This window comes from Cricetulus griseus, assembly GCF_003668045.3.
Source record: "Cricetulus griseus strain 17A/GY chromosome 1 unlocalized genomic scaffold, alternate assembly CriGri-PICRH-1.0 chr1_1, whole genome shotgun sequence".
NCBI classification, from domain to species: Eukaryota; Metazoa; Chordata; class Mammalia; order Rodentia; family Cricetidae; genus Cricetulus; species Cricetulus griseus.
In genome coordinates this window covers 220534273-220797765 of record NW_023276807.1, presented here as the reverse complement: position 1 = coordinate 220797765, position 263493 = coordinate 220534273, and the positions used below count along the sequence as shown (strand labels likewise).

General features: G+C 44.8%; 3 protein-coding genes and 1 non-coding gene across 4 annotated transcripts; 2 read left to right on the top strand and 2 right to left on the bottom strand.

The window, feature by feature from the left end:
* Positions 1 to 39935: 39935 nt before the first annotated feature.
* Scara5 (scavenger receptor class A member 5) lies at positions 39936 to 129419 on the bottom strand. Its single transcript, XM_035453107.1, has 9 exons — positions 129308 to 129419; positions 111879 to 112007; positions 72905 to 73579; positions 67127 to 67207; positions 65268 to 65366; positions 63368 to 63415; positions 56650 to 56658; positions 45329 to 45523; positions 39936 to 40072 (listed from the first exon to the last, which is right to left on the bottom strand). Exons 1-9 carry the CDS (start codon positions 129417 to 129419, stop codon positions 39936 to 39938), a joined length of 1485 nt encoding a protein of 494 aa, XP_035308998.1.
* A 17975-nt stretch (positions 129420 to 147394) lies between these two features.
* On the bottom strand, positions 147395 to 195073 carry Nuggc (nuclear GTPase, germinal center associated). Its single transcript, XM_035453106.1, is given in 19 exon segments — positions 147395 to 147540; positions 150574 to 150664; positions 153781 to 153917; positions 154436 to 154544; positions 155774 to 155912; positions 157101 to 157258; positions 160474 to 160638; positions 164136 to 164269; positions 165044 to 165149; positions 173633 to 173722; positions 174438 to 174456; positions 175720 to 175895; positions 177795 to 178004; positions 180728 to 180958; positions 182095 to 182317; positions 182852 to 182960; positions 183509 to 183613; positions 193417 to 193549; positions 194975 to 195073. Coding segments are annotated over 19 exon segments (2580 nt in total).
* A 2333-nt stretch (positions 195074 to 197406) lies between these two features.
* Positions 197407 to 260300, top strand: Elp3 (elongator acetyltransferase complex subunit 3). The gene is made up of 15 exons (XM_027390311.2): positions 197407 to 197563; positions 200928 to 201027; positions 205423 to 205561; positions 207622 to 207692; positions 208373 to 208436; positions 209918 to 209986; positions 212393 to 212547; positions 222962 to 223123; positions 225034 to 225160; positions 227290 to 227483; positions 235898 to 235988; positions 238021 to 238086; positions 239538 to 239765; positions 240364 to 240445; positions 259179 to 260300. Exons 1-15 carry the CDS (start codon positions 197518 to 197520, stop codon positions 259253 to 259255), a joined length of 1671 nt encoding a protein of 556 aa, XP_027246112.1. The 5' UTR covers positions 197407 to 197517; the 3' UTR covers positions 259256 to 260300.
* Positions 231291 to 231396, top strand: LOC113832724. The gene has a single exon (XR_003480173.1). It is a non-coding gene; the product is annotated as a U6 spliceosomal RNA (small nuclear RNA).
* Positions 260301 to 263493: the final 3193 nt, after the last annotated feature.

Genomic DNA, 263493 nt, shown 5'->3' with positions numbered 1-263493 from the left:
CTTCAGTCCTAATCCAGATAGATGAGACAGCATCTTTACCAAGATGATATCACACAGTGACATGGCTCCTGTATGTGTTCACGTGCTTATACACATTATTACACAGTCTTGTCTAGTGACATCAGTGTCATTGGAACTACTATTCACTTTACCTCTAAGACCTGATTTCTAAGCATATTTTCACTTAACATAGTTTTTAAAGATAGATTCTTATTATATATCCCTGCCTGATCTGGATCTCGATATGTAGACCAGGCTGGCCTCAGACTCACAGAGATCCTCCTGGTCTCTGCCTCCCAGGAACTGGGATTAAAAGTATTCATGGCCATTAACCAATGTAAATTTTTGAAGATTTATATATTTTTAAGTATTTAGGTGTTTTGCCTGTGTGTATGTCTGTGCACCATGAACATGCAGTGCCCATGGAGGCCAGAGAAGATGAAGTCTGATCCCCTGGCACTGGAGTTATTGACAATTGTGAGCTGCCATGTGGGTGCTGGCAATTAAACTCCAGTCCTCCAGAAGAGCAGCCAGTGCTCTTAGCTGCTGAACCATCTCTCCAGCGCCTTGATTTCTTTTTAAGCAAGGGAAAGTTTTCAAGGTTTAGAACTATCTGTCATCATTCAAGCAAGATAACCTTATTGTCTATTCTTCACCCTGTAGAACATTAAGCAACTGTTGGAAATCAGTGCTGGGAAGAGGGCATGGTCATGGAGACTCGTGAGTTCTGTCACACACAGCCTTGCGCCCCAACAATTTCAGCTATTCAGATCAAATGGAAATCGGTCACAGACTCCTGCCCTGTGTCCAACCCTTCAAAGCCAAATCCATCTGCATCTGTAACATTCCTTAGCCTATTTCATTGGCCTCAGGAGAAAACGCCCATCCTCCTGCCTAAGGCACCCATCAATTCAATTCATAAACTCTGAGCCCCCTCCTTCTCTCCCACATCACTGCCTGTAACATGAAAAATAAAAACCCAGAGATGGATATTGGGGTTCAAGTTTACGGTCAGATAAGCAAATCAGCCAGCCACTAGCTCTTACCTCAGACTGAAAAGGGTGATCCTGGCTCCACGAATCCTCAGAGACAATACCTCTTCCTGTGACAGGAAACTAAATGTCCACATGAGGCCCTTACATATAGCTCAGTGTGGCCTTAAACTAACAGAGATCTGTCTACCTGTCTCCTGAGTCCTGGGATTAAAGGTGTGTATCACCACTGCCTGGCTCTATGGCTTGTGGCTAGCTTTGCTTTCTGTAGCCTCAGGCAAGCTTTAATAAATCATAAATAATGTATCACCACAACTGCCAAATCACCTGTCTCTCCCGAGTCTTCACCTTCACCTCTGTTAGGATAATGTGCATGGGGAAACTTGGCGGATTCCATGGCAGGTGAGGGTGGCTGAGGTGACAGGCAGACAGAGCTTAAGTGAGAAGTTTTATTAGAAAGGGAAAGGGGGGAGGGGAGGGACAGGAAAGAGAAAAGAGGTAAAGAGACACAGAAATAGAAAGAGGACAGAAGAGAAGAGGGAGACAGGATAAGTCCTATCTGCCCCAGGGGAACAGCAGGAAAGAGAGAGTGAAAGAGAGCATAAGTGGGTGGGGGGTCTTTCTTTTAAAGGGGTCCTTTGCACCGGTGTGCAGACTATGCAATCATGGAACCCTGAGCTGACCAGGGTACTGCCTGAGTGCATTCTGCCAGGCCAGCATAATGTCTGCATCATTACAACCGCCTCTAAAGGTCTTTAAGGGAAAATGATAACAATAATAGCAAGCACTTATTTAGTACTCTGATGTGTCGGACATGGATTCATTTGCTTTGCATGTATTAGTATATTTAATACTCACACGTCTATCAATGGATTGCTGTGATCAAACCTCGTTTTTCCTTTTGTAATACATAATACATGTGTAATTTTAACTCTAGACTCCTCATATGAAGAAAACATGCATTATTCGACTTGCTGAGTCTGGTTTATGGCTTTAACATATGATTTTCAGGTTAGTCTGCTTTTCTACAAATATCATGATAAACTTCATTTTTTTCAATTAAAGAAACTGGGGAAGAAAAGAGTTAAATAATATGCCTAAGTGTGGGAGCCCACAAGTGACTCAGTTTCCATCTATAGTCTATTCTGACTTATAAGACAGAGTTCAAGCTTGCTTGTTTCAGTCTCCTTGAGAGCCGTGAGAAAGTTCTGAGTAAGCCCATGGAAAAGAGCATATTATCTAACTAACAAACTTCTGATGCCAGCCAAAAGGCATATAGAGATAGAGAATGAAGCTGCTTGCTGCTAGCAGGACTCACGTGATAGTGAACCTGGCTTCCCCTCGATTTAAGGACAGTGCAGGGAGCTGGTTAATTGACTATGCTGCTCTTTGTTCTGCTTTGTTTCTAGTCGGTATATAAGCAGGGTCTAAAATAAACTCCGGGCTGTCTGGTGTGTTGAAAGGCATGGACTGGGCAGTCCTCCCAAATCTATCCTGTGTTTCTGTCTCTGTGCCTTTATTTGCCATTTCTCAATCCTAAGGGCCCTATTCAGGTAACCCAGCTGACTCGTTAGAGCAGTCTCTGACACCTAAGTTCAGAACTAATAATTTGTGTGTACATGATTCAAACATATGTTGAACTTAGTATTCCTTTTAGACAAATGTAGTCAAAATCTCTTCCATCACACACACACACACACACACACAAACACATACCTTACCTCCATTCCCAGGGTCTTCCAATTTTACATCACTCTCTTTCAAGGTTGGAAGCACAGTACCTTCTTTCTTTTTTTTTTTTTAAGATTTTACTATTTTTATTGATAAGACACTGAAGGAATATATTTGAAGTTAAAAACAAGAGGATATATATGTATATATATATATGTTCATATATATATACATATATATAATCTCATTTACTATCAGAGCATTAAAGTATATATTTAATTTTACATAAACATCATATTACATTAACAACAGAATCATACTACACTAAATTATTAATTAAAATCTGGAATAGTTTACATTTTGGATGTTTCTTTAAAATAGGATCATGACATCATGTCAGAAAGTTAGTGCTTAAGTCATTTCTAGTGGGAAACTTTTCTTTTTTTTTCTATTTTTTTATCTTTTATATATTTGAATCACAAACAAGATTGAATTACATGACGATTCCAGTTCCCTTCTCCCTCCCTTCCTCCTCTATCACCCCCCCAACTAAAATCCTACCTGTCATATGTCCTTTCTTCTAATCTACACCTGACTCAAAATTTCTCCTTCCTCATGACCTCTGCATCCTTCCTTTTGTTCCCTTCTCACTCTCGTAGCTCCCTCCCCCCTCTTCCCATGCTCTCAATTTGCTCAGGGGATGGTGACCCTTTCCCCTTCTCCAGGGGACAAAGTTTGTCTCTTTTAGGGTCCTCCTTGTTTACTAGTTTCTCTGGCAGTGTGGATTGTAGGATGGTAATCCCTTATTCTATGTCTAAAATCCACCTATGAGTGAGTACATATCATGTTTGTCTTTTTGTGATTGGGTTACCTCGCTCAGAATGGTTTCTTCGAGTTCCATCCATTTTCCTGAAAATTTCAAGATTCCATTGTTTTTTTCTGCTGAGCAGTACTCCATTGTGTAAATGTACTACATTTTCTCTATCCATTCTTCGCTTGAGGGGCATCTAGGCTGCTTCCAGTTTCTGGCTATTACAAATAGTGCTGCTACGAACATCGTTGAACAGATGTCTTTGTTGTATGAATGTGCTTCTTTTGGGTATATGCCTAGGAGTGGAATTGCTGGGTCTTGTGGTAGACTCATTCCCATTTTCCTGAGGAGTCGCCATACTAATTTCCAAAGTGGCTGACAGCACCTTCTTTCAATGCCCCCCATTTATTTAATTATTATTTATTTATTAAGATAGTTCTTGCTATGTAGTCCTGGCTGGCCTGGAACTCATAATGTAGACTAGGCTAGCCTTAGATTCACAGAGATCCACCTTTTTTTTTTGCCTCCTGAGTGTTATAATTAAAAGCATGTGCCACCATGTCAGGCTATTTTTTATTTGTGTGTGTGTGTGTGTGTGTGTGTGTGTGTGTGTGTGTGTGTGTGTGTGTGTTCAGGTGCCTTCCAAGGCCAGAAGACAGTGTCAGATTCCCCGGAGCTAGAGTTACAGACAGCTGTGAGCTGCCTAGTCTGTGTGCTAGGTCCCAGGTCCTCTGCAAGAGCAGCAAGCACTCTTCTTTTTTCTTTTTTAAAATAATTTTTAATTTTTATTTTGAGGACTGACTGGTGTTTTGCCTTTATGTATGACTGTGTGAGAGTGTGGCATCTCCTGGAACTGGACTTACAGACAGTTGTGAGCTGTCATGTCAGTGCTTATGTGGAATTGAACCTGGGTCCTCTGTAATGTTCTAGACCACTGAGCCATCTCCCCATCCCTGCAAAAGAACTCTTAATTTAACTCTCCAGCTCTATTTTATTTTTATATTTATTTTTGGTGTGGAAATACAGTATTATACACCTCACCATTGTTAAATATCTATAAGGTTTTATGATTTAAGTCTTAAGTTTTTACAAGCCCTCTATGTTCTATTATTAGTAGATAAATCCTGTCTAAAGCCAGACTCCAAAAAGCTCCTTAATTAACCACTGCTTGTGAAAAGAAGCTCCAAGGAGATGAAATTATTGACACTGGTATAAGTTGAGGTTAAAGTATTCATGAAAATAAAGGCCCTTGCCTAACATTTACAACTATCCTGCTCCATTCCCAGGCTAGGACCTATTAAAACACCTCCAGAGATGTCCCACAGAAACATGTGATCCTCACAAGCTTAATGCTATTGTCTGTGAGATGCATCCATTAGCCTAAAGCCTTGCCTACTAGTCAGTTGTCTTAGAAAGCAACTCCAATCTGGATTGGTTGTTTCTTTCCACATTTAAAGCCATAATTCCACTGTGTAACAAAAGAACTAACTGAAATTTAACCACAGCAGATTGGCTTCAAAGTAACATAAGCATCACCACTGTTTGCTTGTCTGCTTGCTTGTTTTTGGAGACAGCGCTTCAGAGAGCCCAGGTTTGTCTTGCTTGCACTTGCTATGTAGCCAAAGACGATCTTGAACGTCTGCTCTTCTTGCCTCTGCCTCTTCCTCCAGAGTGCTGAGATCACTGGTGGGTTCCACCACGCCCAGTTTGTGCCATGCTGGGACTTGAACTCAGGACTTCATATTTACAACCCTCTCTGTCCTGGAGCTAGCTTTGCAGCCCAGGCTGGCCTCAAATTTACAGTATCCGTTATAGGTCCTTCTCCTAGGTGTGTGCTCAAGAATGAATGAGAGAAAAGACGGACAGACTCTGTTACATGGAGAATATATCTGTCCTTTATTGACATGCTAGCCGGTCTGAGGAAAGTCATTGAGTACTAACTTTTCCCTCTTCTTCTTCACCGTTGTTGCATTCTAATTCTCTTTGAGGTGGAGTCCTTGCTGCTGATTGGCTAGAAGAATGGTGAGAATGTTTAGGAAGGAAGAAAAAATAATATTTAATCTTATTACTTACATATTTCCAATTAGTCAGTTCAATGTGGTCTTGAACATGCCACAAGTTCTTAGGTCATAAGGTGAAGGCACCAGAGAGCCTCCTACTTATGCTCCTGTGTACTGACCTTTGTCTTTATTCATCCACATATATGTATGTGTACATACATACGTATATAAATATACACATATACATACACACATACATCATACACACATACGTGCATGCATACATATCCTGAACTGGGCTTCCCTTTTGTGCTGGATAGCTTTATATCAACTTGACTCAAACTAAAGTCATTTGAGAGGAGAGAAACTCAATTGAGAAAATGCCTTTATAAGATCCAGCTGTAAACTGGGCGGTGGTGGAGCACGCCTTTAATCCCATCACTCAGGAGGCAAAGGCAGGCAGATTTCTGTGTGTTCAAGATCAGCCTGGTCTACAAGAGCTAGTTCCAGGACAGTATCCAAAGCCACAGAGAAACCATGTCTCAAAAAACCAAAAAAAAAAAAAATCCTGTAAGATAGTTTCTTAATTAGTAATTAATGGAGGAGGGCCCAGCCCACCGAAGGTGGTACCATCCCTGGGCTGTCATCCTAGGTTCTATAAGAAAGCAAGCTGAGAAAGTCATGACAGCAAGCCAGTAAGCAGCACTCCTCCATGGTCTCTGCATCTGCTCCTGCCTCCAGGATCCCACGTGAGCTCCTGTCCATCACTGCTTTTTTTTATTTTTTTTTTTTATTTTGATTTTTTGAGACAGGGTTTCTGTGTGTCTTTGGATGTCCTGGAACTCACTCTGTAGACCAGTCTGCTTTGAACTCACAGAGATCCACCTGCCTCTGCCTTCCCAGTGCAGAGGTGTGTGCTACCACACCCAGCTCCATCACTGATTTTAATGATGAAGGTTAAATGGTGAATGAAATAAACCTTTTCCTCCACGAGTTGCTTTTGGTCATGGTGTTTTATCACAGCAACAGAAACCCTAACTAAGACACTTTTCCTCCCTCGTCTAATGTCTTCCTAGAGTGTGCCTCAATGAGACTCCGGGCTCTGGTTATGTAAGAGTTTGCAGCAGTGCCTAGAAGGCTCGTGGATTTTCTTACATCTTCAGCATAGATACTCACTTTCTTCGCAGCCAGGAATGCCCTTTCTGTCTAGATCAGCATCACTGTACCAGTATTCAGTCCAGGCACTACCCACTTCCAGGTGCCCTCTTTTCCTTCACTAGGCCACAGTCACCGCTGTTCCTCCTCTAAACTCCTAGAGTACCTTCCAGTTCTCCTAGTCCAGAACACTCCAACATAACCGAATTGTCTTTACTTCTGTCTACCTCCTACAGTATCAGTTCTAGATCTTTCTCCTAGGTGTGTGCTCAGGAATGAACAAGAGAAAAGACAGACAGACTCTGTTACATGGAGAATATATCTGTCCTTCAGTGGCATGCCAGCCAGTCTGAGGAAAGTCATTGAGGTGAAGTTTTAATGTCTTAGCAATAGTCCCTGAACCCACATTTGTTACAGAATTCCTGTCTGGTTCTGCAGCCACCTCAGAGTCCCCAAATAAACACACAAGACTTTTAATACTGTTGTCCATTGGCTTGGGCTTCTTATTGGCTAGCTCTGTCTTAATTATTAACCTATTTCTGTTAATCTAAGTATTTCCTCGTGGCCTTATCTTACCGGAAAAAGAGTCCGGACCTGTTACTTCTCTCACGTCCTACATGGTGACTGACTCTGCCTATGTTTCCCAGAATACTCCTCATCTCCTAGACCTGCCTATTGTGCTGCCCTATTGGCCACAGTGTTTTATTCATCAACCAATAAGATAAACATATACAGAAGACCATTCCTCATCACACATTTGCCATCTGCTGTAGCTGTGTTGTGTGCCCACATTCACCCCCATACCATAGAAAAAAATTCACATTTTAATTCCCTAGAACCTACTGTGATGACATTGGAGATGATGCCTCCCTTTGGAAGCTAATTAAACTTGAATGAAGTCATGAGGGTAGAGTCTAGTTTGACATGACCCATGCTCTTGGAAGAAGAAATACCAGCCAAGTCTCTGATACCATTTGGACACCCAGTTCAACGCAATGATGATATTAATCAAAGTTAGCAGAGATCCCAAGGCTAAGGGTACAGTTCCCTAACACTACCCTTCATGTCAGCTGACAATTGCAAGTCCTGGGTCCCTAGGCTACCCATAACTTGTGTCCACCTTGGCTACAAATCTGTGACCCACTCCATGGGTTCAGTCATTTTCTAGATCTATTCATAGAACTAAGGGAAGATTACAAAGGACATTTTAGCCATATGAAAAACTTCTGAGAATGTCCAGAAAGATTCCTAAAGTGGAAACTTCTGTCCCTGTAGAGGTAGGGTACGCCACTCTCTTGACACATGGATACATTCAACAATCTGGAAGACTCTTGAACCCCATATTTTAGGGATGTCTATAAAAGCTCCATTATATAGAAATGATCAATTATTAATTCAATCTTTGTTCCTTTCTGTCTTCAGAAAGGAAGTTCCATGCTTCTGATCATGACTTGGTCTTTCTGGTGACTAACTTCCACGAAGAATCTGTGAGAACAACTGATGTGCCCCTCACCCAGGAAGCTCCAAGGCATTAAGAGTATTGGGCCAGCAAACAGGGACCTGGAAGAGACTGCACAGCTACAACCCTAGAAAGAAAAGCAGACAAGACCTAGGAAGGCCTCTGTAGCCACCCGCTTGGAAGGTGCAGTCCCTGCTCTACCTATAGGTGTCCATGCAACTTTCTTATTTCTCTCACCTTCCAGGAAGAAGTGAAATTTGCTGGTTCTGGGAACATAGGGTTTGAAAAACAAGAGGTACTTTGAAAAATGTGCTATGATCTCAGATGCCTATAATTGATGAGTTCCTGATTCTACTGTGGTCCAGCAGACTAGGAAGATGAGAAAAGGAATTCAAACCCTCCCTGAGGGAAGACGCCCACTACAGTGTCTAAAAAAGCAGCATGTTCCATCTCTTATGATTGTGTAAGACTCCAGGCTGGCCCCAGCAGCTGGCCACAGTATCTGTGTCCTGACGTCATTTCTGCTCCACACTGTTCTTCACTCTGACTCAGCCAGGAAACAAAAAAGTATCAGTTCTCAACTTCCAAGGGTAAATGAATACAAGGAATAACAGGAAATGAATTTCTGTGGTTTGCATTTTTAACTACTCAGTGCCCACTTGGAATGTGTAGAGTGGTAAGGGGCTTACAAGGAGTAGACATCTTTTGCCTACTGTCCTCTCTTTGATTGTCCTGGCACAGAGGCAATATAGCCACTAAACATACTTGTGCTGGATCATCATCTTGATCATCAACTTGATAGTATCTGGAATCAACTAGGGGACCTTCCTCTGGGCAGGCCTGTGAGTCCATTAAGGAAGGATTAAGTGAGGGGAAAAGCTCTTTTCCAGAGTAAAGCAACACCCTCCAGCAGTGACCCAGATAAAGTGACTCAGGACTCAGAGGACCTGGGAGATCTGACCTCAAAGCCTCCTCCCTGGGAACTAGTTCTGTCTAGCTGTGACACCTATGAACCACAAAAATGGCCAGTGTGGCAAGGTATCCCTAAGGATGCAATGGTGGTACTCACATCTTGGTAGCAACCAACAGCTGTCTAATTGCACTCATGACCTGTTCAACAGCAGGAAAACATGCCTAGTACTGGAAACCTAGTTAATTTCCTCTGGGCCAGTTGAGGTCATGGAACTTAGAGAAAAACCTAATACCACCACTTTACTAAACCAATGTATTAAATCAATGTATTTCATGCCTTTAATCCCAGCACTCAGGAGGCAGAGGCAGGCGGATCTCTGTGAGTTCGAGGCCAGCCTGGTCTACAAGAGCTAGTTCCAGGACAGCCTCCAAAGTCACAGAGAAACCCTGTCTCGAATAACCAAAATAAATAAGTAAATAAATAAATAAATAAGTAAATTTCCTAAACTGTATTCCAAAACTTAACCTTATACCCACAGATAAGTATAGCTCTCATGCCTCATCAAAGAAACATCTTCCCATCAGTTGTGGCCTCTAATAACCCTGACCAGCATAATACTATTTAAAGAGAAATAAACCAGATCTTCTCAAGACAGAAAATCACTGGTCCTTTTCTTAGGAAGATGGTAAAAACCAAGGATCTGTTCAAAGCAGAGCCATAAAAACAGCCAGAGCTTGCAGCTGTTTTGACTCCTTGCTTAGGACGTCACCTTCTCAGCTCAATATCCTTCTGCTGCTTTGGGATAAGGATTCTTCAAGCACCATGAAGGACTAAGCTATGGCTTGAATGTACTCAGCATACTTCATGCTGAGACTCCAACCCTGACGTGAGGTATTAAAAGAGCATGTGGTGGTTTGAATGAGAATGGCTCCCACAGACTCATATATTTGAATGTTTGTTTCCCAGTTGGTGGAACTGTTTGAGAAAGATGAGGAGGCGTGGCCTTGTTGAGGAGGTGTTGCCCTCACTATTTCCAGTGTCTCTTCCTGCCTCTAACTTGTGGATCAAGATGGAAGCTCTCAGCTGTTCCTGCTGCTGGACCATTGCTCCACCATCATGGTTTCTAACCTCTGGAACTGGAAGCCCCAGATAAAATGCTGTCTTTTATAAGGTGCCTTGGTCATGGTGTCTTTCCACAGCAATAGGAGAGTAACTAGCAGAGTTGAAATTTCATCAGGCTGTGGTGTTCTGAGTGGAGCCTTTGGGAGGTGATTAGGGTTAGACAAGGAGATGGGTGTTCTGTTGTGACGTATCCACCAGAGAAGACCACTCAAAAATGAGTCAAGCCAATAGGAAGTCTTTATTAGCTAGCTGGCAACTACATTGGGTATTTGGGAACCCAGTGCAGCCCTGAGCCATTCCCAGGATGAGCTTTTAAGCTCACTTAGCAAAAACAATTAGTGAGAAGCAGAACTGCAGAAGCCAAAAAAACAAGGTTAGTACATTTAGGGAACTTCCTAGAACTATGAATTTGATGGATTAATTCTTGGTTCTTTTTGACAGATGTTGCTACCTACATGCTGGGTTCCAAGGCCTGAATGAGATTTCCATCATGGTATCAATTGTGCTAAGGTATCGGGGCCTACTAAGGTCTGGGGGCCTGTTACAGTTTCATTACTAAAGTAGTAGAGGGAAAGAGACCAGGACACACACGAACTCTCCATCTTTCTGTATGATGCCCCAGGATTCTGTCTGCAAGGAGATTGTGTTAGCTAGTTTTCTCATTACTCTGGCCAAATGCTTGACAGAAAGCAGCTTGAGGGAAAAAGGTTATATTTTGGCCTGCTTTAAGAATGATGAAGTCCATCATGGGAAGGGTTTGTTGTGCCCGAATTCTGAAACCCCCAAATCACCAAGAGACCCATTTCGATGCAAAACCAAGGAGTCTTTTATTGTTGTTGCTTAATGAGCTAACCTCATTAGCTTGGGCTCTTCATCTGATCATTTCGTCCGATGCTTGCAGAAGGGCCCCGAGAAACCAGGAGGTGGGGAATATGTTGGATAGAGCAAGGGGAGTGTCTAGGGGTATGTACTTCCGGAATTGGGCGACCTGTCCTGTGTTGATTGGTCAATTGGTTGTTATGGCCTATAAGCCCTCCCAGGGCAGTTGCCATTCTCTGCATGCCACTGTTGTGCACTTGTACCATGAGGCACACCCAGAGCCCCACCAGCTAACTTCTGATTGATTCCTTGCCATGAGGAGGGTATCTGACCTCCTAGTGACTAGGACAGAAGGGGCAAGGTCAAGCAAGCACATATTAGCTTGTCATGGCTGCTAAAGCAGGGGGTTGGTCCCTTCAGGTTGATGGCAAGAGTATGAGGCAGTGGTCAGCAATGGGAAGCAGAGAGCAGACAGGAAGGAGGGCCAGGGTATAAAGGCTCAAGTCTTGCCCCTAGTGAGCACTTCCTCCCTCCAGGCTCTACCTCATAAATGTTCCACAACCTTTCCAAATAGCACCACTAGCTGGGGACCCCGTGTTCAAACACTTGAGCATATGGGGGCATTTCACATTCAAATCACTACAATGGCCATTACCAGACATAGCCCCTGGTCCTTGAACAGTACCACACAGAAATAAACTTCTCTCCTGTATAACTTACTCAGTAAATGGGCTAGGATGGACTAGGGGTGTATGAGAAGGAAGAGCTCCCCTAAGTCTACTAATATACCTATTAATAGTCTCAGAATAAACTCAGTAAGACTGAGTCAGAGAATAGTCCTAATTGCACATTTAGCTAATTAAGAGGCTGCTAAAGTGAATAGGAGTTTTTACTAATTTGGATTGCAAATCCCAAATTAGGTACATTTAGTTGATGTTCCTCCTATGTGTGCACAGGAAGGGGTGCAACCTTTTAAAAAAATATCTTTGTGTGTATGTGTGTGTCTGTAGGCATGTGCACATGAGTACAGGTGCCTGAAGAGGCCTGAGGTATCGGATCCTTCTGGAGCTGGAGTGCAGGCAGTTGTGACCTCTTAACCACCGTGCAGTCTCTGCAGCCCAGGAAGGAATACATTTTAAGAGCTGCTCATAAACTGGCCAGTAGGGGCGCTCATGGGTAGGCTGACTTCGATCATATAGGCGGAGAGCTCAGTCTCCAAGGAGAGGAAAACAAGAGGCTCTGGTGGGAACTGGCTGCTGTTAGTAAGATCTGGTGTCATGCATAGAACACAGTCAATATAGGGCCTCCTGAGTTACAAGATGAGCTCTGTGGATGCCTATTTCTCCATCAATGCCATTACTCAGGAGAATGCATCTCTTAGTGAGATCTGATCTGAAATTTCTTGGGTGAAATATGCAACTCCAGGATTCAGGTCAAGTGTTGCATGCTCTGTTTGTTAAGCCCAGATATAAAAGTTAATCCTCGAAGGATATGTGGTAGTTTGAATAAAATAGCCCCGATAGGCCCATAGGGGCTGGAACTACTAAGAGGTGTGGCCTTGTTGGAGTAGGTGTGGCTTTTCTGGAGGAGGTGGGTTACTGGGGATGGGTTTTGAGGTCTCAGAAGCTCAAGCCAGGCTTAGTGGCTCACAGTCTCATCCTGCTGCCTTTGGATCTAGATACAGAACTCTCATCTGCCTCTCCAGCATCATGTGTGATGCCTGCATGCCACCATGCTTCCCGCTATGACAATGGACCACACCTCTGAACCATAAGCTAGCCCCAATTAATTTTCTTCCTTTATAAAAGTTTCTGTGACCATGGTATCTCATCACAGGAATAAAAATACGGAGACAGGATGTGATCTCAAGATTGCTTCAAATTCAGCTTCTTTGATTTAGCAAGCCACTATCGTCAGAAAGCAAACATATGAGAAGCTCTGGCTCATGCCTATGTTTCTGAAAAGGGAAACCCTGTAGCAGGCTGATATGTAGGACTACAGTTGCAGATCTTGGATTATAAGACAAACTGATGGTGTTATAATGATGCAAGATGGATCAGTGGATAAAAGAACTTGCCACCAAAGCCCAAGGACCAGTGTTTGGTCCCTGGAACCCATGCAAAAGTCTGAATGCAGTAGTGCATGACTCTACTCTCTGAGCATCTACGGGTGAGATGGAAGGCAAAAATAAGAGACTCCCCTACAAGATTATTTTTCCCCGAGAAGGGTTTCTCTGGGGCTTTGGAGGCTATCCTGGAACTAGCTCTTATAGACCAGGCTGGTCTCAAACTCATAGAGATCCACTTACCTCTGCCTCCCAAGTGCTGGAACTAAAGTGCCACCACTGCCCGGCTGACTCCCCTACAAGATTTTAGCTAGCCTACAAAATACATTGCAGCAACAAACAGGAGAGACCCTGCCTCAAAAACAAGGTGGAGAGGCTGTAGAAGGCTCAGAGGTTAAGAACATAGGCTAACTCTTCCAGAGGATCCAAATTTGATTCCCAGCACCCACCAAAAAAAAAAAAATCTTAGAAAAAGACAAGGTGGAAGGCAAGGACCAATACCTGAGACTGTCCTCCAATCCCCTCCACACGTTCACACCCTTACACACAAACATGTGTACATACATCATACACAGAAAGATTTTTGTAGCAAGCACAGTTTCCATACACTTCCTATCCCCTACACACACATTTCCAGACATTACCAGTATCCTTCACCAGAAAGATACAGTTGTCACAACCTATACTGCCACAACAGAGTCCACTCTTGACCTCACGCAGGCCATGGGTCTGCACAAACGTATAATGACTTTGTCATGACATTCTCACAGAGAATTTCCACTGTCCTAAGTTTTCTTTGTTATAACCTTTCACCCCTTTCTCATCCTGAATTCTTGTGCACTATTAATGGTGTTACTGTCTCTATACCTTTGTGTTCTTCAAAATGCCATATATCGAACACCATACAGCCTTTTCAGATGGCTTTGTTCGCTGAGTGATATGCATCTAAGGTTCCTAGATGTCTCTTTAAGGCTTGGTAGCACATGCAATTTCAGTACTGAACAAAAGCCATTGTGTGATGTTTGTGTGTTCATCCCACACCCAAGGGCATTTTGGCTGCCTCTATGTTCTGGTATTGTGAATATGGCTGCTATAAATAACCATGTGAGCCGTTATAAATAGCCATGTGCAGATTTCTGTGCAGATGTTAGTTTTCAACTCCTTTGAATAAATATCAGGATCTGAAAGTCACTGTCACCCCAAGGGCACTTAATTTTCACATGTGTCATCTTCTAGGAGTTTCATCATTTCCCATTTTATAATGGAGTCTGTGATCTATGTCTAGTTAATTTTCGTAAAGGATGTGAGTCTGGGGTGGCTATGTTAGTTTTTTCTCTCAGAATGTGGCTCTCTACTTGCTCCAACACACACTGTGGGAAAGGCCATCCTGTCCCCACTGTACTGCTTGTGTTCCTTTGATGTGGTTGTCTTTTCTGACCCATTGATGTACTTGTCTATTTTGCCTTGAAAAGGAATACAGTGGAGCACGAAGACCCAGCCATCTACCTCTGGACGCCAGGCACATGCTTGCAGATGGGCGCTTCAGCACACACATTTTCATCTAATCCCTTAGTGTTAGCTACATCTTTTCACTCCCACTCCCCCATATCTGGATCCAAAGCTTCAAGGAAATCTGTTGGCCTTTTTTTTTTTTTTTTTTTTTTTTTTTTTTTTTTTTTTTTTTGAGATAAGATTTGCTGTGTTGTGTGGTCCTGACTGTCCTGGAACTCACTCTGTAGACCAGGCTGGCCTTGAACTCACAAAGATCTGCCTGTCTCTGCCTCCTGAGGGTTGGAATTAAAGGCATGCAACCACCACTGCCTGAATCTGTTGGCCTTTTAACTCCAGGCTTAGCTTTCTCTCTTCTCATGTCTCCCAGGTCAAATGATAATCACACATCATTTCCATTTTCAGAAATGTTGTATTTCTTCCCAACCCCCACTGGCTCATTCTTATAACTATATGCCTATGAATGATTTGCATTATTCCTATTTCACTAGGGCTTGGGGAGTCAGTGAAAGAGGATGCATATGTCCAGTCTACCACTTATAGCTTTGAGTTATTATCTTGAATATTTCTTAATTTTCTTGTATATGTGTGTGTATCTGTATGTGTGTATGTGCGTGCATATCTGTGTGTGTATGGTGTATGTGTGTGCATATGCATATTCTCATATGTGTATATGTACATGTTTGGGGAGATTACATGTGTGTATGTGTGCATGCATGCATGTGTGTGTTTGTGGGCAAAATTTTATTAGGAGTCATCCTCAATGGTTCTTCATTTATGGAGGCAGAGTGTTTGACTGAACCCAGAGATCACCAATTCTGGCTAGTCTAGCCTTCCAGTTTTCCCCTGGAAGCTCCTGTCTCTGTCTTCTGTGTGCTGAGATCACTAGCAACTGCCATGTCCACCCAGGGGCCTGAACTCTAGTGCCCATGGCAAGCACTTTACCTACCGAGCCATCTCTCCGGGCCTCATCTTGATAACCTTAATCCATGTGTATGCTTTATTACTCCTCAGCAAATATTAATGGGATAGAATTGAGTTCTCTTCAGCCTTCTTGAGATGAGATGAGGTTCCTTTCACCCCACTGTCTTTGCCTTGTGCATTCCTTGGTAATCTCATTACTCAGTTTTCTAAGACCCCAAGCCTGTGTTCCCCTGAGCACCTCTAGATTCAACACATGTGCAGTTGATCTGGACTTTCTGATTCTGTCAGAGTTAGACTCTTGCTGCAGTTTGATATGATTTAACTGTGTTCATCAAAGGTTTATGTGCTAGGAGTATTGTGCATCCCTACCCCCAGCTTTACAGGGCTAAGATGATGGTATCTCATCACAGAAAGTATAGTGAATTGGGTGAGATGTTCTCCACATTCTCAGACATCTGAATACTTGGTCTCCAGCTGTTTGGGTAGGTTTAGGGAGTGTGGCTTTCCTGGAGGAAGTATATCACTGTGGGGGGGTGGGCTTTGAGTTTTCAAAAGCCATGTGCTGTTTACAGTGTGCTAGCGCTTGTCTGTGGCTTGAAGTGTGAGCTCTCAGCTGTTCCAGCTGCCATGCTCAGGTGCTCTGTAATGCTTCCACACCTTAATGGTGATGGACTCTTATCCCTCTGTACCAGAAGCCCCAAAGCCTTCCTTCTATACCCTGGATACAGGATTTCAGTAATAGAAAAGTAACTGATACATATATCCACAGAAAGATTCATGCATGCCTCCTGGAACTGGATTAGCTCCCACACGAATGGATTGTCATAAGGGGACTTTGCACCTCTTCAGAGTGCCTCTCTGTATGTGTCATTTGCCACTCTTGTCTGAGCTGCCACCACTGGGATGTGATTTTCACGACAGAGCTATGCAGAAGTCATACCATGCTCTTGAACCTCCTGAACTGCCAGCCTAATAAACCAGACCCTCCAGATTCCCATTCATTGTAACAACAAAAGAATATGGATCAACAAAAGTCTTTTTGTTGCAGCTTTGTTGTTACTGACCTTGATGTGGATTGACTGGTTACCAAAACCATACCAATGGTCCTGATTCCTAGGTGCTGTGTGTTAATTTTGGCCAGCCGTAAACACAAAGCCCTCAGATCTGTCAGATTCCTGTGATATCCTTCCCAAACAGGAAGAGAATTTCATGAAAGAGCCCTTCTACCCCATGAAGCATGGAGTAGCATAACCTGGATTCCCACATGACCTAATCCCACAAGAATCTAATCTTGCTTCCTTGTTCTAAGTGTTGGATCTTTCTAGAGTTATGATCTATTTCTAAGCATGTCATAGCCTACAGGAAGTTTTAAAGAAAAGACTTGACACTATTTGTTTCAATTTTGTTTTGCCCTACTGATCCTCCTACTCCAAATAATTTTTGGGAAAAGTGGATGACTTGATTTCCTTTGCAAAGAGGAAAGACGAAGAGAAGACCAAAAAAAACCTCTTAGAATTCTTTGTTAGGAGCAACATGGAATTAGAGATGGAAAACAAGGCACCCGTGGCAGGCTGTTTACCTCCAGTGAGCACCACATGGGGGATGCCTTGACCACAGAAGTGCTCACACCAGAAAGAGTACCCACTCTCTTTGACTCTCTTTTTCAAATACAATGTATTTTCCACAGAACTCGATTCTGCTCTTAGCTCAAACTGCCTGTGGCCACTCAGTTACTGGAAACCTGCTGTGCCAGTTCTCTCCTAAGTGGCTTTGGCAAGGCCTCTGCTAGCATTTAATCACCATAAGAAGCCTCTGGAGACTTCATTAGATGTACAAAGAATTACAGAGATGTTAGGCTGAGTTGGATGAAGTCCAATGCAGCTGCAGTGTTCTTCAAGTGTAGAACTTCTCAGGGAGATGTTAAGTTAGCCGAAAAGCATCCTGGGATTTAGTCTCAAGTCATATTACTAAAGATCACGAGTATCCCATAATTCACAGCATTCTTGGAAACTGTTACGTAAATCCTGCTTTCCCATTCAATATATTATGATTTCAGACATGCTTAATCTGCATGCATGGCTAAAAGTCAATGTATATACTCTTATCTCTCTTACTGGAGAAATTCCTCTAACTTCACAAAGTTTCTTTGGCAGCTATTTATTAAATATGATAATGTAAACACACTAGGGTGTCTATCTAGTTAAAGGAGTACTTATTGAATATTTTTGTTAAGTGAATATTCATTTAGTGTTTTGATATTTTATGCATTACAAGAATTAAGTCTTGGCTTCTTCTGAAATGTTTAATTTGGCTCACTTAACCAGGCTTATTTCACCTTCTAAAATGTAGATCATGATTTGAATCTGGTGTCCCCTGGAGGCTCATGTTTTGATTGCTGAATTCCTAGCCTTGTGGTGGTACTGTTTGGAAGTCCGTGGGTCATAGATGAGGTACAGTCTGGCTGACAGAAGGAGGCCACTATGGGTTTGCCTTTGAAGTTATACTTGCTTTTGATTTTGGCCTATTTTCTCTGCCTCTTCATATACAGTTATGTTAACAAGCTGCTGTCAAATGCTCTCACTGCCATGGAGCAAATCCCTGTTTTTCCTTTCCCTTTACAAGGGACTGTGACTCTCTGAAAACATGAGCCCAAACAAATCTTTCTTTTCTTGAGTTGTTTCTGTCTGGCATTTTGTCACAGTGAAGGGAGAAGAAACGAATGCAGAAAATAGTACTGTCTTACTTAGGATTTCTATTGCTGTGAGGAGACACATGATCAGGCAACTCTTATAAAGGAAAACATTTCATTGACATAGTGGCTTATAGTTTCAGGGGTTTAGTCCATTATCATCATGGTGGGATATGGCAGCAGGCAGGCAGACATGATGCTGGAGAAGTAGCTGAGACTCCTACATCTTGTAGGCAACAGGAAGTGGTCTGTCTCACTGGGCATGACTTGAGCATATATATGAGACCTCAAAGCCGGCCTCCACAGTGACTCACTTTCTCCAGCAAGGTCACACCTCCTAGTAGTGCCTCTCCCTTTGGGGGTTATTTTCTTTCAAACAACCACAGTGATGCTGGCAGATCTCTGTGAGTTTGAGGCCATCCTGGTTTACATGGTGAGTTGCAGGCCTGTCAAGGAAAACTCTATTTCAAAAAAAGAAGAGTGGAGGCTGGCTATTGATCAAGTTGGCAGCATTACTTAGCATTATTCATGTGGTACTGCTTTGCAGGTGAACAGAATGAAAGATTCATCAGGTCGTGGAGGCTTGCACCAAGATTTAAGAAGCAAAGCCTGTTGAGTTTCAATTGTTTGCATTAAGCTCTTAAATAGGCTACATATGAGTTTTCATTTTAGGGTGAATCTGAATTATAAAGGAGAGCACAGGCTGTTGGAGACATCAGAAATACAGGGCATCTGCTGAGGAAAGCTGCAGGCAACGAGTGGAGTTGGCTCAAGAAGGGGGCCAAGTATGCTTTGAGTTGCAGGGCTGCTCCAGACTGTTGGAGTCCAGATGATGCCACCACATGCCCAGATCCTAGGCTGCAGCTACAGAATCTAACGCTTTCCATGCTGGGTTTAAGTCTTGCCTTGGTCCAAAGTTTCCTTACTATTCTCCTTAACTTTGCTTTTGGAGTCCGGATGTTTACTCTGGGCCATTTCATGCTGGAATTATGTAGCTTCCCTTTTTAATTTACAGGGCTCACAGCTCAAAGATTGCTTTGAGACTCAGTGAACTCTTGGAACTTTGGACTTTTGAACAGTGTTAGGACTGTTAAGACTACAGGGATTAAAAAGTTATTATATTTTAATTGTATGTATGTTATTATATTCTGTGTGTGTGTGTGTGTGTGTGTGTGTGTGTCTGTACAGGGGTGCACAAAGCAGCCAGAAGAGGGTATCAGATTCCCTGGACCTAAAGTCACATGAAGTTGTGATATGCCTGACATAGGTGCTGGGAACTGAACTCCCATCCTCTGGACGAGTAGTAGGTGCTCTAAACTACTGAGCCATCATCTCTCCAGCCTCACAGTGGAGATTTTTGAAGTTGGATTTAATGCATTTTGCATATAGGATGGACATGGATCTTTTGGGGCCAGGAGTCAAGCATTTTATGTATTTGTTTCCTATCTCAGGAGGCTGTAGAGCCTTTACATGGCAGTGTCACTGCAGGCATGCCTTTGAAGGCTATACCTTCTTCAGGCTCCAGCCTTCTTTCTCTGCCTACTGGTCAGTGGCTATGTGAACAAGTTACTACCATACTGTCCGCCACCAAGGACAGAGATGCTTTGCCTTTCCATGATGGGCTATGACCCTTTGAACCCATTAGCCAATATAAACATTTCTTTTCAAGTTGTTTCTAACATGCATTTTATCATAGCAAAAGCAGATAATGCAGCAAAAGCAATACATTAGCCTGTAACTAATGTCCACCCCCGAAAGGTGGCAGTGTTTTCAGTATTGACTGTTCTGCCTTCTAAAATCCTGTGTTAAAATATTTCATCTTCAAAATAAGACAATCAGTATTTTTTTTCTTTTTGAGACAAGATCTCATATAGCAGCCTAAACTCACTGTGTAGCAGATAATCTTGAACTTCTGGTCCTCTTGCATCCACCTGTGAGTTACAGCGCTGGGATTACAAGTGTGTGTTACCAGGCTCAGTTTGTACAGTGCTGGAGACGGCACCCAGGCTTCTGTGTGCACTGGACGAGCCACATCCACAGCCCCGTTGATAGCATCAACTGTCCTTTTTTAACTTAACCTACTTACCAACCTATTCCAGTGCTTGCTTATATCAATTTTCTTCAATTCTGGGAGTCTGTGGTCCTCTGTCAACACTTTTTGATGCCACAAAACAAAGGGCCACACTCTTATTACCTTAAAACCACATTGCAGTTTCCACTTACCAAGTGACAGGTGAGAAGTGCCACAGACTCCAACCAAGCAAACACACTGGTGAAGTTCATGCGTCAAATTCAGAACATACATTCTGGAAATTATCCTAAGGGCATACAGCAAATAAAGAAGAATTTATTCAAGAAAAAACAATAAAACTTGTTTAGAACAGTGGGAATCGGTAGCATTGAACCCTGATCCCCCTCCTCCTCTAAAGTTCACTATGCCAGGAACTCCATCATCAATAGTGAGAACAGGCTGCCATAAGTCTCCATTCTACCTTCTCAGCTACACCCCGAAGTCCAGGTGAGTACAATGAAAAAGCCAAATGCTCTCCCTTTTACCCAACATCCACCTAGTATTTCCATACTAGGAAAATCACACCGAATACAAAGGTCCCAATCCTCTGTGTCCTAGCTAGTTTGTAGGGAGGAGTTTCATGATGGGAGGCAAGCTAAGGAGGCCAGAGGCTAACACTTCTACCTGGTCATTTGCTTAGAGCAAGGCGCTACTCACAAGAGAAGCAGGCCACTTCCACGTCTGCAGCCCCAGGCTTGTGGCTTAGAGATTTCATTAAGGGGAGAGACAGAAAGCACCTAGCTTTCCCTCAGAGGACTCAACTTAATTCAAAACAGACTGTGAGGAGGTTAAAGTCCCAGCAGCAACTAGAGGTCTGGGTTGTAAGTTTTTAACATGACAGTGTTAGCTTCTTTGGTTTGTTTACCAGAGAGAATCAAGGAAGGAGCTAAGAAGAGAGTTCTCATTGTCAGGATAAATCACTGGCATCAAAAATTACCCTTGCACACGGCCCCACCTTGTTGGATCAGACTGTGACCAGGGTTTTACCCCAGAGCATTTGTAGAGAACTGTAGAGTGATAGAATTAGTGGAGCCTAGCAGATGGGTGTGGTTGAGGAAAGAGACTGCCCAAGAAAACCCTGAAAAAATAGCTCTCCTCCCAGGACGACTACAAGCAAGTCCAAGGCCGTGTACCTGAGAAAAACCAGAAGCTTCATATCTCAAGGAGACATGGGCCCATCAAAATCCCGGCATGGATGGGGGAGGGGCTCCTCCCCACCAGAGTAGCTTGTGGTATTGCTGGTTGCTAATGGAGGGAAAGTCAGTGTTCCTCTGGTGTGTGGCTTCTGGTGGGTTGTCCCTGCTCAGAGCACTGACTGGATTCAGTAGGTTAAAGAAAAGACAGCACAAGGCTGGGAGACTGCTGTGTCCTTCCAAGCTCATGGTGAAACTTCTTCTCTAATAAGTAAAGAGATGAATAAGCCGTGTGGGCTCCACCTTCATGAGTGGAGTTACTTCTTCATAAAAAGAGCATGAAGCCAGCTGGGCGGTGGTGGCACACACCTTTAATCCCAGCACTTGGGAGGCAGAGGCAGGCAGATCTCTGTGAGTTCGAGATCACCCTGGTCTACAAGAGCTAGTTTCAGGACAGCCTCCAAAGCCACAGAGAAACCCGGTCTCAAAAAAACCAAAAAACAAAACACACACACACACACACACACACGTACAAAACAACAAAAAAAGCATGAAGCCATGGTTCTGTAATCTCAATGCCTGAGAAGCTAAGGCAGCAGATTACCATGAGTTTTAGGTAAGTCTGGACTCTGAAGAGATGGAAACTTACCTCAAAAAAAAAAAAAAAATCACATTAAGCAACAGTAGTGATAACAGCAGTAGTAGCACAGATCAAAAAGTCTAAGAGGGTGAGCTCAGCCTTTGTCTCTCTTCTCCTGAGTGAGTCTACAGTGTGCATCACCTTTACCTTCCCAGGTCTCATCTCCTTCGAGGATACAGTAGCATCCCCTCCAGAGGGCACAGTAACAAAATGCCATGTGTTGTTGGAGCTCCCCGAGAAGCTGGCTCTGGAAGTACGGTAGCCCCTGCCCATCTCAGGCTCAAGAGTGTTTTTCAAGTGTCCTTCAAGAACGCATATCTGGAGAAGGACCGGCACCCTGAACTCTGTGACAGGGAGGGAAGAGAAGAGCAAAGCATCCCAAGAGTAAAAGCATCGTGTTCTTAAAAGCAGTGAGAGGGTGATCCACAGATCACAGTTGTCTGTCATGATGTGAACATGCCTAAGTGAGAAACGGAAGCTGCATTCCAGCCATGATGGGAATTCCAGCCAACTACCTCAGCTGCCCCAGTGGGTTTCTGCAGGATGCAATGATCTGATGATGGCTTCACTGATTCTATTTCTTCTTTTACTTGGAAGCTTCATCCAAGGAGACACTCTGCCTGGGACTCTCGTATCAGGAACTCCAGCTGGCTGCCTTCGCGGGACCTTCTTGGTTGATTTCCAATGGATGTTTTGAGTATCCGATTTGATGACCTCTCTCTCTCTCTCTCTCTCTCTCTCTCTCTCTCTCTCTCTCTCTCTCTCTCGCTCACTTGCTTGCTCTATTATTTTATTTTAGCTTGAAGTATACTTAATATGCTTACTCATTCAAACTGCAAGGTATGCTGTTGTCCATTCACTGACCATAGAGAACAAGTGTCCATGGAGCTGGACTTTGCAGTGTTTCAGAAGCTCATGGCAGGGAGTGAAGGCTGCAAAAGATGCCAGTGGTTTCCTGCTGGGGGCAGGGGTGGTGGGTTGGAAGGAAAACAGATGTGAATGAAGGCTCCATGAGCATGCCATTCACAGGGGAAGGTGGACAACAGAATTAAAAGGTGGCTGTGTCACCAGTGATCTGACCAGGGCCCTTTTGTCCTTGGATAGATATGATTATAACAATGAATAGCTTTTTTGTAACCTGGGCCCTGGAGTGTCAAATGGAAATGAAAAACGAAAACACTCATAGTCTTGAGAACTATAGACTCACATCTAAGTTCTCAAATTGGAGACATTGTGATCTAGGCTTTGGTTGCCATAGGGTGCCTGGCACTTAGCAATGGCAGCAGCAGTGGATGGCAGTGAGTGCCAGCCAGCTATGGCTCCTAACCTTGTGTGTCAGGACCCTTGGCCTCCAAGGCTTAACAGCTCCCTAGTGTTCTTCCAGAATCCAGGGCTCATGATCTGTTTGGATGTTGAAGCTCTACTTCTGCAGTCTTGGGTCACCTTTCTCATTCTGTACCCCACAGCCCTCGTTATCTTTGTTATCTTCACCACCTACGCATTTTGCTTTCTCTACTCCCCACGGTGTCTACCCCTAGCCACTGTCTTCTACCTCAGCTGCTGCCATCACCATTTCTGTGGCAACTGTTACAGTAAACAATGGAATCTACCTCTGGGTGGAGACTGCCATTGTCTCCTCCAAGTTCAGTTGGTCAGTCACCTGGCCAAGGGACCACACGTCAAGAGGGTGGATCTACCTTAAACCATGCTGAAGAGAAAAAAAATGAATAATTATCCCTATAATGAGATAATGAGCACCCCTCCCTGCTCTCTGCCCCCCCAACCCAGAATTCCTGCCCTCTGTGCAGTCGTTCCAGGGCTGCCATGGGGTTCTGTTGGGTCTGCCTCAGAAACAGTAACTTCTCCTCTTTCTGTCTTCTTGTATATATTTTTCTTTTGGATGTTAGCCAGAGCCTAAACAGCTTTCCCTAACACTCCAGGCTTCGATCTTTCTCTAGTGCCCCCCTCCTTACCATGTGGCTGCTTGTCCATCAAGTGGCTGACCTCCATGCCGGCTTAATGCAAACAGGCAAACAGCTAGGGTGTTTCCTCCTCTTCCCTGTCCTCCTCCAGGCAGCTGTTTTATGGACCAGACAAGGGCAACTTTCAACCAGTCAGTGTGGTAAGGAGTCTATTCAGAATATTGCTAGCTCAACTATGGGAAGAACTAGTGGGGGTTGGGGGTAAGAAAGGAGACGGTGCACTGCGGGAAAATAAATGGTTTATATGGCCTTATGACAGCTAGCTAAAAGCATTGTGTTATTTGGGGCCTGGAGGGTGGTCCAGTGACTCACAAGCCCAAGTTCAATTCCCAGACTTACTGTAGTAGGAAAGAACAGACTCCACATAGTTGTGCTCTAATCTCCATGTGTGTACTGTGGCAGGCATGTGGCTGCAAGGATTCTTTTAAACTCTGGTTAAATTACTCCCAATCTTTTTTCTGAGTCTGTTCTTCAATTCCTTTATTTATTTGTTTGTTTATTTATTGTTTTTCAAGACAGGGTTTCTCTGTGTAACAACTCTGACTGTCTTGGACCTCACTCTGTAGACCAGGCTGGCCTTGAACTCACAGAGATCCGCCTGCCTCTGCCTTCCGAGTGCTGGAACTAAAGGCATGAGCCACCACTGCCTGGCTTCAATTCCTTTATTAACAAGATTAAGAATCTTCTGGGCGGTGGGAAAAAAGAATCTCATAAAGGGACAATGATTTCTATGGTAATACATGGCAACTCCACCAGACTCCCCCAAGTTATCAGCAAAGCTGCCACTGAGGCAGGGCTGCTGTCACTTCTGTGGCTTGACTATTGACTGCCTCCTCCTCATGATACAGGGTTAGCCCGTCCTAATTATTGCAAAATGACAAGTGGGTAAAGAAATGATCTCTATACTGTTGTCACACCACAGGGCAGCCCAAGGGACTGATCTAGGCTGGCTCTAAAAACAATGACTTAAGCAGCCCAGTTCCACATACAGGAAGGAGTATGGCGTTAGTGTGGTGTCCAAATGTGGTGATGGGAACACCAACTGTAACACAGCTTCCAAGCAAGCTCTTCCATCTGTCAATCACAAGGTTTTAGCTGAATCACAAGGAGAATGGTCTTCCTACCCTAGGCCCTGCAAGGTCCAGAGCAGCCACTAGCAGACTTGTAAATCTTGCTAGTGCAGGCTGTGACTGGCACAAGGCAGTCTGAAGAGGTCATTTTCAACAGTCCTGGTGACAATATCCCTTGCAGCTGGAGGCCAATTCTCTCTGAACAGTTAGTTCCCTGCTCAAGGCTTCCAAGCATAAATGACATTCAGACTTTTGACAGTTTCATTCAAAGAAAAACTTCAAAGATGCTTCTAGAAAAATGCCAAAAATACAATAAACACCACTTAATTCTGCTTGGTGAAGCTTAATCCCAGCCGCAGTCCCTAGCGAGAGTTCTCTGGTTCGCCAACACAGTAGTCTCTGATGAGCTTTGGTTTATCTCAGTGGTCCTGAACAAGAAGATGGACTGGAATCTGCTGGTCAGGCACTGGGAATAAGGAAACGACTGGGCAGATCATTTCATTTGGGATTTGCTTTGAAGAGGAAACAGGGCCGTGACTGGAAGTATAATCAAGAAAACCATGTTCTTAAGCCATGGCCAAAAGTGAGGGTTCCAGTCACTCATTCAATTCAGCATTTACAGGGTCTTGACATGTGCCAAAACCTGTGCTATTTGTTGCAGAGACAAAGCTGAGTGACTGAGGTACCAGGTGACAGGCAGCTGCCTGTATCCACAGTTCTCTCAGGAACACTGGACAAGACAAATGGCCTTGAGTGTGGCATGCAGGACAAAAAGAGGTCTTGCTTATTGTAACAGAGTCTTCTTTGGCAGAGCAGGGTGTTTGGGTTTTGCTGTTGCTGGGTTTTTGTTTTGTTGTTGTTGTTCATGTTTGTGGATTTTTTTTCTTCGTGTGTGTGTGTGTGTGTGTGTGTGTGTGTGTGTGTGTGTGTGTGTAAGTCAGTTCTCTCTGTCTACCATGTGGGTTGTGGGAATTAAATGTAGGTCACCAGGCTTGTGGGGCAAGTGCTTTTAGCTGCTGAGACATCTTGCCAGCAGGTGAAGAGGTTTTGAGGTAATAAAATGCTGGACCCAGAAGAGAACAGAGACACAATCTAACTCTAGTTCTTTATCTTACAAACACAGAAATGTTAGTCCCTCCCAGGCTAAGAAGCTTGCCCAAGGACACATCTGGCTAGTGGCGGACTCTGGGAGGAACCTCTTATCTTCTGCTTCCCCACTGCAGAGAATTTTCCACTGCCCTGTGCCAGACACACACACACACACACACACACACACACACACACACACACACACACCCCACTTCTGCACTTTAACTCCTATACCTTAACCACTTCTTTAAATGGTAATGTTAGTGAATTCCACGAGTCAGTGCTTATTTTCCATATTCTGCCAATTAATTGTGGTTTGGGGATAATCCATCCCCAAGTCCCTTGGTTATAAAGTATGGCACCAGTTAATTTTTTTTCAAGGTAATTCATTCCAAACCTTGGATCAATTACACCTTTTATAGCTGAGGGTTAGCTCGGTCTTCAAGTTAAAAATCAATAGTGCTATTTGTTTTCCTCATGGCATGATTACTGGGAGGAACTGTTTCTTGTTTAAAGTCAGAATCTGACTCTGTAGCCCCAGCTGGTCTGGAGCTGGCCTCGAACTCACAATGATCTGACTGGCTTTGTCACTTGAATGCCGGGATTAAAGGTCTGCGCCATCATACCTGGTTCTGGGTATAACTGTACCACTGTGGGTGCAGGCTCTCCACAGGATGTGGTGACATAGATATCCTGGGGGAAGCAAAAGGGTCAGGCTTGAAGGAGTTCCGTCATCATTTGGTGTGTGATAGGCAGGAGCAGTCTGGGGTCTGATTTCCTCTCTTATAGCATCCAGAGGCCTTAGAAAGAAGGACTCACTGTTATTTGGAAGCCCGTGCCGTCCACCTCTTCCCAGCACTCTTCACTGGGCCATCACCATCTGGAAAGTATGAAGTTTGTTTGGAAGCCAGAAGCACCTTCCATTGCATCTAAAGTGGGTTACTTCCATAGCCAACAGCACATCCAAAACAAGAAAACAATTGGCTATTGTATAAACAGGCATTTTCATAGCCAAGACTTCTGGCTATCAAATTAATCTCTGGTGGCCTCTGTCTCACAAACAACTCCCTCAAAGAGGCAAAAAAGTGGTGTACACTTAAAGGAAGAGGTGGCCATACAGGCCAAGGTGTGTTTAGACAACATGGCACTGAAATGTTTTTTTGGGGTGTGTCAAGACAGTCAACGTTGGACATGGGGGAGGGAACGGCAAAACAATAGCTGACACTGGATGTCCGAGGGTCCCCAAAGGAAGCAGTGATGTGATCTTTTGTATACCTATTGGTGGCAGAACAGCTCTTTTGTGTGATTGTCTATAAATATAGCCTGGACATTGGAGGAGAGTGCCTTCACTTTTTGTGTTTGTCAGCCTGTTTAAGTGTGTGTGCTTACCTTGTGGCCTGTGTGCCTTTCTACTTGTATGCCTGTATGTGTACCCAGGTATCTGCCGGTGTCTGCCTGCCTAGTGGCTGGTGTGCCACTAAAAGCAGTTTTTCTTACCTGCCAATGACTCCTTGAATTCTCTTTATTTTCTGTCTATCCATAACCCTCTCTGTTCCTGGGTCAGAAACTGAACCACACAGGCACACTTTAAATACCAGAGTCAGCAAGACACCCCAAGACCAAGTTCCCATCACAAGGAGATTTGCCTCAGAGGGACAGAGGGCAGGGAATAAATGAAATAGATAGAAGATAGAGGAGGAGGAGGAAAGGAACAAGGGAGGGGGAAAGGGATATTTGTCCTGGAGGGACCAAGGACTGCCTCTGGATAGAAAAGGAGACAGATGTGACCCATAGGCAAATAGCAGTTTATAAAGGTACCAGGGGTGGGTGGGGTGGGGCTGGAGAGATGGCTCAGTGGTTAAGATCACTGGCTGCTCTTCCAGAGGACCCAGGTTCAATTCCTAGCACCCATATGGCAGCTCACAACTGTCTGTAACTCCAGTTCCGGGGGAACTGAAACCCATGGCAAAACACCAATGCACATTTTAAAAAAATGAAAATGTACAAGGGGAAAGCCCATGTTAGAATGAGTTGGTTAATTTTAATTGGGCATGTTAAGTAGGGTACCAAAAGGGGGATTTTAACTGCTGGACTTCAACACTTCCATAGCTGGACCTTGGTAGTCAGCTTCAGGAGGAGGAAATAACCAAATAAGGAAATAGACCTTGGTGGCTAGCTTTAGGAATGTAATCTAACAGTTTTTAGCAAGGCAGAGGGAATAGGGGAGAAAGACAAGGCCTGTCAGATCTGGCTGGCTACAGTCTCTTCACACTCTTGTCTAGCAGTGCAGCTCTGGGCCAACTATTAAGCAAGTGAGCCAGGAAGTAGAGGAAAGAAAAAACCCACTTTCCTTCTATCCATCTGTCCTGTTGTTTAGGTCTCCTATAACAAAAGACAGATTTACAAGAGGAAGACAAATAGAAGGGTACTAACATGTATGTCTCATATATTTGTGGGAAGAAGTGCAGAAGTTAATGGACTGTCAAAGACGTAGCTTAGAACTCAGGCTTAACTGGATGTCAACAGACAACAGTGTGCCTCTAGGTGCTGTGGAAGTTGGAAATGCAAACACCTGTGAAACTAATTACCATACAGACTTCTTCAAGGAATAGAATGCCCTAGTGTGTTGTCCAGGTCGATAGGGGTCTTAAGCCATCTCGGATGATCAATTTAGTATCTACTGGTAGAGAGGGAAGGAGGGATGACTTTACAAAGTTCTACCCTACTCTAGGGGAAAGGTAAAAATATGTCTCATGTGTGTTTCCCCTTAATTGCTTTCCCCTTAAAATAGTCTATATGCCAAAGTCAGTCATTTGGGGGATGTATATCCTGCTGTTCTTTGAAAGCCTTTCAGGGAACCCACAGTTCTAGATTACAGAAGACTCGGGACATAAGGCTTAGGATATGAAACCCTGAATGTTCTTATTGGGGACCTGCTTCCTCCCTGTTTGTGGCCTCCTCACCTGTAAAATTAGAGCTGATTAAGATGAGCTCTAATGTCCTTTCCACCTCTGACAGCCCATGCCCTGAAAGCTTTGTTGAGTCTTGCTGCTCCTCAAATGGCTGTGTGCAAGAAGCTGCAGCAATATCTAGGAGCTTCTCAGAAATGCAGAATGCTGAGCCCTGCCCCAGTTCTACTGATGGAACTGTAAATCGATCCTCTTAAGACCTGGCTTTAAAACTGAGGCTGTCAGTCTGGGGTCCATGACCTGAACAAGGGGTTGCTCATGGACCCCAGACTGATAGCTGGGAAATCAGCATAGGACTGTTCCAGACCCCCTGTGCAAAGATGTCAGTTTGGAGGTCTGGGCAATCTACGGGGCCTCTGGTAGAGGATCAGTATTTATCCCTAGTATACCAATGGACTTTGGGAGCCCTTTCCACATGGCGGGATACTCTCTCAGGCTAGACACACAGGGGAGGATCTAGGCCCTGCTCCAAATGATATGACAGGGGAGCAGAAAGGGGTTTGGATGGAGGGTGGGGGGCCAGGGGAGGAGGGGAGAGAGAGGGAACGGGGACTGACATGTAAAAGAAGGGTGTTTCTAATAAAAATAAATAAATAAAACTGAGGCTGGCCCTAGACTCTGTGTAGTTGTTTCTCTGACGGTTCCATTCTGTTTCTCTCGTTCACCAGTAGATGTCACCAGAGAGCTGAGAGCGGACTGGTGGAGGTAAACTTCTTGAAGCACAGTTAGATTTGCTCCCTGCCTTCCAGAGAATTCTCTTTTGCTCTCTGGCTCAATTCCCTGTGGAACTATAGAGAAATGTGTCCCATCATGGATTTTGAAGCTACCCACACTGCAGACACATAAGTGCCTGCCAATTTAGGAAAGAGCTGAAACCAAGGGCATCTGAGGAGACTACACACATGAAACAATTTTTTTTTTAAACAAAAATTCTGGTGTGTTTTCTTTGTTTTTGTATTTTAAGACAGGATCTCACTGAGTCAGGGCTGGCTGAAGATAAAGCTGAACCTTGAACTTCTGATCCTTCTGACTCCTCCTCCAAGGGGCTGGTATTACAGGTGTGTACCACCACACTCATTTGCTTCCATGCAGTGCTACGCTTGCTGGCAAGCACTCTAGAAACTGAGCTACAGCCTCAGCCCATCCATCCATCCATCCATCCATCCATCCATCCATCCATCCAAACTCCCTTCCACACATTTGTTTATCTATTTATTTATTTGCAAGATTAGATAAAAAACTATGTTGGATGTTTCCACTCTAATAAGGTCACCTAATGAAATACAACCTATTCCTTTCCTAGAATATCCATGAAGATATCTATGTCATTCTTTGGTTTTTATTTTAAAAGAAGTTTTACTTGTTTTATTTTATGTGCATGGGAATCTGGACTGCATTTATGTGCATTGTGTGTGTGCCTGGTACTCAAGACCGGAAGAGGGCCCCAGATTCCCTGGACTTGGAGTTACAGATGACTATGAGTTACCATGTGGGTGCAGGGAACGGAACCCGAGTCCTCTACAGGAGCAGCCAGTGCTCTTAACTGCTGAACCATCCCTACAGCCTCTCTATTATACTTTATTGTACACCAGTTCCCCACAGTGTTCCATGACAATGACCACCTCCCCGATAAGCCAGAATCTTCCGTGTTATCCAAACTATCATTTGTATAACACTTCAGAGTTTGCAAACCATTTTCAAATGAACTTTTTTTAACCCTCATAACTAAAGGTTCATAGGATACATCCATTTATAACTACGTCCCTGAAGCCATTGTTCATCCACAAATTTGTGGAAGCAAGATCAGCAGCTAGGTCTTTCAATCCTATATTCTTGTCAAATAAAATTTTATAGGAGACATCGATTTGGCCTAAGCCCAACAGCCAAACCAATATGGAATTTAATCACAGTAGCTGGCCTTTATTTAGTTCATTGCAGGAGGCTCTGTAACCAATTATCTAATTAAGCTGTAACCAATTAAATTGTCTCTTGAAGTTCCATTTTCTATAAATGTCAGATTACGTTGTTGGTTGGAGTTTTCAGAATCTGCCACAGTTTTGGAAGGAGTTTGATTCCTGAACCATTTTTGGCTTTTGCTTTTTCTTTTGCTTACTTTTGTTTGGTTTTCATTGCTCAAACTAATTTTGCTAAATGTAATTGGTCACAGGAATTTTCCTTTCAACATTCCATAATCTTTTTATTGTACCAACAACCTCTACTAATTATAATAAAATTTCTGCTCTATAATTATGCCAAAGTTAGTCACCCACTATTGAGAAGTTTCATGTGGGGACTTAACATCTTTATTTTTATCTTAAAAATCATCATCATCATCATCATCATCATCATTATTATTAGTGTGTGTGTGTGTGTGTGTGTGTGTGTGTGTGTGTGTGTGTGTGTAGACATGTTCATGCCACAGTGTGCATTTGGAAATCAGAAGACAACTTGAAAGAATCAGTTCTCTCCTTCCACCATAAGATCTGTATGGTTGAACTCGTCAGGTTTGGGAGGCAAGCACTTTTACTGGCTGAGCTATACCGCCAGCCCTCCATCTTTGTCTGCTACTATTTTCCTCAGCAGTGCTGGTCTTCAGCAGTAACAAAGAAGGTAGGTACTACCATTTCCAAAAATGATCCCATTGTATCTATGATTGGGAACTGCTTTCAGGTTTTGAAGGTGCTGTTCCAACAACAACAACAACAAAATGGTGACATTTACTTGGAAAGCAAACCACATCCCTAGTTCCCACATTCCACCATACTCTTCTTTTCTTTCCGAGGCAATGAGAATCCTCTTTGTCCCCTCCATCTCCCGCCTTTTCTCAGATATTAAATCTGAGTCTCAGACAACGTGAGCCGCTGTAACAAATCGCCACAAACTAGTAGCTTTTAAAGAATGGGAATTTATATCTCACAGTTCTGGAGGCTAGGAAGCACAGAGAGACAAAAGTGTGGGCCTCTTAAAGGGGTCATTAAATCAGGTACCCATCCCTGACCTAGCCACCACCAAGGACTCCAATTTCTATCATCACCTTGGGTGTTAGGATTTTAATGTATGAATTCAGAAGGCTCATAGACGTTTAGACTATTGCTCCAGCATTTATCAGGCCTGAAGATACAGTTCTGCCCTGTTCCTGCCCTCATGGAATTGACTGTCTATTGCAGTTGTACACTGAGCAAACAGGAGTGGTAATATGGAGGGAAAGGATGGGGTTACATGACAGCTAATAGTAAAGGGACCCCAGCATGAGAATCAGATTGGTCCCTGAGCTTCAGAGGGTGTGAAATGTATGTCTCATTTACCGCAGAGCCCTCAGTAATCCTTTCTTTGTTTTTCTAAACATCCACTTAAGAGTCTATCTGAAATGAGGAGACTTTGAAGTTTGGCGTTTACATCTAGATATGCAATGAAGGTGTCTTTTTCATTCTAGCAATTTCCCATTGATTGCTCTGTTTTGTAAATTGGCCTCTGTTCGGGGCATGGGGTAGATGGGTGTTCTATATGCACACACAGTGGGCAGCTTCAGGACATCGGGAGATGTCAATCACTCCCTTTTCCCTCTGAGACAGTGCTTGGTTGGCAGCCACTGTATTCTATCCCCACCCCCCCATCTCTTCCCCCTACAGTGCTGGGGTTGCAAGCATACAAGGCCACACCCAGATGTTGACATGGGTGCTGGAGATTTGAACTCACATCTTTGTGCTTTTGCAGCATGTGTTTTTACCTACTGAACCATCTGCAGAGATCCTTATTTGGGAGTTCTATGAATGTGAGCCCCTCACCTGCTCATGCTAAAGTCTGTTTCCTTTCTGGCCTAGTAGCTTTCCTCTCCTTGCCATGCATGCTGGGGTCTCTGGGCATGTAGGAAAATCAGCAAGATGTCCCGATGCTTCTCCAATGCTTTTCTTTGTTTATTGCCATGTTCACACTTGAAATGTTTGCATTCACATCTGTTTATTCCATGTTGTTGACAGAGTTCTTAACGGGAAGTCCCCATCTCTCCTTAGCCCATTAAAAGTGTTGATTGTACGTAAATACTGAATTTTCTGTGTTTACTGAGATAGTTGTATATTTTTCTTCTTGACTTTGTTAATGTGAAGAACTACAATTATGGATTTTTATTACATCAAACCAAGTTTGCATTTCTAGGAAACTGAAATATAATTCCTGATGTATAATTCTTGAAGCTTGGTGGGTTCTGCCTGCTAAAATGTTGTTTGTGGCTTCTGTATTTGTGTTGGTGGGTGAGACTGGCCCGGAATCTTTCTGCTTTCCTATGTTTTTGTCTCATTTCATCATGAAAGTGATTCAAGTTTCACAAAATGTTTTCCCCACTGCCATGCTCTGTGAAGCTGCCTGGACATGCTATGTTCTTCGAGGGCTAGAGTTCACCCTGTCAGTCATTGAGTGCTGCTTCCTGTAAGGGAAGTGTCTCACAATAGGTTCTGTTCTCTTGAAACTTACTGCACTATTCAGGTCTTTCTCTTCATTCTGTTTCCACATATGTCTTGTTTTGTTTTTTGAGACAGGTTTCTCTGTGTTGCTTTGTAGACCAGGCTGGCCTCAAACTCACAGAGATCCACCTGCTTCTCCCTCCGAGTGCTGGGACTAAAGGCATGCACCACCATCGCCCGGCTTCCATATATGTCTTAAACTGTAATCTCACCTAATTTCCCAAAATTGCATTGGCATAAACTTGCTTATGATAGTCTTTTGCACGTTTTCCTATGTTGCTACATCTCTTCTTTGCCCTCACTCACATTCCAAATACTTTTATTTGCTTTAAAAAATATTCCTTTGGGATATGACAGACTCTGAAGATCCCTCATGGAATGCCCCACCCTCCCTGGGGAGAAGAAAGGGTATGGGATAGGGAGTTAGTGGGGGACAGGGGAGGCAGGAAGGGAGAGGGATCTGTGATTGCCATGTAAAACAATCTCATTTCTAATTTAAATAAAAATGGGAAAAGTTATGAAACAAACAAACAAAAAACCAACAAAACAAAAATATTCCTTTGGATTAGCCATTACTAGTTTGTTGTATGAAGGGCTGAACTCAGGTCTTGCATGTGCTACAGATGCACTTTGTCACTGAGGTACATTCTGGTCCTTTGAGATATTTATTTGAAAAAGCTTTGCTAACTTACTCAGGTTAACCTTGAACTCACTGTGTAACCCAGGCAGGCCTTGAGCTTTGATCCTTCTGCCTTGGCCTCCTGACTAGCTGAGATTACAGATGTGTGTCACCACACCCGACTTATTTGTCATTTTAAAGCTCCATGACCAAAAGCAACTTAGGAAGGAAAGAGTTTATTTGGCTCACACTACCACATTACAGCCCATTATTGAAGGAGTTGAGGTAGGAACCTGGAGGTAGGCACTGAACCAGAAGCCATGGAAGAATGCTTTAAACTGTATTTTTATACAATGAGCTGTTGTGTTTTGCAAATAAACACCTTTGCATCACCATGTGTTTGCTGTCAGTGGATAGTATTCTCCCTGGGTGTTAAGGGTTCTTACTGAAAGGTAGTGACAAGAACAGTTTCTTCGATAACAGGGACCAAATTTGTACACATGTCCTCTTTTCTCTCTTGTTTTTTGCCAAGAATGTCAGGCAAATGTCCTATTAATGCCTGTTAATCATGGTAAATTGGCCTCATACGTGATAGATACTCAATCGGCACATAAGTCATAAACCAAGGGTGCAAGAACTGAGTTGATGCCAACTCCCTATAGACAGGGCCTGAGTTTCTGCAAGGAGAGAGTGTTCTAATAGTGCCCATGAACATGACTCTGCCTTGGTTCACTGCAGAAGTATGAGGTCTGTCCTCAGGACCACAACCATGTCTCCAGAAATGGAGCCCTGGTGGATGACAGGGAACAGGTACTGCCTCCGTTCACAGAGAACACAGCTTGGAGAATAAGAAATTGTCCCTGGTGAGGACTATACAGGCCAGGCGAGGAAGCGAGCTGGGGAAGGGACCATTGAAATGTTACCAGCTCTTTGGGGCCACAACACAAGCAGCTGCTGTATAGCCTACTTGGACATCTGTCTGGTTTAAACCTGTTTGTATTTGTACCGAAAAGGTTTACTTGGCTTAATTCTTCAACTGCTAAAGGAGAACTCATGGAGAGCCTTGGGAATGACCTTCGAAGGGAGTCTAGAGGGGAGGGGCCGGGAGGAAGGGGCCATGAGAGAAGGCTACAGGAAGCTTCTGCCTGTTCAGTCACTCTTCCTACCAGATCTTTCCAGAGCTCATCTTGCCAAATGGTGCTGTGTTTGAACAAAGATGTTTCCTTATGATTCTCCTGGACCAGTAAATAGCCACAGCGAAGACTTCTACTCCTGGCCTTGGGGAATACTTACCAGAATTACCCACCTTCTGACATAATTGGAAAATTGCAAATTGCACAACTTTCTTGAAACCTATCATTTAAGACATTGAACAACATGTAACACGAAGACTGTGATCCCTGAGATGAGGGGAGCAAGTGGGCAGCTCGACCTTGGCCTAGATTCTTTCTCTGCAGCATCAGGAGAAAGCTGAGTCTCACAGCTGTGTGGAGGTGAGGAATGGTGACTGGAGCTCAGAGGCCCAGGTTTGCAGAATTACTCAGTACTTGAGAGAAGGGAACAGCACAGAGAAGGTTCCAGGAAGGTGCATGGGCATTCCTGTGAGGCCCATTCCATTCCAACATTCATCAGCACAAGTGTGAAGCTCATGAGGCTGGTACAACTTCTAAAGAAAGACCTATGATAAGAGCCCACGCTACTGGCTCCACTTGTGCTTGTTCAAGGTCTCCCCAGGAGATTAAGTGTTCTTCAAGAAAGTTCCTTTACCTATTTTGCTTGGTGGAGAGTTGCTGACAGGCAAAACCCACTCTAAGCTCCACAAAGCCATAAGTGAAGGAGGAGAGGAATGCAAAGCTTGGGTGTGGCACATTCTACAGAAGGTTTCAGGTAGAGAGCTAGGTTACAAAGAGAACCAAATTGATTCACACTCTGGACCTGTTATGGAATCTTAGCGTGACTTCTATTATTTTGTCGTCAAAGTCACTGAAGAAACTTGGGGGTAAGGGCTCCAAAAACTTAATCAAAAAATATATGCACATTTGTCTACTGGAAGTGGCTATGTTTGACTTCTGGGCAGTAGAAAGAACAACAAAAGGTGGTGGGTGCTGCCGTCCTCCAGGGCCCTGTTCACACAGCCAGAAGCACTATGACATGGATGAAGGGGCAGGCTACCATCCAGGCCTTTGTAAAGAGGAGGAAAGGGTAGTCCCTTGATGAGTTTCCAGAAACATCTGTTGTGTTTTAGCGCACTGCAGTGGCCCACAACAAACTCAGGGTGTGAGGGCTTCCCTGAGCTGCCACCATGAGCATCTGTGCAGAACTGTGGAATATCACTTAACTAGGCAAAGATGTGTTGCATTTGTTTATGATGCATAGTATTACTTTAACTGTGTAAAGGTGTGTTACATTTGTTTAATTATGTAAAGATGTGTTGCTGTTTCACCATGCCTGTCTAAGGCACATGATTCATACAATAAAAAGTTGAACAGCTAAAATCTAGGCAGGAGAGGAATAAATAGGAGGAGAAATCTAGGTGAGAGAGAGAAAGAGAAAGAGGGGGAGAGGAATAAGAATAAAAGGAAGAAGAAGAGGAAGGAGAAGGAAGAGGAGGGGAAGAGAATGAGGGAGAAAGAGAGGAAGACACCCAGGCAAGCAGCCACCAGCCAGTAGACACAGAGTAGGACATACAGAAAGAAAGGTAAAATGTAGATGAAGAGAAACAGGTTAAGTTAAAGAAAAAAAGCTAACCAGAAACGAGCACAAGTTTAGGTCAAGCATGCATAACTAATAAGTCTCCTTGTCATGATTTGGAAGCTGGTTGGTGACCTCAGAGACAAAGCCTGCTACAGAATTGTGGTGCTCAGACCTTTCTTCACAGGTTGCTGTGGTTCTGTGTCAAGAACACTCCTGCCTATCTTTAGATGATAGGGCTTAGGAACCGCACACTCAGTACCTAACTGGACTGTCTTAGCGCCCATGGTATCCAAGGGAAATACGTTCCTAGGTGGAATTCTAGAGTTGGGAAGAAAAACACAAGCACCCTTTTGTAGTGGTTTGAATGAAACTGGTCTCCATAGGCTCATAGGGAGTGGCAATACTTGAAAAGATTATGATATGTCACTTTGTTGGAGTAGGTGTGGGCTTGTTGGAGGAATTATGTCACTGAGGGGTTTTAGAAGCCCAAGCCAGATCCAGTGTCCCTCTCTTCCTGCTGCCTACCAATCCAGATATAGAAATCTCAGCTCCTCCTCCAGCACCATGTCTTCCTGAATGCTGCCATGCTTCCTATCATGAGATAATGGACTAAACCTCCGAACTGTAAGCCAGCCCCAATTAAATGTTTTCCTTTATAAGAGTTGCTGTGGTCATGGTGTTTCTTTGCAGCATTACAACAATGACTATGACACCTTTCCTTTGTCAGCTACAAAAATGAACACTTCGATTTGGCTGAGACCAAATGAAATTCAAACCACTCTGTCATGAATGGGCCCTGAGGGTTGTCCTGCTGCTTGGAACCTGTTTCCTTTGGTGACCATCAAATGGAGCTAAAACACCATAGTTCTGCTGAGATTTGAATGTGTCCCCCACACATGCATGTGTTAGAACCTTGACTCCTCAATGTGGCAGTTTGGGGAGGTGTCTGGGTATCAGGTATGGAGTCCTCATGGATGGGCAAGTGCCTTTCTCCCCCAAAGCCCCCTTTTCACAGGTTAGTTTAGTGATGGTGGTTCAGGTTTGTTCCAAAGCAAGCCTATCCCCATGCTTGGTCTCTGTGGGACAGACACACATGTCCTCTTCCTTCTGCCTGCTGTGAGTTGAAGCAGCGTGAGAGAGAGAGAGAGATTCATTCCATAATTTCTGTGACTCTAGAAAACCCTGACTAATACAACCACTTGTTAGTGACATCTTTTTCAAATGTTTGCTTTATTGAAATTCTTTCTTACAAAAGGTCTGAAGTATTTTAGGCCTAGTTTCCATTAGTCCCTGAAATACAGTCCACGGTCATTTCCATGTCCTCCTAGGTAGGTCTGTAAACTAGTCGACTTTTATTTTTATGGTTAAAATACTTTCAACATGGTTTTTTTTTTTATAGATATAAAACAAAACTGTGCTTCCCCCGTGTGAAGACTAAGTGAGGAAGTTACCTGAGTCTTCATCATTGGGGTAACAGGGTTCATTCCCATAATTATCAAAGTGATGTTTACACATTCTTAAAATATCTTTTTTTTTAAAAAAATAACAACCTTGAGCATATCTTTTAAAACATAACCGCTGTGATGTGCTGAGCTATGTAATAAAGGGTGCTGTGCTTATACAGGTATAGTACATTGGCTCTGGAAGAAGATGCATGAGTACATGCATGTTATGTAAACATAACAGTTGGTCAGATCATGAGAACAGTAGTGAGTAATGCATATTGCAAGCAAGAATGATCAAGATCACATACTGGCATAGTAGCCAGCCAGGATCTTTGGGGGAAATTATACCTGGAGGTACCTAGGTCTTCCTCACCCCAAGCAAGATAATGCTCACCTCATAGGATATGTGATTGTGTCTGTGACTCTACTATAGCCAGACGGGTCTGCTGCCCTTGATTGCTATACCATAGCTCTCGAAGTTCTAGAACACATGTACCATCTAGTTCAACCTTCTCCTGTTAACAACAGAACATGTTCTCCCTGCAACCAGAAGTTGGGTGTGTCTCACAGATTTGAAGGGGCCCAAGGCAACTCATTTCCCAGGGAAGGTGATAGGGAATTCATACTTCTACCCTTGGGAAACTTACCAGGTCTGTTTTCCTCTGACCACATGATTATATTTAAAGAGGTCTGGACGGTACAATGTCACCAACTGCCCTGAGACACAGCCTTTAATGACTGATGGCCTCAGGTTAATGTGGATAGCTCCCATGTCACCCTCCAAGCCAGCCTTTCTGTGTGGATGTTTGACTTAGAAACCCATCCTGTCTGATCTTATATGAACTTGCTGTATACAAGGTTCATGGAGGAACCTGGTCTCAGTCTTGGTCATTCTTGGTCTTCTAACTTGGAAGTCAGATGAATGGGCCAGGTGAGCACTACTTGGAGGCAGGGTCCTGCCCTGATTGACATGCCTGGTATTAACACAGCAAAATGGTTAAGTGGTTTCAGCACCCTAGATACATTGAAGCACAGCACGGTAGTTATTCTCCTCTCTTCCCAGATCCAGCAGGGTTTCCGGCATTTTCTTATGTCTCCTATAGCTGGCTTCTCCTCTGCCCCTTCCTCAAGCATAGTGTGAAGAAGCAGAGGAAAAGAAGGGAAACAGAGTGCTTAAGGGTTTCTACTTGCTAGTGAGGTGGATGGTGAAACTCTGGAATTTAGGACTTAGCTGCAAAGCGAACGACCCATAACACCTCCTTCGCTGCTCTTGCCTATGACATCATATCAGCATCCAGCTGTAACCCAGAGAGCGCCTGTAACATAGATCCCTAGGCCTTGTGGAATCTTCAGATAGCTGAGCATACTGGTGGTTCAGTTGACCAGGGTCCACACGAAGAAACCCTGGTGGAAAGGAAAGACAGAACACAGGTCCCACTGAGCACTTTGGAGTAGTTGTCTGGAAGGAGAGTGACAACAAGTCACCTGGGAACCAGAGTAGGGCCAATTGGCAGCAGAGTTGGGGGTGGTGTTGGACTGTGCACGAGCCATGGTTAGGTAGCTCCAAGCAATCCTCTAACCCCAGAGACAAGGGAATGTGGTAACGGCTGTGACCTGGCCTTGGGCTGTGCCTACTTTCAGAATGCAGTGCAAGTCACTCCAGCGTCCTCAGCATGCCCACAGTTTGTCACTCCCCATTTGGCAAATTGGCAGTGGAAGATGGAGAGCTCAGTTCCCTTGCAGTTCACATCATCCATCCAAATCCGCCCCGTGCCTGTGAAGAGAGGCACACACACTTCTTAGCAGTGATCCGGGAATCAGGAAAAAGGAGAAAAGGGAAGATGCCTGTAAATGACGTGATCATGGCCTGGCTGTCCCTGCAGCTACTTCTCAAATCTGGGGGAGGCCGTTTTCCCCTCTCTGCTCTCCTGAGAATGCTTCTTTATTATGGGCTTAGCTTCCTATAGGTAGAATAACAATAAGAGATGATATTGGCGTTTGTATCTTCTATGAATCAGGCCTTTTACAGATGTGAGCCTCCATAGTCCTCACCATTACACTCTGGGGTAGATAGTAAGAAACACATTCTGTAAGTGGAAAAACTTAGGCTCAGAGAGCAACTGATACCAGATTATACAGCTTATAACTGGTAGAGTCTAATTTTCAACCAAAATCTTGCTACCTACCCACCTATTCCAAGGCTCACACTTAATGACTGACTTGTCCTGACACTGAGCTGCACTATCTTGATGCAAGGCCTAATCAGAAGGGAAATGTCAGGCAACTCCTGGATTATCCAGTGGCCCAGAACCGAGTTTGTTAGTATCATGGTCCCATTCTGTGAGCCCAAGAGCATCGTTCCAGAAAGATAAAGAATCCCCAAATTTAACAATGTAGTTAGACATCCTCAACCTATTAAGTCATTAGGTTAGTCCCTCAAATACAGAGTCCCTAATGACCTGCAGCTAACCTTGTTCAGCCAGTTGTACTGGGTCTGTGTGCTGGTCTGAAGGTGGCCACACATGAAGAGCCTGGTCCTTTAACTGGCCACAAAAGAGCATCAGATCACCAAATTGTGTGAACTTGGCACTGGTATCATTCTATGAATATCAGGGGTTAGGGCAGATGGGATAACCTTCCAGAGCGAATAGAGGACTTGCCTAGAAGTCTGTGGAGGAGAAGGAAGTAGAATGTGCCAATTACCCTGCACTCCTACTGATAAGCAGGGGCCTGGGTGTGTGTGTGTGCTGGTGGGCTCTTTATGTTGATGGTTATGCCTGGCTCTGGCTGCTGGTGGCCTTCTAGAAGGATGACTAACTTCATGTCCCCCATGAAAGCAGTAGCTTTGCTATTCAAAGTGAGGCCCTGGACTGTCAGTGCTTGTATCACTAGAACTTGTAAGATATGCAAAACCACAGGTCCCACCCTGCCCTGCTAAGCCAGAACCTGCATTTTCACAGAGGCTCAACTCTGTTACTTCATAATCCCTGGTGACAGAAGCAAAAGCAAGGCTGTGCCATGCAGCAAGCCTCAACACAGGGCTCAGCACCATGGCATAGTGGGAGGAGTGTCGCAGCCCTGGTAAGCCCTGGGCAAACCTGGACTGCTGGTCACCCCAGCACCCTTATTTGTTAGGTCTATGATGTGTAGTAGGGTTTGAAGCTGAAGTGCCTCCCTCCTTCCCAGGGTCATATTTTAAGCATCTGTTTCCTTTTCCTCTGTTTGGAAAAGCTGTAAAACCTTTAAGAGGTAGGGCCTGCTTAGCAAAAGGAAGTAGATCACTGAAGTTCAGGTTTGAAAATTAGGTACACCCCCTGGCTCCAGCCTGATTTCTCTGTTTCTCAGTCCGCTGGCATGGAAGAGGGGCCATCTCTCACCACCACTAGCAGCAGCCATCACCATGACTTCTGTACCTGGATGGGCTGCAACCCTCTGAAACCATGTGCTAAAACAAATCTTTCCTTCCTTGAGTTGGTTATGTATGGTATTTTAGTCACAATAATAATAATAAAAAAAACTATGAATACAACAAAGGAGCATAAAGCACAAGATTAAGGGTCCTAACCCAGGTTCCAGTGTCTCTGGCTGTGTCACCCCACATTAGTCAACAAAATGTTTCTGTATTGGGAAGGGCTTTGGTATCCATGAAAGCTGATAGGAAAGGTAGCTCAGGGATTAGATCCATAACTGACCTCCACACTGTATCCTTCCCCACAGCCAGATGATCCTCTCTTTTTAGTGGAATCATTGAGACTGTGAAAACCTTCAGCTCTGTCACTTATTCTAGATCGGTCCGTAATATCTCTTTACAAAGAAGCTCAAGGGACCACCTAAGCCACAGTGCTATTGACTAAACCAACTATGTGGATTAAGCTTCTTAGACATGTTCCATGGAGATTTTCGGTGTTTTTTTTTTTTTTTTTTTTTTTTTAATTACAGGGTTGCCATGCAGTGAGTCAAGAACAGAACAAGGAGTAGAGGCCTCCTTTTGCTGTCTGCTTGGACCCTGTCCTCACCAGAGCCTCTCTCTGGCTCTTACACAATTAAGCCCTTTGAGGCACAGCAATAACTCACAGATTAAATGTCTCCTGGAAAACACATCACTTCACAAATTACCCAGGAAAAGGCAGCAGGCCTAAGAGCTCTGTGGGATTAACCACACCCAAAGCAAATAAAGGGGACTAACAAATAAAGAACAGGCCCATGGCTGCCCATCCCAAATGCACTTGCAGGATGTGGACACTGGAAACACAACTTGGGCCTCTGCCAGGACTGGCTAGTGTCCAGTCTCAGAAGGCCAATACACTTGGAGCAGGGTCATCTCATGAGTAACCCCCAAACTGCAGCTTTAACAAGCATGTGGGGCACTGCTAAGGAAGCAGCAAACATCTATGCCCCTCACCCCATGTCACGGAAGCCAGTGCTCTGAAGATTCCAGGTACTCATTGTCACCTGGCCTTAGAATTGTCCTCAGGCTACACAAGGAAAGGTCCCAGGACTAGCCTGGGAACTTGTTAGGGCTTTATCTAGCCCCGAGTAATCCAGGGATATATGTAGGTCTGAGGAGCCCTTCTTGGGCTAGGGACAACTCCACTCTGGTTGTTTCTCTTGAGGTTCACAATAAAGCTCCCCAGGGTGGAAGGGCTCAGCACAATGCCTACTGGTGAACAGATGAGAAAACAAAGCAACAGGTGCTCTTTTACATTGGGGTGGGATTGAGACTACGGCCCCGGGTTGTCTCACAGAGCACTAGGTTAAAAGTGGCCATTTACTCGTTGTCTCACAGAGCACTAGGTTAAAAGTGGCCATTTACTCATCAAACAGATAGTCCAAGGGTCTGCTCTCCACTCAACACTCTTCTGTGTTTTTAGAATACACCAGTGAGCAACACAGGTGACAGAGACATGCAGAGTGTGCCACAGGAGCTAAAGTGTGTTCATCACGAGCTGAGATATCAGAGGGCTTGGAAAGTTCCTTCCAGGAGACAGAACTGAGCTGACTTTTAGAGCTGATGGGGAAAGATAACACACAGAGATGGAGTGTCAGGAAACAGCAGCAGGCGGGCTCTGGGAAGCACTGTAAGCACCTGTGATAGAAGCACCCTGTGACAAGTGGGGAGTGGTAGGAGGTGGCTTAAGAAGGGCTTTGGTCAGGGCTTGATATTAGTGGTGCATACTTGAAATCCTTTCACCCGGGGGAGCTGAAGCAGAAGGATTGCTTGTTAGACAGTATCCTGAGATGGATAGTGAGCCCAAGGTCAGCCTGAGCTATATAGTGAGACTCTGTCTCAAAGAACAGTGTGTGTGGGGGACTGTTAAAAAGAAGGGCTTAGTTGCTGAACCAATGGAAGCTAATTTGATCCCAAGAGCAATGAAGGCCCATTAAAGATTCAGGAATATGTTAACACAAACACTCATCTTAGGCAGATTGCTGGCAGTTAGAAAAGGCAGGGCCCAGGAACCAACCTGTAGGTTGTGGTGAAACAGTCCAAACAACAGCAGCTCAGAAAAGCTCAGAGCCACTATCAGGCCCCTTGGACCGACAGCCATCTTCACTCAATAGAATAGTAGACTGAGATGGGCAATGGTGCCTGCACCTTGACGCACACAGCCTCATCTAACATCCGCAGCCTGTCCTTAGAAGAGAAATTTGGGCACTCAGAGGGGTTAGGAAATGTGCTCAAGGATGTCAGTGCATTCAAGCCCAGGAGTCTGACTCCAGAGTTTCTATCCTAACCACTCCTCTGCTCTGATGAAAATACTGTCTAAGGTGGGGCAGTGAGGAGGAAGCAGAGGAGGCAGATTCAAAAGACCCTGGACGGGTGGACACTGGTAGAATCTGTAAGACTCAGGGATGGGACTGAAAAGGGATCGGTAATAGGGCGGAAGTTCCCAGGGTCTGGTTTATATGGAGTCTAACAGATAATGGTACTGTGTGTTACAGTGCCTGATACAGGTAAAGGATTTGATGGGAAGAAAGTGTGGCCCATTTGACAGGTGTATGAAGTGTCTGAGTGGAGCTGTCTAGGAAATAACTGGACACCGAGGGGTCTGAGGCACAGGGGCACATTCCAGGACTGAGAGAACGACCCGGGTCATGACTGAAGCCCCAGGTATAGGAATGTGCTCTATGGACAGCCTGCAGAAGGGGTGAAAAAGGAGGAGGAGGAGGAGGAGGAGGAGGAGGAGGAGGAGGAGGAGGAGGAGGAGGAGGAGGAGGAGGAGGAGGAAAAAGTAGAGAGGCCAGGATGTAGGAGTGTTGAACTGGTGGTCGCTCATCAGGTGGTACCAAGAGCCAATATGTGACTGGACTCTGCAGATGACCTCCAGAGCAAGAACTTCAGCAGCTTATCACAAAATGAGAAGCTAGGCAGCTGTGAGGCGTGGAGACCTTCAGGGACAATCCATTTAGCAGATGACAAGCCACCCACCCTCTCTCCTCATGCTACACTGTAAGTCCTTGTAACTATTTTAGCTCAGAGGAATGGAAAGCTTAAGCATCAGGCAAGATGGTGAGAGGAACAATCCCTAGTTCCACTCACAGGCCACCAGACACCCCAGTAGCCGAGTGTGATATGATCAGCTCAAATCCTAGTCCCCTGCACACTGGAATGCAGGTGTTCACGACAGTTGAATGGCAGCATCTTAAATCCCAGGGGCTAGCCTGGAAAGCATCCCAGAATCTGTAAGCCTCTTTCCAGACAATCACACTGAGACACAGAATAGAGAAAGGCCAGACCCAAGTGCACACAGCTGAGGAACAGGGTGCACAGAACTAAATGGGCAAGAGATCTATCTGATCTGTACACTGGGAATTATTGTTTTAGGTTCAAGTCTACCCAAGTTTCTGCATGTTTAAGGAAGGAAGTGTTTATAAGTATGAGGTATGTACTGAGAACAGGAGTGAGGGAGAGGTGCCCTCAGGGAACAGTTGGCTAGATTACATGAAGGTTATATAGGCTTTGAGGGAAAAGGCTTGGCCTAGAATCTATGGCTTTCTTCCTTACTGTACCGTACCTTACTATCCTTACCTTGCCCAAAGCGAGCTGTCCGGTACACCTCCTCAACACCATGGAAGCCCAGCATGCGGCACACGACGGTCCCATCCTTCCTGTCCCAGCCGTCATCACACACTGTGCCCCAGCGACGATCATGGTACACCTCCACTCGGCCCTCATGTGGCCCAGAGCCATTCACCAGGCGAATCATTGTGAAATCCACACCATCTGCCAAGAGAGTCACCTTTATTACCTGTCTCTGGATACCCCAGGACACCACCCAGGCCTTGTCACTGACCCTCCTTCCATACAGGGAAGAAAGAGCTAAGGCTAAAACCATGAGGTATAAGGTCACAGTGCATCATTCCTGCTTTTTTTGTTTGTTTGATTTGTTTTGCCTTGTTTTGAGACAGGGTCTTGTGTAGCCCAGCTGACCCTCCAAATGCCTGGATTATGGTGAAGGGACCAGCTCCCCATTTCAGCGGCCATAACAGCCTACCACGTGCTTGCCTGACCTTGTCTTTGGTCACTAGGAGGTCAGATGCCTGCCCCTTTTGGCAGCCATGACAGTAACACATGCTTGCCCTGACCTTGCTTTGGTCACTAGGAGGTCAGATGCCTGCCTCATGGCAAGGAACCAATCAGAAGTTAGCTGGTGGTGCTGTGCTTTAAGGCTCTGGGTGTACTTTACGGACAAGTGCACAGCAATGACTCGCAGAGCATAGCAACCACCCTGGGAGGGCCTATTGGCCATAACAACCAGTTGACCAATTAACACAGGGCAAACCCTCCAAGCCTGGAGGCACACCAATCCTGAGCCTGTGTGTACTCCCCTTACGCTGCCCTATAAGATCTCTATGCAGTGGCTTCGCAGCGTCTTTCCTAGCCATCCGCGATGGTGGATGGATGAAAGGCCCAAGCTAACATGGGGTTATCTCGTTAAACAACTACAATAAAGCCTCATGCTGTTTGCATCAAGTTTCTGCCTCTGCATGGTGATTGGGGTGGCCAAGGTCCTGGACCGAGATCCTGGAGGCCTGAGCCTCCGGGGGTCTTTCAATGGCTGTATGCCACCATGCCCAGCTTTAGTCTCAGTCTTCGTCAGCTTCCTTCTTGCCAATTGATTTCTAAAAAAGAGTTTAAGTTCATAGCAAAATTGACTAGAAAATTCTCTTCACATATTATGTGAGTTTCATTTCACTGGGCCAGGCAATTTCCATTCATTTTGTGGACCAGGCAACTAGACACCCCTGACAGTTACTGAAACCTCAGCTCCTGCTAGCACTCAAAGGAAACTGGGGGATGGGGAGTGGGGTGGTGGGGAGTGGGGAGTGGGGAGTGGGGGATGGGGCTACAATGGGAGAACACCAAAGAGGAAACTGCAGAGGGGAGGTGGAACCCAGAAGCTGTGTGTGACCAGGGAAACTCCCTGGGGACAGTAAGAGGGAACCAGTGATCCCCAAAACAGGCGAGGCTCCTGCCTGAGGCTTGACTTCAGATTGGCTCTAGGTTTCCCAGACCTGCCTTGCCTCTGCCAACAGCAGGTCACTTGAGAGTGTGTGTCATGCTGTGCAGTGAGGCTGAGAACAGAAGCCCATGTGAGGTCAGAGGAGACCGGAGGAGGCTATGGGTTCCAGAGCAAGCCAGGCAGCACTGAGGGTCAGGTGGGTGAGAGCAGGAGAAAGAACTGAAATGTGACAAGGAGGGTGTGGCTGATGGTCAGGGAGTCCCTGGCTTAGCTTCTGTGCTTTGCCCAGCCTGGCATCATTCTGTTCTCTTACACACACAGCCAAATGGATGGTCAAGCATCTGTTAGAGTACGGTGGATACACCCATGAGTAAAGGGTGTGTCTTCATGAAGTTGAACACTGGAGGGGGTGGGGGAGACTGACAAAAGCTTAGGAAGCAAGTAGGAAAGCCAGGTGTCATGGCACACATCTGTAATCCCAGCACTTGGGAGGCTGAAGTAGGAGTATCATTACCTCCTAGTCCATCCTGGGCTGCACGGTAAGACCCTGTCTCAATATATGTATTTCCAAGTAGGTGTATAGATAGGGATAGAAGACAGGAGTAGAGGGTGTGGAAGGCATCATTTTAGAAGTTTAGACAAGGAAGTGGGTGCAATGAGGTGAGGTGCCACCCTGAAGAATGAACAAGAGAGACACACACATTGACGTTTTCCTGGTTAAGGTACAGACTGCCCCAATTTGGGGACTCCATTCCAGAGGCAATTCCCTCAACCAGTCCTTGGCCTCCTGGGCCCTGCAAAGGAACATGGAGTCTACAGTATAGGAGCACTTTTCCCAGGCCTGGGGGTGAGGCTACTTGCATCAGCTTATCTGGGGAGTCACCAAGCCTTCCACAGAGAATCTGTCTCTAGCCCAAGTAGCGTGTCATATCTCACTTAGAAATTTAGGTTTTCTGTGAGAAGAAGATTTCAACCCAGCTTCTTCCCAGCAGTTTCTGCCCTAGGTAGAGTTTTCCTATGAATCAATCACCCATCATCCAGAAACACTTAACCAGATCCAGTGCCTAAGAGGCAGCCTCAGCCAGTGTCATGGTTTGTATGTGGGATGTTCTTGCAGGCTACTCTGGTAGCCTGGTAGTACTCTTTGGTACTCTGGAAAGTTTTGAACTCTTAGGAGGTGGAGCCTCTGGGGGAAGTGGGAAACAAGCCTGGAGCAATGTCCTGTTTGCTCTCTGCTTGCTGATGCCAATGTGGTCAGCTTGCTTCACTCTCCTGACAACATGCATTCCCCACCATGGCTTCCCTGCCATGCCCTTCCATAGCTGGAAAACTCCAGTTGCTTAAGCAATTGTTCCTCATCTGAAACATGGCGGGATAGTTATTTCAACTTGACAGCTTGTCCCCAACCTGCAGCTCACAGCTCTTGGGTAGAGCATTCCCTTTGTAGCCTCCACCATCCCAAACTTAGCTGAGATGCTCACAGGCTGGATCTCGGTTCTTTTCCCTTCTGCTCTGGGGTTGGGGATTGTGGACCCCACAGTGCCTGGGGGTGGAGGTCTTCCCTCTTATATTGAGAAGGCTGCAGTCACCCCAAGGCTTAGCGTCACTGGTTGGAAGAAACTGCCAGGACAAGCAACTGGACCCTTGCAGCCACATAGCCACCTCACTCTTGCAGTTCAACAGGCTGATTGTTTGACTTACAAGCTTTCTGGGGTGGCAGTGATTCTGACCTCTATTTATGGCTTTGCTACCCCAGCTCCTAGAAACTGCCTCCTGTTCCTAGACCTGCTGAATTGCCTTGACGATTATCCAGGCTACTCCTGGTGCCAAGCCTATAGTCCTCACTCATGCTCCTAAAGAAAGACCCAGATCTGCGCCCTGAGTAAAAAACGGAAAGGGACACACTTGGGGTCAGGCCACGGAGAAACGAGTGGGTCTGCACTACAAAGTTCTGCATTTGTCAAGGCTGTGGCTGGCAGCATCTTGGGGCAGCTTAGCCATGGGGTTCAGATGTCCTGTCACGTAGCACATGGAGCTATTTTAGTTAATGGTGATGCAATCGTTGGGCTTTTCCAATCATCACAAATGACAGACATGCATGGAATTTGCCAGCTGGCCAAGACTTTGAGATGGCATAAAGCCTTCATGTGACATACGAAGGAACAGAGGCCTGGAGAGGTGATGTGACTTATCTAAGCCATCCCTGTGAGGAGGAGAGCTGAGGTCTGCACTGAGTATTTTACCCAGGGCCAGTGCTGTGCTCTTTTCTCTCTCAGAGTCATTCATTCTTCCCGAGATCTGAGCAGGGCCTGCTAATCTGCCTTACAACGATGACAGAACAGAAACAACAGGAAGTTACTTTAATTACCCTGGGGCTATCACGTGTTGCTAGAAATTCAGAGAAACACACCAACTTCTCCTGACCCTTATGGGTGAAACGTGATGACTGCAGCACCCTTTCAGGGCACAGGTTTGCTGAGTGATGTTAGAAGTGAATGTGTTGCTAGGTTACACAGGGAAAGGACACACCAGCCTCAGCATTGGAGGAAAGCCTGTGTCGGTCCCTGTCTTGTGCATTATCTGTTCATTTCTTATAATTGGTCAGTACATGCATTTCCAATAGCTTGTTTAGTTCTCTATCCAGATGCACCTCTGGAACTCCCAAGCACATTCCTAGGACAAGATGGATGCCAAAGGACTGTGGAAGCAAAAGCATTGACTTCCACCTCACTTAGGTGAACCAATAGAAAGGAGGACCACAGGGTGTCAGCAATGGCAGGGGACTCAGGAACTCCTAGGTCACCTCCACACCCATGCAGAGATGAGGAAACTGAGATTGAGGGGGCGGCTGTTTGTGGGAGGCCAGGCCTCCCTCTTCCCTGGAGCACCTCTTTGCTTCACTCCCAGCACTGGGTCATCCCACCAAGGGAAGCTGGTGACAGTTAACTCTGGAGGCCCAAGGCGGGACCTCAGACCAGACTCCACTTGAGGTTTCTCTAGGAAGCTCTCATTCTCAGGCTACTTGTGCTTACACTAATTTCCCTTGCAATGACAGTCCTGTATGCTCAGTGTTGGTCTAGGCTAGCTTTGAGCACTAAATCATTTTGATGGGCAGGGTTGCATGGGTGGATGCATGTCTTCATGAGTGAGCAGGACCAGAAAGTCCATCTGTGTACTTCAGGACTCCTGTCCCTATCTTGTACCCATCTTAACTCTCAGGGCCCAGCCAGCTAGAGACAGGGACACAGGTGTATGATCCCATCATTTTTTTGGACACAGTGTTATGAGGCCATCCTAGACCAGCCCTGCTAAGCATGTCCATTGTGTGTCTGAGGCAGCAGCCCAGGTAGGGAGGAGAGGAGCATGTCTGGGAAGGAGCTGGATGGGTAGGGTCCATCAAGGCATGCAGCTAATGCTCTTTGGATCTGATACATGAGACCATCTGCCTCACTCCTTCACCGCCACTGTCATGATGAGAGGATCAGTGGCAAAAGGTCTCTTCTTGGTGAAACCCAAGCCAGGCCCCTTTGAGCCTTCCTCCTAACTAGAGACTTCAACCTTGGCCTACAAGGACGTCAAGGAGAAATAGATATCATTTCCAACAACTCTAAGTCAATGCCTCAGAATCACCACAACCCAACTTAAAGGTGTTGTCAGATCCAACAGTAAGTTCTTGAAGCAGTCTTCAGATCTCCCAGGCAAGCACTAATGGCAAGACTGTAGTTGCTGAGGAAGCAAGAGATCCGGGTATCACTAGTAAGTCAAGACCTTGTGGAGACACACAGATGAATAGAAATGGGTTAATAATTAAGAGAGAGCTAGCTAATAAGAAGCCTGAGCCGTTGGCCAAACAGTTTATAATTAATATAAGCCCCTGTGTGTTTATTTGGGACTGAATAGCTGTGGGACTGGGCAGGACAGAAACTTCCATCGACATGTGGTGCCCAATGGACAGAAACTTCATCTACACAAGACCTCTGCCTCCAGAATCTTTCCTTTGAACAAGAGCAGCCTATTTTGATTACCATCAGTTACCAAGCCCATATGGACTGTCCTGGCACTAGCCCACTTCCTTCTTTTTGTAACTCCACTTTCCTGGCCCCAACAAGCCCTTCACCTCCTTCTTGGCCCCTCTTTATCCTTTAACACATGTCACCTCTGTTCAAATCAAATCACTTTGTGCAGAATTCTTTTCCCAACGGCAATAGTTACTGATGTTTGAATCTGTTCAGTACCCTGTCACGAGTGCCAATTTGACTTTGCCAATTAATGTGGTAAGGCTGTGACATTTGATAAATTGATTAAGGAGTGTGCTGTGCCCACAGCCCGTGACACTTCCTTATATGTGGGAAAGGCCCAGAAGGACTGTTTTAGCTCAGAACATCTGTCCAAGCCACTGTAATGAAAATTCCAGAATCACTCAGAATCTCTCAAGATCATGAGCTGGGAACTGTGGAGAGGGGGAATTGGAGGCGGGAGCAAAAAGGCTGAGAGTCAGGAATTGGTGTCCCTAGGCCATGTCTGAGATGAGGCATTAGACAAGCTGACCCCTTACTTATGGCAGTGGGCCCAGAGCCGCCTTGGGTCCCAATAACCCCTTCATTCCAGGCTGTGCAAGGCTTGCCAATATGATGGGCCTTTCTCCAGGCCCCATTACCCCATTACCCATGACTCAAATGACTTCCAGAAACAAATGAAGAGAACAGAACACAGGGCAATGCCACACCCATCTAAGGGCTGACTGCCAACCTGCCTCTGAGGGCCCCCATTGTGAGTAGAGGTTAGCATAATACCTAGCAGTTTCCTCCTGTGGCCCTGATGAGTAGAAGTGGGTTGCCTCTGCCCTCGGAGACTGGGTTAGAGTGTTGGTGCCACTGACCAGTGCCATCTCTGGACACATAGGTAGAATAGTGGCAGTGAGAGCAACGGTGAGTGTCAAGGACTCAGAACATCCAACATTGTGAATTACAGCAGACCATCTAGCAGCACTCAACATGTCTCTGGTATCTCCATGCACTGCTGAGGAAGGCTTGCATAGCAGCCCCCCCGCCCCCAGAGACGGCATGCAGAAAACCTATCTGTTCTCTCCAGTTGGATTGGTCTCCTCTGCATTTCCTCTACTCTCCCCAGTTTCTGGCTCCTTTGCCTGCTACAGGGGAGGGAGTAGGGGTGCAGAAGCCTGGCTCCTGCTGTCAGCAACTCTCTGCACACTAATGCAAACTGGATGTGATTTGTTAAGCAAGGCAGTTCCGGAATGATCTGGGAATTCCACACCATGGCCCAGGCCATTCTTGGGCACCTAACACTGTCCTTATAAATCTAATGTGGGGATTCTTCTCTCAAAGCAAACATTGCTTTACTCTCAGTATCTTGTAACCACACATATAGAAGAAGCAGGATCCTGGGGAAGGAGTCTGGACCCCGGTCATGATTCCCTGAGCACCAGGTGGGAAGTGGCCTTGGACTTGGACCTCTCCCGTCACTCCAGACTCAGACTTCTGATCTTTCCAAGGGTCTGAAAGCTGCTCATCCTGCCTATGGGTATGGGAGGGAAGGCACAGTATCTCCTGGGAATTCACCCCAGGACTTTCAAACTGGCATCTGGTTTCATTTCTAGAGCATTGGCATCTCTGGCTGTCCCTGGCATTTCTTCATCTACAGGCTCCTTTACCTCATTAGCATTCCCTGTTTGGGGTTTTGTGGCTTTTATTGGGGGGCAAACTGTGAAATATCTTTCTACTCTCAGTTGCTTCATCCCTCTGCCCCAGGCAGATCTGGAAGGATCATATAAGTAGCCCTGTTGCTGCCAGCTTTCAGAACTGGTTTCCAGGCTGAAGTAGCCTTGGAACTCTAGTATGTCTTGGTCAAGAGTGGCTCTGAGCTGTTCCCAGACCCAACCACATCAAAAGCTCTGTCCTGGGCTTATCACAGGGGGAGGTTCAAGTGAAGCAGGAAGAGTGCAGAGAATGGAAGTCTGTTCATTGACTACCCTGAATGCCGGGAGCTATGCAAAGTGCTCCATACATGTGCCCTGCTGTCATCCACAAGAGCTCCATGAGTTAGTTGTCATAGCTTCTCTCATGCAACAGAAGAAATGGGCCCAGAAGTGTCAATTGATTTGCCTGGGGTCATACATCTGTTACAGGGGTGCTCAGAGCCATAGCGTCTCTTTTGACAGAGTGAGTCTCAGGCTGAACACTGTTAGACAGCAGCCCTCTCCAAATGTAAGGTGTTTTTCTCTCTGTTTAAGGGTCCTACAGGGTCTTCATCACTTACTGTCCCGGGATACCCCATCTTCATCTCAGACTTAAAGCCCTGTCTGACTGCACACAGGAATCAGCCTGGGAGTCTGGGAAGCCTCCAACACAAGGACCATTTTGAACAGTCTTGTATTTGGAGTACTTTGAAGGCAGTCTTCATGCACAGCCACAGCAGTATCAAGGCAAGCCAGATGTAGCATCAGGTGAGCTATAGGCTCACCACCTGTCCAGCCTGTAACACACAAAGAGGCCACCTCTGGGAAGGCCTCCCTGATGGGTGCTCCTCATCTTCAGGAATTATTACACTGCAATAGCCTCTTCTGGATCCCTGTGCACCCCACCCTCCACTATGCTATGAGAAGATGATGGCCATTTAACATCCTGCTGTGTCCCCGTTTACACACAGGTACCCTGCTGTGGCAAGAAAGTAGATATGGAGAATGTCATCAAGATTAACATATGGGGCTAGAGAGATGGTTCAGTGCTTAAGAGCCCTGGCTTCTGATGCCCTTTCAGAGGACCAGAACTTGATTTCCAGCACTTATGTTGGACAGTGCACAACTGGCTAACTCCAGCTCCAGGGGATCTGACACCTTTTTTTCTGGCTTCTGTGGGCACTGTACACACATGCATATACGTGCACACCCATACACACATGTAAAAGTAAATAATAAACCATATCTTTAAAAAATATTAATGTAAGGAAAAAACAATTGGCAGGGCTAGAAAACAAAACAGAATGCCAAGTCCCATCTGAGAAGACAGTGCCATCTAAATGACCTATAAAGTGTCATAGATGGGCGATGAGGGGACTCGGCTTTTGAGTCTGGGACCTGTCCCAGCTCTCTAACCCATCCCCACTCTCAGGAGTGCCTCTCTCTCCCTTTATAACTAGTCCATCACTATTCATGGTCTATATCTTTGTTCTGGTTCACAAGAATTTGGAAATCTTAGCTTTAACAACGGAGCTGCACTTAGTGGCAGAGTAGACGAGCGAATGGGTGAGCGGGACTCAGACCACTTTTTAAGGGCCCTAGGAACAGGGTAGAGAACTAAGTAATTCAGAACCTTCTGAGGCTATGCCTTGGAAGGTCCCAGAGGCTGGGGAATTCTGCTTCTAAAGCAAGGGAGCCAGCCCAAGCTATGGTCAGAATAGTCCGGTCCCTTGATGTTTGTTTTTCCTGCCTTGCAGTCCCCTCTGCCAAAGCCAAACAAGAAGGAAGAAAGGAGGTTGTGGAGAATAGAAATAAACACACGGGGTTGGGAAAAAGGGCTCTGCAGTTTCTGCAGCTGCGGAGTGGGGGTGGGGGTGGGGGGCCCAGGGATAATTTGGACCATCTGCCCATTAAGAACGTTGAACTTTCATTCTCTTATAAAGGAAGAACTCCTCATGCCCTGAGCTGGCCTGGAGTCCCCACCCCCTAGGCTGGGGTGACACTTCTCAACAGGAAATGTGATCCATATGGGAGCATGGGAGCCATCCCTGAAACGAAGGAAGGCATTTCTGGGGAGGCTCTCCTGGAGGGCATTGCCCATGGGTGTGGGTGTAGAAAACACTATTTATTGGGGGAAGGGTTTCTGCTCTGACCCTAATGGGGGACTTGGTGCCTCTTCAGGGTGTTTTATTAGATGTTCTCAATGGACCATTGCCACCACCCTCCTCCAAGGAGACTGAAAAAGGAAAAGACTTTCTTTAGGTTACCTGAAGAAGTGACCCCCTCCTGGGTTTTTCCTGTGCTGGGTTTCCCTTATGCTGGGTCTCTGGATGGAGGTCACACCAGTATACTAAGGACTTTATTAGGGTAGAAGATGTAGCAGATATGTCCCCTGAGGTGCCCTGACTGCATCATTGCCATATATCTGTCTATCTGCCTGTCCATCTGTTCATCTACCCATCATCTATCTAATCTATGTATGTATGTATGTATGTATGTATGTATGTATCTATCTATCTATCTATCTATCTATCTATCTATCTATCTATCTATCATCTATCTGTGTGTGCTCTGTCTGTAGAGGCCAGAGGATGAAGTCAAGTGTCTTCCTCTACTTTTCTCCATCTTATTTTTTTGAGTCAGGATCTCTCCCTAAGACTGGACTTCATCATTAACAGGACTAGATGGCTAGGGATCCTCTTGTTACTTGTCCAGCACTAGGATTACACATGTGTACCACCATATTGGGGCTTTTTATGTGGGTTCTGAACTCAGGTCCTCATGCTCATGTGGCAAATACTTTACCAGCAAAGCCACTTCCCTACTCCCCAGTATTGGCTCTTTTTTCCCCCAGCTTGGTCACATGGTCTTTGGAAACTAAGTGCATGGCTCTGATGCTGCTAGTCCTGTCTGCCTGGTTCCTGGTACTTGTCAATAAAGATGTGTCTAGGGGCTGGTGACAAGGTTCATAGGTTAAGGTGCTACCAAGCTTGACAACCTGAGTTAGATCTCTGGGGCCTACATGGTAGGAGAGATCAGACTCCTGACCTCCACATATACACAAAATAAATAAATTAATCTTATTTTTAAAAGATATACCTTAGGGCTGGAGAGGTGGCTCAGTGGTCAGGAGTACACTCTGCTCTTACAGAGGACATGAGTTTGGTTCCCAGCAGCCACATAAGGTGGCTCACACCATCTATATAATTTCAGCTCCAGTAACTGGTGTCTCCATCAACAGACACCTATACTTGTGCACATACCAACAGCACACATATGTATAGTTGAAAATAGTAAAACTAAACCTTTAAAAATGCATCTATCAAATAATAAATGGAGAGGTCACCTTGCCATCTTGGAGCTAGGAGCTTACACCATGGCAGTGGGAGAGGATCGAAGCCCAGAGCTTCTCACAACTACATTTGTGGGTGTCTACCAGGCAGCTGTGTGGATAGCTGAGGCTCTCCTCTCTCCTTTTGTTTTCTGGCCTTTCAAATGGCATTAAGACAAGAGAGCCAATGAACCTCTTTTTATCTTCCAGGCTAGAAAGGGAGTCGGAGAGCCGGGAGACAGTGAAGAGTACTGATTGCTTGTGTCAGTGGGCCTTGAGCTTCCTTACTCAAGCCCTCCAGGGGGAGATGCTGACATTTGAAAGATCTCTCTGGCAAAGGATTTATGGATCTATTGTTTAACAGTGTGTGTGTGGGGGCACCCCACCCCACATACATCCCCTCACCCCACATACATCCCCTCAGGCCCAGTGGCCACTCCTGAGGATGTGTTTTTTTCTCCTTCCACACACTGGTTCCTACATTGGTTTGGGTCCTTCCAAGTCCAGGGCTCAGCAACCACAAGTCTATATTGTAAATCCTCACCTGGATACTCAGCTTTGTACTAAGGCTGCCACCCTGGGTGAGGACATGCCCCCTCAGTAGTGTCTGCCTCTGTTTGAGGGATGACACACTGGGAACTTAGAGACAAGGGTGGTCCATTTTTGTGTTGTGAAACTCAGCATGAGGCAGAGGGAGGATCATGGTGGGGACTGTGGTGTAGTGGCAAGTGGCAAGTGACCCTCCCAGGCTGAGTCAGCAAGGAAGCAAATGCGCAGCCTTACCACCACAGCACCCACAAGACCTCCCTGGAGGTCTTTTCCCATTTCTTTCTTTTTCCATCTAAATCTCATTGACATACTGACATCTCCTTGAAGAAAAGAAACTGGTTGCCACCCACGGGGGAGGCAAGGCCATCTGAAGATGACCCCAAGTACCCTCCAAGGTGTCTTCCACATCATGGAAGTCAGGACATCAATCAGTGGCAACCCTCAGTCTTTCCAGCTTCATCTGCAGGGTTCTCATCTTAACTCTACCACCCAGTACCACAAGGAGAGAGAGCTCAGGGTTCCAGGGGCTGCGAATCACTCTTGAGTTTGTTTGAAATGCTTTCTAAACAAACAGTCCACTCTCTCCGAGTTTCCATGTATATCTCAACTTTGCTTCAACTTAAACTTTATTTGTACAAAACCCACGTCAATGACCCAAACTTCAGATCTTTAGTGGTCTCAAGGCCTTTAAATATTTTTAGTTTATTTTTTTTAATGTGTATGTCTGTGTGTGTGTGTGTGTGTGTGTGTGTGTGTGTGTGTGTGTAGGCCAGAAGAGAGTGTTGGGTCTGCTGGAGCTGGAGTTAGAAGCATTGTGAGCCACCCCATGTGGGTGCTGGGAGTAAAATCTTGGGGACTCTGGAAGAGCAGCAAGCTTTCTTAACTGCTGAGCCACCTCTCCAGCACTGTCAAGGCAGTGTTTACTCACCTTCTGCCTGAGCTTTGGATCACTAAGGGTTTTCTTGCAGGGTAAATCCCAGAGAGTGGATTTATCCTCTGAATCCTAAGGGAGCTGCCTCCAGGCCCTGGGCAGAAAGATTGACAGGCACAGAGCCATCGGGAATGAGCTAGCAGTATGCTGGGCCCAGAACAGTAAACTGGTTGGCTTGACTAGCAGGCATGAATACCCCACAAGAAAAGCTGTTCAAGCAGTCAGCTCTCCCAAATCCTGAATATGCCCCTGGCTGCTAACTCTTGCTTAGAACAAATGCCAAACATTCATTTGTTTATTGTTTCCTAACTCGCTGCCCTTCTCAGGCACTGGTCCTTGACTCCTGTATTCACTTAGATGTGTTTAGAATACAGACATTAGCAGTCTGTTAATGACCCCAGCACTGCTGTGTTCACTTCTTTTAGCATTGGCATCCGCATTTGTTCCTTGCTTGGGCACAGGACCCCATTCCTGCCTCTCTTCAGCTGACCAGGGATGGCAAGAATGTCCTTTATAAGGGAAGAAACAGGAGGAGGTGCCCGCTCTGTGAGACATTTTAGTGATTGACCAAGGAGGTCATGGGAAGCCCAGGGACCCTGTGAGACTGAGCACTGAACCTATGGAGTCCATACTAACTCCAAGCAGATAAAGTAGGACATCTAGCTGGTGCCAGGAGACTTGTGGTATGGGGAAAAGCCAGCCTGAGGTCATAGCATGTGAACAAGCTCAGAAGGAACTAGAATTTTCTCTGAGCTGCCCCATGGTTCATACTGTTTGTTTAGAGTTTTGTCAGTTGGCATCTTGTCTTTGTTTAGAGTGATGTTTCTGAAAAAGACCTGATTAAAGACAGGGCACCCCAAACCCAAGCAGGAGCTGGAGCAGAGGAGCAACCTGGATGTACAAAAGGGATAGTTCCTAGAGGAGGAAGGGCCCACCTGGCGTGCCTTGGGTCTTGGGAAGGAGGGAGGCCATCAGGGATGACATAGCCTCTGGTTGGTGCTTCCCCCAGTCACCCCCCAGTGCTCATTTCTACTTACACCCTGTGGTGCCTTTCCAAAGGCAGAGGGAGGGTCAAGGCTAACCTCCTGACCACTGAAAAGCTTTGGGGCAGGGGTGGGGTGGGGATTCTCACTTGTCCCTTGAGACTGGATTTTGTTTCTAATACCTTAGACTCTCATTCAGTCCATCTACAGGAGTACCAGTTCCATGTACAGCTCCCTGCGTCTGAATGTCGTCATTCTCCGCAAGTACCTACTGGACCTCAATTTTCCCATTAGCGTTTGGGTCAGAAATCCTCTTTGAGCTTGTCCCCACTTCTACCATAGCTCTTCTGAAGGTCACCTGTACTGTTACAAAGTCTCTCTCCTCCTACTAGATGGAAGTTCCTGATGTGAATACTCACATCAGGAACGGGCACTCTTCACTCATGTGTATTCTCTTCACTCCTGTGTACTCTCTCCACTCATGTGTGTTCTCTCCACTCATGTGTGTTCTCTTCACTCATGTGTGTTCTCTTCACTGGTGTGTACTCTCTTCACCCGTATGTATTCCCTTCACTCATGCTTTCCTTCCATCTACATACCTACCTTCTCATTTTGACAGAAATAAGGGAGGTCAGTTCCCACTCTCTGAGGATCCCCTCGTTTTCTCTGGCCTCTACTCTTTTTCAAAGTCATTTCTGTCACAGTCCCTGTGTCCCGATCCCTGTCTGTCCATGGAGCCAGCTCCTCTCTATCTCGTCTTGGTCTCCACATGCCTCATTCACCATGTCCGTGTTATTTTTCTCTGGCATCTTTCAGTTTGCTTCAAGCCAGTTTTCCTGGGTGAAATGTGGTATTCCCCACACATTTTCAGTTACTAGATGTGATTTTCAGTGTGTGTGTGTGTGTGTGTGTGTGTGTGTGATCCTTTTCCATTTCCTCACTGCTTTTGTCAAAATATTACCAGCCACCAGAAGGACCAGGAGAAAAAGTGAATTGGTGATTAACCATCCTGAATGAATGAGTGAGTAAACACCACAGATAAATGCAAATGCCTCTGCATCTAGGGTGTCAGTCCACCTCTACTGTCAAGAAACATGTCAAGGGCCTGAGGCAGAAGGGATTGATTAGCAGATCCAAAGCCTGTCCTGAACATGTCTGAATCCTGCTCAGAGTCATAGAGGCAGCTAAGGACAGTCTTAGCTTGGCAAAATGCAGACCAAACAGAGCAGATTCCTTAAAAGTAACTGAGAATTGCTGAGGAAGGAATTAGCACCTTCCACCTGAATTACACAGGATAGACATCATGGCCCAAGAAGACCTGGACTGAGTCAGAGATGGCAGCAGAAGGCTTGGTGTGTGGACCCAAGACCAGACAGGCCTTATTCATGTGCTGGACTCACTTCCCCTGACAGTGACAACCAGGCAGGTTCCTCTCAACCTCCAGTCCCCTCATCTTTCTACCATGGGTGTAACTGTGTCTCTTGTAGGCCAAACTAAGAAATGGATGCTTCTAGAATCTCTCTCCCACCTACCAGGAAGAGTGAAGGTTAGCGTGTTATAAAAGTGGCCCATTTTTTTTTTTAGAACCATCGTTTCCCCTTAAATCACATGGTTTCCGAGACATTCAAGTTACACAAGGATTTTAGGTTATACACATGGTTAACAAAGCACTATTAATTTGCTCACACAGGAAGCAACAGTCCCATCTCTTCAGGCCTGAGATAAGTTTAGCTTTTGGTGTGACATTATTCTAAACAAATTCTCCAAGACCAATGGGAGGATGGGAATCTATACACTTCAAGGAGTCCCTTCCCCTTCTTTATTTTAAATAGAGGTAGCAACATCTCAGCAGTCACTGGAAAACTGTCTGGAATCTCCCTCCTTTGATCACTCATTCATTCTGTATGTGGGGTGTGTGCATGTACTCACATATGCATAGGGGCCAAAGGCTCTGTTGGTCTCCTCCTTTTCCCCTTGCAACACTGCTGTTCTCTCTCTCTCTCTCTCTCTCTCTCTCTCTCTCTCTCTCTCTCTGTGTGTGTGTGTGTGTGTGTGTGTGTGTGTGTGTGTGTGTGTGTGTGTCTGGGCCTGGGTCTGGGTCCCCTGGGATCCAGAACCCCCTTTGCTTAACCAACAAAACACATAAAATATTAAGCATTTCCCCAGTTTTCTGAACTTCCAATGATAACTATTGACTAGTACTTTCTTGGGATTCACTCACATTTGGCTGCACAGTTTTTTTTCCCATGTGAAGCCAAACTGAGAAAAAAAATTTAAGCAATCTGAGCTTATACACTGCTTAAAATTCATGCCCTGGGATTTAAAGAAAACCTTACCTATACACATATATATTTATCTTGCAAACAGACTATATACCAAGGTAAAATAAATGTTTGTCTTCCTTGAGATGTGCGTATGGATCTTGTTTTTTCCCTGGCCAAATCTCCAAAAGCCAAGTATTTAATGGGATGATTGATGTCTAGGGCCTGAGGGGAAAATAAAATTCTTTACTTCTCATCAAGAAAAGCACCCAGAGATCTGGATTCCAGCCCCAGTGCAGCCATCATCTAAGCGGGTAACCTTGCCGTCCCTCCCTTTCTCTGTTCTTGGTCTCTGTTGGATGGCCTGTCTGGGTGGAGCTGGGAATGGGACAGGAAGTGACCTGAAACCTAGCCAAACCCCCAAATCCCAAATCCCAGGACTCCAGATTTAATATGGGTAAACACCGGTAAGATTTTTGTTCTAAAAAAAAACATCTTAACACTGACTGCAAACATGGTCCCTAGGAGGTTTCCTCTAATATCATGCATTGCCCACTGGCCAGTGAGAGATGTCCGTCTTGATGTTGTCATGAATACTGTTACTATAGTAACAGTCCCTATTGGAACCTTGGGTATTTGCAATACAGATGAACCCTAGGTATTTGGTAAAGGTTTCAAGCCTGTGGCAGAGGCACCAGTTACCAGAACTCAGCCTGATGATCTGGACTTGCACCACCAACTCAGGATTTTGAGGTCTCTGGTACTAAGAACTCACACTTTCTACCCCATACATCCCACAGTGGGACTGCCCAGGCCCAGGGAATGACTAAGAAAGCCACAGTAGTAGGCACTGTGTCAGTCAGAATTTCCACATTCTTCTGAAAGATGAGCTGTGGGCCTCTCCTCCGAGGTTGGGTCTCAGGGATATAACTAATACCTCAGGGACAAGAGGGCTGTGGAAACACAGTTGAAGTCTACACATGGCTTGGCTTGGCCTGAAGCAACCTAGGAAGCTGAGGCTGTGGGAAGGAACCATACTTCATCACAGATTCAGATTTCAGTTCAGAACTGAGGCAAAGGTCCCACCAGCCTGGGCCTTCTGTCAGCATCTAGCCCTATGTGGGAGAAGAAACTCACTAGGAACCTTGGGGAGCCCAGCCCTAACTCCAAGACTCCGCTGTCCCAAGGTTGTGGCCTGAAAGCCAGGACCCCAGTGTTCTGTTCTGGGCCTCTGACAGTGGGGAAGGTAAATGATGGTCTTCCAGTTTCATGGTTCTAGAATTCCTGTCTGTGCCCTTCCTCACACTCTGGTATAGCTTCTATTCTGCCAAGCCCCCTCACCTTTCAGTTCCATGACACAAGGAGACTGTTTTTGGAGTCTTTGAAGAGTTTTGTACAAGCTGTGGCTTGGGCTTTCTGAATGAGCCCTGGGCTCCACTCTGGGTGTAGTCTCCTCAAGACAGGAAATACATGCCCTGGGAAATACATCCAGAGCTGATGTCAGCCCCTGGCTGGGCAGTCCATAGGCTGTAAGGTCAAGTGGATGGGCACTCTTCCCTAGCCTCTAGCTAGGGAAGTTCATACCATCCAGCTTTATCGTCCACCACCTCAGCCTCAGAGCCCAAGTTCTGTCAGGGAAGATAGTGACCGTACTCACTCTACTGGATGACCTCCTGTGTGGGTTCTCAAGACAGCCAATAGAACAGTTGGCAGACAGCTCCTGGAGAGACCCCTCTGGTATGTGGGCAGCATTTCTGATCTCACTCTCAAAGGTCATATTTCCACACAGTTCCTCCCTTCCTGCCCAACTCCACACAAGTTGTTTGTTTCTTAGAGCTAAATGCCATAGTCCAGTCCTTCTCAGCTACCTCGGCGGTATTCTGTCATAAACACTAGATACTAAGTGCAGGAAGAGGCAGTACCCTAAAGACAGCATTTACCACCCTGTCATTTGGGGGAGGTCCTCAATATTGTTCCAGATTGTACTTCCCCAGCACCTGTACCCAGGCCACATCCCTGAAAGCAATGCCCAGAGCACAGGTGCCTACAGACACACTAATACACCCATGCCCTCCTGAGCATAGACTCAGAGCAGAAGGTGCCATATGCTGGGTGTTCCATTCTTGTTTGGAACTTGGCTAGAAGGATCTACGCATTCTTCCCTGACAATCTCCCTTGAGTCTACATGTACCACTTGGGGGGGGGGTAATACATCTCATAGATGTGGTCCAGCTAGATCATCCAGCTTGCAACAGTTACAGAAAGGGTTTCAGCAGAGGTACCCATTCCCACATAAAATGGTGTGGTAACCAGGGAACCAGGTCTTTAGACTCATGGCCCCAGAAGTAGCAAAGACGACAGAAGGGGCTCCACTTAGCCTCTGTAGCCTTCCCTGAGCATTGCATAAGCTGTTTCTGCAAAGTCTGAAGCTGAGTTTTATCAAACATCTCCAGGGATTTTAGGAAGCGTGTCTGAGTTGGTGTATGACATGGAATATTAATGGCCAATACCTCATGAGCCCTGAATCAGGCATTCAGACTCTGTCATACATGGACCAACCCATGGCCCTAAGAGCTCAGGACTCTTAATCTCTCCACTTTATAGATGAAGGTTGTATATGGACAGCTAGTGATACTGCTGGGAGGAAACCTCTAGATCCATCCATACGACCCCAGGCCAACACCCATAGGGTTTGTTAGTGCCTATTGCTGGACCAGTGGGGCTAAAAAGAAAAGAAAAGAAAGAAGCTCTCTGATGTTAAAATCCCGGAGCATGGCTCCAGCACTTGACTCCTGACTTCATAGGGGTCTACTATATCCCTACAGCACTCAGTAACCCAGCAGAACTCCCTTACCATGTATCTCTCCTCTCTCTCCTTTCTCTCCTTTTGGGCCTCGCTCACCTGCAACAGAAGGAAAACAGGCATTAGGAATAGAAACAAACCCTGATTGTTACTAAGATGTTATCTTTGGATTTGCTAACCCACAGCTAGGGAAACCCTCAGGCAGGAACCAGCAGCCACCAGAGGGCACTGTGGGGAAGAAAATTATGACATCTGTTCAGGTCACATGGGAAAGAGTGAGAAAGTCTACTTCCCCCTCTAGTCAAAGTACAAGAGCGCCCCATCTGCCACATAACACCAAGGGATGCCTAGAATGGGGCAGGTGAACCATGAAGCAAAGTTAGTCAAAGTTGGAGAAATTCACACCTAAATTCATTCCCGCAATCGCAACGTGGAAGGGGACTGACCTCCAGCTGTCTATAGAGACCGGTTATACCAGGCTGTTTTTTCTGGTAGGGGAGACTGTAAAACATGAGGCAGAGTTTCCAAGGACTTGTGGAATTTCCTTTCTTCCAGGGTTGGGGTAAAAGATCAGAGCTTTTTCTATTTCCTTTTCACCCAGTAAAGAAGGGGAGCGTCCTGGCTCTGCTCAGTGGGCAATAGAAAGGCAAGGGCGGTTCTATTTTAAGGGTTTCCAGACATACATCTGCAAGCCAAAGCTCAATGTATCTGCATACTGTGGGGTGAAGAAAGCAAACTGCCAGGGGAGAGTATTTACTGTGGTCCTAAGCTTGAAAAACAAAACAAAACCAACCACGTGGTTGAACACATTTAGGGAAACATCCAGCAGTGTGTGCTCCAAAGAGTTCACAGTGGTTACTCTGAGGAGTAAGAGCCAAAGGGGCCAAAGAAGAAAGGACTTCCTAGTTACTGGACTCTTTGAATGTGTCTGTACTATCTAGTTGTTTTTCAATAAGCAGGGACTCTCTTTAAAAACTACATGTTTTCAAATTAGGATCACAAAAGAAAAACCTCAGTTCATTTTATCACCAGAGAATAGAACATGATTTTCCAGTGATCCAAGTTCTGGAGACCTTCCGGACACAAGGTGGAAATGATGAGCAGTACTTTTTCTAGGTTATTGTGGTAATGAGAGAAGCATGGCAGCCCGTGCATGGAACATCAGGTATTTTTGTCTGCTGATATACACACAAACATATATATGATATATAATGTACACACACACACACACACACACACACACACATATATATATATATATATATATATATATCAGGTTTGATGATATCTCATATATATCATCTCATATATATCATGATATATATGAGACATGGTCTCTCTATGTAGCTCTGGTTGGCCTGGAACTCGCTCTGTAGATCAGACTGGCCTTGAACTCACAGAGATCCACCGGCCACTGCTTCCCCAGTGCTGGGATTAAAGGTGTGTATTAACACAGCTGGCCAATTTGACAATTCTGAATGGAGAGGGAGCCATAGGAGACTGACTCTGAAGTAGGTTCCCCTAAAAATGAACAAGGGGACTAGCCACAGAAAGAAGAAATAGTGCTGGTAAAGTAAACCTGAGAAATGAAATAAAGTTATAAGCACTAGGGGGCCCATGAAGAATCTTGCAGAAAGAGAGGAGGCTGGTGTGACTATCGAGGAGGGGCGATATGGGCTTGCAGCCTAGTTTTGTTCTGAGAGACCCCTCATTAGACTCCCTGGCTTATATCTCTGGGCTGTAATTTTTATACATACATGTGCGCGCACACACACGCACGCACACACACACACACACACACACACACACACACACACACACACACACACACACAGCTCTGCTGGATGGCAGAAGTGGAGTGTGATCACTGGCCCACCCACTTCAGAGCTCCTAGGCTGCTGAAGGACTGAAGGTATGTGAGGCTCCAGGGTGCAGCAAGCTTCAGTATTACCTTTGAATCCGCGCATGCCCATGGGGCCTGTGGCCCCTAGCTTCCCATCATCACCCTTGGGACCAGGCAGTCCTGGGGTCCCTCTCTCTCCGGGCAGACCTGGGGTGAGAAGAGACAAGGGTGGAGCTGCAGACTCAGAACGGAAAGGTCCATTAGATGCCATTGTCTGGTTTAATGATGATGTGAACTCAGTCCTCCATAGGCGCTGCTTCCTCTTGCCTGGCATCCTGCAGGTCATCTCAGAGCTTCCTCATATGCATCTTTATTACCCTTTCCTGGCCTTCATCCTTGAAAGGCCCAGTAGTGCTGTGAGTGGGTAGTGATAGTGCCAGTCCCATTCAGATACCTGCTAGACTTCTAAATTCCGCAGACATCTTTTGGATTACTTTCTGTGTGCCAGGTATAAAGAATTTCATTTAATCCCCATGACATGCATGGAGGTATTATTTCACTCACACTACAAATAAGGAAACTGAGGCTCATGGATGGTAAGCCACTTGGGCACACAGCAAAGGGCTTTGGAGGCAGAATCTGAGTCTTGTTCCTTCTTATAGAAAGTTTGTGATTGGTCAGCATCATGTGGTACTTTAGGCTAAGGGGCTTGCTTGCTGGTCCTTAGGGAGAGGATGCTATAGGGATGGCATTAATAAGTGAGAGAAGGTGAGGTAATGCCTCAACCTATTTAAAGAAAAACGAAACAAAACACTCCCTTTCTTTCCACAAGTAAGGGCCAAAACTAGAGGACATCCACAGAACCAATCAATGGGTGCACAGTCTGCCATCCCATTAGGCCCTGTACTCCAGGTTCTTGGCCATCAGACCCGATGGCCACAGCCTGCACTGAATGCACCATGGTGAGCCAGAATCAACAAACACTTTTATGAAGCAAGAGCCCTAGGCTCCCAAGAGTCCTGACCCAAGTCTAGTCATCGCTGCAGAACATGGCTCTCTTAATCAACTGCCTAATTGTTCTTTCCTGCTTGGAGAGCAAGCTGGTTTTTCTTGGGCTTTTTTTCCACAGCACAAGAAACCTATCTCCCAGTTATTACCCTGGGGCTAATATCAAATGACTGGGAGAGGACAGTGGCCTCCCAAGGGTGTGAGGACATCAAGAAATTGATGGAATGTCTTTCTTTCCCTTCTTGACATGATGCATCTGTTCCCAGAGTCTGAGTCCTGTGGCAACTGAGCTCTGAGCCTAATGCAAGATGTGCATCCAGCAGGAAAAGTGGCTCCACTGTCCTTAGAGCCTCAGGGCATCCTCAGCCATGGAGCTGAGGACAGAATGGAGGTCAGGCTGGAGAGCTCCCCTTCCATGCCCTGTCTTCTCTCCCCTGTCTGCAAAGTACTTAGAGATATGGCAGGAATAATTCCTAAAATAAATACAATACCCTTCCCCAAGAGGCTTCTTCTCCTTGCATCATTTTGAAGCCTCTTCACTCAGAGGAATGCTGCCTGCCACACAGGCTCAGGAATGGGCAGACTCCCATGTTTGACAGAGGCCCTGATAGGAAACTTCTAAGACTATGAGTCGAAGAAGAACATAGTCTTTCTAGAAGGTCTAAATCCCCCTCCTCCTGCCACCAGCCATCGGGAATTGGACATCAGCAAGTGGGATGGGGCAGGCTCCTAAAATCACACAACAGCTGATTCCTATGTGGGCAGTGGATTAAGGGACCTGGGAACTCTTGTGTGTTCTTCCCTTAAGATCCTGCTACTTCATAGGGAAAAGCATTTGGCCCATTCTACGGTTGATTGACATTCTCTTAGTCACCTGGTGGAGGAACAATGGAAGTCTATTATCCCTAGGAAGAGAGGGTCAGGGACACCCCCAGGTTCCTCCCAGGATACCCCATTACCTCGAAGTCCAGGAAATCCAGGAGTACCCGGCTTTCCCTCCTTTCCTTCATTGCCCTGGTCACCTTTGGGTCCTGGTGGCCCTGAAAGATGACAACAACAATATTAGAGGGTTAGAAAGCCAGGACATCAGTGGAGAAAGCAAACAACTCCCTTTATGATGAGAGGAAGAGTCAAAATTCTTCTTTGGAAGCACATAGATACCAGTTACTCAGCTTTGGGGGGCACCAGGGGAGGTCCCAAGAAATCTCAAGAAGAAACAGGTGCTAGCTAAGTAAAGAAGTGTGGAGGGTATTCAGGACTATTCCTGCCCCTCTCAAATCCATATGTTGAAGTTCTTACCCCCTCCAGGTTATGGTTTGGAAAGGTGGGGCTTTAGGAGGGGGCTGGGTTTATGTGAGGTCATGAGGATGGGGCCCTCCTCAATGAGATTAGTGGCTTTATAAAATGAGGAGGGTCAGTTATGGTAGAGGACACCTGTAGCCCTAGCACTTTCTCAGGAGGCAGAGGTAGGGGGATGGAGAGCTTAGGGTCATCCTGGGCTACATCATAAACGTCCCATCTCCTGCCTGACACCTTTGAGCTTGGCACTAGCACTCATGTATGCCTTTTCTCTACCATCATTCCTGTCTCCTCCCACCCCCCCCCTGCCAGACCAGAATACAATACCCCAGGAAAGGAAGCCCTCAACTGAACCCAACTATGCCAGTACACTGAACTCAGTCTTCCAGCTTCCAGAATTGGAAGGAAAGAAATGCCCGTGGTCTAAGCCCCCCAGCCTCCCTTTAAGTGGTCAGGGCTGACCAAGACATAGTGAGACCAAGGGAGAGCTTTGTGCAGAAGAAGCAATCCCTACAGGAGCAGGGGCTCAGTGGGCTGGGAAAGTGGGGTATTGGAAGCCTAGGTGCTGAGCTTGACCCTGACAGGGGAGTGCTAGAAGCCTTGGAAGGGGCCTGGTGGGAGAGCCACAACAGGTCTGCATACAAGGAAGGGAGGGAGATGGCTGGGCTGTGTGTGACAGAGGGATGGAACAGGAGGAAGGTGAGAGGCAGGAAGGCAGAGGCTGTGGTCCATTCAGGTGGAAGGTAGAACGTGGAAGAGACCTGGGTTAGGAACGTGATCATCACAGACATGGGGGGATGGCCGTGCTGTTTAGAAAGTAGGACAGCTTTTGGCTTCCCCTGGGGTAGCAGGGGAGGAGGCCAGGCTAAGCTCAAGTTTCCAGCTGGGCACCTGGGTGGAGGATAAGTTTCTAATTGCTTGTGAGTAGGGCTTCCTTCCAGGAGAGGCTGCAGTGTGGCAGAGATTCAAGTATACGTGACTGAATTCAGTCTCCATGCCTTTACCATGTGTTGAAGTTACTTGTCTGAGACCACACAGGCAGTCAGCTGGTGAAGGAGCCACGATCTCAGTCCAGGTCTGCCTGGCACTTATCCTTTCTGCCACACCCATGGGGCCAGACATCTCACCCGCCCCACCTTTCTGCCACTCATTCTGGCACCTGCTGTTCCCAAGCTGGTGAACTCAGAAGTCCTCCTTGTCAACTTTGTATCTACAAGCTGGGGATGCTTCTTATCACTTTGCTGGTGACCTTTCTTGGCCCCATGGTTCTTGCTGGTATGGGCACAAGCTGGAGAAGCAGACCTGCAGTATTTTGATGCAGCCCTCAGACAGCCTTGGCCTGTCTTCTTTCTTTCCTCCTTCCCAAAGGCATCCTGAATACCTGACCCTGCTGTGGGAACCCAGGCTGCAAGCACCCACCTCTTGATCTACTGGCTGACTGGTACTCCCAGCTCATCTGTCTCCAGAACATCCTCACCTTTTTTAGGACATTGGGTTTCTACAGATGTGATTAGTTAAGGTCATACTGGAGCGGGGTGGACCCTATTCTTGTGACCGGAGTCCTGTAAATTGTCAGAGGCACAGGACAATGGAAGCAGAGGTGGGAATGAGGCATCTGCAGACCAAGATTGCCCTGGTCACCAGAAGTTCAGAAGACACAGGAAGGACCCTCCCTCTGAGTGTCAGAGTGATGGGATCCTATGGATGCCTCGGTTAAGGGTTTGCAATCTCTAGACAATCAACTGTTATTTTTAGCCCCAGTCTGTGGTGTTCTCCCAGGAAACCAAAACATGTAGGCTCACAGCAGACCAGTGTCTTGCACAATCAATACTTGACAAATGAATGAGTATATGAGATCACGGGGTGTTGATACATACAAAACAACCTAGCTGCCAAGATCGAGATGTACTGATACATTCCAAAAGTTGGCACTGTCCTCAGACCTTAACCAAAGTTGACAGCTATTTAACAACTCAATGGCACAAGAGCAAGGAAAAAGTAGTCAACATTTTTTTAATTCATGAGTTACATAAAACATTTATGGAAAGCTGGAGTTTTTAGGCATCATCTTAGTTTTAATCCCAATTTTCAGATAACAGGATCAAGATGTGAAATCTGTTTTATCAAGAATTATACAGCCAATGAAAGGCAGAATTAAGATGCAAATGAGCTCCATCACCCCCAACCCGTACACCATTCCCATCCCAAATCCAGAAGTCTCCCCTCCAGGTCAAACCCAGCAGCAAAGGAAACCTAGCCCAGATCTCTGTTGCTAAATCCCGTCCATCCCATACATTTTGCCCCATTTCACTCTTCTTCTCTCCTGCTAGAGCCCCTGGGCTCCAAGTCCTGAGACCTTTACAACTGTGTCAACCCACAGCTGGCATTCTGAGGTGACCTCAGGGTAGCATATGTGGTTACAGCCTCAGTTGTGGCCAGCCTTGCCAATGTGCCTTTTTACTTCTCAGATGTTTATAGTCACATGTCTTGATTTATGAAGTAGATCACAGAATGGAGGAGGTTAAGACAAGGTCTGCCTACCATCTGAGCCCACATGGACCCTACCACTGATTACTCTGCCTCAGTTTCCCAAAGCTACAGGGCCCTGGGCATTTACTCTTTCTACAACGTAAGAGCACAGGGTGTCTGCTTCCTTATTCAAAATATCCTGACCTAAGAAAAGGACAGGGCAGAGACTGCCAGCTCCATTCCACAGCCAGCAGAACAGCACCTCCAAGAAGTTCAGTGGAAGCCCTGCTGGAGAGACCCTCAAGGACGAAGGAATGGGGACAGGATGAATCTATTTCCCCACCTTCTCAGAGGCAGGTGAGGAGACAAAGGGATCTGTATACATACCCCAATCCTCGTAGGGCAGTTACACTTTTTTTTTTTTAAGTGGCTCTGTTCACAGCAATGGTCGGTCCACTATTAACTGGAAGCCAGAGTCCCCCACTCCTTAACTCCCCACACTGAGGAGGACTCCCTCTTCTACCCACTAGATGGCGTTTTCTGTCGAAAATAAAGCAGGTCCAGATAAGCTGCTTTGAAAACTTGTTTTCATTAATCAAGAGGTGTGCTTTCTACATCTGGCTTGGCATTTGATTTGGATAAGTCATTTCCCCTCTCGGGGCCTTGTGGTTCTCCACTATGATACAGGAGGATTAGACCAGATGATTTTAGAGGCCTATTCCCATTCCAAAGAATTTTAGAAGGCTTGCATTTCAGCCATCTGCATATGGCTGGGTGGCCTGGCTCAAGGCTTGCTGCACCAATAATATCTTCTGGCATGTCTCCTCTCTCTGATTTTCCTTCCTCCCCCAGGGATAACTCTCTCTGATAACCTAAGTTCTCTATGCCTTTAAATCCCACAGACAGATTTTGTAAGATGCTGAAAAATCCAGAGTAGAAAAAAACCAAAAACCAAAAACCAACCAACCAAACAAAAACCCCCAGTGCTCTGTTGAATGTCCATGAAAGATGAACTAAAGTCAAAAACCCATAGAACACTGCACAGCAAAGTGAGAGAATGAAAACAATTTGGGGCAAGCTCAATGACAATGTAAATTCTCTCATCTTTGAAAAATACATGCCCTTGAGTATTTGTGGATTCTGAGCTAGAAGAGAGCAAAGGGGAGGGTGCTGTATATGTGCCTGTCTGCATGTGTGCATACATACGATGTAGGTGTCTGTATGTGCATATCTGTGTACCCATGACTTATGCATTCACATACATTTCTCTGTTCCTATGTGTACATATACATGTGAGTTGTATGCAAGCGTTTGTGCATGTGAACATGTATATGCTCCTGAGTTATGCATGGAGGTGTCTATATATGTGCTTGTGCATGTATATGTACATGCACGTGAGTTATGTATGCGGTTGTCTGTGTATGTATGTATAAACACATGAGAATTATGTATTTGTGTTTGCAAATGTATCTGTGCATGTGAGTTATACATTCAAGTGTATTTATGTGCTTATAAATGCATAGGCATGTTTGCACATGTGTGTGTATGAATGTGTACATGTGTGTTTAGAGAGGAATAAATTAGAGAGGAATTAGAATTATGACAAGAAGGCCACTCCAATAGCAGTATAGAAGAACATTCTAGATATGCACCGTTGAAGGTCCCCAGGTGATTATAGCCTCCTGTGCTCACTGGGGAAGATCAGAGATGGGACTGCAGCATGATGAGGAAAGGATACAGGGCTGAAAATGAAATGGAGAGATGCAGGTGGTTCTATCTACCTCTGTATGGGAGTGGAAGGCAGACAGGACCAAAAGGAATGCTCCAGAGAGCATACCAGGGGTCACAGGAGCATGGGCTCACCAAGGCCAGAATCCACACCTGGCTCTACTCCCGCCTCACCCTGCAACCAAGGCAGGCTGTTTAAGCTTCCTGGGCCTCAGTGCCCATGCCAACACACAAGGTGACAGTGACGTATCTCCAGAGAGGGTGCTGCTCTTGAGGGATGCTGTGTGGCATGCCCTCAGTACACCCACATGCAGCAGGTGGACTTCAAAGGACAATGTCAGTAATGCTAGCGTCCAGACCAATCAGGATTTCATGAATTGCACAGCTGTGAGAAGAGGGAGGCTGGTTTGTCAGAAAAGAGCAGAATTATGTCTCTAGGCTAACAGCTGTTGGGTGTGCTGGCTAGTTTTATGTCAGTTTGACACAAGCTAGAATCATAGAAGATAAGGAAAAAACTGAGAAAAATGTCTCCCCAAGATCAGACTGTAGGCAAGCCTGTAGGGCTCGTGGGTGGTGCAGTCCCAGTGATGCTGGTTTGGGATTCTATAGGAAAGTAGGCTGAGCAAGCCGCAGAGAGCAAGCTAATCAGCAGTACTCCTCCACGGTCTCTGCACCAACTACTACCTCCAGGTTCCTGCTCTGTTTAAGTTTCTGCTCTGACTTCCTTCAGTAATGGACTATGATGTGGAAATGTGGACCAAATAAACTTCCCCAATTTGCTTTTGGCCATCGTGTTTCACCACAGCTGTAGTTACCCATTTATTAATAACTTCATTCATTCATATACAGGGTCTTCTTAAATAGACCAGTCTGGCCTCCATCTGTTGATCTTCCCACCTCTCTCTCCTGAGTGCACACAACCAATTGTGTTTAGAAAATGAATCAAATGTACTCTACCTGGGCAAACATATTTTTCTAACCACCTAGTAGGCCAGGTTCAAGTGAGCAATTCTGCAGTCCTTGGAGCTCCACTGGTTTGGGCAGAACATTCTAGAGTCATACAGTGTAAGACTTAAAGGTGAAGGTATGAGTTTAAACTGTCACTCTGGGATGGGTCCTTGGCATGAGCTTTGTAAGGGGTGGGGGTGGGGGAGCCCTGAGCAAGAAGGGCACCTGCTGCATGTGGGTGTACTGAGGGCACTATAGGAGGCACTATAGACTGGGTTAGGTCACTCAAGTACCTTTGGCAAGGGTGATGTTCCTCAAGGCAATGGTGTGTTCCCAATCCTTGAGACGCAGGTCCTCGGTCACCACGTTGAGCATGGCCAGCTCCTGCTTAAGCTGCATCTCCATGTCCATGTGCACCAGCCTCATGCGGCGTGTGTCAGCGCTGGTATTGCTCACCAGAACCTGCAGGTCCTGCAGCCGTGTGCTGTGCAGGGCCACATCATAGGACAGGCTTTGGTTGAGGCCACGCAGTGCGCCACCCACGTCAGCCAGCTCCTCACTCAGGACGCCCACCCTGCGCGCCAGCCCGTCCAGCAGGCCCTTGTGCCGCTGCAGCAGCAACTGGCTGCGGTTGCTCTCTACCTGCAGCTGATAGAGTTCCAGCTGTGCGGAGTCACTCTGCTGTCCAGTGCGGTCACGCAGCAAGGCCACTGCCTGCTCAGTCTGTGCCGCCTGTGCATGCAGCCCCCACAGTGTACCCTCCAACCGCTGCACTAAGCCTGCCAGGGCCAACAGCGAGTCTGTCTGGTTCTGCAGCGCATCCTGAACCTTCCACACTTGTTCTGTCAGGTCCGCCTGCAGCGGAGCCTGCAGCAGCCGCAGCTGCATGTCCCGGAAGCTCTCATTCAGCTGGTTCACATTCCGAGTCAGCACCTTTAAGTCCTCTGGGGAGCTTCGAGGCCTGGACACTGTGGAGGAGGTGAGAAGTGAGAAGGGTTGGGCAGGGAGGTCCAGATAACAACAGGCAGACCTATGGCATACAGTAGGTGCTCAAGAAAAGGTAAATGAAAGGGAGGCATGACTGATACTGAGAACCTTAGTAGATCCCTGCCACTGTGCTAAGGGTGGTCCCCAAACCTGTCACTATAATCACTTGCAGATATTACTGACACTGGGCAGGAACTTTAAAAGAGTCATGGTAATTCTGAGTTGGAGCCTGGTTTGTAGGCTGCTGCACAAATATACACACCATCTGTCAGTTGTTCCAAAGGAAATGGCTGGTTTGTTTCCATTGTATAGATGATGGATATGGACAGTTTTGAGGAATTCAACTTAAGATATTGGTTATTCTCTCTGAAGCTCAAGGAACATCCCGGAAGAGGGGACGGAAAGAATGTAAGTGTAGGAGGAAGTGCTTGTGTACAAGGATGTCTTCCAAGTATGGCAGGGCCTTTGTACTTATGGATTTACAGAACCCACACAAGATGGGGCTGCCAATATTCTGTCCTACGGGAGAGAGGGGTTCCTCCTTGAAGAGTTATTGGCAGTTAATGGTTGCTAGAGAGAAGGGAGATGTTTTCTTCAGTGATGTGGCGTCTGGCTAGCTGCCCATGATCCTCTAAATACTGCTCAGCCATGTTCCTGTAAATAACTCTAATTAAACTTGGCCACACACACACACACACACACACACACACACACACACACACACACAAAGAGTGTATGTGTGTTATGATCCTTTCCACCTCAGGAAGTAGGTACCAGCAATCACCTAAAATTCATCTATGGGAATTTAATAACCTAATTCCCAGTGATAATATTAAGAGATGAGGCTTTTCGGAGGTGACTAGGTAATGTGGGCAGAACATGGTATCACAAATACGATTATGACTTGCTTGAAATTCAAGGAAACTGTTCACCCTATCCCCATAGCAGAACATGTAAGAGTTGCCATGAGTCATTGAGTCATGTGGGGACTTGGTCCTAGACTTCCAGCCTCCAGAACTATGAGCAAAAAAAATTCTGTTGTTCACAAATTATACAGTTTAAGGTGTTTCATTATAGTGGCCCAAATAGACTAAGCCAGTCCCATTATACCTCCTTTTATGGCTAGGCCTGTTAATGTGGCTCAGGATAGCAAGCAAATCCTATCCCAGTGGGGAAGCCCAGAACTGGGTTTCCCTCTATGTCTTCTCTGGAGCTGCCTAAAACAATCCCACTAGGAAACAGGCAGGGCCAGAGACAGTGACAGTGCTGGTTTTATGGCTTCCTCTGTTCAGGGTCCTGTCTTGTTTGGCTGCAGCACCTCTGGGCAGTGGGGCAGTGGTGGTGGTTCAGATCTGTTCCTTCTCCTTCTCAGCCCCCTTCCACCCTTCTAGCTTTCCTATGATTTTCCCCAGCAAAACCAGTCACCCTGTCCCTCCCAACATTTCCATGTGGATAACGGTCCTTTCCCTGGTTATGAAATATCCTAAGAGGAGAAATCGTCATCACTAGATTCTAGCATCGTGGTGTCTCCTGGGAGTGCCTGCAAACTGGATGCTGAGGTATCTAGGGACCACTGCTCTGCTTTGTAGAGTGTGAAAAGGAAACCAATGGCTGTGGTGGGACTGGGACAAGAATGAGCTAATTCTGCTTTGGAAATCTTGAAAATCAGAGGGCCAGGGCCTTAGGACAAAGCTTGGTCAAACAAGAAAACAGGCACACAACTCTGTGAGGACTCTGCATTGGAAGTGATAGGAGACAGGTGGGTTTGCGGGGCAATGCTTATGGTCTGTATCATAGAGACACACCTGAACTCCATGCTGTAAAACGAAGCAGCCTAGCTCAACCTCCACATACTATTGGGAGTTTGTTTGTTCGGAGACACCTGCCTACCTCAACCCAGACATCCTTGGAGGAATATAAAGTCGAAACTAGCAGAATTAACTCGACTAGCATTTCTAGAAGTTCTTGAGCCCACACAGCCACAGAATGAGGGAAGAGCACATGGAACACGAAGAGGAGCATAGAAAAGTGACTGACACTTGAGCAGAGGGGCAAGCAAAGAGGCTGACACCCAAGCTCCAGGAGGATTGACTGGCTCTTCTCTGTTTTCTCCCTATGAAATCTGCTGGTTGGAAAAGAGATGAAATAAAGAGACATAGGGTATCAAGCCACTGTCTGTTCAGATTGCCAGCACTGTGAATAAAGAGCAATGATTCCTTTCTCTGATTCAGAGGTCATAAGTATCATGAACAGAGTTCTGGCTGTTGGTGGGGGGCGGAATGGGTGGCGAGGGTTCTTGCTTGCCATGATAACCTGCTGCTGTGCTCCTTCCGTGATGTCCCTGGAATCACACACATTTGTGGTGACCCTTTTGGAGAACTCAAGTCACTTTAGATAAGGTTCTGAGATGTGGAGCTGAGTGACACCTAGAGGCCTGCTTCAACTTTCCCCCATTGCTTTGACCACAAAAGCGAGTCTGCGAGCGCTCACTCTGCCTCTCCATCATCAGTTAGTTCTGACTGTTGGAATATTTTGCATTCTGTTCTTATTTGAGTTGCCACACTGAAGTTTCTATCCATGGGCCTTTCCCTTTAGTAGAATATGGAACCCGTACATTTCCCAACAAGGTGGTTGTTCAGAATTTCATAGAAATGCATCATCCTTTGAATACATAGAATCTTTTCTACTTAAAATCTACACTTCCCTCATTCTCAGGGTTAGCCTCCAGACATTCTGGCTGCCTTCTGTATTTGCTCCAGTTTGTCACTCATACCTTGACAAGAAATGATTGACAAACTAGGTTGAACAAAAGTATGGACAGGTAGAGCCTGGCAGAAGGATTATCCCCTTCATTTCAGTCATGAGAATTCTGGTGAAGTGGCCCAAGCCAGGTATTGTCAGCCCCCTCTGGGCTCTGCAGAGCTCAGCCACTGAATGGATCCCCACACTCTCTGGTGAACTAGACGCTTCCCCCATTCTACTGATGAAGAGACTGAGGCCAGGAGGCAGAATGACCATTAGTGACATGCCTCCCGACTCTTTTTCCCATGGTCCACACCACTGCCACCCTCTGAAAGGTGAACTACACAGTTGTCAATATATAAGCAGCTTGCAGGGGAATGAACCCATGAGCAGCCACAGCCAGGAGTCCCACAGGACTGTGAGCTGAAGGGATCCACAGCAGGACAATGTGTCTGCATGTCCCACCACATGGGGTGAGGCACTGAGATAGGGCGGGTGGAACACAGAGATCCCAACATTTTCTCATGACTCTCTGTTCAGGACACCCCGGAGCTCTGGCAAACCTCAGTTTACCATAGGTAGAAAGGCCACCATGAGGTCTGAGGATTCTGCTTCTGACATTGTGACTGGGAGAAAGAGTGCTAATCCCTTAGCTGAAGTCACAGGAATGGTTTAAGGCTACATTTACCCAAAGTCCAGGTAGTGAGCCAAGCAACTCTTTTTTCCTTTCTCTGCTTCTCAGCCCTGAAGGCCTCAAACCCTGCCCATCAGAACTTTTCTTTGGTGCCTGGAGGTTCTAGGCCTTCCTCTTTGTCCAGGGAATGGAGCTAAGCCTGTGTCCATATAGGGATAGCTGACAATTACCTTCCCCAGTCCCAGGGAGTCCCCAGGAGTCCTTGTTCTTTGCACAACCAATCTGAATCCAAATCCAAATTAGAAAGGAACTCCTCTCCAAGCCCACACCCTTCTGCAAAGCTCCTCCCAAGCCCACACCCTCCTGTAAGGCTCCTCCCAAAACCACACCCTCTTGCAAGGCTCCTCCCAAAGCCACACCCTCCTGCAAGGCTCCTCCCCAAGCCCACACCCTCCATCAAAGCACTGTTTGCTTTGTTCTCCCAGCCCTATCCATTTGCATACCCAGGCTTTATAATGCCATTTCTGCAGTTTTCCATTTAATATTGCAACTATAATTATTTCACACAATTTTTTTTACCATCTTTCTCTTAGTTTCTTATAATTTTGTTGACTCAAAGAGTTTCGGGAGGGGATACATTTTTATCTCAGCAAATAAAAACCAACCTCTTTTCCTCTTTCTTCCTTCCTTTCTTCCTCTCTCTATTTCTCTCTCTCTTTTACTTAAGATTTTCATAACAATAAAGACTCAGAAGTTGGATTAGTAGGCCAAAAGATATATAGACATTTTTATGACTTAAAAAAAAATCCCATAATCAGATGTGGTGGCTCACAACAAACACAAGGGAGGCTGAGGCAGAAGAAGTGCCACGAGTTTGAACCAAGGCTAGGCTACATACTAAATTATAGGCCAGCTGGAGCTACAGAGTGAGATTACCCTCCCATCAGTCTCAAAAGCCAAAACCAACCAAACAATAAAATCAAAGACAATGACTTTCTCCAAATAAGCTAATTCATACTTACAGCATAGATGCTTAAGAGAGTCAGTTTCAATACACCTCTACTTCACACTACACATCACAGTTTTCTTATTGCTCATTCCAGGTAGAGCGTGGCACCTTGTTATTAGGGTAATTCTGTTACAGACTTTTCAAGGTGATGTGTCTGTTTATTAGAATGGTCTAGCTAGTGTAGGTACGTAGACCAATCAGATCACTGTTTGTGAGGTCAAATATTTTCGGGGCCCTGACTCATGTTGGCCAAGCCTAGAGCAATGTCCTTCCTTTGGGACCATTTACGCACAGCAGAATGAATTATCTCCTTCCAACAGTCACCGAGTGTTCTCTGCTCATGAACCACCCCCCCTTAAATTCTTTCCAGATGGTTGCTGTCCTCAACAGGGAACAATTCTTACTTGAGTGTGACTCTCTAATTCGTGTTTATGTAAACAGCTCATTTATCTCCCTTCCTGGCATACCTACTCTTAATGTGTTTTAATGATTCTTCAACTTTTATACTTTCACAAGTGGGAAAGTAAACCATAGAGTAACAATAACAACTGTCATCTCCTGAGGTCTCACTGTGTGCCAAACACTTTTCTGCATGTCTTCCATGCTAATACAAAGACTCTAAAAATGCTGTCCCATAAGCCTCAAGTATCATTAGCAACCTCATGTTCCAAATGAGGAAACTGAGGCAAGCAGTGGTTAAGTCACACAGAAGATCACAAGGTCAGGAGGAAGGGGAGAATGACTTTGCACTCTGGAAGTGTGGCTCCAGGGTCCCCAGTATGATTACCTTTGCTCTTTGATGAAGGACTGAATGTGGAGATCAAACTTTGTAACAGACACACTTAGATGCAGAATAAGTTTGGAAGATAGTGAGCTTCCTAGCATAAACCCAGCCTGAAGCCGGGGTACTCAGTAGAAATCACACAGCTATTTGATTTCAGAACCTGACTTGGTATTGATTGCTGGGTCCTATTTGGTGAATTAACAACATATTTTATGACAATATATAGTCAGTGTGTGAGCAAAAGCTGCCTCAGGTTGCAGTAGGATCAGTGTCTTGAATAAGCCGGTTTCTCATAACTTTCATTGGACCACCTGGCCTTCCAATCACACTCAGTTCTGAGTGAGCTCCCCGGCCACAGTTGTCTTGTTCATGCATAAACTATTATCTTCAGGCTCAGTCGGGGTGCTTCAGATGTGACCTGACCAGACAGCTGTTCCCCAGCACAGCAAGAGTGCACTAACAACGGTAAAGTCCATGCGTGTGGCAGGCAGGGAGGCTCTCCATGCCACTGGGTGTTTAGTGACATGAACATTGGGCATTGGTGTTAATCCATGCTTTTGTCTGTGTGTGGGAGGGACGGAGTGGGGGGAGGCATATGTTTATCAGGTGTGTGAGTGTGTGTGTGTGTGTGTGTGTGTGTGTGTGTGTGTGTGTGTGTTTGTATAGGTCAGAGGTCAGTTTCAGGTGTTGTTCCTCAAGCACCATCTGACTTGTTTTTTGAGCCAGGGTCTCTTACTGGGACCTAGATCTTGCCCATTTGTCAAGGTTGCCAATTTCCTTAGGTTGGCTGGCCAGTGAGCCCCAGGAATCCTCCTGTCTACTTCCTCAGCACTGGGATTACAAATAGATGCCAACATGTCCTATTTTTTTTATGTGGTTGTTGGGGATTGAACTCGGGTCCTCATTCTTGTAAGCCAACCTTTCAGTATAGGACCACACATCAACCATACACTTCATTTTATCCACCTTTCCCTGAGAGGTGTGGGGAACATAGTTCATACTCTTACTTAGCTGAGACAGGAAGCCAAGAGATTGTCTGAAGCACAAAGCAAGGGGGACTTGGGCCATCTGCCCCTTACTGGTTCTCTCCTCTGAATCTGCTGCCAGGGTAATCAGTCACTTGTCAGATCCAGGCAGGAGGAAAGGAAATGGCAGTTATCATCATCTACTATCTGCCAAACAGTCCTGGGTTTTAGAAGTTGCTCTTTTGCCCTTCCCAGAAAGCTTGGAGAGTAGAAATGGCCACACCCATTTTCAGACAAAGCAGATCCTAAAGATGGCAAGGTATGTGGACAGGGTTGGCTGCTGGGCAAGGAAGGCCCCAGAGCCACAGCCATCCTCCACCTCACAAAGCTGCATGGGGCATCTGACTCTTTTTTATCTAGAGGAGCCCTGGAGGGAGGCACTTGCCAAGTGTCCCTGTGGTCCTTCCACTCCTGAGGAAAGACAGTGCCATTGTTCACAGCTGGGAAAATCTAGAAATAGGCCTTCCAATCACTAGCTCAAGGCCACCCTGCTAATAGGAGTCGGGTGTAAGCCTACACTCCTTACACTCCTTCCAAGGTCCCAGCACAAACCCTGCCTTATCAGTGACACTAAGATAGTCAGGCAGGTATCAGAAATCGCAGAACATCATATTCAAGGCAGAGTGTGTGGGAGGATGAGGCTGAAAGGTAACGGCCATGCCAGCACGTCCAAAGAAGCACCAGGAACAAGAGGCAAGCTTTTCAGATGAGTGGTGGGAATGGACTATGTTGCCTGAGGTCAAGGTGAGTGATATGAGTTAAAAAAAAAATCATTTATAAGCAGAGGTCACAGCCAGGGTCAAGAACTTGCTGTGCAAGCACGAGTACCTGAGTTTGATGCCTACGTAAAAAAATCTGAGCATGGTGGCCGGAACTTGCAGTCCCAGCGCTGGTGAGGTGGAGGCAGGTGGACCCTGGGGCTCACTGTCAGTTCATTTCTAGTCCATTTCAGTCAATTCGAGGGCGGTGAGAGACCTTGCCTCCAAAAACAAGGTGAAAAACACCCAAGGAATGCCACGTGCATTCTAGTTCATGTGCAAACACAGCCACACACGCACACAAAAGCAGAGCCCAATATTCTTTCGGCACTTTTAATGAGGACTCTGTCAAAGAGCTGTGACATGGATTGTTTTCCCAGCTTCACTAGTGTCTCTTGACCCCAGGATACAGGACAGAATCAGGATGGACCTCCCTTTGTGTGTGGCCAGTGCAGACACATAGGGCCCTAGATTTGTGTTTAGCCCCACCAAGACTTCTTTCTACAACTGGACATCAATTGATCCTTCAACTTGTGTTTCCCCAGTGAAATACCCTGGGACAAGAGATCCGGGTTGTGTGCACTGCCACTGTGTCACATCGTCCTCTCAACACCAGGATGCAGTTGTACCCTCTCGCCATCTATCACCGCATCTTTGTCCAGGCATGATGAGAATGGTCAGGGCGGCTCCAGCTCTTGTGATGCGTCCTACAAGGAGCCCAGGCAATTATGAAGGCCCGCATGACCCAGTGTGTTCCCATGCCCAAGGAAACACAGCAATGAACCAAATAAAAATTCCTGGTAGTTTTCCTCCATTTGGGGGACAAAATGCCTGCATCTTTGCTGTGCGTTTGGCTCTCAAATGATGCAGACGGGTCTGACCCAAACTCACCAGTGTCACTCTGGAGTTCAGATAGCAGTCTGACTAAGCTAGTCCTGAAGGAAGGGGGACATCATGGAAGTCAGCTCCACTGCCATGTGGAAGACCACAGACTGGGAAGCTCTCACCGGAGGTTGGAAGTCTGAGTTCAAGGTGCTCCTAATGCTGGGTTTCTCCTAAGGCCTCCCACTGGGTGTGCAGGACACCCACAGAGTGCTCTCCGGGTGTCTCCTTATAAGACCATGGGACCATGACCCACTCTTATGATCTCATTCCTCCTTAAGTCTCTCCTTTAGACCTCATCTCCAATTTTAGTCCTACTGGGTGTGGGGCATAAATGTTCAGTCCACAACAGGGTCCTAGACTATCTCCAAAGAGCTGGAGACACCCAGGCATGCAGCATGCGTTTCTGCCGCCCTCTCTGTGGGTAGAGAGTGCTCTTTCCTACCAGCAGATGGAACCCACACTCTCAAGACGGTAGAGAGTGAGAAGTGGTACGATCAGGGCAGATTCCTAACAAGAGTGTGGAAACTCACTCCAAGTCTATAATGTAAGTATATATTAGTATAATGCATGGGAAGTAATTTGGCTGCTTTTTTAAATTATGTGTATGCATGTGTGTCTGTGTAGGGGTATGTACAAGTAAAGGCAGGTACCTATGGAGACCAGAAAGTGTTGGATCCCTTAGAGCTGGAGTTAGAGTAGGGAAGGGGATGAGAAGGGCTAGGATGCTAGCATGGACTGTGGAATGTGTAACAGGTACTTATGGTACTCAGGGAGCCTGGAGACCAGCATGGGCTTTGGCATGCCAATAGGTACCACAGATAGCCGTTTGTTCCTTCTGCTGATGATAAAGAAAATAGCTTCTTTTGACAGAGAGGAACTGACTTCACAAGTTCCTGAGGAATTCTAGATTTTTGTCTAACCACCAGAATATGGGGAAATGGAGTTTCCTTGGGATCTGGTAGTTGTGAGCTGCCAAATGTGGGTGCTAGGCAACAAACTAGGATCCGCTAAGAGCAGTATGTGCTCTTAACTGTTGAGCCATCTCTCCAGCCTCTTGGTTGTTGTTGTTTTTTGCTTTTTTTGTTTTTTTGGTTTTTTTTTTTTTTCGTTTTGAGTAAAAAAAAAAAGGCTACACCATTTAACCTACTAATCTAACTTCTGGGAACTTACTGTTAGGAAAATTTTTCAAAAGAAATGGGGAAATGTTTCTATGTTTGTTTATCAAGTTTGAACAGGGGAAATCACTGGGAAGAGATTGGTCAGTTACAATATGTCCTTGTGTTGTTGCAAAATTTGTCTTTGTTCTTCACTCCCTTTCCTGGCTCAGGACTGATAACCCTTTCAGAATTGGCACAATAATATCATACGTGTGTCTCCTGGTATGACAATGAAGGGAATGATGGTTGGTCCCCAGGGGCTCCAGGAATGGTGTCTGGTCACTAGAAAAAATAAGAGACAATTTGGGACAGTCCCAGTGGTGCATCCATCCATACACACACACACACACACACACACACACACACACACACACACACACACACACACACCAACCTTTAGGAAGGAGAGGGGCTGAAGATTGAATGGCCAGTGATGTAATAAATCATATCTGTTGTAATTTAAGAAAAGTTGTGCTCAAGAGAAAGACCCCATGCAGCAGGGTTCAAGCAGAGGGTTTCTTTCTTTTCTTTTTTTTTTTTTTAATTAGGGAAAAGGATCATAAAAGGGAAAGGGGAAGGGGGACACCGGCCTCCAGAGACAGGAGCAGTGGGAGAGAGGAGAAATGAAAGAGGGGCATGAGAGTGGGGGGAACGGACAGAGAGTGAGAGAGAAAAGGATGGAGGTGGGCCGGGCTCTTTTAAAAGGGAACATAGTGAATGTGCACAGGTGGTGCTCTTGGTGACTGTAGCTGAGGGCCTATCCTGTCAGAACCCTAAGGGCAGGCCAGTACAGATGCCTGAATACTAACAATGTCTACATAAGGAACCTTCCAAATCTCTGAAGACTGAGTTTATGGTGCTTCTATATAGCTAGAGGATGACATGACAAGGAACTTGGGTACTCCTGGCACCCACATTGGGCAGCTCACAACTGTAAGGTCCAAAGAAAACTGCCTGCTGTGCCCCAAGCACATCTTGATGTTCATCTTTGGTAATACCCTTTATGATAAATCATTAAGCATAACTGCTTCCCTGGATTTTATAGCAAATGAACTAATCCCAAAGGCAGGTTTCTGGAAACCCCATTTTGTAGCTCACTAATCAGAAGCATGGTCAAAACAGACCTTGGCCTGGGGCTGGTAGTGGAGGTGGTACGTCCTGGAGACCAAGTCCTCAGCCTGTGGGGACTGATACTACCTTTGGGTAGATAGTCAGAAGTAAATTAGAAGACACACAACTGGTATCTTGGCAAAGCCTCTTGCTTGCTTGGTGTGGGGAGGAAGACCCGCCCCCCAACATCACATGCCATTTTCTCCTCTGACTGTTGACTGAGAACCAGAGAAGAAAGCTTGCTTTCTTCCTAGGAGTTTCCTTGGGGGAATCTTTTCAGCCATTGAAATTATAAATGACCAGGACAAGGATGGCAAAATTCTCATGAGATCATTATACTAATAATATTAGGTGGAATAGCACCCCAGAAATGACATTGTAAAACCTAGATATGCAAATGGGTGGATCTGATGTAGAAACAAAACAAAACACTGACTTAATAGAGGGTGTAAGCTTAGGGAGGAATTTTTTTTTTCTTAATTTGGATTTATGATTAAATTAGTTGTGCAATGATCAAGGACCCGTACAGCCCCTTTTGGAAGCTGATTGTCCATTGTTCCTGCATGAACACAGTCTCAGCACATTGTCTGTTCAGAGAGAGGGACTCAGAGCTGGACTGTTCTGAGGAGGGCTAGACAGGCAGAGCCTGAGGCTTCCAGGGGCATGTAAACCAGTGGGCTTCGGATGAAGGAAAAGGAGTTGCTTATCTCCTCGCCTGATCTTTGGGCAAATGTGACCTTAAACCACTCCTGTGACTTCAGCCAAAGGGCTAGCACTCTTTCTCCCAGTCACTCCCAATCACAATGTCAGAAGCAGAGTGCTCACACCTCATGGTGGCCTTCCTACCTATGGTGAACTGAGGTTTGCCTGAGCTCCAGGGTGTCCTGAGCAGAGACTCATGGAAGTGTTGGGATCTCTGTTCTCCACCTGCCCTGTCTCACCCCATGTGGTGGGACATGCAGACACATTGTCCTGCTGTGGATCCCTTCAGCTCACAGTCCTGTGGACTCCTGGCTGTGGCTGCTCATGGGTTCATTCCCCTGCAAGCTGCTTATATATTGGCAACTGTGTAGTTCACCTTCCAGAGGGTGGCAGTGGTGTGGGCCATGGGAACAAGAGTCAGGAGGCATGTCACTAATGGTCATTCTACCTCCTGGCCTCAGTCTCTTCTTCAGTAGAATGGGGAGATGCCCAGTTCACCAGAGAGTGTGGGGATCCATTCAGTGGCTGAGCTCTGCAGAGCCCAGAGGGGGCTGACCATGCCTTTCTTGGGCCACCTCACCATAATTCTCATGACTGGAATAAAGGGGATAACCCTTCCATCTACACTCTGTCCTACTTGTCTTCATCTTGCAAAGTCACCTTTGATCTGCCCATTGTCTACAAATAGGTCCTGTCTCTGGCACATTGCTGGTACACAGGCTGGATAGGGGCCATAGCCAGTCACAACCATCCATATTAGGATGCCCCATCAGAACTTCAAAGGAGGCCAGTCTCACCAATGTGTTTGTTATTGTCCCCGGAGGCCAGGCTGGATACATTGTGTATACTGTGTCCTAGAAGAAGGGTTGCCTCATCCTGATCCAAGCACACAGTGTCTCTAATGGTTTCTGCTGATTACTGTGAAAATGAGATCCAAGATGAATTATAAACCAAAAGCCTCCTAACAAGGAGATTAGCCCTGGCTTCCCGTGAGGAGGCTCAAGTGTCTGAAATCATGGCCAGGCACAGAGAGAAAGAGAGGGAGAGAGAGAGAGAGAGAGAGAGAGAGAGAGAGAGAGAGAGAGAGAGAGAGAGAGAGAGAGAGAGAGAGGAGGGAGGAGTGAGATTTCACTAGGCGCATATACCTGATAGGAAAGCCATCGATTCTTTCCAAGTGCAAGTCAAGATTGCTTGGACCAGCACAATGCTTGACACAGTGCCTTGAACTTCACAGGCGATGAGTAAATAGTTGCCAGTTGTCAAAAGTGTTACTGAATGTTTGAAAATGGAGAGTGTCAGAGAGTGTCATGAAACACAAGTGTCCTCAGCCTTTCCTGGAAAAAGATGGGCTTGGACCGACTGTTTTGGCAGGCCACGGGCTGTGCCTCTTGTCCTCAGCCAGACTTTTCCTCCAACTGTGTCTACAGTACCCAAGTCCCCTAATGTGCCACCTGCTGTACCACAACCCAGCTCGCCTCTGCGTCTCTAGCTTTTTGCATACAGCGTATCTGGCATCTCAGAAATGATTTGAGAATTATCCTTTATGCCCTTGACCCCTGGGAGATCCTGATGGATGGAGGCAGGAGCCAGATGATAACACTTATTTGGAACAAACAGCTTGGGGCTCTTGTGACCAGCTCCTTAGATAGCAGAAAGGGGTGGAATCCCAATGGAGACTAACTCAGAGCTATGTGCTTCTCTTGGCTTCCTCTATTTCCTGGTTTTATTCTCCCCATCTCCCAGCACTGAGGATCACATCTCACAAACAGCTATGAGGCCTCCACCTTGTACTCCCATTCCACAGAAATCCCAGGGCAAAACAAGAATCGTGCCTTCCTCCAGCATACGAATAGGTCATCTGAAATCCTGTCTTCCTTTATGCTTTTAGTTTCTTCACTTCCTGACTTCCTACTGTCTTGAGAAGCCATATACAAGTTTGGATTTAGGCTGTAGGTTCACACATGTTTTAAGTCACCTGATCCATGAATGTGAGGAGTCTGGCTGTTGGTGAATAGATAAGCCCAAATAAAAGCCCTCCTACCAGCATAGTTTTGGGAGAGAAAACTACATATAAAGAAAGAACCTACTTGGGCTGGAGAGATTGATCAATGGTTAACAGCAATGGCTGCTCTTGTAGAAGACCTGTGTTTGATTCCTATCACCCACAGCTGCTCACAGCTGTTTGTAACTCCAGTTTCAGGGCATCTAAGACCATCTTCTGGCCTCTAGGCCACTGTAAACATATGGTACACAGACATACATTCAAGTAAAACACCCAAGCACATAAAACTTGAAAACAATTAAAAAAATAAAGAACAAATCCACAACTTTGTTTTGGAGAGGCAAAGGCCAGCATGAAGGCGAACTAAAGATGCACATTGCGTGAACATTCTTCATGTATGTGGGGAGAGAGGGGGTGCTTCTAAGATGTTTCTATCAGCAGTGAGGAGGCTGTACTGAAGGGGAATAGGAACCCGAGGAGGCGTGGGATGCTGTGGTCCTGATGAGAAAGAGAAAAGTACCTGGACCATAGTGCCTGCCCATGGCTCCCCCGACTCATATGTTAACGACTTGGCCCTTGACCTATGGCGCTAACCGGGAGGTGCTAGAACTGTCATGGAGTAGGGTCCTCAAGGATGCACCCTGAGGGCAGAATTGGGAACCCGAACTCTTCCTTTCTCTCCCTGCTTCCTGTATACTAATGAAGTCAGCAAATTTGTTCCTGCCTTGATTTCCCTGTAATGATGGGCTGTGAGCTGGGACTGTATGCATAAATCCTCCCTCCTCTCAGTCGCTTTTTGTCAGGATATTTTATCACAGCAACAGAAATGAAACCAGAACACACCCCAGCAACCTTATTTAAACCTGATCACCTCTCTAAAGTGCATATCATATTTTAATAGTGCATAGTATGAGGTAACTGGAAGTTAGGATTACACCACATGACTTTCAGAGAACAAAATTTAACCCCCCAAAAGGTAGCTAAGTGAGGCCCCTTACTAAAAATTAATGAAGAAAACCTGGGGCACACATGAGAGACAGGTGCCAATTTCCACATGTATGACATCAGGCAGATTAACCCAGGATATTCAAAAGGCTCTACAGCAGTTGTTCCCAACCTGTGGGTCACAACCCCTAGGATTGAATGACCCTTTCACAGGGGTCACCTAAAGCCATAGGAAAGCACCAATATTTACATCACAATTCACAACAGTAGCAAAACTACAGTTATGAAATAGCAATAAAAATAACTTTATGATGGGGGGGTCACCACAACATGAGGAACTGTACTAAAGGGTCACATTAGGAAGGTTGAGAACCACTGCTCTACAGGATAGCCATTCTGAGTCTTTTGGTGCCTGGTAGCCCGGTACTACCAGAACCAAACACATCTGCCAATCATTTGCCACCCTCAGGCTTACACTTGAGAGATCTGACAATACAATGACAGTTCAAAAACTTACAAGTCTCCCAAGTGGGCACTGTAGTGTGAATGTATGTCACACTGCTGGCCTTACTTGAGCAATGATTAAGAGACTCAATTTAGTGGCACGTGATTGTACCACGGCAACAACAAAATCTCTTGTGGAGAAACTCCTCCATAAGGCAATGCACATTACTGGTGTTTTGTAGTTGTTTCAAGAAAGTCATTCTCAATAACTGGCTAACGGAGTACTTACTATAGGTATAAAGAAATAAAAAAAGTCTCCAGGCAAATTTAAAGCCTGTCTTCAAACACTCACAGAATGCAGGGTCCCACATAGAGGAAAGTGACATGCTCACTGAACTTCCCAGGTACCTCAGCATTTCATTTAAGCAAAAATTCCCAGTTGGCTTGTGAGAAAATAAAGTTCCCACCTGCAGTGATGTAACACACAGAGACATGAGTGTGGATTGCTCTTGTAAAGCCCAGCGCTGATTTTATCTCCAGAGGTTTCATTCCTATTTGAGAAGTTCGGGTTGGAAATAAACCCTGACAAGCTGGAGTTCATGCACTACTCAGCCCCTTTCCATAAATGTAGCACCCGCCCATCATAAAACAGTTACTCCCTTTTGGAATTTTATTTCATCACTGAGTTAGCAAAGTTATCATCTACACATCTTAAAAACAAACACATGGCTTAAACTGTATTAAGAGATTGTGACATCATTTTATTGATTTATTTTATGTTCTACTCATTTCCCCTCCTTTACATTTATTCTTTCAGAATCTCAAACAGTATTTTTATTATATTCTCTCCCATTCCCCAACTCTTCCCAGACCCCCTTCCCCCACTACAAGTCCAACTTCATGTCTTTCTCTCTCCTAAAAGAAAAGAAAAAAAAGAAAGAAATTCCACTAGGAAACACGGAGTCCAATTGGTGCTGGCCATAGGGTCTGCCCTGGAGTGTGATTGATCCACCAAGTGTCACTCCACTGAAGAAAACTGTCTTTCTCTCTCTAAGCAACCATCATTTGTAGAGTTTCTCAGCTAGGAGTGGGGCTTTGTGCCCACTTCTCCTTCATGCTGGGATTTTTTGTCTGCGTTGATGCTGTGCAGGCTTTGTGTGTGCTGCAACAGTCTCTGTGAGTTTGTATGTCCACCTGGACAACTCTGTTTCCTTAAAATCAACCTTAAAAGTAATCACCACCTCTGGCTCTTACAGTCCCCCCAGTTTCTGTATAGATCCCCGAACCTGAGCACTCCAAAGTCTCTCACTTTCTGCACATGTGTGGGTCTCTGCATTACTCGACATCTACTGCAGGAAGGAGCTTTTCTGATGAGGGTCACATGATGCGCTGATCTGCAAATTTCATTTTTCTTAGCAGCTGGATAATATTCGGATGTGTAGAGGTGCCCTAGTTTCATCATCCGTTTCAGTTGATGGACATATTGGCTGTTTCCAGTTTCTGGCTATTACGATGAGAGCAGCCAAGAGCATCTCTGTAGTAGGATGTAGAGTCCTTGGGGTGTATGCCCACGAGTGGTAGCGGGATATTGTAGTTCATTATTCCCAGCTTCCCAAGGAGCCACCACACTGATTTTCATGGTGACCGTACCACTTTACACTTGCACCAACAATGACTAAGTGTCCTTTCCCCACATCCTCACCAACAGGTGTTGTCATTTGTTTTATTGATCTTAGCTAGATTGACTGGTGTAAGATGAAATTTCTAGTTAATGTTGATTCACAGTTACCTGATAGCTAAGGATGTTGAACATTATTTGTTTCTCAGACATTTGCATTTCATCTTTTGAGCACTCTGTTTAGTTCTATATCCCAAAATTAGGTTATTTGTTTTCTCAATGTTCAGTTTTTTTTGGTTCTTTGTATATCTAGATACTAACCCTCTATTGGTAAAGATTTTTCTCCCATTCTGTGGGTTGCCTATTTGCTCAAGTGATGGTGTACTTTACTGCACAGAAGTTTTTAGCTTCCTGAGGTATCGCTTATTAATTGTTGATCATAATGACTGCTTTTGAGGTCCTGTGCCAGTGAGTTCAACCATATTCCCCAGGTTCTCTTCTACCAGATTCAGGGTATCTCACACTAAGGTCCTTAATCCATTTGGAGTTGTGTTTTGTGCAGGTGATGGATATGGATCTATTTGAATTGTTCTACATGCAGACATCCAGTTTGACCTCACCACTTGCTGAAGGTTCTGTCCTTTCTCTGCTGTGCATTTTTGGCTTGAGATCATTTTAAAACTTACTGCAGAGATGCAACAACTGGGCTCTGATAATCAGAAAGGAAACTCTTGTTTATTCCTAATTTAAACAGATAGCCAGGCACTGCGCTATACAGTTTCACACATATGGAATCTCTGATATATGACCAGATCTCTTCATTTTTATTTTTAAAAGATTTATTTGTAAATTACATCTATGTATGTGTGTTTGTGTGTGGGTATGTGCCCATGACTGCCGTGATGTAGAGGCAGATTTCCTAGTGTGGAGTTGCAGGTAGTTGTAAGACACCTGTTGTGGGTGTTGGAAACCAACCCAGGGTCCTCTGCAAAAGCACTGCACACCCCTAGCTTCTGAGCCATGTCCCTCCAGTCTAATTTTTTGAAAAAATTGAGCTACACATTTTCCCCACTCCTCTCCCCTCCTCCTCTCTCTTCTTCTACCCTATCCGCTATTCCCTACACTCCTAACGGACTCAGGAGGTTTTGTCTTTCTTCCTAGGCGGGTCCATGTATGTCTGTCTTGGGGGTCCTCTTCATTGCCTAGGTTCTCTAGGGTTGTGGACAGCCTGATTTTTTATAGCAGTCCTCAGAGTCAGGTGATGTGTGAAACCAAGGGTCTGGCAGAATTCTCTGATCATTGGGAAAATGAAATTAAATGTGGGAGAACAGGGACTTCTTGTGTTCCATTGCTTCAACGTTGCACCCTTTCTTCTTGCCCCATGAAAAGCTGGATCTGTAGTCAGATGCCCGGGAGATGTGGGCTCTAAAGAGAGTTTCAGTGCCAGTAGCTGTGGCAGAGGTGGGATCTGGACTCACACAGCAGGGACAGTTGATCTAGTATTGTTTTTCCAACCCTCAAACCACATCTGCTTCCCCACATCTCCCAATGGAGCCTCCTGTCTCTGTCCTTTTGTTATTATTATCTGAATGTGTGTGTGTGTGTGTGTGTGTGTGTGTGTGTGTGTGTGTGTAAGTCTAGAGGACAGGGGTAATGTCAAGTGCCTTCCTCAATTGCTCCCCCCTTTATGTTCTAAGATAGTCATCCACTGGAGCTCACTGGTTTTGCTTGATTGACTGACCAGTGAGTTACAAGAATAATCTTGCCCCCACCTCTCCAGTGCACGGGTTACGGGCCCATGCTGCCATGATGGATATTAAGATGGGATGAGGAACCTAGAGATCTATCTACTTAACTGGTGTGGACAAGAAAGGAAGCCAACACTAATGTGTGTCTATTCACAGCCAGACCGAGGGCCCCTGAGGTCGTTGTTCCCTTGTCTAAATTTACATATGAGGCTTACCAAGACTGAGTGGCTTGCTCAGAATAATTGCACTCAAGAACAACAAATGCAGGGTTTAAACTCGCCTGTCTGCCTCATTCTGTTTCACGTCCACACACGATCCAGCCCTCTCACTCTAGCAGGAACCCACCAGGGCTGAACAAATCTCCTCCTGTATTTCTCTGGGCTGCTTCCTAGCCTCCGTCCCACAAGGCTGGAATCTGAAATCATCAAGGGCAGCCAGCTTGCTTCTCTACTCTATCTTTTTGGACAATTTGTTCCATAAGTGCTTGTTTTCAAACCACTCAACATCGCTCCCCCCAGGGTGTCCACACCACTTTTGGTTGGAGCAATGCTGGCCAATTTTCTCAGATCCATGTTTCTTCACTTGTTGAGCCTGTCATAAAGTATTTTTAAGGAGGCTAAAAATTATCCCTACTAATAAGCATGTAAGGAATCTGGGCCAGACTTGCCAGAACTGTAGACATTTATTGGGATTTCTCTCTCAGAACTCGAGGTTTGGAGCCTTTGAATTTCTCACATCATTGTTTTCCAAAAAGTGGACTGAGAAGACAGTAAATCATGGATGCTCTGAGCTGAAAGTGACCTTAATTTACTTCTCACTTTCAGATGAAGAAATCTGGACTGGAAAAGGAGGTACGACATGTTTTGAGTCACCTATATCACTGGTGACACAATCAAGAGCCATAAACATACTTCTGTAGACATGGCTTATATTTCATTCTCCTGTACCATGTGGCTGTCAATCCATGGGTGTCAATCCATGCATCATCTACCTGCCCTTTTATTCATCTATCCAACCACCCATCTGCTATCTATCACCCACTTACTCATCCATTCACCCATCCATCCATCCATCCATCCATCCATCCATAACCTATCAATCTTCCCATTAATCTATCTATTCACTCATTCACCCACCACCTACCCTTCCACTCATACATATGATCTACCTAATGGATAGATCCATTCACCATCTATTCATCTTCACCTCCATTCATCCACTGCTTGTCAACCTACTCATTAAGTCATATATGCATACACCTACCCACCCTTACCCATTCATCTGAATCTCTACTGACAGTAACATAAAGGACATTTCTACTTAAACAGTCCGAATCATTCCAATTAAAACCATTAACACAACAATGATTTGGGAGGATTAATTGGTCCCCAGAGTATTTGGCATTATAAAATTGGTGGGGTATTTCCAGTATTGCAAAAGTATTTAGTGTTGCAAAAGGCTTGTATGAAATTTTGCCAGCACCAGTCATCAGTCACAGCATGGTGTTAGATGGATTCAGAGCCTTTTGAACCAAAGGGAACAATTTTGATGACAACACTTAACATGTTGTAATTTAAAAAAAAAAAACTCTGCTACATGCATGTCATGTTTACAGTTTTTCAAAATTTGGCAGCTTTGTGTGCAGTGCAGAAGGTTACATTAAGGAAGTGGGTTTAGAATATTAGAGTTGGATGGGCCATTAGACATGGCTAAGTTAGAAAGTAAGGGATCACTAACTTGTAATCTAAGTAACTGGATTCAAATCTTATCTGCCATTACCTTGCTATATACTCCTGAGCAAAGGAATTTGTCTTTCTGAGTATCTCATTTTTCATATAAAAGACCTAAGACCTATCCTGGGGAGTTGTGTGAGGACTCAAGAAAAGAATGAATTCTAGATAAACACCTACTGTGAGTCAGGTTCTGTGCTATGTGCTTTATGTAGATTTTCTTCCACTTGAGGAAATCCAATATAAGGGAAGAAGATCGGCATATATTACAGAGCCCCATTCAAATCCATGGCCATGGTCACCATTAACATCTCTCAATGCTCACCCTCTGCATTTTGATGCTTCCCTTTTCCCCATTATCAAATGTGTTGGTATTAATATTCTAACACAGAGCAAAGGACACTTGGCCAGCATTCAGTATCCATCTATATCAGACAAAGAACTGAGGCCAATGAAAAGAAATAATATTCCCACTACTTGTCTGTGACAACCAAACCCTTAGATGGGATCCAGATACTCTAGATCTGGATGTGTGTTTCTCTGGTTCTAGTCTGAGATCTGTGACTTTTTAAAACCTCAAGACACAGTTCTTTACCCCATTTATCCAGGTGGCCACAAGGCTAGGTCCCCCTAGAGCATGGTGATCACTTGATGCCTTCCAAAGAGGTCCAGAACACCGTCTTCTCATATCAGTCTATCTCTGCTAAAGTTATCATCGCCTCTACCACACCCAAACTGCCGCTGTCCTCATGCATGCATGTATCCATAGAACCATCTACCCATCTATCCATCTACCAATCTGTCCATCCATCCATCCATCCATCCATCCATCCATCCATCCATCCATCTGTACACACATCCATCCATCTATATATGGAGCCATCCACCACTCATTCACCTACATATCCACCCATCATCCATATGTCTACCCACATATCCACTCATCACCTAGGAATCCACTCATGCATGCACACATCCATCCATCTTTCTACCCATCCATCCATTGTCTAACCACCTAGCTGCCTACTCATTCCACCCCTATCCATTTAAGCACAAGCAGAAAGTTCTATGCCTGACGAACTGTGATAGGCCACATTGGAACACAGAAATACTTAAAATGTTATAAAATTACCAACAAGTGAAGTGTTCAAGGTGCATGTGAAACATAAATGGGTAGGTAGACGCAGAAACTTTAACATTCTCTGTTGGTTCTACTTTGGTAGTCACCGTCATGCCTGGAGGCAGGGCTGTGCTTAAATGCCCTGTCTTCTACATAACTTCACTATTTCTAGACCCATGAATGATGATCTTTGGCCCTGGATACAAAACTTCTCTCTCTGCTTTCACTCTTGGGTTACATGGAATTCCTAAAGAATTTTGCTGATGTGACTGTTTCCTATGCTTTCTGAACACACCTGGAGTTGAACGGCCTTGAATGGTGGCTGAGTATCCTTAGCTGCCACCCCAAACCTACACACTCTTTAACACTCAGGCCTGCCTTGTCCTCTCATTCTTAGATATAACACTACCCACCTTGCAAAGACTATGAAAGCCACATATCATGGACTCTGCCTACTGTGAACCTTACAGTGTCTGCATGTGCATGGTTTCTATGAGGAACAGAATAAGAAGGGTCCCTTTTCCCTTCTCCAAGTGACCTCAATATGCATATGCATATGCAAACATTTTGATTAAAAAAACTGGAATTCTGGTTTCAAGTATTTCAGGTAAGAAATATTCAACCTGTAAGTTACTTGGGCAAGAATTATCAGTGGATGCTAAAATTAAGAGAACGATTATTGGGAAACAATGCATATTTACACAGTATATCAGAGGGTCTCACAACAGATCATTTATTTGTGTATGTGTGCATATGTGTATATGTGTGCCTGTGTGCAGGTAAGCCAGAGATTAGCCTTAGGTATTGTTTCTTAGGAGTTACTCACCTTTTTTTTTTTTTTTTTTGAGGCAGAATCTCTCCCTAGGACTTGGGGCATGTTGATTAGGCCAGCCAGTGAGCTCCAGGAATCTGCCTGTCTCTGTCTCCACAGTGTTGGGGTTGCAAGCACAGGCCACCATGCCTAGCTTTTAAAGTTGGTGCTGGGGATGCAATTTGTACCCTCGTGTTTGCACAGCAAGCCACTGACTAACTGGACTCTCCCACTAGATCCAGAAAGTTTCCTAATCACAGATAAGTAAAGACATTTTGGCAGTAGATAAAACTAGCCGTATCATTTTAAAGAAGGTTTTGATTTACCACCACTCATAAAAGAACAAATTGGGGTAATCTGCTTCCTGGGCAGGATGTAGTGTGAATGCCAAGAATGTCTAACCTATATCCGCCAAGGGAAAACGAAGTAAACATAAGCTGTAAAAGAGTATGTCCAGCAACTGACCTGTCTTTTTCAAAAATGTTAGTGCCGTGAGATACGGTGAGGGGCTAGGAGCCATTCTAAATGGAAGAGTAATGAGGCACAATGCCCACAGGTATGACCCTAGACTGGATGGTGCCCCAGGATCAAAATGATGCTATAATTGCCAAAACTGGGGCAACTGAAGAAAGTTAACATGGATGATATATTTATGATAGAATTCTATCAATGTTTAAATTCCTGGATTTAACAGTTATATGGAGGTGACTGAAGACTATACCTTTATTTTTATGAACTCTTACTAATTTAGGGGGTACATTTGTGCCCACTCTCAAATGGTTTTATAAAAAATACAAAGGAGGGTGAGAGAAAAAGGATAAAGAAGAAAGAACCAAAATGTAGCAAAAATATTCACAGTTGATGACCCAAATAAAGGATGTGTGGGTGCTGATTATTAAACCCTTTCTCTGTAGGTTTAAAACAAAGGCAGTCACAAAGGAGGCTAGTCTGATGTACATAGGGCTGAACAGAATGGCCATACCCCCCGATCCTAAACACTGTGTCTCTATTACTGTAAGTTTGTATTGAGTATAATACCAACCTTAAACCCAAATCTTGCCTTAAAAACTGTTGTCAAGCATGAATGGAAGCTGTGCATGGTAACTAATTCACACTTGCACGACCAGCACTTGAGAGACGGAGGCAGGGGGTTGGCCTCAAGTCTAAGACCAGCATGAGCTCCAGGCCAATCTGGGCCACAGATTTGAGACCATGTGTCAAAACAGCAAGCAAAACTCTGAGCTGAAATTTTCACACTGTACCCATAAGTACGTAAATTATTATTGACAATTAATTAAGTATTGAAATTATCATTTGTTGCACCACAGCCTCCCATTTCTGTGGCACCACTGTAGCATTGTCATGTTAAAAGGCTGGGTCTGAACTCTCTCTCTCTCTCTCTCTCTCTCTCTCTCTCTCTCTCTCTCTCTCTCTGAGATTCAGGCTTACTCTGGATTCAGATTCTCCATTCCTTATAATTCAGGACAGAACTCTAAGAACTACAGAGAAGACTAACATGTTATCTGGGATTGAACTACATAGAACAAAATAGTATTGCACACATATGATATCTGAAGTGACAACAAATAAATGAGATGTGATGGTCAGCCATAACCCTCTGGGGGATAAGAAGCAAGCCTTCATTGGTCACCCCATAGCTGCCTATCATATTTGAACAACTGACTTCCTAGTTCACTGTACACATGCATGAGATTTAAAGATTCAGTTCCCTTAAGCTGTAATTCAGTTAATAAACATACAGACCTAAAAAAAAAACATTATGAGATCATTATCTAGCAAAAAGAAAGCAAAACAAAACTGGAATTCTCTCGAAATACAACTGCCAGTGCTACATCATGCTGGGGAGACCATGGGGAAAGCCAGCTCGTTTACACATTGCTGATGACTGTGCAAAATTCCTTTGGAGAGATGCAAACTGCATCTCTAGCCATAAAAAGTGTTCACATTGTTCATAAACTATTCTCCCTCCTGGGGGTCACCCTCACCCCTAAAAGATCCAAAAGAACAGAGATGTGTCTTACATAACAGCACTGAAATGCACGTGCAGCATGAGCCAGCAGATGTATATATTGTATGTGTGAACATAGAGTTGAAGGAAGCTGTGGGTGTTAAGGTAACTGACTGCAGAGCATGGGACTGATGAGTGGGTTCTGTTGGACCACATAGTGCTGCAATGCGTGGTCCATATAAGGAATTTGACTTAATCACCGATTGGCTAGAAGAGGAAAGGAACATGTCAAGGGTTAAACTGTGTCTCCCCCTAATTCATACATCAAAGTCCCAGGGCCCAGCACTGTACATCACTCACACAGAGAAGGCCTTGAGAGACGTGGGAAAGGCTAAAGGAGACAAAGAGAGGTTTCCTACTCCACACACATGTGCCCACACACATGCAAAAATGCATGCACAGAGCACACACATGGCATGCACCAAACATACCACACACACACACACACACACACACACACACACACACACACACACACACACACACACACAGTGAAAACTGGGGAAAATGGGTAGCAGACACTCAAGCAGACTATCATACTCTCTCATCCACAGCAGTATTCATTAGAAGGCAGAAGCAACCCCACATGCCCAGCTCATATAACTGATGAGCCTTGATGATTTTAGTGAAATCAACCCATCACAAACAGGAGCCATTATTCTCCACCCGAAGGAGGTACCTAGAAGTAGATAGAGATGGCCATGCACTAACAGAGGCTAAGATGGAGTAAGTGGTTAATAGCACAGTTCCCCCTCGAGAAGCTGAGGAGGGCTCCCGGGATTGAACTGGTGGTGGTGGCCACACCACAACGTGGGTACACACCATATCATTACTACACATTCAAAGGTTGAGTGTGGTGACGCATGCCTTTAATCCCAGAACTTAGGAGGCAGAGGCAGGCAGATCTGTGAGTTCAAGACCAGTCTCATTTACATAATGAGTTCCAGACCAGCCAGACCTACATAGTGAGACCATGTTGGGGGGTTGGGGGGAGAAAGAATGAAAGAAGAGAGAAAAAATATACATGCTTAAAATGGTTATTAGGGCAGATTTTTCTGTCGTGCATTTTCCCACAATGAAATGATTCCAAAGGGTAATTTAAGAGGGGTGTTGAGTAGGGCGGAGGGTGGGAAGATGGACTGAAACTCAGTCCGGGTCTCGAGATTCAACCCCAGGGATAATGGAGGCAACTTAAGGGAGAGTCTGGCTAGATTCAGGCAAGCTCTCCAGGCAAGCGATTACTCAGCGTCAGCCTGTCCCACCCAAGTCCACATGATGGATGGGCCAGCTGGGAGGGACCCTATGAAGCCCCAGCTCAGCTTTCACAATTGAAATTTGGGGACCTGGCTCTCAGCCCATCGGCTGGAGTCTTCATTCTTCACTGCCTCTCATCCCTTCTTCCATCAAATAAAAAAGAGGTGGTGAGGCCTGGGTTGGGCCTGTTCTATGAGCTTGTCCAGAATGAGGGGCTAGCCTCTCTGCCCCATAAGAGAGGAAGGACACTGCTTGAGTACCACATGCTTGGGGTTTGTGTGGCTGGGGACTTTTGAGTTCCTCAAACTAGTCATTCCCATGGGCTTCGGTGGGTAGCATTTCCAAGCCCCTCTCCTAGGAAGAAAAACAAACAGCTGAGAATAGGCAGCTCCAGCTGCTGCACATGTCCCAAAGTTGAGATGGGGAAGCTAGCCCAGCCCCAGATGTCTAGTTAAATGGAAAGCAACAGGGCAATGGGAGGGAATGGGAACGTTTCCATAAAGCCATTTTATCAAGGAAATTTGAAAAGCCTTCCCCGAGAGCTCGTGTGTTTTGCTTCGTAATTTCAATGTGGTGCTATGATCCTACTGCACATCTGTGTGTGAGCATGTACCATAAAACAGACCTCGTAAAAACCCACACACCCAGGCTGTGTGTGCTGAGCCCAAACGAGGGGAACAGAGAATTGGCTCAGTTCTTGACTCCTTGTGGAAAAATCACCCCCTGTGTCAATCACTTCTGGCTGCCTCATTTCCCCCCAGTACTTGTTAAGAATCCAGTGGGTGATAGAAGACCTGAGGTCTGGCTCCAGCATGATCACATGTGAAGAGAACTCTGTCTGGCCTAGGTTCTAGCTTCAACTGATCTTCTACATTCCCTTTGTGGGGCCTGGTACAAATCATGAGTGGACAATGGGAGCCTGTGAGACAGGCTTTGAACTAGAGACAGGGTGAACCCCAGTCCCCTACCCTAATCACTAGTACCATCTAAATTCACTGAATCCCTGTGCATCTAATTTTGTTATGGGTGGTGTGTGTGTGTGTGTGTGTGTGTGTGTGTGTGTGTGTGTGTTTGTATTGTAGTATGAATGTGCTCTGGTTGCACCTGCCTGTAGAGGTCAGAGGTCAATATCAAGTGTCTTCCTCTATTATTCTCCACCTTATTTTTTTTTTTTTTGAGACAAGGTCTCTGACTGAACCTGGAACTCACTTAATGGCTAGATGTCTGTCAGTGAGTCTTCGTTATCCCTCTGTCCCTCCTACTCCTTCACAGGGGTTACAGACACACACTGTTACATCCAGGATTTTCCATGGGCATTGGAGAGTTGAACTCATCTCCTCATGTTTGTGTGACAGGCACTTCACTCTGAACCACCTCCTCCACCCACTCCTCCTGTTATACTATCTTCTGTGGGAACTATGACCCTCAGTCTTCTAACCTGTGAATGGGGATGGATGACACTGCCTTACCCTAGGAGGATCATGACTTACCAGTGTGAGATCTAACTACTGCTGAAATGGAATGGCGGCACTAGTGGGGAACTCTCATATCCAGGAAGGTCAGGGTGTTGGAGTGCTACAAACTGCACAGGTTGGAAAGCGGCCATTGTTGCAGCAGGATGACATCTCAGAGGATGGTCAGGTGAGTACAGGTTAGCAGAGGATCTTCATTCATCTGCCCCTGACCCTTCCCTCCTGGCCACATTCCATTCCTGGCATTGCCCTGTGGAAAGGCAATTATGGAGACCAGAGCCTGCTAGGAAAATTCTGACAGGGTTTTAGATCTGGGGGCCCTCACAATCTGTTGTGGTGGAAAGGGTCATGGGTGTGAACCCAGCTTCTGAAAAGACTTCAATGGGTGAGGCATAGAAATGACTGCTGGAGAATGTTCTGGAAATGTCTGCAGATGTGGGTGATAGTGGTTCATATGGACTGAGTCCTTGGAAAGGTAGTGAGTTGTGGCTTTTCTTTCTGCCTTTGCTGCCACCACCTAAGGCAATGGTTCCCAACTTTCCCAATGCTATGACCCTTTAAATTCAACTCCTCATGTTGTGGTGACCCCAACCACAAAACTGTTTCATTGCTACTTCATAACTGTAATTTTTCTAGTGTTATGAATCATAATGCAAATAGTTTTTGCAGATAGAGGTTTGCCAAAGAGGTAGAGACCCCCAGATTGAGAATCACTGACACACACACACACACACACAATTGGCACTATGGTTGCCCAAAGTGTAACTAAGCCAACTGCTGAATTTCCCATTCGGAACATGTATGACCCTTCTTGTGGACCCAATAATAATAAATCATTTACACATACTCACAGAGACAGAATAATTAAAAAGTTGGGCCAATCTAAAATGGAAAGACATAAAACTATGTCTTTGCCCTCATTAGAGCATCATCAAAGGTCTAGCCTGAGGAAACCATTGGCCATGTTAATGATGGATTCCATACACACATGATCTATGCAGCAAATGGAACACCCCAGTTCCTTTTGATGCCAGGCACAAGTCAAGCTAGAGTTACAGAAGGTGTCCTTTTGTCATAAGCCACAAAGGAAAGGAAAGAGTGGGATTCTTTTCATCTTCATAGTGTGGAGCAGTTTCACTTAGAGTGGGTCATTTCTCAAGTAAAGTATGTTCTGTGTAGATGCCAGACCCAGAAGCAGAACTGAGAAGGGATTTCTTTTCCAACACTTGAACCCATGAGAGACACTATAGTTGAAACGCTGACAACCAGGACCAATGGATAAGAGGACTTAGGAGGATGGGAGATAAGGCATCTAAAGCCAGGTGCGGTGGAGGGAGTCTTTCTGGGGGTAGGTAGGTAAGGGCTGCCTCTCATAGAGCCTAAGAGCTAGCTCAAAGGCAAGAGGCACAGGCTAGCATTATCACCGGAGTCCTCTGCATCTCATCCACCAGAGCCCAGGCTCAAGGGCAATCCAGCCTCCTTCCTGGCTTTGGCTTGCTGGAGAACTCCACATCATTAATCTTGGCTCTCTCCTGACCCTCAGGTATGGAGTTGGAAGTTTTAGCTCCCAGTAAAAGGGATTTAGATAAAATGGGATGTTATGTTTGTAAAATTGGGTCCCATCCTAGGTGGACCATGTCATTAATGAAGATGAGGAATGGGAGTGTGGAGGAGATGCTGACATTGGGCTTCTCCTGGTAAAGTAGAAGTCCCCGCATGGAGCCATCTAGAAAGCAACTGCCTACACAGAAAGAAGTGAGTTCTTGGTGTTAGAACATGCAAACAGTGACTCAAGCATGATAGTAGACATGCCATGGGTTCACTGAGGATGTCCCTCTGGTGCTGGGAAGTTGGACCTCATAGAAGAAGCCACCCAGATAAATAGCTTAAAGGATCCTTACTCAAAAGAAATAGCTTACTCAAAAGAAATGGTAGGCATGGGCTCTGTTTTTGTTTTTTTAATGAATGAAATAGCAGGCTTAAAGGAATGCTCCAGAGGGTGGGTGTGGATCTGGTGCAGCTGGGGCCCCCAAGAAGGAAGGCAGGGCTTCTGAAAACCAGAGCCTGCAAGCCAGGCCCTCTGCTTCATCTCCACCTTGGCTTCAGTCCCATTTACAGAGTTGAGGTGTGGCTAACGCTCTCTAGCCACTACCTTGCCCTGTGCCTTTCCAGCTCTGTCCCTAGCTCTTTGCTCAAGGGTCCTCTGCTGGCCAGGATGCTTAGCCAGGTGGAGCAGGGTCTGGACAGAGGCTAGAGAACACCCTCCTGGACACCTCGGGGTGGGGGACTTGCCTGGATACACTCCCTTGAGGCTGCAGAAACTCCACTGGGTGCCAAGCTCTCTGGGTTTGAGAGGGATTCCTGTGGCATTTTAAAAGGGCTGTTTGATTACCAGCACCAACAGAGTTAAAGAAAGTCAAAAATGAAAAATGTGTTCCGGCAAACCTCCAATCTACTCTACCACTATGGTTTTCATGTTTCCAAATTCTCTTCTCTTTATCCTTTTATATACATATTTACATAATGTTCTTCTAAGTGTATACAGACAACTAGGGGCTCTCTTTCCCCTTCATCTGATGTTGTAAACACTCCCCTTTGTTGCACACACACACACACACACACACACACACACACACACACACACACACACACACACACTCTACACATTAGACAACATCTTTTATTAGATGCCAGTCTAACAGAATCTTACACCTGGAGACTTTCTGGCTTGAGAATGACAGGATGATCCACCAGTTCAACTTCCTTCAGTAACATCCACGTATTTCTCAAAGACTGATAAAGACTGCTCCTCTAACATTCTGCTTTCCCAGGGAGGAGCTGTCTGTTTGATTATGGATAGAGAGATCTCTAATGAAACTCCAAACAACTGGCAAGAATAACTTGGAGTGACTTCTAGAGATGATCCCACTCATCCTGGTAGCCAGAGACTGGTCCCATGTCTCTGTATGAATAGTTAAGGACAGTGCTATTTAGGTCATTCTTGGTCAAGGGCTGGTTCTGGATCTACATGGCATCACCTAACCTCAGACATGATGGTAAGGGTTCTGTTTCCCCACTCTCTTGATCATGTCCACCATCACTGCCTTGTCCTAAGTGGTCCCAACATAGTGACTCGAGTCTGGCCTAAGGCTGTGAACTACCTCTCTAGGGTCTGGCTGTGCCTCTATGCAGTGAAGGTATTTGTCCTCATGGGCAAATATGTGCTTCTGCTGGTCCTCTTCCAAGTATAACCCCAGTAGTGCATTAATATGCTTAGACATGGTTCACCACACCTTGATGCTGAGAGCACTCATTCTCACCTCCTGTAGTGCTCCTATTTGCTTCATAACAGAGCAGTTCCAGGTTGCTGGTTGTACAATGTACATGTGCATCACACCACATACACACACACACACACACACACACACACACACACACACACACACACACACAATTTGTTTTTCTGACTCTGGCATCTTTAGATGGAGAGACAAGGATGAGGGTATGCTGATGGAGTGAATGGGGAATGAAGATGAGGTGGTCCAAAGAAGAGTCCTGTCTTTAAAACGCACACTGGGGCAGACCGTGGGCCATTTAAAGAGCTACTGCGGGAGAAAAAAAAATCAAGAGTTTTGTCTGCATGCTACGTTTCTGTGCTTACTAAATAACCAAGCAGTCATGAAATGTATTAGATTAGGATCAAGGAGAAAGGTCAGAGGGCAAGGCAGCCAGAATTCGAGGGGACACAATACTGATGGTGTCAGTCACTAGGAAGACAGTTCAGTTGAGGACACTGAGAGGAGGCCCTGGACTGAGCTCCTCATTCCCCAAGATGTAGAGGCGATGCAGGTTGGGATGAGAAGCCAAGAACACCCAGTGATTGATTGAGCTAAACTAGAACTTCTTAGAGTATCTTAGACCCCCTGTTGAACTCTTCAAGGAAGCATTCATTGAGTGTCTGCTACAAAGCAAGCAACACACAGAGGCACTTTAGATGTGACAGCCTGGAATGTAAGTCATCACTCACATCCCTGTCTTAATGGTTTTAAAACACGAAGCTTGGGAAATTTTAAGTCATCTCTCCAGAGTGCAGATCAAGAATGTTCAAGCTGGAGCTGGAGAGATGGCTCAGCTGTTACTAAACAGGCACTGCTCTGCAGAGGACCCAAGTTCAGTTCCTAGCATCCACACTGGGTAGCTTACAACCTCCCATAATTCCAACCACAGGGGGGTCAGACACCTTTGACCTCAGAAGACACCTGCACTCACATGCACATAGAATCACACATATACACATAATTTTAAAAATAAACTTTTAAAAAGAACAATCAAGCTAATATGCAAACTCTGGTTTGCTGGACCCAAAACATCTCTGCTAGTTCAGTCTGTTTCACTGCTGCCTGTTATACTACCAGGTCTGATCTCTATGGCTAGGGAGTCTTCTTGGTCCTCTCCTTCACACAGTGTGTGGTATATTGCTGGCATTTGGCGACAAGTTGAATTTGATGAGGGAAGGCTCTGAGTCCTTGGGTGTGCCTACTAAGCCTTCATGTTTACAGGATTATCACAGAAATTCCAAGTGTTTATGATTTCTCACCAATAGGGTGGAAACAAAAGCATGCCAGTCGCTTGGCTGCAATCCCAGTAAAAACTCACAGCCCCCAGTAAGTGGTAAAATCTCCCCGGAAGCCCTGGGCACCCCTAGCAGAAGGCAGAAACACAGGTAGATTGCAAAGGTGCTATGGCTTAAGCACCTGAAGAAAGAGGCAGGTCACAAAAGGAAGGGAGGTGCTAGCCCCAGCCTGCCTCCCTTTCTCTTCACTTAGAAAATTTCATTCTCTAGGGAGCTCTGTGTGCTGTAGACAGTCTCCAGTGTCCTCCTCCTCTTCTGTGTCCTGGCACAGACTCAACATGCTTGATCATTTCTGTGGAGTGTGATGAAATAAGAGCTTGGTTCTTAGTTATAACCACCTCACGAATGCCAATGGACTTGCACCACCAAGCACCAAGACAGGCAACTTAGTAATAGCATGAGTTAGTGACACCCTGTCCACAAGAGTAGGTAGTGTGCAGAGGACTCCCCTCCTCTTCCTGGATAGGGGAACTAAGGGTGATATGTATGTCCAAGGGGAAGAGTCCTCTCCTCCTTGTGAATGGAGACACTAAGGATCAGACCCTTGGAATAACTCGTCCACACTTAGTAGCAGTCTGACTCCCGTGTGTACCTACCAGGCAGTAGATCCTACCTCACACCAGGAGACTCAGGTAAAGGAGGTACCATGTTCCCCTGATACCCTTCAATACCCCAGGCCTGAAGCCCAGCCCTGTGGGACAATGGGCCACAATCCCCATCCCCTGTATTTCATTTTCCTCACTCTAAAATTAACTGTTTTCTAGAATCCTTTGGTGTTATGGGGATGGATGACAAAATCTAACTGAGAACCTTTTAAAATTGTGAGGCATGAGGCGAGTGTCTGGAAGCTAGCTGAAGAGCAAATAGGCTGAAAGCAGAGTTGCCAAACCCTTCCTTCCTCCAAGGGTCAGGCAGCATATATTTTAGGCACTGTAGGTCACATAATGGCTATTATCACTAACCTGGCTGCTCTAGAGTGAAAGCAGCCATAGATGTTTGTGAATGAATGAGTGTGGCAGTGTTCTAATATAACTTTATTTATAAAAAAGGTAGTGATCAGACATGGCCTTTTTATTAAAAGAAGGATTCCAATGGGACATGGATGAGATCTCTCCTCTTCTTTCCCTGTTGTGCAGCCAGGACTTGACTGGTAACTTAGACAGAAAAATTTAGCCACCATGCTGTCTGCCTCTGTCCCTTACCTTTCTTGCCCCAAGGGAAATCAGAGGCATCATCCTGGATGATAGAATTAGGGTTAGAGGTATCAGGGTGTCAAAATTATCCTGGTCCTTGTTTTCCTACCACTTAGACCTATGATGAGATGGGAAATGCTCTGACAGGTGGGAAACCCTGCAGAGTCAAGTGGGATTCAGGGGAACAGTAGTCTTTCAGGTGAGTGTTGGCCAAATCTAAGGATGCTGGAGGTGACCCATCTCACCTTGTAGGGAACAAGGGGAAAAGTACAAGTGTGGGTTGGTGAGCTCCTGGTCACGTTCCCCAGGGAATTGTACACGTGGCAGCAGGGTATGGTGTAGGGATTGGGTTGGAACACTGGCACAAGGCTGAAAGGGAAAGCTAAATGACAAATGTCTGCACCCATTGTCAAATTGATGCAACAGGCTGCAATGTTTGGCAGAATCCAGCGTGACGACATCTCATTGGGATCCCTGACAACATCTGTATTTAAGCTGAAACAGCAACAAGACCAATAAAGCTTGTTTTCCTAGCAGAGAATTGAGAGCTCTTACCAGGAAGTGTGTCTTTTGAAAGAGATCTAGGGGCTGGGGCAAATGGCCATGATTGGTAGGGGCTGCATAGTATTCTATAACTAGATCTACATGGGACAGACCACAGTTGGCCCAGTCTAGTATATGCTGCCCTGGACACACCACACCACGAATAATGTCTATTTATGTTTATCACTCAAACCTGGAGTCTTTTGGGAGGATGGGTGTTGGGGAGAATGGAATTGTTCTATTCATTAATTTAGTGTTGGTTGTACACAGGGAATTAAGAATGCAAGAGGTAATTCCTCATCAAGAAAGAGTTCTCTTAGAGTGGAAGGGAACAGGGATCTAAACCAATCATTTCAATATGGAAATGTAAAGAGTGAGGTCTCCATACACAGGGGTCTCTAAACCAGGACTGTTGAGCTACTGCTATTGGAAGGAATGGGCTTGCTCACTCTGGGGGTTGCACTTGATCGACACAACAAACAGCAAGAGGGACAGCAAGAGGTAAAAAATGTCTCTCTCATTTGTGGCTGACCTTCAGGCAAAGCTGAATACTTTATCTGCCTGGAGATTGAGGAGGGAGGGAGGCTGTGAAAGATATCCACAGAGGCCCCTTCTAAGGCTGAGCCTCAGTGCCATGGGTGGGGCTAATACTGTGGATGTGGCATGACACCTTCACTGCTCAAGACCCACAAGTTGGAAATGTTGCCTGGGGTCTGGACCAGGAGCCCTCAGATGGATCACGAGGCACCTGTCTTGGTTCATTAGAATCAGGTAGGGCTTGGGCACATACTTCACAAGTGCAGCTCATCTACAGTCAGTCATGAGCGCACAGGCTAAACCAGTGGGTCTGTTAATCCTTTGCTGTTCTCAAAGCAAAATCCCTGAGTGTGTTAACAATAATCATCTAATGGTCACTGAGTTCTTTTCCTGTGCCAAGAGCTAAGATTTTCACGCATTAATTTGTTTAATCTTTTACAACAGTCCTACAGGGGTGTATACTATTTTACAAATAAGGAAATAAGAATTATTAAAAGTTACTCTTTTTACTCCCAGGATGACACAGCCATTCAATGGTGGAGCCTGGAGTTAAACCACAAGTTTGGCCTCAGAGCCCAGAGCCTAGTGGGAACCACACTCTTTTCCAATATACAAAAGACACAGAGAAAACTAAAACTGTCATTTGACCTGGTATTTTTCAAACAATGGCTGTGGTCCATTCAGAGATTATGAAATGAATGGCTTCATTGGGACTGTTTTAAAAACTAAAAAGAATTGAGTAGAATAGGATAAAAAACCATCAGTGAAAACAGACATTTCAGTGTCAGACTTGTCTGTGAGGTGCTGGCTGGATGTAAAACATACCTAAGCCATGGGTGTGGGGAGGAAGGAAGGAAAAAAGACCACCCTGCTCATATTACAAATGAATAAATAGCCTAATATCCAATTAGCAGAGAGATGCTCTGAGAGTATGGAACACTGGCAGATGAGCTGAAACTAACGTCCAGCCAGTCTCCATTATTCATCTCAGTTGACAGCAAAGGAAACCAAGGAAAAGAATGTCTATCAATGGAAGCAATGATACCAGCCCCTCCCTCAGTCACACTTGCCAGGTACCAGGTGCTTTCTTGAGTACATTAGATATATTGACCCTTTAACCCTCACGGCAGCCCAGTGTGGCCAGTAGGAATGCCAGCTTCCTGTATCTTAATAGAAGGACCTAGTACAGAAATGTCAGGTGATGTGGCTATCATCACATGGGCAGTAGAAATGCCAGAGTTCAAGCCCAGAGAGGCTCTAAGGTCCAGACTTACCCCAGTGTGAACCACTACACAACCCTTTCTATATTAATACTCTCTCTCTGAAGACTATAGGGTCAGCATGCACTAAGATGAACGTGTGTTCATCTCCTCAGCTACATACCTAAGTCTCCTAGCCAAATGTTCTTTTTGTTTTTGTTTTATTTTGAGACAGGGTTTCTCTGTGTGTTTCTGGTTGTCCTGGAACTCATTTTCTATAGGTCAGGCTGGCCTCACACTCACAGAGATCCGACTCTGCCTCCCTGAGCACTGGAAAAAAAGGTGTGCACCATCATCACCCGTGCCAAATGCTCTTGAAGGGTAATTCCATATTCGGATCATTTAGATCCTTGATTAAAATGAAAATAACCATCTTCCCCACATGAATGTTTTCCCAAGGTTGTCTTGTTCATTCATTCTCTCATCCATTCACACATGTGAAAATCAGCCCATGAAGAAACAAACTAAGTATACAAAAAAAATTGTAAGGCAAACTAAATACAGCATCCTTTCTTTGTTCTTAAGGGATTAAGGCTGCTGATGAGGAGACCAGAATACACTGAGATTGAAGTAGGTGAGATAGAGCCAGGAAGGGCAAGCGTAGAGGCCTCAAATGGAGCACAAATGAGGTACACCCCAAATCCTTTCTCTGTGGTCTATGAACTTGCTACAAGTGAACTACAGATGTGTCTCTTGGTTCTTGTTTTAATTACCTTTAAATTCCCACAAGGCACAGCACGGTGACAGCTGACTCTGTCCATGTTAATTACCTCCTCAAAAGTTATTTTAATGACTCAAGATTCAAAGCCTCCTCAGGAAGAAAGAAAGAAAACTAACTCCTCATCGATGCACACCTCTTTCTGCCACAGGGGCAGGGAAATTGTCTCTGCTGTCCTCAACGTTAAGGTTCTGTAACACAATGAGCAATGTCCTTGACCACAGCTACAGACACGGGATTGCCAGAAACAGATGCCTCTGGATTGTCTTAGTAAAGACTGATGGCACACTACCCACAAGAGGCATGATGATGTCAGAATCTACAGTGTAGAATACTTCCAAGGCAGAGAACTCTGCAACGCTAGCATTTGGGAATGGGACATTCTTTTTGCATAATCTGTTATGTAACATAAGCTACATTGTGTGTGTGTGTGAGAGAGGAGAGAGAGAGAGAGAGACAGAGACAGAGACAGAGACAGAGACAGAGACAGAGACAGAGAGACTTTAAACTCACTCTGAGAAGCAACCACACCTCATTACCTTTGTATTCCTATGATTGAAGAAGATGACAGCAATGGTCAACTGTTGCTATTAAAAAAGAATTAAAGTCAGGTGTGGTAGCATATGCCTATAAGCCCAGGATTCAGGAAGCAGAGAATTGCCAAGAATTTGGGGCCAGCTTGGTCTTCATAGTGAATTCCAGTTCAGCCTGGGCTACAATACAGGAGAGCATGGAGGGTATGGATGGCAGGTTCTGCCTGAGGTGAAGCACTCCCAGTGAGAACCCCAAAGGCAGCCAGCCAGTCAACTCTGGGTCATCTGAACCACCACCTCCATTTCCCATCATTTTGGTGTTTGCTAGGAGGGAGCAAGTGACCAAAGAGCCCTCTTCCCTGAGACTAGGAAGGCCTCCTTTAAGGAACTCCACGCAGTACAATATTCTCTTTCTGATGGGAGTGGCCACTGCTGCACTTTGGTGGGCTTCCCTTATAAAACCTCTCCCAGAGGCCAACAAGGTTGGCCAGACAAGAACCTAGGCAGTTGATAACGGCCACACCCTCCAAGCCAAGAGATTAGTTCCATTCCGCTCAAAATTTTCAACGTACCCAGGCAATAATCCATTACTCCAAAACTTACAGGCTCAAAGGTGACAGCAATAACCAAAAAAACAAAAACAAACAAACAAAAAAACAAACAAAAAACCCAAAACAACCCTGCCCAGGTTTGAACAACTTGAACAGCTAAGGAAGCCTGGCAGCATTTTCACAAGATTGGGAAACCCCATCCTGCCCTCCTTTCTGAAGCTTCCAGGATGTCATCATAAACCCCATGAGACCACTAAACCAAGAGAGAGAGAGCCTTATTGTGTCCTGCTGCACGGCATTGCTGCACGGCATTGCTTCTCTGTTCTGAAGGGACATCCATCTTCACAGGATCTGCCCTTTGGTCTCAGGTCCACCCTCAGCCAAGTCAGATGTGTCTACCCTTTTCCATGCGGCAGCCCTCCAGGTATCATAAGGCTTTCCTCCCCTGCACATTTCTCTTTAGATTTAATGATATCTCCTTGCCCCCACCCTTAGCCTCCAAGGTCCTATCCCAGGTCCCATCCCACTCTTGTCCCTCTTTCAGAAACCCCCTTTGGCCACCTAAAAGTTCCTGTTCAGAGCACTTGTAACACCATGGCTTTCCTGCTGGGCTGAGACACTTTCCAAACATTCCAGAAATTTGTTATGGTCCTGGCAGCCAAAACCACAAAACCCAGATCCCAAGAACATGTTCAAATCATCCCCTGGCTGGCTTGGCCCATGGTAGACCTTGCTGGACACCATCCTTTGGTCTCTGGGATGAATCATGGGTTTCTCTCAGTGTTGCTGTTGGCCACTCCTCGGTGTAGTGCTTGGTGAGACAGGCACCACCCCTGATACCCTGAGTATGGAAACCTGAAGGCACAGGCAACACCAACTATCACATTACAATGCCCAAGTGGCTTGTCCCACTTGATGGGGCATGAGTCAAGATCAGGGAGGTCCCGGGCATCATTTCAAGACTTCCAGCAAAGGGTCATCTGTATGGGATGAACCTCCAGTTAACTCAAGGACCCCACCCTGAGCACTCCAAGTCAACTCTGCCTGGTCCACAGCCTTACTCCAAACAACCCCACCCTCTTTCACACAACAGCCCCATTTTCTCAGAATGCTCCACTCCAGAGTCATCCTATACCCTAGAACAGTGGCCACTGCATTTCTCCTTGACAGGGCTCTAGTCACCAGACCATGGATCAGAATCTAGAGTGGGAGCCCCTTCAGAGAATCCCCTGGCTCTTATTTAGCTGTGTCTCAGTCTTAGCACAGAGCCTGGCACAAGGTAGGTTCTCATGTGATAGAGTGACTCTTTTGGCCTACTTTGCCAAACTGTCCAAGTCTCTATTGAGAAGGTGGTAAATGAGCAGTCTGTCCTCTGGAGAGGCCAGGAAAAGACCACAAGGGCCTGGCTTTGCTGTCTCCATCATGGTGGAATGGCCTGCAGGTGGGAAACTGGGCTGTGCACAGCACAAAGCCAACAGGCTCCCACTAGATCCTTTTCTTATCTTTCTGTTTTTCTTCCTTCCTTTCTTCCTTCCTTCCTTCCTTCCTTCCTTTTATCTCCTTCTTTTCTTCCTTCCTTCCTTTTTTGGAGACAATCTCTTTGTATAAACTTTGTATAAGCTGTTTTTATATAAGCTCTCCTGGAACTCACTATGTAGATCAGGATTGCTTTGAACTCACAAAGGTCCACCTGGCTCTGCCTCCTAAGTGCTGGGATTAAATGTGTACTCCCCATCCCTTTCTAAATCTGCCAGCTCTGACTTGCCCTAGCTAAAGAATGTCCCCCACTCCCATCCTACCCACTAAAGGCTTATCTCATAAAAAAAAAATGGAAGAAGAACCAAGAGTTGAGATAGAACCAATTCTATCTCCTCATAACTGCAAAGGGAAACAGGCTTCCCCAACCCTGATTAACCTCAGCAGCAAAGTGCCACATGACTATTTTAATGACCATCCCAGAGGTTAGAGAGGTCTGGTGTAAAGCATATGTCCCATGATGATGCAGGGACAGGGATGATGCAGGGACATCCAGCCTCCCTGGGGAGCTGGATCTATCCTACTGGCTTCAGAGGTCCTACACCCTCAAACAGCCTCCCCTGCCACTCCAGTCCACACAGAAACAGGCAGTACTACTGAAGACCATGTCTGGTCAGAAAGACCAGCCATCATCTTCCTCTGTGGTTTCCATAGAAACAGGGTGGGCCAGCATCTTCCTCTCCGGTTTCCATAGCAACAAGGGTGGCATTTGGGCATATGGCAGTGGGAGTGGGGAGCAGAGGCTATGAGTCTCCCTCTCTCATCCCCAAAGCCCTGGACACACAAAGCTACTCTTACCTGCTAAGATGAAGATACCCACAAGAATCAGGAAGACCAGAAGGTAGAGCCCCAGGACTGCGTGCTTCAGTGCTGACAGGGAGCCCAGCTGTGTACAGCATCGACCCACCCGCCGCTTGTGGCATGGACCTAAAAGAGGAGAAATGGAACAGAAACGATGTTTGAAAACAACCTCAGTTTTTCTTTTGAGGTCTCACCTCTCCCTCTTGCACACAGACGCTTATGTCCTTCTGCACATCTATAGCACAGCCACCTCAAATCAGGAACTTTCTAAGACCATCATGAGCCATTCAGGTTTTTGTACTCCATGCACCCTCTATGAATAACCCAAACAGGCTTGTGTGGTCCCATAAGCCCATATCCAACTAAGAGAAATACTCTAAGATGGGCTTTAATGCATGTACTTTACCAAGCGCCATTACCTCATGGAATCCAGGGAATATGGAGAAAAGTTAAAATAAGAATTGCTGGCCTCACAAGATGGCTCAGTGGATGAAAATGCTTGCTGTACATACCTGGGACTTAACTTTGATCCCCACAGAGAGAAAAGACTCCATGGAGTTTCCCTCTGACCTCCACAGTCTACTATGTCATTTGCACCCACACATACACATCATGGGTGCATTGTGCACACATGTTAATAGTGATTCTAAAGGAATAGGACTTGCAAGTTCCAACTTTTGCAGTGGTTAGGAGCAAGTGGGAATGAGCACAAGGCTCTGGTAGACTATGGAAAGGTGCACCTGCTCTGGAAGAAGTTGAGGGCTATGTAAAAATTGGAATTTTTGAGACATCTTAGAACAGTGGTTCTCAACCTTTCTAATACTGCCACCTTTCAATACAGTTCTTCATGTTATGTGACCCCCAACCATAAAATCATCTCATTGCTACTTCATAACTGTAATTTTTCTACTGTTTTGAATCTTAATGTAAATATCTGGTAGGCAACCCTATGGGGGGTGGTGACCCACAGGTTGAGAATCACCGTGCCAGAAGGTGCTGTGTGACTATCTTTAATGTTGGCAACTGATTTGAAGCTAAAGGCAGTAGAGGACACACATAAAACAGGTTTGTAAGCCAAATCCAATCATCAGCTTGCAAACTTGGGTTTAAACTTACCAAAACTCATAGTAACCTCATCCTGTACTGTTAGGCCACCAGCATCTGCTGGAAATAACACAGTGCTTGTCATGGGCCTCACATCCAAAGTCAGCTAAGTAAATGCCTGGTGTATTATTTGATTTTCTTGTTAGTGCAATAAAATATCTGACAAAAGCAATAAGGAAAGATGATGTTTGGTTCAAGCGTGTCATCCATATTGCATGGTGACAATAGTGTGGCATCATACTGCATCCACAGTCAGCAAACAGAATGAGATGAATGGCGGTGTTTAGCCCACTTTCTCTTTCTTACACAGTACCTGAATTACAGCCCAGAGGATGATGCTGCCTGGATTCAGGGTAGACCTTCTCTCTTCAGCTAAAATGTTTGGAAAAACCTTCATGGGTACACACAGAGGGGTGTTTTTATGGTGATTCTAAAAGCTAATGAATTTGGCAATTAAGATTAACCATTATAGATGGGTGTGGTGGTGCACACCTTTAATCCCAGCACTCGGAAGGCAGAGGCAGGCAGATCTCTATGAGTTTAAGACCAGCCTGGCCTACAGAGTGAGTTCCAGGACATCTAGGTGGTGACACAGAAAAACTCTGTCTGGGTGAGGGGGTAGGGGAGAGATTAACGATGATACCTGTCAATATAGTTACTTGAGAGGCTGAGCAAGAGTATAGCAAATTCAAGATTGTTTGGGCTACATGGTAAGTTCAAGGCCAGCCTGGGTAACTTAATGAGCCCTTGCCTCAAAATAAAAATAAAAGGGTGGTTGGTAGTTCAGTGGTAGAGTGCTTATCTAGCACACACTGGGCCCTAGGCCCCATCCTCAGGACTGCAAATAGCAGCTACCTTGTATTAGGACTCAGGTGACCTGTCAACTCAATTTGTCCTTCAAGGCAGTCCTTAGGAGCCCACACAGAGACCTGGAAACTTATAAATCTCCTATGCCAATCAATGAGACACCCTCCTCTGACAATTTATAAGAATCAATTGTATGACATTCTTTTCAAAGCACAATGTCTCTATTTCACTTTTTGCTTCATGGGGGTGACAGGCCCCTGCAGAGGGACTGCCCTTTATAGTCCAATGCCACTAACTGGACAGGTACGGAGAAGGAAAGGGTTGGCAAGAGAAACTGAAGCTGGTGAGACTCTTGCAGTCCCTTGGTATTTTCATTGGTTTTGAGGACCTTCAAGGGCTGTGTTTTCTCTCTTGAGCATCCTTACTGATTCTTGGCCTCTGCAGGTTTTGTTACCATGGGGAAATTGTGGGTGACAATTGATGCCTTAGGATCCAAACAGTCCTGGATCCTCAGAGGTGTTTTGACTTGAACAACATTTTCCCATTCATTGTAAACACTGCCTTTAAAACACTAAGCAGGACAATTGCACAACCTTGCCATAAAACATCAGGCACAATGCAAAGCTAACTGCCAAAGAAATAAAAGTAGATGACCATTCTCCTCAGTCCTGAAATGTTAGCAAATTTGGGGAATCAAGCTGGTTTTCTGCTAGCATTTGAACAAACCACATCTTTTTTTTTTTTTACCTTACCTGGAATTTTCTGTCTAGAATTTTTCCATCTCTTTCTATACTAGGAACGAACTGGTTTTACTCCTGAATATGTAGGCTCTGGGAACACTTCATCTACCTTTTCTGGTGAGAGTCACTAGCTTTCTTATTGCTACTTAACAGAAAAAAACCTGCCTCCTGAAAGAGCCAGGGCAGTAGGCACAGCACTGCATGTTATTATACACATGTTAGCTCTCATTAGCACAGTGGACATTCCAGCTGTCCTTCTCTGTGTCTCCCATCCCCGAGTCTCAAAGCAGAATAGAGGGAGGAAAAACCACAGACACATATATTGCTAAGTCAAGGCTAACCTTTGCCATTTGTATGCATATTGCTAGCTCATCACAGGAGGGTGTCGTGTTGCACACTGCATGGTAGCACTCTATTTTTTTCATGAAAAAAAGAAAAGCTCCTTCCCTTTTACCTGAGGCTTCTACTTAATAGTGTGCACCCTGCCTGTGACAGATCCCTTTGTCAACAAACACAAGGAAACTAGACCTTCCTTTGAGAGGGTCTGGTTCCTTTAGAAAGTCTTAATCCCATCCTACACTAAAGGAAACTATTTCAAATAGATCAGAATAGGGGCTTCAGACATCTTTTTCCACAAATGGCTGAACAAGCAGAACATGACTATCATGACAAGATGCTTAGAGAATATGACTGCAAGGGAAGCACAGATGAATTAAGATGAAGACTAACAAAAGGAGGAACTTTTGTTATTGTGTGTGTGTGTGTGTGTGTGTGTGTGTGTGTGTGTGTACCAAAGGTCAACTTTGACTCAATGCTCTAATTTATTTTATGAGACAGGTCTCTTGCTGACTCTGGGATTCACCCATTTGGCTAGACTGACAGACCAGTGAGCTGGTGGAGTCCCCCTGTCTGTACTGGAGTTGCAGGTGTGCCCTGTCAAGTCTGGCTTCTGACATGGATTGAAGGTAATCCAACTCAGGTCCTCATGCTTATGCAGCAAGCCCTTTACTGATTGAGCCATTCCATTCCCCCAGACCATAGAGACGTGTGTTTTTATTATTGTCCCCCCCCTTTTTTTTGCTAAGTGAGGAGGCATATTTTTTTTAGCAAAGTCTTTTTTCTGAAGAAGATGGCAAATTGTTGTGGAATATTAATTTAAGATGTGTTACATTTGTTTATGCTGTGGAACATTTGTTTAATGATGCAAAGATGTGTTGCATTCTTTCCTGTTGCATTTGTTTAACTCTGTGAAGCTGTGTCACTTTGCCTGTCTAAAACACCTGATTGGTCTAATGAGCTGAATGGCCAATAGCAAGGCATAAGAAAGGATAGGCAGGGCTGGCAGGCTGAATAAATAGAAGGAGATTGGGAGGAGAGATCGAGGAGAGTGAAAAGAAGGGGTTAGACCCCCCAGCCAGATTCGGAATAAGAAGGAAATAAAAGATATCCAGAAATAGAGAGAGGTCAAAGCCCAGAAGCAAAAGGTAGACAGAGATAATTTAAATTAAGAAAAGCTGGCAAGAAACAAGACAAGCGAAGGCCAGGCATTTAAAAGTAAGAAAAAGCCTCCGTGTATTTATTAGGGAACTGGGTGGTGGGCGCCCCGAAAGAGCCAAAGAGTAATAAAAACCAACAGCAGAAAATTTGGGACTTTGTTTGCATACCTATGACTTCCTCGGAACACTTGTGAGGGAGGTACTCATCTGTTTATTTTATCCGCTTACGTTTTGGGAGTAAATTAACATATGCTGTAGCTAACTAATAGGTTTATGAGCGGCTCCATAAGTGCAAAGGCAAACATGAGGAAGAGACATGTCCTGGCCCTTCCTTGCCAACTTCCTGGTTCCTAGACCAGGGCCTGGCACACGTCACTCAACACATTTGTTGAAGGAAGGCAACCACCGCTCTCCAGTAGCTCCCTCTGGCAGGGCGGGAAGAAGGCATGCGAATGGTGAAGAGTGGAGTAGAGTCTCTACAGGAAGCCCTCTGGCAGAAGAGGGATCGTGTACCTGAGGAGGAGCCTGCATAGAGGAAGCCTGTGCTGGTCGGCCTGAAGGACAGGCTTGGGCATGGGGCTGATGTCCCTCCTCTCCCTCCAGCCTCATGGTTACATGAGCAGCTGTGGTAGATTTGAAAGCCGGGACTCTGAGAAGAAAATGATCTTCCCAGTGTGAGAACAGTTCTGAAGCGAGTCCTGGTGAAGCTGCGAGTTATTAAATGTCGTTGTTTGTTTGCAGCTGAAGGGACACTGGGGACCAGATTGATGGAGGAAATGGTGGTGAATGACAACAAAACCTTCCATGCCAGCACGTCTCAACCCGCGGATCACCACCCCTTTCAGGGTGGAATGACCCTTAACCATGGGTTGCCTAACACCATTGGAAAACACAAATATTTATGTTACAATTCATAACAGTAGCAAAATTACAGTTAGGATGTAGCAACTAAATAATTTTATGGTTGGGGTCACCACAACACGACCATTAGGAAAGTTGAGAACCGCTTGGAATCCAAGCTCTAAGAGGATTATGGGAAAGGTTTTCCCCCCTGTCATGGCCTCTGGAAGAGTCGGCAGCATCTCAGAGACCAAGAAGTGATCCAAGAGGTCAGCAGAGGGCAAGGTCAACAGCTCTGAGCAAGTTGAAAACTGAACCCACATAAAGCGACTTAAAGAAAGAGCTCAGAGTGCCATTGTAAAAGATGGTGACCTAGGCTCAGTGTGCCAGCATAGGAGACAATTATCTAGTTGAGGAGCAGGAGGCTGCTGCGGACCCCTGGAGTGTCTCCATCCTTAAACACCTGCATCTACAGGCTCCTTGTGCTATTTGCCCATGGATGGGTACCCCAGGGTCTTACGATCTGGACATCATCCCACCGTTGAAGTTGAATTTATTTAGGGAGAAACCTGTATCATCATCACAAGTGGAGAGCAAATAACTTCCTAATAGGTAGCTAAATAAATACCTCAATATTAAAATAACAAATATGCACTTGTGTGTGACTCAGTCACTTTTAAGGCTGCTGTATTGAACACAGTCACATTCTGGGAAACACTGACTCTGGTGATGGCAAGAAGATCACAACTTTCTTTAGGTGTTCAAGATTAAGAATGTTCTGGAAGGGACTAGGAAGGATATCTCAGCCAGCAAAGTGTTTGTCTTTCAAGCATGGGGACCTGTGTTTGATTCCCAGAACACACACACACACACACACACACACACACACACACACACACACACGTACTCATACACAAGAAGCCATGGTGGTACAAGTTCATAATCCTAGGACTGGGGAAGGTGATACACCGAGGATTGTTAAGTACACCAAGAGAGCTATATTAGGGCCTCACCATATCTCTCTAGCACTGCGCTCATTATGTGTAACTGTCTTTGTATACTTCTGTCCACCCCACACACCATGCAGGGCATCAGGGACATGGTAACCCTCTTCTTTCTGAGAGCAGCAGGGCTTGGTGAGATTCTCTGTAGGAGTGGACACATGTGAGCACATTTATTTTTGCTGGAAAGGTCATCTCTTACATTTTCCTCGCACAAATAAATAATTGGCAAATTTTACTTGGCTACAAAACATAACTCGAAGCAAAATTTTGTTCTGAAAGGGCAAACGATGGCCTGGCTCTCCTCACATACTCAGGACTCTGAACACCTCTTAGTGCCCACAAAGGTAAACCGTGTAATCAAATCCTTGGAACTGAATTAATTTTCTTCGACATTCTATAGGCTGAGCTCCACCCTGGACAGTCTCATTCTGCTCCAGTGATGACATCACAAATCTGGGACATAGAAGTCCGTGGTTCTAGAGTAAAACACTTGTCATAGCAAGAGAGAATGCGAAGACACATTCTTGAACAGAAAATCAATTGTCTACTGTAAGAATTCAGTTTATTAGTGAACAAACATTTGGTTTCTTTTTTGATAGGACATAGTCGAAATAAGATTGTCCTAAAGTAGTTTATTATTCCCAGAGGTTGGAAGTGTGGAGTGCTCTGAATAATGGAAGCAGAAGTGAGCATGCTCAAAGAATATCAGGCAGCCCAGCCCCACCCCACCCCCCAGCCCTGCCACAAGGGCAGGCATGGGTGTGGGGCTGTGTATAGAGATTTAAAGCTTGTCTGTCATGGAAGGGCTGTGGGACATATGAAGGCATTCCAAACTGTCCCTCATCAATATGCTCGTCCCCTAAAAATGTAACTTTCAATTTCTCTAAAAAAAGTTTCCATTTTTTTAGTTATAACTTAAGACCCTTTTGGGAGTTCTCTGCTTAGATTTATTTTTCTCTCAATCCACAAGCACACTAGCAAGTTAAGTCTGATAAATCAGGTATTTATCGACAAAGTGACTGGTGGAAACAATAGCACACCGGATGAGATGCTTCTGAATCCACCAACTAGAGTTTTAACAATCACGACAGCCATTTTCTTTGGTTCTCATTGGTATTGGTCCTGGGCCCATAAAGAACAGGTGGGGCCAGCGTTTTATTGCTGGGAGGAACCCCAGTGCTGGCTCATCCAAGGATCTCCAATAAACCTGCCCAAGTCTGACTTCATTAGAATAAGCTTCATTCTCACTCTGGTTACTCATCGCTCACGTGGTTTTCATTGTACAATATGCATGATGAGAGGCAGCCCCAAATGACCTCTGTGTCTGATGCTGCTGAAACTTTGTGCCTTTAAAGGGGACCACCATGAAGTTTTGTTCACACAAGGGAAGAGGACACATATGTGGCAGGGACAAAGTCAAGGAAAGCATCTGGCCTGAAGTGACATTTGCAGTCAGTCTTACCAGGATCTAGGAACGTCTTAAACATCTTTGATATGGTGATGCATATAGTCGTCTTCATTGTATATGCTAGAGAAATCTGCCCAAAGCCTGGAAACCTCAAGACTGAACAGAACGTCTTTTGTACATATGTAGCTTTAAAATAGGCCTGGCCATAAAAAGACCAAGGTTCACAGAGAATGATCAACATGCAGCCCATCCCTCAATCACTGAGAAGGTGAAAAGAATGAAGATTGATCACCAATAGCCAGTGACGGCTTGAAGGTTGATAACCAATAGCCAGTGATTACTCGGTCATACTAGCTAATCCAGCTTCCCTAAAAAACCCAAGTATTAGGTTCTGAGAGCTTCCAGATAGCTGAATTTGTGGACAATGCTAGAAATGGTGTGTCCCAGGAGGCTATGGGGGTGGTTCTGCACCCCTCTCCTATCCTATGTAATGCTTCCATATAGCTGTAGAGAAGTATCCTTGGTAACACCCATTGTGATAAATGGGGACATGTAATTAAAGTGTTTTCCTGAGCTCTGAGCCACTGCAACAAATTAGACTAGAGGAGGGGCTCATGGGAACTCTGATTTATAGCCAGGAGTGGAAGCATATGCCATGACCTGGGGCACATGAATGGCCTTTCTAGTGGATCAGTGCAAGAAGATACTGCCAGAACTGAAGTGAATCAGAAGATAGCTAGCTGGTGGTGCCCAGTTACTTCAGAGCTGGTTACTGGTGGAGATGACACCCCACCCCCACACATTTGATCCCCACCCCCCCCCACTTTTTGATGAGCTGAGCTAGAGTGTTCCGTGTTGATTGTTGAGTGGGAGGGTGGGAAAAGGAAATCCAACAGGGAGCAGCAAACACAGTGACCCTGTTTGCCCGAAGGCCTTGTTTAGTCCTTGGGGAAGAGGGGCCAGAAAAGAGGAGGCACAAGGTGAGGGGTGGGTGTAGAAGTGATCACGTCCATCATCAAACGAGTCTGAACCTTTCACATTCATTTTTTAAGAAAAGGAGGCAAGATGGTTAAAACGGGGGCTGGGGGAGGGGGCAGCCTAAACGAATTCCAAGCTAAGATTTCATGGGGCTCTAGGACAGTTCCTCCTAACACTTGCAGATTGCTTTATAATTTTGTCGGTTCCCATAAAGTTTCTCTGTCCCAAGCCCTATCTGTTCCCAAGGTTACTCTGGATAAAGATACTTTGAAAACAATCGATGGCTTGTGCTTATTTTCCACCAATGCAAGAACAGCCTGCTGGCTGCTGCACATCTGCTTTTAGAGCTAAGATTCAGAGATGGAAAGAGTGTCCAGCCAGGGGTGGAGAAGAGCAGGGAAAGTGAGTCAGCTAGCTACCAAGATCCAAGTGGGATGGAGAGGGCCATGGAGTCCTATACAAAGAATGAGTGACTTGTAGGGCCTGGTGGAAGTTACCACTATTTTTGTCCCAGATGGAATCATATTATCTCAGCTTTGCTTGGAAATATGTATGTGATATATATATATATATATATATATATATATATATATATATGTAATGAAGTTGTGCCATATGTGGTGATAATGCTCTACTCAAAAGTCATACACTAGCTAACAAAATTCCCAGTGTTGGGCATGGGAAACCCTCCTTCAAGTTGTTGATCAGTGGAGTCAAAGAGACTCCCCCAAACAATCCAGGCTTTCACCCTTGTTTGTCTCCCAGAACTTGAAGGTGAGACCCTATTGCTGAAGACACCATGTATGTTTGACTCAAGACTTGGAGGAATAGAGCTGGAACTGACCTGGAAGCCAACTGCCTGAGGAGCATCTGCCAAAAAGAAAGCCAGTCAATAGTCTTACCCAGTCATAAAGCCTACAGCCCACACTAATGACCAGCATGGCAAGACATCCCCAAGGGTGTAGTAGTGACACCTATCTATGTCTTGAGGGCAACCAACAATTGTCTAAATTGGACTTGTGCTACATTAAACCTAGCCAACTACCAACTACCTACCCATGGCTGGTGAAGCCATAGATTCTAAAGGAGAACCCACTACTGCCACTTCCCTAAGACAGCATAGTTCCTACTGCAGTCTAAGTGCTCACCCTTATGCGCACAGTAAATGAGCTCTCACCCCTCCTTTGCAGCAGATGGGGACCATTACAGAAAGCCATGACTCATCAAAATGCAGAGAAGGACTGCCTGTGGGGTGGCCGGCCCCAGCCGATACATCTGCAACACAACTCCCAGACACTCAGAGAACATCACAGGAGAGGAGACAGAAAGATTTTCAGAGCCAGAACAGAGAAACTACACCCATAAAATCTCATAAATTTGGTCACCTAAACAATACTGGTACAATGACAATGTGGATGGGAGTAAATCTCCCAAGGCCCTACCATTAGATGAAGAGTTAGAGGCAATTAATGAGAGTAGAAGATCAGCTTTTGCTAGAGCGCATGCCTTGTTGGGTTGTCTGATGCTTAGTGGGCAGCCCTAAACAAATGGGAGGAGCTGGAAGAGAGAAAGGAAAAGGGAAGGGCATAAATACAGGACTGGTGTATGGAATTCTAAAGAATAAATTTTAACTTAATAAAATAAATGAAAGGCAATGCCCTTGTCTAAAAAGGATACTGCTAATACAGGCGGGATATGCTGGCTTAACATACGGGGTCTCAAAAAGTACCAGGCCTAGGATTCTGCCAAATTCAGGCCAAAAGATCCTCTTCTTGGACTGGGAAGATGGTTAGGCCAGTAAAGGGCTTGCTTTGCAAACACAAGAACCTGAGTTCACTCTAGAACCCATTAAAAATGCTGGAATAGTAGTATATGCTTGTAATCCCGGGACCAGGGGAAGAAAGTCAAATAGATCCCTTGGGCTTACTGCCCGGCTGTCCTAGCATACCTGTTGAGTTTCAGGTCAGAGAGAAAAACAAGGTGCATGATGCCTGAGAAACACCAAAGGTTGACCTCTGACTTAGACACATATACACACACATGCACACACATACACATACTTACACACACACATGTACATGCATTCGTACATACATACATATGTATGAACACACATACACATGCATGAACACATACATATGCATACATGCATACACACGTGTGCACATACTCACACATGCATACACATCTGTGTACACCACATACACACATTTGTTCACACACATACATACACGTACACACATAAATACACATTCATGAGCACACACATACATACACATGTACGAACATACACACACATGTGTACACATGCACACCCCACAACAAACAGACAAACAAAAATCCCAGAAGGTCAGCAGCTTGTAGAGTAACCCCAAATGCCGGTAAACATTCCAAGTTCCTCTCCTGTTTGCAAGGTGGAAGTGGGGAACTCAACCCAGGTCTACATTTGCACCACCATGCTTTCCAGAACTGTAACTCGTCCTCCCCCAACACTGCTGTGATGGGTGAACTGGCTTCTTTGGGCAGAGAAAATCAAGTTTAATGTCTCTGCCTTCTCTCCTTCAGTTCTGCAAGCAGCTGCGAGCACCCATCGGAAGGGTCACACGGATGTCTGTTTTTGATGACAGGAGGGTTAGGTCATCTGAATGGGATTGAGCATGATGTGTCCCTGGAGGCTGCAGCTGGACCACCTCTACCCCAAAACAGAGCAGGGTGTGCCACAGAAGGGAGTGCAGCTTATCTGAACAAGGATAAACACACATTTAATGCTGGGCTTGTCTGTGGTGTTATGTTTAGGACTCCCCATTCTATCCCTCTCTCTTCTCCTCCTCCTCCTCCTCCTCCTCCTCCTCCTCCTCCTCCTTCTCAGAATCTCTCTTTTTCCCTTTCCCCACCTTCCCAAGGGTTCCAAGATCTTTCAAACAGGTAAAGGGACTCATATGGAACTGAGTGTCTATTGCTGTACATGGTTCTGTCACATCATCCCCCTCTGGTCCTGGGAGGACAATGACATTACTCTCATTTAAGGATGAAGACTCTGAGAAAAGCCACCTCCTCACTTACCAGGGACTCAGAACAGGGTCCTGGAGCTGCTGGCATCCTTGGGTCTGAGGATAGCTCAGGGATGAGATAGAGTAGCTGGAACTCAGAAAGGAAAGCTCCCCCAAAGAGGACCCCAGCCTGAGGCAGTCCTGCAGAGCAGGCCTTGGGGAGTAGTGTATAATGGAGCTCCCATGTGTTCCATCCTCCCATCTTCTGGCAGGGTCCCCCACTACCTGAACTCAAGGAGACATGAAGCAGGGTACAGAGCAGCAGTACACAGGAGGTACACAGAGGCTTCTGCACCCAGCCTGAGGACTGGGCCCAAGCTCACAACAGTTGTGTGTGGCCTATGAGCTGAAAAACTGCAATTCTGGCCTCTTTTCCCCTTGCTAAGCCTCTTTGTGTTGGGGAGAAAACCCACTGGGTCACCAGGTTATCAGCGTCCCCAGTGCTCACAACCTCATCTACTAGTACTTGGTTCTCTGCTCTTGTTTAACAGGACATGTCCCCTGGTGTCACAGTACAGAGTGAGTTAACACCCCTATAGCCTATAAATGGTGGTGACCCTCAATGAGGTCATAGCCAAACCCTCGTGTAGCCACCTAGCAGTCCTCAGCTAAGCCAAATGAAGCAGGGATGTTTGCTGGATGGAAGGTAGATGTAGCAGGTCCCCTGGGAGAATAATTTAATTTTATGGGGAAGGAACATGGGACCAGAGAGTCCAGACTGCAGGCACCCTGCCACCACCAGAAGCACATGTAACTCATTACCTCCCCTGGCTTCCCGTGGGCAGCCATGGATGACGCCACACGTGCAGAGGGGCGGGCTAAGGCCATGGAGAGAGAGCAGGACTATTTTTCTGACACTAACACTTCTCCCTGGGCCTCACAAATTGCTTCAGAGGAGGTGGGCCCAGCCAGGGCTTTCTATTCCCAGGCCTCCTCTGAGTCCTAGAGCCTGCCTAAAGAGGTCCCCAGCTATATTAGCAGAGCAGGCAGGGGAAACAAAGGCTGGAGGGGGAAGGTTGAGGCAAGGTATGAGATGGAAGATGAGAGGGAAGAAAAGAATAAGAAGCAGGCTGGGCTGCCTCCCTTTGAGTTTCTATTTGGCAGGATGACTGAGTAAGACCACGTGGCAGAAGGGGCCTTTTGGGTTTTTCTGGGACATCTTCTAAGCATTTCTATTATTACATCCCCCATATGATTGCCTAGCACGTTCTGGTCCCTGCCCTTAGCTTCCGGTCTTCAGTGGGCTCCAGGGAGGCCACCGAGTGATAAGACAGAAAGGAAGATGGGCCCTCAGAGGTACAGAGAACCTGAACTACCAAGGCCATTGTTGAGGGGGGCAGCTTGACAGATGTGAGGATGCCAGTGTTAGAAAAGGGGACCAACAATGTGCCAGAGTCCCTCTGCTTCCCCATCACCTGTGAAGTAAAAAGGAATGAAGGCAGGGAAGGAGAGAAGAGGGCAGAAGCTAGGAGCAAGCAGAGAGAGAGAAGGGGGAAGACATAGAAGAGGTGGCCGTCAAAAGTAGTAAGAGCATCAGGGAGACTACTGCAGATGCTGTTGGGGGAGGGAGGGCCTCTTCCTTTGCACTGAGGACACGCCCTGCATGATGGAGGCGCCCCCCCACCCCCGCCATCCAGCATGCAGCATGAGGCTTCAGCCCTCAGACCTGCTGCTGCTGCCTCCACCTTTGCCTACAGAACAGGAACCCTTGACCCTGCAGCCTGCACAAGAACCACTGGCTCTTTTGATGAGAAGCTTCGAGTCCTTTGTCCATAATGCTCTGGTGAAGAGGGTAGGGGTGGCAATCAAGGGAGGGCCAGTACCAATGCAGCTGCACATGCTCCTTGGCTGGATGAGCATGGTCTTCCCATGAACTCCTGCCTAGGACTCTGCTGAGCAAGGCCAGCTCAAGCCAGTGGCAGGCCCGGGCCACACCCCTGAAGGTAACCTTGCCAGGTAAAAGGCAGATTCTGTGTTTTAATTCTTATCCACCTCCCAATCAACTTCTCTATCAGTTCAGAATCCAGAAATTAGGATCATTAGTCTGCTTTCCAATTCCTTTCACAGGAAAGAACCCTGAATTACAGGCAGGAAGGCCCCGAGTCAGGCTTCTGTCTGTTACTAACCACTTGAGTGGCCTTGGGCAAATTATGTCCTAACTCTCCCTGAGATTTCCTGAGTACCTACCACCTAAAAAGTGCCTGGAGAATCCAAAAAAAGAGTCTGTCACCTTCCCTGGCTTCAAGACATTTGGAGTGCAGTAAGGACAAGAAAACACACACACACACACACACACACACACACACACACACACACACCACCCAAAGAAGAGCCCAGAATTCTGGAATACATTGTATTTTATGCTGTGATTAGTTAGGTTTGTGTCCCCCAAAAGATTTAGGAGTGGAAGTCTTGGTTCCCAGACTGTGGATCTGATCCTTGAGAATTGAGAGGCTCTTGAGGGCCCTCACTTACCTAGTGAAGTGATACAAGGATGGCCTCATATTTGATGACATCATTTGTAGGTGATGGAAACTTCCAGAACCAGAGTCTGCTTGGAGGAAGTAGGTCATTGGAGGCTTGCCCTTGGGGGCTATAATTTGTCCTGGACTTATTCTCTGCTTCCTGGCCACCATGTGAAAAGGCAGCCTCCACTACCTCTGCTCCCACCATCACAATGCTCTGCCTCACCTCAGGCCCAAAGCAATGGATCCAGCCAACCGTGGGCTAAAACCTGTCAAACAGTGAGCCCAAAAATACATGCTCCTGTTAGTGGTTTCTGCCAGAGATTTTGTAACAGTGACTAGAAACCAACACCACAAGCTCCAAGACCCAAGCAAGGCTGTGCCTGGGGAAGTGAACCATGGGATTTGAGATGATGGATGGGGCCCAAGTAGGTAAAGAGTGTGGGGTAGGAAGGTGTGGCTGCCTCAGGGGATGAGCAAGAGCAAGAGGGTATAGACAGAACCCATGGACTCACGTTGGGAGTGATCAGGCAAGGAGGCCAAGGCAGAACTTGGAAAGGAGGCAGCCAGGGCCAGACCTCTGTCTAATGGGAGCATTTACACCCATGGTTCTCATTTATTATTATTATTATTATTATTATTATTATTATTATTATTATTTTCTAGACAGGGTTTTTCTGAGTGGTCTTGGCTGTTGTAGAATTGATTCTGTAGACCAGGCTGGCATCGAACTCAGAGATCCACTTCCTCTGTCTCCTTCCCAAATGTTATTTTTAAAATTTAATTTGTTATTTTAATTTTATGTGCATTGGTGTTTTGCTTGCATGCACACACACAACACCTGTGTGACGGTGTTGGATCCCCTGTAGCTGGAGTTACAGATAACTATGAGCCGTTATATGGATGTTGGAAATTGAACTTGGGTCCTCTGGAAGAGCAGCCAGTGCTCTCAACCACTGAGTCATCTCTCCAGCCCCCACCAACAGTTCTTAAAGTCCCACTTGCATTAAAATCTGAGTCACACCTGAACAGCTGGGCTGTGCTTTTAGGATCTTGCTCCACACCAAGACCCAAGGGGCCAGCCTCCAACAAGAGAAAATACACCCCCCTCCTGCTTCCCTCCTACCGTACATTTTCAGGAGGCAGCCCTCAAAGGAGCTTGGAGCTCATCTAACACTTTTCAGTTTTAATCTACTGAAGGCCTCTGGGATGGACCTGTCCCAGGCTTCCCTCCTTTTGCCATCTCCTTCCAGTTTCTTCTTTCCTCTCTTGGTCTCACTCCTCTTGTTCCTCTGTTTTACTCTCCAAAGAGGAAGATCAGAAAAGCATCAGGATCCTTCCAAAACAGATCCAATCTGGCTTGAGTTTCCCCACTTCTGTATCCCCTCCCAGAACCTACCAGCTGGGGACAAAGAGTAAAGGAATGCAGAGAACTCAGAAGCAGGGTATACAGGCGTTTGCTTTGCTACTTCTAGACTTGAAGGTCCTTGTGCTCTTGTTCATCCACTCACTCCTTAGTTAGCTCCCCCATGAATATTTAGAGTGTGCTGGCCCTGCCCTGGGCCTGGGAGGCATCAGTGAACTAAGCAGCCCTCCTACTTAGGAGGAGATGCCAGCTCTCCTCCAGCCTACGTGCTTCTTACCATGTGAGCAGAGAAGATGCAATGTAATAACTGTACAAATTGCAAAGTGTGTTGAGAGAGAAAAGCTTGTGGAAGGAAGGAAAATGAGAGGTGGGAAGCTGAGGTGGGAGGGTAGCAGGACAGGAGGCAAGTTCTAGAGGCCTGATCCAAGGGGCAGTGAGGACAGTGCCTATACACACTTTGAAGAGAGCTTCTTCCTCAGGGGCAGAGGCTAGGGAGAGCACTGGGGACCCCATCCTGAAGGTGAGCACAAGAGGAGAGCTTGGGTTCCTTGGCCATGATCAGGGCCGAGACTTTGACTCAACTTTAAATGGGGTAGCATCATTCCTAGAGCCTGAACTTAAAGAACCACACCCTCAGAGATACCCAATGTGTCCCCTTCTGGCAGTTGAAGACACAGGCCCAGAGTCAGTCTGGAACCCACAGCTCCTAGCTTCAGTACACCAGAAACTGGGGTCCAGGGGACACCTACTCAGGACACTAACACAGCTGAGAGCCTCATCAATCACTGTGTCACTGATGCTCTCTGACAGATCCATCAGCTTGGCGCCAGGAAGCACAGAGCCAGGCCCATTGCTTGGTTTTGTTTCTCTGGTCCAAATGATTGTTTTTGATCTGAGGTCCAGAAAATAGGAGAGGGAAAGGGAGAAAGAAAAGGTGGTGGTCCCAGTGACACCCCACACTGCAGGCTTCACCCCCACCTCAAGCCTGGTGTCCTAGGTTGACCTTGGGTGACTCCTTCCAACTTCCCCAATTCCAGTCCTTTCTGGCCAAACCTGGCCTCTTTACTAATGTACCAATGAGAACAGAGCCAAATCAAGAACATGGCTCAGTACCACCCTTGCTGATATCTTGAGCAAGGCCACACACACACACACACACACACACACACACACACATATGCATACAGGCATGAATGCACTCACACATTGACATTGGCCTAGTCTGGGGAATAAGCTGACAGAACCTTTTCCTGCCTCTTGTCTTTGTGATGGTTTGTCTTAATTGACAACTTGATGGGCCTTAGAGTTGCCTTGGAGACACATCTCTAAGTGTTTGTGAGGATGTTCAGACATGTTTAAGTGAAGGGGGAGACCCACCAGTGTTATTCCATGGCCAAGGGTCCCACGTAAATAGGATGGAGAAGGGGAGCTCAGCACCCCCATTCATCCCTCTCTGCTTCCTGTCTGAGGGTAAAATATGGCCCCTGCTTCCACACCATCTCTGCCATAACACCCTCAAACTGTGAGATAAAATGCACCCTTCCTTAAGGTACTTTTGTTGGACATTTTGTTACAGCAGAGGAAAAAAAAATGGTACAGTCATTCTTCATCCCTTTTCCAGAAGTCATTTCCCTGTTTTACCTCAACATCCACACTGAGGTGACCACTCTCAGGGCTGCTCCTCTTCCAACTAGCAACTGTTTGAGGCCAGATGCTGGTCCCGAGCATCCCTGACACCCAACACACAGACCAGGACCCAGGGGAAGAGCTAACTGCTGAGCGTCCCCAAGGGTGGGTCAAGGAGCCCTTACTCAGAAGCTCAGGTCTCCTTGTCTGTCCCTCCTATTGGGGCTGTCCCCTCCCCCCTATGCCAGACACTTCTTCCTTCGTACATCTGCTCCTGTGGAAGAAGACCAGAGCCATCGCTCCCGAGTCATGCCTTGACAGGGTGTTGCAAAACAAAGTATGGCTCTGGAGAGTATAGCATGAATAGAGGCTGTCTCTTGGCAGGCAGCCTGAAGTCCTTTCAAAACAACCCTCTCAGAAGTGGAATGGTGTTCTCTTCCTCCATGCAAGCCCAGTGAAGAGCCAGGCAGGGAGGACAGCAGGCACTGGAGTAATCAAGGCTGGGTGGAAAGCAAGGGTCCTCGAGAGCTAGAAGCACTCACCGTCCTCACACAGGTTCAGCTTGGACAGGCTCCTGCCGTCAAAGGGCTCCTCAAAGATGGAACTGTTGTCACGGTCATTCACGGTGTGCATGTACATGGCTTTGTTGTCCATCATGTCCTGGAGCAGCAGAGACACTGGGTAACACAGGGGACAGAGAAGACACCAAGTCAACTATGTGGAAAACAAACAAATGGTCGAACCAGTTCCCCTCCCATATGGCCCCAAGCCTGGAGTGGGGCCCTTTCTCTGCATCTACAGGCGCTAGGTGTACCACCCAGGTCCTCGGGACCCCTCCATCTCCAGCCTCTCCCTGGTCACTGCTAGAAGACCAAGCCCTGGACAGCTTTCAGCATGGCAATCTGTTCTTTCCTTTCAACAGCTCTCTGTGGGGCTGGAGCCTAAAGCTGGAGACACTATGGCCATGCCGGACAGAACTTGAAGGAGAGTAGACAGCAACTTCTGCCAGAGGTTCTCCACCTGGGGGTCATGACCACTTTGGGGTCGAATGACCCTTTCACAGGGGTCACCTAAGACTATCAGAAAACACAGATATTTACATTATGATTCTTTTTTTTTTTTTGGTTTTTCGAGACAGGGCTTCTCTGTGTAGCTTTGGAGCCTATCCTGGCACTCGCTCTGGAGACCAGGCTGGCCTCGAACTCACAGAGATCTGCCTGCCTCTGCCTCTGCCTCCAGAGTGCTGGGATTAAAGGCATGCGCCACCAACACCCGGCTACTTTATGATTCTTAACAGTAGCAGAATTACAGTTAGGAGGTCGCAATGAAAATAATTTTATGGTTGGGGGTCACTACAACATGAGGAACTAGTTGTATTAAGTGTCCATAGTGTTAGAAAGGTTGAGAACCACTGAATAAGCAAGCCATCAGCAGTTTGGGAGGCTCAGATAATTGGATAAGGGAAACTAGAAGCACAGATGTATTGAGAGTTTTAGGATCAACTGAGGTGAGATGGCCCCCTAGCCCCACAGTGGACCATGGCAGGAATTCATTACCCGGGGAGCCTAGGGGCTGATTTGTCTCAATGAGTCTTAATGTGCAGCTGTGGCCAGGACACTTTTGCCTGTATGATCCCCCAAGGGTGAAGCAAGGTCTTGAGCTCCTGACTTGGGGAATCCTCTCACTTGAAGTGACCTAGCTATGGTGTTTGCACAACAGTGAGGCCTACACCATCGAATTCTGTCACGCAGAACTGTGTGACTGGAAGGCCATCCTCAGAGCCTGCTCGGGTGGCTCCAGGGCAGGAAGGCATTATGAGATCCAGGCTGAAAGGGATTTTTTGAGTTTTTCTAAGATGCCATTGCATTCTTTGTGTAATGAGAAAAAATCCTTTTCATAAAACCAAATTACAAAGTGTTTGTTTACACAAAATCCTTTGGCTTTTTCCTCACATATATGCCCTATAATTTTACACGTTGCTTTCAGCACAGTTCTAACTGGCCATAAGTTTATGTTAACTTGTTTTGCTGATGCTCTTTAGCTGTATAGCTATTTAACAAAAATAAAGACGGGGGAGGGGAGGAAAAGGAGGTAAAGACAGAAGAGAATATAAATTAGATGGGGTGGCATTTTACTTTTCTTTAAAGTGAATTTTAGAAAAACAAAGCCCCTAGGAAGATGGGTACAATCCCAGCATGGAGGAGAGCCACTGAGATTCTAAGAAACAAGCAAGTCCCTATGGCCTGGGTGAGATGGTACAGTGCCTGGAAAGTCCTTATGGGGAGGCTGCAATGGGTCTTGGAGTCAACCATCCCTCTTTAAAGGCAGGGCATGAAGAAAGAAGCATCAGTGTGGTTAATGAAGGGGAGGCAAGCCCAGGGCAAAAAAAACGTGTGCTCTCTTCCTGACTTGAATTTGGTCTCCAGAGAATAGCACTTTGGGATCAAGAAAAAGAGCCACTGACCAGTGGCTGCTCAACTGCCCTTCCAATGACCCAGGAGCAATGGGGTCTCTTCTGCTCTATCACACTAAGTAATGAGATGCCATATTCCCCACACACTGGGTCAATCACTTGGGCCCATACATAAACACACATGCACTCGGTCTCTTGGTCTTTCTCCCAGTCTATAGAAGAGATGGGAGATGAAGATGATCCTTGGGTCTACCAGGATCGCATAGACAGCTCCCACCCAGCCTTTCTGTGTCTCTCCCCATAGTGTCCAGTCTGCTAGTCTCCTAACTCTGGCTCTCCATCCAAGCCCTCCACCCAGCAAGGGCCTCTGGGTGGTGCCCTGGGTGGCTCCAATCCTGCTCAGTTACAGGGGAACCTCCCTGGTTTCAGGATGTGTGTGGTCCCTTCCCCTCTGGCCTTGATCTTGGGGAGCTACAAAGCAGAAGACCACTGTTTCTACAGCCCTCACTCTGCCAGAGGCAACAGTATCTACAGCCAGAAGGTCCCAGAACTTAAAGGGCAGGAAACCCTACTTTCATGCCATCTTCTTTCTCTCTTGATTGATCCAGACTGCTATGATCTGGAGTGTGTCCACAAGGCAACCTCTCCTAGCCATCTTCCCCACCTCTTGGCTGGACTGAGAAACAGCCTAGGGGAGCCAAGGGAAAGGTGCTGGGGTTGAGGGGGGCCAGATGTGAGAGGTATGAGTTTGGAAATTCTCAACTCTTCATTAGTTGGAAATAAAATGTAAGCATGCTCTGCCTGCCCTGGTTTTATGTGGGACTGTGTTTTCTCCTGTCGGGAGCAGGTGATGGACTCTGAGACCCCATTTGCATTCTCAAGCATGTCACAATTGATCATCTAGAGTAGTGGTCATAGTGCAAGCTGCTAGTGCATTGTAAATGTCCCTTGGGCCTCAGATGCATTGCCCTCAGGGACCTCCTGGGAGCACCAGGAGCAGGTGAGGAAGGTAGCCCATCATTTTATCATTCCCATTTTAAAGATAACTTAAGCGAGACCAAAGAGGCAAGAATGACAATACTAGAAATCAGAGCGAAAGAGGCAGTAACTAGATAGTTTGGGGGTCATGGCTGCTGTATCAAGGATGTACACTTTCTGTGGTCATCTTCAGGGACATTATAAGGTAGCAGAGATGTGCATATCTTGGAGGGCCAGCCAGTGCACGTCTGTAAGGGCATGATCAGAGGAGGGGGCTAGAAGGGAAAACCTGGGCAGCATGGACAGAGTCACAGGTCCCCTAGTGCTCAAGGAGCTCGGACTTCAGCTTTGCCCATCAGAGGGAGGCTACCTTGTAAACAGGGAGGGGTGTTCTACTGACCTCCAGGGGGTGTTATGATTCACTCCCCATAAAGGGTCGGGAAGGGCACAAGCATGTCTCCCAGAGTCTGTATCTGACTGCTAAAAACACCCTGGGAAATCCTCACAGGCCCTGCCCAGGTGTGGGGCATCCTTACATGCTCTGCCCAGGTGTGGGACATCCTTACATGCTCTGCACAGGTGTGGGACATCCTTACATTCTCTGCACAGGTGTGGGACATCCTCACACACTCTGCACAGGTGTGATACATCCTCACACACTCTGCACAGGTGTGGGACATCCTCATGCCTTCCAAGCAGGCGTGGGACATCCTCTCATGCTCCATACAGGTGTGGGAGTGGGGGGCAACTCACAGCACAAGTGTTCCTTTTTCTATCAGTTTGGGAAGGTGGCCCAATCTGCTGACCTCATCTAGCCTTCTGTGCTTTATCCCTGTGATGTGAAGTCCATTCTCCTGACCCCCTCCCTGGGACAGGGAGGACAATGAGCACCTTAAAAGCTGATGGAGGAGGGAGGGCTTTGCAAAGTCATACAGATATTATAGCTGAGGAACAGGGTCAAAAGAGAATCCGCATCTCTGCTAGTTATGGGGGTTCAGAGACCTGAAGACTCTCCATGGCTCAAAAAGTTCTAGAAATGAAGTTGTATGATGTTCCTTTTGCAAAAATGCAACTTCAAATGTGGCATAAGACTGAGCTAGGACCTTGGTTCTAGAAGTTTCTCTGGAAGCACCAAAAGGGCTGAGATGGATCAGGAGCCTCACTTGCAACTCTGGATCAGTTTCTGTGAGCTATGGCTTCTAACTCAGCAGAGCTTACAGGTTTTTTGTTTGTTTGTTTGTTTTTTGTTTTTGTTTTTTTTTTGATTGCCAGGATTCTAAAACTTATTTATGCCAAAAAATTCACTGCAAAATGTAGTCTCTGAGAAAAAGTTGCTAGGTAGATCTTAAACCCTTCCTTCTTCTAACTGTGCTCAGTTCTCTGGATCCTAACTCATAGCTGGAGAGGTGCAGATGCTCCATTAATAACCTCCCGTATCATATTCCTACCCTGATATATATGCACATATACGCATACATACATATACACATATATATCATACATGTATACACATCAAACATATATACACATCATATACAGATATAACATCATACATATCTACACACGAACATGCAAAAAACACACATGCATACATACATTCAACATACACATCACACACACACACACACACACACACACACACACACACACACACACACAGAGTGGCTGTTCCTTGATCCATTTACTCTCCGAATAGGCTTGGACCTATGACATGATGAGACAGCTAGAGATGCTATTAAAACAACAGCATCCCTCTGGCATCAGGATGCCACCTCTCATATTCTACATCCCTAATTGTTGGGTCCTGGGGCCCAGGTATCTACAGGCTCAGATTACTGGGACCCTCCCACCTGAAGCAGGCAACTCCAGGTTCTGTGTCTGCAAACCTCCTAGCACTGTTTCATTAGCATCTGCCTTTGGGCCATTATCACCCAGTAGCTTCTAGGTCAAAGCTTCGAGACTCACCTGTGTGCCTTGTGCTGAGGCTGGAGCCTGTGCCTTCAGTTCCCCGCAATTGCCATGGTTGCCAGAAAGCTGACTGCTGTCCCACGGAGACTCCGGCAGTCCCTTGAAGCTTGTCCCCACAGCCAGCCAAATCCAGATGGAATCATAGAAAGAGGCGGCGGTGGTCACCAAGTGACTTATCTCAGGTCAGGGCCACAGGGTCACTTCTGTAGGTGAACCGGTTCAACCTGGTGGCTGAGTTGAGGGGTCTGCACCTGGGATTCTCTGTCTTGGTTCAGCGGTCAGCCTCAGAAAGCGATCCGGAGATGTTCTGTGGAGGCTCCCGCAGCTCTGTTAGGTACTGACTGAGTGGGAGCTGCTCCAACCTCCAATCTTTATTTTTTATTTATTTATTTAATTTTTTTTTTTTTTTAGAAAAAGTTCTTAGAGCAACAGCTAGAGGGAGTCTGGACTACGCTCGCCCTCTTGTGACCACTCTAGGAATTGCAGCTCTACACCGAGCTTCCAGCCCCAGCCAGAGGAGCAAATCAGCCTTGGCTATGGGACTTAGTGCCTGTTCTAAAGGCGCTCCTCAAAATACTTTTTGAACAGCTTCTGGGAAAATGGAAGCTAGGCCTGACTTATGACCCACCCAAGGAAACCAGTCTTTTAAATGTACTGTAGGACAGAACTGGCATTTCTCAATTCATTCATTCGTAAATTTGGCATTTCCTGAAGTCACATCCACTCCCAAAGGACTTGGACATTCACACTGGAGCTATTTAGAATAATGTCTGGGGGCTCTGAAAGAACTTCCCAAAGTCAAGTTCAAGGAGGTTCAGTAACAATGCCAGTGTCTGTGGAGCACAGAAACTACACAAGAGCAAGAGACAAGACTGGGAGAAGCCAGCTGCCTGGGAGCCTGAGGACACCTCAAAGAGCTGGACACCTCAGCACAAACAATTGAGTTGTGAGAAGGAGCATCTCTGGGCTGGGAGATGGCTGTATCTGCCTGGCCCTGAGCTCTCAAGCAGGAAGACCTGAGCTGGATCCCCAACTTACATATTAAAAAAAAAATGGTGTGGTGGCCCACACTGTACCACACTCCTCAGTGCTGGCCAGGTAGAGGCAGGAGGATGACTGAGCTCAATGGCCAGCTATCCTAGCCTACTTGGCAAGTAAGGGACTCTATTAAAAAAAACTCCCAAGATAGAGGATGGTTCTTAGAAATGACATCCAAGTTAAACTTCAGTCACCCACATACATTTGCACACATGTACACTCAGAGACACATGTACACACACACATATGGCCACACACAATACAATACAATGCAAATAAAAAAGATTAAAAAGAGATGCAACCAGATGTTAAAGAAGCAATCAGATGAGAGGACTGGGGTGAGATAATACCAGAGAACCCCTCCCCCCAAAAAACTAACCAGTGTGAGCCATGAACAGTGAGATCACATGATGGATCTGGACCACAGTGCTCAGAAGGTAACGTTCATACGCAAGTTTCTGTTTGTTGGTTAAACATGAGAAGCCCCAGGGGATTCAAGGTCAGACTTTGAACATAACGAAAGTTTGTCAAACTCAATGCTATCCACAGTACAACTGCCAACCCTCAGTGACTCAGAAAAGTCTTAGTCATTTTCAGTGACCACCCAACTAATTGTCTCTAGGGGCAGCTCCTGCAGGACATTGATTTACAGGAAGAAAAAAAAAAGCAGTAATTGTATAAGGAGAAAGAAGTGAAGGAAAAGGAGGAAGAGTGGGAGGGGGGAGGAGAAAGTACTTCTCATGTATTGATCCGCTGGACCTATATAGTAGTTTCTTGATTTCCTCTTGAGGTTGGCTCCAGGAGTCTCCCATGAATGTGAAAACCTCTGGCATTTAGATGCCTAGTGTAAAACAGCCTGGTGTTTGCACAAAGTTCCCACGGTGTCATGTCTAAATCATCTCCAGGTTATGCACACCACCCAATACAATACCTACCATAAGCTACCATACCATATTGGTTTGAGAATTAGAATAAGAATAAATCTTCATGTTTAGTACAGACACCGATTATTTATTTATTACTTCTTTATTTGAATTACAAACAAGATTGAATTACATGACAATCCCAGTTCCCTTCTCCCTACCTTCTTCCCCTACTACCCCCCCCCACTAAAAGCCTACCTATCATATATCCTTTCCTCTAATCTACACCTGACTCAACCTTTCTGCTCCCTCATGGCCTCTGCATCCTTCCTTTTCTTCCCTTCTCATTCTCATAGCTCCCTCTCCCCTCTTCCCATGCTCTCAATTCACTCAGGGGATGGTGACCCTTTCCCCTTCTCCAGGGGACAAAGTTTGTCTCTTTTAGGGTCCCCCTTGTTTACTAGTTTCTCTGGCAGTGTGGATTGTAGGATGGTAATCCCTTACTCTATGTCTAAAATCCACATATGAGTGAATACATATCATGTTTGTCTTTTATGATTGGGTTACCTCGCCCAGAATGGTTTCTTCTAGTTCCATCCATTTTCCTGAAAATTTCAAGATTCCATTGTTTTTTTCTGCTGAGCAGTACTCCATTGTGTAAATGAACCACAATTTCTCTATACATTCTTCGGTTGAGGGGCATCTAGGCTGCTTCCAGTTTCTGGCTATTACAAATAATGCTGCTATGAACATGGTTGAACAGATGTCCTTGTTGTATGAATGTGCTTCTTTTGGAGTGGAATTGCTGGATCTTGTGGTAGACTGATTCCCATTTTCTTGAGGAGTCGCCATACTGATTTCCAAAGTGGCTGTACGAGTTTGCACTCCCACCAGCAGTGGAGAAGTGTTCCCCTTTCTCCACATCCTCTCCAGCATAAACTGTCATTAGCAGACACTGATTTTTTTTTAAAAGTAGTTTTGATTTGTATTCAGCTTGAATCTGCACACCTGGGCACTGTTAGTGCAGTTCTGGACACTGACTTTACAACAGCCTTGTGAGGCAGGTCTGCTCCAGTAACCATTTACAGAGATCAAGTGACTTGTCTTGGGTCACTTGGTCTGTAAATGGCAGAGCTGTAATTCAGCCCTAGGCAGTTGGGCTGTGGAGTCTGAGCCTTTAATCACTGCCCTGCCATCTTACCCCCTACCAAGGAATGCTCTATCACTCACCATCTCACCAACACCCCCAGGGAGTGGAATCTTCCAGCTAGCCAGATGTGTGCTCAGAATGCGACACTCACAGATCTCCATTGCAGACACGTGTGCATCAGCGTATGCAGTATAACACTTCTACGTCTGGAAGTTCATGTCCCTGAAACTGAATCCCCAGGACAGCAGTGCAGGGAGGCAGGGCCTAGCGGGAATGACAGAAGCCAATGCCGCTCTAAGAAGGGCTTACAGAACTACCTTCCTCTTGTCCATCCCTTGACATGACAAGACTCAACCTTCATTCTCTCTTGTCTCCTGCCATGTGATCACACTGTAAGAACACACCAGGGGCTGGCACCTTCATCTTCAACTTCCATGTCTCAAGCGGTGAAGAAACAAATTTCCATTTGTTATAGGCTATATTCACAGGCATTCTCTTTTAGAACACAGATGTATGTACTCAGATAGTCACTACGAGCTGGGGTCATCCTAAGATATTCCTCACCTCTGATGCCACTGGCACCACAATAGCCAACCAAAACTAGGGCTCACGACTTCAGACCACCCTGGTAGAGAAGGTATGGTGGATCCAAGAGGGTCTGGAGGGGGCTGTTGACACATGGCCAATGGGGAAGCAGGCACCAAGGCAGGAAGTGGAGGCTGGGCACAACTTCCAAAGTCCTGCCCCAGTGAGCTACTTCCATCAGTCAGGCTCCCTCTTCTAGACTACACAGCACCTCAAAATAGCACCAGTGACTAGGGTACAAACATTTAAAACATGAAGTGTGTGGTGGGAACTTCAGATTCAAACCATAACACCAACTATGCCTAAAACGGACACCATTTCTTCCCCACAAATCTACACTGACCAGCATTCAGTAGTAGGGGAAGATGACAGATGTGGACTAAAAGGAGGTGGAAATCTAAGCACAGCCCAAGTATGGTGGACTGAATGAGAAGTGCCCCTCATAGTCCCTGGCATTTGAATATTTGATCCCCAATTGGTGGTGCTGTTTACCTGGGTTTGGGTGTGGCCTTGCTGAAGGAACTATGCCACTGGGGGTAACTTTTGAAAATAAAGGCTAGCCTACTTATAGTTTTTCCTCTTTCTGCCTCTCTCTCTCTCTGTTTCTCTCTGTCTCTCTGTCTCCTCCTGTTTTGAGTTCAAGATAATGAGCCCTCAGCTTCTGCTCCAGTCTCCATGTCTGCAGCCTGCTGCTGTGATCTCCCCAGATTACGGACTCCAACCCTCTGGAACTGTAAGCCAAAATAAAGCCTCCCACTAATTGCTTTGGTCATGGCAACTAGTGCTTCTCCATTACCATCTGTAGTTAACAATACTGGTTTAGACAGGGTCTAGTTTTCTGCATGAGGCCCACACATAGGCATGGGACTGTCAAACTCTAAGATTTCTGAAGGAATCTGTGTATTGTTTTAAACCCAGCGGCTATTGTAGGGAGAAATCCTGTTTACAGGTACCACTAACCACGCCCACTTGGGGCTGGTCACAGATGTCACTGATGGGTGTGGTCAGAGTGACATAACAAGGGCTCAAGTAGCTGGGAGGTGCACATTCATGCCCTGTTTTCTCTCTTCAGCCTGGCTGAGCGGACTAGGAGGCATCTTGTGGGTTACTCCTGCTCTGGTGCAAACCTGGTCACTGGATCCCTTGCGTGAGTACTATTCCTTAATAAACTACCTGTTACCAATCTAGTTCTGACTCCACTTTGAAATCATCTTTAGGCTATGGGCCAGGAGACTTCTCTCCTTCCCATTCTTTGTTACTGGCTCTCTTGACTTCTCACAGGATAAGGTTTATCTGTATTAAAGACTTAACACTAGTTAACTCTTTGCCTTTTTCCTTTCTTTCTGCTGAATAGTATAACACCATGGGCTGCATGGACCACAATTTATTAACTTCTTTACTTGCTTAATTTTTCTTGCATATGGATGTATTCCAGAATGCATGTATGTGCACACCATGTATGCAGGAATCCATAGAGGCCAGAAGAGGCCATCGGATCCCCTGGAACTGAAGTTACAGATGGTTGTGAGCTGTCATGTGGGTGCTGGGAACTGAACCAGCATGGTTTTCAAGAGCAGTCAGTGTTCTTAACAGCTAAGTCATCTTTCCAACCCCTGCTTACCCTCCCTTTATGGGCATTTCATGCGTTTACTATCTTTGTTGTGAATAACAGCTTCAGGCAGTTAAGGAGCCTTCTGGTAATGGAAAAGAGCGGTGGTTAGCAAAGTATGCTTTCTTTATAGTGGGCAGAAAGTCCTTCAGGCAGCTCAAGCCAAACCTTCTTGTCACCTAAGAAAAAACCAATCTAGGGCTTGTGAGATGGCTCAGCAGTCAAAGGTGCTTGTTGCCTACACTGAGAGTTTGGTCCCTGGAACCCACATGGTGCAGGAAGAGAATTTACTCTGGCAAGTTGCCATTTTACTTCCACATGTGCACTGTGAGGCACACACAAGTGCACATACATGCAAAATAAATGTACAAATAAAGAAGCAAAACTTGGTTGACATTAAAATAAAATAATCTTAAAAGTCCAAAACCAATTTGTTTCCATTCAAACAAACCATGAGCTTATAACAGCTGGTCACACACACACACACACACACACACACACAAACACAAACACAGTAACAGGAAACATGATGGAGGGTTAGCTAGGCTTTGCCCATAGTTACATTAGTGAAACTAAAAGAAGTGGATTCAGGGTTTTTAATACGAAGAGATGGGATTTTTTTCATAATTAAGAAATCTCCAAGGCAACCCCATCAGTTCTGCATTCCTGGTGATGAGCCATGTCAGACCATAACACACACACTCCAGTGCTTCCTGCTTTCTCGGGATTACATCTGTCTTGTGTATGTCCCATTCCAGCATAGAGCTCAGTAATGGGCCCAGAGGAAGAAGAAAGTCAACACTGACTGTGGATTTCATGAGTGGCATCCTTCAGAAGGGCCCTGTGAAGAGAAATCAGGGTCTCCAGCCAGGCAGCCTCTGGCTCTGTGGTTGTAGGTAAAATCATGAAACCTCTTGGAATGCAGGTTTCCTTGTCTATAAAGCCAGGTTCCTGGTTTTGGCTTTCCTATCTTGAGGATATTTATGAGAGAGAGACTCTTTAAAAACATAGCCAGGAATCCCTAAGGTCAGCCATTGCTATTATTTCCCAGAGCTGACAGCTCTTGACAAATGGGATACTAATTGCCATGTGGGTCTCCACAGTGTCCAGCTGCTGACAGCTAGAACTAACTCCCAGTCATGAAGCAGGGACCTCAGCCTTCTGGAGATCCCTGCTCTTTGCCCATCGTGGAATCTGCACAGCCACCTGCTTTGTCTCCCTGGGCTCATTTTAGTTCATTCTCCAGAAGGTGTGTGGATTTGATGAATTACAGGAGACAGCCCAGGTTTCCCCACACCGGCTCAGAGTCTCAGGCTGTGAGGTAGATATGCATCCTCCCTGGCCTACCTCAAGGGATCTACCTGGAGATCCTTGTCTTGTCAAACTCAGGGAGCCAGGTTGCTTTCTAAGGGATATATCTCAGAACCCAGATGATCCAAATTTTGCTTGAGAATTGGATAATGAAATGATTGTAATGTGAGCAATTTGTAGTTGGTAGCCAAACACTCAATCAGAAGAAACCAATCAAAACAGAGTGAGACTTTGGGCCAAAACCCTTAAGAAGAAAGTAATGGGATAAATGTGAAACAGACACTACTGTTGGAATGATGTTCCTTCCCATGGACAGGATGTGGGCTACCAGGATTCCCAGGGCACATTAGAAAAAAAAAAAAAAAAGCTTAATTTACAGGACTCTGAGTTAATACAAGTCATTATGAGTTTAAGATGACCAGAAGGAGGTCATGGAGGTCACAGAGTCCCTGAACTCTACATTGATAAATTCATACATGATGCCATGCTTGGCTCTAGAGACACCTGGGAGAAACTGTGACAAGGATGTTGAAGGGTCCAGAAGTGGGAAAGAAAGGATACGGCTCTGAGAAGAACTCCCTCAGAGGAGGTTTGGGTGACAGACATGTGCAGGGCTGTCACGGAAAGAAGCGCTGGGTTTCTCTGAATTATCTGAGAAAGAGGCCTATGTATTAGCAAATGGCCTATGTATTAGTTGTTTTCTGTTGTGATAAAACACCATGACTAAAAGCAACTTACAGAAGAGTTTATTTGTGCTTAGGGTTCCAGAGGGAGAGTCCATAATGGTAGAAAGAGCTGCTCCCATTTCAACCCCACACAGGAAGTAGTAGAGGCAACAGGGAATAAGGTTATAAAACCACAAGTTCCGCCCCAAGTGATGGACTTCCTCCAGCAAGGTCTATGTATTAATGCTCCCCCAAGCAGCACCATCAACCAGGGAACCAAGCATTGAAACACATCAGTCTACAGGGGGCATTTCTTATTCAAATCACAGCATCCTGGGTCAGCACCCAGTCATCTAGAACTGGCTGTCAGAATCAAAAAGTCCCACTGTGGTCATTGTGTGATCACAGCCTGGGACTTCTTTCCCAGCAGGATCATCACACCAGGGGTCTCCTACATCTTGTGGCGTGCCAGACCCAGTGACCTCTGATGCCACCCGCACTTCTGAGAGGAACATGTAATAAAGCCCCTCCATCGTACTGAGCAATAACTCACAGCAGATTTTGCTGCTCAGTTTGCTGTGGTCGGGGAGAGAAAGAACATTCTATGCATACTTTCAGTAGCAACTGAGAATTGGAAATGTGGTGTCACATAGACACGATGAGCCTACTAGTAAAGACATTTCAGTTTGGATCATTCCAGGAAGAGAAGAAAGGAGAAAAACAAAGATCGAGAAAGGATGGAAGAAAAGAAAGGAAGTTGCACAGATAAAATTTTTAAAAAGAAGAAGCTGGGATTGATTGGTGGCACACCGAGGCAGGAAATCTGAATTCAAGGCCAGCCCGGACTACAGAACGAGTTCCAGGACAGCTAGAGCTTCGCAGAGAAACCTGTTGTGAAAAATAAAAATTTTTAAGGCAGAGAGGGAAAGAAAGAGTGGCAAATTATGTCTTTCTCTCTTTTTTTTTTTCTGAAGCATAAGTTACATTTGGTGCAAAATGGAAATTTTACTTTTTATTTAGAGTGTATATTTATCAAAGGAAGGCATACAAGCATTATACTTTTAAAAAAAATCAGATAGCGCTTTAAGACTTACATAAGCAAGAGCTCCCTAACTCTCAACTATCATGCCAAAACCTGTTTCCCATCAGCATTCATTCCAACCTTTTAACTCTTACTTTTTATATTCATCTCCTGCATTTCTAAAAAAAGAAAAGAAAAAGAAATAAATCTAACTCACATTGGGTTTGTGGACTTCTGTCTTCTCTACATTCACAAAAATTGTTTTCAAATATATCAGTAGGGAGGCTGGGGAGATTGCTCAACAGTTAAGAACTCTTGCAAAGGGTTCTGCTCCCAGCTAGTACACACATGGTGGCTCACAACTGTCTACAACCCCATGCCCAGGCGATCCAACACCTTTTTCAGGCTCTGCAGGTGCCAGGCACACAAATGGTACATATACACACAGGTGGGCTGCATTAGTTACTCTTCTATGGATGTGATAAAACACTATGAACAAGGCAACTTGTAAAAGAATGTGTTTAATTGGGCTTACAGTTTTAGAGGGTTAGAGTCCATGATGGAGCAAAAGCATGGTAGCAGGAGCTCACATCTGAGAGCTCACATCTCAATCTGCAAGCAGAGGGCAGAAAGAGACATTGGAAATGGCGGCAGTCTTTTGAAACCCCAAAGTCTGTTGCCACTGACACACCTCCTCAGAATCCTTCCCAAATAGTTCCAACATCTAGGGATCAAATATTCAAATATATGAACCTATGGGGGCCATTCTAATTGAAACCACCACAAAGGCAAAGCAGTCATGCACATGAAAATAAATAGAAATACAATGTCTATCAGTAGACTATCTAAAGAGACATGAGTTCTTGAAAAGACATTCCTCTTAGTTCTGGAGAGAGAGGGCATGCTGCCTACAGGGGATTCTTTACATGGCTCCTTCTCTGAGGAATCCTCTCCCAGCCACATCTCCTAAAGTTGGGCACAGAACCAACCCACTTCGTGACTGGTCTCCAAGCTGATGACAACATCCCAGCAGGATCTGGGCACACTGCAGAGGACTGAAACCAATGCATCTAGGGCTGACATTCCAATCCCACTCTGAGCCCTGAAGTCTTCCAGGGCCTCTTCATGCTAACATTCCAAGTCTCAGACCAACACAGGCAATCACACAGTCTCATATTACTGTAAGAGCCTAGCATTTGCTCAGAGACCACAGAGTGATTTCCAAGCTCACCTCCCAGCCCTCAGGCCTTTATGGCCAATCCTTTAGATGAAGAGGCAACAGCACTGCCCAGAGACTGGGGTGGGGCTGTCATTAGCTGGATGCTGGAGATCACTGACCCTTCAAGGACACAGCAGTTCGCTCCCAGTGGGAACTCAGGACTGGAAGAATTAGCAGAGCTGGAAGGGTCTCTCAGGCAGCTCTGGGGCTGCTCAGATGTGTGAGTCCAAAGTGGTACAGCCTCAGCATTTTCTGGAAAGTGCTGGCCCTAGAGTGATGCAGAGCCTCTGTCTGTGCTTTGCTTCCTATTTTTTCACCCAATCCCACCCTCACTCCAAAAGAAAGTTCCCAGCCTTCAGCACACTGAAGTTTGGTCTCTTAATATGTGAGGCTACAGCTGGAAGAGCCATTTTTCCAGGTGACCTGGCAAAGGTAGGCACTGGATCTGGGACTCCTGACTCTTTCTCTTTGCTACCTGTATTGTCGTTGCTGTCATCATTGTCTTGATTGTCATTATTATGATCAAATACCTAACAAAGGGTTTCCTTGGACTCAAGTTTCAAGGGTATAAAACACAAATGTGGGGAGTCACAGTGGCTGGAAAGAAGGCAGCTTGTCACATTGTGTTCACAGTTTGGAAGCAGAGCCATGAATGCTGTTGCTGACTCCCTTTCTCTTTGCTCAGTTGGGGTCCCCGATCCATGGAATGCTGCCACCCATACTTAGGATGGCTCTTCTTTCTTCAGTTAACCCTCTCTAGAAACCCCTGCAAGGCTTTCTCCTGCACAGAATTTCTCTAAATTCTGTCAAATTGACGATCAACATTACTGTCACACCTCCGAAAATTGCAGAGTGGGGACCTCAGACCTTCGGAGTTAGGAATCAGCTGGGATGCCCAGATCTGCTGAGTCAGGACCTGCCCTCAAACAAGACCCCCTGACAATGTATATGTGTGGCTAAAGGCTGGTGTCCAAGTAACTGACAAGAAGCAATTAAGGGAAAAGGGGTTTATTCTGGATCATGATCGGAGAGGATACAGCTCACCAGTTGAGAGGGTGTGGTGGTAGATGACTCTGAGGTGACCAGAACGGGTGACAGCTGCTTACTTATATCTCAACGAAACTGAGAAGGGTCAACCAGAAGCAGGGTCGGACTATCATCCCCAAGACCCCCCTCCAATAACCTATTCCCCCCAGATAGGCCCCATCTCTTAAAAGTTCCATAGTGTCCCCAAACCACTACTGGGGACTTGGTACTCAATCACATGTGCCTGTGGGGGGGCATTTTACATCTAAACTGTAATAGCTGATAACTTCTCTATACCCAAGAGTGATTGATAAAGAATCCCTGTGCTCTTTTGTGTCTAAATCAACTCATTTCCCACAGTGTAAAAAGTTATGATGATTTATGGAGAGAGGGGAGTTTATCTACTTCATCAGTATGTAATAAACTTCTTTATTCCTAATAACATTACTTGCTCTGAAATTCATTTGTCTGATGTTAATAGCAACCTCAATACTAACCAGGCAATGGCCCTAGGCTAAACTCATATGGCTGTATCTTTCACTATCATGAACTTAAAATCTAGGGGAAAAAATCTCTTGTTGTTTTTATTTTTAGCTTAGTTACATCTTTTCATTAAAGTGGATAAAAACAACAATTTTAAAACATATCTAATAATCTCTGCTTTCAAATAAATGTTTTAGACCATTTACCTTTAATGTGACTATCTATACAATCAGGTTTTAATTATATACCATTTTGGTATTTGTTTTTTATCTGTGACATTTGTTCTTTTTCTCTGTTTCTCCACCTTTGCTGTGTTATTTGAACATCTTAAAACTTATGTTTCATTTTCTTTAGTAGCTTACTAGATATAATGCTCTTTTTTTTTTCTCATGGTTGCTCTGGGGTTTACATACTATATTCTCTAACATCATACTCAGCCTTCAAATAGTATTACATAACTAGTATTATGTTACTGTATGTTAAATTGTGTAACATGTAGAAGTAAAAACAAAGGGTCAACACTTTCACCAAAGGTGTACAAGTAAAAGAGGGTAGAGCCACCTCTATCTTACTAACAAGTAGGGCAGTTGCCCCAAGCTGTTACAGTTAAGACAGTGACCTCAAGCTATATTTGTATTGCTGTATCTTATACTACCATGAAACAAAAAGAAACAAAAGAAACAAAAAACAGTTTCAAATAAAGCATTCCCCAATGTAATGGACTAACTTGTTAATTCTACTAATCATTGACCCTTACACAGGTGCCCTTCTTAATTACTCTGTGTAGCAAAATAGGGAACATCCCTGAAGCACTCCTGCTGCTTCAGAGAAGAGTTCTTGTGGGACTGAATGTGACACTGTCCTCATGAGGTTCATTTTTACTTGACATGACAACAAAATGATTGGTCATATGTGATTATACAGTGGAAACTGGCTTGAAAACGAACCTTTCATTTCAAAAAACTATCAGTATCTGTGGCCAGTGAGGAGATGAGCCTTGAGGAGAAAACCAAAGCTGTATTCAATTTGTGCTCACTACTGTGAGCGTCACAGCTGTCCACTACGTTAAGACTTTTCTGATGACACTAGTAAAGAAATATGACTTTGTGATATTGTGTGATGAAAGGTCTCAACACTTAGAATTTCTGCTTAACCTAGTGGACAAGTATTTTCAAAACATCTTATATTATAAAACAATGCACTGGCTTTTAAAAATGCATTCACAATATATAAGATAATCCATGTGTGCATTCTCTCTCTCTCTCTCTCTCTCTCTCTCTCTCTCTCTCTCTCTGTGTGTGTGTGTGTGTGTGTGTGTGTGTGTAAGATAACACAATGGATTTTAGTGTAACAGAATTTGAAAACAAAGTTCACTGATTCAGTTTCAGCTCCTACACGGTAACCAGCCTTTAACAAAGTACCATTCTTGGATGCTGGGGATATGGCTCCGTGGTTAAGAGCACTGGCTGCTCTTGAAGAGGATCCAGGTTCAATTCCTAGCACCCATATGGTGGCTCACAATTATCTGTGACTCCAATTCTAGGCAATCCAGTGCCCCCTTTCTCACCTCTATGGGCATCAGACACACATATGTACAGGCAAAACATCCAGATACATTAAAAAATAAAACACGTTTATAAAACAAACTACCAGTCTTCAAGGCCATAGAATTGAAGAACTAACCCACTGATAAATATTTCCCCGAATTCCAGTTATGTATTTGTCTGTGTGAAGTAGAATTTTCTTTAAGATACCAACCAAGCACCAGCGTTCATCACTCAGTTTTCTGACTGCAGAGGATGTGAGCAGGGTCTCTCACCCCTCTAGTCATGTGTTCCCTGCCATGGTGGTGAGACCCTAAACTTTGAGCTAACATAACCTTCCTCCTGTAAGTAGCTTTTGCCAGGGTATGTTACAACTGCAGAAAAGTAAGTAACACCCTGGACTTGGGTTTATTTCCACAGGACAGAATTACCTCTTCCTCCAAAGCCTCATCACTGCTAAGGTGGGACACAACCTGGAACCTAAGGCTGAATTTTATAACTTTCTGCTTGATGTTTAAGCTTTCAAAGGTGTAAATATTTGTCCATGGTGACGTATAGTCCTCGTCCTTAGAGTTCAAGAGTCTATTCAAGACTCAGGATGACAGGTTTTTGGCTATAAGAGAAAATTATACCAGAAATAATGATGTACTGGTTTTATGTTATATAGAAAGTCCAAAAGATGAGGGATGATTTTTATTCCGTTTCAAACAAAACGAAAACAAAAAGCAGCAATAATTTTGGTTATTTGACTCTAAGCTAGAGTTTTGTTCCATGCGGGCCTGCTTTGCTGGGGGACATTCGCAGGAGGAAATCTTGCATACCCCTCCGCAGCTGTGCGTTCTCGGCGACCTCCCTCAGGCTTCTGTGGAGCTTTTCCATCTCCTTCTGTTCACTCCTGACATCTAGAGTGAAGCAGACACGCATGCACAGTCAACATTGTCTCAAGAAGGGGGAACGGCCCCTCCAGATGAAGCCCTGAGCAACCCCGTAACTTATAAGGGTATAAGACCTAGAATGATCACATAACCCTGTCTCTTTGTTTTACAAACAACCCAGACAAGTCAGGGAATCTCTTTGCTACCTGAAGTCTTATATCAGCATGGATTGGGAGGTCACACTTAAAAGGGCTCCTTAAAAATCCTTGGGCGGCTGGAGAGCTGGTTCAGTGGCTAAAGGGGCTTATTGCTCTTGCAGAGGATCCCAGATCAGGTTCCAGAATTCACACTGGGCAGTACACACCTCCAGAGAAATCCCATGCCTCTGGTCACTCTGGACACCTGCACTTATGTGAGTACACCTACACACACACACACACACACACACACACACACACACACACACACACAATCTTTAGAAAAAAAGCCTGGAAACCTTCTGGGTCTTCACTTAGGCCTCCTGAGAGCCTGTTGAAGGAGACATAAGGCAGAGTACACTGTCGGATCAGCCCACACCAGGCACATCTCTGTCCCTTGGCCTGCCTTCCTTGCCCAACCTCTATTCCCAGTGAACTTGCCTTGCTCTCTTTTGGCATCAAAGATTTTCATTTTCCAATCTCCATTTTGATTATGTCTTCACTGTGGTTAGTTTGGTATTTGTTTTATATGTTTCTTTTGTTTTAGTTTGGTTTTGATTTGTTTGGTTAGTTATTTATGTGTTTTAACATTTTTGTTTTGAAACAGGGTATCACTATTTAAATCTAGCCTCAGCCTCCCAAGTGCAGGGATTGCTGGCATGTACCATCAGGCTCTGAGATGATGGGTAATTTGTCCAGGCCACAGTGTACGGACATTTGTCAGACTTAGTCGGACTGTCTGTAAGCTACTTTTTAAATTGGTGAACCCCAAGTAAAGCCACCACCTCCCTTTAATGTGGCATGCCACCAACTGAAGGCTGCCCTCTCTCTGAGTAAGAAGAGTTTCTCTGATCTTCCCGGCATGCCACCAACTGAAAGCTGCCCTCTCTCTGAGTAAGAGCAGCTTCTCTGATCGCCCTAGCTTTTACCATGCCATCAGTTCTTGGTTCTGCACAGACCACCTTTGGACTCCAACCAAAGTTCTTTCCAGAGTCACCGGCCTGCTATGCTCTTCCACCAAATGTTTGATGCACATGACATCCACAACTGAGTGGACCGATTCTTCAAATGTAGCCCTTTCCATATCTACACACACTCTCTGTGTTCTGTTTTTCTGGAGAACTCTGACCAACACAGTCCTTGGAATAGAAGCATCAGTTTAACCTTGGTTCTGACTCCAGCCATCATTAGCTTATCATGTGTGGATGAACCTGCCTGAGCTTGGCCTGCTCTGGAATCCATGACCAGGAGGTGAGTAAGAACCCAAGGCTCTGCCTTGATAATTGTCTGGAAGGCCTTCCTCCCCACTGCTCTTCAATCCTGCATAGATAGCCATCATTCAAAACTACCCTCTAGAACTTGGCTAACACAGCTTCCCCAGTGTTTCAGCCTGAACCATCTCTGCTTTGCAGCAACTACAATAACCATCCTCTCCCTCAGGTCTCAAGTGTCATTTGGAGGAGACCTTCCTTGGGCACCTTCCCCATATATTCTACTTGCTGGTTTGCTATTCCCTGTCTCTCCCCCGGGGAGCCACTTGAAGGTGACTTTAATCTATTATTAAGTGAAAAAACTGTGTACTCTCCAGTCTTAAAGGTTCCATTCTGACAAACCAGGCAGTACCAGAATGCACCGTTTACCTTTTGATCCTCTTTATAACCTTGGCATCTGGCACAGTCTTCTTTTACGATATGCTTCATCTAGGCAGGTAGAACTTAGATCAAACCTGGGGCAGTACCCTGTCTGCAAGGCCTGGACAGTTGAAAGACCTTCAGCAAGTATGAGATTTCCTTAAAGAAAATCTGTGATACACTGACTATATTAAACTCAACTCCCTACAGAGACTTCCTTCACAAATGGCTCTCTCCAACACATGCTGGACATTGCTCTTTATTTCTGTGTCCTGGGCTGAGGAGTTTCATGGCTTCCAGCAGTTGCTCCATTGCTGGCTAACAACATGTCTACAATAACCTGTGCTGTACTCACAGAGGTTTGTGTTGTCTTGCCTTGAGATACCAAAAATGGTGTAGCTCTCATAACCTTGTCTGTGCCATTTTGTGCCCACATGAGGCTGCTGAGAGGGCTAATTCCTAGATTCTGGGATGCTGAGCCTAAGGACAGGGTAAGTTTTGCTAGAAATTTCTCAATTATCCCCTCCCCAACTTGGCCCCCCATCTCATTTATACAATATAGTTCAATGAGGCTGTGGGCAGGGAAGGGAGGTAGAACTACCTTCTCAGGGTCTGGTATATCAGGAGAATCTTTTTCCTCTATCTCCAGGAGATGGTATCTTTTCTAAGGAGGCAGCATCTTGGGAGAAAGGCTATGGGGACAGAGGGAGAGCGTGTGGAGCTTGCCAGATATAGAAACTTGGGAGTAAGCATGGTCTAGGCTGTCTCTTTTTCTGCATCAAAAGAACAGAGCAGTGGCTAGTATCTCTAGGACTTGGGAGACTTACACAAGATGGCACCCACTGAGTGCTTGTCTCTGTTGGACCCTCAGCAGAGTGAGACAGTTAAACCATCATCTTGAATGACTTATTCTAGAAATTCTCACCTTGATATCTATGCTTTTAAATTTTTATTACTTATTTTAATACATATGTGTTTTGCCTACATACTTGTGCATACACCATGTTGTGCAGTACCCACAGGGGTCAAAAGAGGCCATTGGATCTCCTAGGGCTAGAGACACAGACAGTTGTGAGTCACCACGTGGGTACTGGGAGTTGAACCCAAGTCCTCTGGCAAAGCAGTCAGTGCTCTTAACTGCTGAGCCATCTATCCAGTCCCACTTTGATATCTTTGAATTCAACCAGGGGCAACTACACAATTGCCCTCCATTCAAAAGCTTTTCCACTCACCTGCAAGCTCCTTGTAGAGACCATCTCCCTGGGGGGAAGCAAGGGTCAGCATGGTAGTGATGCTTCCCTTGACCTTCTCTGTGATTCCATGCTACATGACAAGAACAGCAGATGGGTTAGGATGAAGCAGCCTAAGGGAAAGCAAGTTATAAAAAGTGAACCTCACAGACACCCCCCCCCCTGCTGGAGATGGTCCAGAGGGGTTATCAGCAGGAAGCATTCCCATTGTCTCCCACCTGCCTCTGCATCTCCTTCCCTGCCTGTGGGGATGCATGGCAGGCTATCTTCTGAAGGTAGCCTACTGAAGAAGAGATGAGACACCACTACTCTTCTGCATGAGTCCTGGGTGGGTATCTGTTGGCACTCCTTGTTGGAGTGACAGGACCAACTGTTTGGGAGACAGGACCGACTGTTCTCCCAAAGGCCTGAGAAATGACTTCTTGCTGTTCTCAACCTTCTGAGCACTTAAAACCATTGTCAGCCCTCTTCTGTTTCTTGTCTCCTATGTCAAACACCAAGACTCTTTTCTCCATCCTGGTGGACTCTAGCTTTGAACCCAGATCTCCTCACTACCTAGCCTTACACTTCTTCAATGCTGGAATAAGGGTCCCTACCTTGAGCTAGTAAATTAAACTCACTCAGCCTCAGCATCATTGTCTACTATAAGTTCAGGGAGTGGGAGAGCTATAGCTCCTTAAACCAGATGCAGTTACCTCACTACATAAAGAAGACAAATTAGCAATCCACGTGTGGTGTTTTACATGAAAATGACCTCCATAGGCTCTTAGCGAGTGGCACTAACAGGAGGTGTGGCCTCCTTAGAGTAGATGTGGCCTTGTTGGAGGAAGTGTGTCACTGGGGGTGGGTTTTGAGGTTTAATAATGCTCAAGTTAGGTCCAGTGTCACTCTCTTCTTGCTGCCTGAGGATCAGGATGTAGAACTCTCAGCTACATCTTCAGCACCATGTCTGCCTGCATGCCACAATGCTTTCCGCCATGATGATAACGACTAAACCTCTGAGCTGTAAGTTAGCCCCAATTAAATGTTTTCCTTTATAAGAGTTGCTGTGGTCATTACGTCTCTTCATAGCAATAGAAACCCAACTAAGACACTGCACAGCTGATCAATTTAGCAGAGACTGATCAAAAATTCAGTAGAGCAATCTTCTGCTCTTCAGCATCTAAGAACATTATAAAGGTATCCACTTATTTTTATTTAGTTTGTCGGTCAGTTAGTTAGCTAGTTTGTAGTGGGAGGAGGCACATGCGCCAGCGTACAGGTAGACCCAGAAAGCTACGTGTCGGAGTCAGACTCTCCTTTTACTATGCAAGTCCTGGGGATCAAACTCGGGTCACCAGGTTTGGCAGAAAGTACCTTGACTTGCTGAGCCATCTAATCAGCCCAGAGGTTAGTTTTTAATGAACTTTTCCCACATTAAGTGTGTATAAAACAAAATTCCATCTATTTGGTAAAGCAAAGATAAGTAATTAAAAATTGACTAATATTCTCAATTTTTAAAAAAGGGTCAGAGGACGGAGCACAAGCTAATATTACCCATTCGTATCTATCCACATTTCTTGATTTAAGCTGTATTTGCACTTTGTCAGGATATTAGTCCCTTTTCAGTGGCACTGTTTCATTGATCATCTTAATTATACAGTTTCTATGGGCAATGGACTCTGTAGAGCTTGGTCAGTTTTCTACGTGTACTTCTGGACTATGATACCGTGTTAACTGTGAACACAAACAGCTGCTAATAAACAAGGTAGATCCCACCTAGTCCAAGGGAAGTTCCATGCTTTAAACAACAGAGACTGGGTTTTCTAAAGTGGGGAGAGTTGAGGTAAAAGTAGGATAGACCACCTCAGGGAAGATAGTGAAGAGTTGGCCTGATGCTGCCACTAACTAGCTTCCTTTGGTGGGTGGGATGGAGGTCAGAGAAGCCTGCACTTTGACAGAAGACTTTGAAGTCTCATATGGCCAGGGAGGGGCTAATGAGACTAAGAGGGAGGTTTTCTATCACCTGGGAGGGAGAAGGTAGCAAGACAAGAGACCCAGAACCAAGACATATACACACCTGACCAGATACTTAAGTCCAAGGGGACTGTTTTTTTTTTTAACTTTAAATTTTTTAAATAATTCTTTTTTATTTTACATACCAATCTCAGTTCCCCCTCACTCCCCTCCTCTAGCTCCCATCATCCCTCAAACCACCCCCATCCACTCCCCAGGGAGGGCGAGGTCTCCCACAGGGAGTCAACAAAGTCTGTCACATCACATTGAGGCAGGACCAAGGCCCTCCCTCCTGTATTTTGGTGGAGCAAGGTATCCCTCTGTAGGGAATGAGCTCCAAAAAGCCAGTTCACACACTAGGGATAAATCCTGGTTCCACTGCCAGTGGCCGCATAAACTGTCCATGCCACAAACTGCCACCCACATTCAGAGGACCTAATTCAGTCCTATGCAGGTTCCCCAGCTGTCAGTCCTGAGTCAGTGAGCTACCACTAGCTTGGGTCAGCTGTTTCTGTGGGTTTCTCCATCATGGTCTTGACCCCTTTGCTCATATTATTGCTCCTTCCCCAAGAGGACTCTTAGGGACCATTTCTGAGCCAGATGGACTCCAACTTGAATCTGTGCCAGGTCCAACCACTCACTGACCCACGGGTGATTATGTTCTGACTTCTACTTACCAAAATTGTACGGAGCTGAGCCATCTTCCTTATTAAAAAGCAATATAGCTTCAGATTATGCTACTATTGGAGATATGGGCACCACATCGCCTGGTCCTGAACTCTATCTAGTCCTGCCTCTCAGTAGCTGTGACCTCTTGACTCATCTCTTTAATGGGTTTGTTAATGCATAGAAGGGCTACAACAATAGCACCCACCTCACAGACTTGCTGGGGATTCAGTGAGGGAATGCTTGCAAAGACCCAAGCACTCAATGAACTATTATGGCCCCTGCCCAATGGATGACTTTGCAGAGAGGCATGACAGGAGACGGAGCTGAAGGGATTGGGTTTCTAAAGTCACAGGACTGTGATATAGCCACAGCAGTGCTTGGTGGCAGGGGAGAAAGGATGGCACTGGCTAGGCCTGGGGCAGAAGGCATCCAGCTCTACTTGGCCCAGGTGTCTACTATTTCTCCTCCACTAGTTCCCCAGTTCCCCTCCCCAGGACTGGACCTCCCACTGCAAATGTAAAGTACCTTCAACTGTCGAAACTGGTGCCACATTCTCTCTTGAGCTCTCTCAAACATGCCCTCTGCCACCTGACGCTCCACCCCTCTTCTGATGATGTCCTTCATTCTCTCACACGCTTTTTTGCCAGTGATCTGAGCTGCCTCTGGGGAAAAAAAACAAACAGATAGCCACAGTCACGTGACAGCAGAGACTTGCTTAGACATCTATGACATCAGAAGAAAAGCCAGGCATGCAAGCAAACAGAAACACACACACACACACACACACACACACACACACACACACACCATGTTAAAAAATCCAAGATTTAGATTGACTATCATTCAGAAAACTTAATGACTGAATTAAGCAGGTTACAAAATAATTTCCTAAAACAAACTCAAGAAGGGGCCTGAGAGTTGACCCACAAGCATCTAAAGAAGGTACAAATGAGAACTGTGTCCCAAGCTACAGCCCAGGGACTCAGACCACTTGCAGATAGAGAGGCCCTCGGTTCCTTTCTCTGTCTGCATCCTCCAGCTGTTTCAGTGTGCAGGTTGAGAGCATTACAAGAACTTAGGTTGGAGGGATAGCTTCTTATAAAGATCCAGCAGAGCAGGAAGCTGGTAGGAAATAGGCTCCCAGAAAACCAGGAAGAGGAAGTGCCTCCCTGGGGTCCACCTTCATAGCAGGGCTTCAGGTCATTTTGGATGGAGCTGGTGACAGACTCGTAGATCCTCCTCTTCCTTCGGAGAATGTGGCTCTCCAGGCCTCCCAGGATGGCACTTATCTGAGAAAGCATGTAAACACAAGGCCATTTGGGATGGTTCCTGTGACAGAGGCACTCGGGTGGGCCTATGCATCTGCCACCCCACACCCTGCCTTAGGTTAGGACTGGCTGTTGTGTTGACACAGAGTGTCGCCTTGACAGAATCTACAACAACCAAGGACACAATCTGTGAGGATTCTATAGATCAGGTTAAAGGACCTGTAGAAACCATACTCGAAATGTCAGGTTAACTGATCTACAGAAATCAGATATGAAATGTGAGCAGCACCACTGTGTTCAGTGTGTCATGCACCAAAAGGAGAAAGCAAGGTTAGTACCCATCTTCATCACCCACTGCTTCCTGAATGTGGGTGCAATGTGCGCAGCTTCGGCCATGATTTTTCCCTCAGTGATGGATTGTACCCTCAAACTGTAGGCCAAGACAAACCTTCCCTCCCTCCCTCCGTCCCTCCATCCCTCCCTCCCTCCCTCCCTCCCTCCCTCCCTCCCTCCCTTCCTCCTTCCCTCCCTTCCTTCCTCCTTCCCTCCTTTCCTTCCTCCTTCCCTCCCTTCGTTAATTTTCTTCTGTCAGGATTTTATTGGGAAAAGTAACTAATACAGCTATCCACATGCCATCTCTACAGCTCAGCTGCCAGCTCCCCATGGGCAAGACCTCTATCCAGAGCATCACTATTCCCTAAAGGAATCCTACAGTACCTGGACACAGACTCACACTCTACAAAGTGTGTACTAAGTAGAGCACCAGAGTAATTCCTAACGTTGCCATGTGATTCTAGTTAGGCCTGGAGTTGCCAAACTAGCAAATGACCTAAAATAATGATGATGATAATAGTAATAATAACAACAATAATGATGATGATGATAATGGCTGACTCCTCTAAGCTTTGCTTCTTTGGCTCCTTCATAAAACTGGCAGAAATGATGGAGAGTGTTAGTGCCAATCTTATGATGGGGTGCACATTCTTATACATTTAAGTGTTCTGTGAATAATCCTGGGGTCTGTGTCAACTTCACCACCCGCTTCAGATGCCCCGACTAATTGCTTCTCCATGGAACAAAGCTCTCCTGAGTGTCCTAGGCCCCCATGGTGGTCTTAGGACCTCTTCTCTCATGCCCATCCTGCCATATCTTATATCACACAGGGCCCTGAAGAGATGCACCTAGTTCCTAGACAACCCAGAGAAAAGAAAGCCTCGGATCATCTTTTCCACTCTCTTCGAGGAACAAACCTCCTGGATCAGGAAACCTCTCTTGTACCCATCGTATTTCCAGCCATTTCTTATCCCGATTTCTGCCATTCTCTCCTCTAGGGAGTGTTTGAAAGCATCTATGTGCAGCATCAGAGCAGAGCCAGTTGGCTTCCCATCCCTATGGAAGAAAGCAATGCAGCAGGTTAAGAGATCACAGTGGTGACTGTGGGGACGAGACAAGCATGAAGCAAAGGAATAAAAAACAATGATTGTAAGATGACCCATAGTGTGCCTCAAGGCCTATGTAATCCCTTGATGAAATGGGAAAATTGGGGTACAGAGGGGATGGCTGACATGCCCAAGATCACACAACCAGTAAGAGGCAGAGGCTGGGCTCGCCTCAAAACTCACTGTCTGTGGATTGCCAGTGCTAGCATTAGAGAGGGTGGGACTTGAGCCTTCAGAGATGGGCAAGGTGTAAGGAAGTGAAAAGAAGGGGAAGTTCTCCCCTTCAATATATCTGAGAAGGAAGAAGCAGCAGGCTACCAAGAAGAGCGCCTGAGCTTTGAATCCTGGGATTTTTCATGATCTGGTGGCACTGGGAAGGTCTTACAGTTCTTCATGGTCTGCTTGCTCACATATAAAGGACTAAAGCCACTCTGTAGAGTTACAGGAAACATTTGATGACACAAACAAATGCTGATGAGCACAGCAGTGGTAGGCTGTACTAAGTGATGTTCTAAGTCTATCTGACAGGGTGGGAGAGGAGATGGTATGGCAAGACACAAACGTGTTTGAAGAATGGTGGGGACAGAGAAAGGATACGTGGGAACAGACTTTCAATGGGGATCTGAGGACACTCTTTCTGTTGGTGGAGGGAGAGTTAGAGGTCAGGGGACAGGCCTGGGGAAGGGACCCTGGCCACAACTCGTGTTCATGAGCATGCATGCCCCAGGAACAGGCAGCGTCCTCCCTGAGTCACTTCTTTTAACACTTGGGGAAAGTTCTGAAGGCTTTGCGCCTGCTTTATTCCACACTCTCCAATCAAAATACCCTGTCCAAGGGCTCAGATCCCTAAGAAAACAAATCCCCTGCTGCACATAGGAGATATTTGAAAAATAATGGCAATCACAATATTAGTCTGCAAGCAACATCTCCATCTGTACCCTGGGTCACCATGGGAAATTTTTAAGTAAACCAAACCAAGATGGCTTTTGTGTTGTGCCAGAAGCTAAGCTTTCCTTCTCGAATAACCAGCTACTCTTTACACTTTCAGAGCCAAGAAAATAAATTCTTAAACCCAAGACTCTGGCTTGATGTCCTGCAGATGTGTATTTATAAGAGAGAAAGATGAAAGATTCTTTACCTAAAAATGCCTCCAAACACAGGGTCAATCTGGTCATAGATAGGCTGAGACAGGGCTCCGTTCAGGTCGATTCTGGCCAGAGTCCTGGAGGCATAGACACCATTTTTCAGGCAAACAGCTTTCAGGGTCTGGTGAAAACCTTGGTTTCCTCTACTCCTCTAGATAAACAATGAATTAACAAGTCAGTGGGAATTAACTGGAAAGTCATAAGGTCACATTCTCATTGTCATTGGTCAAAGTTCATTATTAAGAATTGTGGGATGGAAATGAGACAGCATGGTCTTTAATTATGTCCTTAAAGCATTAATCAATCATGTTCACATCTCTGGGTTGACTGGGAGTCACTGCCTGGGCTTCCAAAGGTCTCTGGTTCATGTAAATTATAAGCCTCTGTGATGACTTGTGCTGTCAACTTGATAGACTCTAGAATCACTTAGGATACAAAATTCTGGGCATGCTTAATGTAACTCTAGGTTAAATTAATTGGGGTAGGAAGAGCAACACTAAATGTGGATGGCACCATTCTGTCAACTGTGATCCCAGAATGAATACAAAGGAGAAAGCAAGTGAGGCACCATCGTCCGTCTCTCTCTACTTCTCGGCTGTGATTCAATGTGACCAGCTGCCTCATGCTCCTAAAGCCATGCTTTCCTTGCCAAGAGGGACTGTACCCTCAAACTGTGATCCAAAACAAGCCCTTCCTTCCTTAAGTTGTTTTTCACCTGCTCTTCTGTCACCAATACACTATCTCCACCTTTCCAGACAATTCCTGATTTGCCAGTCTCCTCACTTGTCAGTCTCTAATGCCAGAGAGTCAGATAGTTGAGTTCAGGCTCAGCACTTCACCCATCTTTATGTTCACATCTGACAATGACTCAAATAGTGATTGACAACTATTTGTTAAATGAACAGTTAGGGGATAAATTAAAAACAATGCATTACAGACTAACGATAAGTATATGTCTTGGAATCCCTGAGGAACAGTACAAATTTTGTTGATTATTTAATGGAATACAATTGGATTTATCTATCTTTGGCATTTCCCCCAGGCTAATAAGTCCAGAAATAAGAAGGAAAAATAATTGTTATATAGTTAGGGCTATAAGAAATATTAATCAATTTTATCTAGATAGTGATCAAATAAGAACAATAAAAATGGTACTATACATTATAATATCTCTCCTTCTCTGTCTCCTCCCTTCCTAAATACATTCCAGACACTTGCCGCCTTTTGCTGCTGCCCCCTCCCCCAACTGGTGGCATTGTCAAATATGTGGCTTAGCTAACCGAAGTGGGCCACAGGAGCCAGTTCTCAAGAGTGATATTTGCTTCTGGCTCCTGATCCATCAAGATGTGAAAGGGCTATGCTGTGAGTTCCCACCACCATCATCAAAAGAGATGTCCTAGCTCCTGGCCATGGTGGACTGTACCCTCTAAACTGTAAGCCAGATCAAGGTCTTCCTCCATTAAGTTGCTTCCCAGACTCAGGAGAATAATGTGTGAAATCATACATACACATTCAGCGTAATTCACCTTACTGCTCTCTTAGTTTTTGACTGTTAGGTTATTTCCTCATGCTAAATAAGAGATGGTGATGGTGTATAAATGTCTGTCCCAATTTCTGATCACAAAGGAACATTGTTTATGCTGGGTGCACCTTGAGCATGCTCATAGTCACAGAGAAATAAGTCACTGAAGGGCTGATGGTGGGAGCAGAGGTGGGAGGGAATGTCGGTGAGGTCTATGGATGACTGACCACCACCCTTCCTTTCTCAAGCAAGCTGTCTCAAAGAGGTGTCTCTCTGGTGTGACTTCATCATCTAGCATCACTCACTCACTCACTTTCTATGATCTGGCTTATTCTATCACCAAGTAGAAACTATTGCTAAGAAACAGAGTACCTGGATGTAGTGAGACAGGACTTAAAACGAGAGCAAACACCTATCAGCTGTCACAGATCCTAAGAGCGATGATTTGGGGGTGGTTTGGCTACCACTTCTGGCCCAGGGATTTTCCTGAAGCTAGTCAGGTATGATTGGTGTTGCAGACATCTGATTGAGGCTGAAGGATATATTTCCAAGGATCTTAGGTGGCACAGAATGTTAGCTTTTCACCACCAGTGGGAGATGTCACTCCTCTCCACACAGGAGGCTCACAGCCCTGCCACACATTTTCAATGCTAATGTTCCAACTTTCAAAGCCATTTTAAAAACAGCTACAGCGTATTACCAGAGTCTCACTCCCAGAACTAGAATCTTCCATCTCATCCGGCCACATGGCTAGATCACTACCACTCCTTAAGTTAATGAGCATTGTAGACTGAATTGTGCCCCTTCCAAAGCCTATGCATTGGTTTCTAAATCCCAATATCACCGTATTTAGAAGTGGGACCATTAAAGGAGTTATTAAGGGATTAAGGGTAAGTGAGGTCTCAAAGGTAGAGCCCATATTCAATAGGATGGGGGTCCTTATGAGAGAGACACTAGCTATGCAGCATGTATACACATACACAGAGAGAGGGGGGAGGGAGAAAGAGGGGGGAGGGAGAGAGGGGGGAGAGAGAATGTAAGGACACCATGGGCAGGCCACTGTCTCCAAGTCAGGGAAATATGTCTCGGCAAACACTGCTATCCTGTGCTATCCTGTCATGGCTGCCTGAGCAATATGACAGAACTCTTTCACCCCCTAGTCTTACAGAATTCTACCCTGCATTTACAGCTCCATCTTTGAAAAACCCCACACAACTGACTGATATATATAAAACTATTTATACCAAGCAAGGGGCTTGCAAGGTGCTCCTTCTGTCTAACATAACCGATAATAGCATCAATGCCAAGAGATACTTAGGGCAGACAGACACCCAGCATTCCCATCCTATGGAAGAGATGTCGAGAAATCTCTAAATGGGTTTAACATGCTGAATGGTTTGTGCCTTGCCCAGATGTTTATTGGAACCGACTCTCAAACTAAGAAACTCAAACCATGAAGCCCAGATCTCCTGCTGAACTGCAGACTTAACTTCCACACAAGGCACAGGGGAACAATACTCCATGTAGAGGATTCCCTACATAGAATTTTCACTCTTTCCCTGCTGCTGTTTGTTTACTTGCTTGCTTGATATATTTTCATTTGGAGTTTTTCAGATAGGGACTTACTCTGTCGCTCCCCCAGACTACTTGGGAATGTACTACATACCCAGGCTAGCCTGAAAGTCACAGCAATCCCCCAGAATGATAAGATTATGGGCATGAGCAAGCCATGTCTTGCTTTCTTCTAGCTCTTTCTAGAAAGCAAGGTGATAGTGTAAGAGGCATGTGGAGATCAAGCTGATCTTACTGAAGAGCACAGGTGTTCCCTGGAAAGGGCTACTCACCACCAGAAATGTGCCGAGGATACGGCGGTAGGAAGCCCTGGCCACCTGGACCCCTGCCTGCAGGGGCTGTTCCATTCGAGAAAAGCACTGCTCAATACTCTTCTCCAGCAGCTCCATCTTCTCCTCCACAAATCGCCGCAGGCCACCCATATTCAAGTGTTCAGTCTAGGGACAATGTCACAAGGAGAATTAGATTCCCTAAACTCTATTCCCACGAATACCCATCACCAGCACAAGCTTTATCTTGCAGTTCACTCAGAGAAGATTTATCCTAGAGTAGATTTATCCTTATTGATTTCAGAAGGCTTCCTTAGTGCACAGACATCCTTGGATCTCTTAGCATGGAAAACAGAACAAAAATGCCTGTTGTAACTTATTTGGGGTATAGAATCCAGCAGGCTATTTGAGGAAGCAACTGTCTAAATAACTGTCTATACTCTGGTTTCTCTTCATATTAATGAAATCTTTCATCTTTTACCAAATGACAATTCAATTATTATGAAAACAAAATTTGGGCACCAGCAGGAGTAGAATCAAGACAAGACAGGGCATTGGGGTGAATACAGTAAAAATACATTATATGCATGTATGAAATGTCATAATGAAACTCATTAGCATGTATGATTAATAAATACTAATATAAAATGTAAAAATATTTTAAAAGAAAACAAATTTTCTCAATGCCATCTGAATTGACAAGCATTTAATGGTCTTTGGCTTTACACAAAGCAGTTTTTGAGGGTAGTGTTCCTCGGATTTCAATGTGCCTTCAATTTTAAAATCTGAAAGCCTAAGATTCTTTGTTCCTAGTCAGTCTCTAAGTGAACTGTGTTATGGAATATTATTTGAAGATGTGTTAGATTTGTTTATGCTGTGGAATGTTTGTTTAAATGATGCAAAGTTATGTTGCATTCTTTTATGTTGCATTTGTTTAACTCTTTGAAACTGTGTTACTTTGCCTGCCTAAAACACTTGATTGGTCTAATAAAGAGCTGAACAGCCAATACCAAGGCAGGAGAAAGGATAGGCAGGGCTGGCAGGCAGAGAGAATAAATAAGAGGAAGAAGGAGATCTAGGAACAAGAAAAGAAGAGAGAGGACTCCATGGGCCAGCCACCCACAGAGTAAGAAATAAAGAGAGATATATAGAAATAGAAAAAAGTAAAAGCCCAGAGGTAAAAGGAGGACAGGATAATTTAAGAAAAGCTGGCAAGAAACAAGCCAAGCTAAGTCTGGGCATTTCTAAGTAATAATATGACTCCGTGTGATTTATTTGGGAGCTGGGTGGTAAGCCCCCAAAGAGCCAAAAGAGTAAAAAAACGAACAAACAAACAAACTCAGCAACCAGCTACAGAAATGATCCAGACCTTCAGCCAATCTTTGAAGAGCAAAGCTAATAACATCATAGAAATAAAGCCACGCTCCCATTTTCTTTTTTTTATTTTCTTTTTCTTTTTTTTTTTTTTTTTTTTTTTCCTGAGACAGGGTTTCTCTGTGTAGCTTTGGAGCCTATCCTGGCAGTCGCTCTCGAACTCACAGAGATCCGCCTGCCTCTGCCTCCCGAGTGCTGGGATTAAAGGCGTGCGACACCAACGCCCGGCTCCCATTTTCTTGAAGAATGCTGCTGATAAGGAAAAACAACACACTAGAGCATGCATTGTATGACGATGTTTTATGCAACAATGTACTACATAGGTGATAGTGACCTCAATACAGCGTGATAATGACAGGGCTGAGGTGTGTGGGAAGCTATCCATCTGTATTCATGAAAAGACACAGTGAGGTTTGTGCAATGATAAGGTTTGAAAGGACATATTTCTCAGGACAAACCCCTGCTGTAAAGTGATAGATACAAAGAACAGTAAGAAGGGAAGCCAGAACTTTGTACGAATAAGTCCAGGGCTCAATTTGACATTGAAATGTCATGCGCAACTTCCTATTGACCCTAAAAATAATTACTTCACTTAAAATCACTAGCCACCCCCAGGTCTAAAATTTTGCTTAGAAACATAATCTTGAAAATAAAAATGTTGAAGCACACACATTTTAGGGTTGATTTCTTTCTTTTTCAGGAATCCAAAGGCACTGATGGAACTCTTGTCTTCCAACTTTCCATCAGAGACTTAAGACCAATACCAGAGGCCAAGGAATTTTGAGGAAAGCTGCTGCAGTTCCCCGAGACCCCCCTCAGTGGCATTCTCATCAGCCTCTGCCCCTGTGTCTTGTATGGCTTAAGTTTGGAGGCAGGGATGAGCCCCCAGGGGCTGCACCTCTGAGCAGGCAAAGAACAGCAAACACAGACAGACACTTCCCGGTTTGGTCCCAAATAACCCTGTCCTTGTGTTTGTAAAACAAGCCTCCCACACACAGCATCACGTTTGATTAATTTTCCATTGGCACTTCCAAAAGCAATCTTGTGTTGGGCAAAAAGGCATATTTCACCCCACAGAACTTTTTCAGGGAATTGGAAGGTCAAACCTTTCCCCAGCTATTTCAGAGGACAGAAAAGGAAAAGAAAGGAAAAAAAAAACTCAGATGCCTGGAATTTTGCTTTGTTTTGTCTCATGCAGCTAAGCCAAAACAAAGCCTGAGAAGTAAGACAAACAAACATCTGTGTTCGATTCCCCCCTTTACAGAGTCTTTCAGATCAGTTATGGGACCAACCTACTGCTCTGCTTATTTTCACACTGAGGTCAGGTCTCTGCCTATTCTTGCCACCTGTCAGGTTCATTGCTGCCTTCCTTTCCCCAGGCCAGGACCTCTTCCAAGAGCCTTCTTAGCCCCTCCCTTTCCTGGACTAGTTGGTCACATAGATGTGATGGGCAAACCCAAGTGTGGAAACAGACAACAGAAAACTGAGGGAGAAAAGCTAATGCTGTTTACTCAGAACTACCATTGCTTCAATGGTGGGGGTGGGGGGGGGAGAAGCCCCTGTGTGGTTAGTTAGGGATTCATAATTGGCTTCCTGTGCCTAGTTAAAGGTTAGGGAAACTCGTCATCAAGGCCTGGCCAGTTGGAGCTGTTGGTTACAGAAGTTGTCCAACTTCCTGGAGTGTTACTAGAGAGAGTCATCTGATCTCTGGCAAGTCTTCAGACCTGGAAACAGAAGTCTGGCTTCCTGACTGGGTGCAGAGGGTAGGGGCTGGTTTGCTGGACACCTTACAGTAGGGTGTGAGTTTGGTTTTCATATGCAGTCTGGTTGATGTCTGAATACACAATCTCTTAGAAAGAAACAACACAGTTAGTGATTGAGTCTGGTTGAAGCACTTGTCCCCTCCTGGTGGGGCTGTTTGGAAAGGCCTTTGGACATGGGGCATTTCTCCTGAGAATTAAACAAGATAAGAAGTATTTAAATGATGGCTGTGTGACTTGGCTTATAGACAATCTGTCCTTTATCACCTTGGAAACACAACTTGAAGTCTAAAAGACTGCTCATCTGTCCTTGGAGTCCCTTTGTGTCCTGGTATGCTGTGAGCTCCATTCCCCCATGCCAGGAAAGGAGGAGGGATTCTGGAGGTTGGAAAGATTGTGAGGATGCAAAGGCAGATAAGAACTCTTGATTCATATCAGATGAAGGCAGCTAGGTGGTCCCTAGGTCAGCAGAGGTAACTTAACTTATATCTGCTCAGGCAGAGTGTAAGACAACCCAGGGGTCTTCCTTACCAGCAGACTTTCCTCCGAGTTGAAAGTGTCTGTGAGGAGCAATAGGCCAAAGGCTTCAGTGACATACTTGGTCACCAGCCTCCTCTTCTTGTCCAAGAGCCTTTTTCTAATATATTCTCTTAACTTGGGGATTTCTGGAATTCACAAGCAGCACAAATAATATTGAAAAGATGAGGCATTTATAACAATAAAATTCATAGAGGTAGTTCATGAAGCAGTTCCCCTGGCCTGGGGAACATGTCACACTTCTGCTCCTGAACCACCATTCATTCACCTATGGACACATCTGTTAAGACCTGTGTAGACATAACCCCATTAGGCTCAGACTAAGACCCAACTTGAACCCTTGTCTGACTACCAAGAGCCCTCGGGTGCCCATGGGCCTCAGGATTCTCTAGTCTTCCTTTGTGCTTGTGGCCAACACCATCTGACTTTCCCTTTCATCTTTGCACATGGATGCTTATTGGCTCCTTATTTAGACTCAAACTTGTGCAAAGAAAGGAGCCATGCCTTCTGTTTTCCCTGCTTGACAGACAAACAAGTAATACACATTGATTAACTATGCCTGATACCTGTAACTGGGCAATTAAAGAATCACAAGCCATACATTAAGGAAATGACAACCCAATGTCTTGACTCTTACTAACTCTGATAAAATTTGGAGGAGAGAAGAATTTTGGTCTCAGACACACAACAATGCAAGGAGGTAACAAACTGATTATGTGTGTGTGTGTCCACGTGCGCACACACACACACACACAACATATAATATGTGCTAGTAGGCATAGACACTGTGGTAAGTGGGAATAAAACTTTCCTGTGGCATGGAAAATTCTAGGGCAGGATGCTTAGAGTGACAAGCTTATTCTTTCAAATGTTAGTGGTTGAGGTAAAAAAATAAAAATTACCACTTTCTTCCTCAGTAAGGAGGGCCTGCTGCCAGTACTCATGAGCACTGACTGTGTACACCAGATCCGAGGCTTCCAGAAGCTTGGAGTCAGCCGGCAGTTTTCTCTGCAGTAAGGGAGACAAGCAGAGAGCAGAATAGGTCAAGGATGGGGAAAGAAGCACCACAGAGGTCCCAGAGGAACTCTTGGCAACCTCAGCTTATTCGCCTTCAGTTCTGCAAGAACAGACATGAAGTGTGTGTGTGTGTGTGTGTGTGTGTGTGTGTGTGTGTGTGTGTGTGTGTGTGCACAAGTGCTTACATCTGTGTGCATCTGTATGTTGAGATCAGGGGTCGATGTGAAGCATTTTCCTTAATTTCTTTCCACATTGTTATTACAATTACAATTGCTATTATTACTATGAATTGCTATTACTATTAATTGAGTCACAATCTCTCACTGAAACTGAAGCTCACAGATTCAGATATAATGGCTGTCAGTCCACCTCAGGGCTCCTCATATCTCTGCCTTCCAGCACCAGGATTTCAGGCACTGGGGATCCAAAGCCAGGCCCTCCTTGCTTTCATAGTAAGGACTTCACCAAGTGAGTCACCTCCCCAGCCAACACTCTTCCTATGTTAACTTTTGCCAGCTGTCCACTCTTAGCAGGGTCACAAGGAAACTGATGTATGGACAGTATCCTCTTAACTGTAAAGTTCAAATTTCAATTATAGCAGGAAATGCATTGAGAAAATGACTCAAATGTAAGTGTGTATTGGAGGATCCTGTTTAGGAAGAAAAATGTTCCTAAGTGACATGGGATTGGGGAGTGTGTGCTGGGGCTCAGCAGTGGAGTGTGTGCTTAGCGCGTGTGAGGCCCTGGGATAAGTTCCCAACCCAAACACTGAAAGCACAAAGAATGAGCTGTTGGCAGAGGCCAGCTGAAACCAACGTATTCCCACTTCTGAGTGCTGGTTGTCACCTGGCTTCCCACCTCTGCCTGAGTGGCCCTGGTGAATAGACTGGCAGTGCTGGGGCTGTTTGCAGCACAGGAGTTGGCACACACTGCCAGTCAGAAGGGGTGAGACACTACTGTTTTGTTTCATTTTGTTTTACGTAGCTGGTTTTAAAAATATTTCCCAGCATAAGACTAGGCAAAGAAATGTCCTATAAAAACAAAATTTTCTTATGAATTCTTTGAGATTTTCATACAGTGTATTAGGTTTTTTGTTTGTTTGTTTTTCAAGACAAGGTTTCTCTATGTAATAGCCCTGGCTGTCGCTGTCCTGGAACTACTCAAAAAGATCCTTATCCACCTGCCTCTGACTCATGAGTTCTGGGATTAAAGGCACCCCCCCACCATACCTGGCCATAAAATGTATTTTGATCATATTTACCCACAATTCCTAACTTCTCCCATATCCATAAAAGTATCTCACTGAATAGTTATACTCATTTCAATATGGAGTAATTTATTCTTAGTGTTGAGATATGTACCTATATCCCTAGATTCTCTGGGATTTTATCATTAAGAGATGTTGGAATTTATTAAAGACCTTTTCTGCATTTAGTGGGATGATCATGTGTTCGGTTCTTGAGTCTTTTAGGTGGTGAATTATGGTATTGATTTACATATGTGAAACCATGCCTGGGTCTCTGTGTTGAAGTGACTTGGTCTTGATGGATTTTTTTTAATGTGTTCTTGAAGTCGATTTATAAGTATTTCATTGGTACTGCTCAATTTAAAATTCCTTTGATACAACAAAAGCATTGCTAAGAGGAAAGGTCATAGCACTAAGTGCCTGCCTAAAGAAATTAGAGAATTGTCATACTAATGACTTAACTTCACACCTGAAAGCTCTAGAATAAAAAGATGCAGACGTGCCCAAGAGAAGTAGATGGCAGGAAATAATCAAACTCAGGGCTGAAATCAATAAAATAGATACAAAGAGAACAATACAAAGAATCAATGAAATAAAGAGTTAGTCCTTTGAGAAAATAAACAAGATAGACAAACTGTTATGTAAACTAACTAAAAGGAAGAGAGAGAATATCCAATTAACAAAATCAGAAACAAAAAGGGGGACATAGCAACAGACAGAGGCAATCCAAAGAATCATCAGGCCATACTTCAAAGCCCTATACTCCACAAAATTGTAAAATCTAAAAGAGATGGACAATTTTCTCAACAGATACCACTTACCAAAGTTAAATTAAGTCAGATAAATAATTTAAATAGACCTATCATCCCCAAGGAAACAGAAGCAGGCTTTAAGCCTCCCAACCAGAAAAAGCCCAGGGCCAGATGGTTTTAGAGCAAAATTGCACCAGATCTTCAAAAATGATTTAATACCAATTCTCCTCAAATTGTTCCACAAAATAGAAACAGAAGGGACATTGCCAATTCATTTTATGAGGTCACAGTTACTCTGATACCCAAACCACACAAAGACTCAACCAAGAAAGAGTTACAGATATATTACCTTTATGAATATAGAGGCAAAACCACTAAGTAAAATACTAAAAAACTGATTCTAAGAATACATTAAAAAGATCATTAGCCACAATCAAATGGGCTTCATCCCAGAGATGCTGGGATGGTTTAACGCATAAAAAAAAAAATCTGTCAATTTAATCCACCATGTAAACAAACTGAAAAAAAAAAAAAAAACAGATGAGCATGTCACAAGATGCTGAAAATGCCTTTGACAAAATCCAGCAGCCCTTCATGATAAAGGTCTTGGTGAGATCAAGGATAAAAGGAACATACTTAAACATAATAAAGGCAATATATACCAAGCCCATTGCCAACATCAAATTAAATGGAGGGAAATACAAAGCAATTCTACTAAAATCAGAAACAAGACAAGACTGTCTACTCTCCCCATATATATTCACTATAGAACTTGAAGTTTTAGCTAGAGCAATAAAACAGCTAAAAGAGATCAAGGGGATACAAATTGGAAAGGAACAAGTCAAAGTATGGATATTTGCAGATGATATGACACATAAGCAACCCCAAAAATTCTACCAGGGAACTCCTACAGCTGATAAAACACCTTCATTGGAGTTGCTGGATACAAAATTAACTAAAAAAAATCAGTAGCCATTCTCTATATAAATGATAAATTGTCTGAAAAAGAAATCAGGGAAACAACACCCTTCATTATATTCACAAATAATATAAAATATCTTGGTGTAACTCTAGCCAAGCAAGGGAAAGACTTGTATGACAAGAACTTCAAGTCTTTGAAGGAAGAAAATGGAGAAGATATCAGAATATGGAAAGATAACCCATGGATCATTGGGATTAACATAGTAAAAATGGCCATCTTACCAAAAGCAATCTACAGATTCAATGCAATCCCCATAAAAATTTCATCACAATTCTCTGCAGACCTTGAAATAACAATACTCAACTTCACACGGAAAAACAAACAACAAAAAACCCAGAATAACTAAAACAATCCTGTACAATAAAAAAAAAAAAAACTTTTGGTGGTATCACCATCCCTGATTTTAAGCTGAACTACAGAGCAATAGTAAGATAAGCCACATGTTATTGGCATAAAAATAGACACATTGATCAATGGAATCAAATTTGAAGACCCAGAAGTAAATCCACTCACCTATCGAGACTTGATTTTTGACAAAGAAATGAAAATTATACAATAGAAAAAAGAAAGCATCTTCAACAAATGGTGCTGATCTAACTGGATGTTGGCATGTAGAAGAATGCAAACAGATCCATATCTATCACCCTGCACAAAACTCAAGTTCAAGTGGATCAAAGACCTCAACATAAAACCAGCTACATTGAACCTGATAGAAGAGAAAGTGGGGAATAGTCTTGAACACATTGGCACAAGGAACAACTTCCTGAACAGAATACCAATAGCACAGGCACTAAGATCAACAATTAATAAATAGGACATCATAAAACTAAAATGCTTCTGTAAGGCAAAGGACACTGTCAAAAGGATGAAATAGCAGCCCACAGATGGAAATGTATCTTTGCCAAACCCACATCTGACAGAGGACTAATATCCAAAATATATAAAGAACTCAAGAAACTAGACATCAACAAATCCAATTAAAAATGGAGTACAGATGTAAATGTAGAATTCTCAATAGAGGAATCTCAAGTGGCCAAGTAGTACTTGAAGAAATGTTCAACATCCTTAGACATCATGGATATGAAAATCAAAACAACTCTGAGATCCCATCTTGCCCCTGTCAGAATGGCTAAGATCAAAAACACAAGTGACAGCTTATGCTGAAGAGGATGTGGAGCCAAGGGAACACTCTTCCATTGCTGGTGGGAGTGCAAACTTGTACAGCCACTTTGGAAGTCAATATGGTGGTTTCTCAGAAAATTAGGAACCAGTTTACCTCAAGACCCAGCTGTACCAGTCCTGGGTATATACCCAAAGGATGCTCAATCATACTACAAGGACACTTGCTCAACTATGTTCATAACAGCTCTACTTTTAATAACCAGAAACTGGAAACAATCTATATACTCCTCAACTGAAGAATGGACAAAAAAATATGGTTCATTTACAGCTGTTAAAAACGATGACATCAGGAAATATGCTGGCAACTGGATGGAACTAGAAAATATCTTACTGAGTGAGGTATCCAAACCCAGAAAGACAAACATGGTATGTACTCACTAATAAGTGGATATTTTAGCAGAGGCTAATCGGTCTACAATCCATAGACCCAGAGAAGCTAAATAACAAGGGCTCATGGGGAGGGTGCATGAATCCCGTTGTGGAGGGGAAATAGAACGGACATTGCCAGTAGATTGGGGGAGGGGCTATAAGGGACAATGGGGATGGGAACAGGAGGGAGCAGGTGGGGGAGGATGGAGGGAAAGAGTACTGGGAGAGACAACTGGAATCTGTGGTCATCTCTGGGATGAGCTAGAAACCTAGAACAATGGAAGCCCCCAGCAATCTATGAGGGTGATTCGAGCTAACCCTCCTAGCAATAGGGGATACAGAACCTGTAACCAGGAAATACTTCCAGTGGAGGAACTGGGACACCAACCCAGGCACAAACCCTTTGACTTATCATTTGTCCTGCTTACAAGATGTACTGGGGTAAAGATGGCACAGAAATTATGAAAGTTACTAATTACTGGCCCAGCTTGAGAGCGATACCATGAGAGGGAGATCACCCCTGACACTGCCTGGATGGCCAGGACCCAGAAGCTAGCTAGCCCAGAGACCTAGGATAGAACCACACACAACTGGAAAAAAAGTTATTGAAACTTATGCCTAGCCCAGCTGTCATCAGAGAGGCTTCAGCCAGCAACGGATGGAAACAGATGCCAAACCACAGCCAAACATTAGGCAGAGCTCAGGGCATCCTGTTGAAGAGAGGGAGGAAGGATTGTAGGAGTCAGAGGGATCAAGGACATCACAAGAAATTTCACAGAATCAACTAATCTAGGCTCATAGGGCCTCATAGAGACTGAACCAACAACCAGGGAGCCTGTATTGGATTGACCTAGGCCCTCTGCATATCTGTTATAACTGTGTAACTTGGCCTTCCTATGAGACTCCCAACAGTGGGAGCAGGAGCTGTCTCTGACTCTGTTGCTTATTTTGGGGACCTGTTCCTCCTACTGGATTACCTCATCTAGCCTTTGCAGAAGAGGAGGTGCCTAGTCTCACTGCACTTTGATATACCATGGCTGGCTGATACCTATGGGAAGTCTGCCCTTTTGTGAAGAGAAACAGAAGGGGAGGAGTAGATGGGGTAGGGGAGTTCAGGGGGTGGAACTTGGAGGAGAGGAGAGATGGGAAACTTTGGTTAGGTTGTAAAAACAACAACAACAACAAAAAAAACAACAAAAAGTCCTTTAAATGTCTTTAAGAAGACTGTGTCCACATTTAGCACTAAAAAGACTTTTGTTTACAAAGAAAGGCCTGGAGAGAGAAAACTGAAGTATAAATTTAGTATTAGTGAAAACAGGAATTCATAAGTTGAAATCGGACTCCCCAAAGTGATGGCTTTAGGAGGCAAAATGATTATGAAGTGGTTAAGCTGTGGGGGTGGAGCCCTTATGAATAGGACTGATTCCCTTATAAAAATATTTCAGACAGCCCACAGCCGTCCTGTCACACAGGGAGAAAGTGGCCATCACACTGTGAGGCAGGAAGTGAATGTTCCCCAGCCATCACCTAAGCCATTCCCTTGAACTTGGCATTTCCAGACTCCAGACCTGTGAGAAAAACATGTCTGTTATTTCTAATGGCATTTTCACCAAAGCAGCCCGGTTAGCCTAAGATGTGTTATAAGTCTCAGAAGAGTTGGAGGGGAGAAAAAAAGGAACTGAGTCTTTTGCAAAGCACCCATTCTCCTCTTTCTCACTAGTACTCCAGGAAAGTGCTGCTTCAAACAGGAGAGAGGTATGTACACAATAGTATATTGAGACACACACACACAAAGAGAGAGAGACACACAGAGAGAGACAGAGAGACAGAGAGAGAATCCCCCTCTCCTCTCCAGCCCAGCTTGAACAGAGCTGGTGGGACACACCACAGTCCTGTTTCTCATAGTCTTTCATCTGAAGAATGCTCATGGAGACCTTCTAACCTGTCCCCAGCCTTTTCTTTTGCCCTTAAATCCTTCCCTGCCATGTTGAAAGTGTTGTATGTTCTTCTTTCCCAACTCTCTTCTCCCCAGCCCCTTCTCACTTCTCTGACTTTCTCCTGACACACTCATTCCCGAGTCCTTCATCCCATCTTCTTGGGAGGCTTTTGCCTAACTTTTTTCTAATTCTGAGTCCTATAACTTAAAATCAATTGGCCTCTAGCTATAAAAATGACTACCTTATTCAGCTCCAGCCTCTTATTTTCAAGGAGGAAAATAAAATCTGTTTCAAAGGTATATTGTAAAAATGAAGGTTTCACAAATGAAGGTTCAGAGTGGGTGGAGAATTGCTCCATCCCTTAGTCATCAGTGGGGATCTGCATGGGTTGCAGACTCAAAAGACCTTGCATTCCAACACCAAGAACCACAGCAACCCTGTACACTAGCACACTGCTGCCTAGATCCCAACTCAGGCAAATCAATTTGCCACATTTATTAGCAATAAACATAGTTGTGAATTGAGCATTGAAGTATTACACCTCTCCACTTCCCGAGATAATCTGATTAGGACCTCATAAAATGCATGTTCCTTTCATGCCAGCAGGAACATCCAAGAAATTAAGAACAGCTTTGCTGAGTTATCGCTTCATGGAAACTGGCATCTGATTGTTCAATGGAAGACTTCAGCTCATGCAGAAAGCCCAGTCATCCAGAGCTGGCAACAAAAACTTTGGCATCTCTGATCCTACATGGCACAGCATGCATTTCCTGCTTCCATGTTGTGGAAGTCAAGATACATTAAGCTATTTACTAAATTGGACAGAAGCCAGATGCTGCCATTGACAGTGGAACTGAAGATTTCATTTGTGCACACCCATAACAACTATGGCTGTATACATCCATTTGTGGAAGACACACCATTTGTGCCATGGTGGTTAGATTTCATCTTCAAGTAGATTTCTGTTTTACAGCCATATGAGACTATTAGGACAAGTTTATATTTGTGCTATTTTATTGATAAAGTAGTGAAAATAAGTGAATAAAACACTAAGGTTCCCATAGGATTATTGTAGCTCCAGCCTTACTGTGTAATTTGCAAACATGATCACCTGTTGCCATTGTATTCTTGCCCCTGCTCCATGTACCATTGTCCTAAAGACTATTGGTCCATCTCTCCCTCCTCGTGTGTGTGTGTGTGTGTGTGTGTGTGTGTGTGTGTGTGTGTGTGTGTGTGGTATACACATGTATATGGGAGGGGTGCTACCAGCACATACATATATTGATGCTGGAGGTAAACATGGACTTTCTTCTGTATTGCTCTCCACCTTTTTATTTTTTTAAGGCAGGGTTTCTCACTGGACCTGGAGATTACTGTCTCAGCTAGACTAGTTGACCAGCAGGCCCCTAGGATCTGCCTGTCTTGGCACACATAGCTGGGTTTCAGGCTACAGATGCCTGCAGCTGTGTCAGCTTTTATATGGATGTTGGGAATCCAAACTCAGTTCCTTCCTCATGCTTGCAGAGCAGAGTTTATAACTAAGCCATCTTTTCAGTCTAAGACTGTTGGTTTTTTATTTATTTTTCAGTTATTTCCAAGAAGCTAGGAATTTTCCCCTGAACCTTTCCTTAATAGCATCACCTCCTCCTGCTACCTATGGGGCTTGGACACTTGTTCTCAAAGAGCTGGTTCCCTGGGAAGAACCCATACACCATACTTAGTCAACCCTGACTTTTCTGGGAGACAATATCCTTATTTAGTCATTCCAGTAATCACAAGGGACATGGCACTAGCTCCCCATTTTATAGAGAAGAAAGTAGAGGTACAAAGAAGTACTATAACATGCCTAAGGTCACAGAGGTAACCAAGCAGCAGGACTTACTTAAGCCCAACTTGTCTACTCCAAAGCTTTTAACCTTGCTACCACAGAAGACCAAATGCACATCTGTTTCTCAGTATCTGGGGACTGAGAAGTCAAAAAACACACAGCAAAACTGCAAACTCACCTTCAATTTCTCTTTAAGAATTCTATTCCTTTGTAGTTTTATTATTTCATTTCTTTGCAAAACAGCCTCTCTCTGACTTTGAATAGCTTGCTGGATTAAGAAAGAAAATACAGAAGTCAGAGGCTAGAGTTATTGGCAGTGGTGAGGTGATCAGTACTTGTTATTTTAGCTGCCCTCATTTGGCCCAGAAATCCAAGTACTCACATACTACAATAATGTACTACCAATCACAACAGGCATTATTTAAAAACTACTGGTCCAGACCAGAGCAGTCGTGGTGCATGCCTTTAATCCCAGAACAGGTTCAGGGCCAGCCTGATATACAGAGTAAGTTCCAGGACAGCAAGTTACAGGACAGCAGAGGCTACCCAGAGAAACCCTGTCTCAAAAAAAAAAAAAAAAAAAAAAAAAAAAAAAAAAAAAAAAAAAAAAAAAGACCAAAGCAATAACAACAAAATTACTGGTCCAGATGCTGAAGAGATGGCTCAGTGGTAGAGAGCACCTGTTGTTCTTTCAGATGATCTGTGTATGGTTTCCCAGCATCTACTTCTGTGGACACAACTGCATGTAACTACAGCTCCAGGGATCTGATGCCCTCTTCCAGCCTCCATAGTACATGCAAGCACATGTGTGTGCACACACACACACCACACACACTCACACATACTCATACCACATACCACACCACACACACACACACACACACACACACACACACACACACACACACACAGATACTCACACACACATATACAAAATTAATAGTAAAATTAAATCTGTTTTTAAATGATTAGTCCATACTTACATTTCCCATCTTTCTTTCCCTGAAATGAAATAAGAAAAATGTCACAATGACTAAACTTTTATTTTGTGTCCTTGCACATTTCCGACTTTGCTGGAAAGCAGCACAGACAGACAGACAGATATGCCCCTGTCCTTTGTATAATCTCTTTTTGACTCTACCCCAATTCTTGATCATCTTCCAGTATCTTGGAAAGAGGGCCTTCATTTCTCAATGGTAAGCAATGTCCTGTAAACTCTCTCCCTGTCCCAGGCAGAGGGTAGCCCTCTCAGTCTGAGTTCCCGTGACACTGGGCTTCTTGCTCTCAGCTTTTAATCCTCTTTTATACAGCGGTCTCAGAAATGAGGCACTTCTCTGTGCCCAGCGTATTTAATGATGCCCAGTTTCAGTATTGGCACTGGAAAAGGTGAGATTCAAATATTCTGTGGAAGGGAGTAGGGCAAGACAAATTGTAGGGGTGAGGAATGAAGCTAGAATTCTGACTTAGCCCGTTAGAGAAAAAGAAGTTCTAGAGAAAACCATCAGGCTTGAGTTTTGGTGAGCCTGGGGGGAATGTGGAGGGCACAGGTGAAGAAGCTCAGAGACTGCAAGAGATTACCAATGACCCAATGACATCGCCATTGTATCTTGTGACCTCATGCTGTGTGCTCAGCACAGTCTATTTGTGTTTGTTCTGCTGGTTCATTTCTCACTCTCAACAGTATCCCAGTATGGAAGGCAAGTCCCATCTCTCCCTAGTTATTGGGGGACAGAGCTACATGGAAACAAAGACACCTATTAATTTCCACTAAGCTCTCCAACCCAAGATCTCTAGTACATACCTTTTATTCTTAGTGATTAGATTGGCACTCTAAAACCTTTGGGCCAAAATTCTCAAGTTTTGGGTTAATTTTTTTTTTAAGGTTAACAGAACTGAAGTAAAGCCTAACACTTGAAAGCTGTACCAGGCTGGATATGGTATGTGCCTCCTAGTGGCAGGAAAATTACATTTCCATGTCTCTGGGGACAGGAAGCACTCTTTCCATATTGTGCATATGAGTGGTACCTCAGATTTTCATAAAGAACAGTGACGGAGCACAGAACACCTGTCTTGGGAGTGTCACATGGCTCAGAGTCTTAAGCCAACCCACCCAGGCATCTTGATATCTCAACAAATCACAGAGACTTTTCTTTCATCCCCAACAGTCAGCTGGAGATGATGCTATTTTCTCATTTTCACAGCCAGGACCTAGGAAAGAAAGTCCAGGGCAGGATGATCCACAGCCTTGCAAACTCAGCACAATACCTGAGATATTCCCACAAGTGGAGTTTGTCAGTCTTGGTGACCACCAGGGCGATGTCCTTACAGAAGCCACGCTGGCAGGCTTTGATGCTCTCGTTCAGAAGGTCCTCATGGGCCTTTCCTCCAGAAACCCGCTCTACATCGCTGACCACCCAGATCACAGAACACTTATCAATGGTCTGCAGGACATGGCCACGGCAAGGATCAGAAAGTGGATGACATCTCAGTTAGGGAGACTGAAGTTCAGTGATGGATTTTTCACACCACCTTCCCCTCTCCTGGACCTCACTCGGGGCTTCTACTCTACTCTCTGCACCAGTCAAGGAAGTGGCTCATGGACCCTCATGTGTACACTAGCTATACTCGATTTACTATACACTTAGCTGGGCCTCCACTTATCTTTCAAGTCTCTGAATTGTCAGTGTGTGTGTGTGTGTGTGTGTGTGTGTGTGTGTGTGTGTGTGTGTGTCCCATGTGTGTATGGGTGCCCACAGAGGCAAGAAGAGAGTATCTGATGTTCTGGAGCTGGATTTACAAGCAGTTGTGAACCCAATGGCATGGATGCTGACCACTGAATTCAAGTTCTCTGCAAGAACAGCAGCGAGTGCTCTTAGTCATTGAGCCATCTCTCCAGCCCCTCTGAAGATATTTTTAATTGTTACAACTTTGGATGCTGGCAGCTAAAGGCTAAATACTTTACAATACCCAGAAGACCTTCCTATAACAAAGAATTATCTGGCCCCAAATGTTACAAGGTCGATAGACCTTGAGTTAATAACAGTGAGTTTCATATTAGTTTTCACTAAGGCCACACAGCTAATGAGTGGCAGAATTTGTGGTTAGACCAGTTTCCTAAGCTGCCTGTTGGTCCTGTGCACTGTCCCCACTGTTCTAAGGCATCCCTTTGGTGAAAAGGCAGCCATAGCATCTTCCCCCTACTCAGACTCTAGCTCATGGTAAATGCCTTCGAAGGGTCCAGGGTGCTTGATTTTAAACATGGTACTGCTCTGGTTGCATGGGAGTGGAAGATCTGGTGACATCATTTGCTCATGCCTTCCTGCCACTCTGACCCCAAGTCTTTTGTTCCATACATCATGGTTTAAAAAATATGTGCTGTTAGGCAAAGCCCTCTAAAGAGAAGAAACCAAGTCCTGAGAAGTAAAGCAGCCACACACATCTGGACCCTAACCCTCATCTGTTTGGAATGGGCCCACATTTAGAAACCAATGTAAAAATGCCTGCTGCCTCCTCCTGGTTCCCAAATTAGAGTCAATTTAGAGATGCTTGGGACCCTTCAGTGACCACTGTGGATATTGTGTGTTCTTTAGTATGGAAGACTGTAGGCCTTCCCCACTTTGCCAATACAGATACACACTCTAGGTTCTTGAGTGGCTGACTTCTGTGCCTTATACCTTCAGCTTCTGTTACGATTCGGATGTGAAATGCCTCCCACAGGCTCGTGGGTTTGAACAATTGGTTCCCAATACTTTCTGGTCTCATTAGTCTCTCTTTCTGGGTATCTCTCTGTCTCTCCCTCCCTCTCTCCTCTGTCTTTATCCTCTCTTTGTCATTCTTTTGCTCTCACACACTCTCTCACATGTCCATATGTCTGTTTGTCTCCGTCTGTCTTGTGTAAGGATGAAACATGATCATTCTGCATCCGGACTGTCACACAGGCCCCGTGTCCCTGCCTCCGTGTTTTCTCCATCATGGTGGACTGTACCCCCTCTGGAACCATAGCCAACAAACAAATCCTTTCTCCCCTAAGTTGCTTTGTGTCAGAACACTCTATCACAGCAACAGAAAAGTAACTAACACAGTCTTGGTTGTGCTCACAGTCTCCTTATCCCTTTCTTCTGCTTCCCTAGGCTTTTCTCTATACCACACTCTCTTGTCCCAGCTAAACACACTCCCTGCAATCCCTTTCTGTGGCCATCCACATACAGCCTCTGCCCTGTTCAACACAAGAATACAGAGAAATGAAAGAATTTAATGTCAACAAGCTCACAAAATTCTGACTCATTTCTCAGAAGGGGGGAAGGAGTAGAGAGAAGGATAAGCCCGTGAAAAAGAATCACCTTTTTCCACATCTCATCCCTCTTGCTGTTGAAGTCGCCTGTGCCTGGAATGTCCACCAGGACAACCCCTTCTGGAATCAGTGCAGATTTGGGAAGAATCACTTCCACGTATTTGATCAAGGGCCAGATTTGTGTTTCAGCTGATTCTCCATCCCAGTCTCCCCTCTGAGTCCGGATGTAAGGGTCCAGCTTGACAGACAGCTCTCCTGCCTGAAGAGGAAGGACAGGTTGCACATACCAACCATGCTGATGGCTCTTTATCCTGGGTTCACTGTGATGCAGCCATTGAAGGAATGATGAGGGATGGTGAGAAGTCCTCAGACAACAGCCATCATCAGGAAGCATGGAATGGTCTCTTCAAGGACCTGTGAGCCTGTGAAGACTCTGGAGACCAACAAGTTCAAGCTCCTTAACACAGTCGGGGCTGGAGAGGTGGCTCAGTGGATAAGAGCACTTGCTGCTCAATCATGAGGCCCAGAGTTCAGATCCCAGCACCCCCACTGGACAGCTCAGAGCTGCCTTTAACTCTAACTCCAAGGAATCCCTCTGTGTGTGTGTGTCTCTCTGTCTCTGCCTCTCTCTTACGCACACACACACACACACACACACACACACACACACACACACACACACACACACACACACATAAAATAAGTAAATAATTAGAACTCAATGGGGCTGGGAATGTAGCTCAATTGCTAGAGTGCTTACCCAGCAAGTGTAAAGCCCTGGTCTTGGCCGCATAAACTGAGCATGTCGGTGCATACTTGTAATCCTAGCACTCAGGAGATGGAGACAGAAGGATCAAGAGTTCAAGACTATCTTTGACTACATAGCAAGTTCAAAGCAGCTCCAAATATAAGAAAACTCCCTAACTTTCAGATGATGTAGCCCAAGTCGGCTGAAAGAGGACTCCAGAAAAGTTATAAGATGCTAAATTTATCTCCCAGATTCCATTTGCCTCTAAAATTGATGCAATTTTCTAAATTTTGCTTGGAGCATATTTTCTCCACATGGCAAAAGGCAACTGTGAAGAATTTTGTTACCGGAAACCTCATATATAATTATAGAAAATCAATCATGACATAATGATCATATTTTCTAAATTAAAAATTGATCAGAAAATTAATCTTTTAAAAGGTTCTTTTGGAGAGATGGCTCAGAGGTTAAGAGCACTGACTGCTCTTCCAGAGGACCCGAGTTCAATTCCCAGCAACCACATGGTGGCTCACAACCATCTGTAATGAGATCTGGTGCCCTCTTCTGGTGTGCAAGCATGCATGCAGATAACTGTATACATAATAAATAAAAGAAACTTCCAAGTAGAGCCAGGTGGTGGTGGCGCACACCTTTAATCTCAGCACTTGGGAGGGAGAGGCAGGGCAGATCTCTGTGAGTTTGAGGTTTGAAGCCACCCTGGACTACAGAGCGAGTGCCAGGAGAGACTCAAAAGCTACACAGAGAAACCTTGTCTCAAAAGCAAACAAACAACTTCCAAGTAGATAGATACACACACACACACACACACACACACACACACACACACACACACACACGTATATAATATATACATATATATTATATATATAATAAGAATATATATATAAATTCTTCCTTCTCTCTCTCTCTCTCTCTCTCTCTCTCTCTGTGTGTGTGTGTGTGTGTGTGTGTGTGTGTGTGTGTGTGTGTGTGTTTGATATTTGATATGTAGGCTTTTTCAGAACATTTCAACAACAGTGAGTGGACTCGGGGCAGGGGGAAATCCCAGTCTACTGTTTCTGCTTAGACACACCTGGAAACAATCACAGGGCAGTAATTCTCAACTGGAACACTTCAGAAAGCAGAAAAGCTAGGATCTATGATGGTCACTGTTGATCAATGTCTACAGAAAGGTCCAGAAAGAATAATGCGCACATGTAAGTGACACATATGTATGCCACAGGTCACGCGTGGAAGTCAGAGGACAACCTGCAGGAATCAGTTCTCGCCTTCCACTTTGAGAGTCTCAGAGATCAAATTCAGCTTGTCAGGCTTGATGGCACATACCTTCACCTGCTGAGCCATTTCACTTGCCCCACCTTGGGAAACCGAGTTTTTTTTTTTTTATGTACAATATTTATAAATTGAGTGTTGGTTTCACAGATATTTTGTCTTAATATAGATAGATTCTGAATTTCAGCATAATGGAATGTATGCCAATTCTGAAAGTGGATGAGCATCCCAGTCTTCGTCCATATCAGCCTGGATGTCTATCTGTTTCAGGAGCCAAGGGAGTGAGGTTGATCTAATCAGGGTAAGTCAGGTTGCCGCCTTCTAACAGCTAAGAAGAGCCATTCAGCCCAGTTCTGAACAATGAAATCTACACGAAGTTATCAAGGGTGCTTATGGGAATGTTTCCACTTCCTGAAATGGGAGATGTGTTTGTTGCCAATATTCATCTACTTCTTTCCAAGAGACTAGCTGCATTTCGGCAGCAACCTATGACTAAGAGGCAACAAGCACCATGGAAGGCCAAGAGGACCACAGAGATGTTGAATTTGACACAGCTGAGTCACTAAACCAAACTACAACCCTATTGCCTCCAAATTAATAAACTTCATTTGCTTAAGCCTTGATATATAAATGTATATGTATATATTTACAATATATTATATATAATGAATAGTATAATATATGATGGATATATATATATTCATTTTCACTCAAAGCCATCCCAAATTAATCCTCAACTGACAGTAGCATAAAACTCCATTTGGAAATCAAAGATTACCATCTATAGGCATAAATAATGAAAAATAACTTGGATGGTGGCTAATTCTGATTTGGATACATGGTTTTTCCCAATAAAAAAACTGGACCTTGGACAATTCCCCTGTGTGTATTCAACTGTTATATTTAAGACAAACAATAAAGAGAATAAGTCTTGACATTACCTCCTCTGCCTTAAGAGTGATGGTTCTGGAAGTGGGGATCCTCCCCCTGAGCTTGGTCCTTAGCAAATCCTCATAGGGCCTCCTTTCTGCCCCCCAGCCATACAGCATCTGTAGCTTCTGGGCCGCTTCTTCTGCTGCGTCATCCCTGGTCCACAGATCCACTTCTTCTCCCTTGGGCCCGGCTGCCCTGTGCAGGAGTGTAGTCAAGTCCTTCAGCTCCGCCTTCCACTCCTGCCAAGGCAGAGAAAGCCACACTGCTCACGACAGATAGAGGGAATGGTAACAAAGGGACAGGCAGAGCACAGGGCCCTGAGGAAGGTCAGGGGTTAGAGCAGCTACTCTAAACCCCTTGTCCTGTAAATGAGTGTCCTGTAAATGGTTGGCATGTCAACTTGATGCAGCCTGGCATCATCCGAGACAAGAAGCATCAACTGTGGAAGTGTGTCACTCAGGCCATCTGAGGCTGTGGCTGTGAGGGACTGCCCTGATCCTCTGAATTGATGGAAGGCAGTCAAGTTCACTGTGTGTGATGCCATTTTGGGGCAAATGGTCCTGAGCTACATACAAAGCAAACTGAGTCTGAGCCTGTGAGCCAGGCAGAGAGCAAGCCAACAGGCAGCAGTCCCCCATGGCTTCTGCCTTTGAGTTCCTGTCTTGACTTCCCTCAATGACAGACTGTGACCTGGAAGTACAAGCCAAATAAATACTTTCTTCCCCTCAGTTATTCTCTGTCAAGGTGTTTGTCACAGCAGCAGAAAAGAGACTAGAATAATGGGGATACAGGGCCCTGAAGAGGGGAATGGCTAGCCCGAGAGTCTCGGAGGGAATTGCCTCAGGACCTGAGCCAGAGCCCCCATCTCAACTTGCAGAATATTTACACTGAAATATGTTTCATTAGATAAGTGTTCTCTATATATTTGTATGTGCACATGTCTATGTATGTGTGTATGTGTGCACACACATGTGTGAAGTTAGGGTTGATATCAGATGTTTTCTCAATCACTTCTCCACCTTGTTTGTTTATTTTGAGACAGCATCTCTCACCGAACCTGAGCTCATCAATTCAGCTTGCTAACAAGTGCCACTCAGTATCTCTGTCTCCCCAGTACTGGGATTACAGACACACCTGGCTTTTACCCTCCACCGATTCTGGTGATCCAAACTTAAGCCCTCATGCTTGCCCAGCAAACACTTTACCAACCAAGTCAGCTCCCCACCACCATGCTACATTTACAATGATATAATTATAATCTCTGGTGGTGTGAAGAGGAAAAATTCAGGGAAGAAAGGAAAAGAAGAAGAAAAAGAGAAAGGAGAGAAGGGAAGAAATAAAAAAAAAAAAGGAGAGGGAGGGCAGGCTGTCATACCTGATCAGACAGAAGGTGGATTTTGGCCTCGTACTGCTCACAGCAGCCAGAGCTCACTTGTACGATGCAGGATGTGCAAATGCTTTCTCCAGACACTGGCAGAAACATGGCTTGCTGGATGAGGGCATTGATCAGCGAGCTCTTGCCGGCTCCAGTGCTTCCCAAGAACCCAACGTAGATCGGCTCCAGAGGAGGCTTTTCAATCAAGGCCAGAAGCCGGTTTCTGCATCCATTTCAGAGTGCACATTAAGTATGAAACAAAGCACATCAGAACAGAATGCAAAGAAACTAAGGTCTGATCCTGGGCAACTCACTGTATCCTTCCTTTCTTTGATGAAGGGGTATTGATCACATAGTCTTGTGCTGGGGAGCAAACGGGACTAGGTAAAAATGCCCAGTAAACATAATTCTCCACAAACATTATACTGTCTACATAGATGTGAGACATCCCTGTTTGTAGTCCATGTTCTCATCTCCAGTAAAACCCATGCAGAAAAGTCTGAAGAGTAACCCAGAATCCCATGAGCAAGGTCAACTTCATCATTGACTTGCCTGGGGGACCTTCGAGCCAGTTCTGTACAAACAGCTGGTAAACTCAATGACACATGGCTTGGCTGGGTTTGGAGCATTTCCACTTATCGAAGTGTGACTTTGCTCCATGGGACTTCTTTTCTATCCTTTCATGCTGTTTCTATTTGTAAGCACTTTTTGGTTTTCCTTGTAGCATCAGATTGGCGGGTGCAAATTCTAGACTCACATGAGATATTTGAGTCCACTGGGAATGCTGTCATCCAGAAAGACAGACTGAATCATCTTCTGGTAAGTGTTGCTCAAGACCCTCCTGGTCCGAGACTCCAATTTTTCATCTGGAATCAACAGAAATGGGTTGTCTGGGGGTGTACCTGGCAGAGAAAGAGAGCCAGATCCCCAAAGGAGCCTACTGAATACTGCAGGGAAGGAAGAAAACTCAGCCAAATGAGAAGTCAATTAAACCAAGCGATGCCACTGGAGATAAGTGTCCATCAACAGTGTCTGTGGTGATCACCTCCAGAAACAAGTGCACTCTGCACTCCCCTAACCACAGAGTTTATCTATGTGTTGTGATGGATTTTTAGCCCTTCTGGAGCCATCTCTCCTGTGGATTCTGCATAAACACCCACCAGAGCACCTAGCTAACCTTCCAGAGACTGTCTTCACATCCAGAAAAGGCTATTTTGATAACAACCTTCTCTTCAGAGCAGCCAGGACATAAGTGGACAAGTTACATATCGCTGTGGAGACTATAAGGAGCAAGTGCGTGCGGAGATGCTCCCTGGTCTCCAGAACTTAACTTCTTCCCTCGGAGCATCTGCACCTGTTTGTGAAAGACGGAGTCCTGTCACCGCGAGCCACACCAGTGTTCCCCAATACTCACATTCCTTAAGAGCACTTTGCTCCGCAGAGGGAAACGCTTGGAACTGCTGGTCTCGGTGTGACCTGCGTCTTTTCTTCACGGGTTCTTTAAACAGATCACAGTCAACTAGGGATAAACAGAGGATATAGAGAATCACAGGTTGAGGGTGGGCAGAGGATCCTTGCCTCACCCCTACCAATGTACACAATGAAGAGGCCTCAGAGCACCCCGGCCAGTTTTGCCTGCTCTGAGGGGTTGTCTCAGGGTCACTGCATTGTTGCACCTTATATCAGTTACTTTTGGATTATTTGTGGCAAAATATCCTGATAAAAAGCACTCAAGGAAGCTGGGGCGTTGGTGGCGCATGCCTTTAATCCCAGCACTCTGGAGGCAGAAGCATGCGGATCTCTGTGAGTTCGAGGTCAGCCTGGTCTCCAGAGCGAGTGCCAAGATAGGCTCCAAAGCTACACAGAGAAACCCTGTCTTGAAAAACCTAAAAAAAAAAAAAAAAAAAAAAAAGCACTTAAGGAAGGAAGGATTTATTTTGGCCCATGTGACAGTCACACAGTATCAGCAGTCAGGAAGCAGGGAGTAATGTATACAAGGGCACAGGTCGTTTTATTCAGTTCAGAGCCCTGGCATAGGGACTGGTGCCATCCACATTCAGGGTGGGTCCTAGGCCAGTGTCCAGGTGATTCTGGGTTCTGTCAAGCTGACTGTCAATATTAACAATCACACATCCGGTTCCAACATTACTCTCCAGATGCAAACTTCTATTTGCATGTCCTCAGAAGCCAAAGTAGCTGGATACTGTTTGCCAAATGCAAGTTTTAGGAAATGCACTGACTGAGGAGGGGAAAGCTCAAAGCAGGGTTCAGGACAGGGAACAGACAGGCCTTTCAGATCCCCATCAGACACAGAACAGTGTGGGAAAGCAAGCATGTAACCAGGTCAAGTGTCTCCTGTTCAACCTGAGTCCTTCCTCATCTGTAAGCCGAAAGGCTGGTAAAGTGGAAGCATTGAGACAGTGTGAGGGGGGTTCCTATACACTGGATGCCTTCCCGCTGGGCCTGGTGTGCATGGCTATACTCCCAGCTACTCAGGAGGGTGAGACAGGGAGGTGGTGGCATCTAGACCAGCCTGGAACATCTAGTAAGAGCTTATCTCAAAATGAAAGGTTAAAATCAGGACTGGGAGATGGCTCAGCAAGTAAAGTGCTTATGGCACAGCATGAGGACCAGAGTTCAATCACCAGCACCTACATAAAACCTGTGATGGGCCAGCTTCAATCCCAGCATGGTGGAGGCAGAGATAAACAGATCTCTGGAGCTCCCTGGCCAGCCTAGCTTAACCGGTAAGCTCCAAGTTCAGTGAGAGACACTTTCTCAAAAACTAAGGTGGAATGTAATCACAACACATTATATGTGTGTATAAAAATTGAGAACAGCAATGTTCTAAAACAAAAAGTGATGATAATGTCACAGGCCTATGAGGATGCTGGACTAAAGTCTGTCAAATTGTGCAAACAGGCAAACTATATACTATGTGATTTATTTGTCAATAAAGATTTTATAAAACTTAAAAATAAGGTGAACAGCTACTGAGGAAAACAGCCTACATTTACCTCTGGCTTTCATACGTATATTCAAACATGTGCACACCCGCTCACATGCACATGTGAATACATACAAACACACACCCACATGAACACATGCAGATACATACACCATTCCTACATACACAAGTTGACAATTTAAAAAGGAGTGGGGGGGATAAACATCAGTGGTAGATTACTTAACTAGCTTGCATGAGGTCCTGGGTTCAATCCCAATGCCACAGAAAAATAAAATGAAGTAAAATAAAATAAAATAATGCCTTTTGGATATTAAATTGAGGAAAGCTCCCCTGCCCCATGCTTCTCACCTACAGCTGCTTCCTTAAGCAGGAAAAAAACAGAAACCGGGATAAGATCTTTGAAGTCTGCAGGAATCATTCATTCACTTACATGATGACTTGATTATGAGGTGAAAGGCTGGTAGGGATCATAAACCTAAGGAAAGCTGTGTTTTAGATTTAGAAAGCACACCTCATTAGTGTTGCCTGGATAGAAAGGGGGGGGGGGTAACAGCTTGGTCTCTGGAGCAAAAGTTACTGGAAATGATCCTAACCCAGTGCTCCTGGGGCTTGCTGATTACCAGGGAAACAGCCATGAAGTGACCTGGAACAGGTCCAAAGAGATGCCACTCTGAGCTCATATAGACAGCATATAAGGCTCCAAATCTGAGTGTGGCCTAAGAAGGTCAAGTTCCATGACAGACTGATGAGGCACTTCAGAGGGGACCCAGGGTAGAAGCCTAAGCGAAAGGCCCAAATTGCATACTGGATTCCAGATGTGGGTCTCCCACACACTGTGCAAAGCCCTCCACCACCACCTCTCCAGTCTTGTATCTTCCAGCATCTTCTGCTGCTTACGGGAGCCAGCTAACACACCACAGAAGGCTCCAGTGCAGAGCCACATATGTGCCAGTGCATAGCCACACATGTGCCAAAGCTCAGGCAGCTGACACTTCATACTTCTGCTTTGACAGATGACAAACTTGCTCACTAGATCCTTCTGTCCCAGGAAGTGACTGCTCTCAACTGCAAGCATCCATCCTGGCTCGGCGTCAGGACTGCATTAGAACTAAATACCAAGTGGTAGCTGGCTTTGTGGCTTCTGCCAGAGAGGAAGAGGCAGAAAAGAAAAGAACATGCTATTCGAAGGCCTGGGCCAGTTGTTGGCCAAACACTGAAGCCTAGGAAGCAGTTCAGAATGCCAGGATGCATGCACAGTTGTCTTCGGAATAATGTAAAAGGATGTCTGCTTTGTAGCTCAGGTGCTCTCTGTAAACGTTTGCAGTCTCTTAGCCATATGCATCAGACAAGGAACAAACCCATCCATCCAGAGCCCTCGTTTCAATGTTGTAAGACCCAGCAGTTAATCTGATATGAGTGGGAGCTAGGGGTAAGAATTCAGATAAAATAACAGGCTTACAAGTCTTTTCTCAGTTCCAAACATGAAAAACCACCTGGAAAAGATAAAATATTCCATCTTGCATTTATAGCGTGAATGGGTCTATTAAACTGTAGCTGGAATGAACTGGTCTGAACATGGGCCATAGTTCTTATTATCCCCTACAATTGCTTGGCCATCCACTTGTCATTTTCCAACTATTTTATTGAATTGTTGTAGTAAAGAGCAAGAGGGGTGGATGAAATCGGGGTGGGGGGACACTTTTGAAAACTGATCCTCAACAGATGCAGCTCTATGGTCAATTTTGGACCGTTGCTAAAGTAAAGGGTCCCCTGCTTAGATCTTAGCTCAGCCCAAGGGACCCAAAAGTTGCAGGGTTTTTGTGTGTGTGTCCAGCCAGGCTTCATTGTGATGGCTGCTACCACACAGACCTGGAAATATTGGCTCCCTTTCCCCTAAGGGAGTTGTTTCCATGGTGATGAGGAGGATTTTCCTCCTCAGGTCTAAAAACAAGGATGATTTTATATACCCTTATTCCAGTACCTGGGAGCTACCCCCTCTTGGCTTCCTCAAGGAGGCACTCGCTATGGCCCAAGAGACCTTCCACCAGCCCCCCGAGGGAGGAAGTTTGCCCACGCTGACTCCAATGGACTCATCTTTCAACAAGACACTTAGGCCCATCTCTGCCCTTATGAGAAAAGCTACCTGCTACTGTTCCAAGGGCCCCCTCCCCTCCTTGGATTTCAGAAAGTCCAAGTTCATATTCTAGAAATGATTTTAAGGTAGGAAGCATCACATATACAACTGATCTTCAAACAGCTTGCTTTGCTTTGAATAGGCTACTTTAGCTACTTTTTTTTTTTTAATTGACATGTGCTTCTTACTAACTTGCCATTAGAAAACAGCAACAAACTAAAGAGCAAGGAGTGACAGCTGTGATTACAGGTTCAGCCTTTGACCAGACGACAATGGCCAGGTCCTACTTAAAGTCATTCCTCTGGTGTTACCTGAGTGTGGTGTCACACAAGCAGAAGCCTCCATTTCTGCCATTTCCTGCTAAGCCCGTTGCTTCTTGTGCCTGCTTAGGAAAACCAGCCTGAGAAGACAAAGAACAAAGAGAAGAGATGCACACATTAAAAGTACAAAAAGCAGCTGGGTACGATAATAAACCCCACTACTTGAAAGACTGAAACAAGAGAAGCACAAATTCAAGGCCAGCTTGGGCTACACAGCAAGACCCTGTGTCTCATTAAAAAAATAAATAAAAATGCAAGCCTCCTAAAGTGAGCACACATAAATATGCTTGTGTTTGTATCTTCCACTAGCTTCCAATATTCTAAAAGAGCAGGGAGCATTCTCACGTCTCTTTGAAACCCTCACAGTGCCTCATGCATCACTCATTGACATTAAACGTGGCAAAGATCAGTGTTCGATCATTGGTTCTCCATTACACACATTATCTGGGGAGGTTTAATTTGACATTGCCTGAGATCTTTAGGACAACTCATTCAGAAATGAGAATAAACCTCTGGTGACCAGAGCTGTGGACGTCAAATTCTATACATGGGCTGCTTTGGGCAAGGTCAGAGCCCCAGTATGTGAACTTGAACTTGTGCCAATGCCATTTATTTCCAGCAAGAGTCAGCTTGAAGCTGGGATGTCTACATTCCCTTTCTCGGGACTGGAGTTTCGTGGCTATATACTGAGCAGGGAAGGGGAGGTCCAGTGATTCAGTCTTATGGACTTTGCTCTCCCCATTTCAATAGGAAGACACGTGACTGGGGGTTGGTTGGTTGTGTGTAAGCCTGAATCATGGAGCATCCACAAGGGGGAACAGTAAGTAGTAGGAGAGCATCCAAAGGAAGTGTCAGAGCTGGCCTGTGTCTAGGTCACCAGCAGACAAGTTTGGGCATGAACATGAAGATTCAGGGCCCTATGGAGTCTCAGAATGGAGAACACTGTGAAGAGCAGATGGCTGTACACTGCCCTGCAGCCCCCTTCTCTGCCCACACAAGTGAGAATCCAGGGAACACCAGGGAAAGCACCCAGCTCCTTACTCTCCATAGCCACGGCTTCTGTTGGGGAGCACTCATCATGCACTTCAAAAGCAGAACCACGGCCCTTCTGAGATATGCAAAAACTTCCTGATGTGTCAACGTCCACTAGTCTCCTGGGCCCTAGTGGGACAGACTCACTAAATAAGGCAGACTGAGCCTTATTTGCAAATGACCCCCAGCTGAAGTGATCTATTCTTAGTTTAGCCCTCAGATCTGACCTGACTAACCGACTTCCAGGCTTGGTACACATAGGTTGAATGTGGTGTGATGCTGACTGAATGCAAGGTCAGAAGCACTTCGGGCTACCACTCCCTCTCCCCCACCCTCTCTCAGGCCACCCCCATCCTCCATGGTTCTCCAGGGAAGGGAGTTCTGGTGAACTTCCACAAACCTGGCACATTGGGATGCCCTGTCCCTTTCTTCCCTGTGAACTCCTGCCCTTTATGCAAGATGTGTTCTTGAATTTTTTTTTCCTCTAATAAGGTGTTTGGATTGCTAGTCATTCCCTTCTCAGGTCCCTGTAAATGGCCCAATTATGATGACTTTTCTTTCTTTTCTCTCTCCCTCCATTTCTCTCTCCCTTCCCTATCTCTTTCCACAATATCTTTCTATGCACCTTTAAAGCCCAGATTAGCCTCCAACTCATGGCTCTCTTTGCTCAAACTCTGGAGTGCTGGAATTACAGGCATGTAGCACTACGCTCGGCTCAGTAACCATGGTTTATGTTTCCTCCTCCTTATTGAACTATGAGTTCTTCAAGGTTTTCTGGTACTGGAGAAGTCTGAAAATGGCACCTATGTGTAGGATCATCTGGCAATGGACTCGCCTTCAAATGTGGAGCTGAGCTCTTATTTGAAGTGCACAGCAGAAAAGCTGGGAGGGGAAATGCTCCAAGTCACATTTCATGAGAGACAGCGACTTCTAATTTAAAATGCTTGCAACTGGAGAGATGGCTCAGCAGTTAAGAGCACTGGCTGTTCTTGCAGAGGACCAACCAAGGTTGACTCCTAGCACCCACATGGTGGCTCACACCATCCATCACTCTGGTCCCAGGAGATCCAGCGCCCCCTTCTGGCCTTTGCGGGTATTGGGCACACACATAATGCACAGGCATGTACACAGGCAAAACACCCATACACATAAAAGTAAATAAATAGTTTAAAAATCACTATTACAAACACTAAAAACACTAAACCACATCAGGAACAAAATGAATGAGCACATAAAAGGCAATGAACTACAACATGGCCATTCTACAGTGAGGTCTATCCAACTTCTGGTACAAAATGAGGAAGTAACAGAGAGCCCTGCTGTTTCCTAAAGGTGTGTCGGTGAGCCATCATCACACAGAACGTTAGCCATTATGTTGCCACTGTCAACAATGCAGACTAAGAAAACCTATGGTCCCACTGCTGGACAAAATTCTGTGGTTTGCCAGGACAATCCGTGTTCTAGAGTTCATATTCCCGGGGCAGAGAGACTAGTGAGTCCAAACAAAATCCAAAAGAACAAATGGATCATGGCAAGAGCATCAGTGCCATACTGTCCTTGGGATACATGAACATTTCTCAGGCTCTTAGATTTGAAGATGCCTTAAGATTCATGTGGAAACTAAAGACCTTCCATTTCAGAGGAATGTGGACCAAAGCACATTTATAAAAGTGTTCAGAACTGAGAGAAGAAACAGACATGCTCACTGGACTCTGGAAAACGAACAGTGGTTTGGGCTTCTTTTGGGGTCAGGGGAAGGTTCAACTGGCTTCATTTACTACATCAACAGCACATGATCTCCAGAAAAATCTGTTGGCACATATATGTCCAGGGTTAGACAGAGTTTAGCTGCATCAGTGCAGACACCAAACCATGAGCCACTCACACACACACAAAAAAGGCTCTCATCAAAACAGCAGCCACAATACCAGTACACAAGGAATTTGTGACCTCTAACTGACATGTGGAAACAATGGGAAGTGTTTGAAATGGATTTATAGGAATTTAAGTTTCAGATTCTTTCTGCCAAGTTCAAAAACTGTGAGGAAGGGACCATTTGGTTGACAAACTAAGACACTAGGAAATGGACAGAAATCCTCTAGAAAGAGAGCAAAAGGAGAAGAGGCTAGCCTATCACTATGGAACTGAATGCTGTAGCGGCAAAGGCCACTCTGCTTCTCATTCTGCTACCAACCAAAAGAACTGTGGAGCTGTGGGACTTCCGACTAGTCGCCTGGCCACTCGGGCCTTTGGTTTGCCATCAGTAAGCAGAAGGTGTGTTCTCTGGTGTGGACAGATACTGAAAGAATGGCAGTCCTCATTTTGAAATGCCATCAACAGCATAACAGTAATTAGGGCTCCCACGGAGTGGAGCAGCAATTCTGAGATAGCCTCAGTGCTGAGTTCATGGTCTTGAAAACAACTGTCCTCAGCCAATGCCAGAATCTGCTCCCCTGCAGAGGGAGGAAATAATAGTGGGGTGTGGTGGGAGAATCCAATTGGTTTCTCTGAAGAACCAATCCAAAGCAGTCTGAACTTACAGACTCCTGCAAGCACAGCTCATTTCATTTGTGCTTCAGCTGCATGGCCAGCCCTCATGTTTTGCTTTTAGGGCTCATTTACATTCATGTGCCCTGAGCCTGAGAATAGCATCTTTTAAATGATGCTCTGCAGGTTTTGCTAGACACAGTGTGGCTGCCTGGTGCTGATTTCCTGTTAAATAACTGACCTTTGGCAGCTATTCTTACCTCTCTCACCCTCCCTTTCTTTTATTTGCCTTTGCTAACGACCTCTTTATAAACAGACAGTGAGAGAAGTGATACGAGCTCATCATCCCAACCAGAGAACAGCTGTGGAGAGTGGAATTGAAGAAAGACTGTCCATCAGGGGCTTCTAGTTCACTGACATGCACTCGAAAGCACAGAGAGGGGAGGAATTTGTCCACAGTCACACAGTGAGGTAATGGTCACCAGAGAGCAAGATCAAGAGCAATTAAAACATATGAGCTCTCAAGCCAAACCTTCAAATTCCTGGAGGAAAAGAGGTGGTTGTTACTTAACTGCCAGTGTGTCCAATGTTTTATACCTGCCAGAGCAGAAAGGGTATGGGGTGACATGCTTTTCTGCCAATGTTCCTCCTAGGTTAATAAGTGAGGAGGTAAGCAGATATCATCCCATTCTGATGAAACAAAATTTAACCTTTTGTTTTCCTCTCCCAAGCTTGTCACCGTAACGAGATGTAATATTTCTCCTTGTCATGAATCCATATGACCCCAACAGTGCCTGTACTATCTGTTTTGTGAAGAATGGTCTGGCTTGCCCAAAATGATGTTTTACTTTTTTAAAATCAAACTAAAATTTTATTCTTCCAATTTCTATTATATTGGTATTTATAAGACCTTAAAATTCAATTACATAAGCAGAAAGGCGAAATTCATTTTCTCCTAAGAAATAATTCATCTTGGACCAAGGAGATAGCTAAGCAGTTACCTGATTGCTGCACAAGGCTGCAGAAAGTTCCACCCTTAGAACATGTGTAACAAACATGGATGTAACAAGCAGATGTGTTCCAATTCTGGCACTCTTACAGGGAGGTGGGCAGTGGAGTTGGGAGACTCCACTGGAAGCTCCCAGGCTGCCTAGCCTGGAGTGCACTGAGCAGAACAGTGGAAGAGGCAAGAGACCCTTCCTCAGCAAGGTGGAAAACTAGAAACCTGTAACTCACTTTTAGAAACTCAGTCCACAGAAGAGACAAGTGTCCCACACAGAGGAATCCCAGCATTTAGGCTACCCCACTCTCGTGGGCCAAAACACAATCCCCTACTCCTTGGGATATTTTGTGTGCTGACTTCCTTCTGAGGAGTACAATATGGAAACAGGAGAGAGAGGAGTAATTCGCCCAATATCACTCCAGCCAAGTGATCCAGCTCAGCACCAATAGTCACAGCTGAAAGACATGCTGTCTCCTCTCCTCTCCTCTCTCCTCTCCTCTCCTCTCCTCTCCTCTCCTCTCCTCTCCTCGCCTCTCTCCTCTCTCGCCTCTCCTCTCCTCTCCTCTCCTCTCCTCTCCATGCTCTACTCCCCCCAATCCCTAATTCTAATCTAATTATGAAAATGCCAGTAGCAGAGGCTACTACAAAGTACCAGGTCAATACCCTTCAAAATTGCCAATATCATCAAAAACAAGAAAAGTCTCAGGTGACAGCCAAAAAGAACCTATAGAGACAGAATGGCCAAGTGTGATATGGTGTCCCAGATGGTGTCCAGTAAAATATGAACCCCAGATATAAACTCAGAACGTTTATTCATTAAGACACAGACATTCCTTAGCACCCGTGTGTTCAATATGTCTATGTTCTCACTCATAACTAATGTGCCACTCCAGGATAATCAGGGTCATTGAGGGCAGGTTACACCAACTATTTTCTCAAGTTTTCTGTACATCTAAAACTTCATTTTTAAACCTCTATTATTAATAAAAATTCCACACTCATAGCACAGAATATATAAGAAAAACAACTTACCAGATGCTGCTGAACAGAAAATAAAAAGCAATAAGATTTTTTAAAAAATCCCAAACAGTTTTGCTTCAGTTCCAGGAGTCCACAAGTGAAGCAGTAGCTAATAGAGACACATCGATACAGATGGTGCAGATACCAGGGACCCACTAGATAGGGCCCTCAGTGGTCACAGTCACAAAGCCACATTTATAAACATAGTGGAAGTGAAACTAACCACATTAGGCTATTTACCTTGACTTCCTCCCTCAATATGGAGATATGCTGTTTTCTATTTTCATTTAAACTTCAATTGCATGTGAACTGGGGATCGTGCACTCCTCCCTGCTGTCTTCCCACAGTCAGGCAGGACTTGGCCACTTTTCCTTCCCAAACAGATTTCAGCATTCTGCCACAGCACACTTTCTCTGAGGGTAACTGTTATCCAGATGGATCCAGGACAGGAGAAACAAAGGGCCGGTTCCCAGATACCCCAGTGTGCATGACTGAGGGAGGTGGAGGACAGGGCACGGCCAATAAAAACCAATTTTGACAGAAACTAAACGTTACCCTCAAACACATTCCATCAAAAATAAAATACTATTGGGCTTTATTGTAGAAAAAGAGTGGAAAGCCAGATTCAAATAATTCTTTTGAGAAATTGAACTTCAGATCTTTTTTTATTATTAAAATTTTGGGGTTTGTTTTGTTTTTTAAAGACAGGGTCTCACTATGTAGCCTAGACTGGTCTTGAACTTACAAGATCCTTATGTTTAAAAACAAATGTTTTTAGAGTAATGCCCAGTAGAGAAGGGAAGGAAATAAAGCTGCCCCTTTGTGAAGGTTGGCTACCCTGTCAATCAGACTGAGGACACTGGAAAGCACATTTGTTCAATCTCAAGCTGTGGGCTGTTGCTCCCAGATACCAGTTTGACCATTACCAGGACAATGCTCATGGACCCTAGGTGTGTGTTTAGTCCAAAATGGGGGGTCAGAAAGTAACAAAGTCATAACGTGGGCAGGATTAAAGACAAATATTTAGAGTATCCCAGAAACTGCTTTGAACTTTTGACAGGATGGGTCCTCTCTACATGAGCAAGATACTGAAGTATCAATATAAATTTCAGAGATGTTTTCCCCTTGGGTTTTTTGCATTTTCTTTTTATATTTTTGCCAATATAAATTTCAAAACAGAAAAAAAATCAACACGAATATCACATGATCACCACTTAACAATCATACAACACAAGCTTAGCTTGCCCCCTACTGGTGCTTTTCTTGTCTCAATAACACCTATATTCAGAAGTGCTATTAAATCATTTTTAAATGGGTTGGGGAGCTGTTAAGGATACCTGGGTTCTTGATGGCAGTCCTTAGCACCTGACTCTGGGCACCTGGATGCCAGGCTAGTTAGAAGTTTGGTCACTCTGCCAGGCTGAATTCCCATTGAACTCAATGAAAGTATCAAAGCCAATGAAAGAGAATTTGCACATAGCATCATCGAACCCTATCCCCATCACTGCTCTGCACTCTTCTGCATCAGATCCCACCCAGCCCTCACACCCAAGGATTAAGTAGAACACTTCTGTCTCTTGCTCCATCAAATCCCCCAACACGGGATGTACACGCAAACCCATTGCCGTTCTACATCGCCCCGTGGCCTCAGATTCCTTGCTCGCTACTACTCCACTTATCTGTCCTTCCTTGTGAGAAATCTCAATGTTTTCTGAACTCCCTCCACCCTCTCCTATGTGAACATTACAAACTGTCCTAGTTTGTGTTCTGTTGCTGTGACAGTACCCTAACCAAAGAACTTCAAGAGGAAAGGTTCGTTTGGCTTACACTTCTAGGTCACAGTCCAACAATGAGGAAACTCAGGGCATGTGTTCGAGCAGGAAATAAAGAAGAAACTATGGAGGAATGCTGCTTACTGGCTTGCTCCCAGGCTCCCATTCAGCTACCTGTATTACACAGTCCAGGCCCACCTGCTCTGGGATGGTGCCGTGCAAGTGTGTTGGGCCCTCTTCCATCAATTAGCCATCAAGAAAATGCCCCACAGGCCAATATGATAGAGACAAGTCTTCAATGATGTCCCCTATTCCAACTGTGTCAAGTTGATAACCAAGTATAGCAATCACATAAATCTACTCCAGTCAAGGTGGGATCCTTCCTCATCCCCCAAAACTGTTCTCATCATGGTCCCTCAATGATCCTAACCAACTCAATCCTCATCTTCCTTGACTCCTCAACAGTGTCTGACACCGCTGATAACTCCAGCTCTTTGACATTGTTTACTAGGCTCCTAGATCTCTCACACCCTCCTGGTTTTCCTCCAGTCTCCTAGATGTACCCGGCCAGTCTCTTTGTTAGTTATTAGTCTTGTCTCAGACCTGTTAATAATAGGACACAGCAAGGCTTAGACTTCAGCTCTTCTTTTACCCTGTTTCATAACTTTAAACTTCATCATACACCTAAAGCTCTACCGGAACCCCAAGCTATAACCTCTTTCATGGTTCACCACTCACCAGGCATCTCAAATAGAACAGGCCCAAAGCAAGCCCCTCTGAAGCACCTCATTTCAGACAATGACATCTTCATCATTCCCTGTCTTGACCCAAAAGCTGTGGTCTCACACTTAATGCTGATGTCTCTTCCCCAACCCCCATTATCCCACATTGAGTGGAGGGCCTAAAACGTTTTCAGAATCTGAACAAGTTTTACCACATCCATGGCTTTCTACCCTGATTTGGGGCACAATAATCTCTTGTCTTATTCAGTGGTTCCCAAACCTTGACGATATTTAAAACCATGGCACTCTGGGAGTCACTAGAAAGAGACAGGATCAAATGACTCCTGAAGAAGTCCAGTCAGTAACTTGACATGAGACAGAGGTATCTTCAAGAGTCTGAAAAAAATAATAGAAAATTCTAGAGTGGGGACCCTTATCCTAAAATATTTTCAGGGAAGCTAATTTATTTTTGTTGGCAGAAGGGTGCTATTAAGATATTTTGGTACCCTGAAAAAAATCTCAGTCTTGACCAGAACAGTTTCAGTGCAGTGGTGGCATCAAAAACAGAGCTACCTCAACTCTAGTGGGAAGTAAGGAGAGACATCATACTTTCCATCACACCTTCCATCACTCCTTTATTAATTTGAAAAATTCTTAATATCTGGCCTGTGGACAAAGGAGATCATGGAAGGATTTTTTTTTTTTTTTAAAGCTATTCCATGTCTTATCTCCTGATGTTGCAAAATATTGTCCATGGTGTCTTACCCAGTGTTTTCAAGACAGTTATCAAGAAAGATGTGTCATTCATCTGAGACTCGGGGAACCTACAGGCTGCAAAGCCTGCAAGATCAAGCTATTTGCTTCTTGCCTGGTGTCTTTCAGGAAAGTCAGACCTTAGCGTTCATCACAGTAAAGGTTTAATTTTCATCGTGTGTGGGATTTCTATCCAGTCTCCCCCTTTGTGTGATGTACGTGGGCTCCTAAGCCCCCATGCAAGGACCACTCACATCCACATTCTTGAAACAAGCCTTTGATACTTTGGGGGAAGAAAAAAAAAAAAGCATTGACTCCACCCCCCCCCCGCCCCGCGCGCTTGAACCCACAAGTAACAAAACGCAGGATAAAGGCCCATTATCTGCCTTCATTTTGTGTCTATTTGTCTCCTTTACTTTGGCTGAATGTACAAAGAAAAATCATTGCCCTAAACCTGCAGTCACCTTGACTCCAGAGAAAGCAAAGCCTCCAACGGCAGACTCCCGACCATATTAGAGCCATTAGCAGTGATGACGGGGCTGCACCCGGGAGCATTAAGTGAGCATCTTGTAGAAGCCAGATGGATCTCCTAGAGGGACGTCAGCCATTAAGACTTTTACCGCCTTGCAAGCCACAACCGAGACAACGATCAACCAGAGGACGGCTTAAATAAATATACCTCTTGCCGCCTGCCCTCAATTTAATTTTAACCTTTAAAAATTAACGCTTATGTCAACATCCTAACGACAGGATTGAGTGTGTGTGAAGGGGTGAGGGGAGGAATCGTTCGTCTTCTTTATCTGCTCCTCTCCCAACATGGTTGGTTATACTAGTGACACGTGGCCCAGCCTTGCTTGTGGGAATTGCCAGACCCCAGGGTTTTGCTTTAAGAACTCAGGTTACATTTCACTCTCGTCCCAGCTTCTCGGGGCAGCCTCCTTGAATAAACTGCCCCTTCGGTACTAGCCGGGTCCAGGTCGCTGGTCCCCAAGAATTCGCCATCCTCCCACAGAATCTGCATGCACAGCCCCTCCCAGTCTGAGCGAGCCGGGAGCCGCCACCCAGACTGGGCGGGGCTCCGCGCGCCGCCTTCTGGGAAGAGCTTAATGGTACAGCTGTGCTTTCACGTCAGTGCCGCGTTGCTTTACGGCTGCTAACTTTGTCTGGTCTGAGCTACAATAACGTGGTGGCATCCTCCTACTACGCGCAACGATGAGGCAGAAGAGGAAAGTCGGCAAAAAAAAGTTGGGACGAGGCGGTAAGGGAGACTGTAGATGTCTCGCGACCACGGGCCGCGCCCCGCTTTTCCACGGGAATCTGCTCTCTGGTTCCAATCCCCGCGGCCTGGGGTGGGCCGGCCTGGCCTGGCCTTTATTTGTGTGCTGTGTGAAACAGCGTCTTCTCCCTGCCTCTTTGCAAGTGACTGCTTGCTGTCTTTTGTGTAGATGGCTGAATTTTACCGTTATATTCCAAGATAGGCCTCAGAGGGGTTAAGATGGCGATTAGACTTAACGCGTTGCATTTTAATTCGTGGCCTCATCGGGCGTATTGTTTGAGTTGTTTTGAGCCTTAAGGTAGGAATTATCCATGCAGTTTGTGCAACAGCTTGACGTGAACTTGCTCCCATTTAATTTACCACCGGAGTAGCCTGGAGCAATTCTGTGCAGCTTTTTCAACAGAATGAAGTCATTTCAAAAAAAAAAAAAAAAAAAACAAAAACGTTTTTTAGTTGGGCCGGGCAAGGTGGTGGCGCACGCCTTTAATTCCAGCATTTGGGAGGCAGAGGCAGGCAGATTTCTGTGAGTTCGAGACCAGCCTGGTCTACAAGAGCTAGTTCCAGGACAGCCTCCAAAGCCACAGAGAAACCCTGTCTCAAAAAAAAAAAAAAAAAAAAAACGGTTTTTTTTTTTAGTATTTGTAATAGATTCCACTCTTATCTCTGTACTGCCCTTGCGCCGTTGGTCTCATAATGCTTGTTGGTTGTCAGAATAATAGCTGTGTATTGAGCCTTTACCAGTCATTTTAGAGTTGTGTCACCTAAATTTATACTTAGTGTGTGGAGCTGACTGTTCACGGTGTGCCTGTGACCCCCAAAGCATCAAATGAAAACTAAGTGTGTTGTTGGTCACTGTTTCTTGGCATTAACTAGAATTTCCCTTCCAAGCAACATGTGCCATATCCTTGTCAGATCAAACACAACATGCACTAGATTCAATTGTCCCTACCTCACTGTAACTTGTTCCTTCTTGGTTGATCAGGCCACACAGCTTTACTCTTTTGGCTTTAACTGTCACCAACACCTTAGTTCTTATTTTGAAATCACCTCTTAAATTCATTTACGCCCATTGGCTCTACCATTTTTGCTTTCATGTATATTTATTTTTGTTGACTCATAACACCTGTCTTCTGAGATTTGTCTGTAGGGGCTGGTGCCTGTCAGGTTAAAGTTTTCTTTGGGTCTTGTAGATTTGTTTTCTTGTATTTGTACAGGTGTGTGGTATTTGCATATGTGTGGATGGGTGCACAGGCCAGAGGAGGAGTTCTCATGTCTTATTCTGTAACACTCCACCTTACTCCCTTGAGACAAGTTCTGTCACTAAACTTGTAGTTAGGCTGACAACCAGCAAGCCCAACAATCCTCCTGCTGTAGTCCCGTGTCACATCCTTCATGGCCCCCTCTTTCACACATTCTAGGTTTATAGGCATTAGTGTGTCTATGCCTAGCTTTTAACCTGGGTGCTGGGATTCAAACTCGGGTCTTTACATATGTGGGTTTTTAATGCACTATTGAAAAGTCTCTTATTTAGCATCCAAATTGATTGTATCTTTCTTTCCCTTTTTGACTTGTTTGCATTGATAACCTCACTTTCTTTAAAAACTACTTTCATTTTTTAAGTTACAGAGCTGAGAATGTATAATTCTCTACTGTTGCCTTTTTGCCTAGTGGCCAGTGTTCTGTCTGCTTATTGAACCCTGTTCAGGCAGTCTGTGTTCAAGTTAGACAGATCTCCTTTCACAAAAGTAGGTCATTCTTATGCCTGGCATTGTTCCAGCCTGATTATTCCCAGAGAGTTTTTCCCATCTTTGTTTTTGCCAGCCCTGCCTCCTGTCCTCTCATTGAAGTGTTATGCAGATGCAGTAAGTTTCAAATCAGACTAAATGAAAGGTCTCAGTAACTTCCATTGCTGGCTTTTCTTATCCACACTTCTGTGATGTGATGAGTTCTTTATTTTTTTCACACCAGCAGGCAGAAGGCATGTTTGTTGCCATCACCCAAACTAAGACACCACACCACTGTTCTCAGCTATTACAGACTGGCTCCCTCAAACCTTAAAAAAAAAAGAGCTGAGATTGTCCTGGCTTGGATGAGCCATTTGTGATTGACAGTAAGATGATATGACAGATGTGTCAGCATCTCCTGTTTCTGTGGATGAAGGGGAGCGGCCGAGACAGGGTCATACATGTCTACAGATGGTATCTTAGAAATGCGGCTAGATCCTTAGACAGGCCAGGCAAGGTAGTGCATGCTATATAATCTTAGCACTGAAGTGGCTAAGGCAGAAGTTCAAGGCCCACCTGGTCTAATAGCAAAATCAAGTCTGTCTGAGCTATATAATGAGAAGAAAGCCAAAGGCCCATAGGTACTTTTTTTTTTTTTTTTTGGTTTTTTGAGACAGGGTTTCTCTGTGTAGCTTTGGAGCCTGTCCTGGAACTCGCTCTGGAGACCAAGCTGGCTTTGAACTCAAAGAGTTCCACCTGCCTTTGTCTCCTGAGTGCTGGGATTAAAAGCGTGCGACACCAATGCCCAGCCCTATGAGTGCATCTTTATGGAATGGGCAGGTGATCCTGTCCTGCCTCTTCAGTCTGTTCTGAGGTTAAGTTAGTGCGTTATGGGGCAGGCAAGTTCCTGCTCCGTCTCCCTCACTGTTCTGAGATTGAATTAGTGCATCTAAATGATCTCTGTGCACTTGCTGGTGTTCAATATTGCCAATCTGCAGCGAAGGTCTGGGCATTTAGTTATTTTGGCCCTGTCCTGGGCTAGTAGGTTCTTTTTGTTCATGATTGTTTCTACAGTGGTCTTTCCTCTTTCTTTTCTTACATCTGTCTGCAATATTCTCTCTGTCCTGTGCTTCTATAGGGAGCTTTTCCCACATGCAGATAAAGTTGATTTGTTGTTTTGGGGAGGGGGGCATTAATAGAAAATACTAGAGATATGTTTGGATTGTGAACAATACAAATTTAGTGTCTCCTGTTCTTGAGCTGTGTGTTTGGCATGTTTGAAATTATTTTAGAAGCTGGATGCCCCCACCCCTTAGCATCTAGCTTGAGATGATTTGGGGAGGAAAATTACTAAGTAAGATTGTTAAATCTTTACTGAGGACTGGCACAATGGCTCCATGGTAAGGGCACTTTCCACCAAACCTGAAAAGCCAAGAACCCATGTAGTAGAAGGAAAGAACCAGCTTCTAACCTCCACACTTAAAATGTGTGTGTGTGCGCGCGCGCGTGCGTGTGCGTGCGTGCACCTGTGCATGCATGTGTTACATATGCATACACATACAAATAAATAAATGTGAAAACGTACTGATGAGATTTTTGCTGTTGTTAAAAAATCTTTGCAGGAGATTTCAGCTCTGCTGAGCTGATGATGCTGACGATAGGAGATGTTATCAAGCAGCTGATTGCGGCCCACGAACAGGGGAAAGACGTCGATCTAAATAAGTAAGTGCATCTTTAAGAGGGAACTCTTGCAGTCTTGTTCTTAAGTAACAGGCTGTCTGTCTATCTGTCTGATACACAGTCTCGCTTTGTAGTCCAAGCTGTTCTCAAATTCAAGCCATTCCTCTTGCCTAAGCCTTCCAAATACTGGAATTACCAGCATGCCCCGATGTGTCTGGCACAAGAGTTGTTTTGTGTAGTGGTTAAGAATCACAGCTTTTGGGAGGTGGTGATGCATTCCTTTCCTTTAATCCCAGCACTCGGGAGGCAGAGGCAGGTGGATCTCTGTGAGTTCGAGGCCAGCCTGGTCTACAGAGTGAGTTCCAGGACAGGCTCCAAAGTTACACAGAGAAACTCTGTCTCAAAAAAACAAAAAACAAACAAAAAAAAAAATTTGCAGCTTTTCTGCCTTGTCCTGTCACCTACTTCATGATGATAAAATGAGTCTCTGATCTAATTGCCTCCAGCCTTTAGTGGGCACTCCCAGTATCCCAGGCACTGTTAGGAGGACACTGCAGGTGATAGCTGAGTTAATCCTCTCAGAAACTGGATGAGGGGTATCTTAGTTTGGGTTACTGTTGCTGTGATGAAACACTGAGACCAAAGAAACTTGGGGAGGTAAGGGTCTATTTAGCTTACACTTCCAGGTAACCATCTGTCACTGAGGGAAGTCAGGGCAGGAACAAACAAGGCAGGAATCTGGAGGCAGGAACTTAAACAGGGCAGGAACCTGGAAACAGGAACCTGGAGGCAAGAACTAATATGGAGGCCATGGAGGAATGCTGTTTACCTGCTTGCTCTCCATGGCTGCTCAGCCTTTCTTATAAAACCCAGGCTATCAGCCCAGAGGTGGTACCACCCACAATAGGCTGGGCCCTCCCCCATCAGTCACTAATTAAGGAAATGCCCAGCAGGCTTGCTATAGCTTGATCTTTTCTCTATTGAGGACCCCTCTCCTCCAATAACTCTAGCTTTGTCAAGTAGACATAAAACTAGCCAGCACAACTGACCCCTTGTCAGCTTGACACGTAAACACAACACCTTTCAGTTAGAATCTTTCCTTTCTCATTTATCTCCAATATGGCACATTAATATTAATACCACAATATAAAACATAAATAACTTTAAAGTCCCATAGTCTTTACAATTCAAACAGATTAAAAGTTTGGTCTCTTTAAAAATCTAAAATCCTTTTTAAAAGTTCAAAGTCTCTCAACTATTTAACTTAATCAAAATTAAGTTAAATACTTTTTATTTCAAGAGGGAAGAACCAAGGCACAGTCAGAATCTAAGCAAAACAAAGCAAACTCCTACAATATAAATAATTCAGTGTCCAGTGTCTGGGATTCACTCACGACCTTCTGGACTCCTCCAAGGGACTTGGCCCACTTCTCCAGCTCCGCCCTCAGCAGCACACACAGTTGTCTTCGAGGCTCTGGTTGGCTCCGCTCCACAGCTGCTGCTATTCTTGGTGGTCCTCCGATGGTACCAGCATCTCCAAAACGCTGGGGTCTTCTGCTGCAACTGGGCTGCACTTTTACCAGTAGCCTCTGCTAGGCTCTCTTCATGATGTCCAGCCTCAGCTTTTCCATGGCTCCTTCAATCTTGGGGTTCCCACTGCTATTCTGGGTGCACCTTTACCAATGGCCTCTCACAGTGCCAAGCCTCAGTTGCTTTCCATGATTCCTTCATGACTTCAAAACCTGTACTACTTGGGAGATAAACAACCAGGTTTAGCTACCAGCACAAGGTACAATCTTGTGCTAACTCTGAGGAAACACTTTGCAGAAGACTTCACCTCAGTGATGCTGGTCTCTTAATCACAGCTGATTCTTCAGCCTCAGCTGACCAGCATCCATTGCCCCAACAAAACAAAGGTTTACCTTTCGTGATTCTGGACTCTTGTTAATTATAGCTGATTTTTCAGCTCCAGCTGACCAGACATCACATAATTGTCACACAAATGGCCAGGTAGAGTCTTTGCTTCCCTCTGCAACGTCACAAGCTGGTCCTCCGTCCTCTGCATTGTTCTCAACATTCTTATCTTCTACAGAGCAGATTCTTATCTTCATACAGAGCAGCCCACTGAGTTCTCAACACTCAGTGGCTTTTCTGGGTCAAATGTCTGAAGTCCTTCCACAATCCTCCCCAAAACACTATGGTCAGGTCTGTCACGGCAATACCCCACTTTCCTGGTACCAATCTCTTAGCTTGGGTTACTGTTGCTTTGATGAAACACCATGACCAAAAACAACTTGGAAGGGTTTATTTCATCTTTCAACTCTTAGGTCACAGTCCATCACTGAGGGAAGTCAGTACAGGAACTCAAAACAGGAACCTGCAGGAGCTGATGCAGAGGCCATGGAGGGGTGCTACTTACTGGCTTGCTCCCCATGGTTTGCTCAGCCTGCTTTGTTACTGAACCCAGGATCATCAGCCCAGGGGTAGTACCACCCATAATGAGCTGGAAGAAAAGCTATAGAACAGAATACTTTCATAGGAAAAGAGGACAATTACTGACTCATTTATCCTTTAGTAAATGCTTTCTAAGCATGGTGTTCAAGGAAGGGGTGGGTACAGCCATCTTAAGAATTACTAATTAAGAGAATACCCTATAGGATTGCCTACAGCCCAATCTTATGGGGGCATTTTCTCAACTGGACTCCCCTCCTCTCAGATGACTGTAGCCTATGTCAAATTTAAATAAAGTTAGCCTGAAAAGGGGGCCAGCAAGATGGTCTAGTAAGTAAAAGTGGTGAAGGAAACCAACTCCCAGAAGCTGTCCTCTGACCTCTACACTGTCCAGTGACACATGTCCACAGGCACCTGCACACATATTTAAAAAACAAAATAAACTTAAAACAAAACAGTTTGTGGTAGGTACTGATGTCACCCTCACCCTACAGATGGGTGAGCTGAGAAGTAGAGAGGTTAAGTAAGTCACCCAGGGGTGAGAAGTCATTGGCAGAGTGAGGATTTGGAACCTCCAAAGCCCACTTCTTTCTTTGAGCTATCATTTCACATCCCACTTTCCTCCAGTCTCTTTGGAAGCTCCTCTGCCAGGAGTACTCTTCTACTCCCAGCCATCCCTACCGTAGAGCCTCTTCCCACGTTCATGTTCAGCTTGATCTTTGTTACACCCTTAAATGAATGGCCCTTCATCTCTGCTTCTTTACTGCATTTGCTCTTTATATCCACAGAGAAAAGTTTCTCCTCACTATATTATGTAATAACCACATCAGTGACCTTTTGTAGACCCAGTTCTCCGTTTCTTAAAATTGTACCCAACCTTTTTCTCTGAACACTTTTAGAAAGCATATGCTAAAGGATAAGTGAGTCAGTAATTGTCCTCTTCTGAGTATGCAGGTATTCTATTCTATAGCTTTTCCTCCAGTATCTTACAGTGACATCCCTGTGTCTACTGCCTGAGACCTGGGTCTGTCTTCCCTAACTTCCCCCAGCACATGCTAAAGTTCTTCTTGACTTCTGGAAGCAACCCTTGCATGTGCATGGGCTTAGCCACAACACATCATGTGAAAGACTGTGCCTCACATCTGACATACCACATATGTGGGTTGTCGCCTGTGCACGCTAGGTGTTCAGTTAGCATTTATTGAAAACAATATGAGCAACCCACAGCTATTTCTAGGTGGGTCAATTAGAAGACAGTGTGACTAGTGGGCACAATGAAGGGGAAAGCTGGTCAAATTGTAGAGAAAATTAAGGAATAAGCTGGACATGTTAGCACACACCTGTAATCTCAGCATTCAGGGGTAGAGGAAGGATTTTGAGTTCAAAGCTAACTTGGGTATAGCAAGTCAAAAGGGAGAGGGGTTTAGGAATTAAAGTAATAATTTGAGCAAAGGAAGCTTTTGTGGTTACAGATAGGGTCATAGGCAAGAGGGGATAGAGTTTGTTTTGTTTTAATAGTTAAGGTAGATTCTAGAATTTTTATTCTGATTTTGATTTGTTGCTTTTGTATATTTTACCCAAGAAAGTAGTCCTTGATCAGGGTGAATTCTTCCCAGGGGACACGTGGTAATGTGTAGACAGCCTTCCACACACAGTCCCAAATGTTAGTAGTGAGGCTGATAGGGTCAGAGTAGTTCTTCAGGATGGAAGCTGGGGTACAATTTGGAAGGAGACCTTCACTGTGCCGTCATCCTGGAGTCCCCAGTCCTGCTTTACTTCCTGGTATTTAGGGTTAAGAAAAGCAAGTTGGTTACTAACAGATTTTGTCCTTTATTTCCTTAATGTTCACAGACTGTTAAGCCGCTCTTGTCACTTGGTGAAGGGTAGAGGAGTGGCAGATGTTAATGATATCATGTACACATCATCCTTTTAGTAGCTTGTGCTGAAATGCTGTGATCCTGATAACACTAAATGCTTTACTTTCAGGCTGAAAACCAAGACAGCTTCTAAGTATGGCCTTTCGTCCCAGCCCCGCCTGGTGGATATCATCGCTGCAGTCCCTTCTCACTATCGAAAGGCCTTGGTTCCCAAGTTAAAGGCAAAGCCCATCAGGACTGCCAGTGGGGTGAGTGACTGCGCTGGTGAACTAGTAATAGAGGTAGCGAGGCAGTGGTGGGGAGTTCAGGCTCCCGAGTCTGTTGTGCTGTGTGCTCGAATGAAGGAGGTGTGACCATGATGCTGAACGGGCACAGGAGGAGCCAGCTAGTGTGCTTAAAGGAATACATGTTTTTGTAGTGCCTTCAAAGATTGAGACTTGGCCACTTAACAATATGACAGATATTGACCTCTTATGCTGATAGCTTCCAGTTGGTGCTTCTAAAAGGCATGTTATGGTGCAGGGTAGGGTTTTTTTAAATTTTTTTAATTTACTTATTCTTATTTTATATACATTGGTGTTTTACCTGCATGTATGTGTGGGGGTGCCAGATTCCTTGGAGCAGGGGTTACAGACAGCCATGAGCGGTCATGTGGGTGGTGGGAATTGAATCCAGGTCCTCTGAAAGGACAGCCAGTGCTGTGAACCACTGAGCCATCTCTCCAGCCCCAGCAGGGTAGTTTTATATGTGATGACTGTGGAGTAAATCTCCTAATAGGAAGCACTGTGAGTGTCCAGAGACAGCCACTCCCCACCCCCAGAAAAAGGCAGAAAGCATAGCATTTTCCTGACCTGTGAGTATGCTTGTATGATGTGGGGATCAGGCTCAGGGTGCTGGGGGCCAGACAGGAACAGGAAAGAACCACAGAGGTAGGAGGGGCTTGAAGAGCCTAGCATGCACTGACAGGGAGTGCAACAGACTGGGGGAACTCAAGAGTCCATTTGACTGATGGTTTTCTTCTTGAGACAGTCTCGGTGTCAGAGCTGAGCTCATTTGAGAAAACTGGGGGTACAAGCACTAGAGGTGTCACATCCTGATCCAGACAGCAGACCCCGCATGCGGGGTCACATGAGGAACATGGACGTCAACTCTGGAGCCCCTTCCATGATCACTCACACTCAGCCTCAGTCCCGATTCAGCCCCTTAATGCTTCACAGAGGTTAGAACAAGAGTGTCCACCATGGCCTTATGCTTCTGAACCACTGTGTGTGCTGTGTCTAGACACACTTTCTGAAAACTTGTCCTGCTCACATCACCACCCTGCAGACACCTGAAATGGTTTTATTATTTGGTTTCTTTGCCAGTTGTATATTGACTGTTTACAAGCTTCCTCTCTGTCCATAAGAAATCCAGCTCGACGGGCGTTGGTGGCTCACGCCTTTAATCCCAGCACTTGGGAGGCAGAGGCAGGCGGATCTCTGTGAGTTCGAGGCCAGCCTGGTGTCCAGAGGGAGTGCCAGGATAGGCTCCAAAGCTGCACAGAGAAACCCTGTCTCGAAAAACCAAACCAAAAAAAAAAAAAAAAGAAAGAAATCCAGCTCATGTTAGCCTTAGTGTGGCTCTGTCTGGTCACCTACCTCCTGTGTTAATATCTTAAGAGCTTTAATATGTCTGCTACCAGACTTTTCTCAAGCAGGTACTTTTCCCACCCAGCCTGGATTCTGTCAGGTACTCTGAGATTTTGCACATAGACTCTGTGGATCAGTCTGGTTCCTAACTTCCTGCTTTCTGCTTTGGATTGAAATCTAGAGTGCCCATGGAATTCAAATAATAATGATTAGGTTTATTTACAATATTATATAAAGTGACCATTGTCACTATTTTAGCAAAATAGAGAGTAAGAATCACCATGACCTTAAAATTAATTCCCAAGTCTGGGCTTATAGCTCAGTGGTAGAGTGGTCAAGACCCTGAATGCAGTCTCAAGTACCTCAAATCAATAATAATAGTTCCTTATTCTGTACTTTCCGTAAAACCAAATACAAAGCTCATTAATGCAATTTATATAAACATTCTAAATATTATCAGCATAAAAGAACATGGCTTTAGGGTATAGCAGCATCCATATCTCAAGGGAGATACCCAGCTTTCTTTTCCAATCAAATCTGTCTTTCCCTTTTTCATATCTTGAAGGCCATTGTGTACTGTTCTGTTGCATTCCTCTCCTTTGCTCTTAATTAAGGTAACCACTCTGTAGAGTTTTGTTAATTTTTCAATGATAGGTTTTTGATTAATCTTTCTTTTATAGATTGCTGTTGTGGCTGTGATGTGCAAACCCCACAGATGTCCACACATCAGTTTTACAGGGAATATATGTGTGTAAGTATGATTTTGATAAGTTGATGTGTGTATGTTTCAGTTAAACTAGTAAGTAAATTCCCTAATGCCCTGGCCAGTACAGGCTGATGATACTAAAATGTTGACTGAACAGACTCTTATCTTTGGTAAGGTATTTCAGTGCTTTGAAAGTGGAACAGACAGGGTTGCAATGCTGAAATACTAACAGGTTTTGAACTTGGAACAATGGACACCTGTTACCTAGGAAAATTAAACATGGAAATGCTGGCTCCCTGGATTCCAGCATCAAATTCAAAATGAATTTGGACCAGAAAAGTTTCAAAAACGTTTTAAATTATTCTTATAAATAGCTGTTAGATTTCTAATTGAGGTATTGGGAAGAATTCATGGATGCCAGTGCATTACTCAGGTAGGAAGATTAAATGGGAGGGAAATTTTCCCGACTAAGGGTCCCAGGAAAGCCTAGAATCATCCAAACTGGACAGCTGGGCTCCCGCATTAAGCTGTAAAGACCTGTGCCTGCAGTGTCCTGGGCCTGCGTGTTGTCATGTTCTTCCACTTACTGTCTTCTTTGTTGTTGGTAAACAATGCTGCGAGGGAGGGAGGACTGCTCTTTAACTGATGTGGAAGCTGCTTTGACAGCAGGATTTGCTGCTGAACTCAGCTTTTCACCTGTCTCCCTGTTCTGTCGTTGTGTCCAGATACTGCCCTGGAGGACCTGACTCAGATTTTGAGTACTCATCCCAGTCTTACACAGGCTATGAGGTAAAGCCTTTGACTTGGTCCTGACAAAGTGCTACAATCCAGAGTGTGGCGAGACAAGTACCAAGATTCTTAGAAGCTTGGGCTTTTGTTCCTGACTAGAAAGCTTTTTGCCAACTAGAAAGCTTTTTGCCAAATGCTTGCGCTGTGTGTCTTTGAGTGCCTTATGTATGCCAAGCCACCAGAGAAATGCCGGCACGTGTATTTCTTAGCATTATTTCCAGCCACTGTCCCAGGTGCTTGCCACTCTAAGCCTGCAGCAGTGTTTGGGAGGGGGATATTATGATCGTCTCAGTTTTACGGGGAGGAATTTGAGGCATTACACGCTTAAGAGCTGGCAGGGAGACGCTCTTGGTGAGCGGCCCCTCTGACCCATGTTTTCCATGGCCCAAACTTTTTATTCTTTTTTTTCTTTTTTGACATATTAAGTAATATGTCAAAACACTGTTTTGTACCTTGGCCCACATTAATTTTATATATATATATATATATATATATATATATATATATATATATATACACATATGTGTATGTTTGTTTTTTTAGACATGTACCATTGTAATTCAGATTGGCTTCAACTTTTTAATAGTATTCCTGTCTCAACCTCCTAACCACAAGGACTTACGTGTTTAGGGTTGACCAATTGGGAACTGGAAAATCTGTCAGAGAGCTCGTCCCAGGAGAAAACTGATTCTCCCTTTCTTAACACCATTGATTGCCTGTAGCTCATAACCTAGTGGTAGGGCCTTAGGAAATCCACTCTATCCATGTTGGCATGTCAGCTAGGTCTTGTTGTGAAGGTCTTGTTCAGACAGTCATTTGTGAGGATCTCTTGAGTGTATTATTCCTGTCATGTCTAGAAGACACGGTCTGGTCTTCTGCCCACCTCTTCCTGAGCCTTAGGTGTAGAGGTTATGCTGAGGATGTATCAGCTGGGGTTGGGTGCTCCGCTGTCACTCACTTTCTGTGTTCTGACCCATTGTGGATCTCTGTAACAGTTTCTGCCTGCTGTGGAAAAGAAGCTCATCAGAGAACCTTTTATGCTAGGAAACTGCTTCATCATGGTAGGGGGTTCCAATGTAACAGTGGCATCAAGACCATTTGCTGAGCTGTTAGAAACCATGTGTAATTGTAAGGACCTTGTGCAAAGATCATTCTGCTACATGACTTTCTTGAGTATGTGTGCCCATCTGTGTGAGAGCACCTACACTTTGGATGCCATCAGATTTCCACAGAAGGTGAATGTGACCCAAGAAGATGCCCTGCTGTTGAGGGACCCTCGACAGTGTGGTAGGGGCGAGTGATGGTCTGAACCTTGCTAATACTGAGAAAGGAAGGTGGGATATGAGGCATGGTTTTAATGTCCAAAACCCTGAAGTAATTTAATTTCAATACAACCCTTCACTCCTTTGTTTTTTTGTTTGTTTGTTTGTTTGTTTTTTTTGATATGGCTTATAACACATTTTTTTTCCTTATTTATTTAGCCAACTTCCATGAGAGCTATCCGTGCTAGATACGACCCTTATCTGCAGACAAGACAGCGGTTAGAGCAGGTAAAGAGGCTTTTTAAATTGGTTTTTGTGCTCCAAAGATTGTCATGCCATTGCTTGATTTGGAGTCATTGTGAAGACCAGAAAAGCATGGTTTTATGCTCATCTGAAGGAGAGACTTCAGCCGTGTGTGGTCAGACTTACACTCCTTAGATACCGCTGTCTCCTTTAAAGGTTTTAGATTCTTTGTATTCCTTTCAGTTTGAAGGAAGTCATTTATGAAATTGTGTAAAAGCTCTTTAACAGTCAACAAACAAGGGGTTGAACTTCAGCTTCCAGAGCCAGGTGAAGAAGTGTTGTGACAGGCTTGCTCAGTGAGAACAGGCAATTTACAGAAGAGTGGTATAAGTGGCTGTTTGGGTTTTGGGGACTTGTTCCACGTCATGACTGTGGTGGTGCATAACTCCATTACAACTCCCCAATTGTGCTTTAAAGAGGGTGGATCTTATCGCATATAAATTATACATTAACATAACTGGTTAAAAACTAGTACTATGTAAGTGATCTTGAACTAGTTTCTCAAGGAGTCTAAGCATTCTTTGCAAGTGTTAAAATTTAAGCACCATCTGTAGTTGTTACAGTAGTTAATATGGTAGGATAAATAGAAGATCTAAAATAGAAAGGTCTGTGTGTAGTATCTAACTTGCTTCTGGGTTTGTGTTTCTGTTTATTATTGAACCCCACCCAGTTCTAATGTTCTCTTTGCTGTCACCTAAGCATGTGTAGGGCTGGAGTGTTCCTAGTAGGAGAAGACCCTACCTGGGGAGTCCACATAGCTTGGGAAAACATCTTCTGAACTGACTTTGACCTCATTTTTGTTTTTAGGTATGGTATGTAACTCATTTAAGATGAGTATTAGGATTCTCTAGAGGAACAAAACTTATAGAATGAATCCCCCTATACAAAGAAAGGGGATTTATTAGAGTGATTTACAGTCTGTGGTCCAGCTAATCCAACAATAACTGCCTATGAATAGAAAGCCCACAAATCCAGGAGTTCAGTCCACAAAGCTGGATGTCTCAGCTGGTCATCAGTATATGGTGGAACCCCAAAGAAATGGGCTCTGAAGCTAATGAAGGGATGGATTTGGTAGAGAGAGCAAGAGCAAGCAGGCAAAGAGAGATAGAGAGCTTCTTTCTCCATGTTCTGTATATAGCCTTCCAGCAGAAGGCATGGCAAAGATCTTCCCACCTCAAAGGTCGGGATTAAATAAATCATCTACTTCAGATGACTTAATTAAGAAAAAATCCCTCACAGGTGTGCCCAGTCATTTTGGTTTTGGTTAATTCCAGATGTAATCAAGTTGACAACTAAGAACAGCCATCACAAGATGGGAAACTGTTTTAATAGAGTATGAAATGTTTATATTTACTAAAAATGTTTGAAGATCTTAGGTTTAGACATTAGGATTGTCACATAGAATAACGATTCTTTCCTAACTGTAAGTACAGTAGCGTTATCTGGGAAACTTAGTGGCAGAGTGACAACGGGGTAGGTCTCCACCTCTGAAAGTGGGGGTGGAGTTTGGCTGGGAGTCCTAGCAGGAGTTTTTATAGATGATGTTACCTCTTGTATGCAGCCATGGACAGAAGAGTCATGTGGTGTTAATGGGAAGGCGTACCCATGCTCATTAGATACATAGACACAGTAACAGTAGTTACTATTTGCTACTTGCAGAAATAACCATTTTTAAAAGGTTCCATAGAGATAGTCATTACATGGTATATTCTAGTTCATAATTGGGTATTTGATCCTGGCTTCCTTTTACGTAACATATAGTAAGAAACTTTAAAACTTGTTTTTAAAACTTCAAATCCTGGCTTATTGCAGTTGGCATGGTGGATGATTGTGCCATTCTTCTCTTAAGTAGAGGAGATGGGATATTCTCATTTTGAGGCAGTCATTTATGTACTTTGGTTTTCTAGGAGCAACTTGAGGGCCTGTGCCCACAATCAGCTTAAATTGCATCTTGAAGTCTCTCTCTAATCTAGTATTCATCTTTTCCCCTGTGCGTTAAGTTCAGGTTATATGTCACTCACAACTGTGTGTTTTTACCATGAAGTTAGACATAAAACATATGATTGGTAAATTTTTGCAATATTTGATACTACATTATGTTGTTTTTATTTATTTTGTTTTGTGTTATCTGCTATATATGTCTTAAACTCTCCCTGTTAAGTTCCTACTTAACTGTCAGCATTGAAGTCTGGCTTGTGCTTTAGTTTTAATTTTTACTCTCCCATCTTTCTTGAACAATAATTATTTTTCTTTCAGACATTTCTTTTTTTTAATGCACAGAATTAGCAAAATGTGTTTTATTGTAAACTGTGCTAATGTGACTACAAAATGAACTTGGAAATTGTGCAGCATCTCTACTATAATGCTCTGATGGATGTGTATTTCTTCCAGCTAAAGCAGCTTGGTCACACTGTGGATAAGGTGGAGTTCATTGTGATGGGTGGAACATTCATGGCCCTTCCAGAAGAATACAGAGATTATTTTATCCGAAATTTGCATGATGCTTTATCAGGCCACACTTCAAACAATATTTACGAGGCAATCAAGTAAGAATCCCTAGTTTCCATTCTGTTCATCCTCCTCCTAGCAGCTGCCTGTAGGGATTTGATCTGTTCTGTGTATATATTCTGAATTTCTTGTACTTTTCTTTGTGTGTATGTGTGGAAAGCAATTATTTTCAAGGAGCCATACCTCCTAATTATTCTAATCCTTTCAAAGAGTTCCACTTCCTGGTGAACAAGCATTTAAATATATGAGCCCTTGGGGGCCATTCTTATTCAAGCCACCACACCACCCATGCAGTCACAGGCATTGGGCATAACATGGTGAACAAGACCAAGATAGAACCGTGTGTCCTTGTGGTACTGTTCTTTTATATCAGTGTCTTACAGAGTAAAGGCTATTATGGAAAGGGACTGCTATGACAGAGACCTGCTGTAGAAGAGGAGTCTGAGACCTTCATTAGGAAGGGCAGAAAGAGGACACTGAGAAGGGAAACAGCTTGTGGCTTTCCACAGGCCACTGAGTTATACTCCAGTGAGCAAGAGAATGTCCTCAGGTGACATTGAAAGGCTGAACATGGGCCAGATTATGTACTCTTTCAAGGAGTTGGAGTTCGTATGAAATGCAAAAGTAGTTTGTTTCAAGCCAAAGGGATGGTGACTCATCCTTGTTAACAGGCAAGGTCATTGGACTGTCTTCTGGTTAACAAGTTAGAGGGTTAACATAGGAATGTGAGAAGCCAGTAAGCTTCCTTATCACCACGGTTCATCAAGGGTGGTGGCAGTGGTGATGGAAAAGAGAATAATTAGGGACAATGAAGGCCAAGCCTTTGTTGGATAGCTTGAGTAGTTGATGGGAATACCATATGCTAAGATGGAAAAACCATAGGGAAGCTCAGGTTTGAGGGAGGAAATTGAGAAGTTTACTTTTGGTTTGTTATATTTGAAATACCCATGATACAAGTAGAGGTGCCTGGCAGGGTCCAAAAAAAGGAGATCTTGACTGTAGGTACACAGTGGAGATTTTCAATCATGGATGATATCCATAGCCTCATGGAGGGATGATGTTACCTAGTGGGAGAGTATTGCATCTTCAAGGTGTGCTAAGACAAAAAGAAATGTTCAGGACAGTTTGTACTGTAGGCTCCCATTATGTATATGTTTATCCATGCCCATCTGTGTAGTCATCACAGACCAAGATGATCACTGAGGAAGAAAAGCTAGGAATAAAGGAGGCTTACATTTGCTGTGTGTACAATGTACATTGTGCGATTGTCATTCATTTCATACAGTAAGCCTTTGAGTGTAGTGTTCAGATTTCCTCTGCTTTACATTCAAGGAATCCAAAGCCCAGAGAGGTAAGACAGCTTACCCAGACTTAACACAGGCAGTTGATGGCAGAATGGGAATAGAAACTCCAGGCTATCTTCAGAGCCTGAAATTTGCTATAATGCTAGAAATTGCTAGGTGTAAAACTGTGTGAATTATCAGAATATTGAAAGGAGTGTGCTTTCTCTTTCTGACACCCCTATCACCATCAGATTTTGGCTTCTCTTTTGTGAAAGGGAAGGAGAATGTCATACGGCTAATTCCCAGGTGGGTGAAAAAGTGCTGCCTCTTAGACTTTTGTGTGGTGATAAATAGGACCAGTTGGGCATGGACCCGAGGGGAGTTTTGTGACCTGTAGCTAAAGCCTGAGTACACACGAGAATGGACTGTGAGTGGTCTCTCTGTGCCATCAGAGATCAACAGCGGTGACCTTGGTAGGGTTACCTCCTGGAACTGAACTTACGCCTTTGTATGTCCCTTCCTTCCCCTGTTGCTTTCCTTTGGGTTTGTGAAAATTTAAATAAAGAAGGTTTTTCATAAATTAATAAAAAATTAAGGGTAGCATGAAGGCTTCATAAAGGATTTATCTTCTGGCAGGATGTGTAATGAGCAAGGACTTCTGTTTGACTTACGAATACAGGTAAATTCTTTATCCCTGAATTCAGACTTTGTGTATGTGACTAGTCCCACGGGGACCTCGGTAGCTAGATGAGATGGCATCTGTTTTTACTATTTATTCAAAACGTTGATCATTCGTGAATATGAGTCATTCTTAGTGCAGCAGTTCCCAAACTTTAGAGGAGTAATGATGTAACTCAGCTCATTCCTCTTCATACTGGAGTCAGATGTGAAATTTAGATAAAATGTGATTTGGGGGAGTAGTCTCCATTAGTCCAGTGCTCTGAGATGTAGTAGTAGCAGCAGCAACTCTGGGTTCCCAGCTGAGCTCATTCAGCTCTAAAACCCCAGCAGTGTTTTCTTCAGTACCGTTGAATCTTCCTTCTCACATGCGCACACTCACCCGCACACACATGTGAGCACAGGCACACAAATACACATACATACAGACACTGTCAATGTGATTGACAAGATGGTTTATCTGTGCCATGTGTCAGTAATTCCAGCTTTTCTGCTGTGAGATGAGAGGCAGACAAGGGTCACCTGGAAGCTTGAGGGCTGGCTAGCCTGGAATGTGCGGCTCAGTAGCGGCCTAGCGACCCGATGCCTCAGCACAGTGGAGGGAGAGGACTGAAAGTTGTCCTTTGACCGATACATAAGCGCCATGGTATATGCATGTCCATATTCACATATGAACTCATCATATACACATACACACATAAATTTTAAAAAGGAGTAAAATAAATAATTTTAAAGTATTTAATATAAGTAAGTAAATCTCCCCAAGCTTATATACATATAGACTCCTTTTCCCAACACAGGTTTCCTTTTTTTTTTTGGTTTTTCAGACAGGGTTTCTCCTTGTAACAGCCCTACCTGTCCTGGAACTCACTCTGTAGACCAGGCCGGCCTCGAACTCCCAGAGATCTGTCTGCCTCTGCCTCCTGAGTGCTGGGATTATAGCCCGTACCATCACTACCTGGCTCAACACAGGTTTCCTATGTCGAAGGGTGTTAAGGCATACCTCTCCTGTGAATTTGCTCTGAGCTTTTCCATGTGGGGTTGAGCCCTGGGCATTTATGGAGTAGACTGATTGAGCAAATGAGCAGTTTCTGGGGTGTAGCTGCTTTGACATTTTCATCAATTGATACATTGACAATCTTGCTACAGTTTTGGTGCTAAATGTTCTGCTGTCTCATAGTCTTTGGCCATAAGTCATCTATTTTTGTGATTAAAAAATGGGGTTTTATGTTAGAACTCACTCCATCTGGATCACGATGTGTTTGCCCAAAAAGCCCACGAGGGAACAAAGCCTCTTCTGGTGCTTGCCTGGCCAGGGCCAATGCAGGCTTGTTCTGTTCTTTACCTCAAGAGGGCACTCTGCTTTTATCTTAAGGCTCTGACTTGAGCCTTCATTGCAGCAAATCTCATGAATGGCTCATGGCAAGTAATAAAAGTGCAAGCCAGGAGCTATGAAGCCACCTCAGTATGCAGCTCCATTCTGCAGCCCACTGGGCTGGTGTCTTGCTCTCTCTCCCTGGTCTCTGCATTTTGTGAGGCAATATGAAAAGAGCCGATTTGTGAGCTCTTGTTTTCTTTGTTGAGGTAAATTCTTCATACAGCTCCCTATAATAAAGTGTTTAGGGGAAATTTTGTGTCATTTGAGGCAGTAGTTTCTTAACTGAACTAGAAACAAAATTATTTTCAAATATTAGCATCATTGTGAATGAAAGAGCAGCCCAGGAAAACTGGTTTTGGTCTAATGTGCTCTTTTCAGAAGTTGTCTGTTCTCTCAAAAGAGGATGTTTGAAAAGTTGTTGTTTCCCAGATTATCCCACCCCCTTTTATGGAGCTGGCTCAGTCCTGCCTGAGCCGTAGTAGACATTTCCTCATCGCATAGCTGTAGCACTGATGTTTGTTTGCTCAGTAGGATAGGATGGTTTTCAAGGGTTCATTTTAAACTAGGCTAACAGTTCCATGAGGTGACAGGCAAGCCACCAGAGTGGAAAGTTAAGCATGCTTAGGGCCTCACTAAAGGTTCAAGTGTCCCTCGTTGGTCTTCCTGTGTCTAACCTAGGTAGTTATAGGTTTATTTTATTTTTCTACTGAAAAGATTAAGATTAGACTTCAGGAGAAAAACAAAAACAAAAAGAGCCCCACAGAGTGAACCTGTTTATTATTTGTGGCCAGTTGGTAGCCAGAAGTCTATGGAACCTTTGTAGGCAGAAAGTGGAAGAACACAGGTCTGCTGAGGACATCACAGGCCTGACCCCTGGAAAGGATGTGGAATCAAACTGTCACTGGTAATCACTCTTCCCATCAACTGAGCCTCTTCAGGTCTCCAGAGACTAGCAATTACTGACGACTGTCATTGCATAAAAAATCAGAGGACCATAGTGCATCTGAGTCACCCATTCACCAGAATGCCAATGTTGCCAGATACCTCAGAACAGTCTTTTAAAGGAGTTTTATTCCTTTTTAATCAGCTCTGCCCAGAAGCAGTTTTACATCCAGTGCTCCTTGGCTGTTTTCACAAGATGCAATTTAAAAGGGTAGTTACCTATCAAGAAACCAATGAGTCATACCTTCTCCTTGTGGAATTTTAAATTCATTTCCGTTCCTTCCTCTTTTCCCCTCATCAATGGCTTTAAATCCTCCAACTGTATCCTTGCATATTTTAGGAAACTAGCATGCTAGGTAATGCTGGGTATCCCAAAGATAATTCCATGTTCTTGCCTGGGCTATGAAGGAAACAAAAGCAGCCTCCACATGCCTGGAAGCAGCTGGCTACCTCTGCAGTCCTCCACAGGTGCTCTGCCATGCATCATATTGACTAGCATTCAGTTTGGTGTTCTTTCCCTTGAAGTGAGTTTATATACAGCCGAATACACAGACTTAACATACCCTTGATTTGTTTTGACAGACCTGTGTAACAAAAAACACTGTTAAGATTCAGAACATTGCCAACTCTGGTGTAATCGCAGCAACCAAGAGGCAAAAGCAGGGGGATCTCAAATTTGAGGCTAACCTGAGCTACTTAACAAGACCCTGTTAAAATAGATAAATAATGCAGAGTACTTGTGTTACCAGAGTTATTTATGCTCCTCCAGAAAATCCTCACCTTCACCTCCCAGAATTGGCAGTTCTTCTGGTAGTTTTTGGTTTCTTTCTCTTGCCATAGGTGAAGTATGCCCATTATAGAACTTCATGTAAATGGAACTGTTCATCACATAGTCTCCTGGGAACACTGCTTGAGGTTCCCTAGTGTTGTTAGGTATGTCTATAGTTGCTCACTTGTAGTGCCAAGCAGTATTCTGTTGGGTACATGAAGCACAGTGTGTGTTGATCTTCTGTCAGTGGGCATGGGACTGCTTATAGTTTACAGCTTTATGAATAGAACTCTGTGACCATTTTTGTTCAAGTCATTTTATGGTTAAATGGATGTATTGCTCTTGGGTAGTAACGGGAATTGCTAGGTTTGCTGTTAGTGTTTTATGAGAAACTGCCAGCCAGAAATGGTTGTGCTGTTTATACTCCTACCACTAATGGGCGAGCACTTGGTGGTTCTGCATCCGCACCAGTACATGCTGTTGTCAGTCCTTTTAATTTTAGCCATTCTGGTGGGTGTGTAATGGCATCTATTGTGGTTTTAATTTGCATTTTCCTGATGACTAATGTCATTGAGCACTTGAGTGTATGCTTGTGCTGTCCGATTATATTTCCTTTGTGAAGTATTTAATCTTTTGAGAGTTGGGGGTAGGCTCTTACATGTCCTTGATTTGAGAATCCCATCTACAACTTGACTATTTTGTTGATTTTTAGAGCAGAACTAATATGACCTATTTTTTCTTTATTATCTTTGCTTTCTGTATTATCACTAATAAACTACATGTTCCTAGGACACAAAGTCAGTCTCCTATGTTGTCTTCTAGTTAAAATTTCAGTTTTCTTAGTTCTCTGATTCCCTCTTGAATTAATTTTATGTGTACTATGAGGTGGGAGTCAAGGTTTCTTTTTTTTTTCCCTCCAGTATGGAGAGTGAATTGTTTCAAGATGATTTAAAAAAAAAAAAAAAAAAAACTCCCCTTTCCCGTTTAGATTTTATCAACCCTTTGTTAAAATTCAAAGGACTATACACATGGATCACACAGTGCAATGCCTCTGGCAGGTTTTGGTTTGTAGGCCAGGACCACACTGTTTTGATCACTGTAGCTTTATAGTGTGTTTTGAAGACAAATAACATTCGTCTTCCAACTTTGTGATTGGTTTGTAAGATTGCCATAGATAGTCTGAGCCCTTTGCATGTCTTTATAAAATTCAGAATCAGCTGGTGCTGGCCAGTTTTCTTACAAAGTGTGATAGAGTTAGGGTATTTTTAAATGGTAGGACAAAGGTTCTAGGGAGAGAGTTGACAATGTAGTCAGTCATGAAATGGCCTGTCTCCTCATTTATTTAGATTTTCTTTACTTTTCATTAGCAACCTTTAGTAAAGGCATTTATTGCTTTTACTTTTTTATGATTATTTTTATTTTATTTGTGTGTCTGTCTGCATGTGTGTATGTATGTGCGTGTATATGCTGCCCACAGAAGCCAGAAGAGTTTGTCAGATCTCTTGGAACTAGAGTAAGGGGTGCTGGGAACTGAACTCCTGCCCTCTGCAAGAGCAGTATGTACTTTTAGCTTTATGCTCCTCCAGAGCCATATTTCCAGCCCCCAGGTTGTTCTTTTTCTAGTGACTTAGTAAGATGTAGAATCTTGTCCATCATTTTTCTTTTCTAATATAAATATTCAAAATGGTTTCTCTTTTTCTTTGTTTTTTGAGATAGGCTCTCAACTATGTAGACCAGAGATCCACCTGCCCAGCTTGTAGACATTTCTTTATACAAATACCATGTTTTCATGTTTTATATTTTAAATTATTGTATTTTAATTATTCTGTGTAAATTTTTACATAATAGCTTTTCTATTTCTTAAATTCAAGGGATTATATGGAAATTGTTCAGTGTCTATATATTAGAACAGTGAGGTTTTGTTTGATATCTTACTGATTTCTGATTGTATTTCATTTTGTTCAGAGTGCCTATTCAGTTCAATTTCAGATTTGTTTTTTATTGCCTTTTTTCAATATGTGGAGACTTGTTTTATGGACCGGGGTGTATTGTATGCTCCCTCTTGGTGAATCATGGCATGTGTGTTGGAAAGGAAGTAATCTTGCTGTGTTTGTACAAATCAGCCTAGTGTATTAGCATTGCTCTGATGGTCTATTAATGAGCTATGCAATGCTGCAACACCCAGCATATCAGGTTAGACAGGAAAGGTCTGTTGTCTTTACTCTTGGTTTTAGAGGTTCCAGGCTATAGTTTCAGCATGTGATAGGAAGAATGTGGCAGAGCAAACCTCCACCTCATGGTGGAGAAAGCTAGGTTACACAGCCCTTCAAGGGCAGTCCTCAGTGACCTACCTGACAACCTCCACTAGATTCTTTATTCTACTTTAGTTCTGCCATACAGCCTCGTGCTTACCGTTAGCCCTGGATATCTTTCCATTCGCTTACTTCCCACACTTACATGCCTTTATAGAGCAACTGGGTTTCCTCTAGACAGAAACCTAGAGTACTTGAGTCTTGTGGGGGGAAAGGAGTGGGCAGAGTTGTCCATTTTGATAATGTGTGCCATTTAATTGCAGTGTTTAGTGGTATTAACATTCGGTGTAATTAGCGATAATTAATTTATATTGGTTGGATTTTTGTCTACTTATCTAGTCACCCCCATACTTTAGTTTTCACTAACAGAGAATGATGGTTTCATTGAATTTCATTCTTCTATAATTCTGTATAGTTATTTTCTCTGCATCTCTTGATAGATCCTAAGAGGAAATGGTAAGGACCCATGTATCTGAAGGTAGAGACACTTGGTGGGTGTGAAGTGGAGAAAGTGGAAACACCTTCATTAAATTTCCATACTAGGTTGATCCTGGACTCTTGGCCAGCTTCTGTCTCAGCTGCCCAGGTAGCTGCAAGTAAGGAGCACGTTCCTCGGTGCTCACTTCTGTCCTCACTTTGCATTGTCGTCTACTTTAAGCACATATTTGTTCTGTATTTGAGTTTCCCTAGTGTCATAAAAATGAACAGTGGGACTAACATGTCCCCCAGCTGATTGTCTCTGATGTTTGTCTCAAAGGTGTGTTCCCACTTTGTTTTTCACTTAGCCACCACCTTCTGTCAGGAGCAGTGATGGAGCTGTCACCATGCCCAGGCTCTCTTGCCTGAGGCCATTGCTTTTTGAGAAATACCAATTAATAGGAAGGTTTGTGGTACATGTTAGAATCTGGATTTTAGGGTTTCCTCTGTTACTTTTTTGAAACATGCTCAGAGCTTTCTACTTTTTGTCCTTCATCCATCCATATAGTTTGCTTTCTCCACAGTGATTCCTTTCTTTTCTTTTTTTCTTGTTTTAATTTTAGATAATTTCCTGAAGCCCATAATTGCTGTTGGAAGCAGATGAGCCGTGCCATTATGTACTTCCTATCCACCATCCCTTGGTGCCCACTATTTGGCAGGCACAGACTTTGTGAGAAGTTTGAGAGAGATGGAGGAGTTACTGCCCTTGAACCCTCTATAATTCATTTCTTAAATTTTCTCCTTCCTCCATGTTTCCACCAATGTCACGTCTCACAAAAGACTTCCAATGTATTAGATGAGACTGTGCAGCCAGTCCTGCAGCTCAGTGATGCTTCATTCGCTGAGTAATTGTTATCATTTTAATTGACACATAAGTATGAAGAAATGAAACTAAGTTACAAATCATTATGATGTCTGCTTTTCAGAAGAGAAATATATAGCTGCAAAAGGTTTCTGTTACGATAAATCTTTCTGCCAAAAGCCACCAAGCCCCACTGCCACGTGTGCGCTCTACGCCAGCCGCCCGCCCGAGTTAGGGCCCAAATGAATGCACAGAGAGACTTGTATTAGGTTCAGTGCTGCTTGGCCAATGACTAGGATTCCTCATCTGTTAGCTCAGTCTTAATTATCACAAATCTATATATTTTATAAGATTTATCTTATTGGACGCCTTATTGGCGTCCCTCCTTGCCGGTGGATAACATTGCGCCACTGGAAGGGAAAAAAGGGGACAGTTCCCATTTCTCCTTGCTAAATATGAGTCTCCTTGTTGTGTCACTTCCTGCCTGGATCACCACTTCTCTACTACATTTCCCAGAATCCCAGAGTCCCTAGACAGGACTTTTAGTCCTGTCTAACTTGCTGCTATTGGCCAAACAGTATTTTACTCAACAATTAATAAGATGAACATACACAGAAGTACTTTCCCCATCATCTCCTCTTTTCTGTCTAAATAAAAAGAAGGGTAACTTATCTTTTATAATAACTGAAGAAAACTATAACCATAACTATCTGTCTTCAATTCTATCAAAGACCACAGAAGGATAATATATAAACTCTAGAATTGACAGCACATCTCGCTACCTGGACACTCACCCACAGTTTCTCTGTAGCGTTGCGGCATCCATCTTCAGCCTATAGGCCACAGTGTGGCTGACACATTTCTCCATTTCAACAGGAACCCTTCAGGTTTCCCCTGGTCTTCCCACCCACCTGGTGAGAACAGTGTGGAAAGGATTGAAGAATGGTAATTACAGTTAGGTTAGAGATGCCGAGACGGACAGAGGCTACCATCCCAGTCTCAGACAGACAGACCCACCTTCAGCTCCTAACTTGGATTGTATTCACCTTGTATCTTGAATAAGATGTTTATTCCCTTTGAGCTTCAGTGTCTTGTGTGGTAAATGGAATGATAGAACACCTCTCAGTTGATAGTCAGGGGGCCAGTGTTGACCCCACTGACTTTCATCACGAGTTCCTGCCACCCCACCTCATCAGCCCCCTGACAGATGATATAACCTTGGGCCAGCAGTAATGCCATTGTCTCATTTAACTTAAATCCACCATGGTCCTCACTATCATGTATCTAGACTTGGTTGAGAATCGCTAATTTTGCACATTCTTGGAAGCTAGGCTTCTGGGTACACAGAAGACGTTTCACCCGAATGATCCCTGCAGCCTATGCTGCTCCCCTCTCCCCTTTGTTTCTTGTATTTAAAATGGCTCTATGATGCAGTGAGAATAAGTAATGCAGATGGGTTTTGCTTATGTGAAATCGGTTGCTAGGAATTGAGAAATAGCTTTTCACAGTTGAAATCACTGTTTTCAAGATGATTATGGCTGCAGCTAACTGCGCATGAATAATAATGATAACGGTAATGACATGAAAATGTGCCGGTGCAGTTGTGTCAGCTCTGTGAAGTGTGGGTACCATTGTTACCGTCATTTTGTAGATGAAGATGCCAAGGCCAGAGAAGGTTAATAGAATTACTGTTTGCCTGGTGAGGAAGTAGCAGAGCTGGAATTTGAACTTACACTGTCTGGCTCCAGAGCCCACACAATTAGCTACCGTCTCATCCTGGCAGGTGTAGTCATTTTAGTTCTGTTCTGCAGGTATTCTGAGAGAAGCTTCACAAAGTGTGTTGGAATTACAATTGAGACCAGACCTGATTATTGCATGAAGCGACACCTGAGCGACATGTTGACTTACGGATGCACGAGGCTGGAGATTGGGGTGCAGAGTGTCTATGAAGATGTGGCCAGAGACACCAACAGGTGAGTTGGTGGCTCTGACCAGGTTTCTTCCTTGAGCCCAGTCTCAGAGAAAAATATGAGATGTTGGCTTTTTAATCTCTTCTCCCATCCCTGCTCTTCAGACCATCTGCTGGTGCCTTCATGTTTAGTGTTGGCATCTGATGCCCTCTTCTATCTAGAAGTGTATCAGAAACCATGTGAATAACTGCCCCGTGGGTGAAAGAGCAGAGAAATCAGGGTTTCACTGGCAGCTGCTACCGCTAATCAGGGTTGTAAAGGGGAGCTAAGGAAACACTGGTCCATGCTTAGAAGCAGCCTAGAGGAATGGCAGGCCTAGTACTTTGTCCTTTAAGTAACAGATCTGCTAATATTTTTAAGCACAAGGAATAATCTAGTGGGTATTGTACCTACAAAAGGGGAACCTGAGGAAAGCAAAACCATGTAGGGAAAGCCTCACACAGGAAGGCTGCTTGGAGAGTGTAATATAAGCTGTGCTAGGGAGTCCCTGTGGAGAGAGTCAAGGAAGCTTCTTGAAGAAATGACATGTAGGCTGAGGCTCAGAGGAGACTCAGAGTTGCTTGCATCCACTGGAGGAAAGCTGTGTGAGGTTGGGGAGCACATGGAGGCAGAGTATTGGGTTATGAGGTCCAGGAAAGTCAGCTCCAAGACCCCGAGCTTTAATCAGGAGGCAGGCTGGGAGCTAAGATAGGAGCATGCCTGCATTGAAGTAAGAGCCCTTTTGTTCCAATACGTGTGATGGTTTAAAGGGGGCTGAAGGGAGACAGACTGGGCCCACAGGTGTTGGAGTAATTTAAGCAGGAAACCCTGGAGTCCTGGAAAGCAGTGAGTGTTGTTTGGCGACTGCTAGGAGGAAAGGAAGTCCAGGGGCCTTGGAAGGGAGAGGTTTCACTTTGGACTAAAGGTGTGCCTTCGAGCAGGGATAGCCTGCTCTAGTTGATCCAGTTCCACTGGATCAACACTTTCCATTACTGTGCTGTCCCATGTGACACAGTACAGCTAAGGAAATGAATATTTCCTTGTAATTTGATTTTTAAAGCCACATACACATAGTCATGACTATACACATTGTATAGTAACTTTGAAGTAGAATAATTGAGTGCAAAATTCAGAAGAAAGTCCAAGCTTCATCCCACAACTTTGAGCCTCATTAGTGAAAACTAATTAGAAATGAGAGTGGGACCATGGGAATAAGTGGGGTCTCCGAAGGGAGTGTGATAGAGCCCATGACTTCTGAGGTCTTTGTCTGCTAAGTGGGAGCACCCTGGTGGTAGAAGGAATTGTCACAAGGCTTCAACTGTTAGTTACCCCAACTGTTATCAAGGTCTACTTGCTGCTTGGATATGGCAAGAGAAGGAATTCCAAGAGAATTGATCTGACCCTGTGACAGCAAAACCTTTCTCTGATGGACCCTTGGACCACACTGGGGAAGTCTGCTTCATATTATAGTTTCTTCCCTCTCTACCAATATTTCATAATCTTAAATGAAATGTTACAAGTCAAAGTTCTTTTATGGTTTGTTTTGGTTTTTTGTTGTTGTTGTTGTTGCCCACTGTGTCCCCAAACCTGGAATGGAGCCAAGGACGATCTTGAATCCTCCTGCCTCCACCTCCCAAGTGCTAGAACTGTGAGCGGACCTTGTTTAATGCCAGTTCTACAGTAATAAGCTGATTTCACAGATGGTGTTGAGCCATGTCATTTGGGTACACAGTGCATAAGAGATTTCTGAGCAGTGTCTTAGAAGCACAGTGGTTTTCCCCCAGGCCTCCCTAGAGCTATGTAAAAGTGATTTCTAGGGTTCTGTTCCCAGCCAAGTGACTCCTCTCACAGATTTTTTCCTCCTCCTCCACCACCCCCCTTGCCTCACCCCGGCTCCCCCATCCCCATGACTTAATTGTCCATTTTCTTCCCAGGGGCCACACTGTGAAGGCAACATGTGAATCATTCCAACTGGCCAAAGATTGTGGTTTTAAAGTGGTAGCTCATATGATGCCTGACCTGCCAAATGTGGGACTAGAAAGAGACATTGAGCAGTTTATAGTAAGTATGGCCTTGAGACTGCAGACCCAGATTGCCTCTGCACTCTTTCTGCACCTCTCTGCTCTTGCTTGTTTGCTTTGTGTTTTCCATTCTTAAAGCTATAAAACCTGTTCCAAAATATTAGAAACACAATAAAGAATGGTCACCCATCTCCCCATTGTCAGACAAACTGTATTTTGATATATTCTTTTCAGACTTTAAAAATGCCTAGGCTTGGGGCTAGAGAGATGATGGCTCAATGGTTAACTTTTACAGAAGACCTGGGTTCTAGACCCAGCACTCACATGGTGGCTTATAGCGGTCTGTAACTCCAATTCCAGGGATCTAACACCTTCTGGCCTCCCTGGGCACTAGACACACATGTGGTATATAGCCAAACATGTAGACACTTTTACACATAAAAAAATAATAATAATTTTGTTAGGCTTTGAGGAACTAAGGTTGTTTATGCACATGCAACACAGTCATGCTCACATTTACATATGGATGAAGTAGCTTTTTCTTGATGTTTTTTATGTCACAAGAGGTGGCATTTCGAAGTGGTGGCAGGTGGGATAGGTAAGGCACAGGGCCTGTCAGTTAGGATGCTAGCTTTTCTGCCCTCATTCTTTGTGGCCAGAGTCCTTTAGTCCCATGTCTCCAGAGGGAAAAAAAGAAAACCTTCTCAGCCAGCAGAGGGAGTAGAAACAAGTCCCTCTGTATGCAACCAGGGATCCAGTATCCATTTTTTACTCCATGTCTGTTCCACTCTGCGCGTCTCCTGGGCCTTTTGGTATGTGAGCCTTTATGGGACTGTGGTGTGATGAGCTGACCTTCATCAGTCTCTTAACTTGAGTTTTCTTCCCTTTCACAGTTGTGTGCCAGGCTTCATCTGTTTCCTGTTTTTAAATCATGGTGCTAGTCCATGTCCCCCCTTGTCTCCTTTCTTGTTCTTTGTTCTTCTAAGTTTATATTTCCTGGAAAATGTTTCATCTTGCCCTACGATTTTAGAGGAGAAAGAGAGAAACCCATGTTTTAACTCTCTTTGTTTAATCATGGGTCCAGGACCAGTTCAGTCTAGCTTCGTTCTTACAAAAGGAACAAAGCAGCCCATGTGTCTCCTGGAATGAGAACTTTTCTGACATTGTGTTCAGTGTAGATTCAGGTTAGGCCGAGAGTTTTTTAAAGACCTGGTGAATCTGTAAAATATAATTGTTACAAAGGAAATCACAGTTACGAAAGAATGTCTCCAAGACCACATGGTGCAACAAGAATACAGCATTCAAGAAGATGACAGTCAGTGAAATCTAAAACCTATAGTAACATTTGCTTGAAAGCAAGCTAAACAATGGAAACTTTTCGAGGATAGTGTAACCAAAGATTTTAAAGCACCATTAAAATTTCCAGAGCTAGAGCACTGCTGACTGGATAGATTCTGATAGGGGTGCAGGAGTGGGAAGGAGGGCACTCTGTGAACACACCTCTGTCCAGTAGAGTGATGTACAGTCAAGATTAGAGTCAGTGCCATTCAGAGTCCTGCAAAGAACAAAGCCTGGTGTCTCCCTGCTGCCTCCCAGATAAAGGAGCAGCTGGTAGGACTGTAAGATACAAGAGGTCTATGTCAGAAGTAGAGGAACCAGGTGAATTGCTCAGTGTCCAGATAACAAATGGACTGTGAAGCCCAGGTTAGAAGTGGTGCCAGTTGGCCTGAGGACAAAAGTGTGACATCCAGGGACCAGCTGACTTTCTCTGTAAAGGGCCCTATTGTAAACATTGTAGATTTGTTTGTTTGTTCTCCCTTTGTTAACATTGTAGGTTTTGATAGGACTTACTTAAATGTTTTTTTCACAATTTTTCAAAAGTTGCAACAGTCATATCTATTATTAAAGATGTTGTAGTCTAGAAGGAAGAAGGGTAGCCTTTCCAAAGAGTATCACTCATTGTGAGACTGGTGGCAGCCATAGACTGCGTAGGGCAACACAGGCTGGGGTTAGGGAACAGTGGCATCTTGTCATCCCCATGTTTACTTCTGGACATTAAGGATAGGCAGCTGCAGGCCTGTTGTAGGTGGAGAGAAGCTGCCATGAGCGTGAGCCTTCCCTGTGGGGACAGAACTAATGGAGGGATAATTTTTGGTTCTCTATCCATAGGAATTTTTTGAGAACCCTGCTTTTCGTCCTGATGGTTTGAAGCTGTATCCTACCCTGGTGATCCGTGGAACTGGGCTGTATGAGCTGTGGAAATCAGGAAGATACAGGAGCTATTCTCCCAGTGACCTGGTCGAGCTGGTGGCTCGGATCCTCGCCCTCGTGCCCCCATGGACTCGTGTGTACCGAGTGCAGAGGTGTGTGTTACCTTTTAGTACCACATAACGGATATTCTCTAAAGAAGTAGTCTGCTTTGATATCAAGAATTTTGAATTCTTTTTTAAATTAGAAGTAGAATTGTCGGGAATGCTGTGTGTTTAAAATAGAAACTAAGGACAGTGTGCCCAGGCCTCATTGCCAATGCCATATATTTTTTCAGCATCCATTTATCTATGGACCAGGAAAGTAAGAACAACTTGAAGGGGTCCCATGGGAAAGATCTAGGACAATTTGAACATCAAAATAAATATTTGGGGGGGCTGGGGAAATGAGTCAGTCAGTAAAGTACTTGCCATGCAAGCATGAGGACCTGACTGTGATTTCCCAGCACCCAGGTAAAGAAAACCCAGAGTGGTAACACATGCTTGCAGTCACAGCACTAGGGAGAGAGACAGGCAGGCCCTGGGAGCTCAGGCCAACCAGCCTAACTTACTTGGTGAATTCCAGACCACTGTGAGTCTGTCCCAAAAGAATGTTTTTCAGCCCCGAGGAACCACACCAGAGTTGGTCTCTGGCCTCCATGTACGTGCACATACATTATAGAAATGTAGACCGTGTGCATGTTTTAATAAACTATAACCAAATGGATAAAGTAGGAGTCTTTTGGTTCAACTACTAATCTTCCTTAGGTCAGTAATTTGTATTCCTCAGAAGCATAATATCAGCAGTCTTCATCACATGTAGATTCTATATTTGCAAATTTACCTACTAGAAAATTGTGTGACTCAGACTCTATCCTTGTAACACATTTGCCATAAATCATTCTCAGAACAGTGAACAATTTGGGTCCCTCACATACACACTCTTAGCCGAGGGCAGAACAGTGCCTCTCTGCCTCTTTCCAGCCCTCACACTCTAAACAAGTGTTCTTTTTGCACTCTGCTTAATGCTACATTTCTCAGATTTTTGTGAGCTAGTTAGGAATTGGCTCTTTAAAATGACCTCCAAACACAGCGCTCAAGTGCTGTCTGTTGCTCCTAAGTGCTGGAAGGCCATGAAGTGACTTATGGAGGGAATAGCTTGTGCTGGGGAACCTTTATTGATATGCCCAAGAGAGAACTGAGTTCAGTGTGAATCCATCAACTATATATGCTAAATAAGGTGTCTTTAAACAGAACCGCAGAGAGCAGGCACTTAATTATTGATGGTTGGCAAAACATCTGGCAGGAGAGGCTCATGGCCACCTAATCCTGTGTGTTCTGTAGGAGCAGTGGGTCTGGTTCACTTCAGTGTTGGTGGAAACCTGAAAGAATATAATTACCTGCTGACCGCTCACCAACTAAGAGCTAAAACTGACTACACAAAGTTGAAATTTCTCCCCACAATATACTTACTACACAATAGAAAAGAGCCGTGTGGCATGGGAGAAGCCTGGCCACTAACTGGGGTGAACATTATCCAAAACCGATGAAGCGAGTTGTGTGCCATCTGCTAGGACCGATTAACACCATACATAGCTCACCTCAGCCCAGCATCTGTAACTGAGTCTAATCATGAGCCAGCATTATACAACCCCAAGTAGACACACATTCTAGAACATAGCTAAAGCTTCATCTTTTCAAGTATTGGGGTCAGGGAGTTAGTTCTGTTTGATGGAGACTGAAGAAACATGACAGCTAAGTACAAGATAGGGACTGGGTCCTTTTGCTTGAAGGACTTGTTAAGATGCTGGTGCAACTCTGTTGGGGTCAAAGAGCAACAGCAGAGTGTCTGTTGGTGGCAGGTTTGTAGTTGTGATAGAATCTGCTCACAAGAAATGTCCAAGTGTCCCGAGTCTTACCATGTCTTACTCACTTCTCACTCTCGGGTGGATCAGGAACCATAGTTATTTGGTTGTGAGCCTAGCCTTTAACGGCTGAGCCATCTCTCCAGCCCGAACCATAGTTATTTGAACTTCTTCTGTGACTTAGAGATTGTTTCCCAAGATGTGAATTAGTACAACAGGAAAGAGGGGCACTGCGAGAGCAGTCGCAGAGGCAAAGGCAAAGGCCATGTGTGTCTGACTTGACCACACAGACACAGAAGAGGCCAGTTCCCCTGCCACCCAGCCCCGATAACCAGGGTCTTCAAATGAAAGGAGCTAATGATGACAGAGCCTCCTGTTTCCTTCCTCTTGAGTCAGAGGCAGCAGAGACGTGTGTGTAACATGAAAACCTTCCATTTCAGGGAACTTAGCAAATAGAGTCATGGACCATTATCCTGCCTGCACCAACTGAGACAATAATGATTTGGGGGGTGACAGCAGCCCCCATCTTTTAAGTGTCTAAGGGAGAGGGACAATGGAGTATGCAGCCTTCAGGCTTTGAGGAATGCCCTCTGCGTCACAAACACAAGAGATGGTGAGGTCTTCTGAAGGGGTGGAGTCATGATGCCCTTGAGTCCAAGGACAGCTGTTTGAAGATAGCAAGGGTCCACACACTCAGTGAGGTGCCAGCGTGGGGTCAGGTTTTCATGCTTTGGGGCTGGTGACTCACCAGACTTTGAAGATAACCCTTTGCTGGTTTAATTAAAAGACAATATTTTTATAATGTTTTCCATTTTATCTCTTTAAATTATTATTTATTTTGATGGTTTTAAAATATAACTGAGCCCTTTCAACATCTGCTATTTGGATTGTGCCCATTTTTATTTCCAGATTTTCTATGTACATTTGGCTTCCTATGTCTCATGAGTTCTACATCCATGGCCTCAACCCACCTCAGTTAAAAACTTCCCAGGGAGAAGCTACAGTGAACACACAAACACTTTTTCTCCTGCTGTTGTTCTCTAACAACAGTGTAGCAGTGACTCCTCAGCATTTGCCTTACAGTAGGTGTGATGGGTCGTCTGGAGGTTCTTTAAAGCCTATGTTTATGGCATCATCTTCAAGGCAACAAGCATTTTGTAGTACCTGCAGGTGATCCTGGAACCATACTGTCACGGATACTGAGGGAATCAGTACTGCATTTAATAATTATTCAAACTTAATATAGACTGTAAGTTCCCATTTGTCCTCAATAATCACTGGAAATTTAGCCTCCACTTGTGTAATGCTGAAGTAGTGTGTAGGATTGCATATGTTGGTCCATGTTTATTTACATGGTGTGGTTTTTGCTTCATACATTGCGTTGCAACCATGCAGTGTTTTGCTTTGGCTCCAGCAAAGTATGATATGTTGATGTTTAAAATGTATAATGCCTTCATAGCCAGCCACAGAGTACTCTGTCCACATGAATATAATAATGTCCTGGAACTTACAATTCCTTCAGCAGCACACGTGTTAACAATGAGCTTACCCTGTTTAAAAAAACGTCCTTATTTGATGGGAATTCATCTTTGCAGACACTGGTAAATATGACAGTGTTTACATGAAGTAAGCCAGATATAGAGAACCAAACACCACATTATCTCACTAGTGTGTGGAATCTAAACAAACTGATCCCATACAAGAATAAGTAGAACCAGGCTGGCACTCATTAGGTCGTCATTCATCAATTGAAACAAAATACAGTTAAGTGGGAGGGGTGGCTGCTCTGTTGAAGCAGTAGCCTTGTTAGAGCTGTAGAGTTACATTTGTCAAGGAAATGAGGCTGAAGTATAGCCCAGCCCAAAACATTTATTCAGCAAGTGGGGCCTAGGGTTCAATCCTAGACCCACTGCCCCCAACCACAAAGGCAATTATGATAAGAAAGAGTTCTTATTGATACTATGGGGGCTGGATTGCTAAATAATTCGATAAACCTACAGTGTGTTGATATATCAGAACATCACACTGAGACCTGTTTATGTATAGATATTAAAAGCTTGTGCTTGCTTTGGCAGCACATACACCAAAATTGGAACGATGCAGAGAGATTATCATGGCCCCTGCGCAAGGATGACATGCAAATTCGTGAAGCGTTCCATATTTTTTAAAAAAAATGAAAAAGAAGCTTATATGTAGCTAATTAAAAGCTTTCAAATACAAAAAGAAAAGATTAAGATCATTTTCAGGGCTATACTTTAATGGCAACATAATAGTCTTATGTCCGTCTGTCTTACATAGTAATTGGTCTCATTGCTAGGAAGACATTTAGGTTGTTTCCAGGTTGTCTTAGTTACTTTTCCTTTTTTTTGTTTGTTTGTTTTTGTTTTAAGGCATGCCAATTTAAAGGAGAAAAAAAACTTAAAAGAAAAAGGAATGTTTTTAGCTCACAGTTCGAGGCTACAGGCTGACCTGTCAAGGAAGTCTCAGCAGTAGGAGTTTGGGGCAGCTGCAGAAAGTGGTGATTGTGCTCCCTCACTTTCTCCTTCCTAATGCAGTAAAGGATCTCACCCTAGGGATGGTGCCACCTACAGTGGGCAGAAATTCCAACCTCAGTTTACCTAATCAAGATAGTCTCCCACAGGCATTCCCAGAAGCCTGTCCCAAGTGGTTCTAGAGCTCATCAAATTGACAGTTGACATTAACCAAGTCTATTTTCATCCCAAACCCTCCCCCTACCTCTCCCTCTCCCCCATTGACACAGGGTCTCTCTATGTGCTTCTCAGGGGCTATGATTAAAGGTATGTCCACCATGCCTAACCCCCTTTCATTATTATCCTAGTCTCTATCATAGCTAAAATCAATGTGTATCCAAATTTCCACTTCTACTATAGTATAATCCATGGAAAGAATTACATATGGTAAGACATCTATGTATTTTTTTTAATCATCATTTTAATGCTTTAAGTCCTTTTTGAAAAAAGAATTATAAACGGGATGGGGTTTACTATGTGTATAGATACAGTTAATAAGTGTTTCTAAAGAGATTATGCCAATTCATGTAAATCATTCCTGTTTTATCTCATCCTTTTTAACATTGCATGCCTATAACTCTTTACATTGAGGGTATGATTTTCATTTTCCCATTAGTGGGGATTAGCTCTTGCCTTGTGTCTGATTATCGCTTGTGTTCTTACCTGACTTGCTTGTGTCTAATTTACAAGTCATGGGATCCAGATTACAAAAAAAAAAAAAAAGAGTGATGCTTTTTATGGGGATAACCCCCCCCAAAAAAAAAGGAATTCGTAAATGTTAACTCACTTTGAATCCTCTTACCTGGACAAATAGGAAGCTAGAGAGAACTGACAGTTCCTGCCAGAATGGGACACTTAAGTATCAGAACATCAGACAGCAATATTCCTGGTGTGAAATACCATCGAGTGTGTTTAAAACCCTGAAGTTTCATTTCAAGAAGTATTAAAATTTATATTCAGACTGAGGTAGAATTTGTTATGTCTGAACCTCAAGAAAGAAACTTGTATCAACAGCTGGATGATAAAACTTTAAATGAAAATGTAAATGAGCAGCATAAACCTTATTACAGAGGTGCAGAGGAGGGGCTGGAGAGATGGCTCAGCCATTAAGCACAAGTACTGCTATTGCAGAGGACCAGAGGATGCCAGCATCCACATTAGACATCTCACAGCAACCTGTAACTCCAGTTCCAGGGAATCTGACCCCTCCATTGGTACCTGCACATGTGTGCACACAGAAAAACACACATACACGCAATCAAGTATAAAGATACAGAGGAAAGGTTAGGTGTTTAGCAGTGTTAAGTGGCTAAGACAGGTGGTATTTCACTCAGCCGGTTTTTTCTCCCTTCAATCTCAAAGTTTTAGGCTAGATCTGTGGGTTAGAAAACTGCTGCTGGCCTAGGCATGTCTTCAGCCCCTCAGTCTAATGTGGAGGCTAACAGGCTTGTAGAAAGAAGCCCCTGGTGACCAAGAAAAGCCTCCTGAGGAACCCTGTACCTCCTTTATTTTTGTTTGGTAGTGTAGTCCAAGGAAGTCACGGGTGTCTTTTCTGCCCTGGGCCTTTTGGAACTCAACCACCTCATAATCTCCACCCACCACAGTTGGCTTGCAAAGGTGAACTTTTGCAGGCTTCCCTTGGTGAAAAGAGTTAGAGACTGTGTTTTAGGCAAGTCTCTAGAGAGGAGGTAATGCAAGTGAAACACCATATTTTAGGTTTCCTTCTGCTTTTCTGTCTTACTAATTGATTACTTGATGTTCCCATTGGTTATTTCCTATACCCCACCCCTGCCTGCTTGCCTCTTGACTATCTCATACTTTTTAGCTTTCTGACAGTTGAGTCAGGAGCATCTTCCTGGTGTTTTTATGAAGCACATCCTGCTGGAAGGTTCTGCATTCCAGCCCCGAGGACTGTAGTCAGTGATTAAGTGTAAAATTCTGTCCAGGCACATGATGGGCTCTGCATTAGAGCGCTGTTGCCCCTGGGCTATTTGACAGCTGTCTGCCTGGATATGATATTAAATCACTGTGAGGCGTCTGACTAGGAATACCAATTTGCAACCAAAGCATGCTTCTGATGCATGAGAAACTTCAGACAAAAAAGCTATAAACACAACTTGGAAAGGTTTCTGATGAGAAAATTGTAAATATTAGCACCTCTAAGCTTGAAATATTACCTGTTGAGCCAATATTCGCATGTGTAATCTCTCTTCCTGCCAGGAAAGAGACCAGATTGAATTACTTAGAGAAACCTAAAAGGAATTTTGACTCCTGTCTCGATGAGGCAACAAGGTCAGCCTTTTCACGGCCTGGCCCAGGTTCTGCTTGTCCAGAGAGTTGTAACCCAGTCTGAGTGTGGAATTGAGACCCATCATGCACTGCTCTGCAGGTAGAAGGTGCTTGCCGAGTGCAGAATGGTGTCCCTCTGTCCCAGTGAAGAATACTACGCTGAGAGTGCAGTTGCCACATTTCTGATCCTTAATGACTGAGAGCTTCCATCTGCTTTGCTCCAGGCATGTCACTACCAAAGGCCATTAAAGCTGTGTTTCATTTTTATAGTGACAGGCATAAATTCAGGACTTTATGAACTGGTGGCATTCTTGTAAGGCTCTCTGGTAATGAGCATCTATAAGAACATGCAGTCTATGTGGTCTCATGGGCCTAGTACCTGGCTTGCTACCCCATCCACCATCTTGAAGTTGTTAATAATTTTATAATAAGAAGCTACATGTTCTCACTTTGTACTGGGTCCCACAAATTATACAGCAGCCTCCTGATAAATGTATCATAGTTATTTTAACACAAACACACACAAAGCAAGGTTATGCCCTAATCACTTGAATTAGCCCTAGCCCTGCATTTCTTAGGAGCAGTTACTCCAGTTTTGTTTAGTTCATTGTTCATAACAACCTTACAGGACATAACTATCATGAATAATAAGACACAAAATGTATTTGTCAGTTATTATTAGCATGGCCTCTGCTGATCATCTCGGGTGAATTTCAGACCATGTAAACAAGTGTTTGGAAGAGTATTTTAAGTTTTGAAATATTTAGTATGTTCATATGATAGTTATATATTCCACACACTTACAAATTGCTATAAAATATCTCCATGTTAAAAGGGGGGCACTTTGATTTTATATTTGGCTTATGTAATATAAGCAGAAAGATTTTAAGCAATGTCTGTATTCCTTGCTAATTTTTACTTTCATAACCTTTGTGTGATTTTATCTGATTACCAACTTTGAAGCATATATTGAATTTAACAGACTAATATTCTAAAGTTAAGAATCATTTTACTAAAAACTATACATAAATGATATATGCTAGCTAGTTAGTCAAAAACATAAATTTCTTAGATCAATCTCACTTTGGGCCTCCTGGTGTGTTTCTCTTTATAGTATCTTTATAGTATATATCTCTTTATAGTATCTGATAGATCTGCGAAACGGTTCTTTGTGCTCTTTGATACACTTTCAGGATCTCATACAATACAACCCCTAAATCTAGCTTCTGATTGGTGTCTCCTTGATGTCTGGCACTCTGCTATACCAGTGCAGAAGATAAATCTCATTTCCTCCTCCTTAAGCAGAGTCCCTTCTGGTTTAGATTGGAGGGAGACTCAGTAGGGCTTTTGACCTTCTTGGTGACTTTCTGCTATTGTTTGGGAGGGAAAGTGTTTGCAAAGTGGTATATGAATCAGAATTGTTACTTCTCTTCATTAAGTTGAGGTTTATTTCTTTTAATTCTTATTTCATTTAGTGCATTTAGTTTCATTTAGTACAGTTGTCTCATGAGCCCCAAATCCTTCCTAATAGCTCCCAGGCGTTTGGGCAGATACTATGTTTTGTTCTCTAATATGATTTCCATTAGATGTGTTTCACAAACCCCCTGAGAGGAGAGGTGGGTGGAATCAGCTTTGAAAATGGGGAAACTGGGGTGTAGGGATGCTCTCGATCTTGCTCCCTCTCCTCCTTGGGATACTCTGCTTCTGCTTTCTGCCCCATGGCTTTGTGGCTTTTCATTGTTTGGGGGGGGCTGTTGGGGTTTTGTTTGTTTGTTTTAAATCTCCCTGCCATACTGCTATAGAGAATGGTTTACATTTTCTACAACTGATTTTTCTTCTCCTACAGAGACATTCCGATGCCCCTTGTCAGCTCAGGAGTAGAGCATGGCAACCTGCGAGAGTTGGCATTTGCAAGAATGAAAGATCTTGGAATACAGGTATGAGTAAATGTGGCTGCCAGGTGTACTGTAAAGAAAAAAAGAAACATGTGTCTCCAGGGCTGTTACTCTTGGGCATTGCTGCTACCAGTTGAGTCAGAAAGCTTATGTATGTTAGAAGTGTTCTCTGTAGCATGTAGAAGCTGAAGTGGGTGGTGACAAAGGCTGCTGCTGTCCCTGTGTCCTCTTCTGACTTCTGTGACCTATTGACTTTATTCTTACTAAGCAGCTTCTCTCTCTTACCATAACAGAATGAAGGACGCTGTTAATTTTGACAGTCTCTGGAGGTAGTAGTGAGTTCGAAATGAAGCATCCTAGAAACTTCTTAAGGCTTCTGAAGAGATAAGCCAGGAGTGGTGCCTGGACAGGATACCAGGGGTTAGGCTCTACCTTTGAAATGCAGTGCCATTGGTTGGGAGAGGTTGAGGGGATCTGTTGACTGTGTGTGTTCAAACATGGACCATGCTTTCAGAGAGATGGTTCCAAGACCAGCACAGCACACATATGTGGACACTTACTCTACTTATTATGGAGGGGAAAAAAAATCTAAAACATAGTCCAAAAGAGGATTTTTTTAATGTCATTGGTTTATTCAACAAAAAAAGTAATATAGCAATTAATTAAATGTAATAGACAACTTTTCAGTTTTAGAAATAAGCAAGTACGTGTAGGAAGATTAGCAGCCCCATACAGGACTGCGTGTCTGTTCTGCTCCCCACTCTCTGGTTGTCCTCAGTCTACATCTCTGGCCTCCTAAGAACCCACTCTAGAGAACCAGCAGACCTGCCTACTGGCAGTCTCCCTGTCTGTTGATCTTCTTTAACCCTGCCCCACCTAATCCTTGCTAGCCTCTGCAATTCAATCCATGATTGAATCCAAAGACCCAAGTCCCATAGGCAGTGTTCTTACCAGAAAGTACATATCGTCTCTGCCTTATAAAAAAAAACAAACAAAGCCATGCCCCAGGAAAGAACAAGAAGTAGAAAGCAGTGGGTACCTGTTGATTGGCAGGTAACTCAGTCACACACAGTCTCCTGTATAGAGCTGGGCTGGAAGAGAGAATCTGCTCTTAGTAGATAGCTACAGAATCTGGTGGCCACATCAGCAGAGTAGCCTTCTGGGCAGGTTTCCCAAAGCATCAAAATACCTTTGTTTTTGCAAAACTGAATACTGAGCTCTTATAGATGCATTGCTAGTAAAATTGCTTGCATGATATTGTCAGATTTTCTAGCATGATCTTGTTTCACTGGTAGGAAGTATTAGAATCCTGAAAAATATTTATGGTTTATTCTGTATGGGGAGAATATGCCATAGGACATGTCACTGGATAATGAATGCAAGGATTTTGTAATGATGTGTCAGGCTCTATAGGATGCACACTGGGTTGAGGAGTAGGAGTGAGGGTTGTTACAGATCCTGCCATACAGACTAGGTATTGCATTGACATTGTCTCCTAGAAGCTGTGCACAACAGGGGATGCCTAAGAGCCATCTGATGTTGAGATTCAACTTGTGTTACATGACTCTAGGTTCTTTCTCCATCTTCCCTTCCTTCTTTCAATTCTTTCTCCCACAATGCCTTTCTTTGAAAGGGAAATATACCTTTAATATGCATCTTTTAACATATTTAAAAATGATACGATATTAAACATTAATTTCATACACAGTGAAGGTTTCAAAAATTTAAGAATTTTTGCTCTTCTGTGATCATATTTTGGGATTGTATTTTTATTCATATTTTTGGGTTGGGTTTTTCAAACAGTTAAATCTATTGGGCAAAACTATCTTCTAACTTTCTAACTTACTATTCTTTATTCCCCAATAGTATAGATGGTCTCTCTGGATTCTGAATTCATTTTAAAAGGAAAACTGTACTATTTTACAAAGTCCTATCCTCAAATTTATCAAAGATGGCTTTTCTAAGTTTTCATTCTTTTGTTTCAGCGTAAGTCATGTTCAGACTTGATTTTGAGCCCAGGCTTTATTTTAAATGAACATTGAGTGAGTGAGTCACTATTTTGATTTTTTGGCAGTGCCGAGATGTGAGAACCAGGGAGGTTGGAATCCAAGAAATTCATCACAAAGTCCGGCCATACCAGGTCAGTCTCCTTTAAATCCATCCCAAGCTTGAACCCCACCTGCTCACAGAGCAAACCCTAGAAATGAGTAAATAACTCAGCAGAACAGAGTAGCGAGTCAGGAAAGCCAGGTATGAAAGTCACTAAGTTATGGAAGAGCTGGTTAGGGAATCAAGGCTGTGCCTTGTTTTTCATCAGCACTACAGTGTGGAAAATGTTCTGTGGTGAAGCTGCTCCACACTGCCACTGGTCTGTCTGCAATGATTCTGAAGAGTACAACAAGGGACTCAGAGTTCCAGCTATTTTTTATTTGAATGCATTCAAATGTGAGTAGCTGCCTATGACTAGGGGCTACCTTCAAGTTCTTGTCCTTTGGCAGTGACTCAGTGAGTAGATGGCAATAGCTAACTGGCTTCCCAGACCATTAGCACAGTGCCCTGATTGAGGCTTCCAGGGTAACTTTTCTTTCATACATATATAATGTGTAACTTGGTGCAACATTTTCTATGGGACGCAATTCTTGGTAACCCCAAGAATTGTGAGTAAGGCTGGAATAGATGATCTCTGCATCAGTGTTTCTGTTCTTAGCATGAACTGTGGTTGACATTAAAGGGCCTTTTGAGGGAAAAGGTGGACCCAACACAGCTAATCATTTTGGCAAATTCTTAATCTAATTATATACCAAACATTAATCTGAGTGTTATTTGTTTTGCTTTGAACATGTTCTACCCATTTATAGGGTGTGTCTGTTATACCCTTATCCAAATATGTAGAATGCTGAATGTACACCTCTTGCTCCATAGTGTCTTGGAACTATCTATACAGTGGGTTGAAGAGTCAGAATCAATGTGATTTCTAGCACTAAAGTCCCTCATCCAGTTATCATCCATTCCTTTTTGAGAAACTGCACCCTAGCAATTGGACTTTTAAGATTCTCATTCCTTCACTAGGTATATTTCATAGGCCCTGTGCAGTGTGTTAATACTTTTCTTAAACCCCACTGAGAAACAAGAGACGAGGAACACACACACGCACACACGCGCATACAAAGTAGGTTTTAGTGGAAGAAGTAAGGACTAGACAAACCATTGAATATCTGACAAAACAGGTGATGAAAGGCATTCTAAAAGCCACACATGTGATTTAATCTGTAATTTTATATTAGAGACAATTCATAGGACATCATAAATTTACATAGAAGCAATCACTGAGCTGGATATCTGTAAGAATCTCAAGGTTAATTAAGTTCAAATATTTGTAAGATTGTTCTCCATTTATAATAGTCCATGAGCAAGGCATGAACTCTTGTTTAATCTTGTGCTACTTGAGAGGAGGCAAATAAAAACCATAATTAGTAATGATTCATTCTTTGTTCCTAGCTGAACATTAGCCTAAACACATCCATGCAATTATAAAAATAAGCTTGGGTCTCTAATTCTGAATGTGGTTTTTCATGGCTTTCTCTCCAACAGGTTGAGTTGGTACGGAGAGATTATGTTGCCAATGGAGGCTGGGAAACCTTCCTGTCCTATGAAGATCCTGATCAGGACATTCTGATTGGCCTCCTGAGGCTACGGAAATGCTCTGAGGAGACCTTCCGATTTGAATTGGGTGGAGGCGTTTCCATAGTTCGAGAGCTGCATGTGTATGGAAGTGTAGTTCCAGTGAGCAGCCGGGATCCCTCTAAATTTCAGCATCAGGTACTCTGCGTCCTGCTTCTGATTGGTTTCTAGTTAAGAAATTGCCTGAAATAGGAGAAGATAAAAAGCAGTGAGTGGGGAGGGAAGGAAGAGATAGTATGGGAAAGAGCATAGAACAAGGGTTTATATCAGTTGTCCAGGGGCATTTCATCTCCAGGTTGCTCCCTTGTGGTTCCATGGGTGCCAGGGGACTGCAGATACACCTAGTGTGTCTGGTTAAACAAAACTGTTTCACTGCTGCAGAATCAAATGAGGTAATGGCAGGAATGCGCTTCACAGCTGTAAGCTGTGTGATATGTATGAAACCCTGTTCTAACCCCCAGCAACCTAAAATTAGAAACGTGTGTCTTTAAGTTTCAGGAAAATATATTACAAACAGTAATAGCAGGTTAGGGTGAACCCCAAATTGGATGATGAAAGAATTTTGCCACATTGCAAATCCTTTAAAAAGTGGAAGGTGAATTGAATAAATAAGAACTGTTACTCCAAACTCCTGTCAGCTGGGGTTGCCTAGACCTTACCTGAAGGGAAAGACCCAACCCCATCACCCAGGGGGCTTCCTTCCCTTATTAATCCCTGAACTCCTTTATGCTTCTAGGGGTTCGGCATGCTGCTCATGGAAGAAGCAGAAAGAATAGCTCTAGAAGAGCATGGATCGGGGAAAATCGCAGTGATATCAGGTGACTGGAGAGACGAGTTCATGATTCATCTGTTCACATTTCACACTTGACACCACAATGAGATTCACTCTCTTGTCTCTGTATGATTACTGTTCAAAACTGGTCCAGGCTGACAGGTGAAAGTACTTATGCTCAAACCTTCAGGAAATTTCTGAGAGCAGTTGGGTCAGCGTGAGCTTCTAGAAGCACTCCGCTCCTCAGAGCAACAGGCCAATAACCTGTTCATGTTCTTTGCTTGTCTGACCTCTGGTCATGGTGGTCAGCAGCTCTGTCTGTGGGAATGGAGTCTGATATTAAGGAAATGTGAACAGTGTAGAACCTGAGTTGTTGGTTCAGGATGAGTGACGGCAGAGTGTAGTTCTTGCCCTTTCCATGCATGATGCTGTTGCCTTTGCTCCTGAGTGACAGCTTTTTCATTTGGAAGTTGAAGGGAGGAAGAAATTTCCCTCTGCTTTCTTAGGGTCCCTGGCCAGATCTGAAAATTAAATAGGCAAAGACAAATTAACAGGAGGAAGGTATACAAATGAATATAAAATGAGTAAGATGCAGGAGCCTTCATGAGGAAATGAAGACTGGGAGAGGCCTGTAAACCTGGGTGTTCTAATGATGAAGGCTGGAAAGTCATAGAAAAATATGATAGGGGGAAGGATGTGGACCAAGATGGGGACACTTACCACATCACAGCCTGTCAGTTCCTCTAGGTACCTCTCCTTCCTTAGAGGTGAGGATGCTCCTCCCTCCAGCCTGGGCTGGAGGGGTCTTCAGGAAGGTAGGGCAGGGGAAGGTCCAAGCCCTTCCTGAACCTGCTGTGTTCTCAGCTCCTCCAGTTACTGCCAAGGCACCTAATGGACTTGTGTATTCTGAATCCTATGAGAGCTCGCCCCCCACCCACTGACCAAGTACATTTTACAGGGAGGAAACATGAAAGGAGGTTGGGGGGTTGGGCAAGAAATGAGGGACAATCCTTTTTTCTTTCCCTATAAGAAAAAATTACTAATTACTAGTAAGGAATCTAAGATGACAAAAGGCAGAATTAGAATGTTTTCCTGTGTGACTACCACATTCCAAAAACTTACGTGTGACCTGAGAAATATTCTTTTCTGAAAATTAAAGCTGAAATGGGGTTTTTTAAAGAAAAATCAATAAGTTGTAAGTCAATAAACCAATACTGGTGCCCAGGTCTTCATGATTACAATTATAGAAATATAATCACACAGGCTCACTTAATCATTTAGTCTGGCTAGGGTTTTGATGGTACCCAGATACATAATATATTTCTTAACATGTCTAGCTTTTTCTGTTTTTCTCCATTATTTTAATCCCACAAAGAAGTGTCTGGCTGAGGCTGCCTGGCCAGCACTGATGAGTTATAGAAAGTGTTTCCTTCTCCCAGCTTACCCTGTACTTGGCCAAGGGTACCAGGAAAGGACAGCCTGCCTCAGAATGCCTTCTGCCTGTGCATCTGGGCACAGCTGACAACACCTCAAACTCAGGCTTTTCTGTGCTTAGAGACCACCCACAGAGCTGGCTAAAATCATTTTAGTACATTCTGATCTAGTTGGGGCCTGAGAGCCCACAATTGCTAACCAGCCTGTGTGCTGCCTCTGACTGTCTTCAGACCATATCTGAGAGGCTAGACTTTAGTATTCTCCAAACGCCATGCTCTCTTCCCAGTCGTTAAAGTGACCTTAACTGTCTGACCTGCAGCCCTACACTCCCAGATGGCACTGAGACACGTGATTTTTCTGGTGTCTTTGAGACCCTAATCAGGTTTCCATTTTCTATCACTGCCTTCCTGACATCCCTTTTCCCTCAGAAGTATCCACCTGGGGCCCCTGACTTGCCTGAGGTCAAATCCAATTGCACATAAGAGCCTCTGTCTGTTTTTTTCTGAGCAGGGTGTCTTTCTAAGTAGGAGTCAGCATCTGTCCTCAACAGCTTTTTATCATAATCTAAATGATAGCTCAATTTCATGTCATCTGCATGCTGAATTTCTAAAATAACAGGAAGTGACTTGCTTAGAGAAGCAGGCAAGAGAACCTTTCTCTCCACTGCAGTGCTGGGTCTCCTCCCTGGCACCCTACAAAGGGTTCTTCAGCCAGAACGGGTTTCTATAGGAACAGCCCTGGAAGGACTTCTTGGAACTAAAGTGAGTGTTTGGGAGAAAGGTTGGTGAGCATTGTTTCCTGGCCTCTGGCCTGGGAGCCCCACCACAGTAGTAAGGAAAACCTCGTAAGGCCTTCTTGACATCCTGTTTGACTCTGATCGGCCTTCACAAGGAAACACTGAACACATTTGCTTATGTGGCAGGGGCATTTTATTTCTCTTACTTAGCAGTGTATCATGGGTCTGAGAGGTGTTGTTCAGAGCTTAGGGAAAATAGATAGCAAGTGTTTATTATTATGCCATGTATTAATGTTGCTTTTTCCTTTCATTTTTTCTAAGTATGGCGGTGATGTGTGTGTATGTGTATGTATCTGTGTACACATATTTTTTAAATTTATTTTTATTTCATGTGCACTGGTATTTTTTGCCTACATATATGTCTTTGTGAGGGTGTCAGATCCCCTGGAACTAGAGATACAGACTGGTGTGCACTGTCATGTGGGTGCTAGAAATTGAACCTGAGTCCTCTGGAAGAACAACAAATGCTCTTAACTGCTGAGCCGTCTCTCCAGCCCCACATATGTGTTTTACCTGGCATTTATAAAAAGTCAGTTGTTCTCTGTACATTGATTCTTAAAACAAAGCCCTAATGATAGATGGCACTGCTGTTTGTGGGGTGCGTTTCATGAACGGTACCGTTAGATGTGGCACAGAGTAGACATGGCTGGTGAAGAGAGTGCAGGGAGCCAGGGCTCCATTCCTGCCTCGCCAGCCACTCTCTCTATTACAACCAGGTCCATCAGATTATCTTTGACCATTCTAGTCTGGTGTCTTGGTTAGGGTTCTATGGCTATGAAGAGACACCATGACCACGGCAACTCTTATAAAGGAAAACATTTAATTGGGGCTGGCTTACAGTACAGAGGCTTAGTCATTATCATCATGGCAGAAAGTATGGCAGTGTGCAGGAAGACATGGTGCTGGAGAGGGAGCTGAGAATTCTACATCTTGATGCACAGGCAGCAAGACAACTTTGTGCCACACTGGGCATGGCTTGAATATATGAGACTTTAAAGCCTGCCCCCACAGTGACACACTTCCTCCAACAAAGCTACACCTCCTAATAGTGCCATTGCCTATGGGCTAAGCATTTAAACAAAAGTCTATGGAAGCCATTCCTGTTCAATCCACCATATCTGGTTTCTTGGTTCTCAACAGGATGGCTTAGGTTGTGCTGATTATACTTTACCAGCCCCTTTTCTGATACCATAGATGACCCTTTAATTTCTTCACTCCATTCTCATTCTCAGCTAGGTATTTAATGATGCTATAGTTCCCATAGGCAGTTGATTCCAGCCATGGGCTGTGGATACATAACTACTCTGTTTTCTCTGACATTGTCCTCTGTTCTCTGTGTTCATGGCTTTCTTCTAAGTCACACAGTGATGGCACAGCTGTTCTGTCTTGACATGAGGAGAGGAGAGAGGGGGTCATTTGTCATTTCATTGGCCTGGCTGTAAGAGAAATGCATTTATATAGAACTCTGATTCATTGTGACTTCCCTCATTTTGGCAACTACTTTTCTCTGTTACTAGATTTATAATCTGGTGCTCTACCTCTAGACAGTACGGGTAACTTCGTTGTAGATCTGACTTGAACCACTAGTCAGAAAGATTCTGTGTATTCTCAATTTCCCTATTTATAAACATTGTTCTTATCTGTTACCTCTGTGTGTTTATTGAAAGCTGTACACTGTGTGCTTGGTGAACATAGCTGCATGAGAAAAATTAAACCTGCTTTAAGCAATTAGTCAGATGAAGTACTAAGAGGCATTCAAATTTACTCACTTTTTTTAAAGTACATAATTGTCTTAGTAAACAGTTTTAAAGTTAACTGTCAACTTAAACTGTGAAAATTATTAAAAAAACAAAAATGAAATATTTAGCTTCCTCACCATCAAAATCACTAGGTAGGTTGAGGGGAAAAATAAAAGTTTCTCTAATCCCAGTACTTGGGAGTCTGAGACAGGAAGATTGCCGTGAGTTCAAGACCATCATGGGCTACAGAGTAAGACTCTTATCTCAGAAGGAGAGGTGTAATGTTGAGCTGCCTTCTGGGAACTGGGTCTCCACCATTGTTTCCATGTGTGGAACAGATGAGACTCCGTCTCCTTAGGCCAAATCAGTGTTCTAAAAACTAGTTTAGGCACATACCTTTAATCACAGTACTTGGGAGGCAGAGGAAGGCAGATCGCTGTGATTTCCAGGCCAGCCTGGTCTATAAGGTGAGTTTTGTTATACAGAGAAACCCTGTCTCAAAAAAAAAAAAAAAAACTAGTTTAGAAAATAATGTATAGGTAGGAACTATCACTTAGCTGTTGCTCATTTGCAAAGCAGTTAGTCCCAGTTGTGTTCAAGGCTTCAGCATCTTAGCAGTTTACCTGAGTGACTTCTGTGGGTGCCCAGCTAGTTAAGATGAACAAATTGTGTTTGTTTGCCACAAACTGTGGTGTTTGCCTATATAGTGATGAGCAGTCTGTCCTTGTAACATCAAGAAGCAAGAAGCAGTTTATCTCAGCCTTCATGGATGGGAAAGGTGCAAGGACCACTACTGTGGAAGCTAATGACAATCTTTCAAATGCCATCACTAATAATCACCATGGAAACCGGAATTCTGATGTCACAGTGCCCACCATTTCTACAAGGGCAAATATAACCATCAATAGCCACTCTTTAAAAAGCCATTTAACACCTTCAACAGAATGAGGGATTTTTTTTTTTCTTTTGGCAATTTTGGCTAGGTATCAGATTTAATCATGTTACTGTTTCCGTTTGCCAAGCTAATTACTATGCAGTAAGATGGACAGCTATTCCCCAAGCTCCCTGACTACCTTCGTCATAAGCAGTATTCTCTTTGTGTTCTTTCAAGTAGAAAATTAATATGGCCATTGGCCAAAAGCTGTACAAGCTTGATAGATCACACGGTGATGGTGAGAGACGAGAAAAGGTCTGAATGGTTGATGTCAGAAACCTCTCAAGTCAGAGCCTGCTAGCCATTTTGTTTAAATCTATTACGATGCCAGTGATGAGGGGAGGGGACACTTAAAGACAGGGTGAGTAAAACAGTCACTATGGATATGAGGTCATTCTTAATCATGTTACTCAAAGCCATGTGACCTAAAGCTGTGACTGCAGTCCTCAGTAGTCAAAAATCAATGTGTCTGTGCCTTAGATAATCCAATATGGCTTCCTAGGACAGAAATTAATGGTCTTGTGCCCCAGAGCCCCTGATTAATAATGTTCTGTGTGGGCAGAAAATAGCAGTTGTTTCCTTAGGCTATGACCAGCTGAGATTTGCTTCCTGGACCTGAGAAACCTCACCTGTATCCCAGGCTCCTACACAGCTCTCCATTTTGGGTCAAGGTTATTTTATTCTTTGCATTATAATCTAATTGAAAAGCAGAGTCCATTTGTAGCTGGTTCTGCCTGATAATGGACTCATAATCCTACCAGAGTCCCCAGAAGAGCGACTCTTTATTATGGCAGACTATTTGCTAATGGGCCAGGAAGCCTGCCAAATGCAAACCTGTTTGTACCACATGTGCGAGTGTGTTAATACAGGACTTAGCAAAAAGGAAGAGAAGAGGTTTCCTCTTTTGTGCTCTCTCCTTCACCCTTCAGATAATTTTCTTTTTAGTTAAATTACCCTGCAGCATCCTCTAATTAAATGCACGTTTTCTGGCCTCCACATGTCTTCTTCCACTGATTATGTGTATTGCTTTTTTGGTATGTGTTTCAGTGGGCTTGTTTTTTATCACTACTATCTTCTTGCTTTTAAAACAATAGATACAGCATAAAGTATTGCACTGTTACAAGTCCTCTATTGACTTCAGCATCTTTATTAATCAGACTGGCGTTGGTGACATAGAATGCTATTCAGCTAGATAACAAGTTGACCGAATGTTTGCTAATTGCTGTCTCTTGTAGTTCAGCATGGAGACATTGTTACCTGGCTCATCTCAGGAGTATTTATTCCCTGGCTTGACATTTGTCCCTTGTAAATGAATCAAGTACCACTTTGTTGTAAATGAATGAGGTACCACTTTGTTTGTAGCATTTTGCATTAAACCATCCCACACTAAGCATCATATGACCTCCTTAATGTTCACACTTATACTATTCCTCAGTAGGCTACCATTTAGATCTTGTAGGTTTCTGAGTCTTGGGGACATTTCCTTAACAGAAGCAAGGGCACTGATGTGATGGCCTGTCAGCAGTGAAAGAACTGTGTGTTGTCATTTACCTTTTAGCCTCCTTACGTTTCAGAAATGTCTGCCATTCCAAAGGCTAGCCTTGCTTCCATGGCCATAGTCTAGGTTTCTTCCCAGTCCTGTTCCTCCTGGTTTGTGGATATTAGCAGCAATGGTTGTATGATTTCACTTAGAAGGAGAAATGGGTTTGTACCATGTAGTCTATGCTAACATCCCTAAAAATTCTGGGAGCTTTAAGGCTATTGGCTGCCTACCTTTATTGTACTAAAAGATGAGCATCACTCAGGTGTCTTTCTGGGGAAGCAAGCCTTCTCTAAGAGGCAGCTGTACTTTTTCTTAATGCTTTATTTGCAATCTTAACTCCTCATCGACTCTTCTGGAAACAGTATTGGGTTTTTTTCCTATAAATATTTGTCATTGCCTTAACTCATTTAATTTAATAATGTTTTATTGTTTATAGCTATTAGAGGCAGGATTCTTTCCCTTAAGGTGAATAGATATTGCTAAATAGCACTGAAAATATTGTTGCAGCCCTCTAAGCCAGGGGTTCTTAGAACCTTTCAGTTTGGGGACTTCTGCTTCCAACACATCACACGGTGTATTTTCACTCCTCTGGTATCCTGGCCTGAGCTCTGGACTCTGACGTAAGTTCTCTCTGAGACAAAGGATTTATGGTGGTAGTTGTTGGCTAGTTTGTTGACGCCCACCTCCATTCTGCCTCCCTGAGCAGATGGTTGTTATCTAGAGTGTCCGACACCTTAGGAATGTTTGGCATACCAGTCCAGGGCCCCAAGGTCTGTGAGGCCATTCCTTCTTCCTATGCATCATATGCAAGTTCTGATTGTTCAGATTATTTGACTAGCACAATGCTCACCCTGCTTCAAATCTAGAGGTTTAAAGCAGAAATTATTTATGTGCTTAACGATGCTGTGTGAGAACTTGAGTTGACATAGGGATGGTTTTTCTCTGGTCTGTGCTGTGATAGGCCTTAGCTGGAGTTGCTTCAGAGCCTGGGTAGCCTAGACAGGACTGTCAACATGAGCACCTTGGTTCTGACACCAAAGAGAAAAGAGTTCTTCTCCATTGGATGGCAGTCCTTAGGGAAGAATTGACACTTATCTTTTTAAATCTGTTTCATAGAATTTACCTCCAGCTATTTGACCATGGCCCCACCAGCCATGTATTAAAATGGGGGGAATGTCATGCGATTATGAGCCTGATTCTCCTTGCTGTAGTTTGGACTCTGTTCTCTGTGTGCTTCTGTGTTTCTGAAGAATTTGTCCATTTCATGTAGCTTGTCCAGTGTGTTTTTCAGTTTTTCCATAGTATACTCTCATAATTGTATTTCTTTCTATAAACACAGTAGTAATGCCTCCTCTCTTATTAAAAATGTTTTTGATACATTTATCTAGTGGGAGAGGCAATTGCATGTGTCACAGCATATGTGTGGAGGTCAGAGGACAACGAGTTGTTTCTCACCTTCCACCTGTGTGAGACCCAGGGATTGAACTTAGGTCATCAGGCCTGCTGGCCAGCACCTTTACCCATTAAGCCTCTCACCAGCTCCTTTGTGGTATGGTTTTACATTTGTTTGTTTACTCATTTATGTTTTTGTGTGTGAGTGTAAGCAATGTCCCCACTTGTTTCTATTTTAGACATTTTCTCTGAGGTAAGGTTGGGCAGCTTTAAGAATGAACTTTTGATTTGTTTTCTGTTCAATATTTTATCCCTAGTTTCTGTCATCTCCTTTCTTGTGCTAGCTTTGGGTTTAATCTGCTCATTTTTTTTTCTTCCTCATTTCTCGATATTTCTTTTCAGTGTAACCATTTGCAGCTATAAATTTCCCTCTGAACTGCCTTTTCTGGACTTGGTGAATTTGGAAATAGAATGCATTTAGTTTTTTAACATAAGAGGCTGGGGTCTGCCTCTTCAGCCTATTGGCCTGGAACTCATTTATGTACTCCAGGCTAGCTCAAGCATATGGCAGTTCTCCTTCCCCACCCTTCTGAGTCCTGGGACTATAGAAGTGAGCCACCAGCCTGCTTTGCTTTCACCTTTGTTGTTCATGGTAGTTTCCAACTCCCTGAGTTTGGCCCATTAGTCATTTAAGAGTATATTACTAAATTTCCACTTATTTATTATGAGTTCTGCAGTTTTGATCGTGTGTGTGGTGTGTGTGTGTGTGTGTGTGTGTGTGTGTGTGTGTGTGTGTGTGTGTGTGTGTCGTGTAATAAAATGCCTTCAGCCTCACAAGTAATTGTGTGGCTTGAACATTGGTACCAAGTCCTGGTCAAGGCAGAGAGAAAGCCTCCACACTTAGAGTTGGGTAGAGACCCCGCCCTAGCCTCCATTGTATATGTTGTCCTGGAACTTTTTACCCCGTGAAAAGCACCAGCTGATCCACAGTATAGAAGCCTGCCCTGCATCTGCAGAGAAGCCTGTGTCTTAAGAAGCTTCCAGCTCAGCAGCACACCTCATGGGTGCCATGGTTTTCTGAGGTGGATATGAGGAACAGGTGACGCCAGAACAGCTGCAACAACACAGAGTCCCACCCAGTCATAGGCACCTACCTCCATGGATGCTGCAGCATGAGACACCCCCCCCACCCCCACCCCTCACCCCACCCCCCACCCCCACCACCCACCACCACCCCACCCCACACACACACACACACACACACACACACACACACACACGTTACCTTCTCCAGGATCTCCCTTCCACCTGTTACTGATTTCTGGTTTCACTCCACTCTGGTAGGAAAGGGTATTTTGTCCAGTTTCAGTGTTTTTCTGGCCTGACATGATTTCCTCACAGAACATGCCATGTGCTCCAGTGGCATGATGTCATGCAAGACTGGGCCCTAGCCCATCTGTCCCTCCCACTGTGTGCTATTTTTGCCACAGATTATGTCTTCAGATTTGTGTGTTCACCAACATAGACTTATAATTATTGTTATATGAATTGGCCTTATAAATTCCATAGGAAGTAAAGAGAAATTATAAATTAAAACTAATGGCTTTTATGTTTGCTTTGTGTGATTCCCTTTACCAGTGCCCTTTAGTTCTGAATGCTCCAGGTTCCTTCAGCCTTTCTTGTGAGGCAAGTCTAGTAACAAAATGCCTTAGCTTTTGTTTTCTAGGAATGTCTTCCTCCTTTGTTCTTGTTAAATGTAGAATTCTTGGTTGGCTGGTCATTTTCTTTTCAGTGGTTTAGTAAGTGACCCCACAGTTCAGACTTCTTTGGTTTCTGCTGTCAACTGTCAGTCACAAAAAAGACCCCTTACATGTGCCAAGTCATTTCTCTAGCTGCTGTCTGGATCCTCGATCCTCTCAGGCGCCTTCTGGCCAGGAGCCACAGCTCCTCCTTTCACCAAGTGCTCCCCTCACTGTTGCATTGGCAAGATCTGGTGTCACAAGAGTCACTTCCAGTTGGTGTCTTGTGGTTTGGAGGCTGCCTTCTGGAACCACCCCCTCTATTACTTAAAACCTGTGTCAAAGAAGCTGTCAGTAAAGAGAGCTGTCCTGCTCCAGGCAGTAGATTTTCCCAGCCCTTGGCTTCTTAGAGATATGCTCATGGTTTGAGACAAGAGAAGGTAGTGAGATTGGCTGGTGTCATCGCATACATCTGCTCTGGTGACAGTAACCACTCCACTTTGACAAAGTTGCTGTGCACCCTCCCGAGTCAGACTCTCAAGAAAAGCCTGCCGGATGCTGGGCAACATCACTGGCTTGGACACCACTGTGGGAAATGATGGAATGTAGGAATCCAAGTTCTGTTTTCTAAGTTACTTGCTTTGGGTCTTTGTTCCTTTTACTGTGTAGTCTTCAAAGAGCCCTTGGAAAAGTGCAGAGGACATTTAGGCTGCTGGGTAGCAGAGTCCCTGCAGGTACCCCTTTTCCAGTCAAGAATAGGGTATTAATGACTTGCCATAACTAACTACCTTGAAGAGCTCAGTTTTATGTGGCTAACCTTTATCAATTTTGCAAATTTTTTTTCTTTTTAACAGAGCAAGAGAGAGATTGTCTGAAAGATTTCAGGTCATTGAGTTAATTGGTTCTTTTTCAGATGTTGAGAATAAAAGCTTTTCCCCTGCTTCCATGTCAGTGTGTTTTTGAGTGAAATATTGCCATCCTTTTAGATCAATGGGATGCAGTAAAGTCTCATTTCAATAGTCAATGATTGAAACTAATGAATATATTTCCCTGTATTAACACTGCAGCACATATATAACCCTTGATAAATAGCTGATTAATTGAACCAAAAGTAATTGAAACACAGTTTCTTTGCATTTGTCTCTTTCACTGTTTTTTTAATTAAATGATGTAAATCATCATCTCAATCTTTTATATCTGTTTTGTTTTTTTTTTTAATTCATATTTCAGCTTCACGGGATAGATTGGCATTGTCTTTCTCGATTCAAGTTTGGCTGTGGGAGTATGGTGATGTTCAGTCTTCATTAAATGCAATTAACATTGCTAATGATAAAGGGCAGCCTCGTACCCCAAGAAAAGAAGTGTCAACAAACAGGAATACACCTCCAGATTTTCAGTCTTGTCCTTGTCAGCTTTAAAATGTCTAAATCATTTACCAAAGTTTTCTCTCTTTCGGAATACCAGGATATGACATGAGTGCATGCTTATTTGAGCTCCAGCATTATTCTTCCTTTGTTCTGTTATCCCATGTCCTTTTCCAGCTGGAATCCCAGCCTGAGTTCTCTTATGTTTCCATGCATGTGAAGGCTTGCTTCATTTTCCCATTTTAGTAAACATTCGTATAGTTGTAACTGTCCCCTTTTTAATTTCATTTTATAAGCTTGGCTGTAAATGGTAACAGGTAGCAAGGGAAACCTGTTCATGTTGGACTGAATTGTTTGGCCACACCCATGCATCTTAGTCTGTCAGGCTGCTGCAACAGATCCCTGAGACTGGTAGCAGCAGGAGAGATTTGCTTACTGCAGATCTGATGATAACATAGGGTCCAAGGCAGTTGCATATTTGGTGTTGTGTGCAGGTCTTTCACCTGAGGGATCACCGTGTGTCTTCATGTGGCTGAAGGGCAGAAAGACAAATAGGCTCCCTCAAATCCTCTGTAGGTGCCCAATTTCCATTCACAGAACCTCACCTCGTGACTTAATCACCTTCTAAAGACCTTACCTCTTCCATTGTTGCTCTGGGGGTAAAACCTTGGCATGAGCATCTGAGAGAGAGCTGCATGTGACCCCATGTGGATGAAGATGTTTTCTTTTTGAAAAGTTGATATTTTCTTTTCATTGTGCATCCCTTAGCTATATAGTTTAGTGTTCTTTGAGCTAATTTTAAATAGGTGGAATTATGTTGCATTTTTTTTTCATTCTAGCTGCATTTGCTCAGCTTTGTAGTGAGACTGAGTCAGCATGTGCAATGGTTTGTGCATTTCTGCTGATAATGTAGGGTCCTTGATGCAGGTGTCCCATGCATTGTCTCCATCTGCTAAGTGTTTGGGTGGAAAAGAAGCTCCCCGTGGGGTGGAGCTGTTTCCTTCCTGTACCAAGTCTCCCTTTCTGGCTTTCAATGCTGTGGTGCACTAGTCTTCCAGGGTGTCCTCCATTCTGGTCTTATACTCTTGTTGGTTGTATATCATATTGTTTTGTTTTGTTTCTTCAGACTGTCTTTATTTTGTCTAGTTTACCATGTTGTTTCCTAGGTAGGGCTTTCCCACTCCACCTTTGTCTGGCTTCTTTAGTTAGTGCAGTGTTTTTCTAGTCAGTTCTGAATGGCTTTCATCCTCTAACTAATGTTAGCTTCCAGTACTCTCTCCCCCTTCTACAGCTCCAGTTACATGTCTACTGAATATCATACATACCCTCTCCCCAACACATAGTTTCTCTGTGGTCTGTTGACTGCTCTGACCAAACCTCCACTCTGCTAATTCTGCTGGGTCTAATCTGCTGCCCAACAATACCCTCATCCTACGCTTTCTTTCTTTTCTTTTTCTTTCCTTTTTTTTTTGTGGGGGGAGTGGTGGTGTGGGGGCAGCGTCTCACTGTGGACTCATAGCCTGGCTGGCCTGGAGCTCTATCTGCCTTCCTCTGCCTCCCCAGTGCACTGACATACCTGGCCTTCATCCTACTCATTTTTTTTTTTTTAACTGTCTGCATTCCAGTATCTTTTCAACCCTGACCTATCATGATTCATGAGTTCTAGTTGATTGTAGACATACTTAGATTCAGTGTCTCTCTCCTCACATGTGGTGAACATACTCCTTTGGAGCCTTTATCAGGTGGCGTCCACCTGGAGTACCTACAGCCCCTTGTCTCTCTCTCGTTGTCTTAGTGTACTTTGCCTGCTTTTGTAATCACCTGGCAGTTTACCCAGAATTTGCTCTCAATAATGCTTTAAACATTAGCTGTGTTAGCCACCTCCAAGGAAGACTTCTGCTTACCTTTGCCCAGCCTCTGGGAGTGCTGATTGGCCTAGGTCCTGTGTGTGAGCCTGCAGTACTCACTCCCAAGCTGAAGTGAGTGCACTTTGGTGCATGGTCAGACATAGCTGTCCTGCTGGTTTCCATCTTGGCCAGGTTCCCAATTCCAATCCCTGTCCCTTGACCTCTTGAGTCTATGAAGCAACTCGATCCTCCTTTGGTGGCTCCTGTCCAGCCCTGTCAGGGTGGGGAGTGTGCAGGTTGCAGCTAGCCAGGCTACTGGCTTGACCAAGCTGTGTGAATCTCCCTGCCCTTCCTGCGCCAGCAGCTGCCTGAGTCAGAACAGCCGCCCCAGTTTTCACTTCATCATTAGTAGCTGTAAGACTCTGACAGCCTTGAGATTGAAGCATTTAAATTTTGTCCACACTTAATCCTGATCCCGTATCTATGGCAATCAAGACAGTTATCTTCTCTATGCGGGCATGAGTCCTCGGCCTTCTGCCCTTCCTTAGAGTCTGGCTTCCATCACTTTCACCTCTCTGTTACTCTTCCCACCGTACTCGAAGTCATTGTCCCATCATCTTTCATATGGTGGTGACCAGTTTGTCAAGTTTTCCCCACAGGTCTTCCCCTCTCCAATAGTCCTCCCCGGGTATGGTCTGTTGACAGCAGCTCGTTGCCTGCCAACATTATCTGGCCTTCCCTGTGATTTAGTCTCTTTCTGAGCCTTCTGTTGAAATGCAAGGGTTGTTGTTTCTCAGTTTCTCCAGTGGTTTGCCACACAAAAGACTTTGAGACCTGGACACAAATGCAGAAGGTCAGGTGGTCACAAGCTAAGTTGTCCCTGTGTTATCGTGAAAGAGTGTGCTCCTCATAGGGAGCAGAAGGGGAGCACCCCCAAGTGTCTGGGGTGCCTGGGTCCAAAGGGAAGTTCTTCCTCCTCTTCCTGTGAGCTGAGTTATGGCCTCTTCAGAAAAGCCCTCCTCAGAACAGCAGCTCCAGCCCCGCCGGGTCTTAGAAAACCTGGTATATGTGGAGCTTTGTGCTGGTTCCATCCGTGGCACACAGGTGCTGAGGAGGCATTACTCCCCTCCTCTTTGTCCTCAACTGTCACATTGTTCTTTACTCTCAATGGAATTAAGTTTCCAGCTCTTCATTCATCATTTCTTCTTAAAGTGTAGTTACTTCCATGTTCTTGGGTATGTGATCAATCCCCTGAGAAACAGAGAGTTCCAGTGGGTGCAGGGATCACAATCAACAGGACCCCTCCACTGTCTACTTCCTCCTTCCAAAGAATCAGATAGAAGTGGTTGTGGGCAGTGGGTGTCCGTGTGCATGACAGCAGTGGCCAGAGGAAAACATTATCCCTTTGGGGTATGGGTCTGTCACTGAACCTAGAGAGAGGCTGCCAGCCAGCCTGGTCCTTCCTCATCCCCAGCACACATGTACAGCCACACCCAGCCTTTAACATGGGTGCTGAAGATCTGCACCAGGGTCCCCTGCTTGTGCTTCATCCACTGAACTGTCTTCCTGGTCTTCAGTAGTGTAAAACTTAAGCAACTGGGTTTTTCCATTTGTGTCCTGGTTAACTGTTTCAGTCATGTGACACACACAGTACTAGACCTCATTATGCAACCATAATTAACCTTCTCCCACAGCCAGTGACTGAGGCAGTTAGCAAGAAGTCGTGAGTAGCGTCCTCTCTTCCTCCTTAGAGCAGGCAGAGCTGTGTTTGGAGCTCAGCAGCATCACACGAAGCCAGGGAGAGGATCAGAAAGCAGGGGGCTTCTTTCCACACCAGGGGCTTGCAGTCCGAGCACATTCAGCACAGGGCAGGACCCGAGATGCCCTCACTACGGCTTTGCTGTGGCTCTGGCAGCCAGACTCGGAGATCATCTACCTATAGTGCAGAGGCCCCGATGCATGCATCCCTTCATCATATGGAGTGAGTCGCACTCTCTTCCTTTAATTCCCACTGTGCCAGGGTTGTCAGTCCCTTGAAAGAAGATAGCAGAGGCCATTTTAATAACTGCTTGTAGTGTACACAGTCAAATCTGTTTACATACATTTCCTTCTCCCAAAAGACCTAAGGCAGAAATGGAGGCCAAGGAGATAACACAGAGACTGGTCACTAGAACCACATGTGAGAATATTACCGTAGACAGTTTTTGTGGTATTCTTTTTCCTCTTGCCTCATTTTGGCATTGTCACAGCTGGCAAAGTAGTGAACATATAAATTTTTACTCTGCCTACAATAAAAATAAGGTCCTTATGACATGGATAAATTCAGTCTGTGGACCAAGTAACCCTGAAGAGAAACAAAACCAGACTTTGGGCTGTGCCCCTCCCCATATTTGCTGGTCCTCTGATAACTGGGGGCTCTACAGTGAGCACCCCAAAGGCCACAGCCGAGAGTACTTTACTCCTGCTTGGCAGCCCACGCAAGTGATGGAGTGGAGAACTCCTACTTGCACAGCTGTGTGTTTCTTCTGCAGGGGAGAGGCAGCGGCAGCCAGGCTGATCTGGGACCAAGACAGCCGAGCACGTCAGCATGGTCCAGGAGGCCACTGACGTCAGCTCCAAAGGGTAATTGCTTTCTCCTGGCTGACTAACACAAGGAAAGTTACCGTGACTGGGGACTTTGCTTGGGTCCCACAAAGGCATAGAGGAGGCAGGAGCTAGGTAGGGCCTTCAGCCAGGTGATGGCACATTCTCCTTCCAGCTGACCAAGGGCAGGCATAATACTGTGCCAGTTTGTCTGGCAGATTGGAGAAATAGCCAGGAAACAAGGTGCATCAGAAGAGGTTGGAGTTTGGACCAGCCAGAGGCCAGGCTCTCCATAGCACTTGAAGCTTCCGAGAGTCCCAGGAACTGTCTGGGGCTGCCGTATGTTCCTGAAAACAAAGCTAAGCTGGCCAGAGAGGGCCCCCACAAAAGCCCAGTGCCTTATCCAACCTGGTCTTAAGGACCCAGTTCTATGTGAAGGAGGAGTAGAGACCCCAGGAGAACGAGGCTCACTTGGAGTCATTGCTGAGAAATGCTCCCATGAGCTAGCTCCAGAAAAGCCCATGTCTTAGCCACCCACCCAGGAACTTGGGAGCGCTCTCCATCACTCACCTTCCTGGTTATCCAGGCTTATCTGGGTCTGTGATATATAAAAACACTTTGCCCAGCTCCAGATTTTAAAACGAAGCCACCATCTTGCTTTTACAGGGAGCATACAAATGAGCAGAATTATGTGTCCAGGGTCTGAACTAAGTAGATGTTAGGGGATCATTTGGGGCTCCCCCAAGTAGAAAGTGAGGAGCCAAGCCCCAGGGGTAAATCAGCCATTGTGGGAGCTGCCTGGTGGCTTACAGGTTCAGTAGACCTGTGTCTCCCCTTCTGGATGCTTGAGACCCTTACAGCATAAATAAGTCCATGGGAAATGATGCATCTCAGCCAGCAAGGTGGCAATCTGGAAGGTTCCAAAGGGTCGCCCCTCCCACCTTCTGTGTGTAGTCCTCCCACCACCTGGCTCCCAATGCCAAGACAGCTCTCATTTTCTACAGTGCATCCTACAGGAGCACATTTCTCTGTGTGTACACACATGAAAATAATGAGTGTGTAATAGGTCCCCAGACATTTACTACATCCTGATTATGTGCTAGTCAGTGTAATAACCCCAGTTTCAAAAGCCTTTGGCTTAAAGAGCTGACACTCCGGGAGGGGAGGCAGAGACACAGTGGAATAGAGCATGCAATATTGAAACAGTATCGCTGTGATTAAAGTCCATCCTTCAGGCCAGGAAGGAGAGGTGTTAATCCTGTAAATGGGGCTAGCCTCTGGCTAGAGGAAAGAAACCCCCAGGGTCTCCAGTGCCTGAGCTGAAACTGGAGAGCAAGCAGGAAAGGCTGCATAGGGGTGAGCATGGCTGATCAGTGGGGTCATCCAATTCTGTCCTTTAATATCACAAGGTCCTTTTAGGCAGGAACTAAAGCCAAGGGATTGGAGGGTGAAAAAACTTGTATTATATTTCAGACAGGAATTCAAGCTTTAGGGCCTGCCATTACTGATCCTAGGCTCTGAATCTGATTTTTTATGGTTACTTGACCTGTGGGATTATCCTCCTGTGCTCACACACATGTGGGTCACAAGGACAAACACTGCACTGTGACTTCCTATATAGGCAGTGCCTGCTCCGGCTTTCATCACGTCAGTGCCACCTATAAAAAGGTCCTTTGTCTAGTGAGAGTGAGTCAGGCATAAAGTTTGCTGTTTCTTTTCTGATGAACAGGGTTCTAGAAGGAGCTGGGCACAGATGACTGTCTGTACCTGAACACATTGGGCTTGTCATGGTTCTGGCTTCTTAGCTGCCTCCTCTACTGCACCACTCTGCCTTATTTTGCTGACTCCCTCAGACAAGGTTGAACTCTTGAAACACTTTAAAATATGTATTGAATGGCTGTACCCATTGAGGTTCTGTAATGAGATGTGTCATATACCTGTAATAAACAGAAGTGTCAAGCAGGTAGCCCTGGAGCAAGTGTGTGTCCCCATGTGTAACCACTGCCTGATGAGTGACAGCATCCTCAACTCCATGGAGGCCTGAACCCTTGTCATTTTTCAAATGTAACCATCATCTGACTAAACTATGGAGTCTTTCCCATGTCTGAATTTTGTGTAAATGGAATGTTTCATTATCTGGTTCCATCCACACAGTTCTGGGAAATTTCTCCATATGGATACAGATAACATGGTTGCTTTTCTCATTGCTGTGTTATATTCCCTTGTGACTGTACCCCCCCTGCTGATGATGATATTTGGGTTCTCTCTTGTCTTGGGGTGTTATGTTATGGCACTCGCTGGGCCTAGCATCCCCCTTTTTGCTGAGGGGATACCTTCTGGATTATGGAGTATGCCTAAAGATCTAGAACTTGGGAAGCCGGCCCTTTGGGCTTCAAGTCTTCTGTTCTTGGTGTCTGAGCTGCTGCCCAGGCCCATTATTCATACATCCACCATCCCCTTGCTCTGCACCAAGCCCATGTTGGACTGAAGTCGTCATAATAGCATGACAAGCAGAAATGTGTAAGACAGCGTGGTTCCCCTGCTCAGTTAGTCCAAGTGAACCTCCATCCATCCATCAATCCTGTACCTCCATCGTACGGTCTTCAGCTGTTCTAACACGTAAAACACTCCGACATGGGTGGAAACAAATAATGTGGGGAGTTCTGTTCCTTGTTGGTTTAAGATTGGAGTACTTACAACTGATGTCTAAGACTGAGGCACTCGGGGACTGGGCCCTCACCCCAGATCATCTGCTGTAACTCTCAGTAGTTGTCAGAACTGAGTTAAATTAGGGATAACAAGTTGGCATCCACAGAGAACTGGAGAGTTGTTAGGTGAAGAAAGCCCACCTTTCTCTTCACAAACCATGTGTTCCAGTGAGCCAGGGCCATTCCATCAATCCCACTTCTGGCAACAGCCAAAGTTTGACCGCTTGTGTGCTCCAGCACCTTGGACAGGGATCATGTTTCGCTGTGTCTGCTTTTGCTTTGCAAGCTTCTCATTCACCTGCAGAAAACCATTTGGAATACAAGCCTCCCATATGTGAACTCTCCTCTCCTTGTTCACCAGCATTCCCTCCCGTGGTGCTAAAAGACACTGGTACACACAGACCCTGAAACATGCTTTAGGCACATCTGTTATGGCCTACATAAATGTACATGCCATGTACCCTGGTCCTGTATTAACAGTTGGGAAAGGGTGTTGGTCCTACACAGCAGAGTTTGTATGTTCATACAGCTAGATGTCAGCATAATAGAAATGGGGCACATTTGCTACACTGAGAATCGGTTTGGACATCAGTGCAGTACAAGTGAGAGACAAGGCATGAGGCTGAGGAGCCAAAGCTGGCTCCTGAGGGCTACTAAACTTAGGCTGACTAGAGCTCTGTTTACTTTGTCTCTCTTGCAGGGGTTGGCACCAGGAACTACTACCGAAAGATGGGCTACAGATTACAAGGCCCCTACATGGTAAAGATGCTAAAATAATGGCCACGGCAATCTACCTTCTTGCAGCATCCTCCCTGGCAGAAGACCAAAAGTGGGGTCTCTTAAATACCCAGTAGAGGCTGAGCGAGTTAGATGGACCTGCATGCCCCCCCACCCCACCCCCATGAAGTACTTTACCCTCCCCCTGTGGCTGTTAGCTCCCAACTCTAGCCTCTGCTGACAGAGGCCAGAGATACCCTCTTTGTGTGCCCATGTAGTCACTTCTGGTTTTGAGACTTAAATGATTTCCCAGTTTCTAAATTCTGCATGAAGGCTGCAGGTGACCCATTTGGGCTCAGACACTGTGACAAAAGCAGATCAACTCCTTTGGCCATCATCATTTGTGATTGTCATCTGAGGGACAGCCTCAGGAGAAGATTATTTATATACCCGGAAGATGAAAGCTGGACTGCAGCACAGAAAAGCTGTGGACATGATTCTGCCCTTTAACCACAGGCACATTCACCCTGGAATGGAGAAAATGAGATTTGCACTGGGAGTCATTTGGTGACTGTGCTCATGTCTTGAAATGTGCTGTGTTTAGGAAAGGAAGAGCTGAGGATGTGGGTTGTATTGATAAGCTTGGCGCCAGCCGTCCTGTCAGGGGCCTATCCTGAGCCAGGCTGTCACAGAAGCCTTTGTCTCACACTTATACTCCTGACATCACAGGGCGGCGTGAGCAGCCTCCCGTGTGCTGGGCTAGCTCTGCGCCAGCCAGTTCTGTCCTGAGCAGACATGGTCCACTGTGCATAGCCAGAGCCTCAGGGCCCTGGTCAATACTAGTCCATCCTCATAAGTGTCTCTCTGCATGTTAATTCTGTAGATTGTGTTGATGGTGCTGTATGGAAACAGTTTGGCTAGTATGTGGAAGCAGGCCTGACTGACCTGAACAGTGGGATGGTGAGCTCTCCCAGGCTCCTTCATCCAGAGGAGTCTAGGCTCTGAGAGAGCCTGCCTCACCTGCGCATCTGCCATTTCCAGCAGTGTTTAATGAAAGCTGTTCTCTGAAAGGTCTGAAAAATAAAGTCTTTAGCATAAAAGAGGAGTCGTGTGGAGCTTTTTTCCCTCACCCAGTAAATGTGATGGCATTTGTCAAGAATTTACAGGTTTCACTCTGGTGACACCGTGTGTTTCCCCCCGGGTGCCATTTGCCATTTCATTACACTGCTGAAAGCAAGTGGCAGAGGCTTTCTCAGGGGTGCACTATGGCACTCCAGCCACTTTCTGAGAATGTGGTTTGGGGAATTTAGCTATTTCTTAGTTATACATTTCCCCCACAAAATATAAAAAGTATCAAACTAATAAAGCGCAACCCCCCCCCCCCAGCTTTTACACTCACATTACAGGAGACTGTGCCTGCTGGGCCAGCAGAGGGCTATGGCTCCCTACCTGTAGCGTCACTAGGCACCCGTGTGTTCCTGTACCTCCATTTGCTCATCTCTCCCATTCACCCAAGTGAATCAAAACCTCAAGGAAGCAACCAGATGGCAAGCACATACAATGTTTGTTTTTTAAAGGTGGCCATTTCGAGCCAGAATTTAAAACAGGCCTGCCGAGGGTCCTTTGACACCCTTCCTTCTTGTGGACCTCAGTGTCCATCTGACACTCAACTCCACATTGCAAGGTGCCCTTCCCAGCTCACCCTCAGCCCACCTGGGCATGAGCCTCTGGAGACTGCACAAGCTGCTAGGCGTTGCAGCTCCTGACCTACTGTCTCTTGTGACTACCAAAGTGCCTGGCCTGTGTTGCTCTTGGTGTAGCTGCCACTTTGAGTGGCCCAGCCTTTCGGAGACCTCTATTGTTTAAGCCAAGGCCACCTTTTGAGGAAGAACAGCTGCCAACATGGCTCAGAGACCTGCCAAATCTGTGACTTGTTTCTGACTTACAGTTTCAGAGGTTCATTCCTTTATCATTATGATTGCAGACAGACATGGTGTTGGAGGAGAAGTAGCTTAGAGTCCTACATCTTGCAGGCAACAGGAAGTCGGCTGACACACTTGACGGTATCCTGAGCATAGGAAACCTCAAAGTCTGCCCCCACAATGACACACTTCCTTCAACAAGGCCATACAGACTCCAGCAACGCCAGACCACCTAATAGTGCCACGCCCTATGAGCTTATGGGGGCCAATTACATTCAATCCACCACAGAGGGTAAAACAGCCCTTGTGCAAAGCTGACATTGGAACCCCAGAACCTAGGTAAACAGTCAGATGTGCAGCCTGCATTTGTAATCCCAGCACACCCACTGTGTTGGGAGGTAGAGGCAGGAATCACACAGAAGCCTGGCGTACACACCACACAGCAGAAATAACCAGAAAGACCCTACCTCAACAAGCCAGAAGGTGAGAAACAACTCCTCTAAATTGTCCTCTGACCTCCACACATGTACCATGGCATGCATACACAATCACACACACACACATACTTTTTAAAAATCAAGTTGTATCAAAACATTCTGAAATTTGTCTGAAGAGAAATACATTAAAACCATTGCCACAGAGCCTGGTACAGCTCTGGTACAGTTTTTAAACTGGGGGAAAAAGTCTCTTTTTTGTTTCCCACCCCTACAGAATGAAGCATACTTAAAAAAAAAAAAAATCCGTTCTCATCAAAGGTGTTCAAGGTATTTTTTTAAGGTTATCACCCAATTAGAAACACAAACTTTGTCCTGACTCCCAGAGAGAGCCTGAGTTGGTGAGAGGAGCTGGACAGGTCTGGAAACTTCTGAGAGCTGCAGAACTCAGGGCGAGGCCCTCAACTTGCTGAGTTCCAGTTACATGTGTAACATGAAATAAGCGGCCATCGCTGTGGGACAGCATTAAGAGTCGGATAAGGTCCTGTCTGTCACAGAAGCCGGGCATCATGAGGACAGTCACTGCGCAGATGAAGTTCCTCATGTGCTGACCTCCAGCCATAAAATTATTTTCTTTGCTACTTCTTAACTGTAATTTTGCCACTCATATGAACTGTAATGTAAGTATCTGTGTTTTCTTATGGTCTTAGGTGACACCTATGGAAGGGTCATTTGACCCGCCCACAGAGTTGCCACCCACAGATTGAGAACCACTGACCTAGATCTTTGCTACTCATAAATTGCCCAGCCTCAGGTCTTCCGTTACAGAGCATAGAACAAACTCAAACAAGGTGCCGGGCTCATGCATGAGTTCACATCAATGCCTAGAATTATTAATTATTATTCATTATTAATGCCACAGTGGCTCCACCACCATTCTTTGCCAGCCATGAGCCACTCCTGTGAAGGTTATGAGGGAGACCTGTCTAGAGTTTGGCCTTTTTCATTCTGAGGTAGCGGCACATTCTATTGTGAACAATCTCATCATACAAAATGTCAAGCCGCCTGTTCGCTGGAGGCACTGGAGCGTGAAGATCTGTTATTGAGGTCGGAGGTGACCATACCTTGTCTCTCCCACCCTGATGTAAGGCTCTGCATGGAAGCATAGTCCACACCAGCTTAGGCCCCACAGAGAAGTTCATCCTCCTGTCTCAAGGCCCCTCTCTTGTCTGCATGATTGGAAACTGAGCTGCAGAGAGACTTGACAGCACCAGCAGCCACCACAAGCAGGGCACGGGCTCTCATCACCTGGACTCCAACCCCCACTCCTGGAAGAGCAATCTGGTGTGCAAACTGCCGGCCCACCAATGTCTACCTGAAGAAAGAAGATAAGAGGAGAGAAGGGCTGAAAGACGTGTGTTGGGCAGCTGAATCTATTTAATAGGAATTGTCCCCCGTACACATGAGAACCTGCCATTCAAAACAGGAAGCAAGTTACCTAAAACCCCCAAACTAGGCACTGAGGAGTTGGGTGTGGGGGCAACAAGTTGGCATTGTCAGACTTACGGTGTTAAAGGGCACCTGAACCTGAGTCATGATGGCTCTAAAATTTATAACAGCAAGGGTTAGAGCTGGCAATTGGGTTAGAAAGGAGTTGGTGTAGAATTTACATTGGCCTACCAGATCACCCCCATTCCTCCTGTCCAAGCAAGCCCCACTTGACACAATCTCGGCCATGAATTCGTTGAAAAACCCCTCCATAAAGACTTGCACCAAGAAAAGCAGCTAAGTCAAATGGTGGGAGGGGGGATGCAGAGAGAGCACTCAGCGGTGAGTGGCTGGCCTAGTCCAGTAACTGACTCTGAAGCCCTTGGCTCAGAGTGATGGATGTTTCTGGGAACTGAGCATATCATATTCCACTCCCTCCCGAAGCACACAAGTT

What these genes read in the sequence shown, in the direction of transcription:
- Scara5 (XM_035453107.1), bottom strand. Translation starts at nt 129,419, where the DNA reads ATGGACAACAAAGCCATGTACATGCACACCGTGAATGACCGTGACAAC. An exon ending in GCTGAACCTGTGTGAGGACG is followed by an intron (nt 112,008 to 129,307) that starts GTGAGTGCTTCT and finishes CTCCTCTTTTAG; the next exon opens with GTCCATGCCACAAGCGGCGG. An exon ending in GAACATCACCCTTGCCAAAG is followed by an intron (nt 67,208 to 72,904) that starts GTACTTGAGTGA and finishes GTCATCTTTCAG; the next exon opens with GGCCACCAGGACCCAAAGGT.
- Elp3 (XM_027390311.2), top strand. Translation starts at nt 197,518, where the DNA reads ATGAGGCAGAAGAGGAAAGTCGGCAAAAAAAAGTTGGGACGAGGCG. An exon ending in CGTGTGTACCGAGTGCAGAG is followed by an intron (nt 227,484 to 235,897) that starts GTGTGTGTTACC and finishes CTTCTCCTACAG; the next exon opens with AGACATTCCGATGCCCCTTG. An exon ending in TGAAAGATCTTGGAATACAG is followed by an intron (nt 235,989 to 238,020) that starts GTATGAGTAAAT and finishes ATTTTTTGGCAG; the next exon opens with TGCCGAGATGTGAGAACCAG.